At 43.2% G+C, this 288,358-nt stretch overlaps 18 protein-coding genes, 1 non-coding gene and 4 pseudogenes across 19 annotated transcripts in view; 16 read left to right on the top strand and 7 right to left on the bottom strand.

The window, feature by feature from the left end:
* The first annotated feature begins 2,820 nt into the window (after positions 1 to 2,820).
* On the top strand, positions 2,821 to 3,948 carry Olfr317 (olfactory receptor 317). Its single transcript, NM_001011769.2, has one exon. The coding sequence runs from the start codon at positions 2,881 to 2,883 to the stop codon at positions 3,862 to 3,864; it is 984 nt and encodes a 327-aa protein (NP_001011769.2). The 5' UTR covers positions 2,821 to 2,880; the 3' UTR covers positions 3,865 to 3,948.
* Positions 3,949 to 14,949: 11,001 nt separating this feature from the next.
* Positions 14,950 to 15,975, top strand: Olfr318 (olfactory receptor 318). Its single transcript, NM_146501.2, has one exon. It carries the CDS (start codon positions 14,998 to 15,000, stop codon positions 15,916 to 15,918), a length of 921 nt encoding a protein of 306 aa, NP_666712.2. The 5' UTR covers positions 14,950 to 14,997; the 3' UTR covers positions 15,919 to 15,975.
* Positions 15,976 to 33,420: 17,445 nt separating this feature from the next.
* On the bottom strand, positions 33,421 to 34,341 carry Olfr319 (olfactory receptor 319). Its single transcript, NM_146500.2, has one exon. The coding sequence runs from the start codon at positions 34,339 to 34,341 to the stop codon at positions 33,421 to 33,423; it is 921 nt and encodes a 306-aa protein (NP_666711.2).
* A 12,160-nt stretch (positions 34,342 to 46,501) lies between these two features.
* On the top strand, positions 46,502 to 51,224 carry Gm12570 (annotated as a pseudogene).
* A 24-nt stretch (positions 51,225 to 51,248) lies between these two features.
* On the bottom strand, positions 51,249 to 52,169 carry Olfr320 (olfactory receptor 320). The gene has a single exon (NM_207230.1). It carries the CDS (start codon positions 52,167 to 52,169, stop codon positions 51,249 to 51,251), a length of 921 nt encoding a protein of 306 aa, NP_997113.1.
* A 17,330-nt stretch (positions 52,170 to 69,499) lies between these two features.
* Positions 69,500 to 70,483, bottom strand: Olfr322 (olfactory receptor 322). The gene has a single exon (NM_207693.1). It carries the CDS (start codon positions 70,481 to 70,483, stop codon positions 69,500 to 69,502), a length of 984 nt encoding a protein of 327 aa, NP_997576.1.
* Positions 70,484 to 74,734: 4,251 nt separating this feature from the next.
* Positions 74,735 to 74,866, bottom strand: Gm22599. The gene has a single exon (XR_003949941.1). It is a non-coding gene; the product is annotated as a small nucleolar RNA SNORA17 (small nucleolar RNA).
* Positions 74,867 to 83,639: 8,773 nt separating this feature from the next.
* On the bottom strand, positions 83,640 to 95,579 carry Trim58 (tripartite motif-containing 58). Its single transcript, NM_001039047.1, has 6 exons — positions 95,160 to 95,579; positions 92,910 to 93,005; positions 89,918 to 90,148; positions 89,089 to 89,111; positions 88,892 to 88,992; positions 83,640 to 84,960 (listed from the first exon to the last, which is right to left on the bottom strand). The coding sequence occupies exons 1-6, from the start codon at positions 95,574 to 95,576 to the stop codon at positions 84,371 to 84,373; spliced, it is 1,458 nt and encodes a 485-aa protein (NP_001034136.1). The 5' UTR covers positions 95,577 to 95,579; the 3' UTR covers positions 83,640 to 84,370.
* A 14,420-nt stretch (positions 95,580 to 109,999) lies between these two features.
* Olfr323 (olfactory receptor 323) lies at positions 110,000 to 110,971 on the top strand. The gene has a single exon (NM_146376.2). The coding sequence runs from the start codon at positions 110,000 to 110,002 to the stop codon at positions 110,969 to 110,971; it is 972 nt and encodes a 323-aa protein (NP_666488.2).
* An 11,580-nt stretch (positions 110,972 to 122,551) lies between these two features.
* 2210407C18Rik (RIKEN cDNA 2210407C18 gene) lies at positions 122,552 to 127,840 on the top strand. The gene is made up of 6 exons (NM_144544.2): positions 122,552 to 122,628; positions 123,149 to 123,238; positions 123,417 to 123,530; positions 123,910 to 124,065; positions 125,232 to 125,366; positions 127,532 to 127,840. Exons 2-6 carry the CDS (start codon positions 123,166 to 123,168, stop codon positions 127,714 to 127,716), a joined length of 663 nt encoding a protein of 220 aa, NP_653127.2. The 5' UTR covers positions 122,552 to 122,628; positions 123,149 to 123,165; the 3' UTR covers positions 127,717 to 127,840.
* A 9,737-nt stretch (positions 127,841 to 137,577) lies between these two features.
* Olfr324 (olfactory receptor 324) lies at positions 137,578 to 138,699 on the bottom strand. Its single transcript, NM_001011743.2, has one exon. It carries the CDS (start codon positions 138,650 to 138,652, stop codon positions 137,651 to 137,653), a length of 1,002 nt encoding a protein of 333 aa, NP_001011743.2. The 5' UTR covers positions 138,653 to 138,699; the 3' UTR covers positions 137,578 to 137,650.
* A 15,467-nt stretch (positions 138,700 to 154,166) lies between these two features.
* Positions 154,167 to 155,207, bottom strand: Olfr325 (olfactory receptor 325). The gene has a single exon (NM_207153.2). The coding sequence runs from the start codon at positions 155,196 to 155,198 to the stop codon at positions 154,218 to 154,220; it is 981 nt and encodes a 326-aa protein (NP_997036.2). The 5' UTR covers positions 155,199 to 155,207; the 3' UTR covers positions 154,167 to 154,217.
* Olfr326-ps1 (olfactory receptor 326, pseudogene 1) lies at positions 160,692 to 161,047 on the top strand (annotated as a pseudogene).
* On the top strand, positions 165,476 to 170,188 carry Olfr224 (olfactory receptor 224). Its single transcript, NM_207695.2, has 4 exons — positions 165,476 to 165,515; positions 167,240 to 167,337; positions 167,847 to 168,004; positions 168,570 to 170,188. The coding sequence occupies exon 4, from the start codon at positions 168,701 to 168,703 to the stop codon at positions 169,643 to 169,645; it is 945 nt and encodes a 314-aa protein (NP_997578.1). The 5' UTR covers positions 165,476 to 165,515; positions 167,240 to 167,337; positions 167,847 to 168,004; positions 168,570 to 168,700; the 3' UTR covers positions 169,646 to 170,188.
* Positions 170,189 to 183,806: 13,618 nt separating this feature from the next.
* Olfr328 (olfactory receptor 328) lies at positions 183,807 to 184,739 on the top strand. The gene has a single exon (NM_146502.2). The coding sequence runs from the start codon at positions 183,807 to 183,809 to the stop codon at positions 184,737 to 184,739; it is 933 nt and encodes a 310-aa protein (NP_666713.2).
* Positions 184,740 to 192,560: 7,821 nt separating this feature from the next.
* Olfr329 (olfactory receptor 329) lies at positions 192,561 to 193,597 on the top strand. The gene has a single exon (NM_001011531.3). The coding sequence runs from the start codon at positions 192,570 to 192,572 to the stop codon at positions 193,524 to 193,526; it is 957 nt and encodes a 318-aa protein (NP_001011531.3). The 5' UTR covers positions 192,561 to 192,569; the 3' UTR covers positions 193,527 to 193,597.
* Positions 193,598 to 201,218: 7,621 nt separating this feature from the next.
* Olfr330 (olfactory receptor 330) lies at positions 201,219 to 207,115 on the top strand. The gene is made up of 2 exons (NM_146879.2): positions 201,219 to 201,235; positions 206,051 to 207,115. The coding sequence occupies exon 2, from the start codon at positions 206,060 to 206,062 to the stop codon at positions 207,005 to 207,007; it is 948 nt and encodes a 315-aa protein (NP_667090.1). The 5' UTR covers positions 201,219 to 201,235; positions 206,051 to 206,059; the 3' UTR covers positions 207,008 to 207,115.
* On the top strand, positions 202,944 to 228,581 carry Gm21927 (predicted gene, 21927; annotated as a pseudogene).
* Olfr331 (olfactory receptor 331) lies at positions 233,472 to 234,446 on the top strand. The gene has a single exon (NM_001011861.3). The coding sequence runs from the start codon at positions 233,472 to 233,474 to the stop codon at positions 234,444 to 234,446; it is 975 nt and encodes a 324-aa protein (NP_001011861.3).
* Positions 234,447 to 243,544: 9,098 nt separating this feature from the next.
* Olfr332 (olfactory receptor 332) lies at positions 243,545 to 246,325 on the top strand. Its single transcript, NM_001011770.2, has 2 exons — positions 243,545 to 243,934; positions 245,115 to 246,325. The coding sequence occupies exon 2, from the start codon at positions 245,291 to 245,293 to the stop codon at positions 246,323 to 246,325; it is 1,035 nt and encodes a 344-aa protein (NP_001011770.2). The 5' UTR covers positions 243,545 to 243,934; positions 245,115 to 245,290.
* Positions 257,785 to 258,707, top strand: Olfr333-ps1 (olfactory receptor 333, pseudogene 1; annotated as a pseudogene).
* Olfr30 (olfactory receptor 30) lies at positions 280,064 to 281,129 on the top strand. Its single transcript, NM_146878.2, has one exon. It carries the CDS (start codon positions 280,097 to 280,099, stop codon positions 281,042 to 281,044), a length of 948 nt encoding a protein of 315 aa, NP_667089.1. The 5' UTR covers positions 280,064 to 280,096; the 3' UTR covers positions 281,045 to 281,129.
* Positions 281,130 to 283,077: 1,948 nt separating this feature from the next.
* Positions 283,078 to 288,358, top strand: part of Lypd9 (LY6/PLAUR domain containing 9) — a 6,824-nt gene continuing 1,543 nt past the window's right edge. The window contains exons 1-2 of the mRNA NM_207527.3: positions 283,078 to 283,148; positions 283,554 to 283,644. Coding sequence (NP_997410.1) covers positions 283,578 to 283,644 — 67 coding nt within the window. The 5' untranslated portion in view covers positions 283,078 to 283,148; positions 283,554 to 283,577. The remainder of the gene's footprint in view (positions 283,149 to 283,553; positions 283,645 to 288,358) is intronic.

Raw genomic sequence — 288,358 nt, 5'->3', positions numbered from 1 at the left:
TCAACCACTTCTAGCTTCAGCTCCAGTGGATCCCATGTCCCTTTCTGGCCTCTGCAGGCACCAGCACAGAAACAGTCAGAGAAAGACAGAGTCAGACAGACAGACAGACAGACAGGCACACAGACATAGACACACAGACAGATGTTTATATATGTACTTTTCTTAAACTAGAACAAATATCTGAAAGAGTGAAGTATTTACATCTTTTCATAAAACTCGCAAACAAAACCTATCACAGAATAAGAAATGAAAGAAAATGACTTGTAGGTAAACCAAAGATTTACAAACCAGCGCCTTTTAAACATGAGAAATGTTCTTATTGATGACTGAGGGCCAGCAATTTAAAACATGAAGATACTGATTTGTGATCACCAATAACCATGAGTATATATTTAAGAGAAATCTGCAAATGACATACAGTACTTAGAAATATGCCAAGGAATGATTTTGGAAAAAATGATTTCTTGCCAGGCATGGTGGTACATACACTAATTCCAGCGCTTGGGAGGTAGACGCAGGAGGATCTCTGTGAGTTTGAGGACAGCCTGGTCTTCATAGTGAATTATAGGACATGCATGGCTACAAAGTGAGACTCTGTCTCAGAGAGAGAGAGAGGGAGAAAGGGAGGGAGGGAGAGAAAGAGAGAGAGAAAGAAAGCCAGGCAGACAGAGACAGAGAGAGACAGAGACAGAGAGATGTTACTTATTATTTAGTTATGTGTATGTTCTCACAATACATTTTGCTTTGTTGTGTAGATAAGGATAGCTCTGAGTCTGACGTGTAGCCAAAGATGGCCCTGAACTCCTAATCCTCCTGCCTCTGTTTCCTGACTGCTGGGGTTACAGTGATGAACCACCACATTTCATTTATATGGTGACAGATGGTGCTGAGGATGAAACTTGGACTTCATGCATGCTAGACAAAAGTGAACCCCAGCCCCATAGTTTGTTTTTTATGTATTTGAATTTACAATATCTGGGTAGTCAAAATTTCAAGTAATGTCACATGCCTATGCTCATTTGAATTTAGCAATTGCTTTTTTCCCCATTTATAATACCATTGTCTGTTAAATAACTAATGTCATTAACTAGAAGTTATTAACTACACACACACACTCTTTCTGCGGACCATCTGTCTTTTGATGCTGTGAATATGCTTTGGAGGGTATGTGTCCTCTGACTGGAGGTCAAAAATGCAGGACAGATTCCTTCACATGAGATTAATGGGGGCAAAGAGAAAACACTCAATTCTCAGTCCTGTAAAAGAAACAGGTTTCTTTTATTAAAGCAACATGTACAGCCTTGGGTGTGTGTGCAGAGAAGTAGGCATCTCTTAAGAACTATGATGTCAGCTTAAACTCTAACTAAGCATGCAAGAATGGATTAATGTCTCATGCCTTTCAGTGATCTATGCAGCTCTGGTGCAGGGCATGCAGGCCACCTCAGCTTTCCTGAATGCCAAAGAGACTAGGGGATGGCAATTGGTAGAGAAATTGGTTTTATTTACATTTTGACCACACCTGAGATAGAACCTTCCTTTCTCTGTCTTTCCTGTAATGTGCTACAGAGGCAAGGGATATGCATGTGTTATTTAGCTGTGAGGTGGGTTGACCAATCTTCTCCCAGCAGGATTTGAACCTGGACCCTGGGCCTTCTCCATTTCTTGTTCTAGCTGGCAAGAAGACTCAGTGGGTAAAGGGACTTGCTGCCAAGCCTGATGACCTGCATCTGATCCCCCACACTCACATGATGGAGGGAGAAAACTGACTCCTAAAAGTTGTCCTTGTACCTGCAAAGGTGAGCTAACACACACACACACACACACACACACACACACACACACACACACACACACACAAATGTAATGAAAACAAAACTTTAATTAGGATTCCATTTTTCTTTAAGGAGTATTTCCTATGTACTTTGGAAGAAAAACAAGCAGCATGCTGTCTAGGCAGCAGGCCCAGAGAGAGGTCTTATGAGCCGCTGGTTTTACTGATAACCCATTGTCTCCTACACCATTCTCTATCCAGAGATCCAAAACTCACTAAAAATAACAAAAGGACAGAATGTGTCCCATGGGTCCCAAGCAAAGCACGGTTCGTTTGCTCCAGATGTGGTGCAGTGCTTCAGCTGCTCACTGAAGTTCCCTCTGCTGGGAACGGTGCTCTAGATGGGTTTTGTCAATCTTGATAAACTTTAATGGTTTAGAGTAGATTTCTCTATATTTTGCAGTAGATTATGAGATGCATAATATATATGTATATACACACACATATATAAAGTTTATACATTTGTAAAAAATATTTAAAGATATTTCTAGTAACACCAGTCTGTCCTTGAATTACCAAAATTTCAAAAATTTCTAGGAAAAAAGCCCAGCAAATTTATTTTCAAATACATCTGTGTGTGAGCCAACCCACGTGGGCTCACATGGGTGACGTCCACATTTCCCATCTGCTGTGCTGGACGTGTTTGAATACTCTGGGTTGATTATGCAGGGCTGGATGCTGGGCATGTTCAAATGCTGTGGGTTGATTATGCAGGGCTGGATTTTGTGCTCTTTGCCTTTGGACAGGAGCTTGGGATTGTGGGTCTGGAGAGAATCAAAATCTGGACCACAGCACAATTCATCTCTTGCTTCATGGAATTAGAGGCAAGATGAGAGCAAGTGAAGCAGAAATAAAGCATCAATTGCTAGGTTCAAAGACAACCCTGTCCAGCTTCTCCGCATTACAGCTGACTTGCCATATACATGACGCAGTTTGTTTATCTGTCAGAGTTACTACATGTTTGTTGGAACTAAACAAGTAATAAATAATGGAAGTTCTGTCCTCTCCCATCACTGTCAGTATTGATGTCTTCCTCAGGTGCAGTAGAGATGGGAGCAACCAACGACAGCACCTTCAGCCATTTCATCCTTACTGGCTTCTCTGACCGGCCTGAGCTGGAGAGGGTCCTCTTCGCCATCCTCCTGCCCGCCTACCTCCTGACCCTGCTGGGCAACAGCACCATCATCCTGGTGTCCAGGCTGGACCCGCACCTTCACACCCCCATGTACTTCTTCCTCACACACCTGTCCTTCCTGGACCTCAGCTTCACCAGTAGCTCCATCCCACAGCTGCTCTATAACCTCAGCGGGCCGGACAAGACCATCAGCTATGTGGGCTGTGCTCTGCAGCTGGTCCTGTTCCTGGGCCTGGGGGGTGTGGAGTGCCTGCTGCTGGCTGTCATGGCCTATGACCGATTTGTGGCGATCTGCAAACCTCTGCACTACATGGTCATCATGAGCCCCAGGCTCTGCGTGGGCCTGGTCTCAGTGGCCTGGAGCTGCGGTGTGGCCAACTCCTTGGCTATGTCTCCAGCAACTCTCAGCCTACCCCGCTGTGGGCACCACAGGGTGGATCACTTCCTCTGCGAGATGCCAGCTCTCATCAGGATGGCCTGTGTCAACACAGCTGTCGTTGAAGGCATTGCCTTCATCCTGGCAATAGGCATCGTGCTGTCGCCCCTGGTGTTCATCTTGGTCTCCTATGGTTACATTGTAAGAGCGGTGTTGCGAATCAGCTCAGCTGCAGGACGGCAGAAAGCATTTAATACGTGTGGCTCGCACCTCACCGTGGTCTCGCTTTTCTACGGAAATATCATCTACATGTACATGCAGCCGGGGAACAGCTCCTCCCAGGACCAGGGCAAGTTCCTCACCCTCTTCTACAACATTGTCACCCCTCTCCTCAACCCTCTGATCTACACGCTCAGGAACAAGGAGGTGAAGGGGGCGCTCAGAAGGCTGCTCCTGGGTAGCCGAGAGACAGGGAAAGTAAGGGCTAGTTCTAGATGGACCAGAGGGAAGCTGTCCTGGTGAGGATGGCACTGAATACTGAGAGAACTTTGCAGGCTCTCAGGCTAACATCTAATGAGAAAGAAAGGGGGCAGAGAAAATGTTCCGCAGTGATTTGGGGGAAATTCTGACTATTCTACCACAGAGGAAAACACAGGCACGTTACTGGATTTGCAAAGGGTTCTGAGATTTGGTAGTCATGAAGATGGTGTGTGTTTTAAATTTCTTCCTTGTGGTTAAAGCAGATTTTCCCATGTTAGATGCAGATCTGATGGTTTGTCCCTAGGCTGGTGCAGTGTTATCCTGTACATGCGGAGATGTGATCTCCTGGTAAGGTAAGGCGACAACAGTTGCCTTCTGTGCACTTTTTACATTAGGGACATTAGTGGAGAGTGACTGTGGGTAGCTGGTCTTACAGGTAAGGCATAAGCATCATGCTCTCTTGTCCCCATGTCCCCACATAAGTCCCTTTGATATCAGGGCTATGGAGGGCAGGCATCCCTGGTCTGGATGTCACTCCACATGAGGGCTTGGGTAGCACTGCAGTACTGCATCTGATCTACACTAGTGGACAGCTCTCCACTGATCTGCGTCCTCTGGAGTTTCTATAATCCTGTGTAAGGTCCCAAACTATGTGCTTTGTGAATGACCTGAACATTACCTGTTTCCCTACCATTCTATCCCATGATGAGCCACCAATCAATAAAGAGTATTTTCACTCATCTCCCTTGTCAGCATGACTAGTTTTAGAAACCAGGAGACCAAGGGCACCTCAAAGTGGTTCAGAGAGGGCGTTTGTAGAGCACGAACTGAGGAGGAAGACCCACCCTGAGTGTGTCTCTGTGCCCCAGACGGTTAACAAGACTAAGACAGAAGAAACAAGCAGGCAGCCACATCTCCCTGCAGTTTCCAGGCTGCCCTGAGGTGAGAAGCCCCTCGGCTGGCCATGCCTTCTTGACAAGATGGACAGAACCATCAGAACCATCAGAACCCCTGAGCCTCTGGGCGTTACTTCTTCATCAAAGCTTAGTGACTTAGTCACAGTAATGAAGCAGTAACTGATGTTACAGCAAAGCTAACAAATGGAACAGCAAGGGTAAGTTCTCACCAGCGTGTAACCTGGTCCCAGGTAGGACACAACTTCTCTTAAAAATGCATTTCATTTGCTTGTTTTAAATTTCTTTTTGATCACTTTTATTTAGTGTGTGTGTGTATCAAGAGGCTTGGCAGCAAGCACCTTTACCCACTGAGCCATCTTGCCAACCCTGTTTTTAATTTCTTTTTTAAAAATATTTTATTTTATTTATTAGAAACAACTCTGAAACAGTTTACTAATCATTGACTTTTTAAAAACAATTTTTATTAGGTATTTTCCTCACTTACATTTCCAAAGCTATCCCAAAAGTCCCCCCTACCCACCCCCCACTCCCCTACCCGCCCACTCCCCCTTTTTGGCCCTGGTGTTCCCCTGTACTGGTGCATATAAAGTTTGCAAGTCCAATGGGCCTCTCTTTCCAGTGATGGCCGACTAGGCCATCTTTTGATACATATGCAGCTAGAGACAAGAGCTCCGGGGTACTGGTTAGTTCATATTGCTGTTCCACATATAGGGTTGCAGATCCCTTTAGCTCCTTGGGTACTTTCTCTAGCTCCTCCATTGGGGGCCCTGTGATCCATCCAATAGCTGACTGTGAGCATCCACTTCTGTGTTTGCTAGGCCCCGGCATAGTCTCACAAGAGACAGCTATATCTGGGTCCTTTCAGCAAAATCTTGTTAGTGTATGCAATGGTGTCAGCATTTGGAAGCTGATTATGGGATGAATCCATGGATATGGCAATCGCTAGATGGTCCATCCTTTCGTCACAGCTCCAAATTTTGTCTCTGTAACTCCTTCCATGGGTGTTTTGTTCCTATTTCTAAGAAGGGGCAAAGTTTCCACACTTTGGTCTTTGTTCTTCTTGAGTTTCATGCGTTTAGCAAATTTTATCTTATATCTTGGGTATCCTAAGTTTCTGGGCTAATATCCACTTATCAGTGAGTACATATTGTGTGAGTTCCTTTGTGATTGGGTTACCTCACTCAGGATGATGCCCTCCAGGTCGATCCATTTGCCTAGGAATTTCATAAATTCATTCTTTTTAATAGCTGAGTAGTACTCCACTGTGTAAATGTACCACATTTTCTGTATCCATTCCTCTGTTGAGGGGCATCTGTGTTCTTTCCAGCTTCTGGCTATTATAAATAAGGCTGCTATGAACATAGTGGAGCATGTGTCCTTCTTACCGGTTGGGACATCTTCTGGATATATGCCCAGGAGAGGTATTGCGGGATCCTCTGGTAGTACTATGTCCAATTTTCTGAGGAACCGCCAGACTGACTTCCAGAGTAGTTGTACAAGCTTGCAATCCCACCAACAATGGAGGAGTGTTCCTCTTTCTCCACATCCTCGACAGTATCTGCTGTTACCTGAATTTTTGATCTTAGCCATTCTGACTGGTGTGAGGTGGAATCTCAGGGTTGTTTTGATTCACATTTCTCTGATGATTAAGGATGTTGAACATTTTTTCAGGTGCTTCTTAATGACATGCTAGGTGCTTTATTCATATGAACAAAGTGTCTCTTCATGACCACTGTTCAGCATTGACTTCTGTAGTCTGGTGTTTTATGTTTCCAATATTTCCACCAAAGCATTTTGTGGAATCACATTGGTTCTCTATCCTTAAACCTCAGCCTTTGACTTGACCCAGCCCAGCCCATGTCTGCCATAAGGTTCTGGATAAACGCTGACCTATGATAACCACATGGAGGAGTGGCACTGAGCTTCACTGTGACTTAGGCTTGCTTTCATCTTGTGAGGAAGCCTCCACGTGTGGTAAGTCTCTGCCGGACTCTCCTATTGGTAAACCTCAGCATTTGTTTGTGGCGGACCTAACTACAGTGATGCCCATGCTGGACTCAGTACAAAACCCCGACAGAATCTGCCCCTAACCCAAGATGCATAAGGACTTGCCTCATTGCAGACAGCTGTGATTCTATTGCCAAAACTCCAGGACGAAAGCAGGGGAGAATCCTTTTTTTTTTTTTCCTTCCAGGAAAATCATGCAGCTTTTCTTCCAGGACAAAGGTGAGAACAGATGGGGTAGTATCCACTGTGATGCCTATTCTGCCGAGCTCCTTACCTCGAGCCCTTGCGGTGTGTGGGCACACAGTCCTCCAGATCTCTAGTCATGGCTGAACCTCCTGGGAGCAGGGGACACAGGCTCATCTCTCAGCAGACTCTCTACTCTAATTGGAATCTTCTTGGGCTACCCTTGAGCAAAGGAAGTATACAAAAGAAACATAAGCTCCCCTGGCTTCTAAATAATAGGTTTTGTCTGGTATAATTTGGAACAGCCAATCAGGACAATGAGAACAAGGACAGTCAGCAGCTACTTCCTCCTGTGTGGTTGATGAAGGAGAAAGCACCAGTTTGGGAATATTTTGTTTACTCTTGAAAGCAACCAAGTGTTTGAGAAATGCATCTTGTCAGACTCAGCTTAATTGTCAGTTTGACACAGCCTAAAGGCATCTGAGAAAAGAGCATGGACTGGCAGATTGACTAGGTCTGAGTGGCCTGTGGGCGTGTCTGTGAGGGATTGCCTTGATTTTAATTGGTTCAGGAGGACCCAGCCTACTGAGGGCAGCACCATTCCTTGGAGAAATGGATCTGGCCTATGTAAGAAAGAAGCTAAGCCTGAGCCTGGGAGTGAGCCAGGCAGTGGCTTTCCTTCCTGGAGTCTACATCCGGTTCCTACTTGGGTTCCTGCCCTGACTTCCCACAATGATTGACTGTGACTTGCAAAAATAAGCCAATGAATCCTTTTGTTCCCAAGTTGCTTTTGTGTCAGAGTGTTTTAGCTCAGACACAGAATAAAACTAGAGCAAGTCTAGACTGAAATGGTCAATTGTTCCTAAACCTCACCCTTCCATCTGTGTGGACTTGACTTTCATTCCTCAGAGATTATGGGTTGGGCTAGGGATATGGCTCAGTTGCTGGAGTGTTCGTCTAATGTGCGCAAAGCCCTTAGGCAGTGTGTGTGTGTGTGTGTGTGTGTGTGTGTGTGTTTCTGTCTATGTGTGTGTGTGTGTAAATGTGTAACTCCAGCACTTGGGAGGTAAATTCAGGGGAGGATCAAAGTTCAAGCTCATCTCCTGACTATGTAGCACGTTCAAAGTTACCTCCACAAAAGAAGGTCAGGCTTTCTCTGGGTCAGTCTCATCCCCGCTGTCTTAAAGGGGCAGGTGCCTTGAGTCTACAGCAGCCCCAGACCCAGAGAGGGAAGCCTTATGTGGAAGAATTTAACCCATTCAAGCTGATATTTATTTCACAACAATGGACAATACCTACAGCTGCCCAGGCACATCAGTGTCTCTGCACACCCTCCCGAAATCATCTGGAGGGTGGGAGACAGGCACCATCTCCTCCATATTAAGTCTAAGTACTACAGGTACCAGTTCCAGCTGGGAACCTTAGAGATGGTGATTACTATCATCACACCACCTAGATGAGGGGAGAACTGCTGTCAAATGCGTGCCTCTTTGTGTGTGTGTGTGTGGTTTTTTTTGTTTGTTTGTTTCTATTTTTGGTTTGTTCTTCTGTTTGTTCTGGTTGTTTTGGGGCTGTTCGTTTGCTTTGTTTGGTTTGAGTCAGGATCTCTCTGTATAGTCCTGGCTGTAGGGTCAAACCCTGAGCTCTAGGCTAGGATTGACGGGCTGTCTTCAGTTAGCCAGAGAAAGAGGTAACTACTAGTGAAAAATAAAGTCAGAAAACTTACTCTGGTCACAGTGTAAACAGAAACCAAGAAACCCAGTAAGGCTCATCTTCAGTGTCCTGACATGAAGTTTTGCTTTTAAGAGGACAAGAGCCATGCATAGGTAACCAGTCCTGGTCAGGGTACGGTCCTGCCCATGGCTTGCCCACCATTGTCCCAATGCTACCTCGTCCTGCAAGGTGGTCTGATGATTGTTGCAAATGGATGAAATATCTATCTGGGATACAAGCACTCCTTCCGGACCGCACCAAGCTTCAGCCTTTTCCTTCTCCAAGTGTAGGATTCCTTTGGACAATTTTCTCTGTCTTTTCAGCATTTGGGTAAATGGACTCCAGTGAACCCTTTCCATGAGCTTTGCCCATTTCTCTCTGGAGGTATGAACAGTGGAGTCTTTGGGGGCCTGAGATTTATAAATGTATGGCAGAACACAAATATATTTTTCTAATTATGACATAAAAAAGGAGATTGTGTTAGTGTGGTTTGCAAATGACATAGCTGTAGCAGGGGACTCAGAAATCCTAGGGCAGCCTGATGTTTGTGAGGAAGGCGGTGCAGAGGACGGATACATTGCTCAGTTAGTGGGCTGCTTGCCTAGCATGCGCAGACCTAATGTGGTAATAAATGTCTGTCTTCCTATCACTGGAGAGGAGGAGGCAGGGGCTCAAAATTGGCTCCATAATGAGTTCAAAACCAGCATAGCACAATGAGATGCTCCCTCACAAAAAGAGGGAGAGAGGATAGAGAGATATCTCAACAGTTGAGAGCACTTACTGCTCCTGCAGAAGACCTGGACTCAATTCCCAGAACCTCTACAGTGCTTCACAATAGAGTATAACTCCAGTTGCAAGGGATTTGATGCCCTCTTCTGGCCTCTGCAGGCATAAGACACAAAAGGGATACACAGACACACATGCAGGCAAAAAAGTTGTACATTTATATTTAAAAAATATTGAAAGGTACACATGTGTGCAGCTTCTGACACCATAATGGAGAAATGGAGCCGAAGTGCACCAGCTGATGCCAGTCTGTGCTGCAAGACAGCAAGTTACAGCTATATTTAGCATTAAAAATCAAACCCATAAATATGTTGTTTTGTTTGGTTTAGTGTTTACTTACCTATAAGTTCATTTGTTTTGAGGCAGGGTCGAATGTAGCCCAGTATGGACTCAACCCAGCTTTGTAGAGGAGAATGGCCCTGAACTTCTGACCTTTCCACTTTTACCTCCCAAGTGTTGAGATTACAGGTGTATGTCATCATACCTGGCCAAAACCAGTCTCTTTTAGTATTGCAAATAACAGTTGCAGACTTTTAAAGGGGAAAGATGAGCCTCAGGTCTTAAGCAAGCTATTATATTTCAGAAAGTGGTTCTGTGTTTTTTCTTACCTCCTCAGAAAAATTTTATTCTTGTTAATAACATTTACTGTCCATATAATAATTATTGTGAAATTATAAAGCTATTAAAAGTATTTAAATAATAAATAGTGAGGTTCAGCATTTAAGGGCACTGATCACTCTTACAGAGGACCCAGGTTCAATTCCAGGCACCCACATGTCAGCTCACAACTATCTATTGACTCCAGAGGATCTGATGCCCTCTTCTGGCCTCTTCAGTCACCAAGCAAGTACATGGTACATGGAAACACATGGAAACAAACCACCCATACATGTATAATAAAAGAATAAATAAACAAAACATAACCAGGAAAAGTGATACAACCTATTAGAACATATCATACGTCTACAGAAAATGGATGAAGTTGGTGTTTGTGACAAACTGGGTATTGCAATTATTTTTATTGCCCCTGCAAGCCAGCTACACTTGGGAACTTTGTGTTTAACTAACAGTTTTCTTGAATAAGAATGTTCATTGCTTAGCATAGAAATGATGTCACAGAGGACTATTTATATACATAAATATTACACTACATTATTGGCTGAACTTGGGATTTTAATCTAAACACAGAAGCAAAGGGACTAGTAGTAAAATTAAGAGAAAATATAAAGTAAGAGGAGGGAAGGGAAAGATTTTCTAAGGCTACGTTTACAGTGTGAAATTTGTATAAGTCCATATGTCAAATGTGTAGTGGTGATAACAGTAAATCAATGGGTCATTAGTTAATAAGGTTCAAAACCCATTGAATGGGGAAGAAACCATAAAACACAGGACAAATGAGAAGATACTGCACAAATAACATGTCTAATAAAAAAAAGAAAAAAGTAATTTTAACACTACAATGAAGAAGTAGTGAAAACCAGAAAAAATGTGCCAGCAAGAGAAAGATACAAAAAAAAAATGCTTTGTTGTTAAATTGTAGGAAATATTCATTTCAAGGTTAAATAAAACCACCTTTCACCCATTACTCTGCAGGTCAATAACAGTAAGGAATGTACAGGAAGAATAAAATATAATCAGCATTTTTCTTGAATCTACTATGTTATTAAGAAAAAATGTCTCGTAGGAAAAGGTGTCAGTACTAAAAATGGCTCAGTGTAACATGTAAAGACTTAACTAGAATTGATTGGGTCGAGTTTTTACAAATAACCCAGGAAATATTATCAAAGGCTAAATTTGTAGTGAAGCATCTTCTTAGAAGCTTAATAATCTCCAGGTAAAATGGCAAAAGACAAAAGAGACATTTGTATTAATAGATAAAAAATTAAGTTTGTTATCTAGCAAACTAAGAATATATTTGGGATAAATTATTTCATAGATCCAGTTTTTACAATGCTGATAAGATGTTGCTACTTGCTGAGAAATAGTACAGACTTCAGTATACAGCCAATATTAACAGATTCATTAATTTTTCTCTTCTAATTAAAAACTATAACTTCTTTTTTGCAGCAAGAAAAGATTTCACTTTGCAATTGATTCAACTTCTTGTCCAAGCTGGGACACAGTGAACTTTTTTTTTTTTTTTTTAATCCCAACATCAAGCGGAGCTGTGGCTTCCACACACATGACTCTCCCACTTCAGTGACCAGGCTGGACATTTGAACATTGTCTTTGGGAATATGTGACACAAGCCTTTGAAATATCGTATTTATGATGCTCTAGTACCTACATTTTGCAGCTTATTCCTTATGTTTCTGTGCAGATGTGCATGTTAAAAGTGTTTAGTGGAATTAGTTTTTTAAAAACCTCTCAGCTTCAGTTATGATGAAAATATGTTTTGAACATTCATTCTGACCTCTTATAACCTACTGTGCAATGCAAACATGAATTCTAATAAAATGTTATCTTTCTTGTATGTGGTGTGTTTATTTAATTGTGGACAAGAGACCATGTTTTCCCAGAAGGATTCTGAAAGATTGCCTATGAGGTCCAATCTTCCACAGGCAGCCAGAGTGTTTAAGACTTTAAAAGTCTTCCATAGATGCCATAATGATATTTCTTTTCCACCTAAGTCTTCAATGTTAAGTGAGATTTATTTTTTGAGGCCAAAACCCAACTACCTTATAAATTCACAGTAAGCTTACAGTTTCCAAAATGTGTTGGGAATCTGAGGTTTTAGAAGCCAAGGTTTATTTTTCTTGATACACAGATTAAATAGCTTGATTTCCTGGATATTAGCACTGTATTTAAAAGTTATTCATGGAGGCATAGTTGTGACTTTCTACCTGTTATCTCTAGGAGTCTTATCTTTCTCTATATTTTTGGACAGGTTCATTTTCCGTTCTTAGTATTTCACTTTTGAGGAGAAATCCTAGGAAAGTGAAATGTGTATCTTTAAAACACAGTAGCTCACGATGCAGTTAAAATTATGTTAGAGTTAAATTTATAGAAAGACAGGCAGTGCACGCATAGAGTCATCTGGAGGAAAAGATCACCATGATCCTCCTATTAAAAAGCTCAGCTTGATGGAAGATGGAATTCTGGCTTGGTCATAGCACACCCGTTAGCTGACAAGGGAGGCTTGCAGTCAAGGAATTACTGAAATAAAGCTGAATTCTCTGATGAATTTGCTATTGATCTTGATGAGGAGACCCTAGAGCAGTGATGCTCTTGCTGGTGAAGGTATGTATAGGGATTATTGGGTAAAGTTCATTGTTGTACCTATAACTCATACTCTTGAATTGAGTCAACTCCTGGCTAGATGCACGTTCCAGCTATTGCTTTTAAAAATATCTGCAAGATCATCATGTATGACCGCTGTGCATTGGTAATCTCAAGCACGTATGTATACGTAACCCTTCTCACAAGGGGCAAGGGACTGGACCTCTCACAGTTCCAGGGGACAAGATTGCCATAAAATATGACATTTCTCAGCATATCTAGAATATTTTCTGATTTCAGAATTAATTATGGTTTAATTTATTAATTACAGAGGTGCAATGTGATAATCTGACATGGGTCCAATGCATACAGTATGCAATGATAAATATCAGGCTAGTGGACATACTTTACTCTTATTCCAAATGACTCCTGTACAGACTTTCATTGTTAAAAGATGTTGTGACAGGGATTCACAGGTGTTAGGAGCTCAAGTGTGTCTACTGCTCTGAGCTGCTCCAGCAGCACACTCTGTCCTCCAAAAGGAAACAGCCACGTCTAAAACACATTCTGTGGCTGCTGCTGCTTCCACAAACTAAGTTTTGTCTTTAGAGGATGAGAAACCAGACTAGGTGATTTCCAACATATTGAACAAAAGCCAAAATTCTGCTCTTCCTGTAATGAAGAGAAAGGAAAATTTACCTTTTCCAATTTCTCAGCATTAAAAATCACTTTAACGTGTAGGGATTCAGCAGACACTGACTGAGCTTCTAATGATGAGAAGCCAGGACAGGGCTGGTCATGGTGGCCCAGCCTCCATCCCAGCGCTCAGGAAGGTCAGGAAAGGATTGAAGTTGAGGATGAATCTGAGCTACTGAGCAAGAAGAGTGAGAGCTAGCCTCAAAAGCCAATTAACTCAGGGTCACAGTGCTTGCCAAGGCCAGGCATTTGATCCCAGTAATACACAAAAGCACACATACAGACACACACAGAGACACACACACACACACACACACACACACACACACGCATGCACACACACATGCACACAGATATGGACTATCGAAATCAGCATGTAATGCTACACTTTCAGCAATGTGTGCCAGGGTCCAGATAAAACCTGACACTCAGGGTAATTGGGGAGCAAACCAAAACTGTGGGTAGTCTAGCATTTTCTTGACTTAAGGAACAGTGGGGAGGTGCATGTTAACCGAAGTCCTTATATAAAAGGTAATAACAATGTCCTACATTGCACTATTGATTTCTTCTTAATTCTCTTTCATAAATCATATTTTGAGAGTTTGAAAAACATTACTCACTCTTCTACTTTAAATTACTACAATTGTTTTATGCAACAGATGAACATTATATGTATAATGTAATAAAATACTTAATATAATTTCACATGTTTTTTTTTGCATTATGTAATCCTCTTGTAGACATAGTAGATCTTGTTAAATTTTAACATTGTACAATGATCTCAGTACTTCTTCCCTTTCCTGTACACATTCCGCATTTTGATTTCCTGAGACTCTCCTGCCAATACCTTGTTCATACGGATAACAGAACTGAGTGAGAGAATGCTGCTGTCACAGAAGGAGACCCAACTCCAGTCTCTCACCAGAGAGGATCTGTAGCAGATATAGAAAATTTTCAGAGAATTACACAACTGCTAATTTTGTGATTGTTTAAATTTTGTTCTATGATCTTAAGAATGTTTATTTTTTATATTTATTTATTTATTTATTTATTTTGTTTTTTTGAGACAGGGTTTCTCTGTATAGCCCTGGCTGTCCTGGAACTCACTTTGTAGACAAGGCTGGCCTTGAATTGAGAAATCTGCCTGCCTCTACCTCCCAAGTGCTGGGATTAAAGGTGTGTGCCACCACCGCCCAGCAAGAATGTTTATTCTTATTTCCTCAGTTATAACACGAATAACATTGATTCAAAAGTGAGTCTGAAGACTCTATGCACGTAGAAATGGAAAGGACAGAGAATCCAAAATCCTGTTTCAAAGCTGAGTGTGTAAGGCATGCATGAAAAGAGCAACGTCTTGCAATAATGCATATGACACAGCAGCTTAAGCAAAACTAAAAACATTAAAAATAACTAAAAGGACTATGTTTAATACACACACACAAAGGCACACACACAGGCACACACACACACACACACACACACACACACACACACACACACACACACACACCTGTATGTGCCCTAAAGAGAGAGTGCCTTAGAGCTATTCAGGAAAACTATCCCATGTAATAATTGTCATTTCCTCCTCAAGGACAGTCCTCACCCGGCCACGCCCTTTCCAGAGTACATCTGCTCTGATGGTTCAGTCTAAGCCATGGAGTCAGGAAACCACAGCTGTGGGACAGAATTCACCTTAGTTGGTCTTTTCCAGTATGGACACATGGACACCTTCCTCTTCACACTGATTGCCATCCTCTTTGCAGTGGCTCTCATGGGCAACATCACACTGGTCCTCCTCATCAGGCTGGACCGAAGACTCCACACCCCCATGTACTTCTTCCTCAGCCAGCTCTCCATCATCGACATGATGTACATCTCTACCACTGTGCCCAAGATGGCAGCTAACTTCCTCTCAGACACCAAGGCCATTTCCTTTCTGGGCTGTGCAGTCCAAACCTTTGTGTTTCTGACCTTGGGTGGATCTGAAGCCCTCCTGCTGGGCTTCATGTCCTATGACAGGTATATAGCCATCTGCCAACCCTTGCACTACCCTGTGCTCATGAGTAGGAAGATCTGCTGCTCCATGGTCGCTGGTGCCTGGAGCAGCAGCTCCATCAATGCATTCATGCACACAGTGTATGTGTTTCAACTTCCATTCTGTGGCTCTAGGATGGTTAACCACTTTTTCTGTGAGGTTCCATCTCTCCTGCCACTGGTGTGTGAAGACACGTCCCAGTATGAGCATACAGTCCTCGTGAGTGGACTTGTCATTCTGCTGCTCCCCTTCCTGGCCATCCTAGCTTCCTATGCTCGGGTGTTGGTTGTTGTAATCCAGATGGGTTCAGGGAAGGGACAGAGTAGAGCTGTGTCCACCTGCTCCTCACACCTGACTGTGGCCAGCCTGTTCTATGTCACCACTCTCTCCACCTACACCCAGCCACACTCCTTACATTCTCCTGGAAGGGACAAAGTGGTGGCTGTGCTCTACTCAATCGTCACCCCTGTTCTGAACCCATTCATCTACAGCCTGAGGAACAAGGAGGTCATGGGGGCACTGAGGAGACAAAGGGGGTGATGGAGATTGACAGGGGACTTTGGGTCAGGACTGATATGGAGGCTGGTCTTGAACGCTGCCTTGGACAGTTTCAGGATCCATATTCTGGTAGTTCATCAGCTTGTCTCAATAACTGAACAAGAGCACAATCCTTCGATCACAGTGTCACACTGAGGTGATGGTCTAAATCTGAATGTTGGCTCTGAAGGAGATTGAAGGGCCCTGGCCCTGGCCCTGACATCTCTGGCTGCCTGTCAGCCTGGGTTGGCTTTCCACAGCACCTCCTGCCCTGATGCAAGGCTCTCAGACTGTGGGAGTCAGTACGGTGGCTGGCTGTCTCGTTCTCTGGATGCTCTTTTTGCAGTTTATGAGTACAGGTGTACATTTGCAATTATTTTACATACATCTAAGATATTTTACTGGTTTTCTTTGCAGGTGCAACTATTATATAAGAGTGTGTGGTTTTATACTGTGACATGTTTTAAGGATAATTCTGAAAGAAATAGGGAAGGAGATAAGTGAATGCTGGCTTTGATGCTTGTGTAACTATTATCACCTGAATAAGACATCTGAGCTCTCCCGAGCTGATTAACCATGTCTTCCTGACTCCCTTTATCAATATTCTTCCACAAATTCACCAGTGGCTTCATAATAAACATCATTAATGGATCTGTCTGTAAGTATGCACTCTGTCTCTTTCCATGAACAGTTGTTCATGAACAGTTGTTCAGTTGTATGTGGATCTCTCAGCAGGCATGGTAGCTTATGATAAGTACATTCAGACAAGAAGACTCAGAATGGTAATGCTTTAACAAATCATGATCATTTTCTGTATTTTATCCTTGGCTAAAATACAGTAAATGATGATAACAATAAAGTCATTTCAAGAAAATTTCTTGGAATATATATATATATTTGCATGTACATATATATATATATATACATACATTTGCATGTACACACACACACACATATATATATATGTGTGTGTGTGTGTGTTTACATATATATATTCTTTCTATGTAGTCCTAACTATCCCAGAGGTCCCTATATTGACCAAACTAGTTTTGGGAATAACGTTGTATGCCAGCATCCACAGATTAAAAAAATCACTGGCTTTTTTTTTATTTTGACGTTGCAGATGCTTTTGAGCCACCATGTGGATTCTGGGAATCAAACCTGGGTCCTCTAGAGGAGCAGTCAATGCTTTTAGCAGTTGAGCCATCTCTCTAGGTCCCCTGCATTCTTAAAATAGTCAAGTCATTGTCATGCAATCCTAGATTCAATAAATGAAAACTTCTATGCACTAAAGTAGTGGTGTAAGTAACATGACAAGTATTTCTCAGTGTTAAAATAGATATGTTGTAGGGCTTGAGTGTTGTTGTAGCCCTTAGTAAACTAGCTGCTCTTCCTGAGGACTTGAGTACAAACCCCAGCCCCTTTGTAAGTTAGCTCACAACTGTCTGTAGCTCCAACTCCCGGATATCTGAGGCCTCTGGCCTCTAGTATGCACATATCCATGTCCACACATACATACATACATATATACATACATACATACATACATACACACATACACACAAACATACACACACACACATACACACATACATACACACATACATACACACACATACATACATACATACAAACTACTAATACTACTAGTAATGTATGGTTTGAAATATTTTAGAGATCCATGGTTGTTTCTTTGCAATTGGTGCCAATTAATAGAGTGTTAATTTTAATGACACATAGAAACACCTCTTGTTATAGCTAATAAAAATGAATTGCATCTGTTGTCTCTGTGTGGCATCCCATTCCTCTTACTGGGCTGACATATCCTGCCTCAGTGGGAAGAGGATGCACCCTGCCCTGCTGAGCCTTGATGTACCAGGGTGAGGGGATACCCAGGTGGCCCCCACCTGCTCAGAGGAGAAGGGGAAGGGGGATAGTGGAGGGATGGTGTGAGCAGGAAATGGGAGGAGGCAGAAATCAAATGTAAATTGAATAAATAATGTTGTGTCTGGCCAGTAGATCACAACCTGGGTTCTAGCCTGGAAAGGCATTTTGGAAACCTGGAAGAGAAGAGGGGCTAGGTGGCGAGATAAAGAAATGTAGCTAAGACAGGCATTCTGATCAAAGCTCAATTTTACTGTTCTGCACGCAGTTATAAAGCAGGGGAAGGGGCCCGGTTCCCGCCAATTAGTCTTGGGGTCCAATAGCAGGGTGACCACGTGCACAGCTCCGAACAGCAAAGTGGCATGTTCTAGCAGTGGGCATGGCAGAATGATTGAGCGGGAAGCTCCACCCCTGAGCAAGCAGGTTTCAGGCTGAGGGAGGGGAGACTACATCTCCTCCCTGTTGTTAATAAAAATAAAAATTAAAAAAAGGCTGGCCTGAGGCAAAAAAATTATCTATGCTCAATAGTTCTGCCTGAATTCTTGGAGCTAAAGAAAAAAACCTGTCTCCGTGGGATTCCCTAACTTTTCTTATGGTAAACTGTATCTGGCTAAGACTGTCCTTTCTATCCTAGTAAACAACTAACAGAAAAGCCCTAAGCAGTAGGCTCTGACTTTATAATGTTAATTAGTGCTGAGTAGGTAACTTCCTAGTTGAATTTTAAGTAGGGCGTTGGAACCCTGGCTAAGTTTAACTGAACAAATTTGAAATACACTTTATTAAGAATAACGCTGAGTTGATATTCCTCCGCATTTTTGGATGAAGAGCGGGAAACAGGGAGAAGGGGGTAACAACCGGCTCCGTAGTACAAGGCCAATTGGCTTTTTTAGGGTGGGAGGCAGTGAAGGGCTTGCCCTTCCAACAGTACGGTCTCCAACCTCTCTCCCCATTAAGTTTAATAAGGCAACGCTTAACTGAGGTGATCAAATGATTTTCTCATCCATAGATGAGTGGGCTTTTAACCTTGGCTTGGGTGGACATTGATCCGATTCCTCCCGTGGGTGCTATCACGACCCACACCTGTGGCTCTTGGTATCTTTTGGGAAGGGGAGGCAGAGCCTTAGATATTTTTGGTTTTTAGCTGTAAATAGATACCAACCTCCATCAACCTGGGTTTATCCCACAGGAAACTCAGAAATGGTCAAGCTGGACCTTCCCCTGTAGTAGTTCTCTGCACCAAGCAATACCCATACTGTATTCGTATGATCACGAACCAGTATGCACAGTTCTGAGTACTGTGCAGCTCCTAAAGGAGAATTGTCAACTTCAGATTTAGCAAGGCCTAGACAAGAATTATGTCATTAGTAACACCATGATTTGTGGCTAAAATAGGAGCTGGAAGTCGTTCCTCCTCATCTCTGTTATTCCCACAGCCTGAGGAACTAAGGGGACCTTGCAGTAACAGCAAGAGTGAAAAGCCAGAGACCAGCTAAGGGACTAAGCCTGTCTATTAAAATAAAAACCAATCTCTTTTAATATAGAAATATCTGCCTTACTAGCCCTCTTGGTAAACCTAAATTTCAACTCAGACTGAAAACCATGTTCTGGAATGTCCTTGGAATGAAGATAGCAGTTGCCACCTGTGTGCTATTGGGGGTGGGGGATGCACGCCTGCTGGTCCGGCTGGAGAATGTTGATTAACCTGCTTGAAAAACAAAAGATCTAGACAATGAGAAAGTAGGAAAGCAGGTCTTCTTTTGGGGAAGTCTAGGTACTTTATTCAGTTGCAAATTAGCAAGGCACAAGCTCAGTCTCTGGGCTGGTTTTAGAATAGTAAAAAGGCCAGAGACTCTCCGGAAGTGGGGGATGTGCTCTGAATTAACTTTGTTAGGTAATTTAGAATATAGGAATCTCTAACATTGGACTGAATATTAGACCAGTCTAAGATTGAGTTAGAATGACTGGTCACACTGAAGAAAAGAGAAAAAACTTTATGACTCTATTAAATGACTAATTTTACTAAGTCAGTATATACAGTCTCTGATGAACTATTGCCATAAAGTTAAAAGGCTAGAAGCTAGTCTAAACTGGAAAAATGGCAAGCAAGGATGGATCTAAAACATGAATTTAATTTAGTTTTTTAGTCATTTCAATCAGGACACTGAGTCAACTTACCTGCCAGCTCGTCACACGAATTAACTAATATGCTTCTGCAGTGTTCTATGGAGAGAACCTGTTTTTCCCTTTCTCAATAAGGTAGCTGTTTTAGGATCAATCTATAAGCCAATAAGTAGATCCTTTTAAGATACTATAAAGCATTTATTAAATTCTTTGACATTTAAATTTCAAATTTTGAAAATAAAGGTATGGTTTAAGTAGTGTGCATGGGAATGCACTAAATAGTATGTACGGGGATACAATTTCTCTCTTTTTTGTCTTTTAAGAAGTTAAAGTTTTAAAATTTCACAATATCTAACCTTTTGAATTAATAACTTGTTGACAAAATATTTTAAATACTTGGCTGTAAAGGGGCAGTGACTAATTGCACTTTCAATCATTTTTCTTAAGGAGCAGTTGTAACTAGAAAGCTTGAAAAGTTATTAAGAGTCACATGTGCATAATTTATTTATTTATTAACTAGAAATATGCATAAGCAATTGTAAATTTGAGAATTAATAGCATCTGAGGGATGAACAATTTTAAGCAATTGTGAGCTCAGAGATATGGCATTGACTATTAATATACAAATTAAGGTTTGATTGTTCAGCATTTTAAAACACCATCTACAGCACACAACTAGATTATTTGTGCTGGAACAGGGGAAACTGTGTGTCTTAAGACTCCGCCCCACAGCAGCTAGTTGGGCCCACGTGGGCCAACAATCGGCTGGGAGGATGAGAAAAATGACTTTACAATAATGTTTTTTCTGGCCAAAGAATTGTCTTGGGCACAACTAATATTTAATTACCAATGAATATAATTAATAACAATTATAAAAGCTTTCTTTATTTTTTGTAAAACCTTTTGTAGTAAACTAAAACCCTAAGTAATAAAAGTATATTGTCTCTGAATCCTTTGGGTGAGAGCAAGGATTTAAGGTAAACTTCCTTTGAAAAGCATTAGTTAATAAAACACTTTCCACTTAGGAAACAATATACACTGAAAGATTAAAACTCTTGGCTTCTTGTATAGAAGCAGAAACAATAAAAATTTTTCTTACATAATGTAAAGTTACATTAGCCATACCTAGAGGCAAAATTTTCTAGTAATTACCAGTTCACTAGAAGCAAAACTCTTTGAATTTAGGCATTATTCTAAACATCTGAATAGATCTGCAACACTGTTAAAAAGAAATTTTCTTGAACACAGGGAAAAACTTTCTCAGGCACTGTTTGCAAAACAAAAGAAAGGCCACAAGCCTCTCTGGGACTGCCCAGAGCCCTGCATTGACTCAAAAGTAAAATACCTTTTAATCTGAGCATCTTGGCCCTCCTGCAATTAGGACCGATTCTAGAGGAACAATATAACAGTCTATGCCTCTAATTTTTGATACTCTATCTCAAGATGACTTACAGTTAAAACGTTCTTCACAACTTTAGTGTTGTGAAAAAATTGCCCATACTGCAGTTTCCTGCCAGGCAGCAACTATAGCCAAACTGATTGTTTGAGGGTCTAATCTATTCACAAAGACAAACATAACTAGATAACTTTGTCACAGTTTTGTATGAAGTGAGCTGTATGAGTGCTTTCAAAAGATGATTACTCTTATAATTATCTTAATTAACAATACATGGGTGAGTAGAAAATCTTAAATTTGAAATCAAACTGCAAGCTGCAGTCAATGGAACACTGGCAATTTTAACCATAATTTTTAAGTTTTCGTTGCAATATTAGAATATATCTATAACTTTTGGAAAACAAAACCCAAGTTTAAAACAATTTATCATCTTTAAAATCAATATTAGAAGCATTACTATCATATTATGAAGTTTGGCTGCCAATTAATACTTATGAATACTTATTAAAGCAAGCTTTACTGCTTTAATAAAGAGGCATTGCTTTAAATCTTATCTTAAATTTTACTATTTAGGATAGGAACCACATTAATTATTATCTAAACTAGAAATATCTTTAGAGACCCAGACTCTTGGCCTGCCTTATGCCATGTGTCAGAAGGACTCTAAACTTGAGTTATCAAATTTAACACTAACCATCTGTAGCAATGTAACAATTATTAATCTTAACCAACAACTTATGAGCTGAATGTGAAAATATGCAGAGCACATTATCAATAAAAAAGAATCAAATGAAGCAGTTACATTTAGACCAATCAGAGAATGTTAATTTTTGTAGCTACAATCATAGAATAAAAGGCACTTTACCATTTGTCAAACACATTAGTCACAAACCATTTATCAGCTTTTTTACTCCGAAATTAAGAGGCTGTGCACTCGCCCTTTTTTCCTAAAATGAACAGCTTTTCCAGCAGGGGCCCTCCTGCCATGTGTCTGATTCCTGGCTGAAGCACGTGGCAGCTCTTGGCTTTGCAGATAAAGTTTTTTATACCATCTTTATTATCCAACATAAAACATAGAACATTCATTCATACAGACTGGACACAAACATACATGAATTGAACACGAGAACAGATTGGTGCACCAGACATTAGACAAGACACAAAAGGGGACACAGTACTACGTCTGCTATAAGGCCCAGAGAGAACAAAGCATGGCACTCCTGAAATTTCTCTCTGCTTTTTGGGACATTTTCCTCCCTCATGATGCAATCTGCCTGATTATTAATTTCCTTTTAATAAACCCTTTCTTTTCTCACGCCTAAAAATGTAGCTTTGGAGAGCCACGGCTTACCTCCTGTTATAGTTCCCAGCTCCTGTTAAGCTTCACTGCTGAACCTAAGTGAACCAGCGCTCGGGTTTAACGCTGTTTCAGCTTAGCCAATACCGACCTTCTCCGGTATGAATTTCCTTTATCCTTTAATTATTTTCTTCTTCCATGGAGCTCCAAACCAGCAGTGCCTCTTCCAAAAATCCTTTGCCGTTTCTCAGTCCCGCGTTGGTTCGCCAAATGTTGTGTCTGGCCAGTAGATCACAACCTGGGTTCTAGCCTGAAAAGGCATTTTGGAAACCTGGAAGAGAAGAGGGGCTAGGCGGCGAGAGAAAATGATGCAGCTAAGACAGACATTCTGATCAAAGCTCAATTTTACTGTTCCACAGGCAGTTATAAAGCAGGGGAAGGGGCCCAATTCCCGCCAATTAATCTTGGGGTCCAATAGCAGGGTGACCACGTGCATGGCTCCTAACAGCAAAGCGGCAGGTTCCAGCAGTGGGCATGGCAGAATGATTGAGCGGGAAGCTCCACCCCTGAGCAAGCAGGTTTCAGGCTGAGGGAGGGGAGACTACAAAATAAATTAACTAATGGGAATAAATAATGTTCTCCACAAGTTTTAGGTGCATACCTGCGTATTCATGATATGTATATGTATATCATACTATATTATATATGGATACATACATGTGTGTTACAATAACTATCAATAAAAGAACACTATCAAATTGAAAATGGTGAATGTGGATAGAGTTTTAGAGAAGAAAGAGAAGAGCAAATGTAATATTACTGTATTTCACTTAAAAATATAGTGAAAATTTAAACTGAAAGGGAATATATCCAGAGATACCCTACAGAGGAGAAAATTCATGCTTGCAAAAGACCTGGGTTATTTAATAGAAATCTAAGAGTCAGGCACAGGATACATCCCTCAAACTGTCTTAGCTTTTTATTTCTGTGACAAAACACCATGACTGTCACTGGAGAGATGGTTCAGTGTGAGAGCACTTCCTGTTCTTCCAAAGGATCTGGGTTCAATTTCCAGCTCACAACTGCCTGTAACTTTATTTCCAGGGTACTTGACACCCTCCCACCAATGCAAGTAAAACAAATGTTATAAAATAGGAATTGCATTCTCCATGATGGCTCTCTTTTGCTGTTTTATTTTCATATTGTTAATGCGATCCATAAACTCATGCTAAACTGAAGAACTGAGGTTGCTAAATACCCTCAATACTCTCACCTCATGTGTCCTCCATTGCTGTGATTGGAGGGTGATCTGTCCCTATAGATCCTGGATTTGAATCTTCTGTCCCCAGTGGCAATAGTGTTTAGGGAGATTTGGAAACTTTATGATATGGAGCCTCAGTGAACTGGGTCACTAGGGTGGGTCCTGAGGTTGTGGACCCTATCCCTGCTTCCTGTCCCGTGCTCTGCTTCCTGAGTGCAGCTGCAGTGTGACCAGCCAGTCTCCTGTCCAAACCACTATGCAGTCCCTGCCCCCTCTCATGCCCTTGCCATGTTTGTGGTGGTATTCCTCTGGGACTGCAAACCAAAGACATTTTCTAAGGTTGCTTTCATTGGGATGGTATATCACAGCATCAGGAAAAGAAATTAGTACAGAAATTGGTACCAAGTGGCAGAACCATTGATGAGAAAAACCAGATCATGCAGTTCTTGGGACTCTGGAAATGACTTCTGGCTAGAATAGAGAGTTTAGTTGTTTAGGATAGAAAAGCCCCAGTGTGTTGGAAGCAGAACTTAGTGCACCATTTTTTTCGAAGCTTAGAGACGAGAATGTTGAGAGAAATGTGGTTAGTGGACACCTAGTTTATGACATTTCTGAGGAGAAAAAAAAAACCCAATTATACCAGAAAGTGCATAGACCCCATCAATTCACATGATATTTTGGCCAAGAGTCTGGCTTCATTATGCCCATGTGCTGGGAAGTTGAGTGATATCAGATGTAGGGATAATGAACTAATTGGCTTGGCAGAGGATAGGTGTGAGAGCAAGCTTAAAGTTTACACAGAATACACACAGGGAAGCAGCTGTAGTTGTTGAAGAGGTTAGTGCCAGGAAACTTGGTGCTTGGCACAGTGGCAATGAGAAAGTATCTTGATGTCAAAACCCTACCCTTCAAAGGCTCCAATGTGTAAAGATGCAAGTTCACATGAACAAGAAAGGCTGAACTGAGTTCTTGTCTCCCACCTGACCACAGCTGCGTCAGTTCTGACCCTGGGGAAGCATCTCCTAGGTAGTTGCTGTCAAGGAGCAAGAGCTCAGTCCAGCCTTTTGTGTTTCATGTGAACTTGCATCTTTACATGTTGGAGCCTTTGATGGGCAGGGACTTACCATCAAAATACTTTCTCCATTGCCACTGTGCCAAGCACCAAGTTTCATGGCACTAACCTTTTCAACAACTACAACTGCTTTCCTGTGTGTACTCTGTGTAAACTTTAAGCTTGCTCTCACACCTATCCTCTGCCAAGCCAATTAGTTAATCATCCATACATCTGACATCACTCAACTTCCCAGGACACGGGCATAATGAAGCCAGATTCTTGGCCAAAATATATGAATGGCTGTGGTCTATCTACTTCCTGGTAGATTTCTTTTTCTCCTCAGAAATGTCATAAGTGAGGTGTGCACTGCACACATTTCTCTCAATGTTCTTGTCGCTGAGCTTCGAACAAATGGTGCACTAAGTTCTGCTTCCAACACACTGGAGTTTTTCTATCCTAAAGAACTAAGTTCTCCATTCTAGCCAGAAGTCATTTTCAGAGCCCCTTGAACCTCATTCATTTTACAACTGCATGGTCAGGTTTTTCCCAGCAAGGGATTTGCTAGTTGTTATCAATTTCTGTACTAGGTTCTTTTCTTGGTACTGTGATAAACTATCTCGAAGAAAGCACCTTGAGAAAGTTTCTTGGTTTGCAATCCCAGAGGAATATGGCCAGGAAGATGGCAAAGAGGTGGCAGTAGGCAGGGCTGCATGATGGTTTGGACAGGAGGCTGGCTGATCACATTCCAGCAGCACTCAGGAAGCAGAGCACAGGACAGGAAGTAGGGCCAGGGTCCACAACCTCAGGACCCCCCCCCCCCAGTGACCTTCTTCACTGAGGGTCCATATTATAAATACTCCAAATCTCCCCCAAAACCTTTGCCACTGTAGACAGAGGCTTCAAATGCAGAATCTTTAGGAATCACAGCAATGGGGGACACATGAGGTGAGAGTATTGAGGATGCGTAGCCACCTCCGTCTTTCTGTTTAGAGTGAGTTTATGGATTACTTCAATGACGTGAAAATAAAACAGCAAAAGTGAGCCACTCATAGAGGATGCAATTCTTATTTTTTTACTTTTATGTACATTGGGGAGGGTGCAAATACCTTACAAATAAAGTTACAGGCAGTTGTGAGCTGGAAATTGCACCCAGATCCTTTGAAAGAACAGGAAGTGCTCTTAACCACTGAGCCATCTCTCCAGTGACAGTCATGGTGTTTTGTCACAGAAATAGAAAACTAAGTAAGACAGTTTGTGGGAGGTATCCTGAGAGTCAGTGGGCGCTGGGGAAATAAAGGGAGAGTGGGAGAGAACCTGCGATCAGCCAGTGTGAGGAGCGGGTGTGGCGACAGTCCCAAGAAGGCGCCAGGGACTGCAGCTAAGTCTTATGACTTGCACCTGACTTCCTCACCTGAATATAAGCCACACCGTCATGAGAGCTGCTCAGGTGCACCAGGATACTGGCGAATCCATTTTGGTGGAGATATGCTCCTGCTGCCCTGATTAGCTGAAGCTGCGTACCTGGTGAGGTGTCGTGGCCTGCTGTGAGTGGATGAGGGCTGAGAGTATATAAGAGTGAGAGGTCCGGGTTAGTGAGAGGATTATTATTCAAGAGAGGATTATTGTTATTGGGAGATAGATGAGGAAAAAGATGGAGAGAGAGAGATGAAGACTGAAGTTTGCTGAATAAACTGTTAGAAGGACTGGTGGTCCTGTTGTTCTTGCTGGTCGAGAGCGGATGCGACAAGCCAGAGTTCAGGTGCCCTAGGCAGGCAGATGTGGAAGGACTGCTGCACGCTTTCCACGTGGGCCTGGGTGGGTGTCTGGCTGTGTGAAGCCACTGAACCCCAGTTCGGCGGGTGGTGGACAAGGGACAGTCCTAAGTACCAGGTTCTCAGCCTTGGGCATCCCAGACACCGCTGGACACCGCAGAAGAGCTGAGAACAACATGTGGACCCCTGTGGCGGCTCATTCAGCCCTGGGCAGAAGGGAGGAGAGGTCAGAGAGAGAGAGGGAAACGCTGGGTGGTTCCCACTCGGGAAGGCCTTCTGGCAGAAGGTTAGATGCTCATTAGGGAAAGCCTATCCCATCGTTCAAGCACGGTGGGCCTTGATGAGCAGAGACAGTCTATGGTTTTAGAGTTTTATTGTAGAAAGGCAGAGAGAAAGAGAGACAGAGACAGACCAGTCATGGCCACGTGGAGAGAGGGGAAAGGGAGAGAAGGAGGGCTAGAGAAGAGAGTAAGAAAGATGAGAGCTAAAGAGAGCGAGGAGGGGCCAAGCAGCTCCTTTTATAGTGGGCTGGGCTATCAGATAACTCTGGGGAGGAACATACCTGGCTGTAGTCAGGTATGGAGTCAGGTATGGGTGGATTCTAACCAGAATGCCAGAAGCTTGGAACATTGATTTATAGTCACAGAATCATGGAGTTGGGGGCTCTGTGGTGTCAGGCACCTGACTCTGGGAATGTGGCTTGCTTTTCTGTCCCTTGTAGAGTTTTCTGCTTGGTCACTGGAGCAAGCCTCATTCAACCAAAATAGGGGCTGCCTATCACAGTCCCAGAGTATCCTGTGCCTGACACTTAGATTTCTATTAAATAACCCAGGTCTTTTGCAAGCATAATTTTCTCCTCTGTAGGGTCTCTCTGGCTATGTTCCCTCTCACTATAAAATTTTACTGTATTTTTAAGTGAAATAGAGTAATATGACTTTTCCTCTTCCCTATACTTTTCAAAACTGCATCCACATTGCTCAATGTTCAATTTGTCACCCTCCTTTCATTATTGTTACAGAAATGTATGTACTCCTATATAGCGAATAAAATATGTATATAATTAATTATATACACACATATGCAAATACAACTTGTGAAATGCATTCTTTTTGCTCATTTATTCATTTTATATCCAGACTACTCCTTCCTCCCCCCGCCCCCACAAATCCCTCCCATGTTCCCTTCCTCTTCTCCTATGAGAGTGTGGAGACCCTGGGTATCTGCCCACCCTGGTATATAAACTCCATGCAGGTCTAGGTATATCCTTTCCCATTGAGGTAAGACAAGGCAGCCCCAGTTAGGGGAATGGGATCCCACAGATAGGCAACAGATGCAACTCATTTTTATTAGTGCCAGTACAGGTGTTTCTATTGTCTTTAAAATTATCACTCTAATTATTGCCACAAATTACAAAGAAGCAACAATGAATCTCTAAAATATTTCACACTTATTATTATTTATGTATAAGTGTGGATGTGGCCATGGATATATACGCATAAGTATTCCTGGAGGCCAGAGGTCTCAGATACCCTGGAGTTGGAACGATTGACAGTTTTGAGATATCTTACAAGCACACAGAGATTTGAACTCAAGTCCTCTGGAAGAGCAGCAGTGGTACTAATGGCTATGCCACTGCTCTTCCCCACCACAGATATATATTTTAATACTGGGAATTACTCGTCATGTTACATATCCAAGTACTTAGGTGCATAGAACTTTTCATTTATTGTTTCTTTGACTACATGGCAGTGACTTGAATATTTTGAGCATGCAGGGGCCCTAGAAAGCTGACTCAACAGTTAAGAGCACTGAGTGCTCCTCCAGAGGACCTGTGCTTGATTCCCAGCATCCACTTGGTGGCTTAAAAGAATCTGTGACTTCTTACAGCAAAACCAAAACCCAGTGACCATTTTTAAAAATCTGTGCATGCTGGTACACAACTTTAATCCCAACCCTTGGGAGTCAAACACAAAAGAGTTGCAGTGAGTTTGAGGCCATTCTGGTCCACATAGGGAACTCCAGGATAGCCGGGACGACACAGAAATATTATATTCACACACACACATATATATACATATATATATATATGTATATATATATATATATATATATATACACACACACACACACACACACACACACACACACACACATACATACACACGCATACACACACATATAATCTTTTTTTTTTTTACCTTTTTTTAAATTAGGTATTTTCCTCGTTTACATTTTCAATGCTATCCCAAAAGTCCCCCATAACCACCCCCCCCAATCCCCTACCCACCCACTCCCCATTTTTGGCCCTGGCGTTCCCCTGTACTGGGGCATATAAAGTTTGCAAGTCCAATGGGCCTCTCTTTGCAGTGATGACCGACTAGGCCATCTTTTGATACATATGCAGCTAGAGACAAGAGCTCCGGGGTACTGGTTAGTTCATATTGTTGTTCCACCTATAGGGTTGCAGATCCCTTTAGCTCCTTGGGTAATTTCTCTACCTCCTCCATTGGGGGCCGTGTGACCCATCCAATAGCTGACTGTGAGAATCCACTTCTGTGTTTGCTAGGCCCCGGCATAGTCTCACAAGAGACAGCTATATCTGGGTCCTTTCAGCAAAATCTTGCTAGTGTATGCAATGGTGTCAGCGTTTGGAAGCTGATTATGGGATGGATCCATGGATATGGCAATCACTAGATGGTCCATCCTTTCGTCACAGCTCCAAATTTTGTCTCTGTAACTCCTTCCATGGGTGTTTTGTTCCCATTTCTAAGAAGGGGCAAAGTGTTCACACTTTGGTCTTTGTTCTTCTTGAATTTCATGCGTTTAGCAAATTGTATCTTATATCTTGGGTATCCTAAGTTTCTGGGCTAATATCCATTTATCAGTGCGTACATATTGTGTGAGTTCCTTTGTGATTGGGTTACCTCACTCAGGATGATGCCCTCCAGGTCCATCCATTTGCCTAGGAATTTCATAAATTCATTTTTTTAATAGCTGAGTAGTACTCCATTGTGTAAATGTATCACATTTTCTGTATCCATTCCTCTGTTGAGGGGCATCTGGGTTCTTTCCAGCTTCTGGCTATTATAAATAAGGCTGCTATGAACATAGTGGAGCATGTGTCCTTCTTACCGGTTGGGACATCTTCTGGATTTATGCCCAGGAGAGGTATTGCAGGATCCTCCAGTAGTACTATGTCTAATTTTCTGAGGAACCGCCAGATTGATTTCCAGAGTGGTTGTACAAGCTTGCAATCCCACCAACAATGGAGGAGTGTTCCTCTTTCTCCACAACCTCGCCAGCATCTGCTGTCAGCTGAATTTTTGATCTTAGCCATTCTGACTGGAGTGAAGTGGAATCTCAGGGTTGTTTTGATTTGCATTTCCCTGATGATTAAGGATATTGAACATTTTTTTCAGGTGCTTCTCAGCCATTCGGTATTCCTCAGGTGAGAATTCTTTGTTCAGCTCTGAGCCCCATTTTTAATGGGGTTATTTGATTTTCTGGAGTCCACCTTCTTGAGTTCTTTATATATATTGGATATTAGTCCCCTATCCGATTTGAGATAGGTAAAGATCCTTTCCCAATCTTTTGGTGGCCTTTTTGTCTTATTGACGGTGTCTTTTGCTTTGCAGAAGCTTTGCAATTTTATGAGGTCCCATTTATCGATTCTTGATCTTACAGCACAAGCCATTGCTGTTCTATTCAGGAATTTTTCCCCTGTACCCATATCTTCCAGGCTTTTCCCTACTTTCTCCTCTATAAGTTTCAGTGTCTCTGGTTTTATGTGGAGTTCCTTAATCCACTTAGATTTGACCTTAGTACAAGGAGATAAAAATGGATCAATTCGCATTCTTCTACATGATAACCGCCAGTTGTGCCAGCACCATTTGTTGAAAATGCTGTCTTTTTTCCACTGGATGGTTTTAGCTCACTTGTCAAAGATCAAGTGACCATAGGTGTGTGGGTTCATCTCTGGGTCTTCAATTCTGTTCTATTGGTCTACTTGTCTGTCACTATACCAGTACCATGCAGTTTTTTTCACAATTGCTCTGTAGTACAGCTTTAGGTCCGGCATGGTGATTCCACCAGAGGTTCTTTTATCCTTGAGAAGAGTTTTTGCTATCCTAGGTTTTTTGTTATTCCAGATGAATCTGCCAATTGCCCTTTCTAATTCGTTGAAGAATTGAGTTGGAATTTTGATGGGGATTGCATTGAATCTGTAGATTGCTTTTGGCGAGATAGCCATTTTTACAATGTTGATCCTGCCAATCCATGAGCATGGGAGATCTTTCCATCTTCTGAGATCTTCTTTAATTTCTTTCTTCATAGACTTGAAGTTCTTATCATACAGATCTTTCACTTCCTTAGTTAGAGTCACGCCAAGGTATTTTATATTATTTGTGACTATTGAGAAGGGTCTTGTTTCCCTAATTTCTTTCTCAGCCTGTTTATCCTTTGTGTACAGAAAGGCCATTGACTTGTTTGAGTTAATTTTATATCCAGCTACTTCATTGAAGCTGTTTATCAGGCTTAGGAGTTCTCTGGTGGAATTTTTAGGGTCACTTATATATGCTGTCATATCATCTGCAAAAAGTGATATTTTGACTTCTTCCTTTCCAATTTGTATCCCCTTGATCTCCTTTTGTTGTTTAATTGCTCTGGCTAGTACTTCAAGTACAATGTTGAATAGGTAGGGCGAGAGTGGACAGCCTTGTCTAGTCCCTGATTTTAGTGGGATTGCTTCCAGCTTCTCACCATTTACTTTGATGTTGGCTCTTGGTTTGCTGTAGATTGCTTTTATCATGTTTAGGTATGGGTCTTGAATTCCTGATCTTTCCAAGACTTTTATCATGAATGGGTGTTGGATTTTGTCAAATGCTTTCTCAGCATCTAACGAGATGATCATGTGGTTTTTGTCTTTGAGTTTGTTTATATACTGGATTACGTTGATGGATTTCTGTATATTGAACCATCCCTGCATCCCTGGGATGAAACCTACTTGGTCAGGATGGATGATTGTTTTGATGTGTTCTTGGATTCGGTTAGCAAGAACTTTATTGAGGATTTTTGCATTGATATTCATAAGGGAAATTGGTCTGAAGTTCTCTATCTTTGTTGGGTCTTTTTGTGGTTTAGGTATCAGAGTAATTGTGGCTTCATAGAATGAGTTGGGTAGAGTACCTTCTGCTTCTATTTTGTGGAATAGTTTGTGAAGAACTGGGATTAGATCCTCTTTGAAGGTCTGATAGAACTCTGCACTAAACCCATCTGGTCATGGGCTTTTTTTGGTTGGGAGACTATTAATGACTGCTTCTATTTCTTTAGGGGATATAGGACCTGATCTTGATTTAATTTTGGTACCTGGTATCTGTCTGGAAACTTGTCCATTTCATCCAGGTTCTCCAGTTTTGTTGAGTATACCCTTTTGTAGAAGGATCTGATAGTGTTTTGGATTTCTTCAGGATCTGTTGTTATGTCTCCCTTTTCATTTCTGATTTTGTTAATTAGGATGCTTTTCCTGTGCCCTCTAGTGAGTCTGGCTAAGGGTTTATCTATCATGATGATTTTCTCAAAGAACCAGCTCCTCGTTTGGTTGATTCTTTGAATAGTTCTTCTTGTTTCCACTTGGTTGATTTCGCCCATGAGTTTGATTATTTCCTGCCATCTACCCCTCTTGGGTGAATTTGCTTCCTTTTGTTCTAGAGCTTTTAGGTGTGTTGTCAAGCTGCTAATGTGTGCTCTCTCTAGTTTCTTTTTGGAGGCACTCAGAGCTATGAGTTCACACATATAATCTTGTTCTTTAAAAGATATTCAGACATTTTCTTGAAATAACATTATTGCTCTCAGAATTTATTGTACATTAGCCATGGAAAAAATGCAGATATTTTCTATGTTTTCTAAAGAAGAACAATTTGGGGTCTGTTTCTCAAATGTCCTTATCATAAGTTAGCATGGGTGATCAACATAAATATAAACATGGGAGCTCACCACAAAGTTGTTCGTGGAAAGAGACACAGTGCAAAGAGTCAGACAGATTCATTGATGATGTTTATTACAAAGTCATAGTGAATTTTGGAAAATAGTATTAATAAAGGGAGTCAGCAAGACATCATAAAACAGCCTAGGAGAGCTTGGAAATCATATTCTTGTGGTAATAATCACACAAGTATCAAAGCAAGCATTAAGTTGGCTCCCTCCTTATTTCTTTCAGAATTGTCCTTAAAATATGTCACATTATAAAAACAGACACACATGCTTATGTAATTGTTGTGCCTACAAAAAAAAACAATGAAATATTCCAGATTTATGTAAAATATCTGCACAAGTATAGCTATAATCATAAACTGCAGAAGGGGCTTCCAGAGAAAGTGGAAGGCAAGTGTGGAACAGGCAACTGTATAGAATGCCACAGTTGGAGAAGCCGTGGTACCTTGCACCAGGGCAGATGGTAAGAAAATCAGTGGAAAGCCAATCTAGGCTGATGGGCAGCCAGAGATGGCAGGTACAAAGACAAAGTCCTTCCGTATCCCCAGGAGCCAACATTCAGATTAAACCATCAACTCGGTGTGACACTGTGTGGGCAAAGATTCCGGTTCTTGTTCATTCAGCAAGACAAGCTGATAAGCTTCCACCAGAATATCAATCCTAAAATCATTCCAGAGAGTGTCCAAGACTAACTTTAGATCAGTCCACCCCAAAGTCCCATGTAAATTTCCATCACCCCATTTGTCTCCTCAGCGCCCCAATGACCTCCTTGTTCCTCAGACTATAGATGAATGGGTTCAGAACAGGGGTGACGATTGAGTAGAGCACAGCCACCACTTTGTCCCTTCCAGGAGAATGCAAGGAGTGTGGCTGGGTGTAGGTGCAGAGACCGGTGACATAGAACAGACTGGCCACAGTCAGGTGTGAGGAGCAGGTGGACACAGCTCTACTCTGTCCCTGCCCTGAACCCATCTGGAATACAACAACCAAGACCCGAGCATAGGAAGCTAGGATGGCCAGGAAGGGGAGCAACACAAGGACAAGGACACTCATGACAATCATATGCTCATATTGGGATGTGTCTTCACACACAAGTGGCAGGAGAGATGGAACCTCACAGAAAAAGTGGTTAACCATCCTAGACCCACAGAAAGGAAGTTGAAACACATACACTGTATGCGCTAAAGCATTGATGGAGCTGCTGCTCCAGGCACTGGCGACCATGGAGCAGCAGATCTTCCTGCTCATGAGCACAGGGTAGTGCAAGGGTTGGCAGATGGCTATATACCTGTCATAGGACATGAAGCCCAGCAGGAGAGCTTCACACCCAGCAAGACTCATAAACATAAAGACTTGGATCTCACATCCTAAAACGGAAATGGCCTTGGTGTCTGAGATGAAGTTAGCTCCCATCTTGGGCACAGTGGTAGATATGCACATCATGTCAATGATGGAGAGCTGGCTGAGGAAGAAGTACATGGGGGTGTGGAGTCTTCTATCCAGCCTGATGAGGAGGACCAGTGTGATGTTGCCTATGAGAGCCACTGCAAAGAGGATGGAGATGACTGTGAAGAGGAAGGTGTCCATGTGTCCATACTGGAAAAGACCAACCAAGGTGAAGTCTGTCCCGCAGCTGTGGTTTCCTGTCTCCATGGCTTAGACTGAACCATCAGAGCAGATGTACTCTGGAAAGGGTGTGGCCAGGTGAGGACTGTCCTTGAGCATACATTTCTGGACTAGCTGTAGGGAACACTTCTATCCTTCTTTTACACTTTCATCTATTGAAAAACAGTTCTTTTAGTTATTTTTATATATTATAATTTCTGCAAAATAATTAATAGTTACACATGCTAATGTCAGGCTTATGTTTCAGAGGGTGCATGTAGCATGCATGCATTAAGTCATGGGATCTCTTCTCTATCCCCTTCATTTCTCCTGGTCATTTCTCGAGTTTGAGGTCTGCAAGCTCTTCCTGATCAAGGTCTTCATGAATACAAATATTCCAAGCTCTTTGTAAGGGATTCATGTCACAATCAGCTCTTTTTTACCAGAGAAAGGACTTTCAATTTTTTTGTTTTGTTTTTTGTTTTTGTTTTTCAGGACAGGGTTTCTCTGTGTAGCCCTGGCTGTCCTGGAACTCACTTTGTAGACCAGGCTGGCCTCAAACTCAGAAATCAGCCTGCCTCTGCCTCCTGAGTGCTGGGATTAAAGGCATGCACAACCACGCCCGGCCAGAAAGAACTTTTAAAAGGTTTATTTTTTTTAATACAATTTTGTGTAGCTCATGTTGGTTTTGGAACACCATGTAGCCACAATCATAAAATAAAATCACAATTTTGTTATCCTCCTGCCTCTGTCTCCCATGTGTTAGGATTACAAGTGTGCACTGTCACACCCACATTATGAAATCGTGATCAAACAAAGGTTTGCTGCAGGGTACATGAACACTCCCCAGCTGAACGAAATCCCTAGTCCTGCATGCAGGACTTGAACTCAACATAGAATAAATTAACAACTTGAAGTTTGCCACACAACAAGTCAGCACACTCTACGTCAATAATGAGTAAATTACAATAAAAATGGATTTAAAAAACACATCGAGAAACAGTTGATCACACCACAATAAATTTCATGCTAAGCACATTGCAATGTCCTGCATCATAGCTCTAGGGTGGTGATCCAGATCTATTTGCCTGTGGGGGTCACAGCTAAGGCTAGCAGCATGAGTTCAGCCACACATAGCACTGTCTATTGGAATTGTCAGCCAGCCTCAAACCTTACGGAGAGAGATGAGGTGATTCAGCATTTTTCCTGACCATCACAGACTCAGCAAAGAGTTTGCTATCAACAAAATGAGCAGCAAATTGGAGATGCCTCCATTACAGCACTGCCTTTTCTCACAGCCTTGCCAGGCAGATAGGTCTGTGTCACTGGCCTGCATGTTTAGTATAAATTTGAAGATAGATGTCTCAGGCTTCTACTATTCAATGGTTTAACCATGGTCAGTAACTCATCAAGGCACCCAGGAACTGGACAAATGGTGCAACTACGGATATGGAAACAGCAACCTCACAGGAAAGTTAAAAAACATTCAAGTCAACAATAGAATTAAATGCACCACGAATTATACAAATATTTACTATATGCAGTGAATTAAAACATTGCTATTTTAAAAGTATTTTAGAAGTGCAATAGAATCTGCTGCATATCAGGAATATGGTGGAATATAATGGAATATAATTCTAGGATAACATTAGTTTTAAAAACTGAGGTCTAAACAAAAAAGAGATGCCTATCTATACCCCAAGAAGGAACCCTGTGACTCTGCCTATCCTTCTCCTTAAGGGAAGAATTTGTTAGACTACATGCCTGTGTTCCCATGCGGGAACACTGAGCCTCAGCTCTCACCTCTAAAACTGTGAGATGGTTACGCTCTTCAGGGTAACCTGGCTGCAGTCACTTTCACAATGCACATATTTTTAAAGCAATACCTAAAAATGCTTCTAGCCTAAAATTAATCTAAATCAGAACATGAGCCAAGAAGAAAAGGATGCAGTGTGCAGTACAGGGTGATGACTGTCACACGTACCTGAACCAGCAGGGGAGGACAAGTTGTGACTTCTCAACAATCCTCACTCAGTTCTGCTTCACTTCAATACTTCACTGGCTGCAGGGCTCCTCGACAGCTTAAGGGATGTGCCAGCGACAAAGCTTCTGGCCTCCAGCCACCTGAGTTTTGAACATGGCCCTTTCTTCCAGATTTCTAGGGATATGGGCTTTGTGCCATACCCTAGGATAACCCATTCATAATAACTCAACTGTGGTCTATACAGCCTCTTTGTTGCAGAAAAATCTTCTCTCTAGAAAGTTATAGGGAAACAAACCTGCAAAGGCTAACTTCCTGACAGTTCACCCCCACTGAGAAACAGTTATGAGATAGTACAACTATGCCTTCCTTGATGACCTTTTAAATGAAATTATGATATTTGTGCTCCTTTGTTTTTACCAAACAGGAAAGGAAAGTGATGTGTTCTGAGGGATATATTCACCCGAGCCAAGTTATCTGACATAGAAAGGCTACACTCCCATGGCCACTAATCTCAACCGAGTTTTAGGAACCACGCTTGTTCTGTGAATTTGGAAACTGTTCCTTTCGCCTTATATAATTAGACCTTCAGTCAGCACTAAATCCTGAGTGGAAGGTAGAATTGAAATAAAAAAGCTGTCATTTTTCTAACCCTGGCAAATGCTTTGGATGTCTCCAAGGATCTGGCTACCTGATGAAGGTTGAGACTAACAGGAGTTCTGTCTCAGACCTTCTGGGAAAACTAGTCTCCTATCCACAATTAAACACACTGTGACAGAATATGTGTTTCATTAGAACTGCTGTCTGCATTCCACTTCAGAAAAGAACTTAAAATAGAGTTCAGAATTAATGTTCAAAAGTTTGTTTGAATTACTAACAGTTACAATTGGAAATTTGAAAATTCTGGTTCTAATGTTCATGTGAGATACACACAGCTGCTCATAAGTAATGATCTGAAAGGTATAGATAACTCAAAAGCAACTGTATGATATTTTAGGAGTTGAATAACCCGGGCTTTGGTATGTTCCAGTATTACAGCATCTACCCCTGATAACCACTTAATGACTGAGGTAGACTCAAACTTCTCAGAGTCCCAGGTACACTCAGATGCACTGATACTTCATTGCATCCCATGGAGAATGGATTGAGCTGTCTCTAAGTGCCCACTTAATCTCTCCCTGCTGCAATCAAGTTATTTAATTGAAGGGAGTTGCAGTAAGATTGAATGGAATGAATGTCCTTGCACACTGAGGTGACCTCAGTAACCCTTGCTCAATTGGAAAATGAGAAAGAAGCAGGGACCTGGGCAGAGTGACAACTGGAGTTGGGATCCAGAGGAAGCCAATGTGGGTTCTGTCTGCCTCATAGGCAGCTGGCTCCTAGGTTCCTAGCACGTGCAGTATACAACACTTTATAACAGCACCCATGGCAGGAATCTTCATTTACAGTGAATGCTAACCAAGGGTTTGGGCTGAAGATATGTCTAGATGTGAAAAGACAAGTAGTTTTGGATCTTATCTTAAGAAGCAGAATATAAAGTGAATTGTGTTCTGAGGAGTCTCTCAACCCACCATCTGGAAAGCCCTAGGGTTTGTACAAGGGGTTTGGCAATGCTACAGAAGAAAATATTCAGTAACAAATCCATGGATGGTGAGGTGGCTCAGCAGAGTTACAGCACTCACGAGGAGCAGCACTGGCATCTCAGCACCCATATACCAAGCCTGGTATCCTGCTCACACCTGTACCCCAGCTCCTAGCTGGGCAGAGACATGAGGATGACTGGTACTGGCTAGTCCAGTTTAGCTGACCAAACATTATTTGCAGGTTCAGGGAGAGTCTCTGCCTCAAAGGAAGAAGTGAAGAATGATAGAAGAGGAGACATGACCATCTTCTGTCTTCCGTGTGTGTGTGTGTGTGTGTGTGTGTGTGTGTGTGTGTGTGTGTGTGTGTGATTGTGTTTATATGTGTGTTCATGGTTCTGTACTCCTCTTCCCCAACATGTGTACATTCATGAATACAGGTACAAAAACACACAAATAAGTAAATTATACCTCCCAAAACAATAACCTATTGTGAAAATAAACAACATCACTACAGTAAAATGAAACCACTCAGAAAAAAATTATTGTTCCCAAAGGAATGATGGACAGCATAAGTAGATTTCCTCTTCCTTGCAAATGCCTCAAAATAAATTTTCTAATTTTCCATCGCAATGTATTTGCTGATAATATAAATATACTATGATAGACTCCAAATTGAGAATTGTATATATGTTATTTCTTCTCCTAATGCTGTGATAAAATATCTGGACAAAGCAGCCTAAGGGAGGAAGGGTGTATTTTGGCTCCTAGCCCCAGAAGTATATAGAAGGGTGTATTTTGGCTCATGGCCCCAGAAGTATATGGGGGAGGGAAGACAATGAGGTAGAAAAAGAAAGGATGGCATTATGTGCCGAAGGCTATACTTAGGAAGAAAAGCAGAGGGCAGGAACTGTTGCCAAGCTACACAACCCCAAAGCTCATTCCTATAGCACTAATTCTTTGGGGATTTCTACACTCTTTTGCTCCCAAGTAATTGTTGGAATTTCTATGCTCTGCTCCAGCCAGTTATTGTTCCTTGTATTCTTAATAAAAGGCTACAAGTCTAATCTGGACATGTTCTGAGCTAGTCTACCCTGACTAGGCTGCTAATACTCAGACAAATGCCCTTTATCTGCATCTGGTCGTGCCCTGGCTCCTACTGGTCTATGTCTGACCTCATCTGTTCTCTCATCCTTACCTCGTGGCAAATCCTCTTGTTCTCTCCAAATGGTCCCTCTACACACCTTCTCCTAGTGGTCCTTTTCTACTCTGCCTCTGTCCTTGGTACCCCCGACCTGGGATTGCAAGTCCTGTCATATTCTTTTCTGTCTAACCAATTGGCTGATCAGAACTTTGTTAATTAATCAATGATGGTCAAGACAATTTTTATATAACTGGGACTGTAGATGGCTGACCATAGCAGATGTTTGGGCGTAGAAATCAACATTCAAATACACATTGCTTGAAACCATACCCCCACATTTTCCCAGTGACCCACTTGTTCCAGTGAGGCTCTTCCTCATGAAGGTTCCACAATCTTTTGAAACAGCGCCTCTATCTGGGGACCAGGTACTGAAACATGTGAGCCTTTGGGCAACATTCTTTATTCAAACCTCCACATTCCATGCCTGGTTCTTATAGGCCATCTCTTGATGCAAAGTGTATTTTGCTCATCAACACAGTCCCTATAGTCTTTAACAGCCTCTAAACTGTTGAAAAGCCCAAAGTTAAGACTCTCATGAAAGCCAAGTCAATTTCTTAGTCATGGTTCCTAATTAAAAAAAAACAAAAAACTAAAAAGCCAATATCCAATAAATCTAGGACTTCACTGCCCCTCTGTGCTTCATCTTGTGGTCCACACCTCTGTCGCTACCGTCTTTGACAAGCAGAAAAGAATCAGCGAAACTGATGTCCTTCTCAAGGCAGTTTTTCAGGAACTTCAGAATGTGCAGGAAAAAGAAGAATCCCCTGACCTCTCTCGGCCATCCCCCTTTATGCCCTCTCGTACTCCCCATTGCCCCAGTCCACGTAGGCATAGTTCATTGGCTCAGAATTACATTTGTCACATCATCCAATCTTACGTCGTGGTGCATCTGTACAATGCAGCTCAAGGTACGTGGCTATCTTGAGGGATATGAGGAAGTCAGGTGCCAGTCATAAGACTTGGCAGCAGTCCCGGGTGCCATCTTGGGGCTGCCCTTATTCTTTAAATTGGCAGAGAGAATGCCTGTCTTAGGTTGCCCCCTGCAACAATGCTCCTTACCCATCATTGGGAGACAGACAGCAGGGGTCTGATCCCTGTCTTAGGTTGGTAACACGTCCAGGGAGTCTTACCCGTCATTGACTTCTTCTCTAGAATGCTAAGCCACAGTTGAGGAGATTGTCCCATCTCCACAGCTGCAAAGGCTTGTATCAACAGAGCTTGAGCCCTGTGATGGCGATGTTACACGGGGCAGATGCACCAAAAGGCCAGGATACTGATGAGCATGCAGCACAGTGCCAATCCACCAATACCGGCCCATTCCTTTAGGTGTGACATAGCGGTGGCAATTCAATTTGCAAGTCCTTCAGCCATGGATACCTCCACATGAGTGGAATTGATATGGACTATCCCCAAATCTCTTTTGGATCTAAACAAGGTCATAACCGAAGAGGCCTGCACGGGTCATGGTAACCATCTAGGCATTCTGGTCACAATAGCTAAAGAAAACATAGAAACATTCTAACCAACACACACTATAAAAACAACTATCCTCCTTACATTCTACAACATCATCAAAATAACTACCATTATAAACTAAAAATGCAAAAGGAGGCCAAACGCATACAGGCATGGCTTTAAAGAATACATTCTTCCCATAAGCAAATTGAATAACAGAAGACTCAAATAATACAGATCCATTCCAATAAGAGCTAGTATTTCCCCACTCCCCACCCATCAACATACTCAAAGAAGAAAGATCTGTACAACTCCCAATTTATCCCACAAAACAGCCAAACATTAAAGGGATTGCTTGCCCCTTTCTGAGCTGGATTTTGATATGTCCAATTAAACCCTGAAAACGTTTGATTATGACTGGTACTAATATAAGGGAAAAAGGTAAAATATTTTTTCACGGCCCATGCAGCTTTCCTGGACTGGCAGCCGGTCCATGGGGACAGCAAATCTCAAATACCCCTACAAAAGGGGGCCCATCGCAGATCTTCAGTCATCACTGCAGGCAGCATCATCACCCCCAGGAGCAGCTTCATCAGGGCACCCCCATTCATCTTGAACTACCCTCGTCAATCGCTCCAGAACCCACAGCGGCTGGCGATGATCCTGTGGAAACACACAAACAGACCCTCTCGTCCAGAACTACACAGGATCGGGTCCATGCCATCGTCCATTCAGAACATCCTTCCACATGACTGTGCCTTTGTAGGATGCCTCAGGATTGGCAAACCGTTCCGCAGCAGTCAAATCATTTTTTATTTTTATTCAAAAAATTCAAGGTAAAGAGAGCAATGGTTAATCTCTCCAAAGGAGTAGCGCCAGAGACTACTCCCCCTTTCTGTTTTATTAGACACTCTTTCAGAGTGTGATGGGCTCTTTCAATGATGCCCTGGCCCTGAGGATTGTAGGGTATACCGTGCACCAAGCGGACACCCATCATTTTACAAAAGGAAACAAAAAGAAGCTGAAGTATAAGCAGGTCCATTATCAGTCTTAAGCTCTCTGGGCTGACCCCATGCACCCCATGCCTCAAAGCAATGGTCAATGACATGGCATGCCTTTTCACCAGTATGCAGGGAGGCAAACAACACCCCAAGGGCTGTATCTACAGAAACATGAACAAATTGCATTTTACCAAATTCTGAAAAATGAGTCACATCCATTTGCCAAATGTGGAGGGGAAGCAGGCTGCGAGGGTTTACTTCCATACTCTCCTGAGGCAATGGGGGAGCACAGGCTTTGCAAGCCGTAACAATATCCCTTGCCTCTGCTCTAGTAATATGAAATCGAGAAGAAAGTGTTTTGGAATTCACATGAAACTGTGAATGAAATTCACAAGCCAGTTCTACAGGTGTTTGAATCAAAAAGGCAGAAGCAGCTCTAGCAGCTTTATCAACCAAATCATTGCCCTCTGCTAAAGGGCCAGGCAAACCTGTATGAGCTCGAATGTGTTGGACAAAAAATGGAGAACTTCTATTTAAAATTAAGGATTGCAATTTATTTAACAAGTCCCCTATAGTGGATCGAAAATTCACCTTCCCCACCACTTCCAGCACTGCTAACGAATTACCACATACTGACTATCTGAAATTAAGTTAAAAGATTCAGAATACAATTCAAAAACTTTTATAACAATGTGCAACTCAATAACTTGGGGAGAAGCAGGGGCAAACTGTAAAGTTACTGGCATGGAGCCATGGAACTAATATGCTCCGCAGCCTGTCTTAGACCCATCTGTAAAAATTAAAGCAGCATCAGGCAATGGCACTCGAGAAGTAATTTGTGGAAGAACAACGGGATGAGCTTTAATCAGCTGCAAAATGGGATCCTTAGGGAAATGATTATCCATCTTTCTCATAAAGCTACATCTCAAAATTGCCCAATCATCAACAGTAGCTGATAGTACTTCTATTTGCTTAATTTATATGGAACAATCAATTTCTGAGGGGGATTGACAAAATATTGAATACATTGTTGTAGGCCAATCAAGGCCAATTGTACTACCGAGACAGGGTAATAAGACAAGATTTTTGCGGGTGAAATCTTGGGATGTATCCATAGCAAAGGGGCGCCCTGCCAGAGGACTCCAGTAGGCTGGGACTCCAAGGGCAGGATGCACAAAATAATAGGACTAAACAGATCTCTTCTCTTTAATGCTGCTGTTTGAATACCCTTTTCGACCAAACTTAATGCTATGCGGGCAGAATCAGTAAGCTGCCGGGGAGAATTTAATTCTATATCTCCCAGTAAAATATCATATAATGGTTGGAATTGTTTGTTGGTTAGGCCCAAATTGGGACGTACCCACTGTATATCCCCCAATAGCTTTTGAAAATCATTCAATGTCCTCAAATTATCCATCCGAATCTGAATTTTCTGGGAGATACTCAACTATCAAAAGTTTTTGTTCTTAAATAATTCACCACTTTTCCTTTCTGAACCTTTTCCGGGGCTATAACCAATTGCTTTCCTTTTAATTTTTGGATCACTACACTATATGCGTGTTCCAACATCTCCTCTGTGGGTGCAGCAAGAAGTATATCATCCATATAGTGATAACACTTCAACTTAGGAAATTGATCTCTTACCCCTTTAAGAGCAGAATCTACATAAAGTTGACACATGGCAGGGCTATTAGCCATGCCTTGAGGCAAAACAACCCACTCAAATCTCTCATCAGGCTCAACATGATTAATAGAGGGCACTGTAAAAGCAAATCTGACTGCATCCTGGGGATGCAATGGAATGGAAAAAAAAACAATCCTTATTATCTAAAATAATTAAAGGCCAATTTGTAGGTAAGGCAGAAGGAAGGGGTAATCCCCTCTGTACAGGTCCCATAATTACCATTTGTTTATTAATTTCTCTCAAATCATGTAATAACCTCCATTTTCCTGACTTTTTCTTGATATTAAAAATCGGGGTATTCCAGGGGGAAGTAGAGGGTCTGATATGGTCTAGGGTCAACTGTTCCCTAACCAGCTCTTGTGCTGCTGTTAATTTCTCTGAGGGTAGTGGCCACTGAGGAACCCACACTGGTTCCCCAGTCTTCCAAGTAATGGGTAGAGCTCCCTCAGTGGCCCCTAGGAAAAACCCAAACCGGCTCAGTCATTCTTCCTCTCAACCGGTATCGGGGATAGTCTACCTTGTAAATAGCGACCCAACCTTTACCAGGCTTATATCCCGAATGCAACATCATTTGCTGGGCTTGGGTGCTATATGGTCCTTCATTCGTCAGTTTAAAACCCATCTTTTTCATCAAATCACGCCCCCATAATGAAATAGGGACGGGCAGCACATAGGGCTGGAAATGCCCTGAATGCCCTTCCTCATCACAACAACTTAGATGGCGAGAACTCATTTCTGGCATCTGAGCATATCCAATTCCCCTCAGGGTTTGCTCTGATCACTGACGTGGCCAACCAGAACGCCAATCCTTGACGCTAATGATACTGCGATCTGCGCCAGTGTCCAACAGCCCAGAAATAGATTTTCCCTCTATTATAAGCTGTAATAAAGGTCTTTCATCTAAGTCTAGGGAGCAAAAAATGGCAGAAGTGCCAGTAGAGCCAAATCCTTTGTCCCCTCTTTCTTCCTCCTTAGCTGGGAACTGAGAATGACAACTAGGTAATAAAAGCAACTGAGCTATGCGATCTCCCGGGAAGATGGCTACTATGCCCCTAGGTGAAGAGACCATGATGTTGACTTGTCCTGTATAATCTGAATCAATGACTCCAGGATGGACTATCAGGCCCTGCATTGTTACAGAGCTCCTTCCTAAGATCAACCCTACTGTATCTGCTGGTAGAGGGCCTTTGGAATCTGAATCCACCAGCTGGACCCCCATACGGGGGTTAATATGAGTCGGGTGGCAGAACTGAGGTCGAGCCCTGTGCTTCCTCTCGTGGCCCTCCTGGGTTGTTCTACTGCATTGGCGGTCTCAAATTGGGTCATCCCTCTGTGACTGCCCCATATATTTGAGTGCCCTGAGGTCGGGGGCCCCATCTCCCGTTTGTTTGGCTGAGCGCCGTCATGCTCGATTGGCTGCCCATGAATATCCTTCACTGAGCGACACTCATGGGCCCAATGATTTCCCTTTTTACATTTTGGACAAAGTCCAGGTACCCGAGGCTGCTGGTCTCCCGTTCCAGTCTGTTGTGGGCATTGTTGCCTTATATGACCAGGTTGCCCGCATTTGAAACAGCCTGTATTCCTGGACCTACTCTTTCCTTGGGAGACCTGCACAACTGCAGTAGCCAGCCCTGGGTTAGTTAATGGGCCTCCTAGCTCTCTACAGATCTTCATCCATACCTCAAGCCCCCGATGTTTATATGGGTTAATGGCTTGTCTACATTCCTTTGTACATTGTTCAAAAATCAGCTGTTTCACTAATGCCATCGCAGTATCAGGATCTCCAAACACCCTCCCTGCCGCTTCTACCACCCTGGCCACAAAGTCTGCAAACGGCTCCATGGGTCCTTGAAGGATTTTTGTTAAATTACCACTAACCTCTCCCCTGTTAGGGAGGGACTTCCAAGCCTTAGTTCCTATTTTATTAATTTGTTCATAAGCTTGTATAGGGTAGTTAATCTGTGCAGCAGCAAATCTTCCTTGAACTATTAACCTATCCTGATCCTAGGCCGCTTGCCCTGCACTCGAGTTCTGAGCGGCCTGTTCACCTGAATATTCTATAAAGAATGCTTTCCAGTCAAGATACTGTCCAGGGGAAAGACAGGCTCGTGCCAGATTATGCCAATCGCTGGGAGTTAGACAATAGCGATGCAGAGATTCAAGTTGAGCAATAATGAAAGCGTCACTGACCCCATAGGCTCGTACCCCTTCCGCCAGTCTTTGAGTTACCTTCCAATCTAGTGGCTCATGGAATCGAGCTCCTTGAGCATCCTGGAAAACTGGGAAGCAGTGAGCACTTAGCTCTCGCCATGCTTCTGGATGCAAACTATGCCCTGTGGCGCCTTTGGGAGCAAAACTAGGTGGACCGGAGCCGATGGCTGCACTTTTATTTTCACTTTTTCTAAACTGTCTGCTATGCTTTCCAAGTCCTCTTTGGACATGTTCCCTTCGCTAGAACTGCTTTCGGCATCAGACTTCTGTGATCTCTCCTCTCTTCCTTGGTCCAAAGCCTCATTCCCCTTCTGCAGCTCAGCTCCACATCTTTCCTTGTCCTCTCTACAATTAATTGCGAATTAAATTCCATACCGGTAGAACCCTTTTTGCGAGGATTCCCTGTTCCTCTGCAAACTTCAAATCTTTTCCTAACTTCTCCCAGCTCGGTCCGGTAAGGTGACCAGAGACTGAGAACCATGGGGCCACCTGATCTACTGCTTTCAGAAAATTTTCTAGGGTTTCCTTTTTCAGCCCAGTTCCTTTCACCTTCAGGAGGTCTCTTAAGGCCTGACGAACAGAATGTCCTGATATTGTGTTTCCCATAGTGCTAGGTGTAACTTTAATTGTCTCACTCCAAGAACCTCAATAGTCCCTAATCTGGGAGCCTAATAGTCTCTAACTGAGAACTTGAATTGTCCCACTTACCTGGGAGCTTTCCAGCCAGCTACCCAGACTGCCGAGAGTTCTGGACTCGTCATGTCCCCGTATGGGTTCCACCACTTATTGCTACTGTCTCTGACCAGCAGAAAAGAAGCTGCGAAACCGATGTCCTTCTCAAGGCAGTTTATTCAGGAACTTCACAATGTGCAGGGAAAAGAAGAATGCCCCTACCTCTCTCAGCCATCCCCCTTTTATGCCCTCTCGTACTCCCCCTCACCCCAGGATATGAGGAAGTCAGGTGCCAGTCATAAGACTTGGCAGCAGTCCTGGGTGCCATCTTTGGGCCGCGGCCACATCTGCTCCTCACACACCTCTACCTGCAAATCCACTCCATTTCCTGGGCCACAGCTCTGTCTGCATGCCAGGATGCCTGTTGTTAACCAAGACAACCAAGTAAAATCCCCAGACCCCAATCTCCTGTTCACTGTGTCCCCCAGAAATCCAAGTATCCATGAGGTCTGCCCTGTCGCCTCTACAATCCAATTTCCAGTCCATACCTCCACCTGCAATCCCAGATGTCTACTGCCATCAGGAAATACCAGCTTTAACTGCAATCCAGAGGCCTGCTGTCACCAAGCACTACAAGGCCTACCAACACCAGGGAAAACCAAGTAGCTAAAGACCAATATAAGAACACAATCAAATTCCTTGGTGGCAGAGTGAGAGTTTCAGGGACTCCTGACCCGACCTCAGCATGAATGCGTGGGGGTGGGGGTTAGGGTGGGGGGTCAGGGGAGGTTAAGCAGCCTGGGGCGCTTAAGGCAGAGAAGGAGGACAAGGACCTTGACCCTCAGTCCCTGCTCCGCGTGGCCATGAGGCAGACTCTGCTCACTTGCTCAGGCCGCATGCCGGCTGTGGTGGATTTGTCCTTCAGCAGCATCCCGCCTAAAGGCTGCTTTCTGATCAGTGCTTGCAAAGATGGCCAACCTATGCTCCACCAGGGAGATACAGGAGACTAGATTGGAACATTTTTTGGGTCATAAAGGTGCTGTTTGGGGTACAACATTGACTAATAAAGATGCCACCAAAACTGCTACAGCAGCTGCAGACATCACAGTGTGTGATGCTGTCTCAGGAGATGAATGGATGACCCTGGCTCATCAGCACATTGTCAAGACTGTGAAGTTCACACAGGATAGCAGTTACCTGCTGACTGGGCACAGGATAAACTGTTGCACATACACGACTTGAAAAACCTGAAGCAGAACCTAAGGAAATTAATGCTCACACTTCCGGTATTAAAAAGGCTCTGTGGTGCAGTGAAGATAAATAGTTCCTTTCAGCTGATGATAAAACTGTTTGGCTCTGGCATCATACCACAGTGACAGAAGTGAAATCTTAAAATGTAATATGTCTTTAGCAGCACAAAATATATTCCTGAGGGAGAGATCTTGGTTATTGCTTTTCAATGTGCAGTAATTATTAATTGTCCGGAGCCAATTAAATCCTTTGAAGCTCCTGCGACCATCAATTCTGCATCTCTTCATCCAGAGAAGGAACTTTTTTGTTGCAGGTGGAGAAGCTTTAAACTGTATAAGTACTTCTATAATGGTGGAGAAGAATTAGAATCCTACAAAGGTCACATTGGTCTCATTCAGTGTGAGATTCAGTCCTGATGGTGAACTCTATGCCACTGGTCCTGAAGATGGGACACCGAGATTGTGGCAAACTGTGGTAGAAAAGACCTATGGCCTGTGGAAATGTGTACTTCCTGAGGAAGACAGTGGGAAACTGGCAAAGCCAAAGATCTGATTTCCAGAAACAGCAGAAGAGCTGGAAGAAATTAATTCAGAGAAAGCTGGAGCATCAAATGTGTGCCGAAGATACCATTTAGTTCATGGGCTAAATAAGCAGAGACAAGCACCAGCCTTCAGTGTTACTCTCTGCCTTGCTCCCACACCAAAACTCTGCCAAACCAATTCGCCCATTAGCTGTACATCTGACATCACTCATGACCTCAAGACATGGGCATAATGAAGGCAGACTCTTGGCCAAAATATGTGAATGGCTGGGGTCTATTTACTTCCTGGTAGAGTCTTTGTTCTCCTCTGAAATGTCATAAGCTAGGTGTCCACCGCCCACATTTTTCTCAAAGGTCTCTGAGCTTCCATCAAATGCTGCACTGAGTTCTGCTTCCAGTACACTGAGGCTTTTGTGTCCTAAAAGAACTAAATTCTCCATTCCAGGCAGAAGACACTACCAGAGTCCCCAAAACTGCATAGTCAGGTTTTCTCCATCAATGCTTCTGACACTTGGTACCAATTTCTGTATTGGTTTCTTTTCCTGGCGCTGTGACAAAATATCCTGATGAAAAAGCACCTTGAGGGAGAAAGTTTCTTGGTTTGCAGTCCCAGAGGAACATGGCCATGAGGACTGGGAAGACATGGAAGCCAGGAGGGACTGCATGGTGGTTCGGATGGGAGACTGGCTTTTCTAATTGCAGCTGCACTCAGCAAGCAGAGCCCAGGACAGGAAGTAGGGTCCACATCCTGAAGGCCCACCCTAGTGACCCACTTCACTGAGGCTCCATAGCATAAAGGTTCCAAATCTCCCCCCAACCATTGCCACTGGGGATAGAGGATTCAAATAGGATCTGTAGGGACAGACCACCCTGGAATCACAGTAATGGCGGACAAATGAGGCAAGAGTATTGAGGATACTTAGCAACCTCAGGCTTTCAGTTTAGAGAGAGTTTATGGATCACATTAACGACAAGAAAATAAAAGAGCAAAAGCTAGCCATTCGTGGAGGATGCAATTACTTTTTTTTTCTTTAACTTTTATTTTATCTGCATTGATGTGAGGGTGTCAGGCACTCTGGAAATAAAGTTTCAGGCAGTTGTGAGCGGTGAATTGGTGCTAGAAATTGAATCCAGATCCGTTTGGAAGAACGGGGAGTGCTCTTAACCACTGAGCCATCTCTCCAGTGACAGTCATGGAGTTTTGTCACAGAAATAGAAAACTAAGACAGGTTGAGGGAGGTATCCTGTGCTTGACATTTAGATTTCTATTAAATAACCCAGGTCCTTGGAGAGCACTATTTCTCTCCTCTGTATGGTATCTCTGGATAAATTCACTTTAAAATTTCAATATATTTCACTTTTGCTCTTCACTTTCCTCCCTCAAACTCTATCTACATTCACCAGTGTCAATTTGATAGCTTCCTTTCATTGATAATCATTGTCACACACATGTATGTATCCATATGTACTATGTAATGTATAAATGTATACACATGTATGCACATACAACTTGTGGAGTACATCCTTTATTTCCATTAATTAATGTATTATTCAATTTGCATTTGATTGCTGCCCCCTCCCATTTCCTGCTCACACGATCTCTCTACAATCCCGCTTCCTCTTCTCCTCTGAGCAGGTGGCGGTCCCCTGGGTACCTCCTCACCCTGGTACATCAAGTCTCTGCAAGGCAGGGTGCATCCTCTTCCCACTGAGGCAGGTTAAGTCAGCCCAGTAAGGGGAATGGGATGCCACACAGAGACAATATATGCAATTCGTTTTTATTAGTGCCAAGAAGAGGTGTTTCTATGTGTCATTAAAATTATCACTCTAATAATTGGAACTCATTAGCAACAAAAACAACAAAAATCTCTAAAACATTTCCTACCATACATGATGATGATGATGATGCATAAGTGTGTGTGTAGACATGGATATGTGCACATAAGTACTCCTGGAGGACAAGAGGCCTCAGATATCCGGGAGTTGCAGCTACAGACAGTTGTGAGCTACCTTATAAAGGGGCTAGAATTTGAACTCAAGGCCTCAGGAAGAGCAGCCAGTGCTACTAAGGGCCACACCAACACTCATGTCCCACAATGTATATATTTTAACACTGAGAAATACTTGTCATGGTACTTATACCAGTACTTTAGTGCATGGAAGTTTTCATTTATTGAATCTAGTTCTGCATGACAATGACCTGACTATTTTAAGAATGCAGGGGACCTAGAGAGATGGCTCACAGTTAAAAGCACTGACTGCTCCTCCAGAGAATCCAGGTTTGATTCCCAGGATCCACACTGTGGCTCACAAGCATCTGTAGTGTCAAAATAAAACAAAAACAAAGGCCATTGATCGTTTTCTTTAAATCTGTGGATGCTGGCATACAATGTTATTCCCAAAACTAGTTTGATCCACATAGGGACCTCCAGGATAGTCAGGCCTACATAAAAAATATATATAATTTCCAGAAGTTTTTATTGAAATAAAATTATTGCTATTATTTACCAATTATCATATATTAGCATTTATTATATATTAGCCATGGACAAAATACAGAAATTGATTTGTTAAAGCATTACCATTCTGAGTCTTCTTGTCTGAATGTCCTTATCATAAGCTAGCGTGCCTGCTGAGAGATCCACATACAACTGAACAACTGTTCATGAACAACTGTTCATGGAAAGAGACACAGTGCATACTGACAGACAGATCCATTAATGATGTTTATTACGAAGACACTGGTGAATTTGTGGAACAGTATTGATAAAGGGAGTCAGCCAGACATGGTTAAACAGCTTGGGAGAGCTCAGAAATCTTATTCAGGTGGTAATGGAAACAAGCATCATGGCCAGCATTAACTTGTCTCCTCCATATTTCTCTCAGAATTGTCCTTAAAACATGTCACAGTATAAAACCACACATTCTTATATAATAGTTGCACCTGCAAAGAAAACCAGTAAAATATGCCAGATTTATGTAAAATATCTGCAAATGTACAGCTGTACTCATAAACTGCAGAAAGAGCATCCAGAGTACGAGATAGCCAGCCACTGTACTGACTCCCACATTCTGAGAGCCTTGCATCAGGGCAGGAGGTGCTGTGGAAAGCCAACCCAGGCTGACAGGCAGCCAGAGATACCAGGGCCAGAGCCAGGGCCAGGGCCCTTCAATCTCCTTCAGAGCCAACATTCAGATTTAGACCATCACCTCAGTGTGACACTGTGATTGAAGGATTGTGCTCTTGTTCAGTCACTGAGACAAGCTGATGGACTTCTACCAGAATATGGATCCTCAAACTGTCCAAGCAGCGTTGAAGACCAACCTCCATATCAGTACAGAGGCTGACCCAAAGTCCCCTGTAAATCTCCATCACCCCATTTGTCTCCTCAGTGCCCCCATGACCTCCTTGTTCCTCAGGCTGTAGATGAATGGGTTCAGAACAAGGGTGACGATTGAGTAGAGCACAGCCACTACTTTGTCCCTTCCAGGAGAATGCAAGGAGTGTGGCTGGGTATATGTGGAGAGTCCAGTAACATAGAACAGGCTGGCCACAGTCAGGTGTGAGGAGCAGGTGGACACAGCTCTACTCTGTCCCTTTCCTGAACCCATCTGGAGTACAACAACCAAGACCCGAGCATAGGAAGCTAGGATGGCCAGGAAGGGGAGCAGCAGAATGACAAGTCCACTCACGAGGACTGTATGCTCATACTGGGACGTGTCTTCACACACCAGTGGAAGGAGAGATGGAACCTCACAGAAAAAGTGGTTAACCATCCTAGAGCCACAGAATGGAAGTTGAAACACATACACTGTGTGCATGAATGCATTGATGGAGCTGCTGCTCCAGGCACCAGCGACCATGGAGCAGCAGATCTTCCTACTCATGAGCACAGGGTAGTGCAAGGGTCGGCAGATGGCTATATACCTGTCATAGGACATGAAGCCCAGCAGGAGGGCTTCAGATCCACCCAGGGTCAGAAACACAAAGGCTTGGACAGCACAGCCCAGAAAGGAAATGGCCTTGGTGTCTGAGAGGAAGTTAGCTGCCACCTTGGGCACAGTGGTAGAGATGTACATCATGTCAATGATGGAGAGCTGGCTGAGGAGAAAGTACATGGGGGTGTGGAGTCTGCAGTCCAGCCTGATGAGGAGGACCAGTGTGATGTTGCCTATGAAAGCCACTGCAAAGAGGATGGCAATCAGTGTGAAGAGGAAAGTGTCCATGTGTCCATCCTGGAAAAGGCCAACCAAGCTGAAGTCTGTCCCACAGCTGCGGTTTCCTGTCTCCATGCCTTAGACTGAACCATCAGAGCAGATGCACTCTGGAAAGGGCGTGGCCAGGTGAGGACTGTCATTGAGTAGGAAATGAAAATTATTACATAGGATAGTTTCCCTGAATAGCTCTAGGGCACTCTCTCTTTAGGGCATACACATACTTCTCTCTCTTTCTCTGTCTCTGCCTCTCTATCTCTCTGTGTCTCTTTCTCTCTCTGTCTCTTTCTCTCTGTATTAAAAATATTCCTTTTCAGTTATTTTTAATGTTTTTAGATTTGCTTAAGCTGCTGTGTCGTATGCATTATTGCAAGACATTGCTCTTTCCATGCATGCCTGACACACTCAGCTTTGAAACAGGATTTTGGATTTCCTGTCCTTTCCATTTCTATGTGGATGGAGTCTTCAGACTCACTTTTGAATCAAGGTTGTTTATAAGTTATAACTGAGGAAATAAGAATAAGCATTTTTGAGATCACAGAACAAAATTTAAATAATCACAAAATTAGCAGTTATGTAATTCTCAGAAATTTTTCTATATCTACTGCAGATCCTCTCTGGTGAGAGACTGGAGTTGGGTCTCCTTCTGTGACGGCATCATTCTCTCACTCAGTTCTGTTATCCGTGTGAACAAGGTATTGACAGGAGAGTCTCAGGAAATCAAAATGCGGAATGTGTACAGGAAAGGGAAGACGTACTGAGATCACTGTGCAATGTAAACATTAAAAATATGCACTATGTCTACAAGAGGATTACATAATGCAAAAAAAATCATGTGAAATCATATTATGTATTTTATTACATTATACATATAATGTTCATCTGTTGCATAAAGCAATTGTCGTAATTAAAAGTAGCAGAGGGGTGAGTAACATTTTCCAAACTCTAAAAATATGATTTATGAAAGAGAATTAAGGAGAAATTAATAGTGCAACGTAGGACATTGTTATTGCTTTTTATATAAAGACTTCGGTTAACGTGCACCTCCCCACTATTCCTTAAGGCAACAAAATGCTAGACTGCCCACAGCTTCATTTTGCTCCCCAATTACCCTGAGTGTCAGGTGATACCTGGACCCTGATAGTAGACATTGCTGAAAGTGTGGCAGTTCATGTTGATTTCGATAGTCCATATCTGTGCACATGTGTGCATGTGTGCATGTGTGTCTGTGTCTGTATGTGTGTGTGTGTGTGTGTGTGTGTGTGTGTGTCTGTGTTTGTGTGTGACTGTGTGTGTGCTTTTGTGTATTACTGGGATCAAATGCCTGGCCTTGGCAAGCACTGTGACCCTGAGTTCATTGGCTTTTGAGGCTAGGTCTCACTCTTCTTGCTCAGTAGCTCAGATTCGTCCTCAACTTCAATCCTTTCCTGACCTTCCTGAGTGCTGGGATGGAGGCTGGGCCATCAAGACCATCCCGGTCCTGGCTTCTCATCATTAGAAGCTCAGTCAGTGTCTGCTGAATCCTTACATGTTAAAGTGATTTTTAATGCTGTGAAAATGGAAAAGGTAAATTCCCTTTCTTTTCATTACAGTAACAACAGAATTTTGGCTTTTGTTCAGTATGTTGGAAATCATCTGGTCCGATCTAAAGACAAAATTTAGTCTGTGGCAGAGCAGCAGTCCTCGTTCCAAAAACTGAACACAATGTGTTTTAGATGTGGCTGCTTCCCTTTGGAGGACAGAGTGTGCTGGTGCAGCCCAGAGCAGTAGACACACTTGAGCTCTTTACTCCTGTGCATCCCTGTCACAACCACATCTTTTAACAATGAGAGTCTGTATAGGACTCATTTGGAATAAGAGTAAAATGTGTCCACTAGCCTGATGTGTATCATTGCACACTGTATGCACCAGACACCTGTGCCAAATTATCAATTTGCACCTCTGTGATTAATAATTTAAACCATAATTAATTCTGAAATCAGAAAATATTCTAAATATGCTGAAAATGGCATTAAATTTTATGACAGTCTTGTCCCCTAAAACTGGGAGAGCCCCAGTTATTTCTACTTCTGAGAAGGTTTGCATGCTCGAGAATACCAATGGACAGCGTTCATACACATTGACCTTGCCAATATTTTTAAAAGCAATAGCTGGAACGTGCATCTAGCCAGGAGTTGACTCAATTCAAAAGCATGGATTACAGGTAGAACAACACACGTTACCCAATAATCCCAATACATACCTTCACCAGCAAGAGCACCACTGCTCTAGGGTCTCCTCATCAAGATCAATAGCAAATTCATCAGAGAATTCAGCTTTACTTCAGTAATTCCTTGACTGCAAGCCTCTCTTGTCAGCTAATGGGGTGTGCTATGACCAAGCCAGAATTCCATCTTCCATCAAGCTGAGCTTTTTAATAGGAGGATCATGGTGATCTTTTCCTCCAGATGACTCTATGCGTGCACTGCCTGTCTTTCTATAAATTTAACTCTAACATAATTTTAACTGCATCATGAGCTTCTGTGTTTTAAAGATACACATTTCACTTTCCTAGGATTTCTCCTCAAAAGTGAAATACTAAGAACAGAAAATGAACCTGCCCAAAAATATATAGAAAGATAAGACTCCTAGAGATAACAGGTAGAAAGTCACAACTATGCCTCCATGAATAAATACAGTGCTAATATCCAGTGAATCAAGCTATTTAATCTGTGTATCAAGAAAAACAGCCGGCTTCTAAAACCCTGGCTTCTAAAACCTCAGACTCCCAACACATTTTGGAAACTGTAATCTCACTGTGAATTTACAATATAGTTGGGTTTTGGCCTCAAAAAATAAATCTCACTTAACATTGAAGACTTAGGTGGAAAAGAAATATCATTTTGGCATCTATGGAAGACTTTTAAGGTCTTAAATGCTCTGGCTGCCTGTGGAAGATTGGATCTCATAGGCAATCCTTCTGGGAAAACCTGGTCTCTTGTCCACAATTAAATAAACACACCACATACAAGAGAGATAACATTTTATTAGAATTCATGTTTGCATTGCACAGTAGAAGTTACAAGAGGTCAGAATGAATGCTCAAAACATATTTTCGTCATAACTGAAGCTGATAGGTTTTTAAAAACTAATTCCACTACACACTCTTTTTTTTTTTCCATTTTTTATTAGGTATTTAACTCATTTACATTTCCAATGCTATACCAAAAGTCCCCCATATCCACCCACCCCCACTCCCCTGCCCACCCACTCCCCCTTTTTGGCCCTGGTGTTCCCCTGTACTGGGGCATATAAAGTTTGCAAGTCCAATGGGCCTCTCTTTCCAGTGATGGCCGACTAGGCCATCTTTTGATATATATGCAGCTAGAGTCAAGAGCTCCGGGGTACTGGTTAGCTCATAATGTTGTTCCACCTATAGGGTTGCAGATCCCTTTAGCTCCTTGGCTACTTTCTCTAGCTCCTCCATTGGGAGCCCTATGATCCATCCATTAGCTGACTGTGAGCATCCACTTCTGTGTTTGCTGGGCCCCGGCATAGTCTCACAAGAGACAGCTACATCTGCGTCCTTTCAATAAAATCTTGCTAGTGTATGCAATGGTGTCAGCGTTTGGATGCTGATTATGGGGTGGATCCCTGGATATGGCAGTCTCTACATGGTCCATCCTTTCATCTCAGCTCCAAACTCCGTCTCTGTAACTCCTTCCATGGGTGTTTTGTTCCCAAATCTAAGGAGGGGCATAGTGTCCACACTTCAGTCTTCATTCTTCTTGAGTTTCATGTGTTTAGCAAATTATATCTTATATCTTGGGTATCCTAGGTTTGGGGCTAATATCCACTTATCAGTGAATACATATTGTGTGAGTTTCTTTGTGAATGTGTTACCTCACTCAGGATGATGCCCTCCAGGTCCATCCATTTGGCTAGGAATTTCATAAATTCATTCTTTTTAATAGCTGAGTAGTACTCCATTGTGTAGATGTACCACATTTTCTGTATCCATTCCTCTGTTGAGGGGCATCTAGGTTCTTTCCAGCTTCTGGCTATTATAAATAAGGCTGCTATGAACATAGTGGAGCATGTGTCCTTCTTACCTGTTGGGGCATCTTCTGGATATATGCCCAGGAGAGGTATTGCTGGATCCTCCGGTAGTACTATGTCCAGTTTTCTGAGGAACCGCCAGACTGATTTCCAGAGTGGTTGTACAAGCCTGCACTCCCACCAACAATGGAGGAGTGTTCCTCTTTCTCCACATCCTCGCCAGCATCTGCTGTCACCTGAATTTTTGATCTTAGCCATTCTGACTGGTGTGAGGTGGAATCTCAGGGTTGTTTTGATTTGCATTTCCCTGATGATTAAGGATGTTGAACATTTTTTCAAGTGCTTCTCTGCCATTCGGTATTCCTCAGGTGAGAATTCTTTGTTCAGTTCTGAGCCCCATTTTTTAATGGGGTTATTTGATTTTCTGAAGTCCACCTTCTTGAGTTCTTTATATATGTTGGATATTAGTCCCCTATCTGATTTAGGATAGGTAAAGATCCTTTCCCAATCTGTTGGTGGTCTTTTTGTCTTATTGACGGTGTCTTTTGCCTTGCAGAAACTTTGGAGTTTCATTAGGTCCCATTTGTCAATTCTCAATCTTACAGCACAAGCCATTGCTGTTCTGTTCAGGAATTTTTCCCCTGTGCCCATATCTTCAAGGCTTTTCCCCACTTTCTCCTCTATAAGTTTCAGTGTCTCTGGTTTTATGTGAAGTTCCTTGATCCACTTAGATTTGACCTTAGTACAAGGAGATAAGTATGGATCGATTCGCATTCTTCTACACGATAACAACCAGTTGTGCCAGCACCAATTGTTGAAAATGCTGTCTTTCTTCCACTGGATGGTTTTAGCTCCCTTGTCGAAGATCAAGTGACCATAGGTGTGTGGGTTCATTTCTGGGTCTTCAATTCTATTCCATTGGTCTACTTGTCTGTCTCTATACCAGTACCATGCAGTTTTTATCACAATTGCTCTGTAGTAAAGCTTTAGGTCTGGCATGGTGATTCCGCCAGAAGTTCTTTTATCCTTGAGAAGACTTTTTGCTATCCTAGATTTTTTGTTATTCCAGACAAATTTGCAAATTGCTCCTTCCAATTCGTTGAAGAATTGAGTTGGAATTTTGATGGGGATTGCATTGAATCTGTAGATTGCTTTTGGCAAGATAGCCATTTTTACAATGTTGATCCTGCCAATCCATGAGCATGGGAGATCTTTCCATCTTCTGAGATCTTCCTTAATTTCTTTCTTCAGAGATTTGAAGTTTTTATCATACAGATCTTTCACTTCCTTAGTTAGAGTCACGCCAAGATATTTTATATTATTTGTGACTATTGAGAAGGGTGTTGTTTCCCTAATTTCTTTCTCAGCCTGTTTATTCTTTGTATAGAGAAAGGCCATTGACTTGTTTGAGTTTATTTTATATCCAGCTACTTCACCGAAGCTGTTTATCAGGTTTAGGAGTTCTCTGGTAGAATTTTTAGGGTCACTTATATATACTATCATATCATCTGCAAAAAGTGATATTTTGACTTCCTCTTTTCCAATTTGTATCCCCTTGATCTCCTTTTGTTGTCGAATTGCTCTGGCTAATACTTCAAGTACTATGTTGAAAAGGTAGGGAGAAAGTGGGCAGCCTTGTCTAGTCCCTGATTTTAGTGGGATTGCTTCCAGCTTCTCTCCATTTACTTTGATGTTGGCTACTGGTTTGCTGTAGATTGCTTTTATCATGTTTAGGTATGGGCCTTGAATTCCTGATCTTTCCAAAACTTTTATCATGAATGGGTGTTGGATCTTGTCAAATGCTTTTTCTGCATCTAACGAGATGATCATGTGGTTTTTGTCTTTGAGTTTGTTTATATAATGGATTACATTGATGGATTTTCGTATATTAAACCATCCCTGCATCCCTGGAATAAAACCTACTTGGTCAGGATGGATGATTGCTTTAATGTGTTCTTGAATTCGGTTAGCGAGAATTTTATTGAGGATTTTTGCATCGATATTCATAAGAGAAATTGGTCTGAAGTTCTCTATCTTTGTTGGATCTTTCTGTGGTTTAGGTATCAGAGTAATAGTGGCTTCATAAAATGAGTTGGGTAGAGTACCTTCTACTTCTATTTTGTGAAATAGTTTGTGCAGAATTGGAATTAGATCTTCTTTGAAGGTCTGATAGAACTCTGCACTAAACCCATCTGGTCCTGGGCTTTTTTTGGTTGGGAGACTATTAATAACTGCTTCTATTTCTTTAGGTGATATGGGACTGTTTAGATGGTCAACTTGATCCTGATTCAACTTTGGTACCTGGTATCTGTCCAGAAATTTGTCCATTTCATCCAGGTTTTCCAGTTTTGTTGAGTATAGCCTTTTGTAGAAGGATCTGATGGTGTTTTGGATTTCTTCAAGATCTGTTGTTATGTCTCCCTTTTCATTTCTGATTTTGTTAATTAAGATTTTGTCCCTGTGCCCTTTAGTGAGTCTAGCTAAGGGTTTATCTATCTTGTTGATTTTCTCAAAGAACCAACTCCTCGTTTGGTTAATTCTTTGAATAGTTCTTCTTGTTTCCACTTGGTTGATTTCACCCCTGAGTTTGATTATTTCCTGCCGTCTACTCCTCTTGGGTGAATTTGCTTCCTTTTTTTCTAGGGCTTTTAGATGTGTTGTCAAGCTGCTAGTATGTGCTGTCTCCCGTTTCTTCTTGGAGGCACTCAGCGCTATGAGTTTCCCTCTTAGAAATGCTTTCATTGTGTCCCATAGGTTTGGGTACGTTGTGGCTTCATTTTCATTAAACTCTAAAAAGTCTTTAATTTCTTTCTTTATTCCTTCCTTGACCAAGGTATCATTGAGAAGAGTGTTATTCAGTTTCCACGTGAATGTTGGCTTTCCATTATTTATGTTGTTATTGAAGATCAGTCTTAGGCCATGGTGGTCTGATAGGATACATGGGACAATTTCAATATTTTTGTATCTATTGAGGCCTGTTTTGTGACCAATTATATGGTCAATTTTGGAGAAGGTCCCGTGAGGTGCTGAGAAGAAGGTATATCCTTTTGTTTTAGGATAAAATGTTCTGTAGATATCTGCCAGGTCCATTTGTTTCATAACTTCTGTTAGTTTCACTGTGTCCCTGTTTAGTTTCTGTTTCCACGATCTGTCCTTTGAAGAAAGTGGTGTGTTGAAGTCTCCCACTATTATTGTGTGAGGTGCAATGTATGCTTTGAGCTTTACTAAAGTGTCTCTAATGAATGTGGCTGCCCTTGCATTTGGTGCGTAGATATTCAGAATTGAGAGTTCCTCTTGGAGGATTTTACCTTTGATGAGTATGAAGTGTCCCTACTTGTCTTTTTTGATAACTTTGGGTTGGAAGTCGATTTTATCCGATATTAAAATGGCTACTCCAGCTTGTTTCTTCAGTCCATTTGCTTGGAAAATTGTTTTCCAGCCTTTCACTCTGAGGTAGTGTCTGTCTTTTTCCCTGAGATGGGTTTCCTGTAAGCAGCAGAATGTTGGGTCCTGTTTTTGTAGCCAGTCTGTTAGTCTATGTCTTTTTATTGGGGAATTGAGTCCATTGATATTAAGAGATATTAAGGAAAAGTAATTGTTGCTCCCTTTTATTTTTGTTGTTAGAGTTGGCATTCTGTTCTTGTGGCTGTCTTCTTTTTGGTTTGTTGAATGATTACTTTCTTGGTTGTTCTAGGGCGTGATTTCCGTCCTTGTATTGCTTCTTTTCTGTTATTATCCTTTGAAGGGCTGGATTCATGGAAAGATATTGTGTGAACTTGGTTTTGTCGTGGAATACTTTGGTTTCTCCATCTATGGTAATTGAGAGTTTGGCCGGGTATAGTAGCCTGGGCTGGCATTTGTGTTCTCTTAGTGTCTGTATAACATCTGTCCAGGCTCTTCTGGCTTTCATAGTCTCTGGTGAAAAGTCTGGTGTAATTCTGATAGGCCTTCCTTTATATGTTACTTGACCTTTCTCCCTTACTGCTTTTAATATTCTATCTTTATTTAGTGCATTTGTTGTTCTGATTATTATGTGTCGGGAGGAATTTCTTTTCTGGTCCAGTCTATTTGGAGTTCTGTATGCTTCTTGTATGATCATGGGCATCTCTTTTTTTATGTTTGGGAAGTTTTCTTCTATTATTTTGTTGAAGATATTAGCTGGCCCTTTAAGTTGAAAATCTTCATTCTCATCAATTCCTATTATCCGTAGGTTTGGTCTTCTCATTGTGTCCTGGATTACCTGGATGTTTTGAGTTAGGATCCTTTTGCATTTTGTATTTTCTTTGACTGTTGTGTCGATGTTCTCTATGGAATCTTCTGCACCTGAGATTCTCTCTTCCATTTCTTGTATTCTGTTGCTGATGCTCGCATCTATGGTTCCAGATCTCTTTCCTAGGGTTTCTATCTCCAGCGTTGCCTCGCTTTGGGTTTTCTTTATTGTGTCTACTTCCCCTTTTAGTTCTAGTATGGTTTTGTTCATTTCCATCACCTGTTTGGCTGTGTTTTCCTGCTTTTCTTTAAGAGCCTGTAACTCTTTAGCAGTGCTCTCCTGTAAATCTTTAAGTGACTTATGAAAGTCCTTCTTGATGTCCTCTATCATCATCATGAGAAATGTTTTTAAATCTGGGTCTAGATTTTCGGTTGTGTTGGGGTGCCCAGGACTAGGTGGGGTAGGAGTGCTGCGTTCTGATGATGGTGAGTGGTCTTGATTTCTGTTAGTAGGATTCTTACGTTTGCCTTTCGCCATCTGGTAATCTCTGAAGCTAGCTGTTTTAGTTGTCACTGTTAAGAGCTTGTTCTTCAGGTGACTCTGTTAGCCTCTATGAGCAGACCTGGAGGGTAGCACTCTCCTTAGTTTCAGTGGGCAGAGTATTCTCTGCAGGCAAGCTCTCTTCTTGCAAGGCAGGTACCCAGATATCTGGTGTTCGAACCAGACTCCTGGCAGAAGTTGTGTTCCATTCACTAGAGGTCTTAGGATCACGTGTGGAATCCTGTGTGGGCCCTTGCGGGTGTCAGGCGACTCAGCTGGCAAGGTAGCCCGGGGCTCGAGTGGAGTGGAAGGGGTTTGTGCCCCAGATCAAGCCCGGGTAGCCTGCTTCCCTATGTACCACAGTCTCAAGTTCCGCGTGATTGGATTGGGGCAGGCACTGTGGTCCACTCACCAGAGGTCTTAGGGTCCCGTGGGGAGTCCCGTGTGGGCCCTTGCGGGTGTTGGGCAAGACTCTGCTGGCAAGGTAGCCCGGGGCTCGAGTCTCCAGTCGAGCGGAAGGGACTTGTGCCCCAGATCAGGCCCGGGTAGCCTGCTTCCCTATGTACCGCAGTCTCGAGTTCCGCGCGATTGGATTGGGGCAGGCACTGTGGTCCACTCACCAGAGGTCTTAGGGTCCCGTGGGGAGTCCCGTGTGGGCCCTTGCGGGTGTTGGGCAAGACTCTGCTGGCAAGGTAGCCCGGGGCTCGAGTCACGAGTCGAGCGGAAGGGACTTGTGCCCCAGATCAGGCCCGGGTAGCCTGCTTCCCTATGTACCGCAGTCTCAAGTTCCACGTGATTGGATTGGGGCAGGCACTGTGGTCCACTCACCAGAGGTCTTAGGGTCCCGTGGGGAGTCCCGTGTGGGCCCTTGCGGGTGTTGGGCAAGACTCTGCTGGCAAGGTAGCCCGGGGCTCGAGTCACGAGTCGAGCGGAAGGGACTTGTGCCCCAGATCAGGCCCGGGTAGCCTGCTTCCCTATGTACCGCAGTCTCAAGTTCCACGTGATTGGATTGGGGCAGGCACTGTGGTCCACTCACCAGAGGTCTTAGGGTCCCGTGGGGAGTCCCGTGTGGGCCCTTGCGGGTGTTGGGCAAGACTCTGCTGGCAAGGTAGCCCGGGGCTCGAGTCACGAGTCGAGCGGAAGGGACTTGTGCCCCAGATCAGGCCCGGGTAGCCTGCTTCCCTATGTACCGCAGTCTCAAGTTCCACGTGATTGGATTGGGGCAGGCACTGTGGTCCACTCACCAGAGGTCTTAGGGTCCCGTGGGGAGTCCCGTGTGGGCCCTTGCGGGTGTTGGGCAAGACTCTGCTGGCAAGGTAGCCCGGGGCTCGAGTCTCGAGTCGAGCGGAAGGGTCCACTACACACTCTTAACATGCACATCTGCACAGAAACATAAGGAGTGAGCTGCAAAATGTAGGTACTAGAGCATCATAAATACGATATTTCAAATAATTATGTAATCTAGGATTTGACTTGTGTCACATGTTCCCAAAGTCGATCTCCAAATGTCCAGCCTGGTCACTGAAGTGGGAGAGTCATGTGTGTGGAAGCCACAGCTCCGCTTGATGTTGGAAAAAGAAATAGTTCACTGTGTCCCAGCTTGGGCAAGAAGTTGGATCAATGGCAAAGTGCAATTCTTACCTGCTGCTAAAATGGTCCTGTTAATCTAAAGAAGCTATAGTTTTTAATCAGAATAGAAAGATTAATGAATCTGTTAATATTGGCTGTATACTGAAGTCTGTACTATTTCTCAGCAAGTAGCAATATCACATCAGCATTGTAAAAACTGAATCTTTGAAATAATTTATCCCAAACATATTCCTAGTTTGCTAGATAACAAATTTAATTTTTAATCTATCAATGCAAATGTCTCTTTTATCTTTAGCCTTTATTAACTAATGACCCATTGACCTACTAATAATACCTGTGAGCATAATGGTACCACCACAACACATTTTATGTTTGGATTTATGCAAATTTCACTCTGTAAACATAGCGTTAGAAAATCTTTCACTCCCCCTTACTTATTTTATACTGTCTCTTAATTTTACTACTAATTTTTCCTTCTGTGTTTGAATTAAAATTCCAAGTTCAGCCAATAACCAAGGTGTAATATTTACCTGTATACATAGAATATGTGTATTCTATGACATGATTAACTCTATGACAACAATGCAAAGCAATGAACAGCCTTATCCAAGAAAACTGTTAGTTACACACAAAGTTCCCAAGTATAGCTGGCTTACAGGGGCAATAAAAATAATCGCAACACCCAGTTTGTCACAAACACCAACTTCATCCATTTTTGTAGGTGTATGATATGTTCTAATAGGTTGTATCACTTTTCCTACTTATGTTTTTTTATTTATTCTTTTTTAAATTGTAATTTTATTTGTAATTCATTTTTTACACTCAATATTCCATTCCCCTCCCCATCTACACTCTGACTGCTCCCCATCCCGCACCTCCTCCCCATCCCACCCCGTCTCCACGTGGATGCTCCTATCCCCCACCCTCCTGACCTCTAAACTCCCTGGGGCCTCCAGGGCCTCCAGTCTCTTGAGGGTTAGGTGCATCATCTCTGAATGAACACAAACCTGGAAGTCCTCTACTCTATGTGTGTTAGGGGCCTCATATCAGCTGGTGTATGCTGCCTGTTTGATGGTCCAGTGTTTGAAAGATCTTGGGGGTCCAGATTAATTAAGACTGCTGGTCCTCCTACAGGGTCACCCTCCTCCTCAGCTTCTTTCAGCTTTTCCCTAATTCAACAACAGGGCTCAGCTGCTTCTGTAGATTGGTTGGGTGCAAATAACTGCATCTGACTCTTTCAGCAGCTTGTTGGGTCTTTTGGGGGCAGTCATGATAGATCCCTTTTTGTGAGCATTCCATAGCCTCAGTAATAGTGTCATGCTTTGGGACCTCCCTTTGAGCTGGATCCCATTTTGGGCCAGTCAATGGACTTTTTTTTTCCCTCAAGCTCCTCTCCATTTCCATCCCTGTGATTTTTTTTTCAGACAGAAACAGTTATGGGTCAGAGGTGTGACTGTGGGATGGCAACCCTTCTTTTATTATACATGTATGGGTGGTTTGTTTCCGTGGGTTTCCGTGTACTGTGTAAATGCCACATGCCTGAAGAGGCCAGAAGAGGGCGTCAGATACCCTGGATTCAAAAGATGAACCTGGGTCCTCTGTGGGAGTGATCAGTGCCCTTAACTGCTGAACCCCTATTTATTCTTTAAATAGTCTTGATAGCTTTATAATTTTATGATAATTATTATATGGACAGTAAATGTTATTAACAAGAATAAAATTTTCCTGAGGAGGTAAGAAACAGCGCAGAACTGCTTTCTGAAGTATAACAGCTTCCATAAGACCTGAGGCTCCTCTTTCCTTTTTAAAAGTCCGCAACTGTTATTTGCAATACTAAAAGTGACTGGTTTTGGCCAGGCATGATGACATACACCTGTAATCTCAGCACTTGGGAGGTAAAAGTGGAAAGGCCAGAAGTTCAGGGCCATTCTCCTCTACATAGTGGGATTGAGTCCATACTGGGCTACATTCGACCCTGCCTCAAAACAAATGAACTTATAGGTAAACAAACACCAAGCCAAACAAAACAACATATTTATGGGTTTGATTTTTAATGCTAAATATAGCTGTAACTTGCTGTCTTGCAGCACAGACTGGCATCAGCTGGTGCACTTCGGCTCCATTTCTCCATTATGGTGTCAGAAGCTGCACACATGTGTACCTTTTAATATTTTTTAAATGTATATATAGGGCTGTTTTGCCTGCTTGTGTCTGTGTATCCCTTTTGTGTCTTATGCCTGCAGAGGCCAGAAGAGGGCATCAAATCCCTTGTGACTGGAGTTATACTCCATTGTGAAGCACTGTAGGGGTTTTGGGAATTGAGTCCAGGAGCAGTGAGTGCTCTCAACTGTTGAGATATCTCTCTATCCTCTCTCCCTCTTTTGGTGAGGGAGCGTCTCATTGTGCTGTGCTGGTTTGAACTCATTATGGAGCCAATTTTGAGCCCCTGCCTCCTCCTCTCCAGTGATAGGAAGACAGACATTTATTACCACATTAGGTCTGCGCGTGCTAGGCAAGCAGCCCACTAACTGAGCAACGTATCCGTCCTCTGCACTGCCTTCCTCACAAACATCAGGCTGCCCTAGGATTTCTGAGTCCCCTGCTATGGCTATGTCATTTGCAAACCACACTAACACAATCTCCTTTTTTATGTCATAAATAGAGAAATATAATTGTGTTCTGCCATATGCATTTGTAAATCTCACTCCACTGTTCATACCTTCAGAGAGAAATGGGCAAAGCTCATGGAGAAGTTTCATTAGAGTCCATTTACCCCAAACACTGAAAAGACAGAGAAAAGTGCCTCCCCCCCCCCAAAAAAAAATCAGAAATTGGAATTTCCCCAGAAATCCTACACTTGGAGAAGGAAAAGGCTGAAGCTTGGTGCTGGTCAGAAGGAGTGCTTGTATCCCAGAAAGATATTTCATACATTTGCAACAATCATCAGACCACCTTGCAGGACGAGGTAGCATTGGGACAATGGTGGGCAAGCCATGGGCAGGACCGTACCCTGACCAGGACTGGTTACCTATGCATGCCTCTTGTCCTCTTAAAAGCAAAACTTCATGTCAGGACAATGAAGATGAGCCTTACTGGGCCTCTTGATTTTTGTTCACAATGAGACCAGAATAAATTTTCTGTCTTTATTTTTCACTGGTATTTACCTCATTCTCTGACTAAGTGGAGACAATCTGTCAATCCTGGCTTGTCAGAGCTCAGTATTTGACCCTACAGCCAGGACTATGCAGAGAGACCCTGCCTTGAAAAAATAAAACAAATTTTTAAAAATCCCAAAACAAAACAGAACAACAAACTAAAAATAGAAACAAAAACAAACAAAACATACACACACACACATAAACACAAAACCAAAACCAAACCAAAACTAAACAACATAAAAGGGAGGCACCTGTTTGACAGCAGTTCTCTCCTCATCTAGGTGGTGTGATGACAATAATCACCATCTAAGGTTCCTGGCCTGAACTGGTACCTGTAGTCCTTAGACTCCTCCATGTGGAGATGGTGCCTGTCTCCCACCCTCCAGACCACTTCGGGAGGGTGTGCAGAGACACTGATGCGCCTGGGCAGCTGTAGGTATTGTCCATTTTTGTAGAATAAATAACAGCTTGAATGGGTTAAATTCTTCCACATAAGGCTTCCCTGTCTGGGGCTGCTGTAGACTCAAGGCACCTGCCCCTTTAAGACAGCGGGGATGAGACTGACCCAGAGAAAGCCTGACCTTCTTTTGTGGAGGTAACTTTGAATGTGCTACATAGTCAGGAGATGAGCTTGAACTTTGATCCTCCCCTGAATTTACCTCCCAAGTGCTGGAGTTACACATTTACACACACACACACACACACACACACACACACACACACACAGAAACACACACACACACACACACACTTCCTAAGGGCTTCGAGCACATTAGACAAACACTCCAGCAACTGGGCTATATCCCTAGCCCAGCCCATAATCTCTGAAGAATGAAAGTCAAGTTCACACAAATTGGAGGATGAGGTTTAGAAACAAATGGCCATTTAAAAAAAAAGAAATAATTTATTTGATGTCTGAGTGCTCTATCTGCATGTACACCTGCATGCCAGAAGAGGGCATCAGATCCCAGTATAGATGGTTGTGAGACACCATGTGGTTGCTGAAATTTAACTCAGGTCCTCTGGAAGAGCAGACAGTGCTCTAAACCACTGAGCCATGTCTCCAGGCCCACATTTGGCCATTTTTAAGTTATTAAAACAATCCATTAGCAGAATCAGAACAGGAGGCCTGTCATTCAGTCTAGACTTGCTCTAGTTTTATTCTGTGCCTGAGCTAAAACACTCTGACACAAAAGCAACTTGGGAACAAAAGGGTTCATTGGCTTATTTTTGCAAGTCACAGTCAATCATTGTGGGAAGTCAGGGCAGGAACCCAAGTAGGAACCGGATGTAGACTCCAGGAAGGAAAGCCACTGCCTGGCTCACTCCCAGGCTCAGGCTTAGCTTCTTCCTTACATAGCCCAGATCCATTTCTCCAAGGAATGGTGCTGCCCTCAGTAGGCTGTGTCCTCCTGAACCAATTAAAATCAAGGCAATCCCTCACAGACACGCCCACAGGCCACTCAGACCTAGTCAACCTGCCAGTCCATGCTCTCTTCTCAGATGCCTTTAGGCTGTGTCAAACTGACAATTAAGCTGAGTCTGACAAGATGCATTTCTCAAACACTTGGTTGCTTTCAAGAGTAAACAAAATATTCCCAAACTGGTGCTTTCTCCTTCATCAACCACACAGGAGGAAGTAGCTGCTGACCGTCCTTGTTCTCATTGTCCTGATTGGCTGTTCCAAGTTATACCAGACAAAACCTATTATTTAGAAGCCAGGGGAGCTTATGTTTCTTTTGTATACTTCCTTTGCTCAAGGGTAGCCCAAGAAGATTCCAATTAGAGTAGAGAGTCTGCTGAGAGATGAACCTGTGTCCCCTGCTCCCAGGAGGTTCAGCCATGACTAGAGATCTGGAGGACTGTGTGCCCACACACCGCAAGGGCTCGAGGTGAGGAGCTCGGCAGAATAGGCATCACAGTGGATACTACCCCATCTGTTCTCACCTTTGTCCTGGAAGAAAAGCTGCATGATTTTCCTGGAAGGAAAAATAAAGGATTCTCCCCTGCTTTCGTCCTGGAGTTTTGGCAATAGAATCACAGCTGTCTGCAATGAGGCAAGACCTTACGCATCTTGGGTTAGGGGCAGATTCCGTCTGGGTTTTGTCTTCAGCTCTGAGTCCAGCATGGGCATCACTGTAGTTAGGTCCGCCACAAACAAATGCTGAGGTTTACCAATAGGAGAGTCCGGCAGAGACTTACCACACGTGGAGGCTTCCTCACAAGATGAAAGCAAGCCTAAGTCACAGTGAAGCTCAGTGCCACTCCCCCATGTGGTTACATAGGTCAGCGTTTATCCAGAACCTTATGGCAGACGTGGGCTGGGCTGGGTCAAGTCAAAGGCTGAGGTTTAAGGATAGAGAACCAATGTGATTCCACAAAATGCTTTGGTGGAAATATTGGAAACATAAAACACCAGACGACAGAAGTCAATGCTGAACAGTGGTCATGAAGAGACACTTTGTTCATATGAATAAAGCACCTAGCATGTCATTAAGAAATTAAAAACAGGGTTGGCAAGATGGCTCAGTGGGTGAAGGTGCTTGCTGCCAAGCCTCTTGACTTGATTTGGATCTTCAGGACCTGTATGGTTAAAGGAGAGAACCAACTCTTGCAAGGTATCCTCTGATGTCTACACACGCACTGTGAAACATGCCAGCCTACACACACACACACACACACACACACAAAATAAAAGTGATCAAAAAGAAATTTAAAACACGCAAATGACATGCATTTTTAAGAGAAGTTGTGTCCTACCTGGGACCAGGTTACACGCTGGTGAGAACTTACCCTTGCTGTTCCATTCATTAGCTTTGCTGTAACATCAGTTACTGCTTCATTACTGTGACTAAGTCACTAAGCTTTGATGAAGAAGTAACGCCCAGAGGCTCAGGGGTTCCGATGGTTCTGATGGTTCTGTCCATCTTGTCAAGAAGGCGTGGCCAGCCGAGGGGCTTCTCACCTCAGGGCAGCCTGGAAACTGCAGGGAGATGTATGTGGCTTCCTGCTTGTTTCTTCTGTCTTAGTCTTGTTAACCGTCTGGGGCACAGAGACACACTCAGGGTGGGCCTTCCCCCTCAGTTCGTGCTCTACAAACGCCCTCTCTGACCCACTTTGAGGTGTCCCTTGGTCTCCTGGTTTCTAAATCTAGTCATGCTGACAAGGGAGATGAGTGAAAATACTCTTTATTGATTGGTGGCTCATCATGGGATAGAATGGTAGGGAAACATGTAATGTTCAGTTCATTCACAAAGCACATAGTTTGGGACCTTACACAGGATTATAGAAACTCCAGAGGACGCAAGTCAGTGGAGAGCTGTCCATTAGAGTAGACCAGATCCAGTACTGCCAGTGCTACCCAAGCCCTTATGTGGAGTGACATCCAGACCAGGGATGCCTGCCCTCCATACCCCTGATATCAAAGGGACTTATGTGGGGACATGGGGACAAGAGAGCATGATGCTTATGCCTTACCTGTAAGACCAGCTACCCACAGTCACTCTCCCCTAATGTCCCTAATGTAAAAAGTGCACAGAAGGCACCTGTTGGCCCCTTACCTTACCAGGAGATCACATCTCAGCATGTACAGGATAACACTACACCAGCCTAGGGACAAACCATCAGATCTGCATCTAACATGGAAACGTCTGCTTTAACCACAAGGAAGAAAGTTAGAACACACACCATCTTCATGACTACCAAATCTCAGAACCCTTTGTGAATCCAGTAACATGCCTGTGTTTTCCTCCGTGGTAGAATAGTCAGAATTTCCCCCCAAATCACTGCGGAACATTTTCTCTGCCCACTTTCTTTCTCATTAAATGTTTGCCTGAGAGCTTGCAAAGTTCTCTCAGTATTCAGTGCCATCCTCACCAGGACAGCTTCCCTCTGGTCCGTATGGAACCAGCCCTCACTTTCCCTGTCTCTCGGCTACCCAGGAGCAGCCTTCTGAGCGCCCCCTTCACCTCCTTGTTCCTGAGCGTGTAGATCAGAGGGTTGAGGAGAGGGGTGACAATGTTGTAGAAGAGGGTGAGGAACTTGCCCTGGTCCTGGGAGGAGCTGTTCCCCGGCTGCATGTACATGTAGATGATATTTCCGTAGAAAAGCGAGACCACGGTGAGATGTGAACCACACGTGTTGAATGCCTTCTGCCGCCCTGCAGCGGAGCGGATTTGTAACACAGCTCTCACAATGTAACCATAGGAGACCAAGATGAACACCAGAGGCGACAACACGATGCCTATTGCCAGGACGAAGACGGTGCCTTCCACTGCGGCAGTGTTGACACAGGCCGTCCTGATGAGAGCTGGCATCTCGCAGAGGAAGTGGTCCACCCTGCGGTGCCCGCAGCGGGGTAGACTGAGGGTCACAGGAGACATAGCCAGGGAGTTGGCCACGCCGCAGCTCCAGGCCACTGAGACCAGGCCCACGCAGAGCCTGGGGCTCATGATGACCATGTAGTGCAGGGGCTTGCAGACCGCCACAAAGCGGTCATAGGCCATGACAGCCAGCAGCAGGCACTCCACACCCCCCAGGCCCAGGAACAGGACCAGCTGCAGAGCACAGCCCACATAGCTGATGGTCTTGTCCGGCCCGCTGAGGTTATAGAGTAGCTGTGGGATGGAGCTACTGGTGAAGCTGAGGTCAAGGAAGGACAGGTGTGTGAGAAAGAAGTACATGGGGGTGTGAAGGTGCGGGTCCAGCCTGGATACCAGGATGATGATGCTGTTGCCCAGCAGGGTTAGGAGGTAGGCGGGCAGGATGATGGCGAAGAGGACCCTCTCCAGCTCGGGCCGGTCAGAGAAGCCTATAAGGATGAAATGGCTGAAGGTGCTGTCATTGGTTGCTCCCATCTCTACTGCACCTGAGGAAGACATCAATACTGACAGTGATGGGAGAGGACAGAACTTCAATTATTTATTACTTGTTTAGTTCCAACAACCATGTAGTAACTCTGACAGATAAGCAAACTGCGTCATGTATATGGCAAGTCAGATGTCATACGGAGAAACAGGACATGGTTGTCTTTGAACCTAGCAATTGATGCTTTGTTTCTGCTTCACTTGCTCTAGTCTTGCCTCTAATTCCATGAAGCAAGAGATGAACTGTGCTGTGGTCCAGATTTTGATTCTCTCCAGACCCACAATCCCAAGCTCCTGTCCAAAGGCAAAGAGCACAAAATCCAGCCCTGCATAATCAACCCAGAGCATTTGAACATGCCCAGCATCCAGCCCTGCATAATCAACCCAGAGCATTTGAACATGCCCAGCACAGCAGATGGGAAATGTGGACATCACCCATGTGAGCCCACTTGGATTGGCTCACACACAGATGTATTTGAAAATAAATTTGCTGGGTTTTTCTTTAGAGACTTTTGAAAATTTGGTAATTCAAGGACAGACTGGTGTTACCTAGAAATATCTTTAATTTTTTTTTACAAATATATAGACTGTATATATACATTATGTATTTTATAATCTACTGCAAAATATAGAGAAATCTACTGTAAACCATTAAAGTTTATCTAGATTGACAAAACCCATCTAGAGCACCGTTCCTGCCAGAGGGAACTTCAGTGAGCAGCTGAAGCACTGCACCATATCTGGAGCAAACGAACCATGCTTTGCCTTGGACCCACGGGACACATTCTGTCCTTTTGTTATTTTTAGTGAGTTTTGGATCTCTGGATAGAGAATGGTGTAGGAGACAATAGGTTATCAGTGAAACCAGCGGCTCATAAGACCTCTCTCTGGGCCTGCTGCCTAGACAGCATGGTGCTTGTTTTTCTTCCAAAGTACATAGGAAATACTCCTTAAAGAAAAGTGGAATCCTAATTAAAGTTTTGTTTTATTTGTGTGTGTGTGTGTGTGTGTGTGTGTGTGTGTGTGTGTGTGTGTGTGTGTGTTAGCTCACCTTTGCAGGTACAAGGACAACTTTTAGGAGTCAGTTTTCTCCCTCCATCATGTGAGCGTGGGGGATCAGATGCAGGTCATCAGGCTTGGCAGCAAGTCCCTTTACCCACTGAGTCTTCTTGCCAGCTAGAACAAGAAATGGAGAAGGCCCAGGGTCCAGGTTCAAATCCTGCTCGGAGAAGATTGGTCGACCCACCTCACAGCTAAATAGCACATGCATATCCCTTGCCTCTGTAGCACGTTACAGGAAAGACAGAGAGAAAGGAGGGTTCTTTCTCTCTCAGGCTCCGTGTAAATAAACCCAACTTCTCTACCATTTTCCAACCCCTAAATCTTTGCATAAAGAAAAGCTGAGGTGGCCTGTGTGCCCTGCACCAGTGCTGCATGAATCATAGAAAGCCATAAGGCATTAACCCATTCTTGCATGCTTGTTGAGAGTTTAAGTTGACATCAGAGCTCTTAAGAGATGCCTACTTCTCTGCACACACACCCAAGGCTGTACATGTGATTTTAATAAAAGAAACCTGTTTCTCTTACAGAATTGAAAATTGAGTATTTTCTCTTTGCCCTCATTAATCTCATGTGAAGGGATCTGTCCTGCATTTTTGACCCCTGGTCAGAGGACACATACCCTCCAGAGCATCTTCACAGCATCAAAAGACAGATGGTCCGCAGAAAGAGTGTGTGTCTGTAGTTAATAACATTAGTTATTTAACAGACAATGGTATTATACAAGCAGTTGCTAAATTCAAATGAGTATAGACATGTGACATCACATGGAATTTTGTCCACCCAGATATTGTTAGTTCAAGTAGGTAAAAAACAAAATATGGTGCTGGGATTCATCTTTTACAGTGAAATATGCTTGTCTAGCATGCACAAAGTCCAAGTTTCATCCCCAGTTCCCAGTAAACAAGATGTGGTGGTGTACCACTGTAATCCCAGTAACAGAAAATCTCAGAAAACAGAGGCAGGAGGATTCGGAGATCAAGGCCTTCTCTGGCTACACATAAAGTTAAAGGCTATCCTGAGCTATACAATAAACACAATTGTATGGTGAGAACACACACATAACTAAAGAACATATTAAATAATAAATGATCTTTATCTATCTCTGTCTGTCTCTGCCCCCCCACCTGTGTGTGTGTGTGTGTGTGTGTGTGTGTGTGTATGTGTGTGTATGTGTGTGTGTGTGTGCAAGGCCAATGTGGATGAATGCTGTCCATTGGTATTTTCGAGCATGTTAACATTTCTCATGTTTAAAAGTCACTTGTTTGTAAACCTTGTTTTCCTACAATTCCTTTTGTTTTCATTTCTTGTTCTGTTGTAGGCTTTTTTAAAATGTGTGTTTCTTTTTGAAAGACGTAAAATGGATCTCTCTTACTTTATATTTCACTCTTAAGTGTGGTCTTCCATATATTTGTTCTAGTTTAAGGAAAGTACATATATAACCACCTGTCTGTGTGTCTGTCTATGTCTGTGTGTGTTTGTGTCTGTCTGTCTGTCTGCCTGACTGTCTCTGTCTTTCTCTGACTCTGTGCAGGTGCTTGCAGAGCCAGAAAGGGACATGGGAGCTGCTCAAGCTGGAGCTGGGGCTGGGGCTGGGGCTGGGGCTGGGGCTGGGGCTGGGGCTGGGGCTGGGGCTGGGGCTGGGGCTGGGGCTGGGGCTGGGGCTGGGCCTGGGGCTGGGGCTGGGGCTGGGGCTGGGCCTGGGGCTGGGGCTGGGCCTGGGCCTGGGGCTGGGGCTGGGGCTGGGGCTGGGGCTGGGGCTGGGGCTGGGGCTGGGGCTGGGGCTGGGGCCGGAGGTGGTTGAGAGCCTCCTGATGTGGGTGCTGGGAACTCAATACAGGTCCTTTGCAGGAACCAAAAGTGCTCTTAACTGCTGAGCTAGCCCTCTAGCTACAGGAGTGATCAAATGCTAGTCATCTTTTTATCTTTTTATCTTCTCAGAGATCAGGACCCCAACTCTCCTCTGCATTCTCCTTAACAACAGAATCAGAGTGAAGGCAAGGGAGGAAGATGAAAGAGGCTGCACACACTGCAGCTGATGCGGTTCTCCAAAAACACATCCTAGCACAACAAAGCGTTTGGGTCTGATTTTCAGGACACCCTGAGTTCAGATTTCCTTCCTAACATCAGTTGTTCTGACTGACACAGGCAAGAACGACCTTCCCCTGGGAAGATTTGGTGACTTTTTATGTACATGTTTAAGAGGAATGATTACACTGGTGGCCTCGGTGGCATCAGATCTTAAGAGGCTGCTTCACTGATGCTCTTTTTAAAAAAATCACCTGGCTCTCACATCCTCTCGGGGTTTGTGTCTCAGTGAGGCCTGAAGTCATTACTAGAGTGCCCGGATTTTGCATAACGCACTATTTCAAATTTGAATCTACTAGGCTGTTGATTTCTCTAATATGAGATTATCTCTCTCTCTCTCCCTAAAATAAAAACAATATTAAAGCACAAACATAAGACCTGAAATTGAGATGGAGCGCCTTCCCCACCAGCAACTCCACAGGGCTTTCCCACTAGCACTGGCCTTTCTGAGAAACTGGTGTTTAACAGGTATGGGACATCGTTGCCCTCAGAAAGGCTCCGGGAAGGGCACACCCCTTACTCTTTCTGAATCAGATTCTGGAGAGACATCCTTTCCATGGCTGTGCTTAGCCTTAGGTCCAGGATTTCAGCTCTCTGCGCAATTACTTCTTGTCCAGAGCAGCGTGACTGTTGCTGTATTGATAGAACTTGACAGAGAGAAAAAGAGAATTAAAAAAGCCATAATCTTTAACAATATGACAATTACTTAAGGTCTCACCATTCACAAGTTCTACTTGTACTATTGAGCTTTAAGTAATAAAAAACCCACAAGGCATCAGCATAAAAACAGACACACTGATCAATAAAATCGAATTGAACACCCAGATATAAATTCACATACCTCTAGACACCTATTTTCCCCTTCTTCATTTCTATCTATCTATTTATCTATCTATCTATCTATCTATCTATCTATCTATCTATCTATCTATCTATCTATCTATATATATATATATATCAGAAATACCACTGGGGTGTCCTGGGGGCACTTCTGCTTATGGCCTACCAACAGGATTCTTTTAGTGTCAGGCTAGCTCCCTGTCCAGACCCTCTGGCACCAGACTGGTGGTGGTCCTAGGGTCTCTTTTTTCAGGGAATCTTAACCCGGGAATCATTCAGATGTCTTCAGGTCAGAACGCTGAGCTGTGACATAGCCTCTTTCCACTCTGCTACCTACTGACACACATGTGTTACAGCAAACCAAACTGCAACAACTCTAGAGGCCGGACAATAAAATAATTATTAACTTAAATAACAATTGACAGTTTCCCAGAGATATTCTTTATGTTGAATCTATCATGTACTGTTAATAAACTCCTGTATTAACACACCAGATTACTTTGAATTTCTTGTAATCAAATCGGTATTTTGTACTTTTTATATTTAGGTAATATAAAGTATTTTACTTCATGTTTTCTCCCTCAAAATAAATATAAATTTTACCAATAAACACAAAAAAAGTTTAAACTTAAAAATAAAAAAAGCCACTCAGGGCCAGCTCTTCCCAGACCAATTGGAGGCATATGCCTGTCTGTGCCAGTGTCACAGTCAAACTGTTCTGAGGCATGGCTGACAGGATCCTTCTGACACAGACATGGGTGTCTTGGCCATCTGGACACCTCCCTGAGATGTATGAACACTAACCCAGTGACCTCCTCTGAGACAAACAGCATGCTTAGTCAGTAAGCCACTTTACAAATGCCTTAGTTAGTTGTTGATAACCTTTTGCTTAGACACCAGGGGCTTCGCTTGTCTGGACAAAGCTGAGACCTCCTAAGACAAGGAGAAAAATCTTATTTCACCCTCAGGGAGACAAGCCAGAAGTTGAAAGGAAACAACACTCCCCAGAGGACATGATAAGAGGATGCAGGCAGTTGTCCCCTCAGTGAGAAATGCCTTCCAGACCCTAGAGCCCTCTCCCAGGACAGCTGCTTACAGGCCCTCCCTGTAAGCCTGTCTACTCAGAAAGAGTAGATTTCTTTTCTTTTTCTCTACTTACTCTTTCCAGGTACTTGCCAAAATCCATTCTTGCTCTTTAACCACGCCCTCAACCCAACTTAAGCAGCTGCTGAGAATCACTGCTGAGCCTGCTGTTTTCATAACCTCTAATGCAAAAATCATGTCTGCCTTTCTCTCCCTCCCTCCCTCCCTCCATTCCTGTCTCTTCCGAGCACTTTCTGAGATCTCCAGCGTTCCTGCCCTTTGGTTCCTTAAACTCTACTAAAACAAAATTGTCCTTCAGTTTTCTTCTGGGTCCATTTTTAAATTCCTTTATCTATAAGGAATCTTAAATTTCTTGATCTACAAAAAGGGTCCTGTGTGTCTCAGTCACATTAAACTAAATTAGATACCTTTGCATGCACCAAGCAGAATTTCCTATGCTGGGGTAGCCTGAGCCAGGCACATCCTTGCATGGTTAGCACCTGGACACAGAGCAGGCAGGTACTCAATGGGTTAACTCAGCCTCACAGCAGGGTGGGTTTTCTTGTCTTGGAGAAATATTCCTCTTTCTCTTCCTTGCTGCAGAGGGAAACATGGCTAGGACCAGACACTAAATTGGAGCCGAGCTCTCCCTACATGGGTTGAGGTGACAGTTAGAAAGACCAAGAGGAGGTGAAGACAGTCATTCACAGACTGTGTTGCAAACAGCAAAGCAGTTCACCTGCACAGAGGGGTCCTTTCCCTGTGAAGCATCTCTACAGCTTGTGTGTTTGGAAGCATGAGCAGACAGTGTGTCACACTGATGTCACCTGTGGTGCTGATGGGTCAGATGGTGGGGATCTCCTGTCTTCATGGGTACTGCTTCATCTCAGAAATGACTGCACTGGATTGGGGTCAAAGCTGCGATATTCTGCCAGATCCTAGGGGGCTGGTAGTATTCAGAAGGAAATATTTCAGTTTACCTTAACATTAAAAAATTTTAATCAAAATTATTTTATCATTTAAAAGACTGAAGGTCTTACTCCCCTCCCCAAGTTTGACTCTAACAGTGCGCATGTACTGAATTACCCTTTCAGAGCAGGGGACCTGGGTCTTCCAACAAGGAGCCAATATACATTTTATTTCTGTTGTGGGGTTGGGACACCCAAATAAAACTCACTCCTCAGATCTCATTTTCTTTCTTTCTTTCTTTTTTTAATCTGACAAATATCAGTTTTTCTTTCCCTCCCAAACTCTAGTGTCAATATTAAGACACAGGAAAGTTGTGTTTTTTGTGCCCATTCAGCACCTTTATACCCAATCCTGTAAATATCGTGCAACACAATGTGTGTCCTGTGCTGCTGCTGTCCTGCCTCAGTATCCCCGAGTTACCTCCCCTCCCCACTCACCAGGCGCTGGGACAAGGTAGGTGAGCACTCTGCTGCTGAGCTAAGCCCACAGCTTGTCTTTATTGAGCAAACCAGCTGAGAAGTGCAGATCTCTGAGATCAGCTCCCATGTTCAGGACCTACGCGCCATGTACCTGTGTGTGTGGCTGTGTACTATACACCTCAGTGCAGAAGGTGTGTCCCTGCAGAAGTCAGGACATGCAGTGCCTTCCCCATTAGATGCACATAGGTGCTGCAGTTGGAGTCGCTGTGGAGAAAATCAAGATACCTCCTCCTGCCTTGGCATCACCCTCTGTCTGGAGGTCCCGATGCTTGCAGAGGAGAAAGTTGCAGCCACAAAGTTGGTGCTCTCCAGAGGAGCCTGGAGAGAGTCCCATGGGGGTCTGAGTTCATCAGCATTCCTAAGGGAGGCAAGGCCAGCATCCCCTTGGTATCCCCATGCTCTGGGCAATCTTCTGAACCCACCAGGGTCATTAGCACATTCATACTGTTGTTGTCCTGTGCCACCTCAGTGTTCCAGTCCCCATAGATCCCAGCAGGAAATGAGGGCCTTGAGAATTTGTCCCTTGATAGAAAAATAATTTAATATGGCATGCAAACAAAATGTGGGCACTAAATCTGTTCAAAAGACAGGACTACATAGGGATTATTTTGCTTTTTTCTCTTATTCTCAAGAATTACTATGTGGCTTTAAAAAAAATCATTTGAAGATCAACTAGACCAGTTCAACCCAGAACAGGGTCACACACCTTTTAAAACCCAAGATCCATTGAAAACCAGTTTGGTTTTTTTTTTTTTTTTAATCCCTAACTAAAAATTTTATGTCAAGAAAGAGCCTGGGTTTCTAGACATTAGAAGGATGTTATAAGTAAATGGCTTAACAGAAAGATTCAGTTAATGAGTTGGCAGGTGATCTTTTATTTTTCTATTTTTACTATTGAATTTGGAAAAATGTTGGCATATATGGATTTAGATTTTAGCTTCAGAAACTGAACATTATCTTGAGTTACACAATTTCTTGGTAAATACACATATACTTATTGTTTCTCTGTGTTATTGGGAATAGACTCTAGGACCTCATATAGCCAGGTATGTGTTGGCCACTGAATGATTCCATAGACCTGTGTCCTTGTTTTACTATTATTGTGAAGAGAAAAAAAAAATAGAAAAACGTACAGAAGCCAAGTCCTTCAAATCAGCAAGGCGATGCTGGAGACCAAAGATAGAATAAAGCCAATGGCTAAGGAAGGCATCAAAATGGCAGCATAGGCCCTTTAGACTAAACGTAGTTACAGCTACAGAGAATATCTGCTAGCAACTGTGTGCATTTGGTGAGTCCCCAGGTGAGTATTTGCACACTTTCAGGTTGTCTACATCCTTTCCTCCTTCGTATGCAGTAGAACAGAGTGACAGAGACCCAGTCACAAACCGAGGGCCTGATGTGCAATAGAGGGCAAGTTTATCAAATTCTACTGCCTCAAGTTTCTCTGCGGGATCCTATGAGTAGGAACTGTCACTCCAAGTGAGACTAGTGGGTAGGGCCAGTGTCACACACCTAGAGTTCTTGATTCTGGGCCTTTCCTGTGTGCTGAGAAAACTCGCCTATTTAGGTAATTTATGTATTAAACTTGTGAATTGATTCAGGAGAGGGGGGCTGGAGGAAAGGAAAATATTTATGAAATTAGTTCTGTAAAGAACTCAATCTAGTCTGCTGGAAATACAGACATTGATGTTTATAGATACAACTTGAGAGTTATAGCTTAGGACAAAGGAATCTAATAATGGGGGTGTAGTGAGAATTTTGTTTTCTCTGAAAAACACAGAAATATTATGAGGATATTGTTTTGTTTTAATCAGGTGTGGGGGTGTGGGGTTGTCTCACAGCAGGTGACTATGATTTGCCTCATGATCTAGCAGGGACGTGGTTTTGCCAGCTGCAGAGAGTTTCTACAACTGTGCAACATTTGGAATCCTGGGAAATTTTCAGAGGGTGTATAAATACTAGGGCCCCAATAGAAGGGGCTGGTTGGCCAGTTAGTGATTGGTTGTAGTCTGTTGCAGTTTGTCAAGTAGTAGTCATGTGCAAAGAGATGAAAAGAAGAAAGAGTAGTGGAAAAGGGTAAAAGAAAAAAAAAAGAACCCACAAAGTAGCCAAGGTCTGGCTACATAAGGGTTGACTTTAAAATTATTCTTTATAGAGAAGAGAGTGCAAGCAGTGTGAAGGAAGTGTTGTGCCAGGAAGCATTTGTGAACCCCACAAGACCACTAAGGAGCCAATTCTGACGCAATCAGATTAGGGTCTCTTTATTCAAGCTTGAGCTTGGGCTCCCCACCAGCCCCGGCACAGCAGTATAGGAAGGTGGAACCCTCAGCCCAGTTTCATGAAAGCATTTATAGATTCAAGAAGGGGGTACACATCTGATTGGGGGGGTCATTATGACCGTTAACATAATTGGCTGGTGCTGGGAGCCAACCCATAAACTTAACTTCTGTTTTCCTCCTGATTGGTGGTTGTTAGGAAGTGAAGTATCAGGGTCAGGCTTGTAACCTGGAGGTACAGTTTTGTTGAGGAATAACCTGGAAACTGGTGTTAGACACAGGTCTTGTTGGAGGGGGCTGGTAACCTGGAAACTGTTGCTAGGTGCCAGTTTATTAGTTAACTCAAGTTCAAGCTTAGGTCAGTTTCACTAAGGTGGAGTCTGAACCCAAAAGTCTCTCAGAAGTAAGAGAAACTTGAGAAAGTGGAAAATAATAATACTGCAGACTAGAAAATTTCCAGTCTATAGTAAGAGGAATGCACAGTAGGATAGAGATGATGGGAGAGGAGCAGATACCAGACGTCTCATGGGGGAGTGATCCTGCTGTGCGACTCAGAAGAGAGGCCCATACACCAGGATGGAGTCCATTTCTTCCATTTTCCTGTGTGTCTGTGTGAGGTTTGAGTTCACATGAGGGGGACCCAAATATGTGGAGCATGATGTAGGAAATCACGCTCAATTACTCTTCCACTTTACCGAGACAGGGTCTCTAAATCAAACCCAGCGCTAACTGATATGGACAGTCTTGCTAGCCAGCTTACTCTGAGGATCCTGTCAGGAGTTACAGGAGGGCTCCACACCCACTTAAAATTTGCATTAGTTCTAGGGACCCAAATTCTGGCCCTCACACTTTCAAGACAAGCAATTAAGCACAGAGACATCCCCCTGCTCCAGGTATCATTTATCTAAGTTCCTAGGTGGCTCCCCACATTCCAAGTCAGTAAAATATCCTACATGTGGCCTACATATTCCAAGGGAATGCACGAATTAATGATGTCCTTGTGATATTGCAAAGACTCCAAACTCCAGCATGCTTAGTAAAACTATGTCTGAGAATGCATTGAGATTCCATTGCTGGAATCCTGTATGCCTCCAAAGCTGACTTTTTAGTTAAAAATTTCCTGTGTCTAAAATAGACTGCACACATTTAGCACTTAGCATTAACCTTTATTGGGTGGTGGCTGAGTAGTTACAAATAGTATCTCTATATTTCATTTTGCATAACATTTCCAGTTACATAATTTAATTCTCTTTCCAGGTACTTAATCATTTTCTCATTCAACAAATAAGCACTCAGCCATAACCAAACCCAGCCAGTGTTTGAGATCCTGGAATGTTCTTAGGCATATCCTGTTCCTCTTCATGATGCTAACACCGCACCATGAACAGACAAATAAGTTAGTAATTAGGTAAGAGTTCAGTACGGTGTACTGGGAACTGGTACGTATTGATGTATACTATGTAGGTTAAGTAAGCCTCCATAAGCCTGGTGACAGAGACTGGGAAGATGTGCTCTGGGGTGTGGAGAGAAGGTGTGTCCAGTGAGAGCCTTTAGTGGGTTTATCAGAGAGAAGGAAACAGATGAAGAAGCACTGGGAAAAGAAATTGTAAGCAGAAAGCACAGCTGGGGGCAGCCCTGTGATGGAAAGAACTTGCTTTAATACATCTCTACCATGCAGGCAAGGTAGCTGGAGCAGAATGGAAATGGGGAGTGAGAGAGGAAGACAGGATTGGAGGAGGGATCAGACTCAGGTCTTTGAGGGCCCAGTGCTCAGCATGAAGGGTGAAGGTTACACTGGACTTAGCCTAGTGAGGGTCAGAAGAGCAGCTCCACTGTCTGACACCTGAATGGGTGTGTTGAAGATGAATGCGGGTGAAGCAGGGCCAGCTGGGATGCTGTAGAGAAATGAGTGTAATGATGCAGAAGAATTGGGAGCAGGGTGGGGAGGGTTGAAATTGCAGGCTGCTACTGCAGCAGCTAGTGGTCAAGATGGCTGGACTCTGTAGCCCTTTGAAAGCTGAGCCACGCTGTCACTGCTGAGGGACTAGAGGTGGACACGGAAATCAGGAGCACAGCAAAGGAGTTGCTTGGGCTGAGCATCAGAAGGGAAGACACTGGCATGCATTAGGTACGGAGATTCTTTTTCCCTGTTTTTAATTAGAGGGAGATTTTCTGAGGCAGGGTCTGGGGCTACATTTGAGCCTAGGTTTTAAATGCCTATGGAGTTCAAGTCAACAGTTATATATAAAAAGGTATTGTATGCGAGAAAGTGTAGGGAAGGTGGGGAAATAGGTACCTATTCAGAGGGCTTTGCAAGCAATAAGCTAGAATTACAGAGGAAGGGTGAGAACATATTGTGGATTGGAAAAGCAAGGAGAAGGATTTAAACAAGAGATGTGAGATTTGAATTCCTAGAATACAGAGAATGATGTCTTTAATAACTCATATTGGGTTGGTGACTGACATCTTGATAAGTGACATGGTAAGATGGCAAGACTCAGGGATGCCCTTGAGATGGGCATGATGGTCTCCATGACAGGAAGGGTAGTCGTGGGACTTGAGAGTTTCTGTGGTTTCCCTCCCAGAAAAATGCTTCCCTGTCCCTGTGAGTGGTTGGAGCTTCCATGAGAGATGTCACCTCAGGCCAGTCATTGGGCCACTGGGGAGGAAGCTCTAGGATGGATTCAAGATGTTTGCTCCACCAAGATCATGAACAAAGATGGCTTGTGTGGTCTGTGAACTACCCATGGAGTCATGTAAAGACCTGTCATTTCCTATATGTAAATTAGAGACAGAGCAGAGAAGTATCTTTGTATAACCAATTAAAAAGATCTAGAAAGAAAGCTATGCCAATATCATGTTAGAAGTCACAATGTCAGCCATAAAAAAATATCCATGCAAAAGAAAAAAAATCGTGAACTATAAGGCAGAGCTGGAGAAGAAGATGAAAATTTTGGTAAAATATCAAGATATAGATAACCAAAATTGCCAATAATTCCTATAGAGTTGGCATTTCAGAACTTTGTGTTTTAACGTTTGTGTAACACTTATTTAGCAGACACAGATACAGAGAGGTGACAGGAGGTGGCCTACAGTGACCTTTAAGAGTTTCATTAAAAAAAAAAAAACCCAACAACACAGAACACTTTGCTGTAAAAATAAATCAAATATCATTATCATTTCAACACCATCTTTACATAGTATTTAAGTAAGAGCTAATTCTGGCCACTCATCAGTAAGAACCTCAAATGTCTCCATTATACAAGGATTCCTGCATAGGATCCACATCCAGAAGCTGCGCCTGCGTGATTTGATTGAGGCCTTAACAGCCAGTATCCTGCGCAGAGGCAGCAAGCAAACGCGTGTTGTTCCCGTGCCCAGGAGATTCATCACTGTGTGTGCACAGAGTGTAAGTGGAAAGTCTGCTCTCAAGCCAGTTACTTAGCCACTAAATCCTGAAAAAAATGTTTAAAATAATACAAAATTTTAAGTGTTGAAGATTAAATTCAGGATATTGAATAAGATAACCAAATGCTTTTACAACTAAGCTACAGTTTCTGACTTCTTACATTGTTTCTTTCTTTGCTTGTTTGTTTTTGTCTTTTGTTTTTGTTTTATTTTGTTTTGTTTTTCTTTTTGAGGTAGGATTTTGCTATGGAGCCCACACCAGCCTCAAAGTCCTGCCTCTGTCTCCCTCATGCTAGGATGACTGGCATGCACCACCACTAATGTCAGAGGACAGGCTTCCTTTAAAAAATTAACCCAGGGCTGGAGAGATTGCTCAGTCGTGAGGAACACTAACTGCTCCTAAGAGGACCAGGGTGTGATTCCCAGCACCCACATGGTGGCTTGCCACTCACTGTTCATAACTCCAGTTCAAGGGGAGCTGATACCCTCATCTGACCTCCTCGGACACTGCACACACACATGGTGCACAAACATGCACCCTTATACACATAAATCTTGTTTAAAATAAGCAACGACTCCAAAGACAGAGGAGATCTAAGAACCAGTGATATTGGATTTAGAGTAACAGATTTCAAAAAATCATTGAGAACTGGTCCAGAATAAAGGGGATTGGGGCTGCAGAGATGGCTCAGTGATTAAAACTGCTTTCTATTTCGTTCCCAGCACTCATGTTGGGCAGTTCACAGACACCTGTAATTCCAGATCCAGGGGAGCTGATGCTCTCTTCTGGCCTCTGCTGGCACTTGCATTGACGTAGCATATACACACACGTGCGCACGTGCACACACACACACACACACATACACACACACATACACACACACAATTATACACATAAAAAGAATAAAATCTTTTAAAATGCAACAACAGAAAAGAGGATAGGATGTCACTGAACATAGTGCTAGGAAATGCAAATATACATTCAGAATGATTCTGGTTATATTAAACTAGAAGGACTATGAGACTAAGTAGGAAGAGACAACACAAAGCAATAAGGAGGGGGAAGGGAGAGGGAGGAAGGAAGAGAGAGAGGGGGGAGAGGGAGAGAGGGAGAGGGAGAGAGGGGGAAGGAGGGGAGAAGGAGAGGGAGGGAGAGGGAGGGAGAGAGAGGGAGAGGGAGGGAGAGAGAGGGAGAGGGAGGGAGAGAGAATGAAATGGAATTTACTAGAAAAAGGTTATTTTGAAGCATCCTTATTTCTAAGCTAAGCTTTGTGGCACACACCTGCACCCAGGAGACTGAGTTATTGGGGGTTATTGGGATAACCTTGGCTACTTGTCAGAAACAAGTAGAATTAATAATCCTAAATCTCTCTGTATGGAGGGTTGAGGGTGCAAGAATAACATTTAATTCTAGCTTTTCACTGTGAAGATGCACCAAGGAAAAAATGAAGCCTCGGGCAGTAGTGTTTGATGAGCCTGCTGCCTTTCCTGAGTCATCTACTCCACTGAGTTCCTCAGAATGTGAACCACCCGGGACCCACTCATCAGTCCCACTGGGAGAATCCCTCCTGTGCAGGCCTGCAGAATAGGCGTTGGTGTGGTTTAGGGAAGCAGGGCACAGCCACGCCTCCCGATCCATCCAGGACTTCCCTGAAGCACAGCACTTCTGGATGGGTTTAGTATTCCTCATTTCTGGCAGCAGCAGCAAGATCAAAGATACCCCTGGGCGTCCAGTTTCCAGGCGCTGCTTCTGTCATGGGAGGCAAGATAAGAGGAGTCGTGTCGCAGACGAAGAAGTAGGGCCTGAGAACGCCGGAGAAGAGATGGTTGAATGTGTAGATGTAAGACCCATTTGTGACATTGTAGAAGGAGATTTCACCAGCTTCGTAGTCCAAAAAGATCCCGATGCGGCGAGGTCGCTCATCTTGGAGCACAGGCACCGAGGGAGAGGACAGGACCATGTACTCGTTCCCCCTCAGCAGCCACATGGCCCAGACGCCGTTCTCTGGGGACGGTGTGGTCTCCCCTTTTCTCAGCACTGAGTCTCGGCAGACCCCTAGCCCCCACTCTGCTCTTTCCCCGACGATGACTTCCCAGTAATGCCTCCCAGAAGAGAAGCCCTGCAGGCCCAGGATGCAAGGCCAGGTGTCAAAGCGCTCAGGGTTGCTGGGAACATCCCTCCAGACCTCCGCATCCTGTACACTGCGCAGGTCCGCAGTTAAGAGCAAGCTTGGGTGAGCAGTGGCCGGATCCAGCTTCACGTCGACTGTGGAAAGAATTTTGCAGAGCACGATAATAACCAAAAATGCATAGTAAAGCCTTACCTCTCCTCCCTCCCTTCTTTCTTTCCTCCCTTCCTTCCTTCTACTGCTGTGCAGAGGGTGTGCCCTACGGTTTGTGGTGTATCCCTGAGCTTCTGTTCCAGCCTTTGAAAACTTTTTTTTTCTTTTTTGTTTTTTTTCTTTTTTGTTTTTGCTTTTGTTTTTTGAGACAGGGTTTCTCTGTGTAGCCCTGGCTGTCCTGGAACTCACTTTGTAGACCAGGCTGGCCTCGAACTCAGAAATCCGCCTGCCTCTGCCTCCCGGGTGCCGGGATTAAAGGCGTGTGCCACCACACCCGGCTAAATGTGTAGCCCAGGCTGGCCTCGAACTCATGATCCTCCTGCCTCTGCCTCCTTCAGCAAATCTTACCGGCGTGTGCCACCACTACAGCCTTTGAGATCTTAAGCACCACTAAGAACCCTCTTGGTTTCTCATTTCTCTCATCCACAAAAGCTGAGCCTGGCAAACGCCTTGATTTTGGGCTCTCAGAACTCTGCTGTACACAATGGGACTTCCATGGCCTCCAAATGCCACAGTTAAACCCGTTGCTTTGTGTGTGAACAAAAACTATAAATAAAAAGGAAAACATCAGAACGTGTGTGGCCTCCAGACAGTTAATCCCACAGAGGTTCTGGGCAGGAGTAGACAGGGTTGGGGGTGTATAGGAGTGGGGGTGGGGCAGAAGCTGAACCTCCTCTCTTTGCTTCCTACTCACCTCTTCTGTCTGCCTATCCCTCTGCATCCTCTGTCACACCGTCACAATAAATAGACAGATAGTGTTTTCCTGTGTCCTGTAAGCTGGCCTAGCAAATTAATTGTATTAATTGACCCTGAGGAGAGGGGTCCTAAGAAACTCTATTGACAGCTGGTCAATCAGAAGTAGAGGCCAGGGCCAGTCAACTGTGCTGTTTCTTACCAGCTACTTAAAGATGAGTTAACACCAATACTCCTCAAACAGTTCTATAAAACCAAAGGGACAGGATGCTACCAAACTCATTCTGTGGAGCCAAGATCACCCTGATGCCAAACTGAGAGCAAGGCGCAACAGAAAAATACAAACTTCCATGATGAAAACGAATGCAGAAGATTTTAGTAAAACACTTCCAAACCAAATTCAAGAACACATTAAGAATATTCCATCATTAATTTGGTTTCATTCTAGCTATGAAAAGGTGGTTCAATCAACACAAATCAACATATGCAACCCAGCTGTGCTGGCTAGTCTTAGGTCAACTGGACCCAACTGGAATTGTCTGGGAAGAGTGAATTTCAATTAAGAAATGCCTCCATAAGATCTGGCTGTAAGGCATTTTCTTATATTTCTGGCTGTGAGCCTAGTCTTTAGTGATGGAGCCATCTTTCCAGCCCAGGCATTTTCTTAATTAGTGATTGATGGGGGAGAGCCCAGTCCACTGTGGATGGGGTCCTCTACCCCTGGGCTGGTGGTCCTGGGTTCTATAAGAAAGCAGGCTGAGCAAGTCATGAAGAGCAAGCCAGCAAGCAGCATTCCTCCACGGTCTCTGCATCAGCTCCTGCCTCCAGGATCAGCTCCTGCCTCCACGTTCCTGCCCTGCTCCAGTTCCTGTCCTGATGTCCTTGTTTGGTGACTGTGATATAGAAGCACAAGCTGAATAACTGCCCCACCCCCCGCTTACTTTTGGTCATGATGCTTCATCACAGCAACAGTGACCCTAATCAAGACACCAGCACATAAACAAACCTAAGGACAGAAACCACATGACCATCTCAATGGATACAGGAAAGACCTTTAGGGATGCTAAAAATTACCTTCTTTTTTAAAAAGGCCATGAAGGAACTAGGAACAGAAGAGATATACCTCAATATAATAAAGGTTATAAGATAAGCATAGCATTTTTTTTAAGTTAAGGATGAGACAAGATTATATACAGTGTATATTCATTGTGTTGTACTTAAAGTCTTAGCCAGAGCAAGTTAAAAAAGCTAGAAAACAAATTTGAGGGAAAAAAATTATTCCTACTTACATATGGTATAATCATATATTTTAAACGAGTTCACTGGGAAACTTTAGATCTTATCAATGCTTTCAGCAAAGCAGTGAGATACACAACTCACATATAAACACCAGTATCTTTGCTGTCTACAAATTGGTCTGGATGAGGAAGAAAAATGCTATTTATGATAGCTCCTAAAAAGTCAAAATAAGTAAAAAAATAACAGTAAAAGTCCTCCCTAAAATTCTGGAAATGAACCTATCCAAGGAATGGGCTTCTACAAAGAAAACTTTGAAGCACAGAGGGAAAAACTGAAGTTGCCCTCCATGGCCACAGACTGGCAGAATCATTATGAAAATGATAAGGTTACTTAAAACAGCCTACAGATTAAAGTGATCCCAATCAAAATTGCAGTGGAAACCTTAGAAATAGGAAAAACAACCCTAAAATTCACATGAAAGCATACAGGACAGAGAACTTAAAGCAATCCTGAAGAGAAAGAGCAAGGCTGAAGGCATCTCTAATTATACCACAGAGCCATAGTGACACAGTTGGTGTGGTGTTAATACAAAATCAGACACGTGGAACAGTGGAATACAAGAGAGGGCCCAGCCGTAAACTCACACAGCTACATCCAAACGAGTCTCAGCAAAAAGACCAGAGTGTTGCACTGGGGAACATAGTGCAAGTGGTGCTGGGGAAACTGGATATCCACTTGCAGGAGAATGCAGCTACATCTTTACCTTTCACCTGACACACAAATCAACTCAATATCAATAAGACTATGAGCTGAAGACCTGGAGCTCTGAGGCTGGTGGTGGGAAATATCTATCCTTCATGTATATAAAGGTATGAAAGCAAAAGGGGGTATTTGAGTGAGGGACAAAGACCAACAGGAGGTAAGGGGGCCACAGCAAGTGATGGGGCTAAGGATGAGCAAAGTACGATGTCACATGTTCATAAAAATGTCATAAAGAACCCATTTCTGGCCATGGGAACGTGGGTTTGGCTCCCAACACCCACATAGAGGCTAATAACCATCTGTAACTCCAGTTTCAGAAGAGTCGATGCCCTCTTCTGACCCTAGAAGGCAAACACACTCATGCATAAAATAAAAATAAAGAAAAAAATTTAAAGAAATTCATTATTTTGCATGCTTACCAAAAATTTTTTTTAATTTTAATTTTTTAAAATAATGTGTTGCTTGCCCGCTGCAGCAACACAACCCACAGCCTGCTTGTTCCTGGTATGGGTAAGAGTGTCAGTCCTGTAGGGTGGTCTGTCAGCCTGATTCCATCTCTGGGCTGATCTTGTTAGAAAGTGAGCTGAGTTAGATTCCCAGCTGGAGAACCCACTGGGGCATCGCTCAGCTGTTGTGGGAAAGACTTTAACACATTTTGGTTACCAAAGGCACCGGAGTCATTGAGAGAACAGAGGAAGAGGAAAAGATAGGATTTTGTTCTATTTGCCCTTTTCCTGGATGATACACCAAGGCAGAGGTCAAGCTCTGGGTCCCACAGTCTACTGTGACAGCATGCTCTCAGGTAAGCCTCTGCTGACTTCTGCCTCTAGGATCTGGGGCTCTGTCTGTAACCACTGCCTGACAGTCAGCTGCACTCAAAGCCTGGTCCAGGCATCCAGGCTCTGTCTACAAAGGCAGCCCTGCTGCGGGTAGGAATAGGACCGAAGCCGCCAAGCCAGAAAAGAAGAGTCTAATCTTACGGCTGAGTCTGCGCATGTGCACACCCTGGTCTTAGTTTATCTTTTAAACACATTGTGAGACTTATGGGCAACATGGAGAGGAATTGAGAGTTTTTCTTTCTCCAGTTCTAATTTCCTATGACCTATTCTTGACTCCCATTCTTTTTGTAAAGTGGACCCCACAATGTGCCTGGCTGCCTACCTTGGAACTTCCTCAGCATCTCCCTCATCCCAGGGATGCGGCACACAGTCTTCAGGTCCATAGGGACAGCCTCTGGTTCCAGCCTTGTGATAGCCTCACATCTGGAAATAGGTAGAGCCCACAGGTTTTAGTACGGTCTCCAGGGACCTCCCTCCCCTGTAGCAGCCACTCCACACTGATTTAGAAATGAAACTTACCGTGTCAAGACTCCTCTCGCTCCCTAGAAAGGAAAGACATGCCGGGATGAGTCTGATCTCAAGCCGGACACACAGTTATGACGTCATTAGAAATATCTGAAAGTTGCTAACATCTAAGATTAAACTTCAGGGGACAATGAACTTTAGTGTAAATGCTATTTACAGTAAATAAATAAGACTTTACACAATCAATCAGTCACAGTCAAAACAGAATCAAACTGCAAGGAGTTTTTGTCCATTCCCCCTAAATCCATCACTGCATCCACTTCCTGAATTGATAATTCTGCCAATTGGCTGTTTTGATAGAGTTAAAGTTTCTGCCTATGAGGATAGATCTGGAAAGGGACATCGGATATTTGAAGGATTTGAGGTAAATACACACACACACACACACACACACACACACACACACACACACACACACACATGTTACCCTTAATGCCTTTGTAAGAGAACACTAAGTGTCTTTGAACCATCACACCAAAGCTGATCATTCGGTCTACACCAATAAAAGAAGCCAGCATTAATATCAGGCAGCGTTTTCTCTTTTAAAAGATATGCATATGTGTACGGTTCACCTGTAATCTAAAGATAGTCAACAGAAAATGTCTTGTAAACATTCATTTGTTTAATCTGTGTCATTTAAGTTTTTGTGTTAGTGTGAGCTATGTGGCTCTCTAGGGTCCCCTCTGATTGCATGCCTTCTGCACCTGTTTCTACACTCTTACTAAGAGTGGATGTGCCTAGGTGTTGGCATCTGAGTGACAAGATCCTTCCCTTGTCCCTTAGCTTCACATCTCCCTCCCCCTTACCCGCCAGCTTGCCTCACCTCCAGCAGCCCTGGGGCTGGCCGCTGGCTCCTCTCCTCCAGCTCCTCAGCCAGTTCCTTCAGGGCCTTGTTCTGTTGGGCCAGCCTGTTCCTACTGTCACGCAGTCTCTGCAGGGTTGCTCTCTCCTCCTCTTCCAGCCGCCTCAGCTGCAGCTGCTCCTCCTGGGCCAGAAACCCTCTGTGTTTCTCAAACTCCAGCCTGAAACGTTGTCTCTGCATCTCCACTTTCTCCTGTGGGGACACAGCGGGCAGGGTCTTGGAGATGGTGTGAGGTGCAGCTGTGGCCTCCTGCTCACATGTGTGGAGCAGTGGAGCTGGGTAGACATGCCCAGAGTCCTCTCTGCTATTCCACCCATGAACTAACTGGTGGCTGTATTCTAACAGCACGCAGAAGCAAGAGACCATTTGTATGAAGGGAGTCAGTAGTTTGAAATAGGATGCTGGACCCAATTTGACATAGATTTGAAGCACTTCTAGATACAAGAGCTAGTCTCAAAATCAAAATAGGAGAGAAGTGTAGCAAGGGGAGGTCAGTGACCATCTGTCTGTCTGTGGACAGTGTCCGGCATAAGGTCACTGCACAATTCTAGTTACTATTTATTCTACGAGGACTAGTGACTGTCTATTAGAAACAACCACAGAGAGATTAAAGAAACCAGGATTTGTAATGGGAAAGCTTGAAATTGAGAACAGATTTTTTTTTTAATGTTCCTGTGTAGTGTAGTGTAGTGTAGTGTAGTGTAGTGTAGTGTAGTGTAGTGTAGTGTGTGTGTGTATGTGTGTGTGTGTGTGTGTGTGTGTGTGTGTGTGTGTGTGTGTTCACCTGTGAGTGCATATGTAGAAGACAGCCAGAGATTTACTTTAGGTGTCTTCATCTATTACTCTTTACCTAATGACAGGGTTTCTCCTCAAACCTGGTACTCACTGTTTAAGCTAGCCAGCAAGCCCCAGGAATCTGCCTGTCTTTGCACCTCCAACCCCAGCACTGAGGTTTCAGACATGCACTGCCACACCAAGCTTCTGATGTGAACGCTGGAGATCTGAATTCAAGTCCTCATGGTTGCAGGATGAGCACAGTGGGTAACACTGAGCTGCCTTCCCAGCCCTGACCGTTCTTTACCGCATGGTAATGATACTTAGTGTTTTCCGCAGGAAGAGCTAAGTGTCTCCCGGGCACTGGCTTGCCCTTAGCTTCACATTGTTGTCCTGGTCTTCACCTAAAGATCTCACATCTACAACTCCTGAAGTGATCCAAGGAATAGATTTTGCTACGGGCTTGAGTAATTAGAAAACCAGTTGTAAACTGAGTGTAAGAGGCAAATTGTCCCCAGAGCATCTACGCCCTTGTTCTAATGTTTATAATTTCTTGGTTTCACTGAAGGACAGGATACCATTTTCCCCTTAGAACCAGCTGTAGTTACGGTCCTTTAAGACAACACCTTCCTCTGATTTTCCATCCCTCCTCCTGTCACCATCTTTTAAATCACTCCATTCATACGGCCATGGCCACCTTCTAGAATTTCATGTTCTTATTTCCAAAAGGTGAGGCTCCTTTTACATATATGTAACAGTCAGTCCACTCTGTGGGAGGCTACATGAATATGTTGAGCAGCCAGACTAGGGGTGTAGTTGTAGGGTTACAGTGGGTCCAGGGCCTGAGGGCTGATGGTGAGGAAGAGTCCGTCTTCAATTCTTCCTTCTGCTTGTGAAAGTTACAAGTGCTGAGACAGGAAGATAACAATGGTATTTGTCAAACCTCTGTTGTTGCCTGTGTTTCCTGTGGTCATGCTACTGACTGTAAACTGTGTAGGAGCACTTGTCTTCAAACATGAATCTTGGTGTCACATTGATGCTAGCTAGCCATTAGAGGATCGAGATGTGAGGACCCAGGTCTTGCTCCCGATCTTTGCCTGATTGCCTGGGTCCATGGGTAGGCCAAGACCGGGAGCACATGACTTGGAGTATAAGCCTGGAGATCACTAATTTGAGAACCAATGTTTAACTTCACTCATATTGAACACTGAGGTTGGAATGGAGTAAGACTTATCCTAGAAGAAAAATGTAGAGGAAAAAAAAAAAAACAAAAACAAAGAACAAACCCAGTTCCTATGGGGTGGGGGAACGATCAGTATATAAAGGACTTTCAACAAAACAAGAAGGGAAGAGTCAGAGAAATATAGAAAAGGTTATTTGTAGAAGGAGGAAAATAAGAATATATCTTGGAATATATCTTGGATATCATACACCACGTTGCATCTATAATATACCCATGGTTTCTAAGTTGCACCGTCTGACACCACTGAGAGTCTGATCAGGTGGTTCTCTGTCTCAGGGGTGGGTAGAATCTTGAACACTGTCTTGGGTGTGTCCAGCCCACAGCCCATGGGCCAGCTGCTAGTGTGCTAGGGCAGCTGTGAGTGCCACCCAACACATTTGTAGATGACAGTGTTATGTCTCAAGGTCAAAGGGTGGGACACCCTCCTGCCACAGTGTTCGGTACCATTCCTGGCTCTGTCCAGTAGGTGGCGGCAGCGTGCTCCAAGTTAAGACTCATCTTGAGATAAGTCAGGTTTAGAAGCATCGCGGTTGCCGATATGCAAATGAGATGCAGAAGAAATAAACTGGGCTCAAGAGGAATGTGTGGGTGGATGACTGCAGACAGCTGGTTGTCCTTCTGTGGACAGGATGGTTGCTGCTCTCTGCATTGTTATACATGCTATGTAGCACTGAGTCTTCATTCATCTTACAGCCCTGCTTGTGAATTGTGGGCTGAGGTGATGGGGTTCCACCAGTGAGTCTGACCGTAAGATTCGGATAGCAAGACTACTTACTTAAGTCAGGTCATATGGAGAGGATTTTAAAAGGGGTGGGTTGGCCCAGGAAGGCACTATGATGCGTTTCTGGAGAAAATAATGAGTTGGAACACAAGTGGGAGAGAGTTGACCTCACATCACTGGCCTGCAAGCTCCCTGAAGCCACAGTTCTGTCTCACCTTCCAGATGATGGTCTTTTTTCCCACGTTGGCCTCCTGGGTCAGAGCCTCCTCCATTTCCTTCTTCACAAGTTCCAAAGACGCTCGGAGCATCCTCTGTTTGGGAAGACAAGACCATTGTGTTCTCTCAGGCCTTAGAGTTTGCTTAGATGTACAAAGATCAGCCAGGAACCAACTGACTGTTGGACTCACGAAAGTCAGCAGACGCCTTCCTCATCTGGTGCCTGACACCAAGATGTGCCTAAAGATTTGTCATTAGGTCACTCTTTCCAATAATTAATCAAAAGGACAAAGTATGAGCTGGTGAGATGGCTCAGTGGTTAAGAGCACTGACTGCTCTTCCAGAGGTCATGAGTTCAATTCCCAGCAACCACATGATGACTCACAACCATCTGGAATGAGAAACAAATAAAATACCTATGGGCCAGGGTGAGCAGGAACCCGAGCGATGGGGGGGGGGGGGAGGGCTGTGGGGAGGGGCAAGTGGTGGCTGGAGTGAAACTGGCTGGAGCAAGAGGGAGAAGGGAAGGGGGAAAAAGAGAAAGTAACAATAGAGTATAAATAAGGGGTTGTAGTATATTTAGTAGTCAGAAATACAATTATAATGACAAATAGTTGTATTTTATAAAATATAATGCCAATTTTGAAAAAAATGTTTAGAGTGAATATATAAAAACTATGTTGCAGCAGAGGAAATGCTGTCTGCTATTGATAGACTGAAGGGTGATGAAATTTCTTATTTACCACTTAGTATAAGGGCTTTAAAACATTTATTGTGTATGTGTGTGTGTACGTGTGTGTACCTACAAGAGTGCGAGAGACAAATATGGAGGATAGATACGATTTGCAGGAGCCAGTTGTCCTTCCGTCATGTGGGTTTGGGGATCAGTCTCACAGATTGTCAGGCTGGCAGCCAGTGCCCTACCCAGGGAGTGGAGAGGATGCAGCAGGAGCTGTCTCCTTTCAGCACCAGGACCCTGCAGGAGGCACGTGTGAACACTTGATGGCAGAGAACACATGCACAAATATGCTTTGGAAAGAAAAATGTATGAACCCTGCCATAAAAGCTACTCCATAAACCCTGCACACGCACGGTTCATACTTGAAAGGCGGGCACTATAGGGCTGTGTAGCGCGTGCACATAAAATAGCCTTGGAACTCAGGGTAGTGCTTGACCAGACTGGCTGGGATTTGCTTTGCTGTTGAAAAATTTGGCTCAGCAGATGGAGTAAAGCCCCACCAGCCCAAAGAAACCAGGGGCCACACCAAAGAGGTGACAAACAGCACAGCAGGGCTAGGTACAACAGTGACAGGGCAGATTCCACTGGGTCTGTGTGGTTAGGATAAGAGCTGAGCACAGTTTGCACAGGGCCCTAGGCAGCTGCAGCTGATTGGCCCAGAGGTCTAGACGATGTTTATTTGGCATTTAATCGAGGAAAACAAAAGCCCTACAGAATATTTGTAGAAAACAGTATCAGAAATGTATCGCTAGCCAAGGTCTGTGTGACATTTTCAGGACTTAAGCAGGTGGGATCATAATTTTTAAATCTGATTAGGAAATAACTGGTGCCCAAATTTTTACCAAGTTGAGGAAAGCAAGTGGTAAAATCAAGAGAGATTTTTCAACGAGTTGAGGAAAACACCTAATTTATAATTTTAGAGAAAATCAACCCAGCAAACATCTTAAGAAAGTTAGTGCTCTGTGCAACTCCGTGGTCAAGCTTGTCAAGGAAGGAAAACCACGCTGGTGTCCCTTGTGCTGGTTGTTCCGGAAGATGGAAACGTAAATGTTCTTAAAATGTGTCCAGCAACTTCAGAGGAAGATGAGTGAGCAAAGCAGCCTTCTGCCAATGCCCAGATAACACACACAGAGGCAAGAAGCAGTAGGAAACCCCTCCGAGTCTGTGCTCAGCAAAGGGAGTTTCCCACGTGCTACACCAGAGGCCCATTATAGTAGGAGGCAGGATTTAGCCTATGCCCAACCCCGGGGTTCCCAGGGGCGAAAGCCACCCCAGCTTCGGGGAATGTGAGCCAGTAAGAACGGGGAACGGGGAACGGGAACGGGGAACGGGGGCAGGGGGTGGGGGTTGGAGAGGGGAAGACCAGAGAAGGAAAGAGCTTGGGAGTTAATAGTTACTACTTATACAATAGCACCATTTGGCTCTGTATGGTACATGTCCCTTCACATTCCAAGGTCATCAGCCTCAGTGTTTTCCCTATTTCCACACGGGAACCTGAGCTGAGGCTCACCTGGTAGCGGCTGGCAGCCTCCTGCAGCGTCTCTGTGCGGTGGCTCCGGTGCTCAGGGCTGGTATCGCAGACCCAGCACAGCATCGTCTGGTCCTCTTCACAGAAGTGGCTCAGGTCCTCACCGTGCCTCGCACACTGACGCGACCCCGCGTGTCCCGTGCCCAGCCCCAGCTGCCGCACGCTGTCCACCAGGCTGGCCAGCTGCCGGTTGGGTCTGAAGCTGGCGGGCCTGAAGGGACCCCTGCACTGGGGACAGGCGTAGACGCCCTGAGCGCTGTCCGACTTCTCGCAGAACTCCGAGATGCACCGCAGACAGAAACTGTGGCCGCAGTCCACGCTGATGGGCTCCTGCAGGAAGTCCAGGCACACGGAGCACCGCGCCTCCTCCTGCAGTCGCTCCCCGGGTGCCGTGGCCATGGCCTTAGCTTGTGGCAGCAGCTCCTATTACCCTAGCGGTCTGCATAGAAGGAAGGAAACCCAAAAGCAGGGGAACAGGCCCTGAGGGTTTTATCGCCTGGGCTGGCCCGGATCCAGCAGCCAAAAAGAGCCACTCCTGGTGACAGCAACAAGTCCAATGACTGTCACCTCTTCAGAAACCCAGCAGCTCCTCTTCTGGTTTTTTGTTTTTTGTTTTTTTTTTTTTTTCCTATTCTTTCCTTCCCTATCTTTATTTTGAGTCTAATATAATGCAGCTTTTACGCCACCCTAACTCACATTTAGAGGCTATTGAAGCTTGCAGCATGATTTTGTAGTATGGGTGGAACCCAGCGCTTCACACAAGCCAAGCAAGTTCTACCACTGAGGAACACCCCCAGTCTCTTATTTTGGGATGGGAGATCTACCAATTTTGCCTAGGCTGGCCTTGAATTCACCTGTAGTCCAGGCTGTCTTTGAACTCACTCTGACACCTAGTCTGACTTGGAACACCCTATTCCTGGCTCAGCATCCCAAATAGCTGGAATGATAGGACTATACCATCAAGACCAACAAAGTTGCCTTCCCCAGTAATATTTATTTATTTATTTATTTATTTATTTATTTATTTATTTATTGCCCATAAGATGGCAAAGATGCTTGCCACTAAACCTGACCTGAATTTGACTCTCCAGACTCACATGGTTGAAAGAAATCTAACTGGCAAAAGTTGTTGTCTGGCTTCCATGTTGGAGTGGCAGCACACACACACACACACACACACACACACACACACACACACACACACTCACTCACTCACACAACCCACACAGGAAAAACCTCAAATGTAAGATTAACAAAAGTTCCCGGAATTTCCTGAAGCATGCAGACTTAGGGTTAGCTCTTGAGTCTATCTGTGCATATTACACATGAAGTTGGCTGGGGGTAGTTGCCCTGCTAGTAGGACAAAATCAGAAATAAGCCTGCCTCTTAGGAGTCCCTCATGCCACATCAGCCAATGTGGGGCACGCCTGCCCTCTTCCCCCACTATTACTGAATGGTACCATGAACTTCTGTTGTAATCACAAAAACAAAAACAAAAACAAAAAACACCCTTGGAAAAAATACTTATTTTTTCCTCAGTCTTTCTTTCTTGAGATTTTCTACTTTCAGAAATAAACTACCATACCACTGGAAGGACAGATGCGAGGATGACGTGTGTGGTAATGGCAGGTGGGCAGCCCAGCATGGATGAGAACAGTATAATAGGTGCCCTCCTGCCCGAGGAGGCCAGAGAGGGCACAGGATCCCCTGGAGCTAGAGTTTCAGATGCGTGTGAGCCACCTGCCATGGGTGTCAGGAACAGAACTCAGCCCTTCTGCAGGAGCAGCGAGTCCTCTTTGACCACCGAGTCACCTCTCCAGCCTCTGAAAGGAACAATTTCCAGTCCAGCCCATGAAAACTGCACTTGTTGACACAGGGAGGCTGAGGCGATTATGTAGGAGTAAGTTGATTTCATTGAAGATGTGTTGTGACTTGGTCCCATGAGGAGGCAGGACTGGGGTGAGTCTATCTGTTCAGGTGACGTGTTAATGTCTGTCACCTGAATACTCCGTGACTCTACTGAAGGTCAGTTTGTTTGGTGGCTGGCACATTTATCCATCTGTCACCATTATATATGTGTGTGTTGGGAGTCTTGAGTCTCGGGGCAGTCTTGGATACGAAGGTGGGAGGAAAAGCCTGGAGGTTGGACCTCATCCCTCCAGGAGCCTTGTGCTCAGCTGGTGAAAACCATCTCAGAATCAGGCTAACACAAGTACTAACCAGGAGAAATGCTCCTTTCTAGCCCCCATAGGACCATAGCACGGGACCCTAACATGCAGCCACAGAGGTTGGACCTCAAAGGGCTCTGAGCTAACAGAGGAGGACAAGCTGGCAATGACGAAGTGCCTGTTCCAAGCTGTGTGACCCCCCCCAAGTGTCCTGGGCAGAGGGGCTGGCTACATCCAGATGACTAAGAAGCCTCCAGAAAGGCTGGTCCTGACAAACAATAGCAAATAAACTTGCAAGGAGTGGCCCGGCTGGTGACTCAGGACCTGGCAAGCTCCTCCGAGGTTCGCAGAGCTTTACTATGAGGCAAAGCTTGGCTTGGAGCTTTGATGGTGTGCAGGGTCAAAGTGTTCTCGAGGCCATCTGTCTCGGGGTTAAGTGGATAATTGAAACAGAGTCTTCAGAACTAAATGCAGAAAACACTAAAGATGGTGACATCAGAGGAGAAAGCAGGGCAGAAGGCTTAGAGGGAGCAAAGTAAGGCTAGCTACAGACAGAGAGGCTCTTACTGAGTGCCTTGGGGCAGACGGTGTCTGTGCCCCCTGCTGCATTTCATCTCACATACAAGGATGATGGTGTTAAAGTCATTCTCTCTAAGGTTCCTCGGAGTATTCAATAGGTACCACACACTTAGTAGAGGTTTTCCACATAGCAACTCTATGCAATTGGAGAAAGATAAAGAAATTGGAACCCAAAAGGAAGGATGAATCAGAATCTAGCTACGTTAGTACTGAGGGCGTCCCTCAATCTTGTTTAGAGCTACACACACACACACACACAAATTTTACAGGATGATAGGAGCCTGTGGCCATTCAACAAATATGAACAGAATAAAGAATAAAGTGGACAAACAGAATCAACACAGGCTATTCCAGACAGCCTGCATGGGAGAGTCCAAGGGTGGCCATCTGCACTTTTCCACAGGGTAGGTACACAAATGTTTTTGCTTTCTGTCTCCATCACTAGGACAGATGCTGTAGCGTGTATCTGATCAATCTTGGGACAGAAAAGCATATCAGGCAAATGTCTGGACCCACAGCTCTCTGCCCTAGGGACTCACCCGAAGCCAGACTTCTTTACCTAGGAGGCTAACGAGAAGTGGAGGGACAGCATGCTTCTGGGGCCAGGGGCATCAGGATGGGTGAGCTCACTGCTAGCTTTTCAGTTGCTGAACTTAAAACTGTTTTCCCTCCCAGACTTGTAGTCCAGGGTGAGAGCTGTAGCATTATTCTTTTAAAACACAAACTGTTAGTTATAGTGTGTGTGTGTGTGTGTGTGTGATGGCACACTTATATGTAGGTCGTAGGACAGCTGTTTAGAGTGCTCACTCCTTCCGGCATGTGTGTTTAGGGGATCAAACTCAGGTTGATAGCCTTGGCAGGAAGTACCTTTACCCACTGAGCCATCTGACTGGCCCCAATGTTCTTGAAATTACATGAGATTCTCTTACAGGACACGCATCCAGGTCTGTGGTGAACAGGAATGAGAGGAGCTGCAATACAGTGTGTGGAAATACATCCCCGGCACCGCCTAGCTTTCTAAAGAGAGGGGGGCCTAACTGAGATGTACACTTTCTCAGGATCTTTTCCCTCTGGTGGTGTGCCTGCTCCCGTGCAGCCCAGCATCGCCCCCACCCCCAGCTCCACAAGCTTGCTCATGAGTTTAAGTCTTTTTCTAAGTTGCCTCTCTCTCTACCCCTCCTCTCCAACTCTGTCTTGTCTTCTCTGTCCTTGTATTAGTTTGCTGACACCTGTACCCCAACCACCTTCACTCCTCTGGGGCCTTGGTCTGGCTTCCACCTCTTCAGAAAGGCAGTGTGTTCTCCCCAGTGAGCGCCCAAGGCATCTTAGTTCCACCTCTGGGCCACTAGGGGGAGCCACACCCCTGTGCCCAACAGTTTTTCTCTAGTTTTGGGCGTGCTCCTGAGCAGCTTGTATGGGGGGGGCTCTCTCTCTCTCTCTCTCTCTCTCTCTCTCTCTCTCTCTCTCTCTCTCTCTCTCTCTCTCTCCCTCTCTCTCTCTCTCCCTCCCTCCCTCCCTCCCTCCCCCTCCCCTCCCTCTTTCCTTCCCTCGCTTCTGCCTTCTTCTCCCTCTCCTCCTCTCCCCACCAAACTCAGCAAGTCCCTTCCTTCCTGTTTTATTTTTAGGACCTCAGTTTTCGTTTAAACAACTGTACCCCATATTGCTCTCTTAATTTTAAAAATTGTGATAGATGTACATTACAAAGTTTAAAACCTCAAATGTACATTTAATAGTTCAGTATTTGAAATTTAAAAGGCGTACAGTTTAAGATTTAAGCGTACAGTTCAGTGGCACTGAAGGTATTGGTAATGTGTTGGTTTTCTCTAAAACTCTTTCCCTCCAGCCCACTGGAAGCTCTGTGCCCACTGGACAGTGAACTTCTCTCTGCGCCCCATTCTTCCTGTGCTTATGATGATGCTAGCTTACTTTGCACAAGGGGACTCAGGCGACAGCTGTCACTTTGTGCCCAAATTCTTCCACTTAGCTCGGGCCCCCAGCACTCATTCACAAAGTGACCTCCTGGAGACTGTCCTTCCCACCCTGCATCAACTAGTCCAAATAATTAGCCCTTTATTAATCTCTGTAAAACCTATCTGCTTTATAGAAACCAGAAAAAGAAAGTCGTGTCTTTTCCTCTTGTGTAAGAGTGAAAGTGAAATTGGGAGAAACCTTGGAGTATGGCTGAGGATGGTCTCTCTAACAAGCCTCAGCATTCTCTGAGAAACAAGACATGAGACATTACAGAATATATATAATGTAGCTTTTTTTCTTTTAGAAGTAAAATAAAATCAATATCTCTCTCTCTCTCTCTCTCTCTCTCTCTCTCTCTCTCTCTCTCTCTCTCTCTATTTGTCAGGAAAGCAGATCTCCAATGAATACCGTGATAGAAAATACCAGACCAAGGAGCTGTACCCCAAATCTCCCCAGCTTCGTGTGGAGGCGGCTCTCTACCCCAGTTCACCACTCTGATTTGGGGATGGTGTCTGGTCTCTTAGTGTGTAGTGCTTACTAGCTCTGGACTCCATAGCTGGGCCAGAAGCCTGGTATTGTAAGGTTAACATTCACTTTTGCTGGTGAGCAGGCTGAGACCACTATTGCAGCACCTGCAAATTCCAGAATTTTCCTCAGCATTCTTGGCTTTGAAGCTGAGGCAGACCTAGATCCACACTCAATGCTCTACGATCCCCTTCAGAGCCTCTGGTGAGTTATACAAGCCTGTCTGCCTCCATCCTCTGACCTAAAACTGCATCTGTTTGGAGGCTTGCTCCTGTATATTGTGGATGGAGATTCGGATTCCTGCTACAAACAGCTGAGATGCCTATTAATATATTAAAGGAAACTTGGCCTCCAGGTTCTCCCCGCATCCCTCAGTCCCTACTTGTTACTGGGTAGGGTTGGCATAGCCTGCCTTCTACCCTAAACTCACCAGCTGTGGTGTGTGTGGTGCTGGGCTGGGCTGGGCTGCCCTTCCCAATATTTTCATTACCACCCTTTGGTACCTTTGGCCTCCTAGTTGCTGTGCCTGGGTTCCTTCTTTCCTTTATCCATTCCCCTCCCTGTTTCCCCACATGGCCCAGCTCAGCCTGGTAATATTTATTCTGGACTCTCCCAGATATCCTTGCCTCTGATTATGTCTCCCTTTTACCTACAGTAAACTTTCGTTTCCACCGTACCTTGGAGCAGTCATGTTCTTTCCTTTCCTTTTTAATTCGTTTTTTTTTTTTTTTTTCATTCAGATTCTAAACTATACGACGCTGCTCCTCCAGACCTGGCGCCACAGTCAGATAACCCACTGGGGAGAGGAAAAGGAAGCACAGATCTTTGGGGAACGCATTCAATTGTCTGCAGGGTCTAATTGTTCTGAAGTTCTCTCCTCTATTGTGAATTCAACATGGGATATTCAAAAGTGAGACTTTCTAATTAGGCACCAAGTGGCTCACGAAGACAATAGCAAGTCACCTGTGATTCCATGATGTGGCTGTCTGGAAAGGGGTAACTGTTGATCCCCCACACTGGACATCTTTCCTCGATGGCTCTTTGTTTTAATTTAACAGTGGTTTGATTCATTTGCTTGATTTCAGAGAATGGTTCTAAATCAATAGCAGCCCTGGCACCCAAATCTTCCCTTGGAATACTAAGAAGCACTAATAAGATTCTGGTGTTATCGATTGCTCTCCGGGGAAGATGCTGCCAGACAGTGCTCACACCAGCGCGTCCACACTACAGATACAGACCCACGATGCAGAGTCAGTCCTCACTGCATTCCTTATAGACAAAGCAAGGAAGTGATGCCTGAAGATAATTCTCCCAACGGCCACAGTTTCTGGCTCTAGGTTTCTCAGGCAGAGTCCGAATAAGAACGGTGTTGGTATGGCTTCTGAGGCAGGTGCAGGTGGGCTTTGAGGAGAGAATCTGATTTTTAGAAAAACCTCCTCCTCTGTCCTCACTCTGGCAAAGCTGCACTGAGATTTGGTCATCAGTCTGCATCTAATTAGTACAGATAAGTAAACAAACAAACAAACAAACAAACAAAGTTCTTCTTGTCTATGAGATCATAGAATAACATTCTGGAAGATGCATGGCTGTCTCTCCCGCCTGTCAGAATCATTATTGCTTGTATGGTGCCTAAGTATAGCACACTTCTGAACAACCAAAAGCCTTAGGACCGCCTTCCCTTTACACTTAAATGTATGTATCTAAAGTCTCAAGCTGCCAATGACATTCATGAATGTGTGTATAGCTCTGAGTGGTGACATGCAACTTTAATCCCAATAACTGCGAGTCAGAAGCAGGCAGATCTCTGGTTTTGAGGCCAACCTGGTCTACACAGGAAGTTCCCAGTCACTCTGGGATACATATTTAGACCGTCAAAAATGCATTTAAAATGTGCAGTAAGCTAACATATTAACTCTTGTAAACCCATTTAATTCAGTTCCTCTTTCCATTCCTTTTTTTTGGAGGGGGTGGGGTGGGGTGGGTGGGACGAGACTCTGTGTAACAGTCCTTGTTGTCCTGTCCTGGAACTCACTTTGTACACCAGACTAGACTCAAATTCACCAAAATCTGTCTACCTCTGCCTCCCTAGTGCTGGGGTTAAAGACTTGTGCCACCTCCCCTGCTATCTCCTCCTCCACCACCACCACCAGGCTTCAATACCTCTCTCTAAGCAATCTGTTTATCTCGCTTTTTCTGCATCTTCTTCCTTTCATTTTCATGTAGTTCTAAAGCCTCAGACCATTCTCCCTTTACCATAAACGAATGATCTAGAAGCTTCCAGAGCACAGACTTAAGAAGTGAAATACAGCATCAGGAGAGACGCTGTGCCCCTCCCTTAATGCACGACACTGAGCTACAGCGATGTCTTCAACTCTCCGCGCTTCCTGACTAGATCAGACGCGACTCTCCCACCTCCTGCATTTAGAGAGGGGAGGAAAAGTCACGTTTACAGATATGGCCTCCATAGTCTGGATGGAGCTATGTAGGGAGTTTGCATGTCTATGAGTGAGTTAGCTTTTCAGCATTGTGATTAAAATGCCTGAGGTTATTAACTTATTAAGGAAATGTTTATTTTGGCTCATGGTTTCAAAGGCCATGGCCATTGGTACTGTTGCTTTGAATATTTGATGGAAAAACAGATTAGAGGAACCGCAGGGCAATAGAACAGTAATTACACATTATTACATCAAGGTTTGATATTAAGTTACTAATAATGTCATGAGAACGTGTTGCAACCACTCTTCAATGTACATCTTTCTTTCGCTTGACCTTAAGATGTGGGGACCAGGATGACTTAATTCTCTGACTAACAGCTTATGGTGGTTTTTTTTCCATTGTGAATTAAACCTGCCCTCTTTCTCTCTCTGTCTCTCTCTGTGTGTATGTGTTTCTGTGCATATACATGTGCTGTGGTAGCCAGGTGGACTCCTTGTGGGAGTTAGTTCTCTCCTTCAATTCCATGGGACACAGGGATTGAATTCAGGTCATTAGTAAGTCCCTGCTAAGCCATCTAACCAGACTTCAGGGCTCCCCATGTCCACTCAAAACCATCCACTTCCTTCTAAGAGGAGATATGTAACCATCCAATCTCTCCTTCTTGCCCCAGGAAAGAGAAGGCCTGTGACAACCTGTCTGTCAGCATCTTGACACCCTTTCTCCCTGTCACCCCTCTGGGAGTCCTGATGTCTGAGCGCTCTACCTACACGACCAAGCTCTAGGTCCCTTTGTCTGGCTCTGGTTCAGGGCTGGACTGTGACTTTGTAAACCCCAGGACCCTCCTGTTTCGGCTTCTCCAGCTTCTGTTGACCCGAATGCAGCTCTATTGGCCTGTCTCTGCAGCTGACAGGAGTACATGACCTGCTTCGCAGGCTTCATTACATCCCTCTCTGCCAGGATGCAGATCTTAGGCCTGGATGGCGTCAGACACGAGAAGCTCCCCCCACAGTGTGAACAACTACACACTCCTTAACTGCATCTAGACCAGTCATAATAATACCCACAATGCCATGGCAGTAAACAATTACAAGATTTAAGCATGTTAGGGTTTTCCTTTAAAAAAACAAACAAACAAACAAACAAAAAAAAAACCCTAGGGTAAATGTTAACTGTGAAAGTGGTCACAAAAGGACCAAGATGGGTGTTATATTATAATCCAACTGACAATCTCATATGTGGAACACAGGTGCTTGGCTTTGGAGCACAGAACTATGGGTATTTCAAAGGTTGTAGATTTGCCTGCATTTTACTTCCTCCTCTGAATTTTATGAAGGCTGTACTCACAGATCAAACGATTTTGAAGGCGGCGCACACCACCACACTAATCAATAAACAAGGCAGCCTATATCACCACGGGTTGCTGATGTACCTAACGTCTGAAAGAGCCACAGGCATTCATACGTGTCAAACACATTCTCATTGGTTGAATGAATGAATGAATGAATGAATGAATGAATGAATGAATGAATGGTTTTAAATCTTCAGAAGTAGTCGGGGATGGGGGCATGTACCTGTCATCTCATCTCTAGGGAGGTAGGGACAGAAAGAGAAAGAGTTCAGGGTCAGCCTGAGAAGTTGTCTCAATAGAACCTCTTAATACTTTCTTTTAAATTAAAATGTATGCATTCATTTTTAACTAGAAATATTAATAAACTAGCTCTTCTCAATATACAGTTCTTCATCCAGTCAGTTTTTATTTCAAGTCCTGCTATATTACAGATGATACAGATGAGTCTGAGATCATCCCTTGGGGCTGGAGAGATGGCTCAGTGGTTAAGGGCACTGACTGCTCTTCCAGAGGTCCTGAGTTCAAATCCCTGCAACCACATGGTGGCTCACAACCATCTGTAATGGGATCTGATGCTCTCTTCTGGTGTGTCTGAAGACAGTGACAGTGTACCCATATACATGAAATAATTAATTAATTGAAAAGCAAGGTCATCCCTTTTCCAGTTCCCCTTCCAAAGCATCCATGAGTATCACCCCCAGGCCAGGTCTTCCTGCTGCATTATTTAGCATTCGTAGGCATGATGATTTCGGGCACAGAGCTGTCTAACTGATGAGCTAATTCCTTTGTAGTTGTATAACTATTTAACCTTATTGGCAATTATAGTGGGACAGTGAGATGCCACTCAACCGAATGCAAAAGTTACACTGCCTTCAGAAGTTCATCCCAATCCTATGGCCACTGGGCTTAAATGAAACACCTTTTTGATTGACAGAAGTCTTAGGCCAAAATTAGTGGGATCTACCCTAATTTCAAAATTTGAAAAAGTTGATTCCAAAGAGAATGAAACCGTGGCATCTCTCCCTCGAGCTTTGTCATTGAGGGCTCCTGGGCAGAGCTGGGTCTTAGCAGGAGATTCTTATTGTTTACCCTCTTGATTGGGAAATTATGCAAGACTGTCTTGGGAGCAAGGGTCTCAGAAGGGCCGTGTCTCCAGGAAACCCAGGTCTATTGAAAGGAGAAGTCTGGTTCCCTCAGCATCCAAGAGCAGCAGGAGATGGCAGATCCCAGACCTCACCATAGAAACCCAGCACTCATCCCAGGAAGGGGAAGCTTGGCCCTCAGGCCTCTGGGCTCTGCTCAGAGGGGAAGGTATGCGGGAGCAGCGTGGGCATGGAGGTGAAACTGCCTTCTGGAGATAACATGGTATGTGTCTGTTCAGTGCACACACTACTAATATTGGGGGCGCTGGTGTTGAATGTTAGATTTTAAAGTTACGCTGACTCCAGTGTGTTACTCCTCATGACAGTGGCAGTTCCAGCCCAGACACATGTTCTGTTTATATGAAAGAACAGATCATTGTGCCTCAACTAACCAGAAAATTAAACCATAATAGCAGAAAAGTAACTCCAACAGAGGACTTGGGAAGTCGAGAGGCCGCTTATTTTACGATATGTAGGGCTGCAAGGGCCAGTAACATTCTTGATTGTGTTGACTTTGTATAAAAGGGAGCCACACCTAATTAAGCTGAGGTTACACTATTGACCCAGGGCTTCAGAACACAGCATTTTGGAAAGCAGAAGCGTTTCTCTAGCTCAGTGTAAATCAAGTCCATTTGAAACCAGTCACCTTTCAAGAGACCTGTGTTTTAGTAGGTGATGAGCAGATTGTATCTGAAGCATGTGTGTATTGTGGAGGGACTTCAATAAATGGGAACCCAAGCTGACTTTCCAGCAACCTCAGTGTATCTTAGTGCGATGTCACTGTGGCCTCATTAGCCTGCAGACCATCCCTCCTTAACTCTAAATTATTCTTTTAAAATGTGTTTATTGTCCATTATAGTGAGCCCATTAGTGACACACTTACTAGAAAGCAAGAGGAAGCTAAGGTAGGAAAGGATCATTTGTTTAGAGACGACGTAGTTGATTCACCAAGAGAATTTGTAAGTATAGATACGATTCAACAGTCCTTCAGTCACATCCCCTGCTTGAGAACACTGCCATCCATGTGGACTGAAGGTCAAGGTCGTGGTTCATACACATGCAACACCAGGGAGAACACTCCTGACAATAGATTTAAAGATAGTAAAAAAAAAAAAAAAGCCGGGCCACCTGAATGTGGTGTTTCCAGTGAGTGACCCAAACATGTAAGGAGAAAACAGAACCAACTAAGCATACATCATACATCAGAGATGAAGAACCAATGTGGCAAATTAACAGAAGAGCCTGTGCCCAGGGGTGACTAAGCTGACTGGCGACCATGACCTCCTCTTGCTCTCGGTATGATCTGCCTGTGGTTTAAATTTTTAGCTCAGTTACCTTTTGGGGTACTGTGGATTAGACATGAGAAGTGCAAAAGACAACATTGCAAAGATGTAGGAGAGATGGGGGGCGGTGGCACTTTCTTCACAGGACAAGCCTTGTAGAACAGAGAGTAGACAGGAATTAGGAATCTTTGCATCTAGAGTTAGCTGATATAACAACAAAAGAAAATCTAGTACCGAGTCTGAGATACACAACACCACAAATCCTGTCCTGAATAAGAAGGCAGAGGGAGGTGAGGCATCTTCAGTGAGGTGGAAGACAATGGGCACTGAGGGAGACATGCGTGCTGCTAAAGGTACTGAGGAGAGTCAGTTTAAGAGGAGGTTCAGATACTGATGCTGATGAGACTAGTGTGTGTTCCAAACACAGCAATTGTCACCCCAAACCCCATGGTTAGCCTTGTTCTGGAACCTGAGAGTCAAGAGCCAAGACTGGATTGAGAGTCAAGAGGAAGGGAGCTCTGGCTTCTATCCCTAGACCACGTCTAGGTAAATCATTAAAGGTTGCAAGCAGCAGAAGGATGAGCGGACTGGGAGGCGCTCAGACCTATGGCTACGCAGATGCAGATGCAGATGCAGAGGCAGAGGCAGAGGCAGAGGCAGAGGCAGAGGCAGAGGCAGAGGCAGAGGCAGAGGCAGAGGCAGAGGCAGAGGCAGAGGCAGAGGCAGAGGCAGAGGCAGAGGCAGATGCAGATGCAGATGCAGAGGCTGGTCTGGAGTGTGCGGGTATGAATACTGAGTGACCAGTGGGTCAGACAGAGGGGGAGGTCAGTGAGCTGTGAGGCGGTAATGACAGAAGAAGAGGATTGGCAATGAGGGCAGTTTGGGGGAGGTCAGGAGGGACATGGAGGGTCCTTGAGGAGCAGAGGTGACAGAAAAGCCCTGACTGCTGTGGATAAGGGAATAGGCCCAGCTGGAGAAAGCCACACCCTCCAGGAAGGCATTTGGGAAAATGAGGTAACATAGGCAGTGTTTGGAAAACATTAGCTTCAAGAGCCTTCTTTGCCACTTTGAAAAGGGAAACAAACAGCGGCTTTTTGGTTGACAAGAAGACATGCAGCAGAGAGGTGGCCACCGCTGAGTCCATGGAGGACAGTGGGAGAGCTGCCTGACCTTTCAGAAGCTAAGAGGCGACAGGCAAGCTGCTTCCTCAGGAGGGTAGGGGTGACCTGAGTGAGAGTGGGAGGATGCAGTGTTCACAGACATCCCACTGCGGGGCTTCCACTGGGGAGAGAGAAAGACAAGGGCCTTAGATATGGGAGAACAGATTAGAACAGAATGAAATATCCCTGGGGACACTGCAGAAGTGAGCAGGTGAGGGGTTTCTGTCTGTGAATTCTAAAGATGTATTTTATGTTAATTCTCTCTCTCTCTCTCTCTCTCTCTCTCTCTCTCTCTCTCTCTCTCTCTGTATGTGTGTGTCTGTCTGTCTCTTTCTTTCTGTGTGTCTCTGTCTCTCTGTCTCTCTCTCTCTCCCTCTCTCTCTCTCTCTCTCTCTCTCTGTGTGTGTGTGTGTGTGTGTGTGTGTGTGTGTGTGTGTAGAGGTGACTGCAGAGGCCAAAAGAAGACACTGGATCCCCTGGAGCAGGAGTTATAGGCAGTTGTGAGCTGTTTGACTTGGTGCTGGGACCTAAACTCCAGTCTTCTGCGTGGGCATTATACACTCTTAGCTGCCAAGCCATCTCCCCAGTCCCTCCTGTTTCTTAAGGTGACAACACTTTTTGTTGGTTCCCATCACATTAGCACTTTTGCTGGATCCCACTCTGTTAGAGGCACAGAGCTCAGGTACGGCAGGTGGGTGTGGACTTTTTGCTGTGTTTGACAAAGAATTAAATAAAAGTGCAAGGTGTCTGTCATGTTGGATATTGATGGAGAAGGGTCAGAGTGGGGAGTGTGTTACCTAATGGGTAAGAAGGGCCTTTGTGAGAGTGAGAAATAAATTAACTGATCACTAAGCTACACGCACACACATACACTCACACATGCTCATACATACATACACTCACATGTGCTCACACACACACTCATACATATACACACATACATACAAACATCATGCTCACCACATGCTCACACATATATACACACACATGTACATACACACACATGCTCACACATATACATATATGTACATGTTCACACATAAGCACATGCATACATACTCATACACACATACACACATAGTAGACTGTCAGTAATACGTTATTTAGGGAAAAATGAACAGAAGTCCCCAGGACCCCAGAGAGTTCATTCTCTCTCCCTTTTCTTCTACGTGGTTTTAATCAAGTTTTGCTAGGTTTGTCAGTTTCTGAGATTTTTTTCCCAATGTTCTTGATGTCAAGCACAAATATGTACACTTAAGGTAGGACATTTTATTTTTGATATGTTGCTATGAAGCAGAGCTCCCACTCTGCCTACCTCACCTATCACCTCAGGTCATTGCAGTTGCCTCCTTCTGTCTGTCCTTCTGTCCTTCTGTGTGTGTGCTACTACATATGTGTCTTCTCCTTATGTCTTTGGATCTGAGACTTCAGTATTTTACAAACTGCAAAGAAACAGAACTTGATAAATCTCTTTTCAAGATTTAATATCTACATTTAGCTTGCTACTTTAAATGTGACTGAAAACGTTGGGTGTGGTGGTAGGCACCTTTGATCTCAGCTCATGACTGGTTGAGGCAGGCCAGCCTGGATACCTAGTGAGACCCTGTGCTCCCCAAATAAAAACAACAACAACAAATAAACAAAATGTGTAAAAGCTGGAGTTAACACATCTGTCCCTCTGAAAACCTGCATGTAATTTCATTGTCAATTTGCCATCTAGATTATCAGACAGGTCTGTGAGCCTGTCTGGCAGGGAATTTCAAAATTAGGTCAGTTGAGCTGAGAAGACTCCCTGACTACAGCACCACGCACTGATCTGGAGTCTTGAATAAATGAAAAGGAGAAAGCTGAGCAGTGAGCCCCCTCCCCCACCCCAGACTGTGGAGACAATGGTACCTCCCCCTCTTACTGCCACACCCTTCCCACAGTGACAAACTACCAGCCCTCCGTGGGCCTGAACAAACCCTTCCTCCTAGAAGTTTCATTTTGTCAGACGAACACTCTACTCATGCATCATTAAAATAATCCTGTAAAAGGAAACAATACAGAAGGGAAGAAACACATAATTAACATGATAAGTTGCAAACTACTGGAGGACCGACCCTTAGACCCTAAACATCAAACCCCCGGACCTTCGACATCAAAAGTTACAAACGTCTCATGCTTTGCACGAACTGTTCTTTTCAAAATGTGTTCTGCCTTCACAGAAAATGGAGCCCCAAAACCTATCCAAGGTCACGGAGTTTCAGCTCTTAGGATTCCAGAACCTTCTTGAGTGGCAGTCCCTCCTCTTTGCCATCTTCCTGTGCTTCTATCTCCTCACCATTACAGGCAACATGGTGATCATCTGCGTGGTGAGTGAGGATCCGCGCCTGCGCGCGCCCATGTACACTTTCCTCCAGCATCTGTCCTTCCTGGAGATTTGGTACACATCCACCACGGTACCCCTGCTGCTGTCCAAACTGGCCTCCTGGGGACACATGCTGTCCTTCCCCGCCTGCATGGCCCAGCTGTACTTCTTTGTGTTTTTTGGTGCTACTGAGTGTTTCCTCCTTGCCGCAATGGCTTATGACCGGTACCTGGCCATCTGCCACCCGCTCCACTACTCTCTTCTCATGAGCCCGGACAACTGCGCTGCTCTGGTAACAGTCTCCTGGGTGACAGGGGTGGGTACGGGCTTCCTGCCTTCCCTCCTGATTTCTAAGTTGGACTTCTGTGGGCCCAACCGCATCAACCATTTCTTCTGTGACCTCCCTCCGTTAATCCAGCTGTCCTGCTCCAGTGTCTATGTGACAGAAATGGCCATCTTTGTCCTGTCCATCGCTGTGCTATGTATCTGTTTCCTCCTAACCCTGGTGTCCTACGTTTTCATAGTGTCCTCCATTCTGAGAATCCCCTCCACTTCCGGCAGGATGAAGACGTTTTCTACATGTGGTTCCCACCTGGCTGTGGTCACCATCTACTACGGGACCATGATCTCCATGTATGTGCGCCCAAATGCACATCTGTCACCGGAACTCAACAAGGTCATTTCTGTCTTCTACACCGTGGTCACTCCACTGCTGAACCCAGTTATCTACAGCCTGAGGAACAAAGACTTCAAAGAAGCTGTGAGAAAAATCGTGAGAACCAAGTGTGGGGTCTACAGAGCCAGAGTGAAAGGAAGTGCCCTCACTACGTAGGGACCCTGCACACACAGTGCCTCAAGCACTAGGATCTGGTTTAGTTTGAACTTGGGCACAGAAGTTCCTCTAAAGCACTGCTAAGCTGGCCTTTTAGACCCAGAGTTTGATGTTATCCAATAGCCGTACAAAGAATGAATGGAAAAAGATAAGTCTGAAGTGCCCTCGCGGTAAGAACGAATAAGTAAAAGCGTCTGCGGTGCCAAGCATTTCTTCTCTTATAACCTGGAATTTTAAGGTGGTTTAATTATGGACTTTCTAAAAAAGAAACAAACAAACAAAAGAGACAGGGAGGAAAAGGGGATCCAGAGATCTTTCCGTCTTGGGATTCGAGGCTTCACTTATTGTCCAATTTGCTTGTTTCCTTCCTTGCTTGCTTTCCTTCCTTTCCTCCTCTGTTTCCCCTTTTTCTATCTCCTCTCCCTCTTCTTCTTCATTTGTGTGTTTTGTTCTGTTTGAGACAGGGTTATCTGTGTAACCCTGACTGTCCTGAAGCCTCCTCTGTAGACCAGGCTGGCCTTGAATTCAGAGATCCACCTGCCTCTGCTTCCCGAGTGCTGGAATTAAAGGAGTGTGCCATCATCACCTGACAATATGTTTGTTTGTTTGTTTGTTTGTTTGTTTGTTTGTTTGTTTAGAGAGTCTGTATGTAGCCTTGGCTAGCCTGGAACTCACTAGGTAGACAAGGATTGCCTTAAACTCAAAGAGTTCTACCTGCCCCTCTCTCCTGAGTGCTGAGATTGAAGCTATGAGCTATTTTCTTAACTCAGATGATATTTAGGAGGTCTGGGCTAGTCCTGTCCACTAATCTATCTATTCATTAGGCCTGCAGATATTTTTGATCCCTTGACCTATACCAGGTCAGTGCTGCTGTCTGACAGGGTACATAAAAAGCCAGGGAAGAAAGACTTCACATTAACGGATGCTCTGGTCTGGAAGGGAAGAGCAATACAGGGGTGGGGTGGGGACAAATCAACTTCTGACTTGAGCTTCCAGAGGTGACCACAGTCAGACACGCTGGGGCTGAGACTTAGAAGAGGAATCGGCACATGAGCTTAGCACAGCGGATCACAGGGGGCTTCAGCCTCCACTTCTGGGTGAGAAGGCTGAGCAGAGCTTCCAGATGGAGGACAGATACTGAGCACAGCAGACATGGAGGCACCGGGAAAGTGCAGGGCAGAGTTTGGTGAGGAGCAGGGACAGGTGGTAAAGATTAAAAACCCCGAAGAATTTTAAAATTCTGTGTAAACAATCACCAAAGGGCAGTATATAGACACTTGAATGAGAAACTCTACGTCTAAGAGTCTCAGTGATGTGTAGAAAACAGGACAATGACCCCCACAATCTGCCAAAGGAAGTATGCTGGTGGGGACTGTGAACCAGAGGACCGAGTGCAGAGATGGCCGTGGAGGAGTTTCAAGATGTGAGACCTGAAGGAAAAGGAAACACAGCCTGAGAGCATCCACAGTGGTGGTGGCTGGGGTGGGAGTGGGGGGACTCCTGCTAAAGACAACGGGGCTGTCGGCAGGCAAGACAAGGATGGAGACAGTTGCATTAAACATCTCAGAACAGACACTGCTGCCAGACACTGCAGGGTGGTGACCTCATTATGGAAGGGTGACTGTCGGGGAGGGGAATGGCTGGTGTGAAACCAAAGCAAGGGTGTAGAGGTACACAGCTGTCCAGAGAAATGTGCTTTTGAAAAGTGAGGGGGGAAAATCTTACTGGCGGGACAGTTGTATTTTTGTAAATCACAAGGTTTTAAGTACCTGGATGCATTGAAACAGTTGTGGGAAGATCAATTAGTATATCAAAAATATAAATGATTACTGGAAGTGCTAACTAGAGCCCAAGATGTGGCAGGAAGGAACTGTGAGCAAACGCGGATGCACCAACACACAACAAGAAGTGCTTTATTTACTAGAAGAAGTGTGGACGAGTAGTTATTTTGGTGTCATTTTATGGAGACAAGGATGGGATTTGCTTGTTTGTCTAGAAAAAGATCAGTAAAAATTAGTGGTCTGAATTTGAAGAACATGGAGACATCAGGTAAGAGGAAGGAACCAGTAGATGGTCACTTAATACTCCTGAGGGTAGAGTGAGCTATGTGCATATGTATGTGTGCCACATGGGAGCCTGGTACCCATGGAGGTCAGAAGAGGGCATCAGATCCCCCTGTAACTGGAGTAAGTGGATGGTTGTGAGCCACCACATAAATGCTGGGAGCCAAACCTAAGCCCTTTATAAGAACAACAAATGTTCTTAAGTACTGAGACATCGCTCCAGCACGTCATTATCACATTTTAAAGAGAATAATATGTGTTTTCATTCTACATGTATTGTCCTGTGGGTGTTTTGTTTTTTGAGACAGTGCCTCACTTGGCTGGAACAAGACCAAGCTGGCCTTGAACTCGCAGAGATCTGTCTTCCTCTGTCTCTGAGTACTGAAATTAAAGGGGTGCCTTGCTTTTATTATCTTTTTAAAGGACCGATTTCAGAGATCTGAAAGTTTTTTTGGTCATGGAAATGTTGGGGGGAAGCCAGGCAATGGTGGCACACACCTTTAATCCCAGCACTCAGGAGGCAGAGGTCAGCCTGATCTCTTGTCTCAAGAAAGAAAAAGAGGTTGGGAGGAGAAGTTCAGAACCTTGAACAAAGCCCTTCACCACCATGAAGGACTCCTGTGCACCTCAAAATGCATCTGTTGTCTAAATTAAACCATGTTTTAAAATAAAACAGTACATTTGCTACTACGGAATTGTCCATGTGTTTTGGTTAATACTGTATCTTACCAATAGTTAAATGATGGATAGGGAAACAGGCTTTGAACTGCCAACCAATCAACCTTTCTACTTTTCATGAAAACCATGGAAACCAAACCTTATCAGCATCATTTCATTACTTACTGATTGACTGATTTTTCTAGACAAGATCTCATGTTGTATTTCAAAGTCTGGAATATACTATGTATTCCATGCTGGCTTTAAACTTGAATCAATTCTGCCCTCATCTCCAGGGTGCTGGGATCATATGTGTGAGCCACCATGCTGGCTATCTGACCACTTCTATGAAGATGTCAACCAGAAGGGTGGGAATCAACTTTTTCTATGGTTAAAAGAAACATCATAATAATCCAAATTACGAAAAAAATCCACAACCTTAAATCTTATCAGAAGAAAACATCTACTAAAGAGGGTCTTAGAAGTCATGCAGAGACTCTCATTTTCTTGTTTCTTCATGTAAAATCTGTATGCACAATAGACATGTCCATGGTCTGTGTTGACCTGCATTTTTATCCAGGTTCCAGATGGTTTAGCTCTGCTGTGAGAAATGTAGTCTCAGCAGTCGAGGGTAAACATGGCCGCTTATGCTCTCTCCACATGAGACAATTCAGATTTCTTCGCTGAGACTGAGCCTGACGACTTGTAGCTCTGTATTTATTGGAACAGCTCAACTGATGCATTTAATTCAGGCTGAACACTTCCAAAATGATCACACCCGAAGTTATGATATTTTGTTTATGTGTATATATGCGTATGCGCATTTGTGTGTACAAATGTGTGCATACATGTTTATAGAGACCAGAAGGAGATCTCAAATGGCGTACCTCAGATTCCATCTACCTTTTCTCTTTCTTCCTTTCTTCTCCTTCTTAATTTCATTAGTTATGCAAGAGTTTGGTCCAGTGTATTTGGATCATAAGTCCTTCCCCTCCTCCAACTCTCCCCAGATCCCCCCCCTTTCTTCCCCACACACTATTGTGTCCATTATCCACATCAATATCAACTCGTACTGTCCACATATTCTCGGATGTATGTCTTGAGTTATCAATGGCTACACTTTAGAGAAAACTGACAGTTCAACTCTCAGCAGCTAACAGTAGCTCCTTGGCTAGGGGTGAAACTTCATGCCTGCCTCCCTTCTCCATGAGAGATTCTGTCTTGTTTAGGCTCTCACAGGTCTTGGGAATGACATTATGGCATTGTGAATTCATTCTGTGTAACTGTCCTGTCATGTACAGATATGTGGCTTCCTCTTGGTCGTTTGCCACCTTTGGCTGTTACACTCTTTCTATCCCCCCACCCCTGCTTCTTCAGTGATCTCTGAATAGCTCTCTCACAAGCCCAGAACTCATCAATTCATCCAGGCAGTCTAGCCAGTAGTCCTCACGGATCCTCCTGACTCTGCCTTTCCAGGGCTGTGATTTCAGGCTCACCGCCAGTTTCCTTGGGTGGGTTCTGGGGATCAAACTCGGACTTCTCATGCTTGTGAGTCAAGTACTTTATTAACTGACCATTTGCTTTCCATCTCTTAATGAAAAAAGAATGGGGGATGCTGACCTTTACAATGTTAGGCAAAGAGATATGCAGCAATTTACCTGAATTCTTTATAGCTTGGGCAATATATTAAGGATAAATCTGAGAGGCTGGAGAGATGGCTTAGTGGTTAAGAGCACTTGTTGCTCTCCCAGAGTACTAGGGTTAGGTTCCCAGCATCTGTACAGCGGCTCACAAACCTCCTGTAACTTAGGTTCCAAAGAATCCAGTGCCTTATTCTGGCCTCTGAGGGTACAGGTGCACGTGTGGTGCACAGACATACACACAGGCAAAACATTCAGTACACACTTTACACCCCCACTTTACCAGGGAGGGTAATACACGGTCATTACTGACATGTAAACACATCCAGACCTTTCTCTCTTCCTCATGAAGATGTGCGATCCCTATGTCGCGGAGCCTGGACTGCAGAGAGAGCTCCAGGTCAGCCAAGGCTACCTGATGAGACCCTGTGTCAAAAGAAATGTCTTTAATGCTTCCTTTCTCCACAGAGTCCTTTCGTTTTTACTTCATATCAGTATCTCACTACCTCTAAATGAACATTTACTGTCCACATAACTTAGGTCTTGCGGTCACCTCTGCCTTGCTTACTCTTCTGACCCAGCAGGCACGAGAAAAAAACAAAACCAAAAACCCTCTACAGTCATCTCTGTTGAAATCTTTGGGAAACAGCCTGATTTTGATTAAAATTTCTACTTAATCCTGTAAATATCAACTCTCATGCACTCTTACATGAAAGTCTAGCCACACATCAAGAGTACATTTGGCCTGACCATTGACAACATGCAGATACAGAAAGTGTAGCACTTTTAACAGCAACTGTTACTGGAACCATCTAAAAATATACTTGTGACCAAGGTACTGGAATTATGGAAGAGATGGAGGGGAGCCAATGTCTGAGATGCCTTCAGGAGGAACATTGTGTTCATGAAGGAATTACATGGTCCTCTCAGAAATCTCAGTGAGATCAAGACAGGAAAAGATGTTACTTAATTTTTGGCTCCATATTCTTATATATAAATGAAGACCTTTTATAAAGATTTAAACACAGTCAATGGATGGTTGGGATGAGCTGGCTGATCAAATAATAAATTAGGGGTCTACTAAACATTTTCTCTCTATTTTAGAAAGAAGATAGGCTATGGTGCATTTATGTGTGTTTGCGTGTGTTTGCATGTATATTCGTGTGTGCATGTGTGTGCTCCTGGGCTCTCTCTCTCTCGAGCACGCGCACACATACACACACACACACACATACACACACACACACACACACACACACACACACACACACACACAGAGTGTCTGCCTCTAGTGATCCTCTGTGCTTTTCAAGGTGCAAGGTCCATTCACTGGAGAGGCTCTGCCAGGCAGCAGGCAGAATGGAGAACCAGCAGGACATATTATGGGATTGTTAGAGAGATTTTCAACAGAAAAGGCCTTTTGCAAACCACACATCTTTTAGACATCCTAAAAGACTGATGCCATTGCACTGAAGGAACAAATGTTCCCATAGCTTTATAAACCAAGAAAGTTTATATCTGTTATTCACATTCATGATGGGCATAAATTGTTAACCGAAATGCCAAGCTGTCCATCAGTAAGTGAGCGAAAGGCTCGAGCCGGTTTTAATTCTTTTGTTTCATTTGACAAGGTTATGTAAGGCATTTGTCACACAAGCATGTTCTGCACTGTGAGCATCTGCCGCCCACCCCACCTCCTACCCTGTCACTACCCTGCCACTCCTATTAGTCCCCTTTGTTCCTCACAGTTTTTCAATCTTACTTCCCTGTCATTTGCACATGTGTCACTCTATGTATCAACAAAGATTAGGACCAATAACTGAGAGTAAAAGTGAAACCTGTCTGATCCTGCCTTGATTTGTTGTGTACAGTGATCTCTACTTGCGTCTGTTTTCCTACAGACAACATAACTTTATTGGTCTTTATGGCTCGAAACATTGTATGTGTATGGGTGGTCCTTTCTTTATCCTTGATCTCAAGGCTTTACAGAGACTCTACTCTTAGTGAGCAAAACTAACACTTTCCAGGGTTTAGCTGCACCCTGCCTGGCTTGACTTTCAGTTTCTGAGAGCAAAGGGTGGTTTAGTGGGAATCTGAAGATAAATGTGCCTGGTTTGCGTCAGTGCTGATATGAAAGGTGAGGAAGACAGTGGCAGGTGTTACCTAGAGCTGACCTTTACCCCAGGACTCCCACTTGGCCTGATCTCCTATGCCCAGCTGGCCAGCTCTGTATCTAACCCATGCCCTCCTTCCACATCGCACCCCCCTCCAACCTCATGCCAGGTACAGGAGCCACCTCCCTCTCTGGTGATGGCGAAGGACAACCTCCCTTTTCTTTTGTTTAGCTCTGTTGCCTCGGAGATGCTTATAAACACTTGTTATCTGGCTGCACGCTCTCTGCCTGGCTCAGGGACTTCCTAAGGATGTTGGGCATGATTTCCTTCTTGGGAAGGGGGTGTTGTGATGCTGTGTCTTCTGGGCTTTGGAGTGGGCTACTGGCTCCTCCTCCAGGAAGGTTTTAGTCCAGAGGTCCCATGGCCCAGCCTTCTCTGTACTTTCTAGCAGCCTTGCTGCCTGGAACACTCCAGGCTCCCCACCTGGCCTCCAAGGACTTGTATCAGCTGCTGCAGTAGGATCCTTTTTAATTGGGAGCATAGTCAATGATGAGCAGTGGCAGGGAACCCTGGGTTTCCTCTCCCTTCCCTAGATTACTCTTGGCCCAGGGCAAACAAGGTCCCTTTCTTATGCTTCCTGGTAAGCCTATTCAGCAGGAGATGTCCTACTCAAGTCCCTGCCTCTGTCTCCTCACTTCTGTTCTTTGAAATGAAGGTGTGTCACTGTCATTGTTGCCTAGCAGGGAAGGCACAGAGTAGATGGTAAATAAATAATCTCAATGAGGGCAGCCAGCACTCTGAGAGCTTCAGGCAGCCAGGCATCGTTTGCTGTAAGTTTCTCCTATAACTGTGTAAGCCTCATAAACACCCGTGAGAGGCTCTCCGCTCTTAAGGAAACTGAGGCACAGAGAACCTGAGTCACTGTGTGAAGATCACACAAGAGGACAAGGATGCAAACCCAAGTTGTCTGAGTCAAGAGACTCTCGTGCTGGGAAGCCAAGTCTTTTCTGAAGCCTTAAGACTGTGTGTTCAGGGAGTTGTCAGCCAGACTCTCTCACTCTCAAGCTTTCTTCCCCTCAGCCAAGAGCACACACAGAGCTCCTAAGAACAAACCTCTAGGCCTCCAAGGCATCCCCAATGATTCCAGGAAGCGCAAAACCAAATGAACATGGAGAGGCCACCTCAGGAGAGGCCACCTCAGGTGCTTCAGCCTGCTTCTTGTCTTACCACAGAAGTCCCCAGCCAGCTTGGACCTCCATGCTAAAAGCCTGACAGGGCCTGGTGCTTCCCACTGTCCAGTCATCTCTGCTTTCCCAAATGCCTCTCATGAGTCTGTTTTCACCAAAGAAGTGTGTGTGTGTGTGTGGGGGGGTGACCATTGATGAAAGGGAAGGAGTGAGGAGTGAAGCAAAGAAGAAGAATACAGAGGCTCTATTCCAGGGCCTAAGCCCTAATTTCTTCTGATAAGGCTCTAGCCATTTTATGCCAGGCATCCATCTTGGTACCCATCAGCTGTTTTTCTCTGACTCCAGTCCCTGGAAGATAAGTTCCCAGTAACTCAGACTCAATGACCCCTGCTCAAAACTGTACCGCCATGAATTTGTTATGATAATAGGACTAGCTGCTTTTGTTTTTGTTTTTTGTGGGGTTTTTTTGTTTTTTGTTTTTTGTTTTTTGTTTTTGTTTTGTTTTGTTTTGTTTTTTGCTTCTGTACCTTTCTTACAGATACCCAAAGAGTGTTTTTGAGTTGCCTTGATCACTTAACTTGGCGGAAGAGAACAGTTTGTCCTTGTTTGCATAGATACTGAAGATTGTCCTATGGTTTTCCTTTTTAAAAGTCTTTCCTTTAGATATTGAAGATTGTCCTGTGGTTTTCCCTATAAAGTCCTTCCTCATACCCCTTCTTCATGGCAATCTCAAAGATAGCTCAGAGGTTGTTGTCCTGCTAGCAATTAATAAACCTTTTCACTATAATTGGATTGAGTCCATGTGTTTTTCCCAGGGGTCACAAACTCCATAACACTTCATCTTGCTTGATGGCAGCCATGGCTTCCTGTGCGTAGAGTAACATCATGCCTAGCACCATGGGGCACTGACGGATACATTCCCAAGGTCAGGGGAACATTCTAGAGCCCCTTGCTTTCCTGGCCATGCTATCGTGTGTTGCACAGCCAGACTTGAAGGTGATCAGGTAGGACCCAGGGGTATTTCTTCTAAGAAAGTTTGCCTGCTGTGGCCAGCACCTCGCCAAGATACCAGATACAAAAACATCACCAAGAAGGAAGGAAAGTAAGAAGGCCACGAGATCGCAGAGCATTTAGCAATGGAGTCCATACAGTTTGGCAATGCACAGTGATCCTCTGGAGAACATGGTACTGGGTGAAGATGTGTATACAAATGTGAACCTGTCATTACTAACCCTGACACCTGCCTGCACTTGGTGTTGTCAGAAGCCCCACCCGTATGTTGGGTTTGTTCTCCCTTCCCTGGAAATGTCCTCTTAGGGACAGGAGCTGGACTCCCACTGAATCCAAAGGATGGAGTCAGGTCAGGGTAGGGATGGAAGCTTCTACTGTTTTTGCTGCTCACTCTGACTGGGCTGGGCCACCAACACTCTGCCTTCCCCTACTCCATCCCTCAGGATACAGTCTCTACTAGGAACAGGTGGGTGCTAAATAGGGAACAGATCTAGAGACACACAGAAAAAATGAATACCTGGCAATGCACTCCAGTCTTCCAAAGGCTTAGCTTTGGTGTTCTGTGTTCCTCTCTTCCTACTCAATCAGCTGTAGACTCATGGCCTAGGTACCAGATTACTCTAGTGTTGATATTTAAAGTTACGCAGCATAACTGGGCTACATACTAAGAAATGTGTAACTGAGATATTCTCACTGACAAGGGAGATTTGGGGAGCTGGAGTTGTAAGATCAGAACAGCACAGTAGCTTGGAGAATAGGCAGCATAGGTCCCTTTTAGGACTGCTCCCAGGAGGCAGACCACAAGAGGACATCTTTTTTTCTCCTGAGAAATGTCTTTGTCTGAGATATCAGGCAGAATGTCACTTATGGCCCCAAGAATGAACTCAGAACTGAGCTCTAGATGGAATAGGTGGGACCTCTCTGAAGCTAAATGTGTATTGACCCACATCAAAAAGAGGGAGGCCTCTAGGTTTTTTCCATGCCTCATCTCTACTCTTCTTTAGCCTGGGAGGTTATCTGTAAGTGTTATGGTTCTGAGGGGAAAGGTGTCCTGGCTGTAAGGAGCCAAAGAATACCACAAAGTCACACAGCACAACAAGCCTTAAACAAGAGGAATGACAAAAGAGGATGGCTACCTCTGCTCTGGCAAGAAGCAGGAAGGAACTGAGCAGAAGGCAGGGTTTATATAGAGATGAGGGGGTGAAGGGCAGAGTTTCTAGGGTGGCCTGGGATTTGGTGGTATTCTGTGACCTGATCTTGGGGCAAGCTCAGGGATTGGTGGGTTTTTTCATGGATTGGAGGTATTCTTTCCCTTGTCCCTTGTCCTTGGTCTTGGGACAAGTCAGGGTTAGGGTGTTACTTCCTTGGCCCTTTTATCCTAAGTGCCCATCCAACTTCTGTTGTTTTATGTCCAAATTCTGCCATATGTAAGCAGTCTCTTTGAGACCTTGCCCTGGGAGAAGGTGGAAGAGTTTCTGTGATGCTTGGTAGATGAGAGCCATGCTCCCATTCCCCATGGATGAATGACAGTGGCCTCAGCTTGCTGCTGTTCTGCTCAGCACTGTCCAAGCCAATCTATTAATGAGAAATGGCCATTGACCTGCAAGTCTGGCCTCTTGGCCCTGAGCCAACTGGCAGTCACCAACCTTATCTCTGTTCTCAGCTAATTAGGAGCTCACAGTCTAGTACTAGTTGCACAACTTGAAACTTATTAAGCTGAATCAATAGGGAACCATAAAATACAGTCTCCAGCTATGACTTTGACCCTGGGAGATGTGAGAGCAGGTGTGTGATAGGATGGGAGTGATGAGGGGCACATTATGAAATGCCACAAGGTAGCAATGCCAAATTCCTTCTTTGGAAGACAAGACTCAAGCTGACTCTTTGAAAAGGCCTTCGTTGTATTTGGTGGGGGCAGGGGGTGTACAGCATGTTTTGGCTGCTGTCTCATCATCTTGAGCAATTGAACAGGAAGGGAGATAGGCTTCATCATTAGGGACCCATGATATCTTCACTCAGCATCTCCTGCCAGTGTGGCAAGTCTACTCCCAGCTCATGTTTCTATGACCCGGGAAATGTTTTGTCAACTTACTTTGAACACTGGAAGTTCCAGATGAGTCTCTGCTGGTCTCTGTAACTACAGATGCCCTTTCTTAGTTGGTCCCCTCTATGACTGTTAGGTGTTCCTCCTAATTTCTTTCACACCCCAGCTTCTGAGGCACATGCACAACCCTGTTCCTTTCCTGTAACCCACACCTTCTTCAAAACTCTGCACACTGTCTTCCCTGGGAGGGGGAACTTGGCACCTGAATTTTGAAAGAATGTGTTTAAAATCTGGATGACTAGAGGAAGTGTGAGTCCTTCTAGCTTAGCCTTTCTCTCCACTGTAAATAAGAAGGCTGCTAAGCTATGCCCTAAGAAGAGGCTAGCCTAAAAATAAATAGACGGGCTGTGTGTGTGTGTGTGTGTGTGTGTGTGTGTGTGTGTGTGTGTGTGTGTGTGTGTGTTAGGGGGAGTGAAATTACAGAGGGACACATCAGGTCCCTTCTAAGCAGAGAAGTTAATAGACTCTAGGGATAAAGGAAAGGATGGGAGAGAGAATGACTCTGGGGATTTGCCCCAAGCAACAATGGAGGATGGTAGCTACACACTACAGGACAATTCCTATACTTTTTAACTTTCAAGTACTCTAAACTGTTCTGCGGCTTACTTCAGGCACAGCAGCATTACAAATTCCTTCCCTTCCTTTCCCTACCAACCAGAAGTTCAGGAAAAACTCTTCTCACAGTCTCTCTCTCTAGATCAGGAAGTGCAGTGCACTTGACGTCATGCCAAGATACTATTTACAGTGTCTTAATTGCCAGGCATTGGTCCTCTGGGCTATAAAAGTGACTGGGAGGCAGAGAAAGTCCTCCTTTCATCCTTTCTCTAGGTGAGATTGCTTCCTCTCCAGCTCAAGGCCGTCCTTTCAGAAGAGCCTTCTTGGTGAGTATTTCTAGTGTGGACCTGGTGGTGGAGGCCATCCATTAGGGGGAAGGTGACTTAGAAAGTGGTGAAGCCATGTCATTAGCTAAGGGTCTGATTGCTCTTGAGCACCATGGCCCAGAAATTTGTAGTACACACAGAGCCTCCACCTGTTCTCCAGAGGAGTTGTTTCTTGACTCGGCCATGTCAACTGTGGAAGGGGATCTAGTGCCTTCCAGTCCCATGAAAGAATTCCTCCTAATTGAAAGTCCTTTCCTGGGATCCATCCCCATCCCCCATGCCTGGATAAAGGATATGGAGTCTTTTCCAGTTTTGCATCCTTCCAAATGGCCACATCTAGAAAAACCAGTGTTTGGCAAATTTGGGCTTTCAGAAAGGATGAGTGAAGGGGTGATTGATTGATGATTGATTGATTGATTGAATACATGGACAAAGAACACAGTCTAGTATGTGGATTGCTGGATTACAGGTCTGAGCCCCATTGCTCTGATCCCATTGTTCTTACTTGCATCTCCTGCAGTGTTCACAAGCTTCACCATGGGCTGGTCCTCCATCCTGAAAAGCCTCCTCACAGTTTTTGTCCTTAGCATCTTAGCTGTCTGCTCTGTAGGTAAGAGTAAACAAAGCAACGCAAAGGGGAGGTAAGCAGTCAAGTACCTGGGGGAGGTAGCCAACCCCATGAGACTCCAGTAGTCTGTTTATCCTCCCATGGCTTCTTGACTCCGAAGCAAAATCCACTACAAGGCTTTGGGATTCCCCTTTAAATGATGTACATTTCCTCCTTACAGAGAGTTACACGTGTATACAAGCTACGTGTGAAAATGGAAATTGTCTTGGGGGTACAAGTACCTGTCTAACCTCTTATAGCTGCTTCAGCCAAATACAGAAACTGGAAACACCATGTAAGCCAACCCTCGCTACCTTGAGCATCCTCCAATTCATCCTTGCCTCCTTTCCAGGATGAGACTAGGAGCTGGGTGGAGATGGAGCATGTGCTTGCTGTAGGCCCTAGACTCTACATGATCAGGACCATTTGGGAGTGACTGCACTCTTTTAGTGTGTCAGGGATCAAACTCAGGGCATCATGCTTGCTAAGTGAGTACCTTACCACTAGTCACTCCCTTTGTAGCAAGTGGTCCATGCTCTGTTGGTTTGTTCTCGAGAGACTAGTGCAGAGAGACTCTTGAGAAAGTACAACACTCAAGATAGAGGGGATGAAGGAACAGATTATTTACCACTAGCTTAGGAGGAAAATTTTCTTGGTGGTTCAATTTCCTGCAGCTCCAGATACAAACCTAGTACTTGAGCAAAAAGGGTGTGCTTCATATCAAAACCTATGTGCCTTGGAGTTCTCAGCAACACTGGGGAATCGACAGAAATTTAGATACAAGACCCAGTGCTGCACCGGTGAGCAGTGCAACAAAGAAAATCTCACTCGTGAGTATACCCCCTGTCTGTGTCCCAACACATAAACACAGCTAGGGTCTGTGCCCCACCACCTGCTCAGGGTTCCTCTATCTTCCATGGGTCTATCTCTGTGCTTATGGGCAGCAGCAGTGATGCCTATCCTTCCCATTTTGCTTGACACCTTTATTTGTAAGGGCCTGGGTTGGATATAAGCCCTGCTCTTGAGATATGTGTGCACACACTTGCGTTTGCAGACTGAGAAACAGCGAGGCAGCAGAAATTGGTCCGGGGTCTACTCTCTAAGTAGGTTCAGTGAATCTATAGGTTTAAGTGCTCTGCTCTGCTCTCTCCTCTCTCTGCTCTGCTCTCTCTGCTCTGCTCTGCTCTCTGCTCTCTGCTCTCTGCTCTCTGCTCTCTGCTCTCTGCTCTCTGCTCTCTGCTCTCTGCTCTCTGCTCTCTGCTGTCTGCTGTCTGCTGTCTGCTCTCTGCTCTCTGATCTCTGCTCTGCTCTGCTCTCTGCTTCTCTCTGCTTCTCTCTGCTCTGCTCTCTGCTCTGCTCTCTGCTCTCTCTGCCCTGCTCTACTCTGCTCTCTCTGCTCTGCTCTCTCTGCTCTGATCGCTCTCTCTGCTCTGCTCTCTCTGCTCTGATCTGCTCTCTCTCTCTGCTCTCTCTGCTCTGCTCTTTCTGCTCTGCTCTCTCTGCTCCTCCTGTGAAGAGACTTTCCTCATCTACTTCATTACTCATCTTGGATTTTGTATTGTTGAAATGGAGTCTTGCTATGCATCCAGGCTTGCATTATATTACTGGGATGAAGTAATCCTCCTGCCTCAGCCACCAAAGTTGGAGTAGCTGGGAGCACAGGTCTGTGTGGACCACAACTTGGTCATCTCTCACTCTTTGAACAGCATACTTTTAGAAAACAGATCCTCTCCTCTCCCATTATCTAGGACTTTCCCTCCAAGGCAAAGAGTAGAGTAACTGATGAAAGTGAGGACAACTCTGAATTCCCATGAGGTCCTACCTGGCACTCACACCCCAGTGCCTTCTCCTGAGCCTCCTCCCAGCTCATCCTCACTGCAACGCTTTTTGGTAGAATCGTGGAAAAACCCTGTATTAGATGAGCAGTAGATAGACATATTCTCAGCTGTTTCTTCTTTCTATTTCCCAAGATGAAAACGTTTTTCTCTCCATTCAGTGCCTCCATTATCTTCAGAAGTCAATGGTGTTGAATGTCCTGCCTGCTACAATAATAAAACCAATACGTGCTCCACGACAACTCCCCTAAAGTGCACAGGGGCAGAGAAAAGGTGTATTGAGGTTACCAGCAGAGGTATGAGTGTATTATTATTATTATTATTATTATTATTATTATTATTATTATTATTATTATTATTATTGCTTGTTACTTTAAAATGTGGATGGTCTGTGTATCCAAAGCTTAGCAGCTAAAAAGTAGCAAATATGAATCCCAGTTTCTGCAGGTCTAGAATCTGAGCATGTCACTGGCACTGGTTGTGGCTCAGGGTGTCTCCTAGGACTGTGTGAGCTGTCAGCAGGAGCTGAGGTCCTTCATATGCTCAGGATGTCTCCTGGGGCAGTGTGATTTGTCATCAGGGTCTGGGGTCCTTCAGATGCTCAGGGTGCCTCCTGGGGCTGTGTGACTTGACTTGTCATCAGGGCCTGGGGTCCTTCAGATGCTCAGGGTGTCTCCTGGGGCTGTGTGACTTGTCAGCAGGGCTTGAGGTCCTTCAGATGTGGGATCTGCTTTCCACTTCCTTCATGGTTTGGTATTGTCAGCTCCTTTTCATGAAGTGGCCCCATGGTCAATCAGCTGACTTCCCTCGGTACTAGTGATCAGATAGAGAGAGGCAGACTGATAGGAGGAGCTATAGGCTTTAATAGTCTAATCTCAGAAGTGACATCATTTCTGCTCCTGTTTTTTGTATTTTTTTTAAATTAAAACTTCAAAGAACTTACAAATTTAAAACCTCATAGCGTGAGAATATTCAGACCCAAAGATCATCCGTCTCCAATCTGAAGAAGTGGAGAATGGGATTGAAGTTTACACTTTCATTGTCAACTATAGTTTTATGTGCTTGTCCTCCATATAAGTATATGCACACACACAGAGAGACACAACAAGCAAGCAAACAACAAAAACAAAATCCAGGGCAGAATCAAAACTAAGAATGCAATTAGTTCCTAATTCTCTCATGTCTTGCGTGTCCACCCCATCCTTCCGCATCACCTAATGTGACAGGCCCCTCTCAAGAGTCAAATCTCTCCCCTCATCTCTACTCTCAATACAATCCTTATACAGTGAATCCTGACACAACATGAATGGGGCCTACAGAAAACCGCTCGGCCAGTAGTTGGTGAGTGGGGGAGGGGTCCTCTTAGAAATTAGTTTCCTCACAGAGAAAAGGGCAAGGTAGGGTCAAGCAAGCTATAGATCTTGGAGAGATAAGCTCTCCAAGATCTAGAGGGAGTCATTTGCTGACAGTTGAAGAGGTGTGTGTGTGTGTGTGTGTGTGTGTGTGTGTGTGTTGGATGTAGGGGGTAGTAAGGGAAAGAAATACAAATGCTTGCACCTGCCTTGCTGTGATATCCTGCAATGGGGCCTTAGCTCATTGACAACACAGCAGGTGACTTCATTTCTGGATGTCACATAGGTGAGCACTTGAGCTTTTCATAGACCGCTGTGAATTTAGTAAAAGTTTTATGATTTTTTTCTCTGAATGATCAGAACAATGTATTGTTGTGTAGGGTGCATATATCACTCAGGTAGGAGCCAGAAAAGCAACTGTGGGATCTTCTCTGGGCACTATATAACGGGAGGGAGGCAATGCAACTCTTTTCTGATCACGGCATGAAATACTTCGTGGAATTATGGAACTGAGAACTTGATGAGTTGAAGACAAGTCAGGCCTTATATCTGGAATCATCTTGAAGGATGGTCTAGGGTGCATAGGGAAAGGGTCTTTGTGGAGAAGAGTTGAGATGAACAGGGACAATGGGATGTCACATAGGATACAGAGGGTGGTTGAAGCCATCCATAGCAGGGCAGCCTTCTAGTTCAGTTTCCATGGGAAATGGAGACATGCGTATCCATAGTGTTGGTTCTTCATGGAGCTCAGAGGTCTTGAAAGAAGGCCTTGAGCGCCAGAGCATCGACAACATTTCCCTCCATCTTCCACAGTGAAGTTAGGATGGAGCACAGACACAATTTAAAATTTAGCCAAACATTTGCAGTCTTTCAGCTAGTGTCCTTCTTGTGTATATTAAGTTCATTCCTTGTAATGAAAGAGTTCTGAACCCTGGTGTTGGTAAGCATGCCTTAAGCAGAGGCCCAGCCTATGCATCCAGCTGTTTGTATGTTTATCACGCAGAGACAGAGGTTACATAATTAAGATCATTCTGGGCACATTTCTTTCCCCAGAGAACATGGGTGAGGAAGAGTGGGGAAAACTAACTGCTGGCTCTTTCTTTCAACAGACCCATCTTCTAATATAGTAATGTATGGAAAAGGCTGTGCAACAGAAAATGCCTGTGCACTGTATATGACTGTCTTCAATAACATACAAATTAAAACCTCGTGCATTTCGACCAATGGAAGCCCTGCCCTCAAATCCGCTGCATCACTCCCAGTTATTCTGCTTCTCCAGAAAATCTTGCTTTGATCACCCAGGCACCGGCAATCCCACAATCCTGTGTACATAAGCCCATTGGTATACTTGGATGCTTATTTCCAAAACATGGAACAAATAAAGACTGGTGATTACTTCTCTATTCTTTATGTAAAAACTTAAGGCCATTTTTTTGTAGTATCAGGAAATATACAGAGATGACTATTTCTGCATGTCCCACTAGAAGTTCTAGCCAGAATAATTAAACCAATCAAAGCAGTAAGCAAGTAAAATTAAATCTGAAAGCAAGAATAAAGAGGCAAGCTGGGGCCCAGCAAACACAGAAGTGGATGCTCACAGTCAGCTATTGGATGGATCACAGGGCCCCCATTGGAGGTGCTAGAGAAAGTAACCAAGGAGCTAAAGGGATCTGCAACCCTATAGGTGGAACAACAATATGAACTAACCAGTACCCCCCGGAGCTAGTGTCTCTAGCTGCATATGTATCAGAAGATGGCCTAGTCAGCCATCAGTGGAAAGAGAGGCCCATTGGTCATGTAAACTTTATATGCCTCAGTACAGGGGAACGCCAGGGCCAAGAAATGGGAGTGGGAGGGTGGGGGAACGTGTGGGGGACTTTTGGGATAGCATTGTAAATGTAAATGAAATAAATACCTAATTTTAAAAAAAGGAAGGGGAAGGAAGTGAATGTATTCATATTGGAAAGAAATTTGTAAAACTACTAGAAGAAAACATTTGTGTGTGTACGCACATATATGGATCTGGTGCTGGAAAGAACTTTTGAGCATTAATCTAAGTATTATTCTATGTTGGTGTTTCTAACAACTCGGTGAGGAAAGGGTTTATTTCAGCTTACAACTCTCAAATCACACACCATTACTTTTCCATAATTTGTATTAAAACTTTGGTTGACCAAAACATGCTGGTTGTTTTTGTTTTGTTTTGTTTTGTTTTGTTTTGTTTTGTTTTTTGTTGTTTTCAACTCGACCCAAACCTAGACATATGTGGAGAAAGGGCCTTTCAATGAGGAATTGTCTCTATCAGAGTGACCTGTAGACAGGACTGTGGGGTTATTTTTCTGAATAATGATTGATGAGGAGGAACGCCTCAGATTACTGAGGGCAGTGCCAGCCCTGGCAAGTAGTCATGGGTGATGTAAGAAAGCAGGCTGAGCAAGCCACAGAGGGAACGGCAGGAAGCAATGTTCTTCTGCTTCAGTTCTTGCCTTTATGTCCCTACTAAGGTTCCGACTGCCTTCATTGGATCGTGATACTGAAGAGTCAAGTGTTTTCTTAACGCTTAAAACCATGCCCTGGTGCTAGCCTTCCAGCTGGCTCAGCATCATTCTAGGACCCAATGTCACAGTCAGGAGGCAGACATGGAGCTTCTAAGAATAAGTCTCTATACATGAGAAGCACCCTAGATCATTCCGGAAAGGGCCAAGTCAAACTGACCCAAAGAGGCCACCTCTGGCCCTCCCCTTGGCCTTCTCACATGAATGCCTCTGTGCTCTTAGGACCTGGTGATGCTCTTTGCTGCCTCTAACGCTTCTCAGTCTTTTCCTCTCCAAAGGAGCAGAAGGGACCTGTGATGAAGACGCTAGAGAGCAAAAGCCTGGGAGCGAAGCACAAGAGGGAGGGGCCACAGTGACACACAGGAGTGGGGAGGCTCTACGCTAGGGCCTTCATTCTACTCAGTGGCAGCCATGGAAACTGGCATAAAATGGCACAATGTTTGGTGCCGTGTACCTGCAGGTCCCATGGCGGCATGAGCTTCTGAGAGCAACAGAACCCTGCATAGCTCCTCACTGTCACACTGTATGGCCGATAGCCAGGAGTAGAGGAGATTAGGTGAGACTCAGGGGTTCTTCTCCTAAGAAGTTGACCAGCTGTGTAAGTGCCAATACCAAATGTGACTGAGAAGGAAGCACTTGAGGAGACCACGTATCATAGAGTCCTTATCTGTGAGCACGACACAGCTCAGCAGTGTTTGCTGAGTTTGGATGGCGGGTGTTGGGTGAGCATGTTTACTCCTGAGTTAGCCTGACATCATCAGCCTTCACCTGCCTGCACCTGCCCTTGCCAGAAGCCCCACCTTTATGTTGGGCTTATTTTCCGTGTCCTAATGATCCGCAGCATCTGGTTACCAGGTCAGGCAGGGTGGTCTACTGTCTTTGCTGTATACTCTGACTGGGCTGGGTTTCATCCGTCTGCTTTCTCTCTTTCGCCCACATCCTTTATGTAGTGACTGAGATGGATCCTTCAGAAGGTGGAGAAACATACAAGTGAACATGGCAGGGCTGTATGAGGTCCTCACTGAGCAGCTCTGGGCAACCCAAATTGTGTGAGAGGAGACGAGTTTACCAGTAGCCTGAGGAACAGGCAGTGTGTTCCTCCAAGAACTGATCCCATGTGGAAGATGGTCACTCTGCCCCCAAGAGGGGATTTTATGGCACGTGCAGTGGGATATTGTTTCTGTCCTAAGAATGAAAAGAGAGTGGAATGCTCTCCAGAGGTCTTATGGGACCAATGTAAAGACAGATGTGTATGAGATACACAGCAAGGAACAGGAACCCCTGACATCACCCCAAGTATTTTGAGCATTGTTTTTTGACATCAGAAGGGTGTCCCACCAACAGGTTCTACCAGCTTCCCCAGAGAGACCCCAGGCTACCACATATCTGAATAGTTCTTCCCATGGAGCTTTTGCTGAGGCCTTGCCCCAGGAGCAGGAAATTGGCAGAGACAAGTGACTTCCGTCCACCTGGGCCCATCCTCTGTTCTCTAGGGATGAGTGACAGCAGCCTGCATTTTCTTCCTAAAGTGACATAGCCTGTCCTAAAGTGACTCTGACCTGTTGTGCAGGCTCTAGGCCAGTGTCATCTGAGGGAAGAGCAAATGAGGTAATCTTGCCCCAGACTCTGCTATAAATATGACCTCTTGGATCTTGCACCTTCTTTGCCAGGAATTCTCTTTATCTTGGACTCATTAATCACCTTGGAATTCATGGTCCAGTATCAATAGTACAAAGAGAGACAGGTTAGTTATCTGGGCAGATAAGAGAACAGTGAAATGTACAGCCACGGACTGTGACTATGAACCTTAGGAGAAGACGTGAAGGAAAGTGGGGTGGCATTGGGGTGCTGTGAGAACTCCCACAGGGTGGGAAGGCTGGCTTCCTTCCACTGTAAAGAGAAGTGTCCCCGGCCATGGTTGAGAGTAGCCTGGGTCTGTCTGCTCCAGGAACTGAGTTTTACTGTTCTTGTTTGTTTTTTACTTTGACTGGAAAAAGCAGAGGTAACAACAAAAAGCAGAAGCAGACAAGGGGAGGTTTTTGTTTGAAGGTCAGATGTCCTGCCCAGTAGAGGAAGCAGTGAACCAACAGACTACGGCACACTCTAGGCAGTGAGAGGGAAATCCTTGCAAAGTGTAGACTTGTGACAGGGTCAGGGCTCCTGACGTATAAAGAGCTCAAGCATGTCAGTGCAAAGGTGACAGTCTCCCTTTGGGCCAGACAAAAGACCTGAACAACTTTTCACATCAAGCAGACAGGGGGGACAAAGTACAGGAACACAGATTAAACAAGATCAACAACAAGATCAACAGTGTGAACAGAAAGTATGGACAAATACCTGTGAGAGTCCAGCCCAGGTCTCTAAGTGTGATTGTGGGTGAGGAGTAAACACAGCCGACAGGTATCACCAAGAATGCTCAAAAAGGGGACTCATGCAAACTGTTGGTGGGAAAGCAAATAACTCAGATATTATGAAAAGAATAGGATCAAACACCAAAAAGAGAGTTTGAGGTTTGAGGTTTGGGCTACTCAGGCCACACTCTCTGTCCCATCACTAGAGAGAAATGGCAGGACCCTAGGAATACAGTTTGCCTATGAGTCCCCAAAGGAGGCTTACCCTAAGTGACCAAGAGCTTCGAGTGGTTCATCCACTATGATGCTACACACAGTAACTAAAGGGCTGAAACGTTGTCCTCCCTCTGCCATTCAGGAGTCAGAGAAAACCTGACTGCCAGCTCATTGTGTTGATGATAATGGACTGAGCCTCAGAACCTATAATCCAAGCCCAATTAAATGCTGACTTTCTAAGAGTTGCTTTGGTCATGGTGTCTCTTCACAGCAATGGAAACCCTAACTAACACACCTGTCAAATCTAACTTCTAAAATTAAGAAAATATAAATCATTAAATATTTTTAAGATGAAAGAAGAAATATAAAAAAGTATATTTTGTGAGTGATCAAACATTAAGGTTAAACCTAAAAATTGTGAGGAGAAAACGAAGCCCAAGATTGTCTAATTGAAGTAAGCTTTATTTTAGGGGTGCACCCGGGACTAGCCAGCTATCTGTGTGTGTCTTACCCTAAGGTGAGATTTTTTAAGGTCCCTTTTGTTAGATCTCAAACCTAACAAATGGCCTAGGCACCGATTTAACTTCTCAAAATGAGCCTGGCCCTAGGTTTCCCAACTCCCTCAGTCTCCATTTGTTACAAGGTCCTTCTGGCTAGCACACCCCACTGGCTGCCCTAACCTTCTCTAGCCCAGGGGCTAGGCTGCCCTTCCCTATATAATCCAGATATAATTATGGTTACCTGATATTTTGTCTACCCTTTACCCTTCTGGTCTCTTGGCCAGTCTCTAGGCCCAGGCCACCCCTCTTGGTTGGTGGCTTCCCTCCCCTCCTCCTCTCCTCACATGGCCCAGCTCAGAGTCATGTCCACTCTGGACTCTCCCATAAGTCTCTTTCTCTGGCTATGTTCTTGCATGCCTAGGAGCAGTCATGTTCTTTCCTTTTTCTTTCTGTTTTCATTCACTTTTTAATAGGGAGAAATAATAGATTAGCAGCTCTAGGCATGTTTACAGGGGCAGGAAAATTGTCTGTTAAAGGTAGGAAACACAATGAAAGTGAAAGACAAGGATATATATTAAGTAAACATTATCACAACCTCCTGAAGAAGAGATAGGGTTGCCATTTCCTGGAACAGACAGTACAGGGCCATGTGTAGCTAAGGTTACGGGCTTTGGAGGGGGAGGTACAGCCCAAACCTCAAGAAACAGGGGTTTAATCATAGACAGGAGTGAACCTAGTCTGTCTTTACTATAAAATGCCTTTTAAGCCTAAATGGAGGCAGGCTGCTTCTTCACTGTAGGATTGAGACTGTAGCTGGCATGCCTTCAAGAAACAGGGACATTTCTTTAATTGTAAACGCCATACACTTTTGTTTAAAGGATTTCGCATGGGATTCTCTCTCTGACCATTAAGGTCACTGAAGTTCAACATTCCTTTCTTTCTGTTTTCTTTTTTCTTAAGACAGTCGAAGAATCAGCCTGCCTTAACTGGAAATGGCTCTGTACTGCCTATTCCAGGACATGCAACCTTGCCTTTGTCTCAAAGAGTTACTATGGCCACCTGTTGTTATGCCTACCTTCCAATCGCGTCTTTGTTTCAAGAAGTTGTAATGGCCATCTTGCAACTCTACCTTTGTCTCAAAATGTTGTTATGGCTGCCTTGTTTTGACCACCTTGTTACTTTCTGCTCCTGGAACCTTCTCTATTTTGCCCTACAAATTCTCCATTTAAAAGTCCCTTACCCTGGAGCTATAAAAACCTTGTGTTCCTCACATCCAATGCTGACTTCTTGAATCCTGCATTAGAGGGAGGCAGCTCATGTATAGGAATTAAAAGGCTTGCTTTAACTGATTGCTTGTTTTGGTTAATTTGGCTGTCATGATTTGGCTGGGTGGTCTTTCTCCTCCCATCTTCCGGATTAACAGCAGGATATCTCTACATACACTTGACTGCTCTGAAACTCTCTGTAGACCAAACCAGTCTCACAGAAATCTGCCGGCCTCTTTCTCCTGAAGCTGTGATTAAAGGCTTATTTCGCTACACTCTGCTGAAAGTTCAAGATTCCTAAAGTCAGCATTTTCTCAAAGAACTGATGTTTAATCCAAATCTACTTGTTCTATCTGTTCAGAAGTCTTTGGTATCTAATTTCTTCAAACAATTTACTTGGGGAACTCATGAGTTCTGGTAGTTTCCTGCTAAAAGACTACATTTCCCAGCTTCCCCTGTGGATCACACAAGTCATCAACCCCCCAATAAAAGACAGCATTCCACCTCCCCCTGTAGGTATTTCTGGCCAGTTTGTACCTGTGGATGACAAAATGTTCCCACCTTGAGTAAAAATGATCCCACCTAGGGTCAGGCAGAGCCTCTCTTTCTTCCTCCCTTCTCTCTCTCTCTATAGCTGCTTTTATATGAACTAACAGGTTCAGCTCATATTTGTTCCTGACATGCCCAGCACAGTGTGGAATTGTATGCAAGAAGTGCTAGTGTTACATTGAAACAAGCAGGATCAACATCCCTTTGCGGTGTTTTATGAACCATGTTCCTTCTTGTTTGTATCAAAACTCACACTGAACAGTGAGTGAGCTCTGGTTGCCTTTGTTCACCAGTTGAACAAAAACCCACACAGCTGCCAGTTTGTTTTGTCACTGTGTATCCCTGGCTGGACTAGAACTTACTGTGTAGACTAAGCTAGGTTCAAAGACACAGAAATCTGCCTGGCTCTGCCTCCTCAGGGCTGTAATGAAATGAGTGCACTACCCAGAGTGGGAGCATTCCTTAAATACTGTCTCTCACTCTGGCTATCTGGGCTGTTAAAACAAGACACGATCAACGGCAAGGTCCCCATGTCTGACTTAGGCTCAGAAACAGCCTTCTGCAACATTGAGATTGGGGATGGTGCCCCAGACTGAAAAGATGGCCCAGTGGGTAATAGCATTCTCCTTCAAGTCTGACTACTTGAATTTGATTCCCAGGGCCCACATGGTGGAAAGAGAGAACTGACTCCTGCAAGTTGCCCTCAGAGCTCTCTCTCTCTCTCTCTCTCTCTCTCTCTCTCTCTCTCTCTCTCTCTCTCTCTCTCTCAAAAATAATAAAAATAAGTCTTTAAAAAATATTATGGTCTTTTTTTGTGTAATTCCATTAAGATTTCTGGGAAGATCATGCAATCATTACTTGAGTGGAAACTTTCTCCTAATTAATCCCCAGGAGAGCGAGTTCACTCTGTGCCCTCTCGTCAAGTCTCTCCTCGGTTTCTATTCTGGTCCTTGTTTTCCATTACCAACCTGTTTGCCAAACTGATTAAGAATTTGTCTTCACATTTTTGTCTCTAGCTAAATCCAAAACTTATTTTTGACATGGTACACTATTTGGTCTAAACAAATGTGGTAATGAGTTAATTTTTATAGAATGAAGTACAAACTCCAGAACCTTCTCAAATGCATTAGCAGTCAATATAAGAATTTGAATTGATTTAGGGGCTGGAGAGTTGGCTCAGTGGTTAAGGGCACTGGCTGCTTCTGCAGAGGACCTGGGGTCAATTCTCAGCACCCACGTTGTGGCTCACAGCCATCTGTAACTCCAGGTCCAGGAGATCTGATGTCTTCTTCTTCTCTCCATGGCACCAGAAATGCACATGGTATGCAGACTTACATGCAGGTAAAATACCCATGCCCATAAAATGAAAATAAATAAACCTTTTAGAAAAAAAGAATTTGAATTGGATTTTTGAATTGTTCTTTATTCGAGGTTAGGAAACTAAGAGGCACAGAGAACTGGAAAGTTGTTGAATCTGTGCTCTAAATGTTTGACTCCATTGGAACAAAACAGGTTGACCCCTGAAGAACTCCACGAAAGAATCACATGTGCTGAGCTCAGGCTGTGCCCTATTCTAAATTGCTTCACATTGTGTAAAACAGTGGTCTTTCCAGCTGTGCATTGCCCTAGAAGACTCCACTCTTTCCAGCTGTGCACAGCCTCATACCAACCTATCATCTGATACCTGTTGTGTGTCAGGAGCAGGGGACTCCACAAATGCCCCTGGATCTTCCTGTTGGTTGGGTGCCTGCTATTGATGAGACTGCTTGACCTGTCTGCCAGCCCACCTGTTTGTCCACCTGGACCTGAGCCACTGTCCCCTGCTCCTGACATGCTTCCTGCTATGACCAGGTTTGGAATTTGGCTTCAAGCTGAACTGGGCAGAGTCTCCTCAAATCTGACTCCGGCAGCTCTAGCAGCAGCCCCCTCTCAGCCCTGGTCCGACCCATCATCTTATGAACATAGACTCTGCCAACTTCTGAAATCTCACTAACTCTTAGCCTCTTTGCACTATATTTATTCTGTAACCCATAGCTGTACACGTAGATATAGATATATTTACTGTGAAATTTAGATGGAACAACAATATGAACTAACCAGTACCCCCGGAGCTCGTGTCTCTAGCTGCATATGTAGCAGAAGATGGCCTAGTGAACCATCACTGGGAAGAGAGGCCCCTAGGTCTTGCAAACTTTATATGCCCCAGTACAGGGGAACGCCAGGGCCAAGAAGTGGGAGTGGGTAGGTAGGGCAGCAGGGCTGGGGAGGGCAAAGGGAACTTTCAGGATAGCATTTGAAATGTAAATAAAGAATATATCTATAAAGTTTTTTTAAAAAAGGATGAACATAAATGTGTGTGTGTGTGTGTGTGTGTGTGTGTGTGTGTGTGTGTGCGCGTGTGTGTGCGCATGCATATTCTTTTGAGACAGGACCTTACCACATAGCCCTGGTTGTCCTAGAACTCCTTATGTAGACTAGGCTATCCTTGAGCTTGCACAAGTCCACCTGCCTCTGTCTCCAAGTTCTGGAAAGTGCCTCTGTCTCACTCCACTGTTGCCTTCTGTCTCTGTTTTTCTGTCACTGTACATAGAAATATAACAAAGACTCTCATACACACAAAGCAAGGCTCTTGGGTATTTTAGTCCTTGATCTCTTCCCAGAAAACCAAAGTCCATCCAGAAGGGAGATGCTGCCAGTTCGCCACTGCAGACACACAGTAGTCTCACTGGAGACACTGAGTTCCTTAGGCCTTGTATTTAACTGCCGTGGGATAAGCTCTCTCATTAATGCACTCCCAGCCTGTGAAAAGGACTACTCACTCGTCTGGAAGCACCAACAGCAATTACTAAGTCAGTAGACAGGGGACAAGGCGACTTCAGAACGATAACAGCACATGTTTAGCTTATAAAGGATATGCTCATCTGCATGGGTGCCCGCCTTCCTGAATTTTCAAATAGAAATCTTTGCACAAAGAGTTCCTGAGCCTGGAATTAACTGTATACTTCATCTCTAAAAGTAGCACCCTGACAATGCCTTTATATGGCCTTCTAAAGTGTGCACTTGTTAATGTACATATATATAAGTAAATTAATAAAATTACTGTTATTTGTTTTTGTCCCACTGCCTGTCTCCTGGGGGTGCTATGGCTGCTCAGGGGAGGCAGAAGGCAGAAAGTGACAGGGGTCTCCCGGTGAAGCCCGTGAAGGGCAGGTAGCCGGGTCCTGGGTATCTCCCACTACCGTAGCGGCGCTAACGCCAGCAACAGTTTTCATTAGTTTTAATTCTCATAGAGCTGAGCTTTGCCTTTATTTTGAGTTACTCAACGAAGTGCCACCGATTAGGAACCAGGAGCCCAGTATTCGTCATGATCTGAGGTCTTATGACTGAATAGAAAGCCGAGGCAACTCCAAGTGTGGAGACACACACACATCAGCAGTTGGTCTTCAAGGTCAGCCTGAGCTTCAAGGGCGGGCCAGTGTCTCACACGAAACCAAAATGGTGTGTGTGTGGGGGGGGGAGATTCTAGTGCACATATTCACATACACTCTTGGTTCTATTATCCCCATTTGATTGAGCTGACAGATGACGTATTGACTCCTAATTAATACACATCCGTATTTACTCATAAAGACGACAAACATGAAAGAAAAGTGTCTGTGTGTTAGGAGCAGGGGGGAGGAGTTCTGAGAAGTTGAAATTGTGACCAGCAAGTTTGAGTCTCACAGACTCTGGGCTTGAACCTGTTAAAGTGTTGGTAAATGAATACAGGACTCAGCTGGAATCCTGAAGATTCTAGAAGGCAATTCTTGGGCTTTTCCTGTATCTCTCCACCACTCTCCTCACAGCACCCTGCACTTCCTTGTTCCGCAGGCTATAGATGAATGGATTCAGCGCGGGTCCGATGACCGCATAGAACACAGAGATCAGTTTGTCTCCCTCGGCGGAGTAAAGGGACTTGGGCCTCAAGTACCTGATGAGCCCCGTTCCGTAATAGATGGTCACCACAGCCAAGTGCGAGGCACAGGTTGAAAAGGCCTTCTTTCTCCCCTCAGCCGAGTCTATTCTTATCACAGTCACCAGGATGCGAAGGTAGGAGAGCGCAATCAGGAGGAAGGGAACCAGCACCGTGCCAGCCCCTCCAACGGCCATCATGGCCTCCTGCAGAGACGTGTCTGCACAGAACAGGTGCAGAAGGATAGGCAGCTCGCAGAAAAGATAATCAACAACGTAAGGGCTACAGAGTGGGAGGATCATGAAGCAGAGAGGTAAAACCGAGGCACAAAAACCTGTGACCCACACGGCCACTGCCAGTGCTATGCACACTGCCCAGCTCATGATGAGAAGGTACCTCAGTGGGTAGCAGATGGCCACGTAGCGATCTATGGCCATCACGGCAAGGAGAAAGCACTCGGTCGACTCCAAGAACAGGGTGAGGTAGGTCTGAGCCAGGCAGAATGGGTAAGATATGACCTTCCTGCTTGCAAGGAAATTGAAGAGCATCTTTGGAGTCACAACCGTGCTGAAGAATCCATTGAGGAAAGCTAGGTGGCAGAGGAAGAAATACATGGGTGTCTGCAGAGAGACATCGAGAGCCACTAATATGACCACAGCTGTATTCCCCAAACAGCTGGCTAGGTAGACCAGAGAGAAGAAGATGAAGAGAGGAATCTCAGTCTGGGGTTGATCAGAAAACCCCACAAGGACTAGCTCGGTGATGGTGCTGGAATTCTCGGGGCTCAGGCCTGCGGCTGAGCCATACCTGTCCAAACGAGAAGAAATCGAAGGCCCCCACATGAAAACTCTTAGGTCAGATCAGCACCCCCGTCCCGTTCACATTTGTTTTAATGCGGATGGTAACCGTACCCTAAATTTCAAGGTCTTGAGACCTTTTCAGACACATAGTTAGCTCCTAACTCTGAGTGACTATTTTTGGCGAATGGCACCAGGTCTCATAGATTCACAGGGATAATTTTGCCATCCTCACATTATGTCAAACAGACTAGAGGGCACTCCTCTCTGCTTTGCTAACTGCATGTTTTAATTATCTGTCTCTTAAAAGTGTGCTGTAACTCCAGTTTTAGAAAAAAATGACTTGTCTGACGTCACTAGTAAAAATATGAAATTTGAAATAATTGCATTCTGCTTCAACTAGGCTGGCCATTGATATGACTGGGCTCATTTAACCAAACAAACTACTCAACATTCCCAGACCCTACAGGATAGACTGTTGGTCTCTCCGGGTGGAAAGAGAGGGGTGGTATTTAAACTTATTAAACAAGTCAGCATTCTCAAAAACAATGCAACTAAGTCACCCAGATTTCTGGTCATGGTCTCAGAGACTAGAACTGTTTTCAAAGCCAGCATTTTCTTATTATTTTTAAGTTAGCATGCAGTGAGATGTGCTTCACTAGGCATCTTCACACACCCTTTACTCTTACTCACTCCCTACCTCTCTCCCTCCTGTGCACATAGTCCTGCTTTTGCCCATGTCACACAATGCTCACTCTCCACCCCTCTCCCTCCTCCCTACACAGTCCTCCTTTTGCCCATGTCACACAGAGCTCACTCTCCACCCCTCTCCTTCCTCCCTACACAGTCCTCCTTTTGCCCATGTCACACAGAGCTCACTCTCCACCCCTCTCCCTCCTTCCTACACAGTCCTCCTTTTGTCCATGTCACACAGAGCTCACTCTCCACCCCTCTCCCTCCTCCCTACACAGTCCTCCTTTTGTCCATGTCACACAGAGCTCACTCTCCACCCCTCTCCTTCTTCCCTACACAGTTCTGCTTTTGTCCATGCCACACAGAGCTCACTCTCCACCCCTCTCCCTTCTCCCTACATAGTCCTCCTTTTGCCTGGGTCACACGCACTCCATTAGCCTCTCTTTTGCTCTCACTGCCTGAAGATCTCGTCTCCCCTTCTGCCACGGTCCATGGTCCCCTTTCTAGTTTCATAACCACATCTATAGACTATATACAACTTTAAACCAAAGGTCTGCATATGAAAGAATGTATGTGGCATTTGTCTTTCAGAATCTCAATACCAAGATTTTTTTATTGTATTAAACACAGTGTGAAATACTCTTCACAGCATCACACCCCCCAAATACACACCTAGAAGCCTACGCTTTAAGAAATTATGAATTACATTTTTGAGTGTGCTGAAATGGCAGGTCTCGGCTGGCTCCATCACATGTAGAATATCACACAACACAGACACAAATACTAGCTTTTGTTGGCACAGCAACAAAACAATAAACAAAATCAAATGATGCTTTTGAGGATGTTTCCAATGTAGAGGTCTGTCAGTCATAAGACACAGAGCCCAGTCTCCAGTCAGCTACATCCTCCTACCTTAACACGGCCCCGGTCTCCATTAACTCCTGGGCACTGTCTCCTCTTCATCTAGTTAGAATTTCTGTTTTCTCACTTCCTTGTTTAATTCCACATAGAATGCTTTTCTAGTTTTTATTTTTTAAAAAAAATCACTCTCTCCTCCATGATTTTTTTGTCATTTAAACAGTTTATATCAGTATATCAGTCAGTAAATAGAGTGTATGACACATAGCAATAGTAGGAGACAGGGAGAAGAGGAGGGAGAGGAAGACACACACACACACACACACACACACACACACACACAGAGAGAGAGAGAGAGAGAGAGAGAGAGAGAGAGAGAGAGAGAGAGAGAGAGAGAGAGAAAGAGGCAGTTGACAAACCTGCCCAGCGTCCTGATGTGGGGAAGCATCAGCTTGTGCTTGATACTGGTAAACTGTAAATGGATTTTCCTGAGAAGGACCAGTACCTTGGCTCCATCTATAAAGAACGCAGCATCAGGACCACAGCCATTTGCCAGCATGGGAGCGCACACGTGACATCCCCAGCCTCTCTTCTCTCTTCATGGTGCACTGCTCAGCTGTGAACACAAATGCACAAGTCTTGTTTCCGAGCTCCTGTGATTTCATCATGATGGCTCTCCACGTTCCCTAAACATTTCCAGACTCATCTCAGCTTCATGCTTACCAGGATTTTCCTGAGATGAAAATAAATGATACTAGTGTCTAGATATAAATCCAGACCGGAGACTTTACTGAGTTTTGAAAAACCCCATTAAGGAAGCAAAGTTTTAGGTGGGTCCCAAGGGACCCAGTTAACTTCATGCCTGAAAAACAAAAGTCAAAAATTAATTATTTTCCCACTTACTGTCAGTGTCTAAAAGTTCATTAATACAACTTATAATCTCCCATTCGTGGCGACATTAGGAAGCTGCACCCCTTCTGTGAGAAAAGCATCTCAGCTTGGATGCTTATGTGGAAAACAACTAAAAGCAATGTGTCGTGACACGCTCTTTTGCTTACTTATAATTTTGTTCTTACTGTACTTACTCAATTGTATTTCCTGCAGGGAATCTGTGGGTTTTACTGTGATCCAACCTGACGTGCATACACTCTGCTGTGAACACACACATCCTCTCCTGCCCTCTTTCTCTTCCCCCTTCCCTTCATCCATCTGGCCCCCTTTCATTTACTTAACCATCCATCTTCTATATTCAATGGGTCCACAGTTTCTAAGTCTAGCTCCCTTCACTGACAACTTCAGTTACATCCAAATGTCTACATCTAAGATTTGACTCTTCGTGGATGAATGGCCCACAGACTATATATACACCACATGCCATTATCCATACATCAGCTGCCAGACATCTAGTCTGGTTCCAGATGTCTATTGTGAGCAGTGCTGCAGTAATCACACATGTGTGCACCTTCACGCCTGCAGCTGTGTCCTCAGGAGAGCTACAGCCTGATCAGAGGGTAGTTCTAGTTTCAGTGTTTACAGGAACCTTGACCTTACTGCTTGCTACAATATGATGGCTGCACTGGTTCCTTCTGCTTTGTGGATGCTTATGTTCAGTCACTTCGTAGTCGCCAAGAATTCTGGAGAGAGGCAGCCATGCTCACTATTTTCCCTCTTTAAAAATTTTACTTATTTTAGTATTTCAAATACCTTATTTAGTTGTGTGTGTTCGTGTGTGTGTGTGTTTATATGTGTGTGTATGTGTGTATATATGTGTATATGTGTGTGAGTATGTATGTGTGTGTATGTGTGTGTGTATGTGTGTGAGTATGTATGTGTGTGTATGTGTGTGTGTATGTGTGTATATATGTGTATATGTGTATGTGTGTGAGTATGTATGTGTGTGTATTGTGTGTATGTGTGTATATTGTGTGTGTGTGTTCGCGTGTGTGTGTGTTTGTGTATGTGTGTATATTGTATGTGTGTATATTGTATGTGTGTGAGTATGTATGTGTGTGTGTGTGTATATTGTGTGTGTGTGTGTGTGTGTGTGTGTGTGTGTTTTTGTGAAGAGGAAGGCATTAGATTCCCTGGAACTAGAGTTACAGGTAGTTGTGAGATGCCTAATGTGGATGCTGGAAACAAGCTAGGATCACCTGGAAGAGCAGCAACCATCTTAGTAACTGGACCATCTCTCCTTTGTTGACCCCCCACCCAACCCCAGTCCTTTACAGACGTTTGAATGTACTATTTCCAGCCCTTTCCCTCAATCCTTGATATTCCTTCTTCTGGTTGGTCTCGGCAACTAGAAATGCTTCCCATTGCGTTTTATTTAGCTCATTAACTCATTTGTATTTATTTAATTTTCCCATATCTCTTTTTTTCTGAGTTTCTAGTCATGGTGCTGACTTCATCATCTGAGATGCTGAAGTCAGTAGTCCTGACTTCGCCATCTGTGTGCCGTGTTGACTTCATCGGTGATGGTGACTCTCTTCATCTATGTTATGGCTTTTTCATGCATTTCTGACTTTCTTCTCCAGACCCTGAACTGATTTCCTTACTCCATTCTTCATTTCATTGTATCCTCTTTGGAATATCTGGCTAGTTTTTCATTTCCATGTGACTTTTGATTCTTCACCTGATATTTTACACATGTCAGTAATGAAAGAGTTAAGATGTTTTTTGAGGAGTCCTGTTGTCTTGTTTGTTTGTTTGTTTGTTTGTTTCATCTTTTTTGCTTTTGTTTGTTTGTTTCCTGTTTTCCTGTGTGATGGTTTGCATATGTATTGGCTTTGTTATTTACAGATTTTTATTTTTTAGTACTTATGTCATAATCAAGGAGTCTCCTCTTAAGGTCTCAACTCTCAGGACCATCCAGAGAGGGAAAGCAAACTGCTACGACACTAACAATGTCAAGCTGGACAGTGTAAAAACATCCACCTACAATGAATCCCTTCCCAGTAACACTGTAGAACTCAATAACTACAGAGCTCAAATGGTGGACACGAACGAACGTGATTCTATGATGTTAGAAGCCGTGGAGGGTGAATGCAGAACCAGATGCAGGACTGAGAGTGTGGAGAATGCACGGAGGGGCAAGGGAAAGGGCAGAGGGGTGGCTTTTATTTTTATGTTTTATTTTATTAGGATGATTTTATGTTTTATTTTCTCCTTACTAGAAGGAAGGAAAGAAGGAGAAAAACAAGCAGCAAGGAATAAAAATGAACAAAATCTCCAATAATCAACCAAGGGCATAAGCAAAGCTAGATACATGTGAGGAAGAGAATACATTTTAAAAACTAATTTTTAAAAAGAAATCTACCTTTCACAGATTAATATGGGGCCATAAGAATTGCCGACCCTATAAAGGAAATGCACTGGCTGCCAAGGCTGATTTCATGTGTTTGATTTCTGGGACCCACAAGTAGAAAGAGAGAATTGACTTCCACACATGTACTATGGCCCATACATGCACCATCCCCAGCACACAATAAATAATCGCAAAACATTTAGAAATAAGATAAAATAAATATACTAGTAGAAGTATGACTGTGTATGGACACCCATAGCCAATATGATCCTCAATGGCAGAAGACCGAAAACTTTCCTGGTAAGATCAGAAGCAAGATAAGACTCCAGATGGAAACAAATTAGGAACGTCTCTGCCAGCAGCCAACTGAGATGAGATTCTGAGTTAGCTATTTTTCTTGTTGCTTTACTCTGAAGTGAGAAGAACGTCTGACAAAAGCCACTGAAAATGAAGGATTTACTTTGCTTAAAGTCCAACGTGAGGCCGTCTCTCATGGTAGACAGAGTACAGTCACGGGAACACTACGGAGTTGTTGATACTGCATCCCAAACCAGGAAGCAGCAAACTGACAGGAACTGGGTCAGCTGGACTGTCAAACTTCAAGGCCTGCCCCCCAATGACCCATTTCCTCCAGCAAGGCTCTACCTCTGCAAGGTTCCACAACAGCTATTTAGGATCCCTTAAGATGTCTTTCTTAGGTAGGGTTCCTATTGTTGCAACAAAAAACACCGTGGCCAAAATGCAAGTTGGGAAAGAAATGGTTTATTTAGTTTATACTTCCATCTCACTGTTCATCACTGAAGGAAAGAAGTCAGCACAGGAACTCATGCAGGGGAGGGACCTGGAGGCAGGAGCTGATGCAGAGGCCACACAGGGATGCTGTTAACTGGCTTGCTTCCTTTGGCTTGCTCAGCCTGCTCTCTTATAGAACCTAGGACCACCATCCCAGGGATGGCGCCTCCCACAATGAGCTAGACTTTCTCATATTGATCATTAATTGAGAAAAATGCCTGACAACTAGATAATATGTCTTGTGCGCGCCCCACTCGCCAGCAAAGCAGATGCCACACCAGGATCCTTCTGCACACGTTTATTAGGAGAGCTTGATTGCAGAGGCGAAAAGACCCCGAGCCCAGAACTGGTGCTGCTTATATAGGCCTAGGAGAGGTGTGTCTCACACCTGGATTGGTTATGCTTACTACCTCATTTGCATGCCTCTCATCTGATTGGTTAACATACCTCATTTGCATGTCTCTAATCTGATTGGTTAACTTCTCAAAACCTTATCTTGGCAAAAAACTTTACTGCATATGTATGCGTGGTGGCCAGCTGTAGCCAGGGCCACACTGCAACGGCACATGTGGCTTCCCACAAATATGGAGTCAGCTTCTCAGTTGGCGTTCCCTCCTTTCAGATAACTCTAGTTCATGCGTCAGGCCAGCATAGACTAACAATCACAATGTCCATATGGGCATATATTTTTCTACTTCTGATAAACCCCACTGAGATTTTTACCAGGGATTTCATTACATGTTAAGTAGCACTGAGATTTAAACATAGCAGCTCTTTCCTGAATAAGTACGATGTTCATATTTGTCTGTTATCTTTAACCTACATCCACAGTGTTATGTAGTTTTTGGTACAGAGATCTTCCATTTCTTGGAGCCAATTGATCCCTAAGCATTTTATTTCTGTGTTGTCAATGGCGTTGTTTGCTTATTTCCTGCATTACTCATTGACAGAGTATGGAATCCTACCAATTACAATGTGTTAACTTTGTATCCTGCAGTTTTTCTGAATTTGTTAACCACGATAAGAATTTAATGTGATCGCTAGTACACGCTAGGAAAACACAGACACCCTCATGATTTGACTGGGAATCCCATGGACTCACACTGTATCCTCAGCTAGTGGCTCTGTTTGGAAAAGTTGTGGAACCTTTAGGTTGCAGGAAATTGGGCTTTCTTTATTTATTAAGGTTTGCTTTGTGGCCTATAATGCCATCAATTGTGTAGAAGGTTCTATACGCCATTGATAAGAATGCATGTTCCCTATCTCCTGGTATCTGTGTGAACTCTGTGCCCCTATCTGATATAACAGTAACCCTGTTATGACTAGTTTTAAAACCTTCTTTATCATATATAAGAATAGCTACCCCAGAGTGACTGTGGCCTCTCTCTGCTTATCTTAATTTCTAACCTTTGATTCTTGGTTTATAGATGCCATTCCTACCCGTGTGTGTTTCTTTTTTTAATTAATTAATTTACTTTATATTCTGATCAAAGCTTCCCCTGTCTCCTTCCTCCCAGCCCCTCCCTCTCACCTTCCTGCTCCCGCCCCCTCTCTTTCTACTCATCAAAGGGGAGGAGTTCTACGGTTATCAACCCACCTTGGAGTATCAAGTTGGACATCCCAGCCTAAATAGAACTAGGCACATCTTTCCTTACTGAGGTTAGACAAGGCAAGCCCACTTAGGGGATAGGGGTCCAAAAGCAGGCAACAGAGTCAGAGACAGTCCCTGCTCCAGTTGTTAGGAGTCCCACATGAAGACCAAGTTGCAAACCTGTTACATATGTGTAGAGAGCCTAGGTTTGTCCCATGCATGCTCTTTGATTGGTGGTTCAGTGTCTGTGAGCTCCTATGGTCCCAGGTTAGTTGACTCTGTAGGTCTTCTTGTGGTGCCCTTGACCCCTCTGGCTCCTGAAATCTTTCCTCCCCTCTTCCACATGATTCCCCAAGCTCTTCCTAATGTTTGGCTGTGGGTCTCTGCATCTGTTTCCATCAGAAGCTGGGTGGATACTCTCAGAAGACAGTTGTGCTCCCTTCTGCAAGCTTAGTAGAGTGTTATCAATAGTGTCTGGGGTGGGCTCTCTCTCATGGCATGGGTCTCAAGCTGGACCAGTCATTGCCACAGGTGTTTTTTTTTTTACCATATTTTGCAGAGGGCTGGTTTATAGAATTTTTTGTTTTGTTTTGTTTTGTTTTTTTGTTTTTGTTTTTTTTTTTCAAGACAGGGTTTCTCTGTATAGCCCTGGCTGTCCTGGAACTCACTTGGTAGACCAGGCTGGCCTCGAACTCAGAAATCCACCTGCCTCTGCCTCCCGAGTGCTGGGATTAAAGGCATGCGCCACTACGCCCGGCTAGAAATTTTTATTTGTCATTTTCACAGAGAGTTGTACTGTTGATTTCACAGAGAAGTTGATTACCACCATGGAAAATGGATCATGGGGAAGGACTGGGATCACACACTTGTACATTGTAGGTTAAACAACAGACTTCATTGAGATGGAAATGAACCCAATGTGATGCTATTAAGATGCAGTCACTGCTAAGTCTGATAGATCCTGAACAAGTTACAGAATGTTAGCAAATGTGTGTGTGTGTGTGTGTGTGTGTGTGTGTGTGTGTGTGTGTGTGTGTGTGTGTGTGTGAGTGAGTGTATGTTGCTCCAGTTGTTGGGGGGACCCGAATGAAGACCAAGATTCACATCTGCTACATGCAGAGGGCTGTGCAGAGGGCCTAGGTCCAGCCCATGTGTGCTCTTTGACTGGTGGCTTAGTTTTTGAGAGCCCCCCCCAAATAGACCACATTTTTAAAATCTAATTAGTCTGCATCTTTTCATCAATCAGTTAAGTCTGTTTGCATTCAAGGCTGCAATTGAGAATGGCTTGCAAATGCTGGGATTTTACTGTTTGCTGTTCTGATTAATGGCTTCTTTTCTCCCAACCCTGGTAATTAATGTTGGCTGCTTTCTAGTCTGCAGTGTCAGACATAATTGGCTATTTTCCCATCTGCTCTTCTACTGCCGGCATGGGTTGCATTCTTCCCTGTGTTCTTGTGTGAGAAACTATCTCCCTCTTCCTCTACGGTCACTATTCTTGTAAGAGTATTCTGCAGTGCTAGCTTGGTTCTCAGGAGTTCCCTTAACTTCTGCTTGTCTTAAACTAATTTTTACTTCTCTATCTATTTTAATACATAGGTTTGCCGGATAAACTTTCCATGATGGAAGTGACATTTAATCTGAACAGATATGGAGTACAAAAATTAAGCCTAAAGCCATTTGTTTAAAGATCTTAAAGATAAATCCCAAGTCTGGCTCTAATGGCATTAGAATAATGTGACTTTATCGTTATCTTCTTGTTATTGTTACATATAATATCTGTATCCATGTGTCTCCTACTTATATTTCAATGTGTAATAAAGTGTGAAATACTAAAGGGAGAAATCTGAAGACCCAGGCAAAAAGGCCCTGCCACTGGGTCAGCGCAGACATCACACAGCTGTGATTCCAAGTATGGCCAGCAGAGGACAGAAATCCCACAAAAAAGGGGTCATGAAATCCACAGAGATGACTCTCTCATTCATGTGACAAGGAAAGAAAGCAAGGGGTGAGGACACCATGGTTAGCGAAGAAGTCGATCAGGAGGGTCCCTTGGTGGAGGACACCCTTAGGACAGCGTAGCAGGAGGCTTGAGCTGTAAGATGTGTGCTATGCACAGGGAGCAAAGTAGATTTGTCTGCTCCTGAATGTTCAGGCATGATCGGTCACTCACTAGTCTGCTGCTCTGCCCTGGGAGAGTAGAGGCTGGTGAGGCAGCCAGGAGTGGGAAAGCCTGATAACGGACAGGCCTTGAGGTGTAGCCTTAATCAGAGGTTCGTGGAAGGAAACAGACCTACCCCTAGGCAACGTTTTAAACTAGGTCTGAACAGCACTAGGTTTTGTTTTGTTTTGTTTTGTTTTGTTGTTTTTTTTTTTAAAGCAACATTGTATAAACAAAGCAAGAATGTAGGGTGGGTAGTGTGAAAACCCAGACTCACCCCATTTCCTCCCTTCACCTCTGCTTGTTTTCTCTCTATGAGCCCCATGAGTCAAGCTTGGCTTGTGACTGCCCCAATGGTCCATATATAGTAGTCTAGCAAAACATTTGAGAAAACGGCCAACCAGTGACCAGCCTAACTGGAGAGAGACTTGACACTAGTAATGATGCTCCACTATGCTTGCATACAGGAGCCCAGTAACTGTCTCCAGAGAGGCTTCATCAAGCAGCCCATGGAAACAGATATAGAGACTCACAGCCAAACATCAGGTGGAGCTCAGGGAGCCTTGTGCAAGAGTCAGGGATAAGATGGAGGGAGCCAAGGAGCCAAGGATGCCACAAGATGATCTATAGAGTGAACTAACCTGGGCCCATGGAGGCTCACTGAGACTGAACTACCAACCAAAGAGCTTGCAGGGGCTGGACCTAGGCCCCTACACTTTTGTAGCAAATGCCCAGCTTTGTCTTTATGTGGTTCCCTAACAATTGGAACTGGAGCTGCCCTGACTCTGGTGCCTGCCATTGGATCGCCTTCCCCTACCTGGACGGCCTTGTTAGGTAGGCTGCAGTGGGAGAGGTTGTGCCTAGTCCCACTCTGACTTGTTGTCCCAGGCAGAGTGGAACCCAAGTGTGTGTGTGGGGTGTCCTTCCCCTTCTCTGAGGATAAGAGGGAGTAATGGAAGGAGGGGCTAGTGAGGATGGGAGGCAGCAGTAGCAACAGACACGACAGGAAGAAGGGCTTGCAGGGCACATAATGCCTCGATGCCTTCTACTTCCTCCTATAAGGTCCCCAGCCCATGTCAGAGTGCTGCCCACATTCCGGGGATTGTCCCACTCCATCCCCAAGCTAGCATCTGTCATGTCAGCCTCTCATGGCCAGCATCTCAGCCTTTCACATTCTGAGAGTGAGTAACACATTGTGCGTGTGTAAACAAATGTCACACTGCCGTTGGCTCAAAGCAAGGGATATCCCAAGGTTCCCACATCTCACAACAGACAAGAAGGAGGAGGATCAATTCCAACTGCTCTGATCCGTGGGGACATCATGCATGTGCACTACAATACTGGCTATGAAGAGGGAGGGGATAGTTACAGTGGCCTCACACACTGAGACATTGATCACCCAAATCCCCTCATGCCAGCACAGTCTCCTCATGGTGGCTCCCACGGTATTGGGCATTGCCCAGAAAGTCTCTGCAAAGGTTTTGGGCCCCTGTGTCTGCCAACACAACTCTGTCATTTCCACCACCTGTTGGTTCAGCCGGGGACTGCTATGAGCTTCTCCAGCTGCTCACAGTGGGGATGGCAAGACTTGATGATGGGCGAACAGATCTTCTGCATCTGAAGGAAGAAAGAGCAGGCTGTGGTGAAGCTCGGTGAGCAGTGGCAAGCCTCCCGTGCAGCTGTGTTTTGGTCACAATGATAAATGGATGGGCAGGGAAGAGTGAGGAGAGACGTAGTCAATGGAGAGCACGATGTAAATGACTGAAGGAAGCAAGCAGCATGGGGGAAGCCACATCCTCCCCAGCCACAGTCCACTCCCTTGAGAAAGGTCCTCCCAAGTGGTACCCCGCCCATCCCGCTTCAGCTCTCCTGTCCTATACCTCTTTGCTGGGAAGTAAATACCTAATTCAGATTTCATGGGCTAGCTCAAAACTATTATGACTCAACCACATCCCTAGAGTGGATGGACTGACACATCAGTAGTGCATCTTGAAGTCATCACACCCTGGATTCCCATCGTCCTTCTGTATTCCCCTGGCCTTCTTTCCATCCTCTGAGATCAGTGCCTCTCCCCACAGAGCCCGGCTGAACTCCTGTGTCTACATTCTGAACTCTTCCTTTCAATCACACCACACTGGGATCAGGTGTCTAGCACAGTTTTTGCTGTGTCAACCACCCAGCAAGATTCTAGTTTCCAACATCTGGTTCCAGCCCTAGACTGCAGTCTGAAAGCATTATTGAAATTATAGTTGGTTTTGAGAATGTTCAATGTTGTAGTAATTTCCAATCCCAATAAGTCCGTATAAAAACACACACAATCTAGTTATTATATTTATAAGCTATAAGCCTTGATTGGGCAGATCTAGCATTATACTAATTTATTCCCCAGATATAAGACTCTTTGATACTTGTGGTTTCACCTGGCCACATGGTTCTGATCCATCATGGCTTCTTCCTCCTTCACTCCTTCCCTTCTCGTTCTCCTCCCACGACCTCTCCTGCCCTCACTCTCCAAAAGAAGTCCCACCTTTCCCTTCCACTGCCCAATCACAGGCTTTAGACTTTATTGACCAGTTAGAATGGGAGAAGGTTCACATGAGGTCACCCGAATAAGTGACTGACTTTTCATTATGGGGGGGGGGTGTGCTCTTGAGAAAGTAGAATTAGCATCAGGATACAACAGAATACAAACAGTATTGGGCAATCCACAGTAGTTCACAATTTGAAATGCCTCTATTTGCTAAATACCTATTTATCTAATGAAGCTGCCCCTTACCTGCTCCCTTTGACAGGACGGTTTGATGACTCATTTAACCATTTTATTGTTGCTGTTAGGATCATGTTTCTATTCCTTCTGGACTCCATCTCAGTAGTTATCCAGGAATTTACTAAGTCCTGCTGTCACCAAGGAGCTGAGTTCTCATTTCTCACTCTAGAAGCAATGACGGAGAATGAGGGGTCTGAGACATAATCCAGTGCTCGTCTCTAGTACATAATCTTTAAAAGTCACGACTAAAAAAAAGTTATCAAGAGATAGCAAACATAAAAAAAATGGAAATTATGACGTCAAAATTGAAAATGTTTGGGGTACAGAGCTAAACAAAGAATTCTTAACTGCAGAATACCGAATGGCTAAGAAGCACCTGAATAAATGTTCAACATCCTTAATCATTGGGAAAATGCAAATCAAAACAACCCTGAGATTACACCTCACATCAGTCAGAATGGCTAAGATCAAAAATTCAGGTGACAGCAGATGCTGGTGAGGATGTGGAGAAAGAAGAACACTCCTCCATTGCTGGTGGGGTTGCAAGTTGGTACAACCACTCTGGAAATCAGTCTGGCAGTTCCTCAGAAAATTGGACATAGTACTAACGGATGACCCCGCAATACCTCTCCTGGGCATATATCCAGAAGAAGTTCTAACTTGTAATAAGGACACATGCTCCACTATGTTCATAGCAGCCTTATTTATAATAGTCAGAGGCTGGAAAGAACCCAGATGTCCCTCAACCAAGAAATGGATGCAGAAAATGTGGTACACTTACACAATGGAGTATAGCTGCCTGTGGCCACACAAACTGGGTTCCTAAGTGGGAGGCCGGAGCTGTAAATGAGAGAACAGCAGAGAAGTAAAGAGAACAAGACAAATTTTCTGATCATGACCCAATGTTTGCTAAGAGTCTGTGCTTATAAAGGGGGGAGACCCATCCCCTGCCACACCAGGCTTCTTGATGCTTTGTTGCTAAGTTGTTAGCACTTAGTCTGTCAGAGCTGTTAGCATTAGGTCACCAAGTCCACAGGTTGTCGCTATCTCAGGAAGACAGGTTCAGCCTCTCAGTAGTAGCAGCATCTTGGAGAAGAGCAGCAGTAGGTGACAGAACAATAAAGCCATCTAGGTCAGAAGGCTCCACCCCAGGTGTCTTATTCTCAGTGGCAGCAAGGTCCTAGCCAGCCTACTCAAGATTGGGGGAGACTACAATGGAGTATTATGCAGCTATTAAAAACAATGAATTTATGAAATTCTTGGGCAAATGGATGGATCTGAAGGATATCATCCTGAGTGAGGTAACCCAATCACAAAAGAACACACATGATATGCATTCACTGATAAGTGGATATTAGCCCAGAAACTTAGAATACCCAAGATACAATTTGCAAAACTCATGAAACTCAAGAAGAAGGAAAACCAAAGTGTGGATACTTCATTCCTTCTTAGAAGGGGGAACAAAATACCCATGGAAGGAGTTACAGAGGCAAAGTTCAGAGCTAAGACAGAAGGAAGGACCATCCAGAGACTGTCCCACCTGGGGATCCAGTCCATAAACAATCACCAAACTCAGACACAATTGCATATGCCAGCAAGATTTTGCGACAGAACCCTGATATAGCTATCTCTTGTGAGGCTCTTGGATGAAACACAGGGCCCCCAATGAAGGAGCTAGAGAAAGTACCCAAGGAGCTAAAGGGGTCTGCAACCCTATAGGAGGAACAATATGAACTAACCAGTACCCCTCCAGAGCTTGTGTCTCTAGTTGCATAAGTAGCAGAGGACAGCCTAGTTGGCCATCAATGGGAGGAGAGGCCCTTGGTCTTGCAAAGATTATATGCCCCAGTACAGGGCAAATGCCAGGGCCAGAAAGCAGGAGTGGGTAGGTTGAGGAGCAGGGAAGGGGGAGGGTATAGGGGAATTTCAGAGAGGAAACTAAAAAAGGGGATAGCAGTTGAAATGTAAATGAAGAAAATATCTAATAATATCATTTAAAAAATATTAACAAAAAAATTGAAAATGTAGGGTAAGAGTTAACATTACATTTTACCTTTTTGGTTTGTGACTAAAATTATTCTCTTTAGAATAATTATTTTCTGATAGGATTATTTCTTAGTCTCATGATAACCACAAATTAAAATGTTGTACGCAAACTAAAAACAAAAAGAAAAGGCTTTCAATAATATTACTAGAGGAAAGTCACCTAAGCACAAAAGCAGACAGTGAGAAGAGAGAAAAGAAGGAATGTACAAGCCAATTAGGAAATAGGAGCTGACGCAAGTGTGTGCTCCGCTCAGCATGGTGACCATGGCTGCTGTGGACCATGTTATCCCATTGGGACACACAGAGCCATGGATGGGTAAAAGATAAGGCCCAATATGATGCCCAGATGAAATCCATTTCATCAATGATGACATAGCTAAGTTCCCAGCACTCACACTGGACAGCACACAACCCCCTGTAAATCAAGCTCCAGAGGGTCTGATAACCTCCCGTGGCTTCTTGGCCACTGCACTCACACTCTCATGTGTGCACACACACTCTCACACACAGACATACATCTGCTCGTACTCCACATACTCACACAAAAATTCACATACATTCAAATCCACTCAGGCACAGACACACACCACACATACAAACACACACAAACATACACAAAAACACAGACACCGAAAACACTCATACACACTCACATGCATGCATACATACACACAGAGTCACACCACAAACTCACATAACAAATATGCACACACACGGACAAAATAATACACAAATACATACAAACACAAAAACTCACAGACACAGAGACAAAACAGACACACAGATGAACTCGCATACATATAAACACAAACACACACACAAAAACACACATATCCTTCAAGATAGAAATCTTTGTTTTAAAGCCCAGCAAAATGGTTTAATGCTGAATTCTAGTGTTACATGAACAATAACAAATCTCCCACTGTCCCAGAACATTAAGGGAGAGGAATACATTCCAGGCCTTCACACGAGGCTGATTCTGTTAGTCACATACAGCAAAGAATCACATAGGGAAAACCACGGACCATTTCCAAGATAAACATTTATTCCAACTTCTTCCCAGAATACTGGCAAAGGATATTGAATAGTCCATTATTGCTCACTATGAACAAATGGGACATAACCCAGGAATATCAGCTTATATGATACACATAAGAAAGACAGTAATGGAACCCAAATAATCCTGTCAGTACACATAGTAAGCCCATTTTACTGAGTCAGCATCGATTTCTGATGAACTGCCCTGGTAAACTAGACGCAGGAAGTCCACATTGCTACAGAACAGAAGTCCTTGATGGCAGACAGAAAGCATCATGCTATCAGGCATGACATGTGAGCAGCCTGCAGGTACCATCAGCATGACACCTGGAAAAACAGATGTGTACAGACAAGGAAAAGAAACTATTCTTTATAAATGACTTCCTTTAAAGATTCTTGAAAGAAGGGTTTCACACCCAACAGTTTCTTCATAGCCTCTGTGACATTCTTATTCCTAAAACTATAGATCAGTGGGTTCAACAGAGGGGTGAGTATGGTGTAAAACACAGACACCACCATGTCCTTCTCAGGGCTGTGGAGGGAGGCAGGGAAAATGTAGGTATAGACAGCAGCGCCATAGAAGAGGGTGACCACAGTCATGTGGGAGGAGCAGGTGGCAAGGGCCTTCTTCCTGCCCTCTGCTGAGTTCATCCTGAGAACAGTGAGGAGGATGGATGTATAGGAGCCTGAAATGACTGTCACAGGGATGAGAAGCATGAGCACACAGCACACATACATGAGGGTCTCATAGAGCCAGGTGTCTGAGCAGGAGAGCTTTGTCACAGCAGGAACCTCACAGAAGAAGTGATGGATCTCCCGGGATCCACAGAATGGGAAAGTCATGGTGATAGGGGTGAGCATGAAGCCATCCAAGGATCCCAGGATCCAACATAAAGACATCAGCAGGAGGCACACCCTGTGGTTCATGAGGACAGGATACCGGAGTGGATGACAGATGGCTACATAGCGGTCATAAGACATGGCAGCTAGAAGCAAATATTCTGACCCTGCTAATGTCAGGTAGAGGAACATCTGCATCCCACAGGCAGCAGCTGAGATCTTGTGGCTCCCCAGGACCTGGTCCATGAGCATCTTGGGCACAGTGACAGAAATGTACATCATGTCCATGAGGGACAGCTGGCTGATAAAAAAGTACATTGGTGTGTGAAGGTGGGTGTCAGAGAGTACCAGCAGGATCAGGAGGGCGTTCCCAGACAAGGCCATCAGGAAAACCACAAATATGACCACAGCAAGCAGGACAGGGTGTTTGGATTGACTGAAGAATCCCACCAGGGTGAAATCTGACTGTGTAGTGTAGTTGTTCATCCAGGTGGTGAGGTCCATGTTTGTCTCCTAGGCAACCAAGAATGTTTTGGGGTTAGTGTCATAGAAACAAGTGCTCAATGATTTATGCCTCAACCTGCCTGTGCTAAGTTCTCTGGGCCTGAAAATCTAAGGACTGTAAATTACACATAATTCAACCATTTTTTTAAACAGCTTGGAATTCACATCTTGGTCACAGGCATTGGGGATTCAGGGTAAATTTTCCATAGTCCAAAGTCATGAACTTTCCTAATGACAGATAGTGTCTTCTCTCAAGTACTACAAGCCTGAGAAATGCTGTCCCATGCTAACCCAATGGGGATTCAGTGACAAAAAACAATGCAAAATCAAAATTATTTTGAAAATTTGGTTTTAAATATGAAATAAGCCTTGGCCTTTATGGTTTGAGGATGCAATCGTTATCTTCAAGACTGAGGTATGTTTCATATAAAAATATTTTAAAGTAATAATTTAAAAGAGAAATTTCAACCAGGTGATCCTCCTCAGTCCCCAGGCTCTGGAGACTCTGAGAGTTTCTGTGCTGCCTGGAGGAAGCCTCACCACCACACAAGAAGGACCGATGCTCAGAACCCTAAAAGGCTTGGGGCAAGGAACCACTAAGAGGCCAAATACTGCTACCAGTCCAGCCACTGTCACTCAACCTAGCAGTCCTCCATCTGCTCTACCTAAATTGATGGTGGTAGTGATGATGACAATGATGATGGTGATAACTATGCCTTCTGATTTTGCCAAGGTTAAATAAAGCAAAACAATGTAAGTTTTTTTCAGTATCCCAAGATAAACATGCAGGAACACACACACACACACACACACATACACACACACACACACACACACACACACTGTTAGAGAGTTAAAAACTCACTATCCTGGATAGCCATCTCAGAGATGGGTAATATTACTGTATTGTATTTTTTTTTCTGCCAGGTTAAATATTGTTTAAGGATTTAGTTTCCAAGGAAATAAGAGAAAATCTTCAAATAAGAAATGTATAAGCCAAATTAAGAATTAGTATTTGAAACTTCCTATGAGTTTATAGGTATGCTTATTTTGTATACAGGTATAAAAACCTTAAATATTTGTTTAGATAAGCTTTTATATGAACACAGGAATTACAAGTACATATATATATATATATATATATATATATATATATATATCCTATTTATGCATTTAGCCCTGATTAGCATAGTTAGCAGGAAAGTTTGCCTGTGTAACCCTGGGCCTCTTCAAGTTCATCTCCTCAAATGCCCACTGTGTGCTCTAAATCTGCAGGATCAGAGGTGACTGTGGTTGCCAGGCAAGGCTGTGCTTACAGCATCACCTGCTTTGTTGGCCATCACAATCCCGATCCCTTGGAATCCAAGAGGCAGAGAGAAGACTGGGTGCCACCGAGATGCCTCTGGCACGAGCCACCGCTCCCTGTGCTCCGTGCTGATAGCTGGAGTCTGGGTTAGACTCTGAAAACATGCCAAGGAGACTTTAAACTCGATGGTGCTTAAAGAGGCTTCTGCCAGTCTATTCAAGGCAATATATAAAAATGATAAAAACGAATGTTTAAAGGGCTACAGAAATATGAAAGCGACAGGTACAGGATACACCTAGCCTTTCTGAAGTCAAATAAAGCGTATGCCATGATTCCTTAAACACAATGAATTTGTTCATACTACAAACTCTCCGACTTCTTTTTTATTTTAGTGTGTGTGTGTTTTTTTTTTGGTGTTTGTTTGTTTGTTTGTTTGTTTGTTGGTCTGCTTGTATGTATGTGCCCTACATGTGTCCCTGCTGCCCAAGGAGAAGAGGTTGCTAGATCCTTGTGAACAGGAGTTACAGGTGGCTGTGAGCCGCCATGTGGGTGCTGAGAGCAAATCCGTGGGTCTGCTGCAAAAGCAACAAATGCTCTTAACCACACAGCCATCCCGCCAACCCCCCCTGCCAACTTGTAGCTAGCTCCCCCTGCCAACTTGTAGCCAGCTCCCCCTGCCAACTTGTAGCCAGCCCCCCGCCCCCCGCCAACTTGTAATGTTAATGCCAAATGGTCTCCCCGAGAATCATTTATCTCTGATTACAGGGCAGGGGAAATCCAGAAAAAGCTGCCAACTGCAGACACATTTATACCACTGTGTGAGTTTTCTAAACTAATCCTGATACTCGGCTGCCAAAAAATCTAGTGTTGCACGCTGTTAAATTGGAGTTTCTCACATTAAGACACCCAGTACAGAAGGACTGGAAACACAGTTTCTGGAGCGCACACAGTGATTGCAGCTTGTTCAATTCCGTCCCCTGCTCTCTAGTTTGCATCTCCTATGGACAGCCAGATGCAACTTCACACTGGAGCTTACTAACAGGTAACCCCTGGACTCACTGGTACAGTTACCCCAAGCTACTGGAGCCAGCAGTATCCGAGTCCGTTCTGAATCCCTCCTGCAGCACATCACCCAGGAAGCTGCATCACCTACTGACCTTAGTTTCTTCATTTACAGAGGGGAAACTCAGACTTCAGAGTGTGTGCCTAACAGGAAACAATCAACTGACCAACAGACGTACATTTTACTCTTTGTAGGGGACACAGGGCATGCTCCTGCCTCCATTCTCTTGGAAACCCCTTTCCCCCCTGTAGTCTATAGCTCAGTCCAGACAAGGTCTTGCACCTTTCATTACAGAAAAGACAGGACGAGAACATAATTCTTAGTGTCACTGTGACCCTCGGTGAGCTTCCAGTCCCAAGACAGCTAATCCATGCCAATAAGATCAGTTAAGAAAGGAGCATACGTGTTCTTCTGTTCCTAAATGGCTATAAATAAAACATGTTAAATCTGTTTCATTTAATAAATAGTATTTGAAGTTTCTGGAAGAAAATGAATTTACTTCTCTGCAGGAAAAAAAGGTAGAGGGAAATCAAAGAAATATTGTCAAGAACTGATAGAAGATTCTGAAAGCAGATGCTAAATCAAGAGTAGTGACTTCCGCAGATTCTCCTCTCAGCTCCAACTCACCTCAGATGCTGCTGGCAGCCTTGGTCATGTGCACCAAAGGCAGGAGCTGCTTAAGTGCACAAAGGAGAAAAGTGATGTCACCCCTGGCTGGACTCTGCTCATTAAGGGATGGTATGGCAGGATTTTGTAAATAATGTTCCTTTGAGACTTAAGAAGATGTAATTAATAGAGCTAATAAAAGCTGACAGATATCTCCATTACCCAACTGCGGTTTTATCTGTCTTTTTTTTTCCTTCTAGATTTGTAAAAATGGAGTTGTAACCAGAGTTAACAATGATCTGAAATTTCAACATTGTCAATAGATCTCAAGCATGAAACACACAAATTAACTAATGCATGGTCAGAGGCTTGGCCACTTGTAAAGTTGGTTAGTGTTCTCTCTCTGTCTCTATTTCTGTCTCTCTCTCTGTCTCTCTGTCTCTCTGTGTGCGTGGAGGGGGGAGCACATGCGTGTGTGTGTGTGTGTGTACGTGTGTGTGTGTGTGTGTGTGTGTGTGTGTGTGTGTTTATGTGTTCATATAAACTTCCAGTAGTTTTCACAAATGTGGATGCCAAAGTTTGGAGTTGAGCTGCTCTGTCATAGGCACTGCCTCTTGGCCCCTCCATCACGTGCCACCTTCCCCTCTCCCAGCCCATCATTCCTGTGCTCCAATGTCCACCACAAGCCATATTCTTTAAAGCTATTTGTTTCATTTTAAATAGTGACATGAAAATTGCATACACTTTACAAGAACTAAAGTCTTCAATGAAATCATAAATATTTATATTACCATCACCTGACTAAATCCATAGTTTTAAGACACCAGACACTTTGGTCACAGGATATGGAGATGCCAAGCTGTACTCACCAGGACTCTCGCTCCCTGCAAACTAGCTTTCATGGGACCATGAGGGGTTGCATAGGCGTTGGGTGCAGATAACCAGCAGCATCTACAAGGCAACTTCTAATACTATGAACTAAAACTCTGGTCATTACTAACTTGATTTTTCCACATCTTCTGAGCAATGTTTGTGTTTCTTCAGCACTGAGGTTTTACCATCGAGTTTTAGAAGATAAGCAAGAGCAACAGCAATAGCCCGAGTTGGTTTGGAGTCTGCAGGACTTTGTCTCCCGACAAACAACTCAAGATAAGATAACCAACACCTGGGCCTGGGTTATTTGGTGTCCAGCACTTCTGGCAGCTATATCCCCTGAGTAGAGCACATACATCTATATAAATTTGTAGAGAAGAATGGTAGACTTCTACTTGGCCTTTTCAAACATCCTCAGTATTAGGGGTTCCCATCTCTGTCCTCACTCTCATTCTCTTCCCCACTTCAAACTCCTTCCCAGTTATTCCTTTGTCCTTCATGCCACTATACCCTACTGTACCCTATCCCTTAAGATCTTTCTCTCCCTTCCCACCAATCAGAACTTCCCAGTTTCCAGTATTCAGTAGATTCTCCAAACTAAACACACACATCAAAAGATTCAACAATAAGATCTACAGGTGGGTGAGATCCTGTGATGTTTGTTGAGAACAAAATTCATACACGTGTGAAAAGATGCTTCACTCTGAGAACTGTTCACATCTCCCAATCCAAGGACATTAACACAAACCCGGAAGGCAGTTCTTGAGGAAAGCGTGCTCATGAACTCTCTAATGCTTGTCGACTCGAATCTGTCAGTGTTCTGAGAGGACCCGATACTTCAATAAAGTTTAGCCAAAAAAAAAAAAAAAACAAAACAAAACAAAAACAAAACAAAACAAAAAGCAAAACAGTGAAAAGCTGTTCTCCTTTTAGGTAGAGCACAGAGAGGCCTGGATGCCCAAGAGATGGTCAGACCCACAGCTGGGTGTGGCCTGAGTGGGTCCTCCACCCATGTCCTTCCTGGTTACTCACTGGGAATTACATGTGAGAGGAGGCTGCTCCACACAGCACAGAACCACTGTGTCACACAACCCTTAGGGTGAAGGCCCTTCAAGGGTCTCAGTTTCATTTTGCCACATTATATTGTATAATGTGTAGTACACATTACATATATTTTCTGTGTAATCACTATATGAAATATAGCTCTGAGGTTTAAAAATACAAGCTTAATCCTTAATCCACAAAGATTCAGACTTAGTTCATACCTCATGCTAAAATAATCCTCAAAATAAGTTTATATTTCCATTTGGGCACAGTGGTTCATAATACTCTAGGGAAGTGAACCTACAGACTCTGGTGTGTTGGTTGAACGACAGTGTTCTGTGACGTAGGAAAGTTCATGGCTCTGAAATGCAACAGTTCCACTAGGAGTTATGATGGTTCTAACCACAAAAAAGAATTCTGTTTTAACATGTTCTTAAATCACAGAAAAATAATGAACCTCAAATCTCCAAGCCCAGGGAACTTCTGTCAGCACAGTCAACTTGAGGCACTCACCGCTGAGCAGTCCTTCCTACGGTCACATGACGCTAACCCAAAAGCATTCTTGGTTGCTGAGGAGACACTCATAGGTATCACCACCTAAATGAGCAACTACACTACACAGTCAGATCTCACCCTAGCGGGACTCTTCAGTCAATCCAAACACCCTGCCCTGCTTACTGTGGTCATATTTGTGCTTTTCCTGATGGCCTTGTCTGGGAACGCCCTCCTGATCCTGCTGATACTCTCTGACACCCACCTCCACACACCCATGTACTTTTTTATCAGCCAGCTGTCCCTCATGGACATGATGTACATTTCTGTCACTGTGCCCAAGATGCTCATGGACCAGGTCCTGGGGAGCCACAAGATCTCAGCTGCTGCCTGTGGGATGCAGATGTTTCTCTACCTGACACTAGCAGGGTCAGAATTTTTCCCTCTGGCTGCCATGTCTTATGACTACTCCATGGCTACAGTTGCAGTCAGGTGTTTAAGAATACACTGAGAGCCAACATAAACATTTATTTTTCTGTTAAAGCTGTCATTTAGTCTAGGCAGGAGTTCCTAGGTCTATTGGCCTTTTTTCTTTCTTTTTTCTTTTTGTAACCAGTTGTGCCATCTGTTGGGGATAGGTCAGGGTTTTCTTTGGAAGCATTGAGAGCGTGTCCCTCCTCGTTGACTCTCTTCTTTGTAGAATGTACACGGATTGGCGCCCACACTGGGGAGCCTCAGTGGCCTCATTGTACAAGAGGACAGTGACTCAGTAGAACCATGGGATCTTTTAAAAGATGCGTCACAGTCCCTGAGAACCTAGATGATGTTGAAGGACTAGAGTAAGCATCATTGCCCCTTTAATCCCTCTGTCTACGTCAGTATAGGCCTCCAAGTACGGTTAATCAATACCCAGCACCTGTCTGGTACTGTTTGATATATTGTATGTTCAAATACTGTTTTAGAGGAGAAACACCCCCTTTTGCTTATTAAATCGGCCCTTATAGGGGTTTCCAAGAGAAGACCAGGCACTTTAGAGGACTCTAACGATTTCAATCGATGCTTGGTTGAACTTGGACCTTAAATTTTTGATTAACATCTCTTAATGATCTTTAAGGCTTATCTTCTACATACTCTACGTAAGTTACTCAGGCCCTCTGTGACCTGTTTAGACTTTCCAAATTTGTATTTATTCTTTGAATTCTGGAAGAATTTAGCCATCTTCATTTAGACATAAGTGTTATTGTATAGAAATCCTCCTCTTTCTGAAGAAAACTTTATTTGCCATTTCCTTTTAACATTTGCTCCTCTGGAGACAAATGCATAGCAGAAGCTGAATTCTTATTTCCAGTGATCCCAATCCTGGGGACAGAAGTAATCTGATGGAAGAATACCTGAAGGGACTCAGAATTAGAACCAGCCATCATTTGGTTGCAGGAGCTGCCACTAAAGCTACAAATGTGACACTTGTGAACCTTACTAAACCCCTGAAGAGTCTTCCAAGACATTGAACACAAAGGAAGGAAGACTCCTATCAAATTATCTTCAGAAGGAGGCAGGTGAGGGGCACAGATAGCAACTGCACATCTTCCCCAGAACAAGGGGCTAAGTTTCCTGTGTCTGTGACAGATGGCACTGTGAACAACCTTCCATTATTTCCATTTCTGTTCTTTTTGCATTTCTAGGATTCCTCCACATTGTAGCATGGGCGTTTCACTTTTTTATTATATAGGATTTGATTGCATGATTACACTTATTTTTGTTTATCTTCTCCAACAGAGATCTTCATGAATCACTTTCCAGAACTCTACCAAGCTTTCACCTTTCAAGCTGGAGAAGTTCATGCAGGGCCTTGCTCACACAGGAGTGACAATCTGTAGGACAGGCTGGTGACATTGGGGTGGAAGGTTGTCTCCTTGGCAGCTGCATATACCCCTTGTTCTGCATTAGTTGCTGGATACTCTGACCCTACCAGTGGCCTTGCCCTGACACCATGCAGCACCTGAGACAGTTGTGTCCTAACAATGTTGTCTCAGTTGTGTTAGGTGCTGGACACAACCTGGAGACTCACACAGCCTAAGTTACCCACATTCAGTGCAGTTGCCCCAGCCCAGCAGCAACAGGAAAGCAAGCCGTTGCTTTCCCCAACCCATGCCAATGTCCACACAGGGCTGCATTCAAACTAAGCATGGAAGGAGCCAGGACATATTCCATCTGCAGGCTAACAGCACTGAGAGCCTGAGAAGGCTGAGTTCAGAGGTGTGGCTGGTAAACATAGGACAGTGTGTGACTAGAAGATGGAATGGGAACAGTACCATGTTGTTGGAAAGGGATCAGAAACGTTTAGCATTCAGACAAAGTTTGAAGCAATTTGGCTGTAGGATCAAGAGTGTGGAGTTGCCTCTACCTACCACTCTGTTTTATTCCAGCTTGGACCATACAGTGTACACATTACATCTTAAGGCCAGGTGTGAATTTATAAAGTGTGCCATTTGTTCTGCTGACTGTAATATGAATATGTATATCTTTATCTTAGACATTTGTACTTGGAGAATATTTCTTGCGCGCGCTTGACTGGCCAGGAAGAATGACGCTGCAACAGGATCCTTCTGCACACGTTTATTGGGAGAGCTTGATTGTAGAGGCGAAAAGACCTCGAGCCCAGAACTGGTGCTGCTTTTATAGGCCTAGGAGGGGCGTGTCTCACACCCGGATTGGTTATGCACTAAGCCTCATTTGCATGTTCCTCATCTGATTGGCTACTCTCTCTCAGTACCTTACAGAACCTCATTATCATACCTCATTTGCATGTCTCACATCTGATTGGTTATACTCTCAGTACCTTACAGAACCTCATTATCATACCTCATTTGCATGTCTCACATCTGATTGGTTATACTCTCAGTACCTTACAGAACCTCATTATCATGCCTGGGCCAGGCAGTGTCTTTGCAAAAAACTTTACTGCATATGTACACATTGGTTGTTTGTCCAATCTTATGCGTGGTGGCCAGCAGTAGTCAGTGCCACTCTGCAACAGCACATGTGGCTTCCCACAAATATTCTGTAATTTTTTTAGGTCTCTATTGAAAAGGAAACTAACATTTAAACTGAAGACAGTTCTAAAGAATATGGTTTGTCACTCTGGAAATCAGTTTGGCAGTTCCTCAGAAAATTGGACATAGTACTACAGGAAGATCCAGCAATACCACTCCTGGGCATATACCCAGAAGATGCTTCAACTTGTAATAAGGACACATGTTCTACTATGTTCATAGCAGCTTTATTTATAATAGCCAGAAGCTGAAAAGAACCCAGATGTCCCTCAACAGAGGAATGGATACAGAAAATGTGGTACATTTACACAATGAAGTACTATGCAGCTATTCAAAACAATGAATTTATGAAATTCTTAGGGAAAATGGATGTATCTGGAGGATATCATCCTGAGTGAGGTAACCCAATCACAAAAGAACACACATGATATGCATTCACTGATAAGTGGATATTAGCCCAGAAACTTAGAATACCCAAGATACAATTTGCAAAACTCATGAAACTCAAGAAGAAGGAAAACCAAAGTGTGGGTACTTCATTTCTTCTTAGAAGGGGGAACAAAATACCCATGGAAGGAGTTACAGAGGCAAAGTTCAGACCTGAGACTGAAGGGAGGATTATCCAGAGACTGTCCCACCTGGGTATCCATCCCATAAACAACCACCAAACCCAGACACTATTGCATATACCTACAAGATTATGTTGACAGGACCCTGATATAGCTGTCTCCTGTGAGGCTATGCTAATGCCTGGTAAATACAGAAGTGGATACTCACAGTCATCTATTGAATGGAACACAATGGAGGAGCTAGAGAAAGTACTCAAGGAGCTGAAGGGGGTCTGCAGCCCTGTAGGAGGAACAACAATATGAACTAACCAATATCCCCAGAGCTCATGTCTCTAGCTGCATATGTAGCAGAGGATGGCCTAGCTGGCCATCAGTGGGAGGAGAGGCCCTTGGTCTTGCAAAGATTCCATGCCCCAGTATAGGGAAATGCCAGGGCCAGGAAGTGGGAGTGGGTGTGTTGGGGAGCAGGGAGAGGCAGGAGGGTGTAGGGATTTTCAGAGAGGAAACTAGGAAAGGGGATAGCATTTGAAATGTAAATGAAGAAAACATCTAATTAAAAAAGAAAAAAAAAGAAAAGAAAAAAAATAAATAAAAGAATATGGTTTGTGACTGACAGCAGAACACGGGATGATGGGCTGAGGGAAGGACAAGATGGAGCATGAAGCCGGACGGTGGTGGCACACGCCTTTAATCCCAGCACTCGGGAGGCAGAGGCAGGCAGATTTCTGAGTTCGAGGCTAGCCTGGTCTACAGAGTGAGTTCCAGGACAGCCAGGGCTACGAAAAACCAAAAAAAAAAAAAAAAAAAAAAGATGGAGCATGAAGGACGAGGCCTCGTGTCCGCACCTACGTAAAACATGTCACGGAAGTCACTGGAAGTTTATATGAACACATACCCAGAAGGAGAGAGAGGAGGAGGAGGAGAGAGTTCTGGGAGGGAGAGAATTCTGCACAGTGAACGAGAGCCTAGACACACAATAGCTGACTCGAGTTGGACCAGATTGTTATTTGTGATTGTAATATTCCAGGTTATTGTTAATGATGGCTGTGATTTTCCACTATTAAAAAAAAAACCCACCAACAACAACAGAAGAGTAAATCGGACTTAGCAGAGGTTTCTGTTAGCGTCCATGGCTCTCTTAATTGCATTCTTCTTAAAGTCCCAGAGGGGAGATATTAACAGAAATCTTTATCTGGGAATGAGTAGAGTCCAGCCAGGGATGACGTCACTTGGCTCCTGGTCCTTCTGCACTTAACCAGCTGCTGTCCCTTGTTCATACGGCTAAGGGTACAGCTGCAGCTGCATCTGATGGTGAGTAAAACCGGACAGGAGAGTCAGCATGACACAGGGTGGTCACTTCACAGTCTGTTTGATATTTGTGGGGTTTGTTTGTAATCTTTTTTTTTCAATTTTTTATTAGGTATTTTCTTCATTTACATTTTGAATGCTATCCCGAAAGTCCCTCCATACCCTTCCTGCCCCCTGCTCCTCTATGCACCCACTCCCACTTCTTGGCTCTGGTGTTCCCCTGTACTAATGTGAAGAAAAGAATCACTAACTTTTTCTTTTTCTTTTTCTTTTTCTTTTTCTTTTTCTTTTTCTTTTTCTTTTTCTTTTTCTTCTTCTTCTTCTTCTTCTTCTTCTTCTTCTTCTTCTTCTTCTTCTTCTTCTTCTTCTTTTCCTTTTCCTTTTTCTTTTCTCTTCTCCTTCTCCTTCTCCTTCTCCTTCTTCTTCTTCTTTTTTTTTTATTTTAAGATACAGTTTCTCTGTGTATACCTGGGTGCTCTGGCATTCACTCATTCTATAGATAAGGCAGGACTCTGACTCTGTCACCTCAGTTAGATGTAACATTATGTGGCAACACACCTGGCTTCTTCATAAAGTTTCCCTTTAGTATTTCCTTACTGAATTATTTTTAAAACTACTGAATTAGGCCAAATGTTTTCCTACTTTAATTAACATGTGTTTGGTGTTTTTCAGAGAAGGTATCTCTACTACCTTACTGTCCTACACACACACACACACACACACACACACACACACACACACACACACACACACACACACACACACACCAGTCTTGCCTTGATAAGATTGGTAATCCCCCTGCCTCAGTGCCAAAAGTACAAGGATTGTACTAGGTATCTGCCAACACCCACCCTTCCTCCTCTATTTTTAAGTATTCATGTGACAATACATTAGTTTCCAAAACTGTGTCTCGTGTTGTTTGTTTAATTTCAAGTGTGGGCCCATTTTGAGGGTTGCAAAAAATGTAAAGATAACCATCTCAATCTTATCATATGAAGCAGACAGTGGGTGACATAAATTCACACTGTACATTCCTGGGGAAGTACTGCTTCCCATAGAACAAAGTCAGGTGCCCACTCTGTGCTTAATCACAGGGCAAGCACTCGTTCTGTCAGTGATTGTGTGAAGTGAGGCAGATGCCTGAGACCCCAAGCTTCTCTTCTCTAAAAGAAGAAAAGATGCTGAATCCTTTGGAAGCACCAGGGTGGTTCAGGAATGCTTCTGGCTTGGGATGCTGAGCTGCCATTGTTCTGCCTTCACTGTTAGAAATACAAAGGGCTAACAATGCACCAAGCTGTTCACAGGACATCAAATGGCACAGCATGGGTAAGGACAACACAGCTCCCAATCCCTTGCCTTCTGCAGACACCACATTTCTGATCTCACTGCTGCCTGGGGACAATGATGCCAGTGGTCCACACTTAACAGAGGACTCTGACCTTCCCAGCACACCTCCTGCCCCTCACCTGCCTCCTGACCTCCACTCAGCCAGCAGAAGGTGTTCAGGGTTTCTCATAGCCTGTGGATTCCTCCCTGGTCTTTGTTCGGTGTTCACAAACATAAACTGAGTCAGCAGGTAAACAGAAGGTGAATGTCAGAAAGCTTTCATAATTCAATAGATCTGAGTCTCCATTCACAAATACAGCTTAGTAAAACAGAAATCTACCTTGTTTCTCTCTATCTCTCAGTCTATTTCCTGTCTGTATTGTACCCATCTCTTCCCACAGGTCCCAGATCTGTCTGGTATTTATGGGAAGGCATCAAGAACCTCTCTGCTCCATCAGCATCTTGGGCACCACATGGCTCTTTAAGACTTCAGTATCAGGTTTGTCTTTCTGTTTTTAATTTTAGAATCGTGACAGAGATATAAACTGTTGCTGAGACTTGTGACTGCTGTCCCAACAACCCATCCCTTGAAGCAGTTGATAACATCTCTGAAAGATGAGATTCCATTTTCTTCCTATTGCCTTGAGCTACCAAAATGTAGTATCAACTACTTCAGAAATAATAATAAAAAACATTAAAAAATCTCCTGTCTTAAAAGTACAAATGGAAGAGGCATTTCTGAGGCTGAGTAAATTCTGTCTGACACTGTTTCTCACTCTGCTATGCCTACTGAAACCTTCAAGCTTAGTTCACATCCATGTGCTGTTTTCCAGCACAGCTGGACACTGACCTTGTTTAGTGCACTAAAGGTTCATGTGTCCCTGGACTTCCCTCAGCATCTAACACAGAGGCGGCCTGTGAGTGTGGGGTGGAGGGAACAGTGAACGGCTCTCAGGTGCCGGCTCTCAGGAGCAGCTCAGGGCTGTCTGTGTTTCCTCTGCTTCTCAGACTCCATGAGGAAGTGGCTGAAGTCCACACAGATGCTGCTGCCACAGCCTGACCTGGCCACCAGCAGTGACTGCTAAACCCTCAGTCTGCTGCTGAGGCTTAGAGCAAATGAACAACCTGTGAAGAGATGAACTTGGAGAAGCAGAGACCTAAAAATGGTGATGCTTTCCACTGTCTAGCCAGCATGACATAAATGAGCATAGTATGGGTATTTTTATATGGACACTTTCATATGAATATATTTATATACGTGAATGTTTAAAGAGCATTTATTTATCTTAACACATGGATGTGGGATTCTTCAAATTCAATACACTGTACACATTATTCAGTTAAATATTTTACCATATTATTTTGAAAACTGTATTCTTGAATGAGAAGTTCAAGCTGAAGAGTGTATCCCATATCGTGTTGATATTAGAGGCAGCTCTGCACTGGTTCCTAACAATAACTTGTATATTCATTCATTTTCTTAATAATGTGTTTGGTTGCTTGTTTGCACTTTACTTTCATTATCTTTTGCTTGTTTGTTTGGTCAGTAATTCACTCTTTTTATCAAGAGCATAAAAACATCCAGCAAAGTTGAACAACTTGTTGAGAGACAACATTGTTTTTCATGAGAAGGATCGCCACCATGAACTGTGGTAGCTCTAATGTGAGTTGTTATGGCTCTAACCATATATGTGAATTCTTACTTTCTCAAATTTCTTAAATTTTACACAGATTATCTTTATCAGATCCACAATCCCAGAGAACCTTCTCAGGACAGTGGACTTCTGTGCTGATCGTTAGGTAGTGACTAACACCAAAGCATCTTAGTTGCCTAGGAGACACCCAGGGACAGAACAACCTGGATGAGCAACTATACTGGACAGTCATATTTCACCCTGGTGGGACTCTTCAGCCAATCTAAACACCCTGCCCTGCTTGCTGTGGTCATATTTGTGGTTTTCTTGATGTCCTTATCTGGGAACGCCCTCCTGATCCTGTTGATACTCTCTGACACCCACCTCCACACACCCATGTACTTTTTTATCAGCCAACTGTCCCTCATGGACATGATGTACATTTCTGTCACTGTGCCCAAGATGCTCATGGACCGCGTCCTGGGGAACCACAAGATCTCAGCTGCTGCCTGTGGGATGCAGATGTTCTTATACATGTCACTAGGAGGTTCAGAATTTTTGCTTCTAGCTGCTATGTCTTATGACCGCTATGTGGCCATCTGTCATCCACTCCGGTATCCTGTCCTCATGAACCACAGGGTGTGTCTCCTCCTGATATCAACCTGTTGGATCCTAGGATCATTGGATGGCTTCATGTTCACCCCTGTCACCATGACCTTCCCATTCTGTGGATCTCGGGAGATCCATCACTTCTTCTGTGAGGCCCCTGCTGTGACAAAGCTCTCCTGCTCAGACACCTGGCTCTATGAGACCCTCATGTATGTGTGCTGTGTGCTCATGATTCTTATTCCTGTGACAGTCATTTCAGGCTCCTATTCATCCATCCTTCTCACTGTTCTCAGGATGAACTCAGCAGAGGGCAGGAAGAAGGCCCTTGCCACCTGCTCCTCCCACATGACTGTGGTCACCCTCTTCTATGGCGCTGCTATTTATACCTACATTTTCCCTGCTTCCCTCCACAGCCCTGAGAAGGACATGGTGGTGTCTGTGTTTTACACCATACTTACCCCTCTGTTGAACCCACTAATCTATAGTCTTAGGAATAAAAATGTCACAGAGGCTATGAAGAAACTGTTGGGTATAAGACTCCACTTTCCAGAAACAGTGAAGTAAACAATCAGGAGTGCATAGTTACTTTTCTTTTTTGTTTGTTTGTTTGTTTTGTTTTGTTTTTTGAGACAGGGTTTCTCTGTTTAGCCCTGGCTATCCTGGAACTCACTCTGTAGACCAGGCTGGCCTCGAACTCAGAAATCCGCCTGCCTCTTCCTCTGGAGTGCTGGGATTAAAGGTGTGCGCCACCACGCCCGGCTTGCATAGTTACTTTTCTTGTCTTTACACATCTGTTGTTCCAGGTCTCATGCTGATGCTTCATGTCTCATTCCATATTGATTCCTATGTGAAGAATTAGTTGTCCATTCCCCAAATTCCATCATTAACATACTTCTCCTCCATTCACAAACTCTATTTTTATTCTGTCTTTGTTATGCTTTGTGAAGTTAATAACGTCTACTTTTCTGTGGTACCATGGTCTTACCTTTCAAAACTTATGTCCTATGGAATAAAAAATGGTCATGATGTGTTCAACTGATAAAGCAAAGAGTGAGTTGTAAGAAACCTGCTTAGTGATGTTAACAAGAAATAAATTGAGATAAATGGTATATTGATTCAATTCTGTGCATTTTATTGAAAATTTATGTAAATTTGAAATCAGGTTTAAAAAAGAGCAAGATATAATTTTCTCCCTTTAGCTCCTATATTATGATATAGAAAACATAAAGGTTAAGAGAGATTCAAATCTGTATAGTACAATTCTCCCCAAGGGTTTCAAATTGTCAGTGTAGCTGTATTTGCATATAAATAATCCCTCAAAACCAAACACAGCTTCTATTTAAGAAAATAGGAATCACTTACTCTTGAGCCAAATATGAATGACCATGGCCCATTAACATGGATTCAGGTTTCCCCAATGACTTCTTCCAAAGTCTCATGAACAAAGCACAAACAAGTCACAAGTCATAACTCAAGGCATTTTCAACTACACTTGTAGAAACAGCAGGACTGGGTTGTAGCCAAGTGGGGATATCTCTGCCATGAATTTCAAATGCTGTCTAGTCATACGTAAAGCTTTTAGTGTCAGGGAGTAAGCATTCCCGAGAAGCCAATACACTCCAAAATGTGTCACCTGATTGTCACAGGGATGCTGACAGAAACCACAGTGAGCAATGAATTAAGGACACTGTGGACAGCCTGGGGTAAGTGGGCTCTGTCTCTATAATGTTCTTAAGCTCCATGTTCCCAGGAGTTCTAATCAGTTTGCCAAGTGCAGAGTCTTTAACGTGTGTTTGGCTTTGTCCTCTGAGAGCCTCAGTGCAGTGTCCCATGTTTACCGAGCATAAACCTTGGTGCGTAAGGAGGCTGAGTCCTGTTTTATGACCTGAGGTGAAGAGGCTCATTCCCAGGTGTCTGGAGAAGCAGGGCAGCATCTTATCTAGTGCAGCCATTCTAATCTTGGTCTGATTTGCTCCCACTCTCTGTATCTGACACAGAATTTACATGTGACATGTTACAGGAATGTCTTACTTGAAGTTAAATTAAAGAAGCAGCAGTGAGGTCAAGGAAAGTAAAAGCAGCAAATGAGAGAAACAGGTTTCTAAATCGACGAGAACTAGAATTAAACCAGGCTGCCTGTCTGTTTAGAATATTTGAAATGATTCAGAATCTTGTAAATTTGCCTTCTCTTCAGCAGTCTGGCTACATCGCTGTAATTTCATCTGTTCTGGCTACTGATGCCTCTCACTCTGCCTAGGCTGTCTAACATGGGCCAGAGACCCCTATTCAGCAAAGAAGCCAAATCAGTCTTGCCCCAATCTCATATCACCAGTGGACTTTCTCAAAGATCTAAGAAAGATACCAGCTGTTAATCTCCAGCAGTCACATGCACAAGAACACACACACCCTCACATGCATGTGCCCAGTCAGATATGCAAACACACATACATACCACACACACACAAACAGGAAGAAGAGAATTTATTGATCTACCATGTGACCACTTCTCACTATCTCCCTGCTGGCCTCTAAGTCAGCACAGCATAGAGTAAGTGTACATCAAGATTGTATCACAGTACTGTTCCCTGTGGCTCAGTCATAGACCAGCCTAGATGTCCGGTAACATGGCAATGGATAATAGAGAAAATGGTTTCTGCATACACAATGGAAAACTTAAACCATACAAGAACAAAGTTATACTTATTTGAAAATATTACATGGATACTCTGTCACCTAAGTTGCTGTAGCTTTGAGAAAAACAAGTGTATGCAGTGTGTGAATAGTGTCTGTCCTTTCTATTTGCACACCTTAGCTTTGTGGGGCTTGTTTTTGCCAACTAGAATTTCAAGGTGAAAATTAAGTTAACATGTACGTTGTGCTAAAAACTTAAGTAAGCAGTGAGTTTGCAATCATTTCAATAAATGCTACAAAATTACAGTTACAGGTAGCCTCAGATGTCAGTTGAATTCTAAAAATGAAGTGGAGTATGTACCTCTAAAATCCAAATGTTTTAGAAGACCAAAACAAAAAACAAACTAAAGAAATCTAAATTTGTCCTTATTAAATAAAAATATCAAACACTTAAGCCATTTTTAAACATGAAACAACAAATAGAAATCATAAAAATAGCTTGGACACAAACTTGGTGGACAGACCCATGGTCCCCAGAGGACTCTCCACATCCCAAGCACCCTAGCACACCCAGGATCCTAGGATTACCTGTAAGTAGAACACAACATATGTTCCAACACCACCAGCAGTGACCGGGACCAGCAGGAGCCAGGAATGCAGGAACCCTGCCCAACTGGTGGCTGGGGTTCTTTCAGGTCAGCACTAGCACTGGTCTACCTTGGTTGCGAACGCAGCGGACAGCCCCACAGCCCGCAAAGGAGATACCACTCCCAGGCCCTCTAACATGCCCAGGATCCAGGATGCCAGATGCTTGGTCAAACCAGGATCTCAGGGTCTCAGAGGAAGCATGAATCCCAGGAACTCTGACACACCCAGAATCTCAGGATCACAAGATCCCAGAATCACAGGATCCCAGAATCACAGGATCACAAAGAAAGCTGGACTCTGAGGAATTCTGACTCAACAGGGAATACAGGAAGTACAGGCTCCAATCAAATATAGTGAAGGCAGGGAGCACTTGAGATAATCAGATGGCAGGAGGCAAGCGTAAGAAAAGAAGCAACAGAAACCAAGGTTTCTTGGCATCATCAGAATCCAATTCTCCCATCATAGCAAGTCCTGAATGCATCGTCACACCAGAAAAGCAACATATGTATCTGAAGTCACTTCTCATGAGGATGATGGAGGACTTCAAGAAGGACATAAATAACTCCTTTAAAGAAATACAGGAGAACACAGGTAAACAGCTAGAGGCCCTTAAAGAGGAAACACAAAAATCCCTTAAAGAATTACAGGAAAACACATCCAAACAGGTGAAGGAATTGAACAAAACCATCCAGGATCGAGAAACGGAAGCAGAAACAATAAAGAAATCACAAAGGGAGACAACTCTGGAGATAGAAACCCAGTAAAGAAATCAGGAGCCATAGATTCAAGCATTACCAACAGAATACAAGAGATAGAAGAGAGAATCTCAGGTGCAGAAGATACCATAGAAAACATTGACACAACAATCAAAGAAGATGCAAAATGCAAAAAGATCCTAACTCAAAACATACAGGAAATCCAGGACAAGATGAGAAGACCAAATTTAAGGATAATGGGTCTAGAAAAGAGTGAAGATTTCCAATTTAAAGGGCCAGTAAATATTTTCAACAAAATTATAGAAAAAAACTTCCCCAAACTAAAGAAAGAGATGCCCATGAATGTACAAGAAGCCTACAGAACTCCAAATAGTTTGGAACAGAAAAGAAATTCCTCCTGTCATATAATAATCAAAACACCAAATGCACAAAACAAAGAAAGAATATTAAAAGCAGTAGGGAAAAAGGTTAAATAACATATAAAGGCAGACCTATCAGAATTACACCAGACTTCTCACCAGAGATTAAGAAAGCCAGAGGATCCGGGGCAGATGTCATACAGACGCTAAGAGACCACAAATGCCAGCCCAGGTTACTATACCCAGCAAAACTCTCAATTACCAAAGATGGAGAAACCAAGGTATTCCATGACAAAACCAAATTTACATAATATCTTTCCACAAATCCAGCCCTTCAAAGGATGATAAAGGGAAAACTCCAACACAAGGAGGAAAACCACACCCTAGAAAAAGCAAGAAAGTAATCTTTCAACAAACCTAAAAGAAAATAGCCACATGAAATGAATTCTACTTCTAACAACAAAAATAAGAAGCAAAAATTACTTTTCCTTAATATCTCTTAATATCAATGGACTCAATTCCCCAATAAAAAGACATAGAGCAACATATTGGTTACATAAACAGGACCCAACATTTTGCTGCAAAAAGGAAACACTCCTCAGTGACAAAGACAGACACTACCTCAGAGTAAAAGGCTGGAAAACAATTTTCCAAGCAAATGGTCCCAATAAACAAGCTGGAGTAGCTATTCTAATATCGAATAAAATAGACTTTCAACCTAAAGTTATCAAAAAAGATAAGTAGGGACACTTCATACTCATCAAGGTAAAATCTACCAAGATGAACTCTCAATTCTGAACATCTGTGTTCCAAATGCAAGGGCATCCACATTCATACAAGAAACTGTACTAAAGCTCAAAGCACACATTGAACTACACACATTAATAGTGGGAGACTTCAACACCCCACTCTCATCAATGGACAGAACATAGAAACAGAAACTGAATGGAGACACACTGAAGTTATGAAACAAATAGATTTAAAAGATATCTACACAACATTTTATCCTAAAACAAAAGGATATACCTTCTTCTCAGCACCTCATGGTACCGTCTCCAAAATTGGCCATATAATATGTCACAAAACAGGCCTCAACAGATACAAGAAGATTAAAATAATCCCATGCAATCTATTAGATCACATGGACTAAGGCTGATCTTCAATGACAACATAAATAATAGAAAATCCACATCTACATGGAAGCTGAACAACTCTATACTCAATGATAACTTGGGCAAAGAAGAAATAAAGAAAGAAATTGAAGACTTTTTAGAGTTTGATGAAAATGAAGCCACAACATACCCAAACTTATGGGACACAATGAAAGCATTCGTAGGAGGAAAAGTCATAGCTCTGAGTGCCTCCACAAAGAAACTGGAAAGAGCATGCAGTAGCAGCTTGACAGCACACCTGAAAGCTTTAGAACAAAAAGAAGCAAATTCACCCAAGAGGAGTAGACTCTCTTTAAGAGAAATAATCAAACTCAGGGCTGAGATCAACCAAGTGAAAACAAAAAGAACTATACAAAAAAAAAACCAAACCAGAAGCTGGTTCTTTGAGAAAATCAACAAAATACATAAACTCTTAGCCAGAGTAACTAGAGGACAAAGGGGCAGTATCCTAATTAACAAAATCACAATTGAAAAGGGAGACATAACAAACAGAAACCAAGGAAATCCAAAAAATCATCAGATCCTACTACAAAAGCCTACACTCAACAAAACTGAAAAACCTCGATGAAATGGACAATTTTCTAGGAAAATATGAGGTACCAAAGTTAAATCCGGATCAGATCAACAATCTAAACAGTCCCATATCCCCCAAAAGAAATAGAAACAGTCATTAATAATCTCCCAACCAAAAAAGGGGGCAGGACCAGATGGGTTTAGTGCAGAGTTCTATCAGGCCTTCAAAGAAGGCCTAATACCAACACTTCTCAAACTATTACACAAAATAGAAACAGAAGGTACTCTACCCAATTCATTCTATGAAGTCACAATTACTCTGATACCTAAACCACACAAAGACCCAACAAAGAAAGAGAACTATAGACCAATTTCCCTTATGAATATCGATGCAAAATTACTCAATAAAATTCTGGCAAACGGAATCCAAGAACACATCAAAATGATCATCCATCATGGTCAAGTAGGCTTCATCTCAGGGATGCAGGGATGGTTCAATATACAGAAATCCATCAACATAATCCACTATATAAACAAACTCAAAGAAAATACAACATATGATCATCTCATTAGATGCTGAGAAAGCATTTGACAAAATCCAGTACCCGTTCATGATAAAAGTCTTGGAAAAGATCAGGAATTCAAGGCCCATGCCTAAACACAGTAAAGAACTTTAGAGCAAACCAGTAGCCAACATCAAACTAAGTGGAGAGAAACTTGAAGCAATCCCACCAAAATCAGGGAATAGGCAAGGGGCTGCCCATTCTCTCCCTACCTATTAAATATAGTGCTTGAAGTCCTAGCCAGAGCAATTAGACAACAAAAGGAGATCAAAGGGATACAAATTGGGAAGGAAGAAATCAAAATACCACTACTTGCAGATAATATGATAGTATACATAAGTGACCCCAAAAATTCCACCACATAACTCCTAAACCTGATAAACAACTTCAGTGAAGTAGCTGAATATAAAATTAACTCAAACAAATCAGTAGCCTTCCTCTACTGAAAGGATAAACAGACTGAGAAAGAAATTAGGGAAACTACACCCTTCACAATAGACACAAATAATATAAAATACCTTGGTGTGACTCTAACCAAGCAAATGAAATATCTGTATGACAAGAACTTCAAGTCTATGAAGAAAGAAATCAGAGAAGATCTCAGAAGATGAAAAGATCTCCCATGCTCATGGATTGGCGGGACTAATATAGTAAAAATGTCCATCTTGCCGAAAGCAATCTACAGATCCAATGCAATCCCCATCAAAATTCCAACTCAATTTTTCACAGAGTTAGAATTAGCAATTTGCAAATTCATCTGGAATAACAACAGCAACAACAAAAAACTAGGATAGCAAGAACTATTCTCAACAATAAAAGAACCTCTGGTGGAATCACCATCCCTGACCTCAAGGTATACTACACAGCAATTGTGATAAAAATGTCATGGTATTGGTACAGCGACAGACAGATAGATCAATGGAATAGAATTGAAGACCCAGAAATGAACCCACACACATATGGTCACTTGATCTTTGACAAGGAGGTAAAACCATCCAGTGGAAAAAAGACAGCATTTTCAACAAATGGTGCTGGCTCAACTGGCGGTTAGCATGTAGAAGAATGTGAATTGATCCATTCTTATCTCCTTGTACAAAGCTCAAGTCTAAGTGGATCAAGGACCTTCACATAAAACCAAAGACACTGAAACTTATAGAGGAGAAAGTGATGAAAAACCTCAAAGATATGGACACGGGGAAAATTACTGAACAGAACAGCAATGGCTTGTGCTGTAAGATCAAAAATCAACAAATGGAATCTTATAAAATTGCAAAGCTTCTGAAAGGCAAAAGACACTGTCAATAAGAAAAAAAGGCCACCAACAGATTGGGAAAGCATCTTTATCAATTCTAAATCTGATAGGGGAGTAATATCCAATATATACAAAGAACTTAAGAAGCTGGACTCCAGAAAATCAAATAACCCTATTTAAAAATGGGATACAGAGCTAAACAAAGAATTCTCAACTGAGGAATACAGAAGGGCTGAGAAGCACCTAAAAAATGTTCAACATTCTTAGTCATCAGAGAAATTAAAATCAAAACAACCCTGAGATTCCAGCTCACACCAGACAGAATGACTAAGATAAAAAATCCAGGTGACAGAAGATGCTGGCAAGGATGTGGAAAAAGAGGAACACTCTTCCATTGTTGGTGGAATTGCAAGCTGATACAACCACTCTGGAAATCAGTTTGGCGGTTCCTCAGAAAATTGGACATAGTACTACTGGAGGATCCAGCAATACCACTCCTGGGCATATACCCAGACGATGTTGCAATTGTAATAAGGACACATGCTCCACTATGTTCATAGCAGCCTCATTTATAATAGCCAGGAGCTGGAAAGAACCCAGATGTCCCTCAACAGAGGAATGGATACAGAAAATGTGGTACATTTACACAATGGAGTACTATGCAGCTATTAAAAACAATGAATTTATGAAATTCTTAGGCAAATAGATGGATCTGAAGGATATCATCCTGAGTGAGGTAACCCAATCACAAAAAACACACATTGTATGCACTCACTGGTAAGTGAATATTAGCCCAGAAACTTGGAATACCCAAGATACAATTTGCAAAACACAGAAATCTCAAGAAGAAGGAAACCCAAAGTGTGGATACTTTGTTCCTTCCTAGAAGGGGGAACAAAATACTCCTGGAAGGATTTACAGAGACAAAGTTCAGAGCTGAGACTGAAGGAAGGACCATCCAGAGACTGCCCCACCTGGGGATCCATCCCATAAACAACCACTAAAATGAGACACTATTGTGGATGCCAACAAGAGCTTGCTGACAGGAGCTTGATATCGCTGTCTCCTGAAAGGCTCTTCCACTGGCTGACAAATACAGAAGTGAATGCTCACAGTCACCCATTGGATGGAGCACCAGGTCCCCATTGAAGGAGCCAGAGAAATACTCAGGGAGCTGAATGGGACTGAAGCCCCATAGAAGGAACATCCAATATAAACTAACCAGTATCCCCAGAACTCTCTGGAACTAAACCACCAACCAAAGAAAACACACAGTGGAACTCATGGCTCTAGCTATATATATGTAGCAGAGGATAGCCTAGTCGGTCATCAATGGAAGGAGATGCCCTTGGTCCTGTGAAGGCTCTATGACCCAGTAGAGGGGAATGCCAGTGTCAGGAAGAGGGAGTGGGTGGTTTTGTGTGCGTGGGGAGGATTGATAGGGGGTTTTCACATGGGAAACTAGGAAAGGGGTTAACATTTGAAATGTAAATAAAGAATATATCTAATAAAAAAAAGAAAATTGGAAATAGTTCTACCCCAAGACCCAGCTATAACACTCCTGGGCATATACCCAAAAGATGCCCAACTGTACTATAGGGACTCTTGCTCAACTATGTTCATAGCAGCTTTCTCCATAATTGCCAACCACTGGAAAGAACCTACATGTCCTTCAACTGAAGAAAGGATAAAGAAAATGTGGTACATTTACACAACGGAACACTATTCTGCTATTAAAAATAAAAGAATCATGAAATGTACAGGCAAGTGAATAGAACTAAAAAATACCATCCTGAGTGAAATAACCCAGACACAGAAGACACACATGGTGTATGTACTCCCTTATAAGTGGACATTAGCCATAAAGTATAGGGTAACCATGCTACAATACACAGACCCAAAGAAACTAAGTAGTAAGATGAGCCCAAAGGAGAATGTTTGAATCTCACTCAGAGGGGGAAATAAAATAGACATTGGAGGTGGATGGATGGAGGAAATGATAGGAGAGGGTGATGAGGGAACAAGGATGGCGATCAGGTGTCCTGAGTTGGGACAAACAAGGGCTGGGAAATTGATAGGGGCATCTCTGGGACAGAAATCTGGGACAGGGGAGACTCCCCTGAGTATATGGGGGTGACTCTTGCACTGCCTCCTAGTAGCCAGAAATATTATGGCTGAAGGGGACACCTCCTAAAGCCAGGTGGGACTTCCAGTGGAGAGAAAGAGACAACCTACCCACAAGACTTTCAACCCAAAATTTATTCTGCCCACAAGATGCACAGGAATAAAGATGGAGCAGAGATTGAGGGTACGAATGGCCAACCAATGACTGGCCCAACTTGAGACCCATCCCATGGGAGAGAGCCAACCCTGACACGATTAGTGATATTCTGTAATGATTGCAAGCAGGACGCTAATATACCTGTCTCCTGAGAGGTTTCATCCTGCAGCTGATGGAAACAGATGCAGAGACCCACCGCCAAACATCAGGCCAAGCTCGGGGAGCCTTGTGGAAGAGTAGGGGGATAGTATTGAGCGAGCTGGATGGTCAAGGATGCCAGAGGAAGACCTACAAAGTAAACTAACCTGTGCCCATGAGGGCTCACGGAGGTTGGACCAACAACCAAAGATCATGCAGGATCTGGCCCTAGGTCCCCTACACATTTTCAGCAGATGTGCAGCTTAGTGTTCATGTGGGTCCCCTAACAATTGGTGTAGGGGTTGTCTCTGACTCAGTTGTCTATCATCGAATCTCCTTCCCTAGCTGTGCTGCCTTGTCAGGCCTTAGTGGGAGAGGATGTGCCTAGTCCTGCTGTGACTTGATGTCCCAAGGTGGAATGGTACCCAAGGGAGGGGATTTCCCTTCTCTGGGGAGAAGAAGTGGGGGTAGTGTAGGGAGGGACTTGTGATGGTGGGTCTGGGAGAAGAAGAGGAGGGTTGCTGTGATCAAAAAGTAAATTGAGTAAATAAATATATTAATGAAAAAAAGAGTCAGTGTTTACAACATAGAAGCTGAGCCCCAAGCTTCTGAGTCCACACATATGAAAAAGAAGGAAAAATGTCATAAAACTAATGGAAGTTTATAGAACACACACACATACAGAGAGAGACAGAGGGAGGAAGGGTAGGAGAAGGAGAGAATTATGTACAATGAACTGTAACTCAGACATGTAATAACTGACATACAATCATCATGTTGTGCCTAGCTTTTACTTATGATGATGATATTCTAAGTTATTGTGAATACTGGCTATCATTTTCCATTTCAGCAAATCTGAAGAGTAAAAATCAGCCTGTGGCAGAGGATACTGTTAGCATCCCTGACTTTCTTGTGTACACCCTTCTTTAAAGTCTCAGGACAGAGATATTAACAAAAATCTTTATCTGGGAATGAGTGGAGTTCAGCCAAGAATGATGTCACTTGGCTCCTGTTCCTTGTGCATATAACCAGCTGTTGTCCCTTGGTCCAGACAGCCCAGGCTACAGCTGCACCTGCATCTGATGGTGAGTAGGACCGGACAGGAGAGTCTGTATGGCACAGGGTGGTCACTGTACAGTCTGTGCATTCTTTACAAGGCCTAGGTTATACTTTATTCTTTACTGTCTTATTTATTACAGGGAGGAAAGAAATTTTGTCACCTTTCCTTCTGTCTTCCTCTTCCTCCTCCTCCTCCTCCTCCACTTCTCCTTATCCTTCTCTTCTTCCTTCTTCTTGGCTTTTGGATTTCCCTGTATATTCCTGGCTGTCCTCCAATGTCCTCTATAGAGCAGACTGGCCTAAAACTCAGAAATCTACATGCCTCTGCTTCTCCAGTGCTGGCATTAAAATTATGCACTACCATACCCAGCATCTTCCTAAAGTTTCTCTTTACGGGAACTGTGATTTTTTCTAACTAATAAATGAAGCAATGTGTTTCACTCACACACACACACACACACACACACACACACACACACACACACACACACACACACACACCAGACTTCACTTTATTTGGTTGATGATCTCCCTGCCTTGATCTCATGAGTGCTAGCATTGTAGTTGACATCTACCACCACACCCACCCTTCCTTCCGTATTTTAAAGAGTTTCTATGGCAATGCATTAGTCTTCCATTTCTTCGTGGTTTAATTTCAACTGTGGTCCATTCTTGAAAGTTATAATAATGTAAAATAACTACCTTAATCTTATCATATGAAACAGACAATGGGTTATCTAAAATCAACCTGTACATTCTTGGGTGAATGATGCTTCCCATAGAACCCAGGCAGGTGCCCACTCTGTGCCTACTCGTCGGGTACATACTAATTCTGTCAGTGGTTGTGTGACATGAGGCAGAAGCCTGAGACTCTGAGTTTCACTTCTATAAAAGAAGATAGCATTGTGAGTCCCACGGAAGCACCAGGTGGCTCAGGGATGCTGCTGGCTTGGGATGCTGATCTGTCATTGTTCTGCCTTCACAACAGGTTAACAACGCACCAAGCCATTCACAGGACATCAAACAGCACAGCATGGGTAAGGACAACACAGCTCCCAATCCCTTGCTTTCTGCAGACACCACATTCCTGATCTCACTGCTGCCTGAGGACACTAGTGCCAGTGATCCCCACATTACAGAGGGCTCTGACCTTCCCAGCACACCCCCTGCCCCTCACCTGCCTCCTGACCTCCTCTCAGCCAGCAGAAAATGTTCAGGGCTTCTCATAGCCTGTGGCTTCCTGCCTGGTCTTTGTTCACCATGTTCACAAATATAAACTGAGTCAGCAGGTAAACAGAAGGTGAATGTTGGAAAGCTTACATTTTAAAAATACATCAAAGTGCCTCTCATGAATATGCTTTGTAAAATGGAAATCTATCTTGTTTCACTCAATCTCTCAATCTATTTCCTTGCTATAACCTGCCCATCTCCTCCCATGGATCTCAGATCTGTCTAGCAAGCCTATGTAGGCATCAAAAACATTGATTATTCTCTGCACTATCAGCAACTCGAGCATAACATGGTGATAACATGCTGATTTAAGGACTTCAGTATCAGGTTTGCTTTTCTGTTTTTATTTTTAGAATCATGACATAGATATAAAATGTTGCTAAGACTTGTGATTGCTGTTCCAACAATCCTTGCCTTGAAACAACTGCTAATGTCTCAGAAAAAAAGATGTCATTTCCTTCCTAATGCTGAGAGATATCAAATGTAATATCTACTAATTTGCAACTTAAAAAAAACTTTTAAAATCTCCTGTCTTAAAAGTACAAATGGAAGAGGCATTTCTGAGGCTGGGTATATTCTGTCTGACACTGTTTCTCACTCTGCTGTCCCTACTGAAGCCTTCAAGCTTAGTTCACATCCATGTGCTATTTTCCAGCATAGCTGGACACTGACCTTGTTTAGTGCACTCAAGGTTCATGTGTCCCTGGACTTCCCTCAGTGTCTAACACAGAGGCTGCCTGGGAGTGTGGGGTGGAGGGAACAGTGAATGGCTCTCAGGAGCAACTCAGGGCTGTCTGTGTCCCCTCTGTTTCTCAGACTCCATGAGGAAGCAGTTAAAGTTCACAGAGATGCTGCTGCCACAGCCTGACCTGGCCACCAGCAGTGACTGCTAAACCCTCAGTCTGCTGCTGAAGCTTAGAGAAAAATGGAGAGCCTGTGAGGAGATGAACTTCGAGAGGCAGAGACCAGAAAAGGTAGGACTTTCAGTTAACTCTGTATAACCAATGTTAGATGAGAAAACACGTTACTTGTATTGTTACATCTATATTTTCATATTAATATGTTTATATGAATGTATATTTAAAGAACATTTATCTATAAAAACAGAGAATTATAGGACAGTTCAAATTCAATTTTAAGTAGACTGGATGCATTACTCAACTAAGATCTTGGACCATATTATTTTGAAACCACATTCTTCAATGAATGTGTAGTGGCTATTCCTGGTTGTCAACTTGACAATATTTGGAATGAACTACAATCCGGAATTGGAAGGCTCACCAGTGACCCTTATCTTGAGGCTTGGAGATCCTTATCTGGATCTTGGTTTGGAGATCTTGAGCCATAGTGGCTATGGATTCCAGAAGATTGAATCTCCGAGTTTAAGGAACACACCTTTAATCTGGGCTACACCTTTTCATCTTGGACTAAGGGTGTGGTGGAACACACCTTTAATCTGGGCTACACCTTCTGCTGGAGACAATATAAGGACATTGGAAGAAAGGAGTCTAGCTCTAGCTCTTGCTCCTTCGCCTGCTTGCTGCGTGAGACTGAGTAACTGCTAGATCCTTGGACTTCCATTCACAGCTGCGACTGAACCATTGTTGGGAATTGGGCTGCAGACTGTAAGTCATCAATAAATTCCTTTACTATCTAGAGACTGTCCATAAATTCTGTGACTCTAGAGAACCCTGACTAATACAGAATGCTAAACTGGAGAGCGTGTCCCATATTGTGTTACTATCAAAAGCAGTTCTGCAATGGTTCTGAAGAATAATTTGCATATTCATTAATATTCTGAATAATGTGTTTGTTTACTTGTTTGCATTTCACTTTCACTGGTTTTTGTTTATTTTCACTATTTTTGTTAATAATGAAAAAATCATTATGTAAATTTGAAGAACTTGTTGATAGAGAACACGTTTGTCATCAGGAAAGATCATGGCCGTGAACTACAGCAGCTCTACTCTGAGTGGTGATGACTGCAACCACACATGTAAATTCTTACTTTATTGAGTTCCTTGTATTGTAGGATGATTATCATTCTCAGATACAGAGGCTGAGACTTTTCACCATGGTACACTTCTGCACTTATCAATAGGCAGTCAGTAACCTAAAAGCTTCTTGGTTTCCTAGGAGACACCCAGGGACCTCACAACCTGGATGAGCAACTATACTGGACAATTTTCAGATTTCACCCTGGTGGGATTCTTCAGTCAATCCAAACACCCTGCCCTGCTTGCTGTGGTCATATTTGTGGTTTTCCTGATGGCCTTGTCTGGGAACGCTCTCCTGATCCTGCTGATACTCTCTGACACCCACCTCCACACACCCATGTACTTTTTTATCAGCCAGCTGTCCCTCATGGACATGATGTACATTTCTGTCACTGTGCCCAAGATGCTCATGGACCAGGTCCTGGGGAGCCACAAGATCTCAGCTGCTGCCTGTGGGATGCAGATGTTCCTGTACCTGTCAATAGGAGGGTCAGAATTTTTGCTTCTGGCTGCTATGTCTTATGACCGCTATGTAGCCATCTGTCATCCACTCCGGTATCCTGTCCTCATGAACCACAGGATTTGTCTCCTCCTTTTATCTGTCTGTTGGCTCCTGGGATCTTTGGATGGCTTTATGCTCACCCCTGTCACTATGACCTTCCCAATCTGTGGATCCCGGGAGATCCATCACTTCTTCTGTGAGGTCCCTGCTGTCACAAAGCTCTCCTGCTCAGACACCTGGCTCTATGAGACCCTCATGTATGTGTGCTGTGTGCTCATGATTCTTATTCCTGTGACAGTCATTTCAGGCTCCTATTCATCCATCCTTCTCACTGTTCTCAAGATGAACTCAGCAGAGGGCAGGAAGAAGGCCCTTGCCACCTGCTCCTCCCACATGACTGTGGTCACCCTCTTCTATGGCGCTGCTGTCTATACCTACATGCTCCCTGCCTCCCTCCACACCCCTGAGAAGGACATGGTGGTGTCTGTGTTTTACACCATAGTCACCCCTCTGTTGAACCCACTAATCTATAGTTTTAGGAATAAGAATGTCACAGAGGCTATGAAGAAACTGTTGGGTGTGAGCATCCCACATTAGATAAGTAATCTGGAATGCATCTTTCTTTCCTTGTCTCTACACGTTTGTTGATCCGGGTCTCATGCTCAGTTTATTCTTGACCCACCATGTCCCATTTCATAGACATCCCTTTTTGAAGAACTATTCCTCTAATCTGATATTTTCTTCATTTGATATACTTTTTGTGCATTCAAACTCTTTATATGTAGTTTGTAAATATTACATTTTATGAAGTCGGTAATGGCCATTTAATTTTGTGTGTCAATAATCTCATCATTCAAAAGTCATGTCATAGTGCACATGATGTGTGAAACGGATAAAATATAGAGAGTTGAAAGAAAGGTTGTTAACAAAGTTATCAAGAGATGAGTTGACATATTTGGCCTATTGAAATAATTTTGCGTACTTTCTTGATAATTTATGTGAATTTGAAATTGAATAAAAATAAAGAACAAGATACAGTTTTCTCTCTTCAGCTTGTCTATTGTGTTATAGTAAAAATAGAGGTTAAAAGAAAGTTAAATCTGGATAGATCATACGGCCCTGAAGGTTTTAGATTGTCGATGTACCTGTGTTTGCATATAAGTGAATCCCTCAAAGTGCAACACATCTCTCACTTCAAAGAAAATTAGTAATCACTTATTCTTGAGCCACAAATGGGTGACCATTTTCCATATTTGCCCTGTACCAGATGTGAGCTTAGTGAAAATCTTTTCCCATTCCAAAGCCTGCTGTTTTGTCCTACTGATGGTGTCCTTCCCTTACAGAAGCTTTTGAGTTTCATGAGGTCCCATTTATTAATTGCTGATTTAAGTGTGTACACTCTTTATGTTCTGTTTATGTCTCCTGTGTAAATGGGTTCAAGGCTATTCTCCACTTTCTCTTCTATCAGGTTCAGTGTATCTGGTTTTATGTTGAAGTCTTTGATCCACTTGGACTTTAGTTTTGTGCAGGATGATACATATTGATCTATTTGTGTTTTCTGCATACAGACACAAAGTTAGACTAGCACCATTTGTCAAAGATGTGTCTCTCTGGCTTCTGTATCAAAAATCAGTTCTCCATAGGTGTGTGAATTTATATCTGGGTCTTCGATTTGATTCTATTAATCAATATGTCTGCTGTTATACCAATACCTGGTGGGTTTGATGACCATAGCTCTGTATTAGAGCTTCCAATCAGGGATGATGATTCCTTTAAAAGTTCTCATCGTGTTCTGATTGTTCTCGTGATCCCGTGGTGTGTGTTTGTTAGCTTTTGGTTTTCATTTGAAGTTGAGTACTGTTGTTTCATGGTCTACAAAACGTATGTTGATATTTTGACGTGTATTGCTTGTGGATCTGTAGGCTGCTTTTGATAGCATGGCCATTTTCACTGTGTTGATTCTACTTGTCCATGAGAGTGGGAGATCTTTCCATCTTCTGGTGTCTTCTCCAATTTCTTTCTTCAAAGGGTTGAAGTTTTATCAAAAGCCTTTCATTTGCTTGATCAGGGTTACCCCCAAGATATTTTATATTATTTGTGGCTATTGTGAAAGGTGTTTCTCTGCTTCCTTTCTCATCCCCTTTATTGTTTATATATAGGAGGGTTACTGGGTTTTTTTGAGTTAATCTTTTATCCAGCCTTTGCTAAAGGGGTTTATCAGTTGTAGGAGTTCCCTGATAGAAATTTTGAGGTCACTTATAGCAATACTTTGACTTCTTCCTTTCCAATTTGTATCCTCTTAATCTCCTTTAGTTGTCTTATTGTTCTAGCTAGAATTTTAAGTACTATATTGAATACATGTGGAGAGAGTAGACAGCATTGTTTTGTTCTTGATTTTAGTAGTATTGTTTTGAGTTTATCTCCATTTAGTTTGACAATAGTTATAGGCTTGTTGTTGTAAATGGCCTTTATTATATTGAGGTATGTCCCTTAAATCCCCAATCTCTACAATACTTTTGTCATGGCAGGGTGTTAGATTTTTCAAAAGCTCTTTTGACATCTAGTCAGATGATCATGTGGGTTTTATTCTCTCAGTTTGTTAATTTCATGAATTACATTAACTGATTTTCTAATGTTGAACCATCCTAGTATCTCTGGGATGAAGCCTACTTGGCCATGGTGGGTAATGGTTCTTTTGTTCTGGAATTGAGTTTGCATGCATTTTATTGAGTATTTTTATATTTATGTTCATAAGGGAAATTAATCAATAATTCATTTTCTTTGTTGAATCTTTGTGCAGTTTGAGTGTCAGGGTGATCATGGCCTCATTAAATTTTGTGGGGTATAGTCGCTCAGCTGTTATCTCTGGTTTTATACAGACTGGCGACCTTTGTTCAGGTACTTCTGATTTTAAGAATCTCCACTGAGAAGTCAGATATAATTCTAATAAGTTTTTCTTCGTATATTACTTGGTCTTTTTTCCCTTGCAGCTTTTAATATCATCTGTTTGTTCTGTCTATTTGGTATATTGGTTATTTATCTTCAATCCCTGAGATTCTCTCTTGCATCTCTTGTATTCTGTGGGTGATGCCTGCATCTATAGTTCCTGACACAAATACCTCTGTTTGTGTTTTCCATATTGCTTCAAGTTCCATTTTCAGGTCTTGAACAGTTTTATTCATATGTTTGGTTTGTTTCCTTGACTATCTTGGCTTTACTAATGGTATTTACTCATTCTCTCTTTAAGGACCTATATCAACTTCATAAAGTTTGTTTTAAGGACTTTTCCTTGAGCTTCACCTGCATTAGAATAGTCAGGCCTGCTGTAGTAGTATACCTGGGCCCTGGTGGTGACATATTGCCCTCAAAGTTTCTGTTGTGCTCTTGTGCTGGCATCTAGACATCCACATTTGGAGTGATTATAGTTTGTGGCCCAGACTTCTGATTAAGTGGATATAAACTTGGCCCTTTTGATTTTAGACTAACCTTTTGTGATAGTTTGAATGTCCTAAGCTCAGGAAGTGGCACTACTAAGAGGTGTGGCCTTGTTGGAGGGAATTTGTCATCATGAGAAAGGGCTTTAAGACCTTCATCCTAGCTCCCTGAAAGCCAGTCTTCTGTTTGCCTTAGGAATAAGATGTAGAACTCCCAGCTCTTCCTACATCATGCATGCGTGTATGTTGCCATGCTCCTGCCTTGATGATAGTAGACTAAATTAGACCTATTTGCATGGTCCTTATAAGAGTTGTTTCAGTCATGGTGTCTGTTCACAGCAGTAAAAAAACCCTAAGACTTTTTGAAAAGCCCAGGTTATCAGGACTACCTTTTAGGTCTGGATGAGTGATACTCAGACATTGATCACCCAAAACTCATGCCAACATACTTTCCACATTGTGGCTCCTATGGCATTGCCCAGAGTCTCTTGCAAAGGCTTTGAGCTCCCCTTGTGACTGGTGACATAGATTTGTTATTTCCACTAACTACTGGTTCACCCTATGTATTTGTGGGGAGATTGTGTTGTGTATAGGCTTCTATTATATCCATTTTTGTTTCTATTACATTTCTATGACTTGCCTGTACTTATAGCATGGGTTTATCATTTCTTATTACATAATATTTGATTGTTTAATGACACTAATTTTTGCCCTTTTCCAAAAGAGATCCCCACGAGTCAATTTCTAGGACTCTACAAAGCCTTCCTGTTTCAAGCTGAAGAATTTTGTGCACAGAATGGGCAGTGTCACTGGTGACACTGAGATGGAATACTATCACCTTGGCAGCTGCATATGCTCTTCACTATGCATTAGATGCTGGGTAGTCAGAAACTATTGGTGGTCCTGCCCTGACACCCTGAAGAACCTGAGACATCTGTGTCCTAACAACAGCTAATCAGCTGTCTTAAGTACTGGATACAGCCTGGAGTCCCACAGAGCCTCTGTCAACAAAACTTGATGCAGCTGCCCAAGACCAGCAGCTATAGGGAAGGAACCCATTTCTTTCCCCATCCCCTGCCAATGTCCACCCAGGGCTACAGTTAAACCAAGTGTGAAAGGAGTCAAGACACTGTTCCATCTGTAGGCTAAATTCTTGGGTGCCTGAGAGGGCTGAGTTCAGGAGGTGGCCTGTGGCTTGATAAACATTGGACACTGTGTGACCAGAGAATGGAATGGGAACAGTGCCATGTTGTTGGAAAGTGATCAGAAACCTTTAGCATTTAGAAAAAGTTCATAACAATTTGGCTGCAGGTCAAGAGTGCAGAGTTGGCTCTGTCTTCTACCCTGTGTATTCTAGCTCCAACTACATAGTGTATGTCACTGTTTCTGCACAATTGTCTGAAGATTATGGAAGGGTATGACTTTTAAAGTGTGGTTTTTGCTCAGCTGTGTGTAATATCAAATTTTACATTTTCGTTTAAGCCATTTGTATTTATAGATTATTCTATAACTTTCAGGTCTCTATTTAAGTTGAAAAGAAAACATTTAAACTAAAGGCAGCTCTAAAGAATATGGTTTGTGACTGACAGCAGGACCCAGGGATGATGGAGTGAGGGGGGAGAAGATGGCACAAGAGGGATGAGGGCTTGTGGTTAGCCTGCTATGCACTGTAAGGGCCAATATTTACAGCCTAGTAGCTGAACCCCAAGATTTCAAGTCCACATCTATGAAAGATAACATGTCACAAAGGCTACTGAAAGATTATATAAATATACAGAAAGAGTAATTGGGTTGGGGGAAGAGAATTCTGCACAGCGAATAAAGTCCCAGACATACAATAACTGACTCATGTTGGTACTGATTCTTATTTATGATGATGATACTTAGGGTTACTGTTAATACTAGCTATGATTTCCCAATGTAACAAAACCGAAGGGCAAATCCAGCTTAGTGGAGGTGTCTGTTAGCAGTCCTGGCTCTTGCATTCTCCTTTAAAGTCCCAGAAGAGAGTTATTAACAAAATCTCTATCTGGGAATGAGCAGAGTCCAGCCAGGGATGACATCACTTGGATCTAGTTCTTTGTGCACTTAATCAGCTGCTGTCCCTTGGTCCATACGGCTCACGGCACAGCTGCAGCTGCGTCTTATGGTGAGTAGGACCAGACAGGAGAGTGTGCATGGCACAGGGTGGTCACCACATAATCTATTCTTTCTTTACAAAAACTCATTTATCCTTTATTCTTTAGTGTCTTATTTATCATCAGAAGGAAAGAAATTCAGCCTCTTCTCTCTTCTTCTTTCTTCTTCCTCTTCCTCCTCTTTCTCTTCATCTTACTTTATTTTTTGAGCCCTGACTGTCCTGTAACTCACTCTGTAGACCAGGCTGACCTTGAACTCACATCTACCTGCCTCTGCCTGCAAGTGCTGGGATTAAAGGTGTTCACTACCACACCCAGCCTCTTCCTAAGGATTTGCTTCAATCCTTACTTATTGAGAATTTTTCTATGATATGAGTGAAGGGATATGAACTCTAAACACACCCAACACACACACACACACACACACACACACACACACACGACATGCTTTGACTACATTGTTAATCCCTCTGCCTCAGACTACAAATGCTAGGATTTTTGAAGTAATCTGGCACCGCAGTCAGCCTTCCTCATTTTTAATTATTCATATGACAAGGCATTCATTTTCAAAACTGACTTTTGGGTAGTTTATTTAATTTCAAGTGTGGGTAATTTTTGAGGGTTACAATAATGCAAAAATGTCTTAATTTTATACATGTTCCATCATATGAAGCAGACAATGGGTAACATAAATACAAAGTATACTTTCTTGGAAAACTAGTGTTTCTCATAGAATCCAGGCAGGTGCCCACTCTGCGCAAACTCACAGGATAAGGACTCATTCTGTCAGATGTAATCTGAACTGAGGCAGAAGCCTGAGACCCTGAGCTTCTCCTATGAAAAAGAAGAAGACATAGTGAGTCCTTTGGAAGCACCAGGATGGCTCAGGGATGCTGCTGGCTTGGGATGCTGCTCTGTCATTTCTATGCCTTCACTCTTAGTAATATAAGGCGTTAACAATGCACCAAGCTGTTCACATGACATCAAATGGCACAGCATGGATAAGGACAACACAGCCCTCAATCCCTTGCCTTCTGCAGGTACCACATTCCTGATCTCACTGCTGCCTGGGGACAATGATGCCAGTGGTCCCCACTTAACCTTCCCAGCACACCGCCTGCCCATCACCTGCCTCCTGACCTCCACTCAGCCAGCAGAAGGTGTTCAGGGTTTCTCATAGCCTGTGCTTCCCTCCCTAGTCTATGTTCCCTATGTCAACAACTATAAACTGGGTCAGCAGGAAAACATGAAATGAACATTGGAAGGTTTAAACTTCTAATAGATCTAAGTTTCTTTTCATGAATACCCCTTTTTATAATGGAAATCTGTCTTTTTCTTCCAATCTCTCAGTTGATTTTCTGTCTCTGTCTCTCCCATCTCCTCCCATAGGTCTCAGATCTGTCTGGCATTTATACGAAGGCATCAAGAACCTTGCTGTGTTCTCTGCATCAGCAGCAGCTTGGGCAGAACATGGCACTATAAGGGCTTCAGGAACAGGTTTGCTTTTGTGCATTGGTTATGTAAAATGTTCCAGAGACCTATGACTGCTGTCTCACAGCCTCTCCCTTGTAACTATTGATAACATCTCAGAAAGAGGAGATTTCATTTTCTTCCTATTACTTAGGTAAATCAAAATGTAATGTTACTAGTTTAGATTTTTTAAAAAACTTTTTAAATCTCTCTTCTTTAAGAATTGCACATGGAAGAGGCATTTCTGAGGCTGAGTAAATTCTGTCTGACACTGTTTCTCACTCTGCTGTGCCTACTGAAACCTTCAAGCTTAGTTCACATCCATGTGCTGTTTTCCAGCACAGCTGGACACTGACCTTGTTTAGTGCATTCAAGGTTCATGTGTCCCTGGACTTCCCTCAGCATCTAACACAGAGGTGGCCTGTGAGTGTGGGGTGGAGGGAACAGTGAACGGCTCTCAGGTGCCGGCTGTCAGGAGCAGCTCAGGGCTGTCTGTGTTCCCTCTGCTTCTCAGACTCCATGAGGAAGTGGCTGAAGTCCACACAGATGCTGCTGCCACAGCCTGACCTGGCCACCAGCAGTGACTGCTAAACCCTCAGTCTGCTGCTGAGGCTTAGAGCAAATGAACAACCTGTGAGGAGATGAACTTGGAGAAGCAGAGACCAGAAAAGGTGGGACTTTCAATTAACTCTGTATAACCAATGCTAGATGAGAAAGTATGTTATATATGCATGCATGCATACATACATACATACATATATACATACAAACATACATACATACATAATTGTATCTATATTTTCATGTTAATATGTTTATATGAATGTATATTTAAATAGCATTTATCTATCAAAACAAAGGATTATAGGACAGTTCAAATTCAATTTTAAGTAGACTGGATGGATTACTCAGCTAAGATCTTGGACCATATTATTTTGAAACCACATTCTTCAATGAATGCTAAACTGGAGAGTGTGTCCCATATTGTGTTACTATCAAAAGCAGTTCTGCAATGGTTCTGAAGAATAATTTGCATATTCATTAATATTCTGAATAATGTGTTTATTTACTTGTTTGCATTTCACTTTCACTGGTTTTTGTTTGTTTTCACTATTTTTATTAATAATGAAAAAATAATCATGCAAATTTGAAGAACTTGTTGATAGAGAACACGTTTGTCATCGGGAAAGACCATGGCCCTGAACTATGGCAGCTCTACTGTGAGTGGTGATAGATCTAACCACATTTTATTAAGTTCCTTAAATTATAGGAAGATTATCATTCTCAGATACAGGGGCTAGGGGACTTTTCAGCATAGTACACTTGTGCACTTATCAATAAGCAGTCACTAAGTCCAAAGCTTCTTGGTTGCCTAGGAGACAAACATGGACCTCACCACCTGGATGAACAACTCTACTGGACAGTCAGATTTCACCCTGGTGGGACTCTTCAGTCAATCCAAACACCCTGCCCTGCTTGCTGTGGTCATATTTGTGGTTTTCCTGATGGCCTTGTCTGGGAACGCCCTCCTGATCCTGCTGATACTCTCTGACACCCACCTTCACACACCCATGTACTTTTTTATCAGCCAGCTGTCCCTCATGGACATGATGTACATTTCTGTCACTGTGCCCAAGATGCTCATGGACCAGGTCCTGGGGAGCCACAAGATCTCAGCTGCTGCCTGTGGGATGCAGATGTTCCTCTACCTGACACTAGTAGGGTCAGAATTTTTTCTTCTGGCTGCCATGTCTTATGACCGCTATGTGGCCATTTGTTATCCACTCCGGTATCCTGTCCTCATGAACTACAGGGTTTGTCTCCTGCTGATGTCTGTGTGTTGGGTCCTGGGATCCTTGGATGGCTTCATGCTCACCCCTGTCACCATGACTTTCCCATTCTGTGGGTCCCGGGAGATCCATCACTTCTTCTGTGAGGTTCCTGCTGTGACAAAGCTCTCCTGCTCAGACACCTGGCTCTATGAGACCCTCATGTATGTGTGCTGTGTGCTCATGCTTCTCATCCCTGTGACAGTCATTTCAGGCTCCTATACATCCATCCTCCTCACTGTTCTCAGGATGAACTCAGCAGAGGGCAGGAAGAAGGCCCTTGCCACCTGCTCCTCCCACATGACTGTGGTCACCCTCTTCTATGGCGCTGCTGTCTATACCTACATGCTCCCTGCCTCTCTCCACACCCCTGAGAAGGACATGGTGGTGTCTGTGTTTTACACCATACTCACCCCTCTTTTGAACCCACTAATCTATAGTCTTAGGAATAAGAATGTCACAGAAGCTATGAAGAAACTGTTGGGTGAAAACCCCTCTTTCCAGAAACAGTGAAGTAAACAATTAGGAATGCATCTTTCTTTTCCTTGTCTCTACACATCTGTTGATATGGGACTCATGCTGCACTTATTCCTCATCCTTTATGTCTCTTTTCATATCATCCCTTTTTGAAGAATCATTGTGTATTCCTATAATTTCTTCATTAACATTCTTCTCCTCAATTCACAAGCTCTACTTGTAATCTGTCCAGTTTGCATTTTGTGAAGTTAATAATGACTATTTTGTGATTCTATGGTCTTAACATTCAAATTTTATGACTTATTGAGAACAATTAGTTATGATGTGTTCAACTTTAAAAACATAGAATGAGTTGAAAATTTTTTCAGCTATGTTAACAAGAGGTAAATTGAGATAAATGGCATATTGAATTATTTCTATGTATTTCCTGATAATTTATGTAAATTTGAAATTAGGTAAAAATAAATAGCAAGATAGAGTTTTGTCCCTTCAGCTCCTGTATTATGATATAGAAAAAAAATATTGATTAAAAGAGATTTACATCTTGATAGTACAATTTGCCTCAAGGGTTTCAAATTGTCAGTGTAGCTGTATTTGCATATAAATATATCCCTCAAAACCTAACACAGCTTCTATTTAAGGACATGAGGAATCACATATTCTTGAGCCAAATATGAATGACCATGACCCAGAAACATGGGTTCAGGTTTCCCTCAATGACAGGTTCCAAAGTCTCATGAAGTGCTACAAAGCACAAACAAGTCACAAGTCATAACTCAAGGCATTTTCAACTATACTTGTAGAAACAGCAGGACTGGGGTTATAGCCAAGTGGGAAAATCTCTGCCATGATTCTCAGATGCTGTCTGGTCATATGTAAAGCTTCTAGCGTCAGGGAAGCAAGCCTTCTGAGAAGCCAGTATACTCCAAAAGGTGTCACCTGATTGTCACAGGGATACTGACAGAAACTACAGTGAGCAATGAATTAAGGACACTGTGGACAGCCTGGAGTAAGTGGGCTCTCTCTCTGTAATGTTCTAAAGCTCCATGTTCCCAGGCGTTCTAATCAGTTTGCCAAGTGCAGAGTCTTTAATGTGTGTTTGGCTTTGTCCTCTGAGAGCCTAGTGCAGTGTCTCATGTTTACCAAGAATAAACCTCAATGCATAAGGAGGCCGAGTCCTGTTTTATGACCTGTGGTGACCTGGACAATACATGTTACAGCTAGCTTTCTTAAGACTAACCAATTTTCTTTGGAATACCCCCCAAAACAGAAAATGAGACCCCCCAGACAACAGGAAGCAAATTTAAGAGATCAGTGCCCCCATTCCAAAGATGTGGGGTGAGGGATTTTTGTTCGTTCAATGTATGTTTGTAGTCATTTAAGGGGAGGGGTATGTTTACAAGTTGTTATGGTCTTGGGCAGGGAGGAAACAAACTAAGGGAGGTCAGATTCAGGGATTTCTCTTTCCTTTTCTTTTTCTTTCCTCTGTCCTTCTTTTTCTCCTCTCTGGTGCTAGGGGAAAGGACAGGAACATACAGGAATATAGAATAAAAGAGTAGATTATTAAATCTACTTTCAGATAAAAATATCAACAAGACTAATATTTTATATTAGTATGCAATTTATATATTGATGCAGATTTAGGATTATATTTCTACTACAATATACTTTGTGTATATATAGGTCAACTCTTTGTTAAGGTGTTGTACCTAATCAATGTGAATTTCTAGTTCTTTTAAAAAGCTGCTATCTCTTTAAGCTCTCACCTTTCTTACTCTCTAGTCCTCCTGCTCTTTCTCCCTCCCCCCCCTCCACCTGGCCATGACCATCCTCTCTCCCTCTTTCTACCTTCTCTCTTTCTCTTTGCCTTTCTATAATAAAGCTCTAAAACCATAAAAAGAAGCTGCTATTACAAATTCTTTATAATAATTAAGAAATTCAACTTAGTAGTTAGACAATCAAATTCAAGCTCAAATTAGATACTAGTTTAGTTAGTTTGAGAAATATTCTTCCTAGGTTGAACATACAATAAATTGCTAGAAACAAACTATTCAAATATATTAGAGAGAGACAGAGACAGAGACACAGAGGGGGTGGATAGATAGATAGATAGATAGATAGATAGATAGATAGATAGATAGATAGATAGATAGATAGACAGACAGACAGACAGATAGTCTTTTAAAAACTTCACAGCTCTTTTACAGAATATGGCATTCAAACTGTTTTATTAATTTAAAACTTTTTTGACAATGAGACAGGTATGGTCCTGGCAGAAACCCCATTGTACTTTAAATAACATGAAGAGCATTAAAGAATCTCCTTTTAGGATTTGGCTCCTATGTGGCAAGCTAGCAACCAGGACAAAAGTTTTTCTTGCCTCAACTGCAGATAGCATGCTGTGCAAAGTGGACACATAGGATGCAGGGAAATTGACTGGTTCGTTTTTGTCTGTTGCTGCCAGTATTTTCCTGTTTAGTTTTTGCCTTGATGACCGGGCTGTAGGTGAGCACTAGGCATTGAAGTCTTCCACCATCAGTATGTGAGGGTCAATGTGAAATTTTAAAGATCCTTTTGATGGATTTTTTTCCCTTGACGAATGTTAAGTGTTCTTCCCTGTCTCCTTTGATTAACTTTGGTTTGAAATCTATATTGTTACATATTCAATTTTCCTGTTTGTGCATCCACTCTGTTAGTCTGTACATATTATTGGAGAATTAAATACATTGGTATTAAAAGATATCAATGACCAATGATTATTGTTTTCTGTTCTTGTTTGTGGTGGTGGTCGTAATCATGGGGCTGGTGGTGATGGTGGTGGTGGTGGTGGTGGTGGTGGTGGAGGCAGTGGTAGTGATGTGTCTGATATTCCATTAATTTGGTTTTATTGGTGTGAGATTATTTATTTCTTGTGTTTTCATGCATGTAGGTAACCTTGGGTTGGATTTTTCCTTCTAGTACAGCTGGATTTGTAGAAAGATATTGTTTAAATTAGACCTTTTATGGAATACTTTATTTTCTCCATCTATGGTGATTAAAATTTTTGCTGGGCATAGTCTCTCAGCTGGAGTATCACTGGTTTCATAGAGACTGGGAGGATGTCTGCCAGGCACTCTGATTTTGAGGATCTCCATTGAGAAGTCAGGTGTAATTCTAATAGGTCTGCCTGTATATGTTACTTGGTATTTTTACTTTGTAGCTTTTAATATCATCTCTTTGTTTTGTCTGCTTAATGTTTGAATATTATATGAAAAGGGAAATTTCTTTTTTGGTCTAATTTATTTGACGTTCTGTAAGGTTCTTGTACCTTTACAGACACTTCCTTCTTTAGGTGCTTCTCAGTCATTCGAAAGTCCTCAGTTGAAAGTTCTTTGTTTAGCTCTGTACCACATTTTTTTTATTAGAATCATTTAACCTTTCTCCTTTTTTTACTGGATATTTTCTTTATTTACATTCCAAATGTTTTTCCCTTTCCAGGTCTCCCCTTCTGAAGCCCCCTATCCCATCCTCCCTCCCCCTACCTCTATGAAGGTGCTCCCCCACCCACCCAATCCCATCTTCCCACTGTGGCATTCCTCTACACTGGGGCATCAAACACATTCAGGCCCAAAGAACTCTCCTCCCAATGATGCCAACAAGGCCATCCTCTACCACATATAGGGCCAGAACCATGGGTCCCTCCATGAGTACTCATTGGTTGGTGTGTACCCTATTTTTAATAGGGTTATTTGATTCTCTGGAATCTAACTTCTTGAGTTCTTTGTATATATTGGATATTAGCCCTCTTTCAGATGTGGGGTTGGTAAAGATCTTTTCCCAATCTGTTGGTTGTCATTTTGTCCTATTGACAGTGTCTTTTGCCTTACAGAAGCTTTGCAGTTTTATGAGGTCCCATTTGTCAATTCTTGATCTTAGAGCAAAAGTCATTGGTGTTCTGGTCAGGAAATTTTCCCCTGTGCCCATGAGTTAGAGGCTCTTCCCCACTTTCTCTTCTGTTAGTTTCAGTGTATGTGGTTTTGTGTGAAGGTCCTTGATCCACTTGGACTTGAGCTTTGTACAGGGAGATAAGAATGGATCAATTTGCATTCTTCTACATGTTGATTGCCAGTTGCATTTGTTTAAAATGCTGTCTTTTTCCCACTGGATGGCTTTAGATCCTTTGTCCAAGATCAAGTGATCACAGGTCTGTGGGTTCATTTCTGAGTCTTCAATTCTATTGATCTTCCTGCATGTCACTATACAAATACCATGCAGTTTTTTATCACAATTGCTCTGTAATACAGCTTGAGGTCAGGGATGTTGATTCCCCAAGAAGTTCTTTATTGTTGAGAATAGTTTTTCATATCCTAGGTTTTTTTGTTACTTCAGATGAATTTGAAAATTGCTAATTCTAACTCTATGAAGAATTGAGTTGGAATTTTGATAGGGATTGCATTGAATTTGTAGATTGCTTTCAGCAAGATAGCAATTTTTACTATTTTACTATATTAATCATGCCAATCCATGAGCATGGGAGATCTTTCTATCTTCTGAGATCTTCTTCAATTTCTTTCTTCATAGACTTGAAGTTCATGTCATACAGATCTTTCACTTCCTTAGTTAGAGTCACGCCAAGGTATTTTATATTATTCATGACTATTGTGAAGGGTGTAGTTTGCCTAATTTCTTTCTCAGTCTGTTTATCCTTTCAGTAGAGGAAGGCTACTGATTTGTTTGAGTTAATTTTATAACCAGCCAATTTGCTGAAGTTGTTTAGCAGGTTTAAGAGTTCTCTGGTGGAATTTCTGGGGTCACTTAAGAATACTATCATATCATGTGAAAATTGTTACTTCTTCCTTTCCAATTTGTATCCCCTTGACCTCCATTTGTTGTCTAATTGGTCTGGCTAGGACTTGGAGTACTATATTGAGTAGGTAGGGAGAGAGTGGGCAACCTTTTCTAGTCCCTGATTTTAGTGGGATTGCTTCAAGTTTCTCTCCATTTAGTTTGATGTTGGCTACTGGTTTGCTGTATATTGCTTTTACTATGTGCAGGTACAGGCCTTGAAATCCTGATCTTTCCAAGATTTTTCCCATGAACTGGTGTTGAATTTTGTCAAATACTTTCTCAGCATCTAATGAGATGAGCATGTGGGGTTTTATTCCTTTGAGTTTGTTTATATAGTGGATTATGTTGATGGATTTCCATATATTGAACCATCCCTGCATCCCTGGGATGAAACCTACTGGACCATGAGGGATGATTATTTTGATGTGTTCTTGGATTTGGTTTCTGAGAATTTTATTGAGTATTTTTGTATCAATATTCATTAGGGAAATTGGTCTGAAATTCTCTTTCTTGGAAAATTCTATCACAAGGAAGGAAACTACACCCTAGAAAAAGCAAGAAAGCAATCTTCTTTCAACAAACATAAAAGAAGATAGCCACACATACATAATTCCTCCTCTAACAACAAAATTAAAAGGAAGCAACAATCACTTTTCCTTAATGTCTCTTAACATCAATGGACTCAATTCCCCCTATAAAAAGACATAGACTAACAGACTGGATACATAAACAGGACCCAGCATTTCGCTGCATACAGGAAATCACCTCAGTGACAAAGACAGACACTACCTCAGAGTAAAAGATTGGAAAATAATTCTCCAAGCAAATGGTCCCAAGAGACAAGCTGGAGTAGCCATTCTAATATTGAATAAAATCAACTTCTAACCCAAAGTTATCAAAAAAAGATAAGAAAGGACACCATAATGGTCAAAGGAAAATCCACCAAGATGAACTCTCAATTCTGAACATCTATGCTCCAAATGCAAGGGCACCCAAATGAATATAAGAAACTTTACTAAAACTCAAAGCACACAATAATAGTGGGAGACTTCACCCCACTCTCAGCAATGGACAGATCATTGAAGCAGAATCTAAACAGAGACACAGTGAAACTAACAGAAGTTATGAAACAAATGGATTTAACAGATATCTACAGAACATTTCATTCTGAAGCAAAAGAATATACGTTCTTCTCAGCACCTCATGGTACCTTCTTCAAAATTGACCATATAATTGGCCACAAAACAGGCCTCAACAGATACAAGAAGATTGGAATAATCCCATGTATCCTATCAGATCATCACAGACTAAGGCTGCTCTTAAATACCAACAAAAACAACGGAAAGCACACACACACACACATGGAAGCTGAATAATGCTCTAAGCAATGATAACTTGGTCAAGAAGAAATTAAGAAAGAAATTAAAGGCTTTAGACTTTAGTGAAAATAAAGGCACATCATGCCAAAACTTATGGGACACAATGAAGCATTCGTAAGAGGAAAACTCATAGCTTTGAGGGCCTCCAAAAAGAAGCTGGAGAGAGCATGCACTTAGCAGCTTAACAGCACATCTGAAAGTTCAAGAACAAAAAGAAGCAAATACACACAAGAGGACTAGATGGCAGGAAATGATCAAACTCAGAGCTGAAATCAACCAAATATAAACAAAAATAACTATACAAAGAATCAACAAAACTAGGAGCTTGTTCTTTGAGAAAATTAACAAGATAGATAAACCTTTAACCAGACTAACCAGAGGGCACATAGACAGTATCCAAATTAATAAAATCAGAAATGAAAAGGAAGACATAACAAGGGAAACTGAGGAAATTCAAAACAATCATTAGATCCTACTACAAAAGCCTATTCTCACCAAAACTTGAAAATCTGGTTGAAATGGACAATTTTCTAGACAGATAGCAGGTGCCAAAGTTAAATCAGAAACAGATAAACAATGCAAACAGTGTCCTAACCCCTAAGAAATAGCAGCGCTCATTAAAAGTCTCTCAATAAAAAAAGCCCCAGACCAGGTGGTTTTAGTGCAGAATTCTATCAGACCTTCAAGGAAGACTTAATGACAAAAAAAAAAAAAACCTTCAAACTCTTTCACAAAATAGAAACAGAAGGAATACTACCCAATTCGTTCTATGAAGCCACAGTTATGGTTGTACCTAAACCACACAAAGGGTGTGACTTTTAAACTGTGACTTTTGTTCAGCTGATAGTAATATCAAACTTTACATTTTCATTTAAGTCATTTGCATTTATAGATTGTTTTGTAACTTTCAGGTCTCTATTTAAAAGGAAACAAACATTTACACTGATGACAGCTCTAAAGAATATGGTTTGTGACTGACAGCAGGACCCAGGAATGATGGGGTGGGGAGAGGACAAGATGGCACAGCAGGGATGAGTGCTCGTGGTTAGCCTGTGTTTGTAATATAGCAAATGAAACCCAAGCTTCCAAGTGCATGCCTATGAAGGCAGCTGGAAGTTTAGATGAACACAGAGAGAAGAGGGTAGAGAGAGGGAGAGAGAGACACAGAGAGAGACAGACAGAGACAGAGAGAATTGTGTAGTGAACAAAGTTATGGACATACATTAACTGACTCATGTTGGGACTGATTATTATTTATGATGCTGATATTCATGGTTATTTTTAATATTGGTTATGATTTTTTCCATTATAACAACACTGAAAGGTAAATCAAGCTATGGCAGAGGTTTCTGTTAGGATCCCTAACTCTCCTAGTTACATTATTCTTTAAAATCCCAGGGGGGAGTTATCAACACAAATCTTTACCTGGCAATGAGCAGAGATCAGCCAGGGATGATGCAACCTGCCTGCTGTTCTTTGTGCACTTAAATAGCTTCTGCCTCTTGCCCAGTGTGGCCCAGACTGCAGCTGCATCTGAAGGTGAGTCAACCTGACAGGAGAGTCTGCAAAGGACAGGGTGGTCACTAGACAGTCTGTTTCTTCATTACATAATCTCTTTTATCCTTTATTCTTTACTGCCTTATTTATTATTGGGAGAAAAGAAACTTGGCCTCCTCCTCTTCATTCTTGGGTTTTTGAGACAGGGTTTCTCTGTGTAGCCCTAGCTGTCTGGGAACTCAGTCTGCAGACCAGGCTGGCTTCAAACATAGAGATCTACATGCCTTTGCCTCCCAGTGCTGGGATTAAAGGTGTGCACTACCACACCCAAGATCTTCCTAAAGTTTCCCCTTAGTGCTTCCTTACTGCGAATCTTTTCCATGTTAAGAATAAAGTAATATGTATCCCATACAAACACACATGCACACACACACAAGTCTTGCCTAGATTATATTGGTAATTCTCCTGCCTCAGTCTCACAAGTACCAGGATTGTTGTAGTCCTCTGCACCACATCCAAACTTCCTTCTGCATTTTAAAATATTCATATGACAATGCATTCATTTCAAAATTGTCTTTTCAGTGGTTTATTTAATTTCAAGTGTGGGTAATTTTAAGGGTTACAATAATGCAAAAACAATTGACTTGATTTTATTCACATTTCATCATATGAAGCACACAATGAGTGATCAAAAATTAAACTATAACTTTCTACAGAAGTAATGTTTCCCATAAAACTCAGGCAAGTGCCCACTCTGTGCTTATTCACAGGGCAAGCACTCATTCTGTGAATGGTTGTGTGAAGTGAGGCAGATGCCTGAGACCCCAAGCTTCTCTTCTCTAAAAGAAGAAAAGATGCTGAGTCTTTTGGAAGCACCAGGGTGGCTCAGGGATTCTGCTGTCTTGGGATGCTGCTCCGTCATTTCTCTGCCTTCACTGTTATTAATACAAAAGGTTAACTATGCACCAAGCTGTTCACAGGACATCAAATGGCACAGCATGGGTAAGGACAAAACAGCTCCCAATCCCTTGCCTTCTTCAGACACCACATTCCTGATCTCACTGCTGCCTGGGGACAATGATGCCAGTGGTCCCCACTTAACAGAGGCTCTGGCTTTCGCAGCACACCTCCTGCCCCTCACCTGCCTCCTGACCTCCACTCAGACAGCAGAAGGTGTTCGTGGCTGTGGCTTCCTTTGTTCACTGTGTCAAAACTAAAAACTAGGTCAGCAGGAAAAAATTAGGTGAACTTTAAACGATTTAGATTTTTAATAAAACTAAGTTTCCTTCATACTCCTTTGCAAAATAGAAATCTACCTTGTTTCTTCCTATCTCCCAGTCTATTTTCAGTCTCTGTCTCTCCCATCTCCTCCCATAGGTCTCAGATCTGTCTGGCATTTATATGAAGGCAACAAGAACCTTACTGTGTTCTCTGCTCCATCAGCAACTTGGGTAGTATATGACATTTTTAGGACCTCAGTCTCAGGTTTTCTTTTTTTAGAGTTCTGGCATTGATGTAAAATCTTCCTAAGAGTTGTGATTTCTGTCCCAACAACTCCTAGTTTAAAATATTGCTAACAACTCAGAAAGCAGAATTTCCATTTCCTTCCTACTGCTTATAATTATCAAAATGTACTATCTGCTAGTTCAGAAATTATAAGTAAATAAATAAACGAACAATGAATAAATAAATAAATAAATAAATAAATAAATAAATAAATAAATAAACAAACACCCCTTTAAAAATCTCTCTTCTAAGAGAGTTGGGGGCTAAAACTCAAAATGTTTACAGTGCTGCAAATCACACCAATGGGAGTTTTGGAAGTAATTTTGTATCTGCTCACATACAGACCAGTTTTAGGAGTGGTAATCCAACTGGGACTTACAAGAACGATTACAATAGCACTCAGGGACATGGAAGTAATATTGCAAATATGCACAATGGTATGAACTGACAGGCATCTGCATATCCTGCTACTGCAGCTGCTGCACCTATGACTGCTATCCCATGCCAACATGGTATTCTCGATAAGACTTTAGAAGTATACGTACATGTCTGTTTTCACATTTGCTCTTTATATTGTGTGTAATCAGACAGGATAGTTCTTTAAGAAACATGGGAAATGCAGAAATGGCTACAGCGCTGCAGTAACTATGGGGCATTTACTTCAATATTTAAGTTGGATATTTCTTCACATTCCTGAAGCAATTTTTAGGCTTTTTTTTTTTTGTACTCGAAAATGCAGACAGTGCTTCCAAAAAGTAACTGCACAGTGATTGCAAATACACTAAATGATGCAATGCATGGTCTTCCAATAAAGATATTCGAAGACTTAATTCATTGAAAATTGTACTTTATTTTACATATATAATGTCATGTACAACTTGGCTTAGATAGTACATTTGGCAGGTGGGGTGGTATTTTTGTTTCAGTGTTTATCTTTACACAAGGAAAGTTGACCACTTCCCATTCCTGGATTTAGGAGAGGAACTCAGAAGGCCCTTAGGATGATCTGTTTGTATGCGAAGACATTAGAGACAGGGAATTTTATAATTCCAGATTCATTGTATAAAAGCTTTGCCAGTAGTTTTCAGCATCAGGGAAGTAGAGGCCATTTAATAGCCATTTTCCTTAAGAGTGAACTACACGACAAGGACTCTATAAATAACATGGTGACTTCTTTTGCAAAACAGTTTTAAGTGATGACATATTTTGCTTTATCTAAATTTTATTCCATTTCTTGGCTTTATTGTTAACTGCCAAAATACACAAAGCTAAAAGACTGTTAGCCCAAGAGCTGTGCACTGTGTCCTTAGTGCGAGTTACCTTGTAGGTTCCTAGTTCTCACAGACTTGCCCGAGTGCTTATAGCCACACCTGGTTATAAGTCAGGAATGTCTCCACATCATTTCAGAGGACTTTAGGGGTATTGAAACTGTAGGCTAGTCACAAGGAATAAAACCTCAAAATAAACCGTTAGTCAGGTAACCTAACCAAAGGCACAGTTAGAGGTTTTTCGGGTTAGGTTCAATATTGCTTACAGCTAGAAAGATGGGGAAAGCTTTAGATTTAAGTGGGATTACCAGCAAACAGCTTTATTTCAGAATGGCTGAAAGTAGGTCTAAATATCTTGCCAGAAAATTGTGTGGCTTTGCCCTGGACAAAAGTCTTAAAGGAAATCATTTAATTTTTAGTTTTTAAAATGGGTTTTATTGTTACAAATTGGAAAGTGCTGGGGGTGGGAGCTGGGTGTGTTTTCCAGGGCTGATAACATTGTAAACTGGTTCATCCTCTGGTACTCTGAGTGGTTTTCAGTGCCATAGCTAGTCAGATTCATGATTTTTAACTATAGGTGTAGGTTGGAGCATTTATTACATATTTTACTGTTCAATGTCTTTTTGTTTTTTTGTTTTTGAGACAGGGGGTCTCTGTGTAGCCCTGGCTGTCCTGGAACTCACTCTGTAGACCAGGCTGGCCTCAAACTCAGAAATCCGCCTGCCTCTGCCTCCCAAGTGCTGGGATTAAAGGAGTGTGCCACTACCACCCGGCTCTGTTCAATGTCTTAATGTGGACCTTTTATTTTGTAAATAATCATGGAAATGACTGTAGGGCTTGAAAAAAATTACCTTTGAAGTTTTAAGAGACAGTCCACTTTTTTGGCATGTGTGTTATGTCCAGCCTGTGGTTGTCTTAACTAGTAAATGTGATTTTTCTCCCCACCCCTCCCCCAAAAAAATCTGTGAGCCTGGTCAGGAAGGATGGAACCATTCTGTGGGATGCTGTTTTTTACTGTGTTGTACCTACTAAAACCATCCAACTTAATTTGCATTCACCTATTTTCCCAGCATAGCGGGACACTCACCTAGTTTAGTGCACTCTGGGTTCATATGTCCCTAGATTTGTCTCAGCATCTAACACAGAGGCTGCCTATGAGTGTGGGGTAGAGGGAACAATGCAGTATATTAGCCATCTCTGAGATGGCTATCGAGGATAGTGAGTCTTTAACTCTCTAACAGTGTGTGTGCGTGTGTGTACACAGGCTCGCACACTCACACATGCTCCTCCATTTTTATCTTGGGATATTGAAAAAAAGTTACATTGTTTTGCTATATTTAACCTTGGCAAAATCAGAAGGCAAAGTTATCACCATCATCATTGTCTTCATTGTCATCATCATCACTACCACCATCATCTTCAGTAGCATTAATTTAGGTAGAGCAGATGAAGGAATGCTAGGTTGAGTGACAGTGGCTGGACTGGTAGCAGTATTTGGCTGTTTAGTGGGTTCTTGCCCCAAGCCTCTTAGGGTTCTGAGCATGGGTCCTTCTTGTGTGGTGGTGAGGCTTCCTCCAGGCAGCACAGAAACTCTCAGAGTCTCCAGATCCTGGGGACTGAGGAGGATCACCTGGTTGAAATTTCTCCTTTAAATTATTATTTTAAAATATTTTTATATGAAACATACCTCAGTCTTGAAGATACCGATTGCATCCTCAAACCATAAAGGCCAAGGCTCATTTCATATGTTAAAACCAAATTTTCAAAATAATTTTGATTTTGCATTTTTTTTTTTTTTGCCACTGAATCCCGATTTGGATTAGCATGGAACAGCATTTCTCAGGAGGACATTATCTGTCATTAGGAAAGTTCATGACTTTGGACTATGGAAAATTTACCCTGAATCCCCAATGCCTGTGACCAAGATGTGAATTCCAAGCTGTTTAAAAAAATGGTTGAATTATGTGTAATTTGCAGTCCTTAGATTTTCAGACCAAGAGAACGTAGCACAAGCAGGTTGAGGCATAAATCACTCAGCACTTATTTCTATGACACTAACCCTAAAACATTCTTGGTTGCCTAGGAGACACCCATGGACCTCACCACCTGGATGAACAACTACACTACACAGTCAGATTTCACCCTGGTGGGATTCTTCAGTCAATCCAAACACTCTGCCCTGCTTGCTGTGGTCATATTTGTGGTTTTCCTGATGGCCTTGTCTGGGAACGCCCTCCTGATCCTGCTGGTACTCTCTGACACCCACCTCCACACACCCATGTACTTTTTTATCAGCCAACTGTCCCTCATGGACATGATGTACATTTCTGTCACTGTGCCCAAGATGCTCATGGACCAGGTCCTGGGGAGCCACAAGATCTCAGCTGCTGCCTGTGGGATGCAGATGTTCCTCTATGTGACACTAGCAGGTTCAGAATTTTTCCTTCTGGCTGCCATGTCCTACGACCGCTATGTGGCCATCTGCCATCCACTCCGGTATCCTGTCCTCATGAACTACAGGGTTTGTCTCCTCCTGATGTCTGTCTGTTGGATCCTGGGATCTTTGGATGGCTTCATGTTCACCCCTGTCACCATGACCTTCCCATTCTGTGGATCCCGGGAGATCCATCACTTCTTCTGTGAGGTTCCTGCTGTGACAAAGCTCTCCTGCTCAGACACCTGGCTCTATGAGACCCTCATGTATGTGTGCTGTGTGCTCATGCTTCTCATCCCTGTGACAGTCATTTCAGGCTCCTATACATCCATCCTCCTCACTGTTCTCAGGATGAACTCAGCAGAGGGCAGGAAGAAGGCCCTTGCCACCTGCTCCTCCCACATGACTGTGGTCACCCTCTTCTATGGTGCTGCTATCTATACCTACATTTTCCCTGCCTCTCTCCACACCCCTGAGAAGGACATGGTGGTGTCTGTGTTTTACACCATACTCACCCCTCTGTTGAACCCACTAATCTATAGTTTTAGGAATAAGAATGTCACAGAGGCTATGAAGAAACTGTTAGTTGTGAGCACCCTCTTCTGAGAAACAGTAAAGTAAGCTGTAATGCATATTTCTCTTCTTTGACTCTACACATGTGTTGATCCAAGTCTCAGGCTGATGTTATTGCTGATCCATCATGCCCCATTTCATATTCATCCATTTTTGTAAACTATTTCTCTAATCTGAAAATTTCTTTGTTGATATACTTCTTGTCAATTCATAAATCTTATTTGCATTCTGCCACTGTTACATTTCATGGAGTTGATAATGACTGTTTAATTTCATGAGACAAAGGTCTTATCATTTGAAATTATGTCATATGGAGCAATAAATGGTCATGAGGTGTTTAACTGATAAAGCATAGAGAGAGATGTAAGAAAAGTAGTTGACAACATTAACCAGAGGTGACTACAGATCAAGATACAGTTTTCTCACTTCAGCTCCCATCTTATGATGTAGTAAAAATAAGGGTTAAAAGAGATTTGGATCTGAATAGTACAATTAACCCCAAGGTTTTCAAATTGTCAGTGTAGCTGTATTTGCATATAAATATATCCCTCAAAACCAAACACAGCTTCTATTCAAAGAAAGTGAGGAATCACTTATTTTTTTTTCGTTTTTTTAATTAGATATTTTCTTCCTTTACATTTCAAATGGGAATTACTTATTCTTGAGCCAAATATGAATGAGCATGGCCCAGAAACATGGGTTCAGGTTTCCCCCAATGACAGGTTCCAAAGTCTCTTGAACTGCTACAAAGCACAAACAAGTCACAAGTCATAACTCAAGGCATTTTCAACTACACTTGTAGAAACAGCAGGACTGGGTTGTAGCCAAGTGGGAAAAACTCTGCCATGATTCTCAGATGCTGTCTGGTCATATGTAAAGCTTTTAGCTCAGGGAAGCAAGCATTCTGAGAAGCCAATACACTCCAAAATGTGTCACCTGATTGTCACAGGGATGCTGACAGGAACCACAGTGAGCAATAAATTAAGGATACTGTGGACAGCCTGGGGTAAGTGGGCTCTATCTCTGTACTGTTCTAAAGCTCCATGTTCCCAGGAGTTCTAATCAGTTTGCCAAGTGCAGAGTCTTTAACATGTGTTTAGCTTTGTCCTCTGAGAGCCTCAGTATAGTGTTCCGTGTTTACAAAGCATAAACCTCAGTGCATAAGGAGGCCGAGTCCAGTTTTATGAACTGTGGCGACCTGGACAATACATGTTACAGCTAGCTTTCTTAACACTAAACAATTTTCTTTGGATTATCCCCCCCCAAAACAGAAAATGAGACCCCTATACAGCAGGAATCAATATTAAGGGATCAATGCCCCCATTCCAAAGATGTGGGGTGAGGGACTTTTGGTCATTCAATGGATGTTTGTAGTCATTTAAGGGGAAGGGTATGTTTACAAGTTGGGCAGGGAGGAAACAAACTAAGGGAGGTCAGATTCAGGAATTTCTCTTTCTCTTTCTTTTTCTTTCCTCTATCCTTCTTTATCTCCTCTCTGGTGTCAAGGGAAAGGACAGAAACATAGGAATAATACAGGAATATAAAATAAAAGAGTAGATTATTAAATCTACTTTCAGATCAAAAAAAATCAACAAGACTAATATTTTATATTGGTATGGAATTTATAGATTGATATAGATTTAGGATTATATTCCACTACAACATATTTTGTATATATAGTTCAACTCTTTGTTAAAGTGTTGTACCTAATCACTGTAAAGTTCTAGTTCTTTTAAAAAGCTGCTATTACAGATTGTTTATAATAATTAAGAAATGAAAGTTAGTAGTCAGACAATTAAATTTATGCTCATGTTAGATACTAGTTTAGTTACTTACAGAAATATGCTTCCTAGGTTGAACATACAATAAATAGCTAGAAACAAACAATTCAAATATATGAGATGGGAGTGGATAGATGGATGGATGGATGGATGGATAGATAGATAGATAGATAGATAGATAGATAGATAGATAGTGTTTTAAAAACTTCAAAGCTGATCTTGGGCATGATCTCGGCGGAGGACCCCAAGGTCCCCAGAGGACTCTCTATGCTATAGACACCATACAACAATCAGGATCTTGAGATCACTGGTGAGCAGTATGCAATATCTGTTCCAAAAAACCCAGAGGGTCTTGTGCTGGCGGGAACAGGGACAAAAGACAAAGGCAGGCCCTAGCACACCTAGAAACTTGGGATCACTGAGACCAGTCTATGCAGGAGAGCACGTGTGTGACAGAAGCAACTGAGCTTCTTGGTCAGGGTCCCTTCAGACCTTGATCCCCAGGCAGGAGATAGAGCCAAGACCCAGACCCCTAGGCACCTTGCCTGCCAGAGGAGAGTTGGCCTTCAGAGAGGGCTCTGACCCCAGGACTCAAGAGGTGAATCTGAGCTCCAGACTTCTGTGCACCTTCCTTGCAAGAGGAGAGCTTGCCTGCAGAGAGTGCTCTGACCACTGGGACTCAGGAGAGAGTTGGTCTCCCAGGAGTGCTGAGAGAAGCTAAAGAATCACAGGAGGAACAAGCTCCAACTAGAGACAGCTAGAACATCTAACACCAGAGATTACCAGGTGGCAAAAGGCAAATGAAAGAATCTTCCTAACAGAAACCAACACAACTCGGCATCATCAGAACACAGTACGCAAACTACAATGAGTCCTGGATAACCCAAGACACCCAAAAAGCAAGATTCATGTTTAAAATCATATCTCATGAAGCTGGTAGATGATTTTAAGAAGGGCATTAATAACTCCCTTAAAGAAATACAGGAGAACACTGCTAAACAGGTAGAAGCCCTTAAAGAGAAAACAAAAAAACCTCTTAAAGAATTACAGGAAAATACAACCAAACAGGTGATGGAATTGAACAAAACCATCCAGGATCGAAAAATAGAAGTAGAAACAATGAATAAAACGCCAAGGGAGACAACTCTGGAGATAGAAACCCAAAGAAAAATCAGGAACCATAGATGTGAGCATCAGCAACAGAACACAAGAGATGGAAGAGAGAAAATCTGGTGCAGAAGATTCCATAGAGAACATGGACACAACAATCAAAGAAAATGCAAAATGCCAGAAGATCCTAACCCAAAACATCCAGGAAATCCAGGACACAATGAGAAGACCAAACCTAAGGATAATAGGTATAGATGAGAATGAAGATTTTCAACATAAGGGGCCATTAAATATCTTCAACAAAATTATAGAAGAAAACTTCCCTAACCTAAAGAAAGAGATGCCCATGAACATACAAGAGCCTACAAAACTCCAAATAGAATGGACCAGAAAAGAAATTTCTCCCAACACATAATAATCAGAAGAACAGATGCACTAAATAAAGAAAATATTAAAAGCAGAAAGGGAAAAAGGTCAAGTAACATATAAAGGCAGACCTACTAGAATTACACTAGACTTCTCACCAGAGACTATGAAAACCAGAGGATCCTGGGCAGATGTTATACAGTCCCTAAGAGAACCAAATGCCAGCCCAGACTTCTATACTCAGCAAAACTTCAATTACCATAGATGGAGAAACCAAAGTATTTCATGACAAAACCAAATTCACACATTATCTTTCCACGAATCCAGCCCTTCAAAGGATAAAAAAGGGAAAACACCAACACAAGAATGGAAATTATGCCCTAGAAAAAGCAAGAAAGTAATCCTTCAACAAGCCTAAAAGAAGACAGCCACAAGAACAGAATCCAAAATCTAACAAAAAAAATAACAGGAAGCAACAATTACTTTTCCTTAATATCTCTTAATATTAATGGACTCAATTCCCAAATAAAAAGACATGGACTAACAGACTGGCTACATAAACAGGACCCAAATTTTTGTTACTTAAAGGAAACCAACCACAGGGCACAAGACAGACACTACCTCAGTATAAAAGGCTGGACAACAAATTTCCAAGCAAATGGTCTGAAGAAACAAGCTGTAGTAGCAATTCTAATATCAAATAAAATTGACTTCCAACCCAAAGTTATCAAAAAAGACAAGGAGGAGCACTTCATACTCATCAAAGGTAAAATCTTAAAAGATGAACTCTCAATTCTGAATATCTATGCTCCAAATACAAGGGCAGCCACATTCATTTAAAAACTATAGTAAAGCAGAAAGCACACATTGCAACTCACACAATAATCATGGGAGACTTCAACACCCCACTCTCATCAATGGATAGATCCTGAAAACAGAAACTAAACAGAGACACATTGAAACTAAGAAAAGATATGAAAGAAATGGATTTAACAGCTATATACAGAACATTTTATCCTAAAACAAAAGGATATAACTGCTTCTCAGTACCTCATGATACCTTCTTCAAATTGACCATATAATTGGTCATAAAACAGGCCTCAACATATATAAAAATATTGAAATTATCTCATGCATCCTATCATATCACAACGGACTGAAGGTGATCTTCAATAATAACATAAATAATAGAAAGCCAACACTCACATGGAAGCTGAAGAACACTCTACTCAATGATACCTTGATCAAAGAAGAAACAAAGAAATTAAAGACTTCTTAGAGTTTAATGAAAATGAAGCCACAACATACCCAAACTTACAGGACACAATGAAAGCATTCGTAAGAGGAAAACTCATAGTTCTGAGTGCCTCCAAAAAGAAACTAGAGAAAGCATACATTAGCAGCTTGACAGCACCCATAGAAGCTCTAGAACAAAAGGAAGCAAATTCACCCAAAAGGAGTAGATGGCAGGAAATAATCAAACTCAGGACCGAAATCTACCAAGTGGAAGCAAAAAGAACTATTCAAAGAATCAACAAAACCAGCAGCTGGTTCTTTGAAAAAATCAACAAGATAGATAAACCCTTAGCCAGACTCACTGGAGAACACAGGGACAGTATCATAATTAACAAAATCAGAAATGAAAAGGGAGACATAACAACAGAACCTGAGGAAATCCAAAACATCATCAGATCCTACTACAAAAGGCTACACTCAACAAAACTGGAAAACCTAGATGAAATGGACAAATTTCTAGACAGATACCTAGTACCAAAGTTAAATGAATATCAGATTAATGACCTAAACAGTTCCATAACCCCAAAAGAAATAGAAGCATTCATTAATAGTCTCCCAACCAAAAAAAAAAAAAAAAAGCCCAGGACCAGATGGGTATAGTGCAGAGTTCTATCAGATCTTCAAAGAAGACCTATTTCAAATTCTCCTCAAACTAATCCACAAAATAGAAACAGAAGGTACCCTACCCAGTTCAGTCTATGAAGACAAAATTACTCTGATACCTAAAGCACAAAAAGACCCAACTAAGATAGAGAACTTCAGACCAATTTTCCTTATGAATATCTATACAAAATACTCAATAAAATTCTTGCTAACCGAATCCAAGAACACAACAAAACAATCATCCATGATGATCAAGTAGGCTTCATTCCAGGAATGCAGGATGGTTTAATATATGGAAATCCATCAACATAAGCCACTATATAAACAAACGCAAAGACAAAAAAACACATGATCATTTTGTTAGATGCTGAGAAAGCAATTGACAAAATACAACAGCCATTCATGATAAAAGTCTTGGAAAGATCAGGAATTTAACGCCCATACCTAAACATAATAAAAGCAATGTACAGCAAAGCAGTAGCCAACATCAAACTAAATGGAGAGAAACTCGAAGCAATCCCACTAAAATCAGGGACTAGACGAGGCTGCCTACTTTCCTTCTACCTGTTCAATATAGTACTTGAAGGCCTAGCCAGAGCAATTAGACAACAAAAGGAGGTAAAGGGGATATGAACGGGAAAGGAAGAAGTCAAAATATCACTATTTGCAGATGATATGATCGTATACTGAGAGACACCAAATTCCACCAGAGAACTCCTAAGCCTGATAAACAGCTTCAATGAAGTAGCTGGATATAAAATTAACCCAAACAAATAAGTGGCCTTTCTCTACACAAAAGATAAACAGACTGAGAAAGAAATTAGGGAAACAACTCCCTTCACAATAGTCACAAATAATATAAAATACCTTGGTGTGACTCTAACTAAGGAAGTGAAAGATCTGTGTGATAATAACTTTAAGTCTCTGAAGAAAGAAATCAAAAAAGATCACAAAAAATGGAAAAATTTCCCATGCTCCTGGATTGGCAGGAACACTATAATAAAAATGGCTATCTTGCCGAAAGCAACCTACAGATTCAATGCAATCCCCATCAAAATTCCAACTCAATTCTTCAAGGAATTAGAAAGGGCAATTTGCAAATACATCTGGAATAACAAAAAACCTAGAATAGCAAAAACTCTTCTCAATGATAAAAGAACCTCTAGTGGAATCACCATGCCTGACCTCAAGCTGTACTACCGAGCAATTGTGATAAAAAACGGCATGGTACTGGTACAGTTACAGACAGGTAGATCAATGGAATAGAATTGAAGACCCAGAAATGAACCCACACACCTATGGTCACTTGATCTTTGACAAGGGAGCGAAAAACATCCAGTGGAAAAAAGACAGCATTTTCAACAAATGGTGCTGGAACAACTGTCGGTTATCATGTAGAAGAATGCAAGTTGATCCATTCTTATCTCCTAGTACTAAGGACAAGTCTAAGTGGATCAAGGAACTCTACATAAAACCAAAGACACTGAAACTTATAGAGAAGAAAGTGGGGGAAAGCCTGAAGATATGGGCACAGGGGAAAAATTACTGAACAGAAAAGCAATGGCTTGTGCTATAAGATCAAGAATCGACAAATGAGACCTCATAAAATTGTAAAGATTTTGTAATACAAAAGATACTGTCAATAAGACAAAAAGGCCACCAACACATTGGGAAAGGATTGTAGGAAGCCGCCCTCACATTTGCCATTATAAGATGGCGCTGACAGCTGTGTTCTAAGTAGTAAACATAATCTGCACACGTGCAGGGGCAGTTTTCCCGCCATGTGTTCTGCCTTTCTCGTGATGACAACTGGGCCGATGGGCTGCAGCCAATCAGGGAGTAATACGTCCTAGGCGGAGGATAATTCTCCTTAAAAGGCACGGGGTTTTGCCATTCTTTTTCTCTCTCTTGCTTTCTCTCTCTTGCTTTCTTGTTCTTGTTCTTGCTCTTGCTTTCTTGTTCTTGTTCTTTTTCTCTCTCTTGTTCTTGCTTTTTCTCTCTCTTGTTCTTGCTTTTTCTCTCTCTTGTTCTTGCTTTTTCTCTCTCTTGCTTTCTTGTTCTTGTTCTTTTTCTCTCTCTGGCTCTCTGGCTCCTGAAGATGTAAGCAATAGAGCTCTTGCTTTCTTGCACTCTTGCTCTGGCTCTTGCTTCTTGCTCCTGAAGATGTAAGCAATAAAGTTTTGCCGCAGAAGATTCCGGTTTGTTGCGTCTTTCCTGGCCGGTTGCGAGAACGCGTGTAAGAGTTGGTGCCGAAACCCGGGAGTAGCGCTGCGCCGCCGCCGAGCTGCCATGGGCCCCGGCCCTCTGGGGCGTTCCGCAGCCGCACGAGCCCGCGAGGGAAGCCGCACCTTCCCCGGGCTCGGCTTCATCTCTCCCCGCCGCCTCGCACACCAACTCTCGAGCGCGCCCCCAACTCGCCAGCAAGAACGACGCCACAGCAGGATCCTTCTGCACACGTTTATTCAGTCCTGTTTCTTCTTTCTCTATATTTCCCTTGTTTATATATCTTCCTTGTTTATATCTCCCCCGTTTATATCTCTCCCTTGTTTATATCTCCCAATAATAACAATCCTCTCTCGAATAATAATCCTCCCTCTAACCCGGGCCTCTCACTCTTTTATACTCTCAGTTCCCATCCACGCACAGCAGGCCACGCCACCTCACCAGGTACGCAGCTTCAGCTAATCAGGGCAGCAGGGGCAAATCTCCACCAAATTGGATTCACCTGAATCCTGGTACACCTGCGCAGCTCTCAAGATGTTTGTGGCTTAGATGAGGAAGTCAGGTGCAAATCATATGACTTAGCTGCAGTCCCTGGCACCTTTAGGACTGCCGCCACACCTGCTCCTAACAATTCCCCCTTTTTTCTTTTTTGGCAGAGAGAATGTCTGTAGATAGCCCCCCGCAGCCATGCCCCTTACCCGTCCTTGGGTGACAAACAGCATTGGTTTGATCCCTGTCTTAGGTTGGTGACATGCCCAGGGAGTCTTATCACTGACTATCTCTCAATCATGCCAAGCCACACCTGGGGAGATTGTGTTTTGCTTGCGGCAGGTGCATCAAAAGGCCAGGATGTTGATAATCTATGGCCAGATCTTAATTGCTGCAAGCAAGCCTCATGGGTGAAGGTAGAGGTCTGATCCCCAGTGTGCAAGCATAGGGGCCCTACACAAAACCATCCCTTAGGCTCATCACCCAGAGAGGTCTTGGCCAGCTCCCGTGTCGTTTTTCCTGGGGGAAGGGAACTAGGACACTGAACCTTCATGCAATCAGACGTGCCTTCCACAGGATGCCAACAGCAGCTATCCTCTGTGCAGTGCTTAGCCTCGCACCCCACGGCATAACGCAGCATAATTTCTTTTAGAGCGGCAAACCGAATCTGAGGAGATTGTCCCGCCTCCACTGCAGCAAAAGCCTACGCTACCATGGCAAAAGTGCGGGCCGCACACTCTGCACCTAACACATGTGCCAAACACAAAACACACACACTATAACAAGCATACATCCCAGGGCTCTCATCCCCGCTCATCTTCTCTGAAGCAAGGGATAGATGGCCAGAGAGGCTATCTCTTTAAGGGGAATTCAGGGATCAAAAAGCGTGGAAAAATTTTGAATGTCATGTCGAGCTGGTATCGGCTTCTGGAACACCGAAAGGATCTCCCATCTCTGCTCCATCGTTTGTGCTTGTGGGACCATCCACCACATCCACAGGGGCAACTGGATCAGGAGCCTCATTCTTGCAGCGTCTCACCAATCTCTCCGGCACCCAAAGAGGTTCCATCTGGTCCTGTGGAAACACACAAACAGACCCTCTCGCCCACATCAACACCTGATCCGGTCGATCCCCAGTGGGGATGGACACAATACCTCGTGGTAATGAGACCATAACCTCAATCACCTGTGTGTGTCCATCTGGGGAGTCAATACACCAAATCTCCGGACAGAAGGTCCGCCTATAGGTGGCTGCTGAGGAGGCATAGGGAGGAGGCGCAGAAGCTAATTCACCTTCCTCCTCTGCCTCAACTCTGTTGTCCTGTCCTTTCTGTCCACCTGATAACACTGTGTCTCCTTTCTTTTTCCTTTTTCTTTTTAAGCCCTTCTCCTTTTCCGACATACTTTCTTGTTGCTCTGTAAGGATTTTCTGACCTGTCTTGACTGCCTCTACACACAGTTTCAAACAGTAACAGAGTCCATATATCAGAACAAACAAGACCAAAACTATCAGACCTACCCACAAAGGGTCAATGGGAGAAAAAAGCATAACTACACAGCGAGGATCTATTGATCACTACACTGAGGTTATCATAGTTCCTTAACTTGCCCCCAAACCGGGAACCTTAACTTGTCCCAAAGCCGGGAACCTTAACTTGTCCCAAAGCCGGGAACCTTTCGTTACCTTGTGCCTGCTTCCTGGCAACTTTATGCTTGCCTCTATTTTATCCGAGGTCCTTCCCAAACTCCTGGGGTCGCAAGTTTCACTCACCGTGAACTTACCCTGCCGGCAACCACTGACTGCTGAAAGTTCTGAACTCGGTGGGGGAGTTGGTTCCCCGTACGGGCCACCAATTGTCGCGTCCGCTCTCGACCAGCAAGAACTACACGACCACCAGTCCTTCTAACAGCAGTTTATTCAGTCTTCATCTTTCTTCTTTCTCTTAAAAATATCCCCCTTTAACCCGGGGATCAATCTGGGAGACTTACCAGTACCGTTCCCCAGCTGAAGAGTTCTGAATCCACGCCGGGTCCTTCTCAACAGTCTGTTTTACGGGAACACTTCATTACCACTGTTCCCTGTGATGCAGTTCTGAATCCTCCCTGTAGCAGGGGGTCTTCGCTCGTGCCTGAAGATGTTTCTTGTCCCGTCCCGGGTTTCGGCACCAACTCTCGAGCGCGCCCCCAACTCGCCAGCAAGAACGACGCCACAGCAGGATCCTTCTGCACACGTTTATTCAGTCCTGTTTCTTCTTTCTCTATATTTCCCTTGTTTATATATCTTCCTTGTTTATATCTCCCCCGTTTATATCTCTCCCTTGTTTATATCTCCCAATAATAACAATCCTCTCTCGAATAATAATCCTCCCTCTAACCCGGGCCTCTCACTCCTTTTATACTCTCTCTCATCCACGCACAGCAGGCCACGCCCCCTCGCCAGGTACGCAGCTTCAGCTAATCAGGGCAGCAGGGGCAAATCTCCACCAAATTGGATTCACCTGAATCCTGGTACACCTGCGCAGCTCTCAAGATGTTTGTGGCTTAGATGAGGAAGTCAGGTGCAAATCATATGACTTAGCTGCAGTCCCTGGCACCTTTAGGACTGCCGCCACACCTGCTCCTAACAAAGGATCTTAACCAATCCTAAATAAAATAGGAGACTAATATCCAATGTATATATATATATATATATAAAGAACTCAAGAAGATGGACTCCAGAAAATCAAATAACCCTATAAAAATGGGGTACAGAGCTAAACAAAGAATTCTCAACTGAAGAATACTGAATGCCTAAGAAGCACCTGAAAAAATGTTCAACATCCTTAATCATCAAGGAAATGCAAATCAAAACAACCCTGATATTCTATCTCACACCAGTCAGAATGGCTAAGATCAAATATTCAGGTGACAGCAAATGCTGGTGAGGATGAGGAGAAAGAGGAACACTCCTCTATTGTTGGTGGGATTGCAAGCTGGTAAAACCACTCTGGAAATCAGTCTGGTGGTTCCTCAGAAAATTCAACATAGTACTACCAGAAGATCCAGCAATACCACTCCTGCGCATATTCCCAAAATATGCTCCAACTTGTAATAAGGACACATGCCCCACTATGTTCATGGCAGCCTTATTTATAATAGCCCAAAGCTGGAAAGAACCCAATGTCCCTCAACAGAGGAATGGATACAGAAAATGTGATATATTTACACAATGGAGTACTACTCAGCAATTAAAAACAATGAATTTATGAAATCCTTAGACAAATGGTTGGATCTGGAGGATATCATCCTGAGTGAGATAATCCATCCACAAAAGAACACACATGATAGGCCCTCACTGATAAGTGGATATTAACCCAGATACTTAGACTAGCCGAGACACAATTTGCAAAACACATGAAACTCAAGAAGAAGGAAGACCAAAATGTGGATACTTCATTCCTTCTTAGAATGGGGAACAAAATACCCATGGAAGGAGTTACGGAGACAAAGTTCAGAGCTGATACAGAAGAAAGGACCATCCAGAGACTGTCCCACCCAGGGATTCATCCCATATACGACCACCAAACCCAGACACCATTGTATATGCCAGCAAGATTTTGCTGACAGGATTCTGATATAGCTATCTCTTGTGAGGCTATGCCAGTGCCTGGCAAATACAGAAGTGGTGCTCACAGTCATCTATTGGATAGAACACTGGGCCCCTAAATTAGGAGCTAAAGAAAGCACCCAAAGAGCTAATGGGGTCGGCAACCCTATAGGATGATCAACAATATGAACTAACCAGTAACCCACAGAACTGTGTCTCTAGTTGCATATGTAGCAGAGGATGACCTAGTTGGCCATCAATGGGAGGAGAGGCCCTTGATCTTGGGAAGATTATATGCCCCAGTACAGGGGAATGCCAGGACCAGGAAAAGGGATTGGGTGGGTTGGGGAGAAGGGCGGAGGGAGGGTATAAGGGACTTTCGGGATAGCATTTGAAATATAAATGAAGAAAATAGCTAATAAAAAATGGGGAAAGAGTCTGCACAGGTGAGAGTGTGGATTACAGAAGCTAACAGCTTCTGGGACAGGCGAGAGCCACAGAGCTTCTGAGGCAGCGCCATTTTCGGGCTCCAGACATCCGGCCACCTTCCTGGCCAAAGGACAGGTGTCCACCCGGCCCAGGAGGCTTTTGCCTCAGGATCCGTGGGAGCCATCTTGGTTCTGGGACTCCGCAGAAAGTAGTCTGCACAGGTGAGAGTGTGGACTACTGAAGCTAACAGCTTCTGTGACAGACCAAAGCAACACAGATTCTGGGAAAGGTCCTGTTTTCAGCCTTCATTTTCGGCCAGGAGGAGGTCCAAACATCAGATAACTGTGCACCTTCCCTGTAAGAGGAGAGCTTGCCTGCAGAGACTGCTCTAACCACTGAAACAGGAGAGAGAGCTAGTCTCCCAGGTCTGCTGATAGAGGGTAACAGAAACACCAGAGATACAATCTCTAAACAGAGACAACTATAACAACTAACTCCAGAGATTACCAGATGGCGAAAGGTAAACATAAGAATCTTACTAACAGAAACCAAGACCACTCACCATCATCAGAATGCAGCACTCCCTCCCCACCCAGTCCTGGCGACCCCAACACACCCGAAAAACTAGACCTGGACTTAAAAGCATATCTCATGATGATGGTAGAGGACATCAAGAAGGACTTTAATAACTCATTTAAAAAATACAGGAGAACACTGCTAAACAGGTAGAAGACATTAAAGAGGAAGCACAAAAATCCCATAAAGAATTGCAGGAAAACACAACCAAACAGGTGATGGAATTGAATAAAACCATCCAAGACCTCAAAAGGGAAGTAGACACAATAAAGAAAACCCAAAGTGAGGCAACACTGGAGATAGAAACCCTAGGAAAGAAATCTGGAACCATAGGTGCGAGCATCAGCAACAGAATACAAGAGATGGAAGAGAGAATATCAGGTGCAGAAGATTCCATAGAGAACATCGGCACAACAATCAAAGAAAATGGAAAATACAAGAAGATCCTAACTCAAAACATCTAGGAAATCTAGGACACAATGAGAAGACCAAACCTACAGATAATAGGAGTAGATGAGAATGAAGATTTTCAACTCAAAGGACTGACAAATATCTTCAACAAAATTATAGAAACTTCCCAAATCTAAAGAAAGAGATACCCATGAACACACAAGAAGCCTACAGAACTCCAAATAGACTGGACCAGAAAAGAAATTCCTCCCGACACATAATAATCAGAACAATAAATGCACTAAATAAAGATAGAATACTAAAAGCAGTAAGGGAAAAAGGTCAAGTAACATATAAAGGCAAGCCTATCAGAATTACACCAGATTTTTCACCAGAGACTATGAAAGCCACAAGAGCCTGGACAGATGTTATACAGACACTAAGAGAACACAAATTCCAGCCCAGGCTACTATACCCAGGCAAACTCTCAATTGCCATAGATGGAGAAACCAAAGTATTCCATGACAAAACCAAATTCACACATTATCTTTCCACGAATCCAGCCCTTCAAAGAATAATAACAGAAAAAAACAATACAAGGACAGAAACCACACCCTAGAAAAAGCAAGAAGTTAATCCCTCAACAAACCTAAAAGAAGACAGCCACAAGAACAGAATGCCAACTCTAACAACAAAAATAACAGGAAGCAACAATTATTTTTCCTTAATATCAATGAACTCAACTCCCAAATAAAAAGACATAGACTAACAAACTGGCTACACAAACAAGACCCAACATTTTGCTGCTTACAAGAAATTCATCTCAGAGAAAAAGATAGACACTACCTCAGAATGGAAGGCTGGAAAACAATTTTCCAAGCAAATGGTATGAAGAAACAATCTGGAGTAGCTGGAGTAACCATTCTAATATCTAATAAAATCAACGTCCAACCCAAAGTCATCAAAAAAGACAAGGAGAGGCACTTCATACTCATCAAAGGTAAAATCCTCCAAGAGGAACTATCAATTCTGAATATTTATGCTCGAAATACAAGGGCAGCCACATTCATTAAAGAAACTTTAGTAAATCTCAAAGCACACATTGCACCTCACACAATAATAGTGGGAGACTTCAACACACCACTTTCACCATTGGACAGATCATGGAAACAGAAACTAAACAGGGACACAGTGAAACTAACAGAAGTTATGAAACAAATGGATCTGACAGATATCTACAGAACATTTTATCCTAAAACAAAAGGATATACCTTCTTCTCAGCACCTCATGGTACCTTCTCCAAAATTGACCACATAATTGGTCACAAAACAAGCCTCAACATATACAAAAATATTGAAATTGTCCCATGCATCCTATCAGATCACCATGGACTAAAGCTGATCTTCAATAACAAAATAAACAATAGAAAGCCAACATTCACGTGGAAACTGAACAACACTCTTTTCAATGATACCTTGGTCAAGAAAGGAATAAAGAAAGAAATTAAGGACTTTTTGGAGTTTAATGAAAATGAAGCCACAACATGCCCAAATTTATGGGACACAATGAAAGCATTTCTAAGAGGAAAACTCATAGCTCTGAGTGCCTCCAAAAAGAAACTAGAGAGAGCACACCTAAAAGCTCTAGAACAAAAGGAAGCAAATTCACCCAAGAGGAGTAGACAGCAAGAAATAATCAAACTCAGGGGCGAAATCAACCAAGTGGAAACAAGAAGAACTATTCAAAGAAGCAAACAATTGAGGAGCTGGTTCTTTGAGAAAATCAACAAGATAGATAAACCCTTAGCCAGACTCACTAGAGGGCACAGGAAAAGCATCCTAATTAACAAAATCAGAAATGAAAAGGGAGACATAACAACAGATCCTGAAGAAATCCAAAACATCATCAGATCCTTCTACAAAAAGCTATACTCAACAGAACTGGAGAACCTGGATGAAATGGACAAGTTTCTAGACAGATACCAGGTACCAAAGTTAAATCAAGATCAGGTTAATGATCTAAAAAGTCCTATATCCCCTAAAAAAATAGAAGCAGCCATTAATAGTCTCCCAACCAAAAATAGTCCAGGACCAGATGGGTTTAGTGTAGAGTTCTATCAGACCTTCAAAGAAGATCTAATCCCAGTTCTTCACAAACTATTCCACAAAATAGAAACAGAAGGTACTCTACCCAACTCATTCTATGAAGCCACAATTACTCTGATACCTAAAGCACAAAAAGACCCAACAAAGATAGAGAACTTCAGACCAATTTCCCTTATGAATATCGATGCAAAAATCCTCAATAAAGTTCTCACTAACTGAATCCAACTACACATCATAAAAATCATCCATCCTGACCAAGTTGGTTTCATCCCAGGGATGCAGGGATGGTTCAATTTACGGAAATCCATCAACATAATGCAGTATATAAACAAACTCAAAGACAAAAACCACATAATCATCTCGTTAGATGCTGAGAAAGCATTTGACAAAATCCAACAGCCATTCATGATAAAAGTCTTGGAAAGATCAGGAATTCAAGGCCCATACCTAAACATGATAAAAGCAATCTACAGCAAACCAGTAGCCAACATCAAAGTAAATGGTGAGAAGCTGGAAGCAATCCCACTAAAATCAGGGACTAGACAAGGCTGTCCACTCTCTCCCTAACTATTCAACATTGTACTTGAAGTCCTAGCCAGAGCAATTAGACAACAAAAGGAGATCAAAGGGATACAAATTGGAAAGGAAGAAGTCAAAATATCACTTTTTGCAGATGATATGATAATATATATATAAGTGACCCTAAAAATTCCACCAGAGAACTCCTAAGCCTAATAAACAGCTTCAATAAAGTAGCTGAATATAAAATTAACTCAAACAAGTCAATGGCCTTTCTGAACACAAAGGATAAACAGGCTGAGAAAGAAATTAGGGAAACAACACCCTTCTCAATAGTCACAAATAATATAAAATACCTTGGCGTGACTCTAACTAAGGAAGTGAAAGATCTGTATGATAAAAACCTCAAGTCTCTGAAGAAAGAAATTAAAGAAGATCTCAGAAGATGGAAAGATCTCCCATGTTCATGGATTGGCAGGATCAATATAGTAAAAATGGCTATCTTGCCAAAAGCAATCTACAGATTCAATGCAATGCCCATCAAAATTTCAACTCAATTCTTCAACGAATTAGAAAGGGCAATTGGCAGATTCATCTGGAATAACAAAAAACCTAGAATAGCAAAAACTCTTCTCAAGGATAAAAGAACCTCTGGTGGAATCACCATGCCTGACCTAAAGCTGTACTACAAAGCAATTGTGATAAAAACTGCATGGTACTGGTATAGTGAAAGACAAGTAGACAAATGAAACAGAATTGAAGACCCAGAGATGAATCCACACACCTATGGTCACTTGATCTTTGACAAGGGAGCTAAAACCATCCAGTGGAAAAAAGACAGCATTTTCAACAAATGGTGCTGGGACAACTGGCGGTTATCATGTAGACGAATGCAAATTGATCCATTCTTATCTCCTTGTACTAAGGTCAAATCTAAGTGGATTAAGGAACTACACATAAAACCAGAGACACTGAAACTTATAGAGGAGAAAGTAGGGAAAAGCCTTAAAGATATGGGTACAGGGGGGAGATTCCTGAATAGAACAGCAATGGCTTGTGCTGTAAGATCAAGAATCAATAAATGGGACCTCATAAAGTTGCAAAGCTTCTGCAAGGCAAAAGACACCGTCAATAAGACAAAAAGACCACCAACAGATTGGGAAAGGATCCTTTCCTATCCCAAGTCGGATACGGGACTAATATCCAATATATATAAAGAACTCAAGAAGGTGGACTTCAGAAAATCAAATAACCCCATTAAAAATGGGGCTCAGAGCTGAACAAAGAATTCTCACCTGAGGAATACCGAATGGCAGAAAAGCACCTGAAAAAATGTTCAACATCCTTAATCATCAGGGAAATGCAAATCAAAACAACCCTGAGATTCCAACTCACACCAGTCAGAATGGCTAAGATCAAAAATTCAGGTGACAGCAGATGCTGGCGAGGATGTGGAGAAAGAGGAACACTCCTCCATTGTTGGTGGGATTGCAAGCTTGTACAACCACCCTGGAAATCAGTCTGGCGGTTCCTCAGAAAATTGGACATAGTACTACCGGAGGATCCCGCAATACCTCTCCTGGGCATATATCCAGAAGATGTTCCAACCGGTACAAAGGACACATGCACCACTATGTTCATAGCAGCCTTATTTATAATAGCCAGAAGCTAGAAAGAACCCAGATGCCCCTCAACAGAGGAATGGATACAGAAAATGTGGTACATTTACACAATGGAGTACTACTCAGCTATTAAAAAGAATGAATTTATGAAATTCCTAGGCAAATGGATGGACCTGGAGGGCATCATCTTGAGTGAGGTAACCCAATCACAAAGGAACTCACACAATATGTACGCACTGATAATTGGATATTAGCCCAGAAACTTAGGATACCCAAGATATAAGATACAATTTGCTAAACGCATGAAACTCAAGAAGAACGAAGACCAAAATGTGGACACTTTGCCCCTTCTTAGAATTGGGAACAAAACTTCCATGGAAGGAGTTACAGAGACAAAATTTGGAGCTGTGACGAAAGGATGGACCATCTAGTGATTGCCATATCCAGGGATCCATCCCATAATCAGCTTCTAAACGCTGACACCATTGCATACACTAGCAAGATTTTGTTGAAAGGACCCAGATATAACTGTCTCTTGTGAGAGTATGCCAGGGCCTAGCAAACACAGAAGTGGATGCTCACAGTCAGCTATTGGATGGATCACAGGGCCCCCAATGGAGGAGCTAGAGAAAGTACCCAAGGAGCTAAAGGGTTCTGCAACCCTATAGGTGGAACAACAATATGAACTAACCAGTACCCCGGAGCTCTTGTCTCTAGCTGCATATGTATCAAAAGATGGCCTAGTCAGCCATCACTGGAAAGAGAGGCCCATTGGACTTGCAAACTTTATATGCCCCAGTACAGGGGAACGCCAGGGCCAAAAAGGGGGATGGGTGGGTAGGGGAGTGGGGGGGGTGGGTATGGGGGACTTTTGGGATAGCATTGGAAATGTAAATGAGGAAAATACCTAATAAAAAAATTTTTTAAACGGGGAAAAGAGCCCCAGACCAGATAGTTTCAGTGCAGAATTCTATCAGACCTTCGAGGAAGACCTAATGCCAAAAATCTTCAAAATCTTTCACAAAATAGAAACAGAAGGAACACTACCCAATTCATTCAATGAAGTCACAGTTAAAGTTATACCTAAACCAAAAAAAGGGTGTGACTTTTAAACTGTGACTTTTGCTCAGCTTTGGGTAATATCCAAATTTACTTTTTCATCTAAGCCATTTGCATTTATAGATTGTTCTTTAACTTTCAGGTCTCTGTTTAAAATGAAGCAAACATTTACACTGATGACAGCTCTAAAGAATATGGTTTGTGACTGACAGCAGGACCCAGGCATGATGGGATGAGGAGAAGGCAATATAGCACGGGGGCAGGGGGTGAGTGCTTGAGGTTAGCCTGTGTTTATAATATAGTAAATGAAACCCAAGCTTCCAAGTGCATGCCTATGAAGGCAGCTGGAAATTTAGATGAGCACAGAGAGAAGAGGATGGAGATACAGAGACAGAGACAGAGACAGAGACAGAGACAGAGAGACAGAGAGACAGAGACAGAGAGACAGAGACAGAGAGACAGAGACAGAAAGAGAGACAGACAGAGACAGAGAGAATTGTGTAGTGAACAAAGTCATGGACATACAATAACTGACTCATGTTGGGGCTGATTTTGACTTATGATGTGATATTCACAGTTATTTTTAATATTGGTTATGATTTTTTCACTATAAGAAAACTGAAGGGTAAATCAAGCTATGGCAGAGGTTTCTGTTAGGATCCCTAACTCTCCTAGTTACATTATTCTTTAAAATCCCAGGGGGGAGTTATCAACACAAATCTTTACCTAGCAATGAGCAGAGATCAGCCAGGGATGATGTAAACTGCCTGCTGTTCTTTGTGCACTTAAGCAGCTAACGCCTCTTGCCCAGTGTGGCCCAGACTGCAGCTGCATCTGAAGGTGAGTCAACCTGACAGGAGAGTCTGCAAAGGACAGGGTGGTCACTAGACAGTCTGTTTCTTCATTACATAATCTCTTTTATCCTTTATTCTTTACTGCCTTGTTTATTATTGGGAGAAAAGAAACTTGGCCTCCTCCTCTTCATTCTTGGGTTTTTGAGACAGGGTTTCTCTGTGTAGCCCTAGCTGTCTGGGAACTCAGTCTGCAGACCAGGCTGGTTTCAAACATAGAGATCTACATGCCTTTGCCTCCCAGTGCTGGGATTAAAGGTGTGCACTACCACACCCAAGATCTTCCTAAAGTTTCCCCTTAGTGCTTCCTTACTGCGAATCTTTTCCATGTTAAGAATAAAGTAATATGTATCCCATACAAACACACATGCACACACACATACACACACATCTTGCCTAGATTATATTGGTAATCCTCCTGCCTCAGTCTCACAAGTACTAGGATTGTTGTAATTCTCTATACCACACCCAAACTTCCTTCTGCATTTCTAAATATTCGTATGACAATGCATTCACTTCAAAATTGTCTTTTGGGTGGTTTATTAAATTTCAAGTATGGGTAATTTTTGAGGGTTACAATAATGCAAAAACAATTGTCTTACTTTTATTCATGTTTCATCATATGAAGCACACAATGAGTGATCAAAAAATAAAACTATACCTTCTGCAGAAGTAAGAACCCAGGCAGACCATGAAGTAAGCGGGCGCCCGGTGTCCCAATCCGCCTCCATCCTGAGGCCGAGCTCCCGGGGATGGCTCCTGTTTGCAGCGCACATACTAACGAGCTTCGCCTTTTCCTTCCAGGGTCGAGCTGTGCAGTTTCAGCGGGTACAAGATCTACCCGGGACACGGGCGGCGCTACACCAGGACCGACGGGAAGGTTTTCCAGTTTCTTAATGCAAAATGTGAGTCAGCATTCCTTTCCAAAAGGAATCCTCGGCAGATAAACTGGACTGTCCTCAACAGAAGGAAACACAAGAAAGGGCAGTCGGAAGAAATTCAAAAGAAAAGAACCCGCCGTGCAGTCAAATTCCAACGAGCCATCACTGGTGCATCTCTTGCTGATATAATGGCCAAGAGGAATCAGAAACCAGAGGTTAGGAAAGCCCAGCGAGAGCAGGCTATCAGGGCTGCCAAGGAAGCAAAAAAGGCTAAGCAGGCATCAAAGAAGACAGCAATGGCTGCTGCCAAGGCCCCCACAAAGGCAGCACCTAAACAAAAGATTGTGAAGTCTGTGAAGATTTCTGCCCCCAGAGTTGGTGGGAAACGCTAGTGTGGTAGAGCAGAGTTGGAAATAAAGCTCTATCTTTAACTCTAAAAAAAAAAAAAGAACCCAGGCAGGTACTCACTCTGCTTATTCACAGGGCAAGCACTCATTCTGTGAATGGTTGTGTGAAGTGAGGCAAATGCCTGAGACCCCAAGCTTCTCTTCTCTAAAAGAAGAAAAGATGCTGAGTCCTATGGAAGCACCAGGGTGGCTCAGGGATGCTTCTGGCTTGGGATGCTGCTCCGTCATTTCTCTGCCTTCACTGTTATTAATACAAAAGGTTAACTATGCACCAAACTGTTCACAGGACATCAAATGGCACAGCATGGGTAAGGACAAAACAGCTCCCAATCCCTTGCCTTCTTCAGACACCACATTCCTGATCTCACTGCTGCCTGGGGACAATGATGCCAGTAGTCCCCACTTAACAGAGGCTCTGGCCTTCCCAGCACACCTCCTGCCCCTTACCTGCCTCCTGACCTCCACTCCGACAGCAGAAGGTGTTCATGGCTGTGGCTTCCTCCCTGATCTTTGTTCTCTGTGTCAAAACTACAAACTGGGACAGCAGGAAAACATTAGATGAACTTCAAAAGATTTAAATTTTTAATAAAACTGTTTCCTTCATACTCATTTGTAAAATAGAAGTCTACCTTGTTTCTTCCTATCTCCCAGTCTATTTTCAGTCTCTGTCTCTCCCATCTCCTCCCATACATCTCATATCTGTCTGGCATTTATATGAAGACAACAAGAACCTTGCTATGTTCTCTGCTCCATCAGCAACTTGGGTAGTATATGACATTTTAAGGACCTCAGTCTCAGGTTTTCTTTGCTGTTTTCATTTTTAGAGTCTTGGCATTGATGTAAAATCTTCCTAAGAGTCGTGATTTCTGTCCCAACAATCCCTAGTTAAAAATATTGCTAACAACTCAGAAAACAGAAAATTCATTTCCTTCCTACTGCTTATACTTCTCAAAATGTACTATCTGCTAGTTCAGAAATGATAAATAAACAAATACATTAAGTAAATAAATAAATAAATACCCCTTTAAAATCTCTCTTGTAAGAGAGTTGGGGGCTAAAACTCAAAATGTTTACAGTGCTGCAAATCACACCAATGGGAGCTTTGGAAGTAATTTTGTATCTGCTCACATACAGACCAGTTTTAGGAGTGGTAATCCAACTGGGACTCACAAGAACGGTTATGATAGCACTCAGCAACATGGAAGTAATATTGAAAATATGCACAATGGTATGAACTGACAGGCATCTGCATATCCTGCTACTGCAGCTGCTGCACCTATGACTGCTATCCCATGCCAACAGGGTATTCTCGATAAGACTTTAGAAGTATACGTACATGTCTGTTTTTCACATTTGCTCTTTATATTGTGTGTAATCAGACAGGATAGTTCTTTAAGAAACATGGGAATCCTAGGTTTGGGGCTAATATCCACTTATCAGTGAGTACATATTGTGTGAGTTCCTTTGTGAATGTGTTACCTCACTCAGGATGATGCCCTCCAGGTCCATTTATCTGGCTAGGAATTTCATAAATTCATTCTTTTTAATAGCTGAGTAGTACTCCATTGTGTAGATGTACCACATTTTCTGTATCCATTCCTCTGTTGAGGGGCATCTGGGTTCTTTCCAGCTTCTGGCTATTATAAATAAGGCTGCTATGAACATAGTGGAGCATGTGTCCTTACCAGTTGGGGCATCTTCTGGATATATGCCCAGGAGAGGTATTGCTGGATCCTCCGGTAGTACTATGTCCAATTTTCTGAGGAACCGCCAGACTGATTTCCAGAGTGGTTGTACAAGCCTGCAATCCCACCAAGAATGGAGAAGTGTTCCTCTTTCTCCACATCCACGCCAGCATCTGCTGTCACCTGAATTTTTGATCTTAGCCATTCTGACTGGTGTGAGGTGGAATCTCAGGGTTATTTTGATTTGCATTTCCCTGATGATTAAGGATGTTGAACATTTTTTCAGGTGCTTCTCTGCCATTCGGTATTCCTCAGGTGAGAATTCTTTGTTCAGTTCTGAGCCCCATTTTTAATGGGGTTGTTCGATTTTCTGAAGTCCACCTTCTTGAGTTCTTTATATATGTTGGATATTAGTCCCCTATCTGATTTAGGATAGGTAAAGATCCTTTCCCAATCTGTTGGTGGTCTTTTTGTCTTATTGACGGTGTCTTTTGCCTTGCAGAAACTTTGGAGTTTCATTAGGTCCCATTTGTCAATTCTCGATCTTACAGCACATGCCATTGCTAAATAAGGTACAATTTGCTAAACACATGAAACTCAAGAAGAATGAAGACTGAAGTGTGGACACTATGCCCCTCTTTAGAATTGGGAACAAAACACCCATGGAAGGAGTTACAGAGACAAAGTTTGGAGCTGAGATGAAAGGATGGACCATGTAGAGACTGCCATATCCAGGGACCCACCCCATAATCGGCATCCAAAAGCTGACACCATTGCATACACTAGCAAGATTTTATCGAAAGGACCCAGATGTAGCTGTCTCTTGTGAGACTATTCCGGGGCCTAGCAAACACAGAAGTGGATGCTCACAGTCAGCTAATGGATGGATCACAGGGCTCCCAATGGAGGAGCTAGAGAAAGAACCCAAGGAGCTAAAGGGATCTGCAACCCTATAGGTGGAACAATATTATGAACTAACCAGTACCCCGGAGCTCTTGACTCTAGTTGCATATGTATCAAAAGATGGCCTAGTCGGCCATCACTGGAAAGAGAGGCCCATTGGACACACAAACTTTGTATGCCCCAGTACAGGGGAACGCCAGGGCCAAAAAGGGGGAGTGGGTGGATAGAGGAGTGGGGGTGGGCGGGTATGGGGGACTTTTGGTATAGCATTGGAAATGTAAATGAGCTAAATACCTAATAAAAAATGGAAAAAAATAAAATTATAATGAAAAGGGCATTACATTAGGTTCAAGTAAGAATTAGGTGTTGAGAGAATGATATCCCAGCATGGAGAGAAGATTTGGGTGTGAAAATCCATCCCCATACTTAGAGCTATTGGTAACTCTTAACTTCTTGGAAAGGAAGTAATCATTTTCTCTAAGAGTGTAGCCCTTGATAACTTACCATTTAGTATTGGAAAACTACAGATCTGGGACATTTCCACAGCACCAAATGAACTTGATCTCTTCTCTTTCTCTTTCTCTCTGATTCTATTACTCTCTTTAAATTTCTCTCTCACTTCCTATCTCACACATATAGAAGCATAAGGAATGGAAGATTATTAGTAGAAGGAATGGAGGACTATAGATTCAGAGATGCATATGATAAATGTACAGTGGTATATGTGTGTATATATCACAGGAAAAGCCTATTATTTTGTTTGACTCAAAATTACTAAGTTAAAAACATCAAAAAGAATAAAATTATGTTATTTTCAGAATTATGTTTAGAAAAGAGTTTCACAACATTATGATCAATAATTTAGCCCTACATCAATGTACATGAAGGTGTGGTTATTAAGTTTTATAAAAAGAGCACATGAAATTATCAAAAATATTATAATTGGCTGTATAGTACAGAAATTAGATCAGAGGAAAAAAAAAGAAACATGGGAAGTGCAGAAATGGCTACAGCGCTACAGTAACTATGGTGCATTCACTTCACTATTTAAGTTGGATATTTCTCCACATTCCTGAAACAACTTTTAGGCTTTCTTTTTTTTTTTTTTTTTGGTAATAGAAAATGCAGATAGTGCTTCCACAAAAGTAACTGCACAGTGATTGCAAATACAATAAATGATGCAATGCATGGCCTTCCAATAAAGATATTCAAAGACTTAATTAAGTGGAAATTGTACTTAATTTTACATATATAATGTCATGTAAAACTTGGCTTAGACAGTACATTTGGCAGGTGGGGTGGTATTTTTGTTTCAGTGTTTATCTTTACACAAGGAAAGTTGACCACTTCCCATTCCTGGATTTAGGAGAGGAACTCAGAAGGCCCTTAGGATGATCTGTTTGTATGCGAAGACGTTAGAGACAGCGAATTTTATAATTCCAGATTCATTGCATAAAAGCTTTGCCAGTAGTCTTCAGCATCAGGGAAGTAGAGGTCATTTAATAGCCATTTTCCTTAACAGTGAACTACATGACAGGGACTCTATAAATAACATGGTGACTTCTTTTGCAAAACAGTTTTAAGTGATGACACATTTTGCTTTATCTAAATTTTATTCCATCTCTTGGCTTTATTGTCAACTGCCAAAATGCACAAAGCTAAAAGATTGTTAACCCAAGAGCTGTGCACTGTGTCCTTAGTGCGAGTTACCTTGTAGGTTCCTAGTTCTCACAGACTTGCCCGAGTGCTTATAGTCACACCTGGTTATAAGTCAGTAATGTCTCCACATCATTTCAGGGGACTTTAGGGGTCTTGAAACTGTAGGCTAGTCACAAGGAATAAAACCTCAAAATAAACCATTAGTCAGGCAACCTAACCAAAGGCACAGTTAAAGGTTTTTTGGATTAGGTTCAATATTGCTTACAGCTAGAAAGATGGGGAAAGCTTTAGATTTAAGTGGGATTACCAGCAAACAGCTTTATTTCAGAATGGCTGAAAGTAGGTCTAAATATCTTGCCAGAAAATGGTGTGGTTTTGCCCAGGACAAAAGTCTTAAAGAAAGTTCGTTTAATTTTTGGTTTTTAAAATGGGCTTTATTGTTAATGCCTTCTTTATGTTACAACAAATTGGAATGTGCTGGGGGTGGGAGCTGGGCGTGTTTTCCAGGGTGATGACATTGAAAACTGGTTCATCCTCTAGTTCTCTGAGTGGCTTTCAATGCCATGGCTAGTCAGATTCATGATTTTTATCTATAGGTGACAATTGGAGCATTAATTACATATTTTACTGTTCAGTGTCTTAATGTGGACCTTCTACTTTGTAAATAGTTATGGAAATGATTGTGAGGCTTGAAAAAATTACCTCTGAATATTTAAAAGACAGTCCACCTTTTAGAATGTGTGTTATAGCCAGCCTATGGTTGTCTTAACTAGTAAATGTGATTTTTCTCCCCAACCTCCCCCCCCCAAAAAAAATCTCTGAGACTGGTCAGAAAGGATGGAACCATTCTGTGGGACACTGTTTCTTACTGTGTTGTACCTACTGAAACCATCCAACTTAATTTGAATTCACCTATTTTTTCCCAGCATAGCTGGACACTGACCTTGTTTAGTGCACTCAAGGTTGTTCATGTGTCCCTGGATTTCTCTCAGCATCTAACACAGAGGCGGCCTGTGAGTGTGGGGTGGAGGGAACAATACAGTAATATTAGCCATCTCTGAGCTGGCTATCCAGGGTAGTGAGTTTTTAATTCTCTAACAGTGTGTGTGTGTGTGTGTGCATGTGTGTGTGTGTGTGCACGCGTGTGCAAACATGCTCCTCCATTTTTATCTTCCGATACTGAAAAAACATATATTTTTTGCTTTATTTAACTTTGGCAAAATCAAAAGACATAGTTGTCACCATCATCATTGTCATCATCACTACCACCATCATCTTCAGTAGCATTATTTTAGGTAGAGCAGATGGAGGAATGCTAGGTTGAGTGACAGTGGCTGGACTGGTAGCAGTATTTGGCTGTTTAGTGGTTTCTTGCCTCAAGCCTTTTAGGATTCTGAGGATCGGTCCTTCTTGTGTGAAGGTGAGGCTTCCTCCAGGCAGCACAGAAACTCTCAGAGTCTCCAGATCCTGGGGACTGAGGAGGATCACCTGGTTGAAATTTCTCTTTTAAATTATTACCTTAAAATATTTTTATATGAACTATACCTCAGTCTTCCAATTGCACCCTCAAACCATAAAAGCCAAAGATTATTTCATATTTTAAAACCAAATTTTCAAAATAATTTTGATTTTGTATTTTTTTTTGTCACTGGTTTTTTTTTAACCATTGGGTTAGCATGGGACAGCATTTCTCAGGCTTGTAGTACTTGAGAGAAGACACTGTCATTAGGAAAGTTCATGACTTTGGACTATGGAAAATTTACCCTGAATCCCCAATGCCTGTGACCAAGATGTGAATTCCAAGCTTTAAAAAAAATGGCTGAATTATGTGTAATTTGCAGTCCTTAGATTTTCAGGCCCAGAGAACTTAGCACAGGCAGGTTGAGGCATAAATCATTGAGCACTTGTTTCTATGACACTAACCCCAAAACATTCTTGGTTGCCTAGGAGACACCCATGGACCTCACCACCTGGATGAACAACTACACTACACAGTCAGATTTCACCCTGGTGGGATTCTTCAGTCAATCCAAACACCCTGCCCTGCTTGCTGTGGTCATATTTGTGGTTTTCCTGATGGCCTTGTCTGGGAACGCCCTCCTGATCCTGCTGATACTCTCTGACATCCACATACCAATCCACCTCCACATACCAATGTACTTTTTTATCAGCCAGCTGTCCCTCATGGACATGATGTACATTTCTGTCACTGTGCCCAAGATGCTCATGGACCAGGTCCTGGGGAGCCACAAGATCTCAGCTGCTGCCTGTGGGATGCAGATGTTCCTCTACCTGACATTAGCAGGGTCAGAATATTTCCTTCTTGCTGCCATGTCCTATGACCACTATGTGGCCATCTGTCATCCACTCCAGTATCCTGTCCTCATGAACCACAGGGTGTGTCTCCTGCTGATGTCTGTCTGTTGGATCCTGGGATCCTTGGATGGCTTCATGTTCACCCCTGTCACCATGACCTTCCCATTCTGTGGATCCCGGGAGATCCATCACTTCTTCTGTGAGGTCCCTGCTGTGACAAAGCTCTCCTGCTCAGACACCTGGCTCTATGAGACCCTCATGTATGTGTGCTGTGTGCTCATGCTTCTCATCCCTGTGACAGTCATTTCAGGCTCCTATACATCCATCCTCCTCACTGTTCTCAGGATGAACTCAGCAGAGGGCAGGAAGAAGGCCCTTGCCACCTGCTCCTCCCACATGACTGTGGTCACCCTCTACTATGGTGCTGCTATCTATACCTACATTTTCCCTGCCTCTCTCCACACCCCTGAGAAGGACATGGTGGTGTCTATGTTTTACACCATACTCACCCCTCTGTTGAACCCACTAATCTATAGTTTTAGGAATAAGAATGTCACAGAGGCTATGAAGAAACTGTTAGGTGTGAGCACCCTCTTTCAAGAAACAGTAAAGTAAGCTGTAATCCATATTTCTCTTCCTTGACTCTACACATGTGTTGATCCAAGTCTCAGGCTGATGTTATTGCTGATCCATCATGCCCCATTTCATATTCATCCCTTTTTGTAAACTATTTCTCTAATCTGAAAATTTCTTTGTTGATATACTTCTTGTCAATTCATAAATCTTATTTGCATTCTGCCACTGTTACTTTTTATGAAGTTGATAATTACTGTTTAATTTCATGGGACAAAGGTCTTATCATTTGAAATTATGTCATATGGAACAATAAATGGTCATGAGGTGTTTAATTGATAAAGCTTAGAGTGAGATGTAAGAAAAGTCGTTAACAACATTAATCAGAGGTGACTACAGATCAAGATACAGTTTTCTCCCTTCAGCTCCTATCTTACAATATAGTAAAAATAAGGGTTAAAAGAGATTTGGGTCTGAATAGTATCATTGACCCCAAGGTTTTCAAATTGTCAGTGTATCTGTATTTTCATATAAATATATCCCTCAAAACCAACCACAGCTTCTATTGAAAGTAAATGAGGAATCACCTATTCTTGAGCCAAATATGAATGACCATGGCTCAGGAACATGGGTTCAGGTTTCTCCCAATGACATCTTCCAAAGTCTCATGGATTGTTACAAAGCACAAACAAGTCATAAATCATTCGGGCATTGTTCTCTTAAAATTGCTTCCTGAGGGTGATGATCTTTTGGGGGGGCCCTAAGAAAACTGGGATATTGGCCAAGTCCTAGAACTAACTGCATCATTTGCTGTTTAGTCTCTCTGTGCTGGTAAAGTATAGTGTTGAAGTCCTGAGTGGAGCAGTTTCTGATGCTGGAATAGCTAGCTAGCTGTATTAACTAACGTTGTCCTTGATGCAGATTCTTGAGGAAACAGCATTTGAGGCAGTTTGTAAGGTCGGATCACCTGGGCTTTGTGTCTTGTTTTCTTTGGTGTCTGATCCTTTACTCTGCAAACATATAAACTTTCAAATGTAACATATATTTCTGCATTATGTATGTGACATGCAGTGTGCACAAATCATCTAAAGGTTATTCTTTGCTCTGTGTTCAAGCAGGAAAAATAAATCAAACCTTATAAGTCCATTTGGACAATATGTCCAATCTGTAATAAAACTTTCCATCCACGCCATAGGAAAGGCTGGCATGCTAAGTCTTGAGGGTTCTGTACTATATTTATTTGCTATACAGAGACACTTTCATGTCTCAGCAATCTCAGAGCTGTTCCCATGTAGATGGATCAGCATATACTTTACCTGTTTTGTTGTTCTTGATTTCTTCCCTCATGTCTGCTGCCAAGATTTTCAGAAGGTCTCCCCACTCAAGTCTAATCTTTATTAATTTTGATGCAATACATAGTTTCTTTCTCTTGTGAAAACAAGGGCCAAACCTCTTCCACAACACATTTCCCTCCTTCCATTCTGAAGTTAAGGCAAGCAGATCTAATCATCAGTCCTTTCAAAAACCCAGTGCATTTTAGCAACCGTCTCGTTGACATTTAAAATTGTTAAAGTCAATAATTTAATCTATCTCTGGGAGATCACTTCTGTTCTATGAGCATTTCCTGTAAAGTGTAGTTGATCTTTTTACATTTGATTGACCTGGAGGATTGTAAAATACATCTGTAAGATGTTCTATGACATAATGTCTAAAAAGTTGTTGAATTCTGATGGATACATATTTTGAAGCATTATCAGCTTCAGTCTTTAAAGGCATCTCCAAGATAGCCATCACCTCTAAAAGAAATGTGCAATATTTCTTTTAGAGGTGAAAGTCATACTCACTTCTGAAAATCATACTTTTCAGAGTTCAAGGCAGAAGCCCCTTGGAACTCTGAATGTGCATCAGCTGTACGAAATTTTAAATTTTCAAACTCTACAAAATGAAACACATAAGCTATTGTATGGCATTGCACTAAAGGGACTTCATTAAATATAATGTATGTTCTTAGCTCAGCATACAGACCCTCATTTAGTAACTGATCCTTGACAATATCCATACGTCTAGTCTGATTATGTTGGTTTATAGCTGGAGCCTCTTCATTTAGCATTTCTATAGACTGACATTTTGTAATTTCATCACAAGGTGGTGCCATAGACTCCGGATTGGATTCCCCTGAAGAGCCTTCGTTCTGAGTCATGATTTTCCAATCTCTTTTCTATTGCCTCCATTTCAGTATTTAATTTTTCAGTCTTTTCCTTCTCTAAGTTTGCTTTATTCTGATCTCCTAAGAAAGATATATAAAATTGCAATCATTATTTTACATATGATTTTTTTTATGCTGATAATTGTAGCAAAATTATATGGGACCCGTTTGCATGGTGTCATCGAGTTTTCCATTTTTTTAAATACAGAAAGTATTTTTCTTTTTAATTTCTAACTTTGTCCTTAAGGAGTCCCCAAGTGTCACGTCAAATCTTCTGACTTCTCAGCTTTTCCCATCATTTCTACATTTCTATAGCGGGCTTCTGCCAAGTCTCTCAGCTACTCAAGCAGGCTGCCGACCCAGGCTCTGCCCCACTCTGGTCAGAACCCCTCTCTCCCCAACTCCAGAGGGCTGCAGGTTTTCACCAGCCAGTAGTACCGGGCTCACATGACCTGCCACATCGGGCTGGGCCTGTCTCCAACCTCTGCCCATTCTGGGAAGGTGGTTTCAGGCCACAGTATGCCACTGCCTGTTGTGGCTCCCGGTCATTGCAGGCTTTTTCCTCAGGCTAATTGGCCCAGGCGGCTCAGTCTCAACGCCCTGCCTGGGAAATGCGCTAAAACTCCATGCCACGAGAAACTGAGGCATGGCTCCAACACCATGCCAGCTGAGTTAACTAATGGTCCTCCTCTTAAAAGACTCTTGCCTCTGACATGCACTGTGGCTTTTGGTTTGCTCTCTCTTGAAGGGATTTAGCCTTCCCACTCCAACCCCCCATGCCCACCACCACCCCACTCCACCCCACCTTAGAAAACTACTTTTGGCTCTGGGAAATGCCTGTTCCCTGCCTTTCCACCCAGGGCTTTTTCTCAGGTTCTAAGCTTGGATTTAAAAAAAAAAAAAACTTACATTTTTATACCATTTGTAGCTGAGGGCTTTTCCATCCATGCCCCAATTCCCGAATAACTCAGAGTCTCATATTTTATCAATAAATGCCTAGGCTTTTGTTCTCCAGATAGCTCCTAACTTAATTAACCTGTTTAAACTAGTCTGTCTGCCACATGGCTGGTTATCACTCCTTAGTTTCATCTGTCAGACTTACTCAGCATTTGGGTACCAGAGTGGGGGTGGGGTGCAGTGGGGGCATCCCCGGCACTTCTCTCTTGGTTTTCTCTTGAAAGTTAAGCATACGTGGGAGAGCATCGGCAGGAGTAAGACTTGGTCTTAAGGGATATTTAGAGCTGCTGTTTGATAATAAAACATTCACCTGTCTTCAGCCTAAAGGGCTTTGCTTCTGTAGCTGACCTGCCTGTCTGAGTTGCTCCTGAGGTCAGAAGCTGCAGTCTCTGGCTTAACACCTCATAGTAAAACAGAGGGGCGCGGGAGGGGGGGGGGGGTTTAAGAAATGCAGCCTCTGTTCTATCTCTGCAGGAACTCTGTCTCTGCTCTAACTCCCAGCCTACCACTTGAAGTTGCAGGAAGAAAGGGGGACATATTGAAAAGTGGCTTTTGATTGCCATATGCAGGGATCCATCCCATAATCAGCTCCCAAACGCTGACACCATTGCATACACTAGCAAGATTTTGCTGAAAGGACCCAGATATAGCTGTCTCTTGTGAGACTATGCCGGGGCCTAGCAAACACAGAAGTGGATGATCACAGTCAGCTATTGGATGGGTCACACGGCCCCCAATGGAGGAGCTAGAGAAATTACTCAAGGAGCTAAAGGGAACTGCAACCCTGTAGGTAGAACAACATTATGAACTAACCAGTACCCCGGAGCTCTTGACTCTAGCTGCATATGTATCAAAAGATGGCCTAGTCGGCCATCACTGCAAAGAGAGGCCCATTGGACTTGCAAACTGTATATGCCCCAGTACAGGGGAACGCCAGGGCCAAAACGGGGGAGTGGGTGGGTAGTGGATTGGGGGGGTGGGTATGGCGGACTTTTGGGATAGCATTAAAAATGTAAATGAGGAAAATACCTCATAAAAATAAAATTAAATTTAAAAAAAAAAAGAAAAGAAAAGTGGCTTTAGCTTTTATTTCTAAATGCTAATGTTTCTTATGAAAGTCCTCTAAGGAAAAGGGGAAAGGGCCCGTCTCTGCTCTTTGTCCTCAGCACTTATACGTCTTTCAGAATACATGATCACACGGGAAAAAAAAAAAACTCATCACAAGTTGACACATAAATACAAATCATAAATCAAATAAGTTTACAACAGGGAATGTTTACATGCATATCCATTAGGAGTAATTATTTGGCTAAGCATTCATCATCTGTCACCAGCTCTACAGATTCATGGAGAGTTAAAAACCATAATTTTTCTGACAAAGTTATTAGTAAAGTTTTGTATAGATAGACCCAGCCGATATTTTATCTTCTATCCTTGCACCTATAGTAAATTCTTAGTTCACTTTCTATGACCTTTGGTTAATGGTTTTACAACCTCTTGGAATGTGCCCTAAGTTGTAGATGGCTGCTTGCTATCTCAGAAGCAATTAACTCATGACACTAAAGACTGGCAGAGTTCTCATTACAGTTTTGATTATTGTAATAGTCCTATTATAAAAGAGCTTAGATAATTACTAATATAATTTTAGGAATTCTTTTAGGATAATCGTTAAGAATTAAGACATCATCCATTTGTCTATATAGCATCACTACAAAACAGTGCATCTCAGTTGTTCTGCAGAAATCTGCTCAAAGCTGAAATTCTCAGCCTTGCCTAAAGGAGCAAATCTGTCATAGATTTTTAATCCATGGCAGAACCATCTCAGGAAGATCACCTTCTAGTTTTTTAGCTTCTCCTTGACGGCTCCTGGCACTCAGTGGTCATTTCTTCGTGCCTAACTCTTTCCCAGAATTCCTCCCCCCCTCCCTCTTTCATGTCCATTATTGGCCATTAGCTGTTATTGACAGGTGATGCTTCCACACAGTACACAAGAAGAGATTATTCTTATATCATGTGGAGTTTAGTATTATCCTTTCAAGGTCTGAAAAAAATGTGTTAGAATTTTCATGGGTATTGCTTTGGATCTGCAGATTGCTTTTAGTAGAATGGCCACTTTCACTATGTTGATCCTACTCATCCATGAGCATGTGAGCATGTGAGATCTTTCCAACTCCTGGTACCATCTTCAATTTCTTTCTTCCACAGCTTGAAGATTTTATCATACAAGTCTTTCACTTGCTTGGTTAGAGTTACCACAAGATGTTTTATATTATTTGTGGCTATTGTGAAGGATGTTGTTTCCCTGATTTTTTTTCCTGAGCCTGTTTGTTGTTTATATAGAAGAGCTACTGATTTTTGTTGTTGTTGTTGTTGTTGTTGTTGTTGTTAATCTTGTATCCAGCCACTTTACGTGAGATGTTTATCAGCTATAGGAGTTCCTTGGTAGAATTTTTAGGAACACTTATGTATACTATCATATCAACTGCAAATAGTGATATTTTGACTTCTTGCTTCCCAATTTATATCCCCTTGATCTCCTTTAGCTGTCTTATTTATTTGTTTGTTTGTTTGTTTGTTTGTTTGTTTGTTTGTTTGTTTTTACACTCCATATTTTATCCCTGTCCACCCTATATCCCATACCTCCTCCCCACTTCCCTGTCTTCACATCGACGCCCCCACCCTTCCACCCCACCTGAACTCTAAAGTCTCTGAGGCCTCCAGTCTCTTGAAGGTTAGGTGCATCATCTCTGAATGAACACAGACCTGGCAGTCCTCTACTGTATGTGTGTCGGGGGCCTCATATCAGCTGGTGTATGCTATCCGTTTGGTGATCCTGTGTTTGAGAGATCTTGGGGGTTCAGATTAATTGAGACTGCTGGTCCTCCTACAGGGTCACCCTTCTCCTTAACTTCTTTCAGCCTTTTCTTAATTTCAACAACAGGGGTCAGGTGCTTCTGTCCATTGGTTGGGTGCAAATATCTGTATCTGACTCTTTCAGCTGCTTGTTGGGTCTTCTGGAGTGTGGTCATGGTAGGTCCTTTTTGTGAGCACTCCATAGCCTCAGTAATAGTGTCAGGCTCTGGGACCTACCTCCTCCTTTAGCTGTCTTACTGCCCTAACTAGACCATCAATTAATATATTGAATATATATGGAGAGAAGGGACAGCCTTGTTTTGTTCCAGATTTTAGTGGAGTTGGTATGAATCTCTCTCCATTTAATATGTTAGCTATAGGCTTGCTGAAAATTGCTTTTATTATGTTGAGGTATGTCTCCTTTTATCCCTAGTTTCTCCAATATTATTACCATAAAAGGGGTGTTAGATTTTGTCAAAAACTTTTCTGGGATCTCATGAGATGCTCATGGGGGTTTATTTTTCTTTATTTGATGGATTACATTGACTGATTTTCTAATATTGAACCAACCTAGTGTCTCTGGGATGAAGCCTACTTGATCATGATGGATGATCTTTGTGATATATTCTAGGATTCAGTTTGCGAGAATTTTATTGAGTATTTTTGCATATATGTTCATAAGGGAAATGATCAGTAATTCTCTTTCTTTGTTGAGTCTTTGTGTGGTTTGGGAAATGGGGTAATTGAGGTCTCATAAATTTGTTCCTCTTATTTCTGTTTGGTGAAACAAATTGAATAGGAGTATTGGTGTTAGCTCATCTTTAAAAGTCTTATAGAATTCAGTGCTAAAATCATCTGCCCATGCATGGACTTTGTTGTTGTTGTTGTTGTGAAACTTCCAATGACTGCTTCTATTTCCTTAGGGGTTATAGATCTATTTATATTGATGATCTAACTTCGGTCAATGGTATCTATCCACTATTATTCGTTTCTTTTAGATTTTCAATATTTTGGACTATAGATTTTAAACTATGACCTGATGATTCTTAGAGATTTCTGGTGTCTGTTGTTATGCCCCAATTTTTATTTCTGATTTTGTTAATTTAGATATTCTCTCTGTATCTTTTAGTTAGGTTGAATAAGGGTTTGACTTTATTGTGAGATATTTTGTCTTCTCCATCTATAGTGATTAAAAGTTTTGCTGAGCATAGTAGTCTGGGCTGGCAACTGTGGTCTTTTGGAGTCTTCAGAACATCTGTCCGGGCCCTTCTTGTTTTCAGAATCTCCATGAGAACTTGGATGTAATTCTACTAGGTCTTCATATGTCACTTGTTATTTTTTCCCTTGAAGATTGTAACATTCTTTCTTTGTTCTGTGTGTTTAGTGTTTTGATTACTATGTGACAGGGGGACTTTCTTTTCTGCTCCAATCTATTTGGTATTCTGTAAGCTTCTTGTATCCTTATATATGTCTCTTTGTTTGTTTGTTTGTTTGTTTGTTTGGTTGGTTGGTTGGTTGGTTGGTTGGTTGGTTGGTTGGTTGGTTGGTTTTTTGAGGCAGGGTTTTTCTGTATAGCCCTGGATGATCTGGAACTCACTCTGTATACCAGGCTGGCCTTGAACTCAGAAATTCACCTGCCTCTGCCTCCCAAGTGCTGGGATTAAAGGCATGCACCACCACTGCCCAGCTTATAGGTCTCTCTTTCTTTAGGTTTCCATGATTTTGTTGGAAATCTTTTCTGGGTCTTTGAGGTAGAATTCTTCTCCTTCTTCTATTCCTATTATTCTTAGGTTTAGTCTTTCCTGAAAGTTTTATGTCAGGAATTTTTAGTTAACATTTTTTGTCACCAACATATCAATTTCTTCTATCATATCTTCAATACCTGGGATTCTCCCTTCTTCTCTTATATTCTGTTGGTGATGATTGCATCTGTAGTTTCTGTTCACTTACCTAGATTTTTCATTTCTACAAATCCCTGTTTGTATTTTTCTTTTTTAAAAAAAAGATTCATTTATTTATTGTGTATGCAACATTCTGACTACATGTATGTGTGCAGGCTTGAAGAGGGCACCCGATCACATTATAGATGGTTATGAGCCACCACATGGTGACTAGGAATTGAACTCAAGACCTCTGGAAGAGCATGCAGTGCTCTTAACCTCTGAGTCATCTTTCCAGCCCTGTTTGTGTTTTCTTTATTGCTTCTATTTCTATTTTTAGGTCTTGAACAGTTTTATTCATATCCTTTGGTTGTTGGACTTCTCTCCTTGGCTTTCTTGGCTTTCTTTAGGGGATTTATTCATTCCCTTTCTAAGGACCTGTACAGTCTTCATAAAGTTGGTTTTGAGGTATTTTTCTTGAGTTTAAGCTATGTAGAATATTCAGGGCTTGTCTACAGTAGTAGAATATCTGTCCCTCTGGTGGTGATAACATATTGCTTTGGCTGTTGGTTGTATTCTTAAGCTAGCATCTAGGCATCTGGGTTTGGAGTGATTCTAGGTTTAGGTTCAGATTTCTGAGTTTGTCTTGGTTGGATGGGTGTTTTGTTCCTTGGTTTCTGGTTCCTTTCTGGTTTTCTGGCCAGTGTGGCCTGTGGTTGAGCGGGGTGTCTCCACCCAAGATGGGAGCTGGACCCTCTGGTGACAGGGCTAGAATCTGATACAGCAGGGTCAAAATGTGTGTGGATGCTTTGATCTCTAGAGTGCAGACTATCCTGTGAGACACCCATATTATCGGAACTGTGTTTTAGGTTCCTTTCCATTATCACAGTTTGGTTATTTCTTCTCCGTTCTTCCTGGATCCCAGCCCATCCTAGGTCAGACAGGATCACTGACTGCCACATGAGACCCTGAAGGAGCTTTGATTGCTCAGAGTCTGTTTCCTTCTGCCACCGCCAAGCTGCTTCCCTCCCATCTCCATGGAGACAGTAAAAACCCAACTGCTGTTTTACCAAACAAACAGCACAGAATACTGGACAGTGAGACTTGCATCAGAGGTTTCTAGGTGTGTGGTTAATTGAAGTCTGGGGACAGACTCCCATGAGAGTCCCTGATGGTTCCCCAGTTCCACAGCACACAGAAGAATTGGCAGCTCTTGATCTGGCCAGAATCACAGCAGTAAGCTAACACACTGCTCTCAGACCTGAGCCAGGTGTGGATCAAAATGTAGTGAATCTGTTTCCATGGGCTATGAGGTCAAAGGCCAGGGTCCTCAAGACAAGAACTGATTGATTTAATGAAAGTGTTATGGAACACATCGAGAAGGGTGATACGGGCTACCCAAGACTCACACTGCAGCACAGAACAGGAAAGTAAAGTGGGGAGGAAGATCACTACTGAGAAAGCTTTTGCTCTCCCTAAAAGAAGTTAACTCTGGTTGGTGACTTGTGCTTGAACCATAGTGCTAGGGTAGAAACTGCAAAACCAAGAAGAAGTCTGAACCTGAGAACAGACAGGATGTTCTTCATGTTGAAGTCATGATCATGTGAACTGCACTTCCTCTACAAGTGAAAAAGGTATGAAGTTAAATTTTTAAAAAAAAGTCCCAATGCTGTAACCAGTGAGTGATTGACTAGAGGTCAAAGCCTGTCCTGACCCAGTGAAGAGCCTAGGTCCTCCTGTCACATTACCCAATAGCTAAAGAATGGCAGGGCTTTCAGAGAAGCTAATGAGATTCTCTGGAGTGAAGATTGGTAGAAAAGAACACTCAAGAAAGTAATCTGGGGGCTGGGAGAGGTGGCTCCACAGTTTAGAACACTAACTCCTCTTGCAGAGAACTGGGTTTGATTCCCAGAACTCACATGTTAACATCTGTAGCTCCAGTTCCAGGGGCTCTAACACCCTTTTCTGGCCTCCATGGGCACTGCACACAGATGGGATACAGACCTGCCTGTAGGCAAAACTCATAAAATGAAAGAATTTTAAGGAGAAAGGAATATGTAAGATTCAAGAATTTCAGGAGATTGCTACTCACATGAAATATCAAAGATGGGAGGAAAGTAATGATTGGGTTATGGGTTATAATCAAAGGGACTAATTATTAAACTGTTCCAATAGAAATAACTGCAGGCTATGATCTTGCTAAGTCCCCGGTAAAGTATACTTCAACTGGGTGAACTGTAAGATGCCTTTGTTGCTGGACAAAAGGAGAAATACCTTGGTCACTGGAGTGGTTTCTTTGAGGTACAACCCCAGCCAAAACCAAGATGGGGAACAGAAGAAAAGTTAAGCGAGCATTTGAGGGGGGAACAGAGAGAGAACAACACCCTCTGAAAGGGACAAGGTAGGCAGACTGGGAAAATAATGAAGAACTGATGTCCTGTGTTGTGGGGGTTACTAGAGCTTTTATTATTTGGACATGGAAACTGGTCGGCACAGGGTAGCAGGCATCATTGGAGTGACATGCTCCTGCAGCTCAGGCCAAACACAGAAGTTGTTAGCCACATTCTGGTGTAGTTAGTAAAAGGCTGTTGTTGTGTGTGGCCTGAAAATCAGCGTGTGGGTTTAAGGTAGGAAATAGCTGGCTGTATCTATTGCCTGACATTTAGCTTTAGGTCAGCTAACAGGTATCTTTTGTTAATAATTCTTGAACCTTTCAGATAATTACAAGCTGTTCTGTTAGTGGTTTGTAACTGCCGTAGTGACCTGCAACTTGGGATTTCCCATTATAACTCCTGCTGCCCATCTCCTTCTCAGTTCCCTATTCCTGTGCCTTTCCTCAACTCCTCGCCCGTGGAAATCTGCCTCTGAGAGTTCCAGCCCAGTTCCTGACCAAGAGACTCAAATTATTTCAGACAAATGCTTTCTCTGTGATAGTTTCCATTTTATCATTGTAGATTTTTTCAGATATAAAAATTTTATTGAATGAAGATATGGACCTGAAGAATAAAACTACATCCAGTTTCATCCTGCTGGGGCTCTTTCCCAGCTGCAGGTACCCAAACCTCCTTATCTCCTTCATCCTCCTCATCTACACCCTGGCCTCGGCTGGAAACTCCCTCTTGATACTCCTCATCTGGCTGGACCCCCGTCTCCACACACCCATGTACTTCCTGCTCAGTCAGCTGTCTGTCATTGACCTGGCTTATATCTCCTGCACAGTGCCCAAGGCAGCCATCAACTACTTCACCGGGAGGCAGAACATCTCCTTCTTTGCCTGTGCCACTCAGATGTTTTCCTTCCTCACCCTTGGCCTTGCTGAGTGCATCTTACTGACACTAATGGCCTATGACCGTTATGTGGCTGTCTGTAACCCTCTGAGGTATACCATTCTCATGAGCCCCAAGGTCTGTCTGATGATGGCCGCCTCCACCTGGATCGGAGCAGTTGCCGCAGCCCTCGTTCATACCGTATACCCCATGAATTTTCCTATCTGTGGCTCCAGGGAGATCAACCATTACTTCTGTGAGATGCCCGCTATTCTGAGAATGTCTTGTGTGGATACATCTGTCTACGAGATGGTGAAGTTTGTGTCAACTATTATCTTTCTCCTGACCCCATTCACTTTGATCCTGACTTCCTATACCCTCATATTCCTCACTGTCCTCAGGATGAACTCTCCCAAGGGGCGGAATAAAGCCTTGGCCACCTGCTCCTCCCACCTGACTGTCGTGAGCCTCTATTTTGGTCAGGCCATCTTCATCTACATGACGCCCACTTCTTCCCACACACCCGACCAGGACCAGGTAGGTGCTGTGCTGGGCACCATAGTGACCCCCATGCTCAATCCTCTTATCTACAGCCTGAGAAACAAGGAAGTGATAGGGGCCCTGCAGAAGTGCACCGGCAGATGCTGCAGCCGTGATAGAGTCGGCTCCCTCCGGTGCTGCACTCAGAAGTGTCCTATCCTTCATCTTAAAAGCGAATTTAAGTCTAAGGAAATCCAGATTGGAAACAGAGCCTTGTAAGAAAGAAACATGTAAGGCGCATATGAAGAATTTGATGGAATGTTGTTCTCAGTTCTCATCGTGGTATCTTCAGTAAACCCTTAGTGAGTGTTTATTTGTAAAATTACGATGACATCTGTGCAAAGGCGAAGGGTTTCTAATTCATTGAGACACAAGTCCAGAACCTATTTGCTGTTCTATCTTTCCCAAGTTGATCCACACGGCTAATTAGATATCATCCTGTTAGTATCTCCTTTTCACATTTTTACTCTCGCTTAGTCCCTTGAAGCAATCTATGCAATTAAATCCTTCTTTCTTCTGACTGAACGCATCACTGATCACACTGGGCAGGGAGAGACATGAATCACCTTTTCTTATGACATTTCAACCTTTTCCGTGAGCCCTTAGTGCATCTTTTATATTTATCAAAATATAATACATTCCCAGCACAGAAATGATACTCAGTGTGCTTTCTGGGGTACGGTAGATGGAACTGTCACATGATCATGTTGCCTTTAAGAGAAACCATCAGTAATAAAGTTCCATGTTTCAAAACAGAGACTGGGTATTACAGGCCCCTTCTCACACAATCACCTCTTAAAAATAACTGTGGCAAATTAATAGTTGACAGCATTTAAACCACAAATAAAAAAATAGAAAAAAAAACAATTCCTAAAACTTTAGCAATGTGTCAGGCTTGGAAAATGATAGCTAAATTTTAACGTGACCAGTGACCATCCTTAAGCACCGCCCCTCCTTTCCACTCAGACCGTTCCCAGGCTCGTGTCGTGGTTGAGGTGGCTTTATGTCACAAAATGTATGTTAGCAAACCTTCATCTTCGGGAGAAAAGATCACATGGTGACATGGGATTTACTGTGTGGGACTTTAATTCAAATTGTGTTTTTGAAATGAAGGACTCCAAAGTTATGAAGAAGTTAACACTATGAACTAGGAAATTTTCACTTTAGAAGCCCAGGGGCTCCCACGGTTTTACAATCAAGTTACATCATAGTGGCTTCGCACCTCTGCACTCGATTGTGGGGATTTACAAGGACCTTCAAAAGCAGCGAAATCGTCATCATTTCAGATGCTTTCTGTTAGAGTACACCTCTAATTTCCTTTCATAGAAGCCCTCTTGGATGAAACTCTGTTTACTTCTGTCTTCTATACATTTTTCATTTCATTGGAGAAATTAAGCCTTGATATCTTTAAGTTCTTCTCAGAGTTTTTCCCAGCTCTCCTAAGGTATGCATGAAAAATTAATTTCATATATTTAGCATGTCAATCGTAGTGTTGATATAAATGCATTTCGTGTTCTGGTTCCAGCAGGGAACAATGATCATCCCCCACGGTGCCTGTAGCGGTTCGAACACTTAAGAATACAGTCTCAAGGAAAGCTTTGTGTGTGACAATTGCCCTCCTGATCTAATATCTCCTGTTAGCTTTCACAGTCTATTTCTCCTCATCTACTAATCACACCTGATGTCCATGTGTAGCAATCTGTGACTAAAGGCAGGGTGTTACATGCAAGAACTGATAATGGATCCAAATGGCTTCATGTTCCTTCAAAAAAGATTCAACTTGGGTCTTTTTTCCTTCAATTAATATATTCTTTGAATGACAGACTCTATCACAGGAGTCTGGGGGATAATTTGCCCAGCCAGCAGCTGTTACGGGCACTGTATGCATTCACTGTAAGCCAATAAAGTTCAACCAGTGTGTGAGCAGTTATAGTAAATTTATTTATGAACACTAAAAGCCAAAAACCAACATCATCATGCCTTTCAACCACATTTAAGCAAACTAGTGTGTGTTAATAAAACTTTCATTTTTTATTAATCTTTTTATTTGTTTATATTTCAAGTGATATCTCCCTTCCCAGTTTCCCCTCCCCAAACCCTTTAGCCCATCTCCCTCCCTTTTGCCTCCATGAGGGTGTTCCCCCACCCACTCACCCACTCCTGCCTCACTGCTCTAGCATCCCCCTATGCTGGGGCATCAAACTTCCACAGGACCAAGGGTTCACCTCCCATTGATGTCAGATAGGCCATCATCTGCTACATATGTATCTGGAGCCATGGCTCCTTCCATGTATACTTTTTAGTAGGTAATTTAGTCCCTGGAAGTTCTGGGTTGTCCAGTTAGCTGATGTTCTTCCTATGGGGTTGCAATCCTCTTCAGCTCCTTCAGTCCTTCCCCTAACTTTTCCACTGGGGTCCCTGGGCTCAGCCCTATGCTTGGCTGTGGATATCTGCATCTGTATTGGTCAGATGCTGGTAGAACCTTTAAAAGAAAATTAATGAGCATCAGGAAAACCTTTCATGCATTTTGCTAAGTGAAAAGGGCAAGCCTCAAAAGGCTGCACGTTGTGTGATCCCATCAACAGGATTTCTGGGGGAAAGAACTTCTGTGTACAGAAGATTTGCAATTTCCAAGAGCTTGTGGGAGTAGTGGGAGGAAAGGGTGTTTGCTAGCACAGGGGGCAAAGGGTGTTGGTGATGTAAACACAGGCAAGTGTTGGCCGCTCTCCAGAAGGTCTGCATATGTTGTGATCTGCCCCCAAATAATTCCCAAAATAATGCAGGTGTGCAGAGGCTGCCAGAGCTCCCACAGCCAGCCATGAATACGCATAGCTGACTTAAACATCTCTCTCACACACTGGGGTCTTGGGAGGGAGGTTTTCCCTTTCCTTCTCAGTATCAGCCACATCTTACGATGATTTCAACAATTTGTAGTGATTAGGAGAGCTATGTCTGGATTCTCTGGTCTTATTCATAGAAAGGCGAAATGGAAGTTTAATTTAAAATTAAACTAAAGAAAGACAAAGGGAGAAAACCAAGGCTTTGAAAGTTCAGTCAGGAGATAAACCTGTGGCAACAGTAACCAAAAGGGAGAAAGAGAGGGTAGGGGTATGAGAGAAAAATGGCCACTACCATACACACAAACATACTCATCTATACTGAAATTGGCAGTCAGCTAATTATAATAGATAATACAATTCAAAGAGGTGAAAATAAGAGACATGGGCACGGTGGCACCTAACTGTAATCCCAAAACTTAGGAGGTAGAGGCAGGAAGAACATGAATCCCAGGTCATCCTCAGCTACATAGCAAGTTTACAGCTCCCCATGTCTACATGAGAACACTGTCTCAATAATATAGTAAGACCACAGTCAAGTCATACAGTCCACAGCATTTAAAGATGTGTTTTATTTAGAAGACTGTTGTTGGAAGAATACTTTATTATATTCCACTATTGCAAAGGAAGGGTGCATATCAGAGCATGGGGACCCATCTGAGGAAGAACCTGAGTCAGTCAAGAGGCAGAAGCCATGGGCAGAGAATGCAAGCAGTAAACATTTGTGGTTTCTGCAGGATGGGGTGGATTTAGGACTGGATAATCCCAGCAGCTACTAGGACACGGTGGCTGTCCTTAATTTCCACTGTGTGAACATAGGATGAACAGGGCAGCTGGACTGAACCTAGGGTGTGCAGAGCATCCAGACAGTCATTTGCATGAGATACCCCATTAAGGATGGTGAATGGGAGGATGATTTCTGGACAGGTAGGCCACTGACACAGGAGTTTACAGAAGAAGCTGTTCGTCGACCTTTACCTGTTACCCCACACTGAGTGTCAACAGAACCCAGATGCCAACATACAGCAATATGGACAAGAGAGTCATGAGCTGTGAGTACTAAATTCCAGCAGTCTACAGGGCACACTTCCCCAGATGGTTTGGTAAGGTGTAGGACACTCCAGAAATAATCCTCCCGATTTCTAGGCTCTTTGTGTTGAACTCTGGAGTCACACACTCTAGCTCTTCCTCCCTTCCCACACACTTGATTTATAGATAAGTGCCCTCCTCCTCTGTCTGTCTCTTGCCCACCTGTGCTGTTCTGCAAAGGTCTCACTTCATTTGGTACTATCTGTGAAAACTGAGACAAGCTAGGCGACTTCCACCATGACAATTCTCTTTAAACTTTTGTCAGGTATCCAGAAGTCTTACAGTGTTGAATCCAGTAGTATAACTCCACACTATAATCCATTTAGCTCAGTCCCCTCTTTACCTTTGACCTCTGCAAAGAAGCTATGAGAAATGTCCTTAATTCTTTGAACTCTATTAGCAAAGAAGATATGCAAAGAAAGCCCTTGTGTCTTTAGAGGGCCCCCCCCCTGTCTTAATTCCATATCTAAGCACATATTTCTTCCTTATTTGCAAGATCTAAAAGAATGCAGGCCACTCAGACCTCGAACCAGTGAGAACTATTCGAAGACTCACTACTAATATCCACATTTTTAGGAGAAGAAAGGTCCTACATGGAAGTGTTCTCCCAACACTGGAACAAATATTAACAGAGAATCAAAGAAAAAAACTTTTCTTCCAAAAGCTAACAATTCCACAGTAACCAATTCAAGCATTTTTTAAATAGGTGAAATAACAAAGAACTCCAAAGAATGCTAAGATCCTAGACCTAGAAGACACTAGGCACTCCATGAAAGAACACTTAGAAATAAATAAACAACAGGTAAATAAATAAATAAATAAATAAATAAATAAATAAATAAATAATCAAAGAAACAGAATATAAAATCAGCTGGTGAAATAACAAAGGTAAGATAGCAAAGAACGCTAAAGAATGCTAAGATCCTAGACCTAGAAGACATTAAATACTCCATGAAAGAACACCTAGAAATAAATAATAAGTGAGTGAATGAATGAATGAATGAATGAATCGCCAAAGAAGCAGAATATAAAATCAACATGGAGTCCTTGAGAAAGCGAATAGGAAGACAAATATGTTCACAAAATCTTTACTGAAGCATGAGCTCAGCCAGCAAAGTTGAGAGCAATGAGAGAGCCTCAGTACCGGAAGCTATATGTCACTGAAGAAAGAAATAGTAGGAAGGATGGAAAGACCACCTGCGATGTTGGACTGGGAGGATAGACATTGTGAAAATGGGTCACTCTTCAAAAAGCATCTCTAAAGTTCAATGCAATCCCCATCAAAATCCAAAGATTTTTGATTTGCAGGGAAAAAATGCTGAAATTAATATGGAAACAGAAAAGGTCTCAAATAGCCAACAAAATCCTAAACAGAAAGAGCAATGCTGTAAGTATTACAACATTCTATATAATGTTCCATCACCACAGAGCCATGTTAACAAAAACAGCATAGCAGTAACACAAATGCAGAAGCTTAAACCAATGAAATAAAATAAACTTATCCAACTACAACCACCAGGTCCTTCACAAAGTTGCCAGAAACAGCCATCAGAACAAACACAACCTTCAACAAAAGGTTATTCACACCAAGGAGAAAGAAACTAGAGCCTTCTCTCTCACCGTGTGTAAGCTCAGATCTAAGGATGAGACCTTAGTGTGAGACCTGGAACTACAAGAAAACAGGGGACACCACTAGATATGATATTATCAATGACCTTCTCCAATAGACAAGGAAGTGATAGCAAGAAGTGAAGAATAAGATTGCAGCAAAATAAAAAGCTGCTGAAGAGACAGAGAAACAGCAGAGTGCAAAGACAGTCCAGCCTGCAAGATGGAAGAAAATACCTACCAGGCATTTCTCTGATGGGCAGTTCATATCCAGAATATATAAAGAACTCATAATTAAGTGTAAAAGAACAAATAATCTAATCTTCAATGGATCATGGTAGATACTTTGTTAAGTGAGAAAGGCGTTATTTTAGCTCATCGTTCAAGGGTACAGGCTCTCATGGTGGAGAAGGGAAGGCAGCAGGCATCTGAAGCAAGTGCTCACATCTCATGCACAATCAGGGAGCAGAGAGAGGTGAATGCATCCATTAGACATTCTTCAGCAGAGAAAGGACAAATGGCCGGTACATACATGAAAATCAGTGCTCACCATCTTTGACCATCAGAGGGTGAGGACTGTACAAGACAGGTGCAGCCTGCACCTGCTCTGGAGTGGAGACAGGACTGGTGCTGTATATATATAAATGCACAGTTTTAGGCAGATATACCAGCAAAAAAATGAGAAGACAGTGCTGCTTCCTTGAGGAATTTATGCAAAGAACATTAAAGAAGATGAGCGTATAAGAAGCCATGATAGTACCAAGGTGGTGATAATCGTGAATGCTGCTACTCTTCCCAAACACCCCAAGCTCACAGGTGGGAGAGTCTGTGAGTGATCCTCACAATCCCTGACTCATCACAGTAGAAATGGTGGGTTTCGTTGGGTTGCCAATTGGCAGATTATGGTATAGGATGTAGGAATTATAGAAGTTACAGTGTTCCCCAACCCAGGACTCTATGGCCATTGGTAAATGTTGAGAGCCAGGTCAATCCAAGGCTTTTCAGAGGCATTGATGAAAGGACAAGGGAGACCTAGTTCTGTATCCTTGCCCAGGGGCAGAATTGGCAAGGTCCAGTGTGGGGCTGCTGCCAGGGTCTTGAAGGAATTCAGGATTCAGTTCCTAGAAACTTGGTTTTTCCTCCTGAAGAAACTGTACTTAACCATCCCAAGGCCACTGAGTGCTCAGTCTGTGACACACGTTAAATATCCTGTATTTCCTTTGTGTAATGTTGCTTAAATAGCTTCCTGCTGACTTCATCTCATTGTATGACAGTTTCCCACTGAGTCTGTCCATTTTTCCCTCAAAAACTATATGTGAGATGCTACACTTCTTAATAAACTTGCTTGGCCTAAGACGTAGCTTATGCAAGATCTCTTCACCCCAGCTTACATAGCCTCTTTATTTTCTCATCTCCTGATTCTCTCCCTTAGGACGCTGCCACTGAAGAATGAATGACCTGCTGGTTCAAGTTAGGTAAACAAACCCTAGCATTTGAGAACAGGATATCTTAGGGAGTTACAGACAACTACATAATAGTCATGGGGGTCAACAAGATGATTTGAGCATCCTCAGGAGTAAAAGTTAAAAATAAATAAATAAATGGACCCTAAAGGCAAAATATGTCCTTCTTCCAGAGAGAAAAGTTGATTGCCATCATTGTAACACTGTTGCTGAAAATGGAAAACTGGCTGAGGAACGGGTACACCCAGCGATGATACATTAAGTCTGCCATAGCAAGAGGTTGAAGAGGAGGCTCTCAGAAAATGCAACAAGGCTCAACAGGAAGATAACATTGATACAGACACTGGCATAGTTCGTTTTGGGCAAGAGACTTAGTGGGTCCCTCCATGGCTATGATTGACCTAAATTCAATGTGACACCCTAAGGTCATGTCACCTGTCTTTATCAACTAAGTGTTTCTTCATTTATGTGATGTAGCAAACAGACCCTCGAATCTCAGTGACCTATAGGGAAAAAAACCCTTCCACTCCCAGATCTATGGCCAATGGCAATATGTTGCTTTAGGCTACAACTCAAATATGAGTCCTCAAATCTCTCAATCTAGACAGTGGCTACCCGGATGAACTCTTCAAGTTCCTCCTGTGGAAAATGACAGAGTAACAAAAGAGAGGCAGGCTTGGTGGTACACGGCCACAATACCAGAGGTTAGGAGGTTTTCAATCTCTCTTTCCATCTCCTAACTCATGGTTAGCAGTGTTCACATTCACACCACATTGGTGATAGGTTTCTGGGTGTAACTTGTTTGAGACAATTGAGTACGGATCAAATGGATAGGGTCTTTCTGCACTCAGGCCTACCAGCTGAGCCTGTCAACAGTCCACTGCGGTGGGGCTCCACCCTTTTCTGAGGAGCCATGGACAGTTGATGGCTGCTGGGGGAAGAAGGGGGTCAGATTCCTCAATGGTGAAGCTACTCCTATACTGCTCAAGTAAATAATACTGTAATCATATTTATGCAGGAAACCTCAAATAAATGTTGTAGACCACAAACAAATGAAAACAAAAAGATGTAAAAATAGGAAGGCTAGTTGGGAGAAAGTCGGGGTTTGGTGGAAGGGAGGGATGACAAGAGAGGCTGATAGGGGAGGATACAAAGACTATGAAAGAAAAACTTTCAAAGAGACATAAAATCTAATGTGGGAAGTCCAAAAGTAACCATGAAATCAGTTCTATAGTTGAGTGTGCCTATATTAAGCTGGGAGAATATCCTTCCAGTGGAAGCTTCCAAGGTGTATCTCTGACCTGTGTCACCTCAGATGCCACAGTAAGATGCAAACATCACTCTCTAAAGTCCCTAGCACTTGATCAGACAGTTATGTTGGAATCCCAGAGAAAGGCAAGCATCTATTAAGGAACACAACTAATTGATGTCTGGGGTGGGGGGATTCCCAGAGGGGAAAGGTGACAGGGGAGGGGATCCCAGAAGTGGTTATGTAATGGAGGCATTGGTTTCATCAGACGGCTCCTGTCTGAGATGCAGTCTTCCATTAATTCCTCATTTCTGGGGTGTCAGAGTCTCTGTTGTGGTGTGGTGTGCATCGAACAAGCTATCTTCTCTTCTGTGTGTCTCAGATCAATCTATCATCCGAATGGATTTTCCAGAGGAGCCAGACTCCACTCAGGGAGGCCACATTATCTGAGGTCATTACTCACTGGGTGTGAACAGCTTCATAATCCGGTCCTTGCTGAGGTGAAGTGGGGCTCAGTCCCAGGTAATTCCTCTCAAGATGTGGTCATTTGTGCCCTGCACTAATCAATGAGTTTCCTCCCCAAAGCCTGAGATCTAGAGATTCGAGTAGGGACAGTGGCTTTTTCGGGAGTGGGAGATGGGGATGTGGAGGGGAGAGAAAGGCCACCCAGCAATGTGCTTCCCCACAGGCCCCAGTTCCTGATCCTCAACAATGTCCCAGACGCTCCATTCCTGACTTGGTTCTCTGTCAAGGTCAAGGCTGTGGAAGCAACATTGTTAGGGTGACTAGTTTAAATGTACTGGGGGCTGAGAGCATGATCAGACTGCCTGGATCAAGTCCAAGGACTGTACCTGTACTGATCTTGGGCAACCATGGTGTCTTATGTTTGAGCTACAACCAAGCAACCTCAGAATGTTATTAGAGTGATTGCTGAAGGACTTACCACAGAATTCCCTCCTGCTAGGTGTGGCACAATGCTTCAACCATGAGCATCTTTCTATGGGTTGACATTTCTTCCCTTCCAGAAATGTAGTTGAATGTCATAACTCTCTCTATTACCTTTCTATAACCATGATTTTTATCTAACTGTTCTTCGAGTCTAACCTGGCTCAAGAAGAAAACTAGACAGAGCTCAGTGTACAGCATCCAAGCCAACCTGGTATGCCAACTGCCAAGGAGAAGATCGCACCCCTGGCTGTGTGTCAGCTTTGGCTTAGGACCTGATCACACCAGGGTTGAGACCACATGAGAAGACAGAATACCAGTCACAGCCACCATTAACCAGTAGTATCACAAAGGCCATTCACACAGGTGAGTGCTTAAAATAACATCTGTGGGGTTCCCAGCCTGGTCTCCACCAGGTTCATGCCTCTCCTCCTGTAGACTTTCTTTCCTCCTATCCTTGTCTTTCTTGGTATTTGATGGTTTTATGTAACAGTCACCATGTGATGTAAGGTACAGACCTGATAAAGCACGGCTTCTCCCAGGCAGACACATCCACAACCAGAAACAAGAGTTACCTGGATAGATTAAGCCAAAGTCCTGTTTAATGAAGAAGCCAATCCTCAGTCACTTGACTGTCAGGTCACCTCAAAGCCTATAGTCACATGGTCACAAAGCCCAAAGTCCCTCTTTAAGATCAAAACCAATTTTTCCTGGCCTTAAAAATACCCTTTGTAGAGTGAACGCTGGTCTTTGGGGGACAACGGTATGTGCTTTAGTTGTAAGAAATGTATCTCTCTGGTAAGGGGACAGGGCTGTGTATGTAAGAGCACTTCAAGGGTGTGTGCTCCAAATCTTCCAAATCCCCTTTCCCTCATCAGCATTTAATGTGCTTTGGAGACAAGAGAGGTCTCCAGAATTGCTCATCTGCTCTCTGGGCCCTATGGGGAGGGAAACAGAGCCAGAGTGAGGGTCTGCTAGAATAGCATTGCCTCGGGGCTGGGAACACTCTACAACTGATGCTGTCAGGGAGGTAGCCTGCGACACTGAAGTACCAAGGACCTCAAAGACCAGCCTCCTGGATCGTCCATCTCATTTTCTCCAGTTTTAGAGAGAAGTCCAAAGTTGAGTGTTGAATTTCATTTCAGGTTAGTTCTAGGACATCCCATAATTACAATCAGCGTGATGAAGAGCAAGCTCACATTCATCTGATGCTGTATCCAGATGGGTACCCACATCATATGGGTGACTACCCAGAGCCATCAGCTGCACGTGTTAGTTATCCATTAAAACATGCCTCCACCACGCACATTTAAACTAACAAGGGAAGTGATTCAGCCAGGAACAAATTAGTAAGACTGCTAGCAGCAGCAGCTGAGGCAAATGGTGAATTCAGGTTTTCTGTATGTGATGCTAATGATTGAACATAGAGCCTGGAGCACCCAAGGCAAGCACTGTGATACACTCCAGCTCCCAGACATCTTCATTAACAGTCTAATTACATTGTAAAGCTCAAGCTCTTGCAGAGTGAAACAATCCACACCTGCTACTCTAATTGTCCCATCGTGTTTTTCTCCTCTGCATGAGGTGAGTGACCCCTGAGATCACAACCATCCTCTCAGTTAGAACACATTTGCAGAGATGTACACTGACTAGAGGAAATCCCTCGTGCCCTTCAGAACTCTATATGGTCCTTGAGGACAGTGACTTGGAAGAGGTATCCCTAGCTCCAAATCATGGCTCTTCTGACATCATCTGCTGTGTGGTTCATGGTGCCAATCCATCCTTTTCTGCATCCCATGATCTCTTGCTGCTGGGCAGAGGCTCCTAATACAAGGCTACATACATGGCAAACTGTTCAAATCTCAAGAACATTGAAAAGTATTTACAAATCATCAAATATAATATGATTGTGCTATTATATAGCAAATACACAAAAAGAATCCAACTAATTGTTAATGCCATGTGTGTGTGTGTGTGTGTGTGTGTGTGTGTGTGTGTGTGTGTATGTGTTCTTGCAGATGCCTCAAGAGGCCAGAAGAAGGCATTATATCCCCTGGATAGGGAGTTCTAGACAGTTGTGAGCTAATTGCTACATATTGGTGAACTCAGGTCCTCTGGAAGAGCAGCAAGGCTTCTGAGCCATCTCTTTGGTGCTAAAGCCGAGTTTTTTTGTTTTTTTTTTTTTTTGCACTTCTCTGATCTGTTCATGCTAGCACCTGCTTACATCAATTAATTACATCATTTTAATGTCACATACAAAATATTTAAATAATCCCGTCCTCAGTCTCAAGACCAGAACTTTCATACCTAAATGTATTTTCACAAGATTGAGTTTTATTCTAAGAAATAGGTCTGGTCCCAGATGTTAACTTTGTTTTTCTTGAATTTGATAATGATAATCAAAGGAGGTGATTCTGATCGCATTTCTAATGTTTTCTCTGCACCGACTAGCTCGATGCTGGGAGTCCAGGACATTAGCAGAGGAAATGGGACCTCAGCAGTCCCATTCTCCTGGGACTTTTCCCAGAGCTGTGCCATCTGGGCATCCTTGTCATTTCTATTCTCCTGATTTATCTCATTGCATTCACAGGGAATGCCATCCTGGTCCTCTTGATCTGGGCAGACTCTCGCCTCCGCACCCCAATGTACATACTACTCAGTCAGCTCTCTTCTCTCTTATGGACTTGGCCTTAATTTCCGCCACTTCCCCGAAGATGGTCATCAACTTTTTCTCCAGAAAGAAAAGCATCTCCAAAGTTGCCTGTGGGTCCCAGATTTTCTGCTTCTTTGCCCTTGGTGGTCGTGAGTGTCTCCTTCTGACCCTCATGGCTTACGACCGCTATGTGGCTGTCTGTCATCCCTTGAGATATTCAATTATCATGAACAATAGAGTCTGTCTGTGGATGGCCCTCATGTCCTGGGGTGGAGGTGCCCTGAATTCTCTCATCAACACCTTCTACATCATGCACTTCCCATTCTGTGGCTCCAGGGAAATCCACCACTTCTTCTCTGAGCTGTCCACTGTCCTGAGGCTCTCTTGTGAGGAAAACTTCTTTATATGAGATGGTGGTGTCTGTCAATTGCATCGTGTTTGTTCTTCTCCCCTTGGGACTCATCACATCCTCCTATCTGCTCATCTTCCTCGATGTTCTCCGAATAAATTCTCCAGAGGGCAGGAGGAAAGCCCTGGCCACGTTTTCCTCCCACCTGGCCGTTGTGAGCCTCTACTATGGGCCTGCATGATCATCTACATGACCCCCACCACTTTCCACACTCCAGAACAGAATGAAATACTCGCTATGATTAACACCATCTTTACCCCTATGCTCAACCCTCTCATCTACAGCCTGAGGAACAAGGAGGTGCATGCTGCCCTGAGAAAAGTAATGAGTCAACGATTCATTTTAAAGTAGAAGACCGATATGATGGTGCACCCCTTAAGCCCAGCACTTTGGAGGCAGAAGCAGGCAGGTCTCTGGTCTTCATAATGAGCAACCAACCAGAGCAACATATATAATTCCAAACTGCATTCATACTTATCCTTATACCCACAAATATGTGTAGCTCTCATCCCTCATCAAAGAAGCTCCTTCTCTGTGACAAAACAAACTGCAGAGAACCCAGCCCACCATCATCTATAACACAGATTCCCTACTAAAGCTCAAGGAATGTTGTTCTGGCATTTTAAGGGTGATCCCACCCCATTCATATTCCCTACAACACTGTCAATGGCCAATTAATTAATAAATGCTTAATTAGAACTTGCTCTGTAGCCAACGTTGCCACATTCTCAGGAAGATCATAGGAGCCGCCTCTTAATTTTCTGTTAAAAAAAAAGAGAGAGAGAGCTAATGCCTCTAAGTATGAAGGATAGTGCATTTTGGGAGTATGAAGGATGCATTATGGGAAAGCAGTGATGCAACAGAAGCTGGGAGCAGTGTGAAATACTTTGTTGTCCTTTGAGGAGGACAGGATCCTCCTGAAATGGCCATTCATAGTGGATGGTGAATCACAGAAACCATGACTACAGCTGGTCAGGCTCGTTAATTTAAATGAAATAAGTGTGCAAAAATGTTGATCTCCTAGCTCTTTATCTAATGCTGTAGCCCCAAACAAGAAAAAAAAATCCTATGGACCAGCTTTGTTTTCTTATGATGACCTGGACATTACATCAATTTCTAGTCCTTGGAGTTTAATAAAAGCTAATATGATGTACTACTGCAGGATTGCCATAAAAATTCCTTAAGTTCTTCCTCCTTCTCTCTATCTCTCTCTCTCTCTCTCTCTCTCTCTCTCTCTCTCTCTCTCTCTCTCTCTCTCACACACACACACACACACACACACACACACACACACACACACACACACACATCAGTGTTCCAGTGTTCTCCACAAAGGAATTGTTAGCAAGTATTACTGACCTAACACGTGAAGTCAGAAATGACTTCATCTCTCAAATTAAGCTCAAATGGAGCATGTCCCTGGACTAGCCTCATCTCTAAGTGTGGGATGTTGTTCTAATGAAGGAGAGAGATGCTCTCATTTTCAGTATTGTAGGGCTCATGAGGGAGGTTCACAAGCCCAAGCCACGGACCTGCTGGAGTCACACCTCAGTCATGAGTAACTCCTCACTCAATGCAGCAGGAGAACTGAGGTAAAGTGGCCATTTGCTGCCCTTCCAGGGCCAGAACTGCACCTGCTGACACTGTGAACAAAGTCTCTCAAACAGGACGAAAAGCCCCAGGACAAGAGACTGATTCACAGTGTGCCTTGGCACATGCAGAAAGTTAAAGTCTTCATGAGGACCACACAAAGTCCAGGACAACCCAACCCAATGGCCAAGGGCTACATGGAGTCTTCAAGTCATGCTGTTTAAGTACCAGGACCTGAGAAGATGTCCCTAGCATTAGATGCTGTGTTGGTGACTTTTCTCTTTCTCTGACCAAGTACCCAGTAAGGCAGAACTTACGTAAGGAGAGGTGTGTTTTAGCTCACAGTCTGAGGGACAGTCGTGGTAGGGAAAGCACAGTGCCTGTGGGAGGCTGCGTGCTCACTTCTGGATGAATAGGAAAGTAGAGAAAGGGGAATTCATTGTGTACACAGTTTCATCTCTCCATCATTGTTCAGTCCAGGACAAAATCCCATGATGGTGTCCAACGTGGGTGTGTCCTCTCCCACTCTGAAAATAACCAGAGACAGACACAAGGTGTCCCTCAGTAATGTCCTTTTAGAATTCTTAACCCGACTCGAGACTCGAGCCCCGGGCTACCTTGCCAGCAGAGTCTTGCCCAACACCCACAAGGGCCCACACGGGACTCCCCACGGGACCCTAAGACCTCTGGCGAGTGGAACACAGCGCCTGCCCCAATCCAATCGCGCGGAACTTGAGACTGCGGTACATAAGGAAGCAGGCTACCCGGGCCTGATCTGGGGCACAAGTCCCTTCCACTCGACTCGAGACTCGAGCCCCGGGCTACCTTGCCAGCAGAGTCTTGCCCAACACCCGCAAGGGCCCACACGGGACTCCCCACGGGACCCTAAGACCTCTGGTGAGTGGAACACAGCGCCTGCCCCAATCCAATCGCGCGGAACTTGAGACTGCGGTACATAGGGAAGCAGGCTACCCGGGCCTGATCTGGGGCACAAGTCCCTTCCGCTCGACTCGAGCCCCGGGCTTCCTTGCCAGCAGAGTCTTGCCCAACACCCGCAAGAGCCACACGGGACTCCCCACGGGACCCTAAGACCTCTGGTGAGTGGAACACAGCGCCTGCCCCAATCCAATCACGCGGAACTTGAGACTGCGGTACATAGGGAAGCAGGCTACCCGGGCTTGATCTGGGGCACAAACCCCTTCCACTCCACTCGAGCCCCGGGCTACCTTGCCAGCTGAGTCGCAAGGGCCCACACAGGATTCCACACGTGATCCTAAGACCTCTAGTGAGTGGAACACAACTTCTGCCAGGAGTCTGGTTCGAACACCAGATATCTGGGTACCTGCCTTGCAAGAAGAGAGCTTGCCTGCAGAGAATACTCTACCCACTGAAACTAAGGAGAGTGCTACCCTCCAGGTCTGCTCATAGAGGCTAACAGAGTCACCTGAAGAACAAGCTCTTAACAGTGACAACTAAAACAGCTAGCTTCAGAGATTACCAGATGGCGAAAGGCAAACGTAAGAATCCTACTAACAGAAATCAAGACCACTCACCATCATCAGAACGCAGCACTCCCACCCCACCTAGTCCTGGGCACCCCAACACAACCGAAAATCTAGACCCAGATTTAAAAACATTTCTCATGATGATGATAGAGGACATCAAGAAGGACTTTCATAAGTCACTTAAAGAATTACAGGAGAGCACTGCTAAAGAGTTACAGACCCTTAAAGAAAAGCAGGAAAACACAGCCAAACAGGTGATGGAAATGAACAAAACCATACTAGAACTAAAAGGGGAAGTAGACACAATAAAGAAAACCCAAAGCGAGGCAACGCTGGAGATAGAAACCCTAGGAAAGAGATCTGGAACCATAGATGCGAGCATCAGCAACAGAATACAAGAAATGGAAGAGAGAATCTCAGGTGCAGAAGATTCCATAGAGAACATCGACACAACAGTCAAAGAAAATACAAAATGCAAAAGGATCCTAACTCAAAACATCCAGGTAATCCAGGACACAATGAGAAGACCAAACCTACGGATAATAGGAATTGATGAGAATGAAGATTTTCAACTTAAAGGGCCAGCTAATATCTTCAACAAAATAATAGAAGAAAACTTCCCAAACATAAAAAAAGAGATGCCCATGATCATACAAGAAGCCTACAGAACTCCAAATAGACTGGACCAGAAAAGAAATTCCTCCCGACACATAATAATCAGAACAACAAATGCACTAAATAAAGATAGAATATTAAAAGCAGTAAGGGAGAAAGGTCAAGTAACATATAAAGGAAGGCCTATCAGAATAACACCAGACTTTTCACCAGAGACTATGAAAGCCACAAGAGCCTGGACAGATGTTATACAGACACTAAGAGAACACAAATGCCAGCCCAGGCTACTATACCCAGCCAAACTCTCAATTACCATAGATGGAGAAACCAAAGTATTCCACGACAAAACCAAATTCACACAATATCTTTCCATGAATCCAGCCCTTCAAAGGATAATAACAGAAAAGAAGCAATACAAGGACGGAAATCACACCCTAGAACAACCAAGAAAGTAATCCCTCAACAAACCAAAAAGAAGACAGCCACAAGAACAGAATGCCAACTCTAACAACAAAAATAAAAGGGAGCAACAATTACTTTTCCTTAATATCTCTTAATATCAATGGTCTCAATTCCCCAATAAAAAGACATAGACTAACAGACTGGCTACACAAACAGGACCCAACATTCTGCTGCATACAGGAAACCCATCTCAGGGAAAAAGACAGACACTACCTCAGAGTGAAAGGCTGGAAAACAATTTTCCAAGCAAATGGACTGAAGAAACAAGCTGGAGTAGCCATTTTAATATCGGATAAAATCGACTTCCAACCCAAAGTTATCAAAAAAGACAAGGAGGGACACTTCATACTCATCAAAGGTAAAATCCTCCAAGAGGAACTCTCAATTCTGAATATCTACGCACCAAATGCAAGGGCAGCCACATTCATTAGAGACACTTTAGTAAAGCTCAAAGCATACATTGCACCTCACACAATAATAGTGGGAGACTTCAACACACCACTTTCTTCAAAGGACAGATCGTGGAAACAGAAACTAAACAGGGACACAGTGAAACTTACAGAAGTTATGAAACAAATGGACCTGACAGATATCTACAGAACATTTTATCCTAAAACAAAAGGATATACCTTCTTCTCAGCACCTCACGGGACCTTCTCCAAAATTGACCATATAATTGGTCACAAAACAGGCCTCAATAGATACAAAAATATTGAAATTGTCCCATGTATCCTATCAGACCACCATGGCCTAAGACTGATCTTCAATAACAACATAAATAATGGAAAGCCAACATTCACGTGGAAACTGAATAACACTCTTCTCAATGATACCTTGGTCAAGGAAGGAATAAAGAAAGAAATTAAAGACTTTTTAGAGTTTAATGAAAATGAAGCCACAACGTACCCAAACCTATGGGACACAATGAAAGCATTTCTAAGAGGGAAACTCATAGCGCTGAGTGCCTCCAAGAAGAAACGGGAGACAGCACATACTAGCAGCTTGACAACACATCTAAAAGCCCTAGAAAAAAAGGAAGCAAATTCACCCAAGAGGAGTAGACGGCAGGAAATAATCAAACTCAGGGGTGAAATCAACCAAGTGGAAACAAGAAGAACTATTCAAAGAATTAACCAAACAAGGAGTTGGTTCTTTGAGAAAATCAACAAGATAGATAAACCCTTAGCTAGACTCACTAAAGGGCACAGGGACAAAATCCTAATTAACAAAATCAGAAATGAAAAGGGAGACATAACAACAGATCCTGAAGAAATCCAAAACACCATCAGATCCTTCTACAAAAGGCTATACTCAACAAAACTGGAAAACCTGGACGAAATGGACAAATTTCTGGACAGATACCAGGTACCAAAGTTGAATCAGGATCAAGTTGACCATCTAAACAGTCCCATATCACCTAAAGAAATAGAAGCAGTTATTAATAGTCTCCCAACCAAAAAAAGCCCAGGACCAGATGGGTTTAGTGCAGAGTTCTATCAGACCTTCAAAGAAGATCTAATTCCAATTCTGCACAAACTATTTCACAAAATAGAAGTAGAAGGTACTCTACCCAACTCATTTTATGAAGCCACTATTACTCTGATACCTAAACCACAGAAAGATCCAACAAAGATAGAGAACTTCAGACCAATTTCTCTTATGAATATCGATGCAAAAATCCTCAATAAAATTCTCGCTAACCGAATCCAAGAACACATTAAAGCAATCATCCATCCTGACCAAGTAGGTTTTATTCCAGGGATGCAGGGATGGTTTAATATACGAAAATCCATCAATGTAATCCATCATATAAACAAACTCAAAGACAAAAACCACATGATCATCTCGTTAGATGCAGAAAAAGCATTTGACAAGATCCAACACCCATTCATGATAAAAGTTTTGGAAAGATCAGGAATTCAAGGCCCATACCTAAACATGATAAAAGCAATCTACAGCAAACCAGTAGCCAACATCAAAGTAAATGGAGAGAAGCTGGAAGCAATCCCACTAAAATCAGGGACTAGACAAGGCTGCCCACTTTCTCCCTACCTTTTCAACATAGTACTTGAAGTATTAGCCAGAGCAATTCGACAACAAAAGGAGATCAAGGGGATACAAATTGGAAAAGAGGAAGTCAAAATATCACTTTTTGCAGATGATATGATAGTATATATAAGTGACCCTAAAAATTCTACCAGAGAACTCCTAAACCTGATAAACAGCTTCGGTGAAGTAGCTGGATATAAAATAAACTCAAACAAGTCAATGGCCTTTCTCTATACAAAGAATAAACAGGCTGAGAAAGAAATTAGGGAAACAACACCCTTCTCAATAGTCACAAATAATATAAAATATCTTGGCGTGACTCTAACTAAGGAAGTGAAAGATCTGTATGATAAAAACTTCAAATCTCTGAAGAAAGAAATTAAGGAAGATCTCAGAAGATGGAAAGATCTCCCATGCTCATGGATTGGCAGGATCAACATTGTAAAAATGGCTATTTTGCCAAAAGCACTCTACAGATTCAATGCAATCCCCATCAAAATTCCAACTCAATTCTTCAACGAATTGGAAGGAGCAATTTGCAAATTTGTCTGGAATAACAAAAAACCTAGGATAGCAAAAAGTCTTCTCAAGGATAAAAGAACTTCTGGCGGAATCAACATGCCAGACCTAAAGCTTTACTACAGAGCAATTGTGATAAAAACTGCATGGTACTGGTATAGAGACAGACAAGTAGACCAATGGAATAGAATTGAAGACCCAGAAATGAACCCACACACCTATGGTCACTTGATCTTCGACAAGGGAGCTAAAACCATCCAGTGGAAGAAAGACAGCATTTTCAACAATTGGTGCTGGCACAACTGGTTGTTATCGTGTAGAAGAATGCGAATCGATCCATACTTATCTCCTTGTACTAAGGTAAAATCTAAGTGGATCAAGGAACTTCACATAAAACCAGAGACACTGAAACTTATAGAGGAGAAAGTGGGGAAAAGCCTTGAAGATATGGGCACAGGGGAAAAATTCCTGAACAGAACAGCAATGGCTTGTGCTGTAAGATCGAGAATTGACAAATGGGACCTAATGAAACTCCAAAGTTTCTGCAAGGCAAAAGACACCGTCAATAAGACAAAAAGACCACCAACAGATTGGGAAAGGATCTTTACCTATCCTAAATCAGATAGGGGACTAATATCCAACATATATAAAGAACTCAAGAAGGTGGACTTCAGAATATCAAATAACCCCATTAAAAAATGGGGCTCAGAACTGAACAAAGAATTCTCACCTGAGGAATACCGAATGGCAGAGAAGCACTTGAAAAAATGTTCAACATCCTTAATCATCAGGGAAATGCAAATCAAAACAACCCTGAGATTCCACCTCACACCAGTCAGAATGGCTAAGATCAAAAATTCAGGTGACAGCAGATGCTGGCGTGGATGTGGAGAAAGAGGAACACTCCTCCATTGTTGGTGGGAGTGCAGGCTTGTACAACCACTCTGGAAATCAGTCTGGCGGTTCCTCAGAAAACTGGACATAGTAGTACCGGAGGATCCAGCAATACCTCTCCTGGGCATATATCCAGAAGATGCCCCAACAGGTAAGAAGGACACATGCTCCACTATGTTCATAGCAGCCTTATTTATAATAGCCAGAAGCTGGAAAGAACCTAGATGCCCCTCAACAGAGGAATGGATACAGAAAATGTGGTACATCTACACAATGGAGTACTACTCAGCTATTAAAAAGAATGAATTTATGAAATTCCTAGCCAAATGGATGGACCTGGAGGGCATCATCCTGAGTGAGGTAACACATTCACAAAGAAACTCACACAATATGTATTCACTGATAAGTGGATATTAGCCCCAAACCTAGGATACCCAAGATATAAGATATAATTTGCTAAACACATGAAACTCAAGAAGAATGAAGACTGAAGTGTGGACACTATGCCCCTCCTTAGATTTGGGAACAAAACACCCATGGAAGGAGTTACAGAGACAAAGTTTGGAGCTGAGATGAAAGGATGGACCATGTAGAGACTGCCATATCCAGGGATCTACCCCATAATCAGCATCCAAACGCTGACACCATTGCATACACTAGCAAGATTTTATTGAAAGGACCCAGATGTAGCTGTCTCTTGTGAGACTATGCCGGGGCCTAGCAAACACAGAAGTGGATGCTCACAGTCAGCTAATGGATGGATCATAGGGCTCCCAATGGAGGAGCTAGAGAAAGTAGCCAAGGAGCTAAAGGGATCTGCAACCCTATAGGTGGAACAACATTATGAACTAACCAGTACCCCGGAGCTCTTGACTCTAGCTGCATATGCATCAAAAGATGGCCTAGTCGGCCATCACTGGAAAGAGAGGCCCATTGGACTTGCAAACTTTATATGCCCCAGTACAGGGGAACACCAGGGCCAAAAAGGGGGAGTGGGTGGGCAGGGGAGTGGGGGTGGGTGGATATGGGGGACTTTTGGTATAGCACTGGAAATGTAAATGAGTTAAATACCTAATAAAAAATGGAAAAAAAAAAGAATTCTTAACCCAATTAAGTTGACAATGAAGATTAACTTTTCAATGTTTGAAAAGTTGTTGGCCAGTGGGTGAGGGAGCTGGTAGCCTAGCTTGGTGATCTGAGTCTGATCCCTGGGGCCCACATGAAAGATCTGATTCCCACAGTGTCCCCTGACCTCCACATATGCTGACACACAGACACATGTGTACACACACACACACACACACACACACATATTAAATAAATAAATAAATAAATAAATAAATAAATAAATAAATAAATAAATAAATGTTTCAAAGATCCATTAAAGAGCGCAACACCTCAGTTAAGAGAATTTTTTTTCCACTTAGGATGTAGTATAACACAATCTGATGAATGCAATGAATTACTATTGCAAATTTCAATTAATTGAGTAAATTTTAGATATTCTCATCTTTGGATGTTGTATTTGATAGGATATGATAAGATAATTATCTTGATTAAATCATTTGACGTTGTTACACTCCAAAACCATGGCATACTGTTTACCACATAAGCATAGAAATTGTAGTTGATTAGTTTTTGAATAAAAGGTTTTATTTATGTCAAATGCATTCAGTTTTTTAAGTTGTTTGGGAGTGCTAATAGAAATGAGGTGTGAGTGTCACATGCCAGCTTTGAGGCAGCACACTCCACTGAGGAGTGGATGGCCAGAAATGAAGTCTTCCAAAGATAAAAGAGGGGACTGTGTTAGGGCTGAGGTGTGAAGTCTGAGATATGAGACTGAGATGAAAGTTTGAAGAGGGATAGATGAGGTAGAAGGGCTGTGGTGTGAAGGCTAAGGTGGGAAGTCAGTGTGAAGTCTGAGATATGAGGATTGAGGTGGAAGATTGAAGTGGGAGGTCTGAAGTGGGAGGGCTGAGGTGGGAGTGATGAGGTGTTAAGGCTGGGGTTGTGGTGGAAAATTTGATGGGTAAGGGCAAAGGTGTAAGGCTGAGGTAAGAAAGCTGTGGTGTGAGGCCAAGATGGCAGGACTGAGGTAGGAGAACTGAGGTAGGAGGGCTAAGAAAAGAAGGCTGGGGTGTGAGGTCTGCGATGGAAAAACTGAGGTGTGAATGCCCAGGTATGAAAGCTGAAGTGTGAGGGCTGAGGCAGAAGGACAAAATGGGAGGGCTAAGGTAGGAAAGATGAGGTGTTAGGGCTAAGGTTGAAGAGCCAAAGGAGAAAGTGTGATGTATGAGCCTAAGGGGTGAATTTGAGGTGTGAGGGCTGAGGTGGAAGGGCTGAGGTATGAGAGATACAATGGGAAGACTGAGGTGGGAAGGGTAAGGTATGAATGCTGAGGTAGAAGGCTAAAGTGTGAAGGATAAAGTGGAAAGGATGAGGTATGAGGGCTGAGGTGTAGTACTGAAGTGGGAAGACTAAGGTGTTACACTGAGGTGGGAAAGCTGAAGTATGAGACCTGAGGAGGAAGTGCTGAAGTTCATAGGCTGAGGTGTGAGGGCTGTGGTGGGAAAACGTAGGTGTGTGCCTAGGTGTGAAGGCTGAGATAGAAAGGCTGAGGTGGAAGACTGTGATATGAAGCTGAGGTCAAAAGACTGAGATGGGAGACTGAAGTGGGAAGGTTGAGGTAAAAGGATTGAGGTGTGAGAGCTGAGCTAGAAAGGCTAAGGTATGAGGCTAAAGTGTGAGGCATGGCTGGAAAGACTGAGGTGTGAAGGTTTCAGAGTGAAGCTGAGGTAGAAAGACTAAGGTGTAAGGCTGAGAGCTAAGGTAGGAAGGTTGAAGTGGGAGGCTGAGGTGGAAAGGCTGAGGTGTAAGCCTGAGGTGTGAGGCTAAGGTGTGAGCCTGAGGTATGAGGCTGAGGTGTGAAGGCTTGTTGTCTGTGAAGGATTCCTTAGTAATATACATGGAACAGTCAACACATTGGAAGTTTTCTTATTCTGAATAATCCCCATGAGGCCTGGGAATTTTCCCTGGGTGTCTCCCAGGACCCTGATGGTTGTGAGTCCCTAAGAGCTCATGAACAGAGTGTATAGGAACAGGCTCTGTTTATCTGAATGTATACTGAAGACTGTCACTGTGTGTCAGAGCTGCCTACCAGGCACCACTCTGTGCCTACCATAAGCAGTGAGTGTCAGGAGAGTGATTGAGTCCTCTGGAGGAGCATCCTGAGCCACCATGGTGGCTCTTTACCCTGCTGGGATTTGGTCCTCACCACCCTTAATTCAAATCTAGAAAATGACTTCATACCAATAAACAAAAATAATTGTCTCCACTGTTGCCAGTCAACATAAGGGAGTTCCAAAGCTAGCTACAATTTCTGAATTCCTTAAGGATGACATAAAGTATAAACACTTTCTGGTAAAGTATAACCATGCTGACTCAACAGTCTGATGATTTTAATTTCACTTATAACTGAGTGAAAATAGTCAGTTTACTATCACTCCATCCAAGTATTTTATAACTTAGATTTTATGATAATTATATTAAGGAAAAAGGTAAAAATACTAATTATTGGCCATCTCAGAGTTCAAATTTCCCCCACTTTCCATATGTGTAAAAACCAGTTTTTACCATTGTAATTGTAATAAAGTTTAACATTTATGTTACACCATCCTTGCTTTCACTACATATTATAAGCATGGTCATTTTTTAAGGATTAATGGCACTCCATGGGGTAGACCCAAGAGCATGTACATACCTGTTTCTCAATAGCTTGGCAGCATTTGCTTTTTCTTGTACTATGATAGTCTAAGCTACATGGATGCTATGAGCATGTGACTTTGTCACCTTTATTCATAACTGCTTCAGCATAAGTTCACAGAAACGAAACTTAGGATCAAAGTGTTTTCTAAATATTTTTGTTAATCTGTGTTGCTACAAAATCTGAATATGCACACAAAACTTAGTATGTACAATTTGGGATTTCAGGTTCCATGAAAACCAACTACTTAGAGTAACCATTCCATAAACTCATTTGAATGATCAGGACTCAGCATGCTCAGCTCTCTATAATCTACTAAAGGGCTGCTCCTGATGGGTCTGTCTGGATCAGCACTAACCTAGGCAGCTAGAGTCAGGGACACAGCAGCTGCTCCTGAGAACGCCAAAGCCCCCTCAGCAGCATCAGTAAAATACCTTCATGGGTGGAAGATAAAGACTGTATGTTTTCTGTCATTTGTCATTCCTAAATTCCATACAGATATGTTAAATCATGTACATATATGTGGCACAAAATGGAAGGGAAACTGTCTGGGGACAGAGAGGACTCACGGGAAGGGAGAGGACAGGGATGTGCTCCACATGTAAGGCATGTTGTGTGGAAGTGCCCTTGCACAACACAGCACTGTGTGCGATGAGTACACACAATACCCAAGATATAAGATACAATTTGCTAAACACATGAAACTCAAGAAGAATGAAGACTGAAGTGTGGACACTATGCCCCTCCTTAGAATTGGGAACAAAAAACCCATGGAAGGAGTTACAAAGACAAAGTTTGGAGCTGAGATGAAAGGATGGACCATGTAGAGACTGCCATATCCAGGGATCCACCCCATAATCGGCATCCAAACGCTGACACCATTGCATATACTAGCAAGATTTTATTGAAAGGACCCAGATGTAGCTGTCTCTTGTGAGACTATGCCGGGGCCTAGCAAACACAGAAGTGGATGCACACAGTCAGCTAATGGATGGATCACAGGGCTCCCAATGGAGGAGCTAGAGAAAGTACCCAAGGAGCTAAAGGGATCTGCAACCCTATAGGTGGAACAACATTATGAACTAACCAGTACCCCGGAGCTCGTGTCTCTAGCTGCATATGTATCAAAAGATGGCCTAGTCGGCCATCACTGGAAAGAGAGGCCCATTGGACACGCAAACTTTATATGCCCCAGTACAGGGTAACGCCAGGGCCAAAAAGGGGGAGTGGGTGGGTAGGAGAGTGGGGGTGGGTGGATATGGGGGACTTTTGGTATAGTATTGGAAATGTAAATGAGCTAAATACCTAATAAAAATTGGAAAAAAAAGTTTTTAAAGGCACTTTCACTGACGCTCTAGAGTTTGACATTTCAAAGTCTATCCCTACAGCGAGCTATGGGGCCTGGTTTAAATACTGGCTAAACAAACCCCTTGGTCCCAAGACAGTCATGTGATTGTCCCTGCCACTTTGAAGCCCACAGATATGATGATTCATATCTCATGGTACTGATGTGGGGATGAAAATCCCTACATCCACGCCCAACATATCAAGACTATGACAAGTGGTGGCTATTTATATTGTTATGCTAAATAATAATAATCAAACTGGCAGAGGTTTAAAATACTAATTTTAAAATATTACATTTCTTTTGTGTATGTATGTGCACTGTATATGCATGTATGTGTGCATTTGTGTGTGTCCTTATATGTGCATGCATACACATGTTTGCACATGCATGTGAAGGCCAAAGGTCAACTTCAGATAACATCCCTTAGGTTCTATCTACCTTGTTTTTGAGACAGAGTCCCTCATTGGCCTAAAACTCTCTGAGGAGACTAGGCTGGCTGGTCAGGGAGCCCTAAAGACCTCCCTGTCTCTACCACACCAATGCTAGGAGTAACCACACATCAACAAGCTCTGCTTTGTTAGGTAAATTCTAGGAGCCAAGCTCGGTCCTCCTGCTAAAAAGACAAACATTTTACCAGCTGAGCCATCTCCCTGACTCTAAAGTAGCACATTAACAAAACTACTCCTTATTTTAGGAAAAATGACCACACTTCCTGTAACAATATTTAGTTGCTTGCCTGTGTAAGAACATTCCAGTGGGATTAATACAGGATCATAGACACAAATCTAGAACTGGGTGATGCCAAAGAGTCCAGTTTTAAACAATGATGCAATGATGCAAATAACTAGGGACCTACAGCTAGCATCACCTAAACAAACACCATGCAATGGAATGCTTGCCAATAAAAACAACAAAAATTGTATTTAAGAGTCTAGAAGTGACCGCCACATCTCTATCAGTCAGAAAAGTGTTGAAACCCGGATGACCACAATGTGCATAAACCATAAAGAACTTAGAATGTAATGAGGAGGGGAGTTCATCAAAGAATAAAAGTCTCATGGAAGATGGACTTGCAAAGTCACCATCTAAAATTCATGAGTGTTCAATGGCAGGAGCCAAGAATTGACTGCTCCTGCTGTTCTATGAATACAAATTAAGCAAAAGCAAGCCCCACTGGACTACCAGCCTTTCCTTGTACCAGTTCAGTGAGCCTGGGGCGCATCCCAGAGCGTTCTGCCACGGTAGCTTTAACTCTACCTGTGCAGAGAACTGGGTCACATGACCTCATGGAAAATCGCATCTGATGCTTATGGACCAGAATGGCATTTGGGTAAGCACCCTGGTGCAGCCCCACCTTGCAGGTACTTCATAAGCATTGTTGGGCAAACAAAGTGTGAGATCACATATGAGGAACAAAAAGGCCCAGGGTCTCTCAGTTGTACACTGCTTGCCTATAATGCATGAGACCCTGATTTCAACCCTCAGTGCCATATAAAACTGGCATTCATGGTGAATGCCTGTAATCCTAGCACTTAGGAGGTAGAAGCAGCAGGACCTGGATGGAGTCAAGGTCACCTTTAGCTATATAGAAAACTTCAAGGTCTGCTTGGACTATGAATTTCAGACAGAAGAGGGGATAGTGAGAGAAAACAGCTTCAATTGCACTGCGGGCATCTGTGTACCTGTGATGACCTAAATCCCAAGGATAAGCATATGTCTGGTGGGGCACATACAGGCCATGTGGAAGACAAGGAAAGGAATGGTCTCCATGGTGACCATCAACCTGTGTCCACATCCCAGATCTGCTGTTGGTTGTGCGGGTGACCTGGACACTGAACTACTTAACCGTCTATGTTTTCATGTTTTAAAAAAATGATTGATCTACCCGTGTCCTGCTAATGTATAAGTGGGATAAGGTTGTGCATATCTAACACAATACAGCGGGTAAAACTAGACGAGCTCACTTCCCATTCTAATGTCTTTCATTAGACATTGGAGAATGTAGAGAAGTAAAAACACATTAGAAGAGTAAGACCTTTGAAAAATTATAACTGGGGCTGGAGAGATGGCTCAGCAGTTAAGAGCACTGACTGTTCTTCCAGAAATCCTGAGTTCAATTCCCAGCAACCACATAGTGGCTCACAACCATCTGTAATGGTATCTGATGCCCTCTCTGGTATGTCTGAGGACAGCTACAGTGTTTTTTTGTTTTTGTTTTTGTTTTTTAACTGAAGCAGGGAGTGGTTGGTACACACTTTTTTTAGACATTTTTATTAGATATTTTCTTCATTTACATTTCAAATGCTATCCCCAAAGGTCACACACTTTTAATCCCAGCTCACAAGCAGGTGAATCTCTGACTTCAAAGCCAGTCTGATCTACAGAGTTCCAGGACAGCCAGAGTTAAACAGAGAAACCCTGTCTCAAAAAATAAATTATATACATACTTACACACATACATACATGTTATAACTGAAGTCAACTTCAGTTGATTAAGAAAAGGATGAGAGGGAGGAGGGAGAGAGAGGGACAAGGGAGTAAGAGAGGCCTTGCATGTCTCTAATTGCTCACTGGTGAGGCAGTTTCCCCCAGACACCAAGCTGATGTTCTGTTGATGTGTTGACTTGCACCCAAGATTGCCCAAGCATTTCATGAATATATATGTGACTTAGAACAATAGCCTGGGGGCCCTGGTGCCCTGAAGGTCCTTCACTGCAGCTCTCTCTCTCTCTCTCTCTCTCTCTCTCTCTCTCTCTCTCTCTCTCTCTCTCTCTCTCCCTCTCTCTCTCTCTCTCTCTCTCTCTCTCTCTCTCTGTGTGTGTGTGTGTGTGTGTGTGTGTGTGTGTGTGTGTGTGTGTGTGTGTGTGTTTTCTTAGAGAAGCCTCCACTTCTCTAGAATTGATGAATTTTATGGCAGACTTTGACACAAGCTATTTCCAACTTGAGATCTAGCTTGCTTCCCTTTGCAGAACCACTGGGTTTCCTACTCAGAAACCATCAAGGAACACTTGGGGTCCAGTAGGATCTGTGGGTTTCAAATTTGAAAGACTCCCCCAGCCTGGAGACAGACCTCAAAGCTGTGCACAGGTGAGGAAAATCTTACCCTCAAAACTGACTGAGAGAGGTTAAAGAACCCAGACCTTCCTTCATCTGCTCTTTTAAAGACAAATCCCTCTCTTCTGGGGTGTCCTCCTTCCTGGAAGCCCAGCTGCCTCTTTTCACTGGCTTGAGCTTCTCTCTGCTCCAGTACTGAGTTGGGGCACAAAAGAGCTGAGAATTACAAGCCTGGTTCGTCATCTTGTATGTGTCTCTTTATATACATATTCCATTTCTTTAAATATTTCCACCTAGGTTTAGCTTGATGGGTGTCTGTAAGTTATATGTCGTGGGACATAGTGATCATAGTCTGTAAGTTATGCTAAGTCTGCTCATTATTGTCTCTTAAATGATAGTCTCTTAAATTGTCTCTTAAATGATAGTGATAGACTATCAATAATCAATAATTTTGGAGATGTGAGGTTTTGGAGAGCAAATGTCAGAACAAGACCTGGCTTTTGGTCAGAACCTGCCACTCTGTCACCTCTGAGTCCCAGCTTTCTATAGCTGTGAAAGACTCTGAGTATGGTCCTGGCTCACAGAAGGCATAAAAGGAAAGACAGTACAGCCGTCTGCATCCAGAGAGCCTGGACCTGAGAAATCCCAGTGTCGCATGGCTGTGCAGCACAGAGGAAGCAACCTCTCCCTCCCTGGAACTGCTCCAGCCAGGGACAAAATGTCTCAGAAATTAGTGACTCTCATCATGGCCTTAACAGCCTGCAGAACAGTGAAGCAAGAACGGTGAACATTCATTCCATCTGTGGGTCAAGCATCTGCCTGAATAGTAGTCAGGGGCCCTGTAGCAGCTCTAGCCTTCTGGCAGAGGCTGACCTCACACTCAGAGGAGCCTAGAAACGCCCTGTGCTCTGCAGGGTAAAGGGTTCTGCCTTTTGCTGTGTGTCTCTCGTACCCACATACGCATCTGCTCAGACAGCTGTTTGGGCCAAGCTGTTGCTCACTTGCTTAGAGCCAACTGTGTTCGAATCCCCAGAAGCCTGGTCTGAGGATGTGAGGATGTTTGGGTGCTACAAATGATGGGAATCGCCATTATTTAGAGGGTTTCTCCTGGGCTCTAGAGATAGCTCAGTCAGTAAAACATTCGTCTTGCAAGCTTGAGACCCTGGGTTTGATCCCCTGGAATCCACACGAAAAGTCAGGCTTGTCTGTGTGCTTTTCTCCCAGTACTGAGGGAGAGGAGTTAGGAGGACCCTTGCCTGGAGAATCGCCAGCCTAGCCTACTTAATGAGCCCTAGGACAGTGAGACACCCTGCCCTCAAAGAATCAAGCTAGATAGTGTCTGAGGAGGGACCCCCAAAGTTGTCCTCTGATCTCACACACGTGATCACACACATACACATGTGCCTGAACACATGCACCCTACACATGAACACGCACAGTCTCCCAGCTGAGTCTTCTCCTTTCCTCCTCGGATGATCTGTAGTGGTCTCGCCCATTCGCACCACCCCTCAGCATGCTAATTCAGCTTCCACACAGGAAAGGGGATGGAAGCACCCTCACATATGTTTGAGAGACTTCAAGCTCACCACAGACAAGGGAAGAGCAGGAGTGGACTTACTGGGCCTCAGAACTGTGGATGCGTGGAGCTGGCTAACTCTTTGTGGGGAGGTCCTTGAACCATGCCTGGCTTCTCCCGCAATGGGATGCCAGCAGCATCCCTCTTCTTCCTGAGCACCAAATTGGGTTTCAGACATGAACAAAGGTCCACCAAGGAGCAAGTAACTCTTGGTTGTAAACATGGGACTAGAGCAATGGTTCTTAGGAGTCTCTTAGTAGCTTACTTGGAAGGCTGTTGAAATAGACAGTTTTCTGAGATCCACCTAGTTTCTCACTTGTTGGATCCGAGTTGAAGCCTGAGGGTTTTCACATCCGACACATGATGCATGGTGCTTATCTGGAGGCCACCCCTGGTCTACCTCTGCCGCTGCTACAATGGGGTCACCCATCATTCCTGTCTGGGAAGTTCCTAACTCAGTAGATTTGTTAGTGCTCAGAACTTCTTTTAAAACCTTCCAAAGACCAGGCTATGTTTCCAGACCAGTTAAATGGCTGCCTTTAGGAGCAGAGAAAAGGCTCTGGGGGTTGAGAAGCTATGAAGATCATTTCAATATGAAGACCACACAGACTTCTAAGTCCCTTGACTTACTTCATCACTGACTTTCTGACTTCTGATGAGGTAGTTTCCAACCTCTTGGTAAGTTTGTTGTGCAAGTCTAAGCTGCATGGAGAGTGAGGAGCACTTCCCAGGACTGTGTAATTGAAGTCCTGAAAGTGGGGGAATCGGGGAAGGTCAATCATGAAAGCCTCCCAACAGTGACATTGTGGAGGATGTGGGCATGCTAGTGACAGCCACCACTCTGCTGTCCTTGCAGAAAAGCTCCATAGAATATACTGTGCAGAGAAGGGACTCTAAGGAATATAAGGATTCTTTGTCCTGTGTGAAGGGGACAAATTTCACCCTCGGCTTTCATGGCTCCCCATGCAGACTTCCCAGGAGAGGCACTTTGGTCTCTGAACCTCAGCCTACAGCAGCTCCAAGTGAACATGGAAGACAGAGAGAAGTCAACGGGAGAGGCGGGTTCCTAAAAGAGCACAGACTGGGACGGTATGAGGTGAGTTGTGGAGGGAAAGACAGCTCTCTTCTCTCTCTCAAGGTCTCAGCACTGTATCTCTGATGGTCAGCAAGCTTTTCTAATGACAAACACCTGACATGGTTGAAATTAAGGCTATAGCTCTGAGTGTGTGTGTGATGAAAGGGATGAAATACCAGCCCAACCATGGGATTGAATCAGATGTAAAGTGGGCCCAGAAAAACCAGGAGTCAAAACAACCAAGCGAGATGCAGCCTATAACAGCACACGTGAGTCAAACCCACATATCCCTTTGTTCAGTGTAGACAGTCCTCGGTGTCTAAAGTCTACTGATTCTGTTCTCCACATGCTGGAAGTGACAAAGGCAAAAGACCTCCTTTCTTCTGGAACAGTATGAAAGAAAAAGAATTCCTTTGCATGATTGTTTTCTCTTCTCTCTCTCTCTCTCTCTCTCTCTCTCTCATACACATACACAGAGAGAGAGAGAGAGAGAGAGAGAGAGAGAGAGAGAGATTCATACAGATAAGCATGCAATGCACACATAGGCAGGCACCTGTTACAGACATTGAAGTGCACATGTATACATCAACTCTAAAATCCCACCAAGGGAAGAAAACCCTTGTTGGAAGAAGGGGGGAAAACACTGCTGTATCAAGCAGGAGTGTCCTGTGCTCCCAAATGGGATGTTGACCTCCCATGACCGTGGCATGGGGGTAGAAACAGAGATGGTGGAGCCTCTACAAGCAAACGTGTTTTCCTATGTACACACCTTCCTATGGTCCCCAACATTGATCCAAATTCTATGGAGAAATATAAGAAAATGGTACAGGACTTCACCTCAGATAAACTTCAGTCTGTATGGAGGTGTGTCCACCATACTCCACCCTGTTTCAAGAGGAAAAAAAAAAAAAAAAAAAAAACAGGAACTCTACACATGGGAGGGACTGCAAGCCCTTTGCAGAGAAGTATTTGGCTATGATGTGAAATTAAGTTGCTTGTGTGAAAGGAGTCACTTCCATGCCTGCTCCGGAAAAGGCACACCCTCTCAGTCTTATCCTACACCCACAATACCCCTGGGTCGTATGCACAGGCGCCCCACCTTACATAGGAGTATGTGTAAGCTACACAAAGGCAACGGCATTGCAGCCAGCAGCAGCTGATGCTCCAGCGGTCAGGTCTCCTACAGACGCTCACCACTTAATGCTCTCATTCTTTGAAAAGAGGGACCTGGGACTAGCTGAGCATCCTGCATAAGGTACATAGCTAGGAATCGGTGGCTCTTGGTCATGGAACTAGCAACTTGTAAACATACTTAAGCACAACCCTTTAAGTGGGATAAAATTTGAACAGGACATTCAGCCCATTCAGAATAAAAATATTGTGCTGTGTGAGTTCCTAGGCTTTTTAATTTGTCTCAGTGGAGAAGAGGGAAGGGGAATGCTTTCCTGTAGAGATTTCCCCGGGGGTGGGGGTTGGGGGGTGACTACATCACAGGAGGCATCGCATGATGTCTTGAGAGCCTTGAGGCTCTCGTGATTAGGTCAGATTGCCACTAGCATCTAGAGGATACAGTGTGGTATGGCGCTAAGTGTTCTACAACCCACAGGGCATCACTGACTGCAAAAGATTACCCGGCCATGACTGCCAATGGTACTGAGGCTGAGAAAGGACACTGCAGAATAGCTGTGAAGATTCTAGATGCAGGTGAAAGGCCAAGTTTGTTAACCATGTTTCATATTGATTGCCAATAGTGAGGTTCTTTCTAGATATAAAATCTGAGATGTTTGAGACATAAAGCAAGTTGTGCTTACAAAATGACAAAACTTCTCATTCTCTTTATGGGAAAGTCTTGAACACACCTGAAGCTTCATTTGTATTTTAGTACAAGGTCAGTAGATCAGGAGACCATTGACAAGATGGTCCCAGTTCCCAGTTCCCAACAGGAGGGAGCATGCCATGCTACACAGGGTCATATTGGAAGTACCATGGTGGCTCCTTTTCTTCTTCAGTCCCTCCACTTAAGTCATTTGCTGTCAGACCCGAGCAGGGTGGGATTTAAGGCATTCCCTGGGATACTGGATGCTGGGCAAAGTGTTCCAACATGCTGTGGTAAACCTCATCCTCACTGTATCAGGGATTCAATGCCTGACCTTGCCTCCCTCCAGCCTCCAAACACTGCCTTTGGGTGGCTCGTTTCCCACCATAGCTTCCCTGAGCTGTTCTTTGAGACTAGAGCTCACCTGAATGAATGCAGTCTGAGGACAGAGGAGCTGGGGTCTCCAGTGCTCTCAGGAGAAGCTACCGCGGCTAGTTTTCTTCCTCACAAGGGGCTGATGCATTTATATTTTCAGGGCCCAGGAGGCATCAGAATGTGACAGGGGCTCTGACTGCGGGGATAAGACTTGTTTATCGGGGGCTAGAGAGATGGCTCAGTGGTTAAGAGCACTGACTGCTCTTCCAGAGGTCCTGAATTCAATTCCCAACAACCACATGGTGGCTCACATCCATTCATAAAGGGATCCATTCATACAGATTGATGCCCTCTTCCAGTGTGTCTGAATAAAGCTACAGTGTTCATATATTATATTATATATATATATATATATATATATATATATATATATATATATGCCATATATATATAAAAGACTTGTTTATGAAATTGTTGAAGATGAGAAAGCAATGGTATGAAGATGAACACCTGTTGTCAAACCCATATAAAGCAATAACTGTACCAGCGCACAAAAACCCAAATGTGAGACTCCTGGTGGCAAGGACCACAAGGGAAAGGTGGGGCTGGGCAGGCAGCATTGGCAGACAGCAAAATGCTCCTTCTCAGGTACACCCATAGCTCTCGCTTGTAAGAAAAATGAATCACACAAACCCTCACGTCAGCAAGAACATGGAACGATATAATTCACACAGGTGATATAAATCACTAGCCGGTCAGGCATACATTTGTAAAAATATCAATAACGATGTGTATTTCGGTAATGGGGTGGGGTGGGCATGTTGTGATATGCTGGGGTTTTTCCTAGCATTCTCCCTGTGGAGTGGGAAGTTGAGCTGTTAGCCTTTAGTCTTCCTTCTTGCACAGCACACATTCGGAGTAGCATGTCTCCCTCTGAGCACTGCTTTCACTACAGGCTATGATCTCAATAATGGTTTTCCTGTGAAATAATGACCCTACAAATACTGGCTAGGTGTTCTCTTCTTACCTCAATCCTTCTCCCCCTCTCTGTCACTGTGAACTGGTTCTTTCTCCCCACAGGGCAGCTCAGCGGGAGATGGGCAGCGAGCACTGGAACTACTCCACCGCTGGCTTTGTGCTGACAAGCCTTTTTAACAACAGCCAGACACACCTGTTCCTGTTCAGCATGGTGATGTTGGTCTACATCCTTGCTATGGCAGGCAACACGGCCATGGTCCTTCTGATTTGGATGGACACCCGACTCCACACCCCCATGTACTTCCTCCTCAGCCAGCTGTCCTTCCTGGACATCTTCTTTACATCTGTCACTGTCCCCAAGATGATAGTAGGCTTTCTCTTTGGTTGGACGAGCATCTCTTTCGGAGGTTGTGGGGCACAGATGTTTTTCTTCATGTTCTTGGGGGCTGCAGAGTGCCTCCTGCTGGCCCTCATGGCTTATGACCGTTACGTGGCTATCTGCAACCCTCTGCGATACCCAGTGCTCATGAGCCGCCGGGTGTGCCTGCTCATGGTCGTGGCCTCCTGGTTGGGAGGGTCCCTCAACGCCTCCATTCAGACTTCTCTGACCCTTCAGTTCCCCTACTGTGGATCACGGAAGATCTCCCACTTCTTCTGTGAGGTGCCCTCGCTGCTGATGCTGGCCTGTGCAGACACAGAAGCCTACAAGCAGGTACTATTTGTGACGGGTGTGGTGGTCCTCCTGGTGCCTATTACCTTCATTACAGCCTCCTATGCCCTCATCCTGGCTGCTGTGCTCCGGATGCACTCTGTGGAGGGGCGTCAGAAGGCCCTGGCCACATGCTCCTCCCACCTGACAGTCGTCAATCTCTTCTATGGGCCCCTTGTCTACACCTACATGTTACCTGCTTCCTATCACTCGCCGGGCCAAGACGATGTAGTATCTGTCTTTTACACGGTTCTCACGCCCATGCTGAACCCCGTCATCTACAGCCTCAGGAACAAGGAAGTTACAGGAGCCATGAAGAAAGCAATGAGGAGGTGTGGCGTCAATAGAAATGCCTGAGACCTGAGAGAGGACTGAGAGATGGGTACCTCAGCTCTCAGCAGCATCATGTGCATTGAATTCTAAGGCAAGGAGAAGGGCCTCTACTTCAGTCATTTCAGGATCCTATTCTGGGACTCCGCCACAGCCCAGAAAGTCAACTCCTAAATTCTTGTGCAGAGAAGTGAAAGAAGAAGCCATCACTCTGCCTCCCACCCCCAGTTACTGTTTTGTTTCTTCAGAGCTTTATCTACACTGGCTCCCCTCCACCTCAGAACACCCCAGCCTTCCTTGTGGACCAAGAAAGTAACCGATCCCCTCTGTATCACTGAGAGTCTGAGAGCTTCCCCTTCAGCCCCACAAAAAGCCAAGGACCCACCCACAAACTCCTTCATCCCTGGCCATTTCCTCAAACTTCCCTATCAGCACCCTGTCCTTAAGCACGCTGTCCTGCATGAACATCCTCAGCACAGGTAGGCCCTCAGCAGAGTCCTCCAAGGCAGGAACTGCACCTGACATCTTCCGACAGCTCCCTCTTCTCTTGCTTAGAAAGGCTTAAAGCACCAGAGACATCTGCAGTGCTTATCCCATCCACCATGGCTCTCTGACCTCCCCTCCACCATCTTCCCCTCCTCCTATTTGTGGATTTGAGGTTTCTTTTTTCCCACTAGAGTATACAGACCCAGAGGATTTGCTCCTTTAATGCCACGGGGTCAGCTTCTAGGAGGGAACTGGAACACGTGATCAGTAACAAATACTGGATAAATAAACACTGCAAAGAACATTTCCTTACCTGATCTCAGTACTGCCGGTTCTGATGCCAGCTTCTTAGAATTTGTTCCTGCCTTGGCAATGACTCCATGTCCCTACCTCTCCCCTATTCCTATAAAATGATGGGAAGTCTTTCCTATTAAATGATAAAAGTCTTTAAAGCCTATGGCTAGCCCTTTCTCTTCACACACACACACACACACACACACACACACACACACACACACACGATTTAAGGCCATAAAGTCAGTCATCACCTGGCCCACAGTTAGCTATATAGACATAGAGGTCAGCCAGAATTCCCAACCCCCTCTCTCAGCACTAACTCCACACACCCACGGAATATTTCAGAAGCATTTCAAATTCACCCTTCCACAAAGCCCTGTGAAGTCTGGCCACTTGGTGTCATCTGATACCCCACTCTCGCCCAAGGTCCTCCCCACCCTCTTCTCCACTGCTTCCTGTTTAGAGAACTCTCTCTACAGGTGGAGGAGGCTGCTTTCCCCACTGTGATTGATCAACCCTTGGGTTTCCTAAAGTTTCTGATAGTTTAATCACTACCACATGTCATAGCAGAGCACAAGACCGCCTCCTTTATTTTGGCTAAAGAATGCCCCACTGTGTATATATGGCACCTTTTCTTTATCCATTCATCCGTTGATGGTTGCTTCAAGAAACTACATGGGGTTTCTGCAGCTGATGGAAAAGAAAGGATTCAACAGTGGGGGCGGGGGGGGGGGGGCGTGAGTGAGCAGAGAAATTCTGGTACCTTTAGGATCTGTCACTAACAACATGCTCACAGCCAAGACACAGGGCTAGGGTCTGGCAGTCGCGTGCCTACATAAAACACACACACACACACACACACACACACACACACACACACACACACACACTTCCCAAAAAATGATAGTGACTAACAGAGTGACATTAGAAAATACCCTGAAATGAAGAGTTGCTGCTCTCCATGCCTCGCTCACTGGAGGGCGTTGCGGTTAAAGAATGAGTATCAGTTAAAAGTACATGGGTACTTCTCGTCAAGGGTCTTCCAGAAAGCCACAAGAAGACAGCTTTAACCAGCTGTAGTATGGGGCGGGGAAAACAGAAGCCTCAATTCTCAAGGCCTCTCATTTCTCAGACCTGCAGAAATCAAGATATTTCTAGTCACTTGGGAGCTAGAGGCAGTGAAATCTCATTGGCCAAGACTCCGAGAAGGCAGGAAGAGTGTAAGATGCAGACCAATGAGAACAAGATGACAACCTGAAGCCCCACCCCACCTCCGCACCACACGCATGCGCGCGCAATGCAGTTTGGCCTACTTTAGGAAGAACCCCGCCTCGAATCCCAGCACCAGGTACTGGTTCTTGGTTTTAACCTGGCCACCCAACTTTCCCAGTTCATCCAGAGGACATGCTGTTCATCTAGAGGAACCTCTTAAACTGCCCTCACCCACCCATTTCAGTTTAGCCTTGAAAGAAGGAGAAAAATGGGCCAGAGTTACCTTCAGGCCATACAAGTCTAGGTGGTTTCTTAGTCCCCACCAGATTCCCCAGAGTCCGGCTGTCAGCATGACCCACTCAGCCACTGAGCACATGTGGTTGCTCTCTATATCCAGTTTAGGACACTTAGAGCCCTGGTTCCAGTTGTGAGGAGCTACGGACTAGGAGGCAATACTGCCCACATGGGTGTGGGGAGGGAGCCGGGGTGACCTGGCTTTATTGCTTTGTGTGAACCCCACCTGACCGTGCTCTTTCCACAGAGACGGGACCTAACAGTCTGGACCATGCACCCTGCCACCCCGAGCAGGCTTCTCTTGGTCTGTAGCCTCGCCTTTATGCCCTTCTCTACAGGTGAGATTAGAATGGAGCCATCTTGTATGGTTAACAGAGATGTTTTCTTGAATATTTGCTATGTTAGACCTTTTTTAAAACGTGTATGGGTGTTCTGCCTGCATGTACATCTACATGCATGCAAGACCAGAACAGGGCATAAGACCCCCTGGAACTAGAGTTACCAATGATTGTGAGACACACTGTGGGTGCAGGGCATCAAACCAAGGTCCTCTGGAAGAATAGTGGGTGCTCTTAACCACTGAGCCCTCTCTCCAGCCAAAATAGGCACCTTTCCCACCAAGAGCAAAATTCTATAACCCTTATTCCCCTTTCTCCCATTTTAATTATTTGTGCTTATAGCTTTTAAAATAATAGATGCACATGGCTAAAAAAATCCTCCCTACGCCCCAGGTCACCTTCCAATGACAGCACTGCTATACCTTTCTACGATCTTTTCCAGGGATGGCCACTCACTGAAAAACCTACACTAGTTTCTTTTCTGCTTCCAGGACAGAATTATACACCAAGTGTGCAGTGTCCTGCCCATCCCCATCAAAAGCGTGTCCACAGTGTCCTCCTGCCTCATAGCTCAGCCTCCCTGTGGGGATATAGTCATCTCCAATCATTTACCCTCATAGATAGCTGCAATAGAAGAGCTGACATGAACACGGTTATAGAGCAGAAAGTGCGTACATACTGCTGGACTTAACGGTTGGCACCTGTCTTAGTTAGGGTTTCTGGTGCTGTGAAGAGAAACCATGACCAAAACAACTCTTTTGAAATGAAAACATTTCACTGGGCTGGCTTACAGTTTCAGAGGTTCAGTCTATCATCATCATAGCAGGAAGCATAGTGGTACACAGGCTATTGTGATGCTGGAGAAGTTCTACATCCCAACCAAAAGTCATCCAGGAGAAGACCAGCATCCTCAGGCAGTGAGGAGGAAGTTCTCTTCCAAAGTGTGCAGAGCCTAAGCATAGGAAGAGACCTTCAAAGCCTGCCCTCAACACTGGCACACTTCTTCCAACAAGGCCACGCCTCCTAAAAGCACCACTCCGTGTGGGCCAAGCATATTCAAACCACCACAGTAGTAAACTGATTCTACATCATCAAATCCTCCCCCCAAAAGTAATGCTAATGTCTCCTTGGCTTTTGTTGTTTGGAAATTGTCTGTCTGTCTGTTCAGTCGTCAGTTTGTTTTTAAACAGAGTCTATGTTTGTTACCCAGCCTGCCCTTGAAGTCCTCGCCTCAAATGACTCTCCTCCCTTAACAAGTGGTCCCAATGAAACCACTGGGGTTAAATGCTGCTGCCCGCTCTCATTCACTGTTAACTTCTGTTCGTTTGTGCGTTCTGCAGAGATTGTTGTACACAGAGGCTCTAGCTATGTGGGCCTCCAGAATTCCCAGGACACACGTTTTAGTTATATTTGATTTTGATTATAATCAAAATAGTCACATTACATGTAGTAGAGTGGGAATGAGAGTTTACAGGAGAAAGAAAGAAGAGAAATTCCCATATTTTTGGAGTTCTGAGAAGGCTCTTTACTGTTAATGATTGGCATTCTTTTTGAGATGTTTTTCTCAGATTTTTATTGCTTTGTGTATTAAGTTTTTTGTATTTTTATAAATTATTTCTCTCTATTTTTCTTTTTCTCTTTGTCTCTCTTTTTTATTTTAATTGCTTCAGACTGGGCTCCACCCACACTCCGGAAGGAGACAGTGGTAGGCTCACCCTGGGTGTCTTGAGGATTTCAGAGCCTGAGACATCCAGGCATCTAAGGGCCCCACTGCATCAGCTCCTGCTTCTGCCCAAAGTGAAGAAGTATTGACCCTTCCATTAGCTGGGCCAGGGCAATGTGGGACAGTAATTGAAAAGCACACATTAAGCAGCATTATTAAGATATTTTGCCGTGTGTGTGTGTGTGTGTGTGTGTGTGTGTGTGTGTGTGTGTGTGTAATATTCTTCAGAAAAACAAAGGCCCTGGGGTTTTCTTTTTTGTAGAACATGATTTTAATATTTTCAACTGTTAATATTCAACAAACAGAATTAAATAATTATTAATTATTTTAAGATATATTTTGTTATGTCTCCCTTTTCATTTCTGATTTTATTAATTTGGATACTATCTCTGTGACCTCTGGTTTGTCTGACTAAGGGTTTATCTATCTTGTTGATTTTCTCAAAGAACCAGCTCCTGGTTTTGTTGACTCTTTGTATAGTTCTTTTTATTTTTATTTGGTTGATTTTAGTTAGCCCTGAGTTTGATCATTTCCTGCCATCTACTCCCCTTGGATGTATTTGCTTCTTTTTGTTCTAGAGCTTTCAAGTGAGTTGTTAAGTTACTAGTGTAGTTTCTTTTTGGAGGCACTCAGAGCTATGAGTTTTCCTCTTACCACTGCTTTCATTGTGTCCCATAAGTTTTTGTATGATGTGTCTTCATTTTCATTAAATTCTAAAAAGCCTTTCATTTCTTTCTTTATTTCTTACTTGACCAAGTTATCATTGAGTAGAGCATTGTTCAGCTTCCATGTGTATGTGTGCTTTCCATTGTTTTTGTTGGTATTTAAGACTAACCTTAGTCCATGGTGATCTTATGAGGCACATGGGATTATTTCAATCTTCTTGTATCTGTTGAGGCATGTTTTGTGGCCAATTATATGGTCAATTTTGGAGAAGGTACCACGAGGTGCTGAGAAGGTATTTTCTTTTGCTTTAGGATGAAATGTTCTATAAATATCTGTTAGATCCATTTGATTCATAACTTCTGTGAGTTTCACTGTGTCTCTGTTTAGTTTCTGTTTCCATGATCTTTCTATTGATGAGAGCGGGGTGTTGAAGTCTCCCACTATTATTGTGTGGGGTGCAATGTGTGCCTTAAACTTTAGTAAAGTTTCTTTTATGCATTTGGGTGCCATTGCATTTGGAGCATAGATGTTCAGAATTGAGAGTTCATCTTGGTAGATTTTTATCTTTGACCAGTATGAAGTGTTCTTCCTTATCCTTTTTGATAACTTTTGGTTGAAAGTTGATTTTATTCAATATTAGAATAGCTACTCCAGCTTGTTTCTTGGGACCATTTGCTTGGAAAATTGTTTTCCAGCCTTTTACTCTGAGATAGTGTCTGTCTTTGTCACTGAGGTGTGTTTCCTGCATGCAGTAAAATGCTGGGTCCTGTTTACATACCCAGTCTGTGAGTCTATGTATTTTTGGGGGGAATTGAGTCTATTGATGTTAAGAGATATTAAGGAAAAGTGATTGTTACTTCCTGTTATTTTTGTTGTTAGAGGTGGAATTATGTTTGTGTAGCTATCTTCTTTTGGGGTTATTGAAAGATTACTTTCTTGCTTATTCTAGGGTATAGTTTCCCTCCTTGTGTTGGTGTTTTCCATCTAGTATCCTTTGTATGGCTGGATTTATGGAAAAATATCGTGTAAATTTGGTTTTGTCATGGAATATCTTGGTTTACCCCTCTATGGTATTTGAGAGTTTTGCTGGGTATAGTAGCCTGGGCTGGCATTTGTGTTCTCTTAGATTCTATATAACATCTGCCCAGGATCTTCTAGCTTTCACAGTCTATGGTGAGAAATCTGGTATAATTCTGATAGGTCTGCCTTTATATGTTACTTGACCTTTTTACCTTACTGCTTTTAATATTCTTTCTTTAAGTTTAGTGCATTTGGTGTTTTGATTATTATATGACAGGCAGAGTTTCCTTTCTGGTCCTGTGATCCTGAGATCCTGGATCCTGAGATCCTGGGTGTGTCAGAGCTCCTGGAAGTCAAGCTGCCACTGGGACCCTGAAACCCTGGTGTGGCCAAGTTCCTAGGATCCTGGGATCTTGTGGTCCTGGGCATGTTAGAGAGCTTAGGAATGGAGCTTCTTCTGGGTGTTGTGGGACTGGTTGTGGAGTTAGTGCCCAAGGTCTGCTCATGGCACCTCTGATCCTATGACCCTGGGTGTGTTAGAGCACCTGGAAGTGGATCTTCCTCTGAATGTTGTGGGACTGGCTGAGAAGTTTTCTCCCAAGGTCTGCTCAGGGCACCAGCCCAGATAGGAAGAACGTGTGCCTCTAGTCAGGCGGAGTTCCTGGGTGCCCAGGTACCGCTGATTCCAGTTACTTCTGGTGTTGGAGAAGATGTTGTGTCCTCCTCACCTCTGATCCTATGATCCTGGGAGTGTTAGAGTGCCTGGGAGTGGATCTTCCTCTGGGTGTTGTGGGACTGGCTTCAGAATTTCTTGCCCCAGCCCTGGGGTTTTCACACTTGCCATAGTTCCTTTCCAGGGAACAAAGCTGTGAGATATTCCCATCTGCCACCCAGCCCATGTCTTCTCCCCATATGGCCTTCTTCTTTACTGTGGAGAGCATCGCCCTGGCCCAGTCCTCAAGGCCACCCTGCTGATTCCTCCACAAGCTGTACAGTCAATCCTCATTCTCCCTAAACATGAAATCCCAGAACTCTTGGTACCCAAGCTCAGTCAAGAGATGGTGTGAAGGCTCCAGTGGGCACACTCTCATGGTTTTCTTGCCTCAGCTTATGGGGCCACAGAGCCATGGAGAGGTAGAGCTCCCAAGGAAGGTGGCTAAGAGCACTTCTGCAGACAGCCCTGGCTTTCCCTCTCTTCCTTACTCTTCCTTCACCATCTCAGCTTCTCCATCCCTAACTCCTATCACTCTCTGCTCTGCCAAGGACCGCTCTCTCCAGAGTGGCCAAGCCATGACCACCATGGAG

The sequence above is a fragment of the Mus musculus genome, chromosome 11 (assembly GCF_000001635.26).
Source record: "Mus musculus strain C57BL/6J chromosome 11, GRCm38.p6 C57BL/6J".
Taxonomy (NCBI): domain Eukaryota; kingdom Metazoa; phylum Chordata; class Mammalia; order Rodentia; family Muridae; genus Mus; species Mus musculus.
The sequence above is the reverse complement of the archived record's forward strand: the minus strand, read 5'-3'. Positions and strand labels throughout refer to the sequence as shown.

What these genes read in the sequence shown, in the direction of transcription:
- Olfr317 (NM_001011769.2), top strand. Translation starts at nt 2,881, where the DNA reads ATGGGAGCAACCAACGACAGCACCTTCAGCCATTTCATCCTTACTGGC.
- Olfr318 (NM_146501.2), top strand. Translation starts at nt 14,998, where the DNA reads ATGGAGTCAGGAAACCACAGCTGTGGGACAGAATTCACCTTAGTTGGT.
- Olfr319 (NM_146500.2), bottom strand. Translation starts at nt 34,341, where the DNA reads ATGGAGACAGGAAACCACAGCTGCGGGACAGACTTCACCTTGGTTGGT.
- Olfr320 (NM_207230.1), bottom strand. Translation starts at nt 52,169, where the DNA reads ATGGAGACAGGAAACCGCAGCTGTGGGACAGACTTCAGCTTGGTTGGC.
- Olfr322 (NM_207693.1), bottom strand. Translation starts at nt 70,483, where the DNA reads ATGGGAGCAACCAATGACAGCACCTTCAGCCATTTCATCCTTATAGGC.
- Trim58 (NM_001039047.1), bottom strand. Translation starts at nt 95,576, where the DNA reads ATGGCCACGGCACCCGGGGAGCGACTGCAGGAGGAGGCGCGGTGCTCC. An exon ending in AAAAGACCATCATCTGGAAG is followed by an intron (nt 90,149 to 92,909) that starts GTGAGACAGAAC and finishes GTGTCCCCACAG; the next exon opens with GAGAAAGTGGAGATGCAGAG. An exon ending in GCGAGAGGAGTCTTGACACG is followed by an intron (nt 88,993 to 89,088) that starts GTAAGTTTCATT and finishes ACCTATTTCCAG; the next exon opens with ATGTGAGGCTATCACAAGGC.
- Olfr323 (NM_146376.2), top strand. Translation starts at nt 110,000, where the DNA reads ATGGAGCCCCAAAACCTATCCAAGGTCACGGAGTTTCAGCTCTTAGGA.
- 2210407C18Rik (NM_144544.2), top strand. Translation starts at nt 123,166, where the DNA reads ATGGGCTGGTCCTCCATCCTGAAAAGCCTCCTCACAGTTTTTGTCCTT. An exon ending in CTTAGCTGTCTGCTCTGTAG is followed by an intron (nt 123,239 to 123,416) that starts GTAAGAGTAAAC and finishes TCCTCCTTACAG; the next exon opens with AGAGTTACACGTGTATACAA. An exon ending in CAACAAAGAAAATCTCACTC is followed by an intron (nt 124,066 to 125,231) that starts GTGAGTATACCC and finishes CTCTCCATTCAG; the next exon opens with TGCCTCCATTATCTTCAGAA.
- Olfr324 (NM_001011743.2), bottom strand. Translation starts at nt 138,652, where the DNA reads ATGTGGGGGCCTTCGATTTCTTCTCGTTTGGACAGGTATGGCTCAGCC.
- Olfr325 (NM_207153.2), bottom strand. Translation starts at nt 155,198, where the DNA reads ATGGACCTCACCACCTGGATGAACAACTACACTACACAGTCAGATTTC.
- Olfr224 (NM_207695.2), top strand. Translation starts at nt 168,701, where the DNA reads ATGAGCAACTATACTGGACAGTCATATTTCACCCTGGTGGGACTCTTC.
- Olfr328 (NM_146502.2), top strand. Translation starts at nt 183,807, where the DNA reads ATGAGCAACTATACTGGACAATTTTCAGATTTCACCCTGGTGGGATTC.
- Olfr329 (NM_001011531.3), top strand. Translation starts at nt 192,570, where the DNA reads ATGGACCTCACCACCTGGATGAACAACTCTACTGGACAGTCAGATTTC.
- Olfr330 (NM_146879.2), top strand. Translation starts at nt 206,060, where the DNA reads ATGGACCTCACCACCTGGATGAACAACTACACTACACAGTCAGATTTC.
- Olfr331 (NM_001011861.3), top strand. Translation starts at nt 233,472, where the DNA reads ATGGACCTCACCACCTGGATGAACAACTACACTACACAGTCAGATTTC.
- Olfr332 (NM_001011770.2), top strand. Translation starts at nt 245,291, where the DNA reads ATGGACCTGAAGAATAAAACTACATCCAGTTTCATCCTGCTGGGGCTC.
- Olfr30 (NM_146878.2), top strand. Translation starts at nt 280,097, where the DNA reads ATGGGCAGCGAGCACTGGAACTACTCCACCGCTGGCTTTGTGCTGACA.